The sequence below is a fragment of the Eretmochelys imbricata genome, chromosome 26, assembly GCF_965152235.1.
Source record: "Eretmochelys imbricata isolate rEreImb1 chromosome 26, rEreImb1.hap1, whole genome shotgun sequence".
NCBI lineage: Eukaryota > Metazoa > Chordata > Testudines > Cheloniidae > Eretmochelys > Eretmochelys imbricata.
Genome location: NC_135597.1, coordinates 16013804 through 16301263, shown reverse-complemented (window position 1 = coordinate 16301263; position 287460 = coordinate 16013804). Strand labels below are relative to the sequence as shown.

The window sequence follows — 287460 nt, the reverse complement described above, 5'->3', positions numbered from 1 at the left end:
TAACAGTGAAATCCTTGCTGATCTTAAACGCAAAAAAGAAGCTTACAAGAAGTGGAAGCTTGGACAAATGACTAGGGAGGACTATAAAAATATTGCTCAGACATGCAGGAGTGAAATCAGGAAGGCCAAATCACAATTGGAGTTGCAACTAGCAAGGGATGTTAAGAGTAACAAGAAGGGTTTCCTACAGGTATGTTAGCAACAAGAAGGTCAGGGAAAGTGTGGGCCCCTTACTGAATGGGGGAGGCAACCTAGTGACAGAGGATGTGGAAAAAGCTAATGTACTCAATGCTTTTTTTGCCTCTATCTTCACGAACAAGGTCAGCTCCCAGACTGCTGCACTGGGCAGCACAGCAAGAGGAGGAGGTGACCAGCCCTCTGTGGAGAAAGAAGTGGTTCAGGACTATTTAGAAAAGCCACCCCACTCCAGCAGAACAGGGGTTAAAAGCAGCCTGGGAGAGGGCTGCGGCTGGGATAAAAGGAGTGAGAGCAGATGAGGGAGTAGCTGATAACAGGTGTGGTCAGCTCAGTCAGGGCCCAGCTGGCCCTGATAAGAGGGCTGGGGGGCCAGGAGCTGAAGGAATCTCCTTCCCACCTTGGAGGGAGAAGGACCCAGCTAGAATAGGGTACCTGAAGCAGAGCAGAGCAGAGCAGTGCTGGGGAGCTCCAGCCTGACAACTCCCCAGACTGAGGCCTTGATAAAGGCCTAAACAAGTACTGGGGCTGGGAGCAGGACGGGCTCTAGGCACCAGCAAAGCAAGCATGTGCTTGAGGTGGCATTCTAGTCATCTTTTTTTTTTTATTTTATTTTTTTGCTTGGGGAGTTGCACTCTTGGGGTGGCAAAAAACTTAGAGCCGGCCCTGGCTGGGAGGTGCAGCCTGGGGATAGGCAGAAGCAGCTGGTTCAACCCCCTTGACAAGTGTAAGGGGACTGTTGCCCCCTTACTAACATTCAGTGGGGTGTTTTAGTTGCTAGCTCCCAGTACTAAAAAGGGGGAAGGGTCGATGGGGAATCAGGACCCTGAGACTGACAGCCCCCAGGAACAATGGGGAGAGGCCAATGCTCCAGGTCAGCCTGAATGATAGGGCGGGCAGGCTAATCAGGGAGTCAGGAGGCCAGGGAGGTCCCATCCTCTGTGTGAGCTGGATTTGGGTCAGACAGAGTGGGGCTGAGCTAAGGAGAAAGCAGGGGCCAAAGCTAAGCTGGGGAGCAGAGCTGAGCCGGGAGCAGAGCTGAGCCAGATGCAGAGGGACCAGAAAAGAAGCCCCGAGAGAGCAGACCCTGTCCTGGGAGCAGAGCTGCAGCCCCAAAGCCAGAGGCGCAGCCCAGAGAGAGCAGACTTGCCCTGGGAGCAGAGCTGCAGCGACCTGAGCTAGAGGGGCCAGAGAAGCAGCCCAGGAAGCAGGTCAGTGCCGGGAGCAGAGTCACAGAAGCAGCCTGCAGAGCAGACCTGTCCTGGGAGCAGAGCTGCAGCAACCAGAGCCAGAGGGGCCAGAGAGGCAGCCCAGGGAGCTGGGGGCAGAGCAGCAGCTGTGCAGAGGCCAAGTGGTGGAGCTGGGGCTGGAGCCGTCCGGAGCTGGGTGCAGGGAGCAGCTGGGGAGAGCGAGGGGGACCCTGGGCAGCAGGCCCAGCACAGGGAGACGCCTCAGCCAAGGGGCTCTGCAGGCCAGGCTTGGATCGTAACCCTGACAGGCCGGGGGCGACACTGGACAGAAGGGTCCTACCACTTGGAGCCTGAAAGCATGTGGCCACCACCAGAGCAAGTGTCCGACCCACAGCATCCCTGCAGCACAGCCAGGGCCTGAGGAGGGGCCTGGGACCTACAAGGAGCAGACTGTGAACTGCCCTGACGTTACAGAGCCACTGTTTGTGATGTTCCCTGCCACAGAGCCGGGGTGATGTGTTTCCTTTCACCTTTCCCATTTCCCCTTTATTCTTTTTACAATTAATGGTTGATTAAATAACTTGTATGTAATGGTCAGTGGGTCGGAGAAGTGCCCAGTGCAGAGAGAGTTCTCTGGAGTGGGGTCACCCTAGCCCCTGTCCTAGGTGACCACAGCAGGGTTGGGAGTCGAGCCCCCCAGGACTCCTGGGCCCAGCCTTGTTGGGGTTACGAGGACTCTGCCAGAAAGGAGAGTGGAAGGGGAGCCCTCAAGGACAGGGAGGCCACTGGGTAAAGTAAGTGGGAGCGAGGACTCGGATCCTTTCACTAGCCCACTTCACTGGGGTAGTGCAGAAGCCAGGAAAGTTCCCCACAAGAGCGGGACTGTTCCCCCGCTTACACAAGGATGAGTGGCTTTTACAGACTGCAGTTTGCCCCAGTGAGAGGGCTAGATGATGACTGGCAGTAGCTACTGAGGGGTTGGGGGTTCCCCAGGGAGGGGAGACCCAGAGTGTGGGGGTACTGCTGGGGCAGAATCCTGAAGTGAAGGGAGGGACACAGGAGCCTGGGGCAGGCGAGCCACTGGCCAGCAGAGGGTGCTCTAAGGCTGAAAAAGCTAATTCCCAGATGACCAGCAGGAGGTGTCGAACTAGTGACTCTGTGGTCTGCTATAAGGCCTGGTCCCAGAACACACCCCTGGGGGACACCGCTATTTACCTCTCTCCATTCTGAAAATGGACCATTTATACCTACCCTTTGTTTCCTATCTTTTAACCAGTTACTAATCCATGAGAGCACTTTCCCTCTTATCCTGTGGCAGCTTACTTTGCATAAGAGCCTTTGGTAAGGGACCTTGTCAAAGGTTTTCTGAAAATGTAAGTACACTATATCCACTTGGTCCACATGCTTGTTGACCACCTCAAAGAATTCTAGTAGATTGGTGAGGCATGACTTCCCTTTAGTAAAACCATGTTGACTCTTCCTCAACAAATTATGTTCGATATGTCTGACAATATTGTTCTTTATTATACTTTCAACCAGTTTGCCCAGTACTGAAATCAGGTTTACAGGCCTGTAATTGCCAGGATCCCCTCTGGAGTCCTTTTTAAGAAATTGGTGTCACATTAGCTAGCCTCCAGTTAATCTAGTACAGAAGCTGATTTAAATGATAAATTAGAGATTATGGCGGGGGGATTGGATAGCTCAGTGGTTTGAGCACTGGCCTGCTCAACCCAGGGTTGTGAGTTCAATTTTTTAGGGGGTCATTTAGGGATCAGGGGGAAAAATTGGGGATTGGTCCTGCTTTGAGGGCCTGCTTTGGTCCTGCTCCTGAGGTCCCTTCCAATCTGTATATTCTATGATACAGTTCTGCAATTTCACATTTGAGTTCCTTCAGAGCTCTTGAGTGAATGCTGTTTAATTTGTCAATTTTGTTCCAAAACGTCCTCTAATGATACCTCAATCTGGGACAGTTCCTCGGATCTGTCACCTAAAAGGAATGGCTCAGGTTTGGGGAAACTCCCTCACATCCTCAGCTGTGAGGACTGATGCAAAGAATTCATTTAGTTTCTCTGCAGTGGCCTTATTGTCCTTGAGTGCTCCTTTAGCTCCTTTAGCATCTTGATTGTCCACTGGTTGTTTAGAAGGCTTCCTGCATCTGATGCACTTAAAAATTTTTTTTGCTATTACTTTTTGGCTAACTGTTTCTCAAATTCTTTTTTGGCCTTCCTAATTAAATTTTTACACTTCATTTGCCAGTGTGTATGCTCCTTTCTATTTTCCTCATGAGGATTTAATTTCCACTTTTTAGAGGATGCCTTTTTGCCTCTGACTACTGCTTTACTTTGTTTAGCCACGGTGGCTCTCTTTTGGTTCTCTTAGTATGATTTTTAATTTGGGATATACATTAAGTTGAGCCTCTATTGTGGTGTCTTTAAAAAGTTTCCACGCAGCTTGCAGAGATTTCATTTTTGGCACTGTACCCTTTAATTTCTGTTTGACTAACCTCTTCATTTTTAAAAAAAAAAAAGGAGTACTTGTGGCGCCTTAGAGACTAACCAATTTATTTGAGCATAAGCTTTCGTGAGCTACAGCTCACTTCATTGAAAAGCTTATGCTCACGAAAGCTTATGCTCAAATAAATTGGTTAGTCTCTAAGGTGCCACAAGTACTCCTTTTCTTTTTGCGAATACAGACTAACACGGCTGCTACTCTGAAACTCTTCATTTTTGTGTAGTTCCCCTTTCTGAAATTAAATGCTACCGGGTTGGGCCACTGTGGTGTTTTTCCTGCCACAGGGATAATAAATTTAATTATATTATGGTCACTATTACTAAGCAGTCCAGCTATATTTCACCTCTTGGACCAGATCCTGTGCTCCACTTCAGACTAAATCAAGAATTGCCCCTCCTCTGTTGGGTTCCAGGGCCAGCTGCTTCAAGAAGCAGCCATTTAAAGTGTCAAGAAACTTTATCTCTGCATCCTGTCCTGAGGTGACATGGACCCAGTCAATATGGGGATAATTGAAATCCCTTATTTATTATTGAGGTTTTTTTAAATTTTAATAGCATCTCTAATTTCCCTGAGCATTTCACAGTTCCTATCACCATCCTGGTCAGGTGGTGGGTGATATATCCCTACCGCTATGCTCTAACAAGAAGACTGTGGCATTTCTATACAGACATTCTATGGTACAGTTTGATTCATTTACTATTTTTACTTCTCTTGATTCTATGATTTCTTTCACATATAATGCCACTCCCCCACCAGCACGACCTGTTCTGTCCTTCTGATATATTTTGTACCCTGGTATTACTGTATCCCATTGATTATCCTCATTCCACCAAGTTTCTGTGATACCTATCTCAATAGCCTCATTTAATATGAGGCATTCTAATTCACGCATTTTATTATTTAGACTTCTAGCATTGGTATATCAGCACTTTAAAAACTTGTCTCCTTTTAGCTGTCTGCCATTACACAATGTAATTGAATGGGACTCTTTTATTATTATTATTTGATTGTTTCTGATCAGACCCTGCCTGTATTTTTATCATTTTCCATCCTCTTGTCCTCACTAGGAGATCCTCCCCTAAGGGATGTCCGAACCACGTGCTCCTCCGCGCCTGTCAGCTTTCCCCCAGCCCTTAGTTTAAAATCTGCTCTACAACCTTTTTAATAAGAAAAGGAGGACTTGGAGCACCTTAGAGACTAACCAGCTTATTTGAGCATAAGCTTTCGTGAGCTAGAGCTTCTTCCCTGGGACTTTATCCTCTTCTGACAGCCAGCTTCTGTGCTGCTGACCAGGTGTGGGACCGTTCTACTGTGTCCCGGAAAGTCTCATCTATGTATCTCTCTGTCTTCCTCCGCTCGTCCAGGTCAGCCACTCTGGTCTCCAAAGCCTGTACACGGTCTCTGAGGGCCAGGAGCTCCTTGCACCGAAAGCACACCTATGCCACCTGCCTATAGGGCAGGTAATCATACGTGCTGCTATAAACTGGGTAGCTCCCATGCTGCTGTTGGACTTCTGCCTGCAGCTGGTTCCTTTGTTTTGTTTATATCAAGGAGAGTGTTTCTGGTTTTTAAGTTTAAAGAATGTTGAGTTCTAACCCTGCTCACACTCCTCCTGTAAACTCCCTCGCAAAGCTCCCCTGTTAGCTGCTCCTGTTTGCTAGCCTGTCTGGCACTAGCCTCCTGCAGCCAGCAGGGCCATGGGGAAACCTGTAGTTTCTCCTTGAGGCCGCCAGGGCTGTCATACCCTTCCCCCCTCCCACCCCCATTTCAGGCAGCTCCCTCTGCTGGTGCCAGGCCAGTGTAGATCCTGGGGCTGCCCCAGATGCTTCATGGCCCCTCTCAGACTGCCCCCATACAACCCTCGCCAGCCCCAACCCCCCATCACTGGGGGGCAGGAACAGGCTCCTGCCTCCCCCACCTGCTGCCCAGCACCTGATAGGCAGGCAGCAAAGGAGGCTCTGCACGATGAGGACAGTGGGTGTCTTGGCTGGGCAGGGGGGAGAGCAGTTCCACATGAGCCAATAAACCTTCAGCCCAGGGCCAGTCCATCCCACCCCACAGCAAGGACTGGGAAGTGTCACCCTGCTGCACTTTAAAGACTAACAGATTTATCTGAGCATAAGCTTTCATAGGTTTAAAAAAACCCCACTTCAGATGCATGGAGTGAAAATTACATATACAGGCATAGATATACTGGCATATGAAGAGAGGGGAGTTACAAGTGGAGAACCAGTGTTGACAAGGCCAGTTCAGTCAGGGTGGATGTGGTCCACTCCCAATAATTGAGGAGGTGGTGTCAATACCAAGAGGGAAAATTGCTCTTGTAGTGAGCCAGCCACTCCCAGTCCCTATTCAAGTCCAAGTTTGCAAATGAATTGTAGCTCTGCAGTTTCTCTTTGAAGTCTGTCTTTGAAGTTTTTTTTTGTTGAAGGATGGCTGTTTTTTAAATCTGTTGCTGCATATTCAGGGAGATTGAAGTGTTCTACTGGCTGATGTCCGATTTGTGTCTGTTTACTCTTTTACATAGAGGGTGTCCGGTTTGACCAATGTACATGGCAGAGGGGCGTGGCTGGCACATGATGGCAGATATCACATTGGTAGATGTGCAGGTGGATGAGCCCCTGATAGTGTGGCTAATGTGGTTGGGTCCTCTGATGGTGTCACTAGAGCAGATATGGGCACAGAGTAGGCAACAGGGTCTTTTACAGGGATTAGTTCCTGGGTTAATGTTTCTGTGGTGTGTAGTTGCTGGTGAGTATTTGTTTCAGGTTGGGGGGACTGTCTATAAGTGAGGACTGGCCTGCCTCCCAAGGTCTGTGAGAGTGAAGGATCGTTGATGATGCGCTGGAGAGGTTTTAGCTGGGGACTGTACGTTTTCAAGTGGTGGTCTGTTGTTTTCCTTGTTGGGCCTATCCTAGTAGGTGACTTTGGAGTACCTGTCTTGCTCTGTCAATCTGCTTCCTCACTTCCCCAGGTGGGTATTGTAGTTTTAAGAATGCTTGATAAAGATCTTGTAGGTGTTTGTCTCTGTCTGAGGGATTGGAGCAAATGTGGTTGTATCTGAGGGCTTGGCTGTAGAAAATGGATCCTGTGATGTGGTCTGGATGAAAGCTGGAGGCATGTAGGTAAGTATAGCGGTCAGTAGGTTTCTGGTATAGGGTGGTGGTTGTGATCATCACTTATTTGCCCTGTAGTGTCCAGGAAGTAGATCTCTTGTGTGGACTGGGCCAGGCTGAGGTTGATGGTGGGATGGAAATTGTTGAAATCCAGGTGGAATTCTTCGAGGGCCTCCTTCCTGTGGGTCCATATGTCCTCAATGTAGCACAAGTAGAACAACGCTTCCTCAGCTCTCGTTCCCTAGCACCCCTCCTCTAAGTCAGCCATAAAAATGTGGGCATACTGTGGCGCCATGCGGGTACCCATAACAGTGCCACTGACTTGAAGGTATAAGTTGTCCCCAAATCTGAAATGGTTGTGGGTGAGGACAAAGTCACAAAGATCATCCACCAGGTGTGATGTGGCCTCATCAGGGATACTGTTCCTGACAGCTTGTAGTCCATCCTTGTGTGGAATATTGGTGTAAGGAGCTTCTATCTACATCCATGGTGGCCAGGATGGTGTTTTCAGGAAGATCACCAATGCATTGTAGTTAACCTTGTCAACACTGGCTCTCCACTTGTAAGGTAACTCCCTTCTCTTCATGTGCCAGTATATTTATGCCTGTATCTATAATTTTCACTCCAAGCATCTGAAGTAGTGGGCTTTTTTTTTAACCCACGAAAGCTTATGCCCATATAAATGTTAGTCTTTAATGTGCCACCGGACTTCTCATTGTTTCTGTGGCTACAGACTAACACAGCTACCCCTCTGACAGCTACCCCTCTGACAGCTACCCCTCTGACAGCTGCCTTACCGGTGTGTGCACCCCATACAGAGTGGGGAGCCCTCAGCCAGCTGGTCTCCTGCCCACTCATCCAGGGGACAGACAGGCTCCCCCACACTCCAAGATGCCCTCAGTTCCTGTCAGTCTGTGCCAGCCTGGTACCTCCAGGTCACTCCTGTTCCCCTTCTGCCTGGACGTTCTCTGGGGGGCTGCTGCATTTCTGCCAGTCCCCCCTTCTTGCCCTGCCCACCCAGTTATGGGTAGGAGAAACCTGGGTGCCTTAAGCCCACCAAGAACATAGAGACCACTGTCCCTGTGGCCCAGATGGTTGGTCAATATACGAGGCCTGGCTGGGATGGTCTCATTAGGACAAGACTTTGGTGTTAATGAACTGTGGGTGCCCCCTGGGAAAGTGTCACAACTTACATCCTGCTGCCATTTACACTCCTTTACACTCACCACCTTTTCAGGCCCCCATACCATGCTCTGGCCCCAGCGTTGTGCCAGGGCGCAAGGGCACAGTTAGGGGAGGAGCTGTGGGCACAGCCTACTGTGCTCTGGCTATTTGCTACTGCCTGGGAGCAGCCTGAAGATCTGAGTCGCTTGCACCTGGGCCCTGCTCAGCGCAGAAGCAGGAACTGAGATGTAGGATCTTATCGTGCAGCTAATGTCCTTGCTGAGGGGCCATGGCTTAGCTCTGCCCATGTGACAGCCCCGGAGCTGCCTAACTGAGTCTGATTGAACCTGGGTGTGTTTTCAGGGAACCCTTAACTAGGCCTTTGGTTCATTGTCTAAGCTCCCTGGGTCTACCAGGCTGTGTGTAAGAGAGGCAGGGTTGCCTGGCAAGCTGGGGCCTCAGGACACCTGGGTTCTGTTCCCTGCTCTACCAAAGCTGCCCCTGGGTGAATCATTGAGTTGCTACATGCCTCTGTTTCCCATCTGTACAGTGTGCTGCCTGCCCTCCCCCAGAGGATCAAGGCATGACAGGTGGGAAGGTGCTCAGGCTATGTGGTGGTTGGGGGAGGGGCAAACTACATGCCAGAGAGAGCAAGTTAACACTTGGCCAAGGACATCTCAGGGGCACTTTGCAACACCCCAACACTACTCTTGCCCCCCACGGCCCATTTGCCTTGGCTGTGGCATCACCCTGGGGTTCTGACCCCAATGGCATTGCCAGTGCATGCCCTGTCTGCCTCTTCTGTGCACCCCCCTGATTATTCAAGCACAGCCCCGGGGCAAGGAAGAGGGGGTCATCTGGAAGTGACCCCTGACACCAGCAGGGGCGAGCTCTGGGGCCCTGCTTCAAGGACCCTGGGAAGCAGCAGAACAGAGGGGAATTCAGCACTGACCTCACTGGGCTCCAGCTGCTCTAACTCACTAAACCCAGCTCCCCAGATGGGGAATGAGCCACTGCCCTGCCTCTGCCACAGGCAAGCTCCTGGCTTACTGCTAGGACACCTTCCAGTCCATGCGCCCAGCCCACCTAGAGATGTCTTCCCTGAATGCAGTGTGGCTCAGGCAAAAACTCTCCAAGAGCTGAGAGACAGTTCACACCTCATCAGGGCATGTATGGGACAAACCCAGCCCAGGCTCACAGGAACAAAGGACGCTGGCCTAGGCAGCAACAAAAGGATTTGTTGGACTCTCAAGTGAGTCACACCCCACCCTTCCTTTGGTCCGTTTGTAACTGCAATGAGGTAATGCTCACCTGACTCGGGGGCAAAGCCAAGAGGGGAAAAAAGAACATGATAAAAGGGAGAGATGTTTGCCATGATTCCTCTCTCTTCTACCTACATCTACAGATGACACCACTCCCACAACCACCAAGCGACTGAAGCGCTGATCAAAGGGGAGAGCCTGGCCGAAGGGCAACCAGCCACCTTTTGGTGAGATGCATCTAAGTTTGTAAGGACGCTGAAAGTGTTAAGATCATCTTAGAATGCATTTTGCTTTTCATAGAATCATAGAATATCAGGGTTGGAAGGGACATCAGGAGCTCATCTAGTCCAACCCCCTGCTCAAAGCAGGACCAATCCCAGCCAGGGCTTTGTCAAGCCTGACCTTAAAAACTTCTAAGGAAGGAGATTCCACCACCTCCCTAGGTAACGCATTCCAGTGTTTCACCACCCTCCTAGTGAAAAAGTTTTTCCTAATATCCAACCTAAACCTTCCCCACTGCAACTTGAGACCATTACTCCTTGTCCTGTCCTCTTCTACCACTGAGAATAGTCTAGAACCATCCTCTCTGGAACCACCTCTCAGGTAGTTGAAAGCAGCTATCAAATGCCCTCTCATTCTTCTCTTCTGCAGACTAAACAAGCCCGTTCCCTCAGCCTCTCCTCATAAGTCATGTGTTCCAGACCCCTAATCATTTTTGTTGCCCTTTGCTGGACTCTCTCCAATTTATCCACATCCTTCTTGTAGTGTGGGGCCCAAAACTGGACACGATACTCCATATGAGGCCTCACCAATGTCGAATAGAGGGGGAAGATCACGTCCCTCGATCTGCTCGCTATGCCCCTACTTATACATCCCAAAATGCCATTGGCCTCCTTGGCAACAAGGGCACACTGCTGACTCATATCCAGCTTCTCGTCCACTGTCACCCCTAGGTCCTTTTCCGCAGAACTGCTGCCTAGCTATTTGGTCCCTAGTCTGTAGCGGTGCATTGGGTTCTTCCGTCCTAAGTGCAGGACCCTGCACTTATCCTTATTGAACCTCATCAGATTTCTTTTGGCTCAGTCCTCCAATTTGTCTAGTCCCTCTGTATCCTATCCCTACCTTCCAGCGTATCTACCACTCCTAGTTTAGTATCATCCGCAAATTTGCTGAGAGTGCAATCCACACCATCCTCCAGATCATTTATGAAGATATTGAACAAAACCGGCCCCAGAATGGACCCCTGGGGCACTCCACTTGATGCCGGCTGCCAACTAGACATGGGGCCATTCATCACTACCCGTTGAGCCCGACAATCTAGCCAACTTTCTACCCACCTTATAGTGCATTCATCCAGCCCATACTTCTTTAACTTGCTGACAAGAATACTGTGGGAGACCGTGTCAAAAGCTTTGCTAAAGTCAAGAAACAATGCATCCACTGCTTTCCCTTCATCCACAGAACCAGTAATCTCATCATAGAAGGCAATTAGATTAGTCAGGCATGACTTTCCCTTGGTGAATCCATGCTGACTGTTCCTGATCACTTTCCTCTCATGTAAGTGCTTCAGGATTGATTCTTTGAGGACCTGCTCCATGATTTTTCCGGGGACTGAGGTGAGGCTGACTGGCCTGTAGTTCCCAGGATCCTCCTTCTTCCCTTTTTTAAAGATTGGCACTACATTAGCCTTTTTCCAGTCATCTGGGACTTCCCCCGTTCGCCACGAGTTTTCAAAGATAATGGCCAATGACTCTGCAATCACATCCGCCAATTCCTTTAGCACTCTCGGATGCAACGCATCCGGCCCCATGGACTTGTGCACGTCCAGCTTTTCTAAATAGTCCCTAACCACCTCTTTCTCCACAGAGGGCTGGCCATCTACTCCCCATGCTGTGATGCCCAGCGCAGCAGTCTGGGAGCTGACCTTGTTCGTGAAGACAGAGGCAAGAAAAGTATTGAGTACATTAGCTTTTTCCATATCCTCTGTCACTAGGTTGCCTCCCTCATTCAGTAAGGGGCCCACACTTTCCTTGGCTTTCTTCTTGTTGCCAACATACCTGAAGAAAGCCTTCTTGTTACTCTTAACATCTCTTGCTAGCTGCAGCTCCAGGTGCAATTTGGCCCTCCTGATTTCATTCCTACATGCCCTAGCAATATTTTTATACTCTTCCCTGGTCATATGTCCAACCTTCCACTTCTCGTAAGCTTCTTTTTATGTTTAAGATCCGCTAGGATTTTACCGTTAAGCCAAGCTGGTCGCCTGCCATATTTACTATTCTTTCGACACATCGGGATGGTTTGTCCCTGTAACTTCAACAGGGATTCCTTGAAATACAGCCAGCTCTCCTGGACTCCTTTCCCCTTCATGTTAGTCTCCCAGGGGATCCTACCCATCCGTTCCCTGAGGGAGTCGAAGTCTGCTTTCCTGAAGTCCAGGGTCCGTATCCTGCTGCTTACCTTTCTTCCCTGTGTCAGGATCCTGAACTCAACCAACTCATGGTCACTGCCTCCCAGATTCCCATCCACTTTTGCTTTCCCTACTAATTCTTCCCGGTTTGTGAGCAGCAGGTCAAGAAAAGCTCCCCCTCTAGCTGGCTCCTCTAGCACTTGCACCAGGAAATTGTCCCCTACGCTTTCCAAAAACTTCCTGGATTGTCTATGCACCGCTGTACTGCTCTCCCAGCAGATATCAGGAAAATTAAAGTCACCCATGAGAACCAGGGCATGCGATCTAGTAGCTTCTGCGAGTTGCTGGAAGAAAGCCTCATCCCCCTGGTCCGGTGGTCTATAGCAGACTCCCACCACTACATCACTCTTGTTGCTCACACTTCTAAACTTAATAAACTTCTTAAACTTAACTTTTATTTCATTTGACCAAATCTGACTTATGCTTTGAGTTATAATCACTTAAAATGTATCTTTGTAGTTAATAAATCTGTTTGTTTGTTCTACCTGAAGCAGTGCATTTGGTTTGAAGCGTGTCAGAGACTCCCCTTGGGATAACATGCCTGGTACATATCAATTTCTTTGTTAAATTGACAAACTCATATAAGCTTGCAGTGTCCAGTGGGCATAACTGGACACTGCAAGACGGAGGGTCCTAGAGTTTTGTCTGGGACCGGAGCTAATGGCTAATGTCATTTGGTTGCACAATCCAAGGAGCAGCTTACATGCCAGAGGCTGTGCAAGAACAGCCTAGGAATGGGGGTTCTTCCAGCAGAGCAGGGTAAGGCTGGCTCCCAGAGTCAAGGATTGGGGGACCTAGCAGATCACTGGTCCAGATAATACCAGAGGGGAACGTCACAGTGGCGCTGCGAGCAGGGTGTATGTGCAGCTTGTTACTCCAAGTGAAGTTCACACTTAAGACTCACTTTAAGCACTGATATTTGTGATTTTAAGTGCAGTGGCTAAGAACAGTCTGGAGGAGGTCACAGTTTTATTATTTTCTGTTTGCTTATTTTGGGAAAGGGGAAATGAGTGAAAACAATGAAGCAATTGCAAAGTTGGAGCTTTTTAGGCTACAGTCTGCAAAAAAGGAGAGGGAGCACCAGAGATTATTGCAACTCAAACTGGAGATAAAAGAAAAAGTAAGAGAAGAAAGAGAGCAAAAACACCAACTGGACCTGCTAGAGAAGCAGAACCAGAACCCATCGACCCCAACGACTCCCATCACTCCAAAAATCCACGGGTGGGAACGCTTATGTCCTGCACACAGTGAGGACGATAATATTGCGGAATATCTGACTACCTTCGAAGGCTGTGTGTAATACATGAAATCCCTGATAAGAGTGTTCCTACCCTGATTGTGAAATTAACTGGTAAAGCTCGAAATGTATTCAGCGGAATGCCTATTGAAGATGCTTTAGACTATTGTACATTGAAAACTTCGCAAAACAGTATCTTTAAGATTACCCCTGAAACATAGAGTTAAATTTAGGAATCTTAAGGGGGATATTGGGATGAGTAATGAGTAATAATGTAAACAATATGAAAGATTTGTTGGGAAAAGGGGTGAAGGGTAAAGAGGTGGCAAGGTTTGAGGGAATGTTGGATCTTGTTGCTCAAGAGCATTTCCTAGGCGTGTGTGAGGCGGATGTGACCCAGTGTCTATGGGACAAAGATGGAAAGTCTGGGGAGGAGCTGGCTTTTTTTGCTGATGCCTTCAAACAGAATCAGGCGTCTATTGAGGGCAGGCCACAGAAAGAGGGTTTAAAACTGGTGGGAAGGGAGGATCCCATTTTGCCCCTGGAAAGAAAGAAGGGGGTTGGGAGCTTAAACATTCCCTTACCCCAAAACATTCCTCTAACCGTCCTCCCAAACCTCCTGTAAAAGCAGAAGAGCCCAGAAGGTGCTATCTGTGTAATTCCACCGATCCCCTGAGGAATAAACACCCTGTGCTGGGAGGAAGCAGGCAACCAATAGCTCCTGTTAGTTCTGCTGCCCTCAACACTGAAACCGATCATGTTGGTTTTGTGAGGTTAGCCTCTGCAGAACCAGATATGGAGCATGTAATGGCTGTCCAAATCGATGGCAGGGAATACTTGGGGCAGAGGGATACAGGGGCCCAGATCTCTCTGGTTAAGCAGAGTGTGGTCCCAAAGGCCAGTATGTTACTTGGCCAAATGGCAGAGATTGTGGGGGAGGGTGAAAGCAGTTTCCTTGTGCCACTAGCTAAAATCCATGTGGTTTGGGAAGGTTTGGAAAGTGTTCTGACTGTGGGGGTAATAGAACACCTCCTAGTTGACCTGCTCCTGGGGAATGATTTTTTCCGTGTAGCTCAGGTTAAAGTATTTGCCTGCAGCAGGAGCAAGTGTTATGCTGGGACCCTCGAGGGAAAGGGGAAGGTCTCGGGAACTGCTGAGAGAATGTGAGGGAGTCTCCTTGATTCTTCGGCAGCAGGGGGAAGCCACATGGTTCCAGGCAGGAGGGTGGTTGAGACCAATCTCTGCACTGCAGCTGGAGGCAACACCACCTCAGGAAGGGATGGGGGCGTGATGCCTGCCAGGGAGAGAACTGTCCAGGTTGTTAGCTACCAGCAGGCTGTAGCTGAACCAGAGACAGACCCAGCTCTAGGGAGCAGAGAGAAATGTGTCCCAGAGAGCCTGGAGAACGGGCAGGGAATCTCAGAAACCACTGAGGTGGGTGAGGATTCCTGTGACTCTGTAACACAGGGAAGCAGGATGCTTCTAATTATGGGAGGGGCTGAGACAAGCTCCTTTCCAGCAGAAGGCAACATGCCCTCAGGCGCAGGGGCAGGAGAGGAGTTGTCAGTGATTAAGGAAACTTTAACTGTCCCAGTTGTTAGCTGGCAGAGTTTTGCAGATGAACAAAAGATAGAACCCTTCCTAGGGAGCACGAAAAATTGTGTTTTGGGAGGGGGCCCAGAGGAGGAAACTGGGGAAGGAATAGTGGGAGTACAGGAATGTTTCCACCCTAGACACTTGGGGCAGGATGCCCAGGACACTAGCAGAATGGCTGGGTCAGGTTTTGAGAGGGATTTGTGTAACTGACCTCCTGGAGGGGAGCAGTCACACAGCTGACTTCCCAGGGACAGAGAAAGGGGTGGTGGAGGGCACCCCAATCCAGGTTCCAGTTTTTCAGGATGCTATTCCTGATAACTGTTTGGAAAGTAACTGTGTCTCTTTACATCAAGATGCAGCTGCAACGCCTGTGACAGCAGAGGAGTTGAGACCAGGAAATTGCCAGACAGTTCTGCAAGGCACCTCCCCATGGCTCTGTACCCAGCAGAGCGTGGCCGATTCATTAAAGCTTGGTGAAGATTAGACCATGAATGCACTATCTTTCACTTCCAGCCAAGCACATAAGCCACTCAGGTGCCTCCAGCCTCCCCTGTGGAAAGAATTAACCCTTTTGTTGCTGGGATAAACTGGAAGACAAGAACTGCCATACTGGGTCAGACCAATGGTCTATTAAGCCCAGTATTCTGTTTCTGACAGTGGCCAGTGCCAGGTGCTTCAGAGGGAGTGTCCCAAACAGGGAAGCTGAAGAGAGCCACCCCTGTCTTCTCCTCCCAGCTTTTGGGAGTCAGAGATTAGTGACACCCAGAGCATATGGTTGCATCCCTGACCATGTTGGCTAATAACTATTGACGGACCTATCCTCCTTGAACTTACCTAGCTCTGTTTTGGCCTTCACAACATCCCCTGGGAGTGAGTTCCACAGGTTAATTGTGTGCTATGTGGAACACTACACAAAGCCCCTTATCTAGCAGATACTGTGTCCAGTCTGGGAGTGTAAGGCTGGGTGTGTAGTTACCAGTATGAGCAAGACTTTGCTCATGTCTGGGTTAAACATCTGAGTGTGCCCAGTGCAAGCAGACTGTTTGCAGATGCTGGGTGAACTTGGACCAAGCTGAGGGTTGACCCAGCTGATGAAGGGCTGGGGCTTCCCCTGCCTGCCTGCCTCCAGAAAGCCCATGAAGGGCTTGGCTACACTTGAAATGCTTCAGCGGCAAAGGTGTGGTGTTTCAGTGTAGACACCAGGTACGCCGAGGGGGGAGGGGTTCTCCCATCATTGTAATCTACCTCTGAGAGGCGATAGCTAAACCAGTGGAAGAATTCTTCCCTCAACCTAGCATTGCCTGCACCGGGGCTTAGGTCAGCTTAAGTACTGCCTTTGGGGGGTGGGTATTTTTCACACCCCCTGAGCAATGTCGCTGGGTCAACCTCACTTTTTAGTGTAGACCAGGTCTAAGCATTACAGGTGCCAGGGTTGCTTCCCAGCGCTCTCAGAAAGGGCCATGGGGTCTTTGATGACCTCACATTTAGGGCCTCAGACCGGCTTCTATTCTGAAAGATCACAGCTCTAAAGGCAATGGGCTGGGGCACTGGGGTGAGCATCACCTTTGAAGGGGAGCCCCCCTGCTGAGCCCCCCATCCTGCTCCCTGCAGCGCAGTATCCCCTAGTGCTGCACTGTGACGCTGGGGGCAGCACTGATGCAGAAAGGAAGTGCTCTGCAGCACAGTGTCGTCCGCCCCCCCGCCCCCAGGCATGGGGCTTAACAATGCCTCTGAGAGGAAAAGGCCACCTGCAACCCTGGCAGCCCTCTGTTTTCCCTGAAGGTCCCCCCGGGCCCAGCTCACCTGTCCTGCCCTAGCCTGCAGCACCGTCAGAATCACAGCCAAAGGTGCAGACCAGTCAAGACGATCAGCTGAGCACTTGGTTCAGCCAGCGGTCGGATGCCATCCATCCAACCTTTCTGCTCCCAGAGCAGGGACATCCCCAGAACCCCACCCAGCACCTCCAGCTGTGGGGGTCAGGGTTGGGTCCCTCTAGACCTTGCTCTCTCCTGGAGCCCTCAGAGGGCATAGATCCCTGAAAACAACTGACTGGCTGAAAAAGGACAGGAGGGCTGGAGGGGAGGAAATGGGTAGCCAGACGATAACAAGTGAACACCTAATTCTCAAAATGCTCTACAAAGAGGAGCAGTGTCATTACCCCCATTTTATAGATGGGGAAACTGAGGCACAGAGCGGAGATGGTCACCTAGCAGGCCAGCGGCAGAGCTGGGAAGAGAACGCAGGTCTCCTGAGTGCTAGCCCCCAGGAGTGAGTCCTGTGCTCTATTTAGTGGGCAATGCTGCCCAGAGAGCTGCTAGTTTTCCCAGCTGCAACCTCCCACAGATGCGGCAGCCCCAGAAGGATTTGCTGTAAACATCGCCAGCCCCTCTAGCGCTGCAGAAGGTCACGCCAAGGTCCGGTCCCCCAGCTCCAGCAGGCAGGAAGATCCCATACATTGGCAGCCCAAGGACAGCCAGAAGTTCCTCTTCGTTTTCCTGACCCTGAGAAGATAACAAGCAGCTTTTCCCACGAGCCTCTTCAGTGCTACCCGCAGTGTCATGCGCAGGACCCCCACCCCCGACATTGGTCCAAGCCCAAACCGTCCCGGGCCAGCAGGCAGCCTCTGCTGGAGCATCTGGGCCGTGAAGCGAAGACCTGGAGCTGGGCAGGGTGACACACCCAGTGTGACCGAGTCTGGACAAATATTTGAGGCTCTCAAAGCATTTGACAAGCATTCATGAATGCCCCTAGCAGGTGGGTGAGAATCAGGATTTCCAGTTCACAGAGGGAAAGAACTGAGGCAAAGAGATGGGGGGACGTGACTTGTGTAAGGTAACACAGGGGGTCACTGGAAGAATCCCAGAAGTCTCAACTCCTAGTTTCCCCCAGCTCTAGCCACTAGACTGCATTGCTCTCAGAGGTGGGACTAGACTGACTTCCAAGCCCCCGCCTCCCCAGCTCCCCTGTGCTGTAAATATCCCACACCCCAACGGAGTGGTTTCTCCCTCCTTTGCAGTAAGAAAGGGGAGACTCTACAGATGACGCGGGGTGGTGTCACGTCTCTGTGGCCAGGAGAAAAGGAACCCATGCAGCAACAGGGGCTGAAACTCACATGCAGCTTGATGTGTCAGACCAAGATTTGTGGGGCGAGGAAGCTGGGCCTGGGGACAGGCCACTGGCATGGGCTTGCGGAGCCCTGGGTTCAATTCCTGCACGCCCTGAAGGCAGTCACTTGTTCTTTCTGTGCCTCAGTTTCTCATCTGTACAACGAAAAGGCTTCGGGCCACTTGGGATTGCAAGGGGCTTAGACATCAGGGTGATGCGGGCGGAGAAGTACTGAGACAGAAATGTAACCAGTTAACAACTCTGCCACTCCCTGCCAAGCCCGTGTGAAGATTGGCTTTGCCGCTCAGTTACTCTTGAGTTGCAATCAGTGGTCCCTTCTGTGACTGCTCAGGCCAGGCTTCCAGGAGGTCCCATGGAGTGACACTGAGCAGGGCTGGCTGGGAGTTAGAGAGGCCCCCCCCCAAGGTCTAGCTGTAAAGAATTTCCTTTCGATTCCCTTTGAGGTGAGGGCTGCTGCAGCCTCAAAATATTTCAGGTTCATAGCAAACAGGGGGCCCTGCAGAAAAGCCTTGCCGTGTAGACCAAACCAGGGGCCCAGAGACGCCTAGGTGCCAGGGGAAGACAGCAAGCCACATGGACAGCCTGGGTCCTGTGGGGGCCCAGAGCCCACAGTCAGCTGCAGTTCCATGTGCCTGTCCTGCTGCTCTGGCTCAGGCAATCTGCGAGGAAGAGCTGCATTAGCTGGGCTGGAAAAGGGAAATTTGTCTGCTGCCCTTCATAATGCTGGGACTGCAGTAGCGAAATGATGGACAGATAGATGTGTACGGAGATAGATACATAAAGGGGCATGTGAGGAGATGGAAGGATTGGATAGATGGGTGTGTATGTGAATAGCGAGGAGGGTGTGGACGGGGTAGATGGCTAGATAGATTAGATAGGGTGTGTGTGCAGGGAGATAGTGAGAAGGGTGTGTATTGAATTAGATAGAGGAGGTGTATGGGGACAGAGTATAGCTAGATGAGTGTGCCTGGGGACAGAGGGACAGAGGACCAGCCCACAGAGGGGTGCATATGGAGCTAGATAATGCTATGAGGTCTGAGTGGAGCTGCACAGAAAACGCCATTTGCACAGGACAATAGTTATTATCGGGTTAGCTGTGGGTTCATGAGCACCATGGGGAAGGTATAGCTCAGTGGTTTGAGCATTGGTCTGCTAAACCCAGGGTTGTGAGTTCAATCCTTGAGGGAGCCATTTAGGGATCTAGGCCCAAAATTGGGGCTTGGTCCTGCTTTGAGCAGGGGGGTTGGACTAGATGACCTCCTGAGGTCCCTTCCAACCCTGATATTCTATGATACTATAATCTACTGGTGCCCTGGCTCATAACATGTCCCCAGTCCTCTCCATTGCAGAGGTGCCTCCTGGAATGAGGGCAGGTGCCAATGCAGCGCACAGCTGAATGGTGCTGGGGAGCCGCTGCCCAGCAGGTCTTGTGCTGGGTGTGTAGCACAGATTGCACTGGGGGGCCTTGGGAGTAGGAGCCCAGGGAGGGAGACACTTGAGCTCCACTGACCAGCCTGGCAGCTGCAGCCAAGGGCTAAGGTGCAGGCTCCCTTCGAGGAGGAAGTGCTGCTGAAGAGTTGCAGGGACCTAGTAAAAGTACTGACCTAGGGCTGCCACCAGCGAAGGCGCGTGTTATAATTAAAGTACATGTCTAGAAAACAATGCTGCCCTCTACTGGAGAGAATCCAAACTCTTGGGCGTTTACCATATGCACTATAGTACCAACAACTAGTGGGGAGTCTCCTTTAGTTCCGGGAGCAGGAAGAACTGGGTTCTGGCCTGGCTGCTACAGCGACGTTCCTCCTGGCCACGCAGCAGTCTCGTGGGCCTGGACTCACGGCACGATGGCTCAGGTCATTTCCATAGCACGGGCCCTGGCTGTCACAGAGTGACCCACACACTGAGAGAACCTGCTCTGCACGGCTGCCTTTCTGGGTGAGTCACAGCCAGGCTGAGAGGGCCAGTGGCACCTGCATGTGCGAGGGAGGATGCGGGCGACTGCATGATCAGCAGGGAGATTGGCCCAGTGCTTTCTGTGCTGCTTCCTGGAAGTCCCTGGAGCATCACCGAAGAGTGGCATCCGTGCCTTCTATAGGGGTCTATTCCCTTAGGTACCAGGGTTGGAGGGACCCTAGGGGCAGGTGGGGAGGGGAACAGAGGCAGACCTGGGAGCTCCGGTACTACCCATTGGGTTGGGAGGTTTCCTGGGCCGGCAGAGTAGGGTCAGGCAAAAAACTTGGCTAATAACTCTAGGGCCTGTTCCCCTAAGCAGAGAGACTCAGCTGTAAACAGGGCCCGCCCAGAGCAGCAGCCATGGCCGGGGGGCACTTGTCCATCGCGCAGTCAGCCCTGACACAGCTGGCTCTGGCAGCGTAGAAGGCTCCAGGGTGCTGGCATCCTGGCCTCTGCTGGCCACCAGGATTATTTGCTGCACACGGCTGCAATCCCAGATTGTGCCACCTTAATTTTTTCTCTCTTTGTCACCTTAAGTCCCTCCCTCCTTCCCCCGCCAGAGCCGATGAGTGCGGCCTGACAGTGAAGAATGGGCATTTCACCCTGTCAAGGTTCCTCCCCCACTCTGAACTCTAGGGTACAGATGTGGGGACCTGCATGAAAAACCTCCTAAGCTTATCTTTACCAGCTTAGGTCAAAACTTCCCCAAGGTACAAAATATTCCACCCGTTGTCCTTGGACTGGCCGCTACCACCACCAAACTAATACTGGTTACTGGGGAAGAGCTGTTTGGACACGTCTTTCCCCCCAAAATACTTCCCAAAACCCTGCACCCCCCTTCCTGGACAAGATTTGGTAAAAAGCCTCACCAATTTGCCTAGGTGACTACAGACCCAGACCCTTGGATCTTAAGAACAATGAATAATCCTCCCAACACTTGCACCCCCCCTTTCCTGGGAAATGTTGGATAAAAAGCCTCACCAATTTGCATAGGTGACCACAGACCCAAACCCTTGGATCTGAGAACAATGAAAAAGCATTCAGTTTTTTACAAGAAGACTTTTAATAAAAAATAGAAGTAAATAGAAATAAAGAAATCCCCCCTGTAAAATCAGGATGGTAGATATCTTACAGGGTAATTAGATTCAAAAAACATAGAGAACCCCTCTAGGCAAACCTTAAGTTACAAAAGAGATACACAGACAGAAATAGTTATTCTATTCAGCACAATTCTTTTCTCAGCCATTTAAAGAAATCATAATCTAACACATACGTAGCTAGATTACTTACTAAAAGTTCTAAGACTCCATTCCTGGTCTATCCCCGGCCAAGACGACTACAGACAGACCCAGACCCTTTGTTTCTCTCCCTCCTCCCAGCTTTTGAAAGTATCTTGTCTCCTCATTGGTCATTTTGGTCAGGTGCCAGCGAGGTTACCTTTAGCTTCTTAACCCTTTACAGGTGAGAGGAGCTTTCCCCTGGCCAGGAGGGATTCAAAGGGGTTTACCCTTCCCTTTATATTTATGACACGCCCCCCAAATCTCAGCTAGGGTGAAACACTGGCTGGGATTTCTTCCTGGAGCTCTAGGAAAAACAGAGTTAATAAGACACATGCATCTCTAAATATACTACCAAGTACATAAAGTCTAACAATATTTTCCACATCTCAAGGACGATTTTAACCAGTTGATTCTGGGAAACTTTCACGGGAGAGTGCATCAGCCACTTTGTTAGAAGCTCCTGAGATGTGTTGGATGTCGAAATCAAAATCTTGGAGGGCTAAACTCCACCGAAGAAGTTTTTTGTTAGTTTCCTTGACGGTGTGAAGCCACTTCAGTGCAGCATGGTCGGTTTGCAGGTGGAAACGCCGCCCCCAAATATATGGGCGTAGCTTTTCCAGAGCGTAGACAATGGCGTAACATTCTTTTTCAGTGACTGACTAGTTGCTTTCCCTCTCAGACAGTTTTTTGCTGAGAAACACTACAGGATGGAATTCTTGATCAGGTTCTTTCTGCATTAAAACTGCTCCCACACCACGCTCGGACGCATCTGTGGTTACTAGGAACGGTTTGTCAAAGTCTGGGGCCCTTAGTACAGGGTCAGACATGAGTGTCGCTTTAAGCTTGTTAAAGGCCTTCTGACACTTTTCGGTCCACTGAACAGCATTTGGCTGTTTCTTTTTGGTTAGGTCTGTCAGTGGGGCAGCGATTTGGCTGTAGTGCGGTACAAATCGTCTGTAATAACCGGCCAAGCCTAAGAAGGATTGAACCTGTTTCTTTGACTTTGGGACAGGCCACTTTTGGATAGCATCCACTTTGGCCTGTAGGGGGCTGATAGTTCCTTGACCCACCTGGTGTCCAAGGTAAGTCACTCTGTTTAGGCCTATTTGACACTTCTTAGCCTTAACAGTTAGTCCTGCCTCCCTTATGCGCTCAAGGACTTTTTGTAGATGTTCCAGGTGTTCTGCCCAGGAATCCGAAAATATGGCCACGTCATCAAGGTAGGTGACTGCATATTCTCCTAATCCCGCTAGGAGACCATCTACAAGTCTTCGGAAAGTGGCGGGTGCATTTCGCAGCCCGAAAGGGAGTACATTAAATTCATACAGCCCGAGATGTGTGATGAAGGCTGACCTTTCCTTGGCAGATTCATCTAGCGGTACCTGCCAGTACCCCTTGGTTAAGTCCAAGGTAGAGATGAACTGGGCCCGTCCCAGTTTCTCTAATAGTTCATCTGTGCGTGGCATTGGATAGTTGTCTGGGCGAGTTACAGCATTTAGCTTACGGTAGTCCACGCAAAAACGTATCTCCCCATCTGGTTTGGGAACTAGAACCACTGGAGATGCCCATGCACTTTCAGAGGGGCGGATTACACCCATCTGTAACATATCCTGGATCTCCCGTTCTATAGCAGTTTTAGCTTGAGGAGACACCCGGTAAGGTTGGACCCTAATTGGGTGAGCATTACCTGTGTCAATGGAGTGGTATGCCCGTTCAGTCAGTCCTGGGGTGGCTGAGAACGTTGGCGCGTAGCTAGTGCACAGCTCCTGGATCTGCTGTCGCTGCATACGCCCAAGGGTCATGGAGAGGTTCACCTCTTCCACACCACCAGCACTTTTCCCTTCGTAGTAGACACCTTCAGGCCACTCAGCGTCGTCTCCTCCCTGGGCTGTAAACTGACAAACCTTTAATTCTCTGGAATAAAAGGGCTTTAGAGAATTAATATGGTACACCTTAGGCTTCCGGTTGGAGGTGGGGAATGCTATGAGATAATTAACAGCTCCCAGGCGCTCCTGGACCGTGAATGGCCCTTCCCACGATGCTTCCATTTTATGGGCCTGGAGCACCCTTAAGACCATGACCTGGTCTCCTACTTTGAAGGAACGCTCTCTGGCATGTTTATCATACCAGGCTTTTTGCTCTTTTTGAGCATCCTGTAAGTTTTCTCTATCAAGGGCTAAAGAGGTTCGGAGGGTGTTTTGTAGGTTGGTTACAAAGTCCAGAATGTTAGTTCCTGGAGAAGGTGTAAATCCCTCCCATTGCTGCTTCACCAACTGCAATGGCCCCTTAACCTCACGGCCATATACAAGTTCAAATGGGGAAAACCCTAAACTGGGATGTGGTACAGCTCTGTAGGCAAAGAGCAACTGCTGCAACACTAGGTCCCAATCATTGGAGTGCTCATTTACAAATTTACGTATCATGGCCCCCAAAGTTCCATTAAACTTCTCCACCATGCCATTTGTTTGATGGTGGTAAGGAGTGGCAACCAAGTGATTTACCCCATGAGCTTCCCAAAGGTTTTTCATAGTTCCTGCCAGGAAATTAGTCCCTGCATCTGTGAGGATGTCGGAGGGCCAACCTACCCTGGCAAAAATGTCTGCTAGTGCCTGGCACACACTTTTAGCCCTGGTGTGGCTTAGAGCTACTGCTTCCGGCCATCGGGTGGCAAAATCCATGAAAGTCAGTATGTACTGCTTTCCTCTGGGTGTCTTTTTCGGAAAAGGACCCAGAATATCCACAGCTACTCGCTGAAATGGAACTTCAATGATGGGGAGTGGCTGGAGAGGGGCTTTGACCTGGTCTTGGGGTTTTCCCACTCTTTGGCACACCTCACAAGACTGGACATAGGTAGAAACATCCTTGCCCATTCCCTCCCAGTGGAATGATCCCCCCAAACGGTCTTTGGTCCTGTTCACCCCAGCATGGCCACTAGGGTGATCATGGGCTAAGCTCAAGAGCTTGGCCCAGTATTTAGTTGGAACTACCAACTGTCTCTGAGGATGCCAGTTTTCCTGGTGTCCACCAGAAAGAGTTTCCTTGTATAAAAGTCCTCTTTCTACAACAAACCTGGATCGATTAGAAGAGCTGAGAGGCGGTGGGTTGCTCCGTGCCGCCGTCCAAGCTCTCTGGAGGCTTTCATCTGCTTCCTGTTCAGTCTGGAACTGTTCCCTTGATGCTGGGGACATCAGTTCCTCATTGGATTGTGGACCTAGGCTTGGTCCCTCTGGAAGCGATATAGGGGATGGAGCTGTTTCTGTTGACTGTGAACCGCTCTCCGCTGGTGCACTATGTTGGGATTCAGGCTCCGGCTGAGCCTCTTGTGTAGGGTTATCGGCTGCTGCCAGTTCAGGTTCAGTGGGGCCCTCTGGTGTTGAGGTTGCAAGTACTGGATTCAGTGCTGGCACGGGGTCTGGTGTTGGTTGTTTGGCTGGTTCCGGTTCTGGGACTGGTTCCGTCTGGGTCTCTGGGACTGGATCCACTACTGCTGTTGCAGACATTGGCCTGGGGTCCGGGTCCATCACCTCTGACTGGGTCCTGATAGAAGTTTCCGGAACAGAGCTAGGCCTCACGGCTTGTTTAGCCTGGCTGCGGGTGACCATTCCCACCCTCTTGGCCTGCTTCACATGATTGGCCAAGTCTTCCCCCAACAGCATGGGGATGGGATAATCATCATAGACTGCAAAAGTCCACATTCCTGACCAGCCCTTGTACTGGACAGGCAACTTGGCTGTAGGCAAATTGAAAGAGTTGGACTTGAAGGGTTGAATCGTCACTTGGATCTCTGGGTTGATTAAATTGGGGTCCACTAAGGAAGCATGGATAGCTGATACTTGTGCTCCGGTGTCCCTCCACGCGGTGACCTTCTTCCCACCCACACTCACAGTTTCCCTCTGCTCCAAGGGTATCTGGGAGGTATCTGGGCCTGTGGACCTCTGGTGTGATTCCGGTGCAATGAACTGTAATCTGTTGGGGTTCTTGGGGCAGTTGGCCTTTACATGCCCCAGCTCGTTACATTTAAAACATCGTCCAGCTGACGGGTCACTGGGGCGAGGAGGGTTGCTGAAGAACGGGGTGGCAGGACGATAAGGGGTCTGGAGGGTTCTTTGGGAGGTAGGTGGGGCCTTGGGCGGCCCCCGGTAATAGGGTGTGGTCTGGGGTGGTCCCTTCTGGTCTCCGCTCCAACTGCGACCAGTTTTCTTCTTCTCTGCCACCTCCACCCATCTGGCTCCAATCTCTCCTGCCTCGATTACAGTTTTGGGTTTCCCATCTAGGATGTATCTTTCTATTTCCTCAGGAACACCCTCTAAGAATTGTTCCATTTGCATTAGGAAGGGCAAATTTACTGGAGATTCAACACTTGCTCCTGATATCCAGGCATCCCAATGTTTCACAATGTGGTAGGCATGTCGGGTAAATGACATATCTGGTTTCCACCTTAGGGCTCTGAACCTCTGACGAGACTGCTTGGGTGTTATCCCCATTCTGACTCTCGCCTTGGATTTAAACAGTTCATACTTGTTCATGTGTTCTTGAGGCATTTCAGCTGCCACCTCAGCTAAGGGTCCACTGAGCTGCGGCCTCAGCTCTACCATGTATTGGTCAGTAGAGATGTTGTACCCAAGGCAGGCCCTTTCGAAGTTTTCTAGGAAGGCCTCAGTATCATCGCCTGCCTTGTAGGTGGGGAACTTTCTGGGGTGGGAAGTGGTACTTGGAGAAGGATTACTAGGGTTTGTTGGGATATTCTGCTGAGCCTTTATCTTCTCCATCTCCTCCACATACTTCCTCTCTTTTTCCTTCTCCTCCAGTTCTTTGTCCCTTGCTTCCATAGCTCTCCTGTGAGCAGCCGCTTGGTGTTGTTCTGCCTCCCTTTCTTGTTCCTTCTTCAGCTGCATGAGTTCTATCTGTCTTTCATGTTCCCTTTGTCTTTCCTCAGCCTGAAATTTGGCTAATTCGAGCTGTAGTCGAGCCGCGGATTTTGCCATTCTAACCTCTCTGTTTTTAACTACCTTTACACCCGAGGTTTAGAAATAAACAACAAAACTTGGCTGTAAAATTTTGCTGTGCTGGAATAGAATACCTATTCTCTGATAGTGATTGTCAGCCTACAGAAAAAGACAATTCCCTTGTCTCTGCTCTGGGCCCAAATTAAAGCAAAAAACCTCCAACTACTTGGAAACCTGCTTACCCAGCCCAAAGAAAAAAAAAATTCCTTTTCAAACCTGTGCTCCTTGTAAAACAAAAAAATCAAAATCCTAAAAAAAAAAACCCTGCCACTTTTGTCTCCAGGCAAATGGGTAGAGCACACCCCCCCTATTTACTTTTAGGAAGAAAAGAAAAAAAACCAAAACTCTGGGTTGGAAGACTGAATTTCCCTGCAGGAGTTAAGTACCCTGCCTCCAGGCAAAGAAAACCTGCAATTCACAAAGATAATCCCCTTTTGTCTCTGCTTGGCCACAAAGCAGAGAAAAACCAAGCTGCTTTCAGTTTCAAAGCTGCTTTCTGGACTTCCTTTCCACAGGAAAAAAAAAAATTCCTTTTTAAAATCTGTATTTCTAGTTCAAAAAATCTCAACTGGATCTCAAAATGATTTCAGGTTAATCCCACCACTATGCCACCATGTCAAGGTTCCTCCCCCACTCTGAACTCTAGGGTACAGATGTGGGGACCTGCATGAAAAACCTCCTAAGCTTATCTTTACCAGCTTAGGTCAAAACTTCCCCAAGGTACAAAATATTCCACCCGTTGTCCTTGGACTGGCCGCTACCACCACCAAACTAATACTGGTTACTGGGGAAGAGCTGTTTGGACACGTCTTTCCCCCCAAAATACTTCCCAAAACCCTACACCCCCCTTCCTGGACAAGATTTGGTAAAAAGCCTCACCAATTTGCCTAGGTGACTACAGACCCAGACCCTTGGATCTTAAGAACAATGAATAATCCTCCCAACACTTGCACCCCCCCTTTCCTGGGAAATGTTGGATAAAAAGCCTCACCAATTTGCATAGGTGACCACAGACCCAAACCCTTGGATCTGAGAACAATGAAAAAGCATTCAGTTTTTTACAAGAAGACTTTTAATAAAAAATAGAAGTAAATAGAAATAAAGAAATCCCCCCTGTAAAATCAGGATGGTAGATATCTTACAGGGTAATTAGATTCAAAAAACATAGAGAACCCCTCTAGGCAAACCTTAAGTTACAAAAGAGATACACAGACAGAAATAGTTATTCTATTCAGCACAATTCTTTTCTCAGCCATTTAAAGAAATCATAATCTAACACATACGTAGCTAGATTACTTACTAAAAGTTCTAAGACTCCATTCCTGGTCTATCCCCGGCCAAGACGACTACAGACAGACCCAGACCCTTTGTTTCTCTCCCTCCTCCCAGCTTTTGAAAGTATCTTGTCTCCTCATTGGTCATTTTGGTCAGGTGCCAGCGAGGTTACCTTTAGCTTCTTAACCCTTTACAGGTGAGAGGAGCTTTCCCCTGGCCAGGAGGGATTCAAAGGGGTTTACCCTTCCCTTTATATTTATGACACACCCTCTCCTTGGAGGAGGCATGTGCTAGGTGGCACAGATCCAATCTCTGCAGAGGAAAAAGGGGAAACACTCTGGGTTGGGCCTGGGGGGCTTTTATTGGCTGCATCCCAGGGGGGGTCTAACAGATCAGGGCACTGGGGGGAGCAGGGCGCCCTGGCACCGACACCCCTCCTCGCACAGTGCAGCCTGCAGGAGTCTCTGCCGTGCGGGCAACCACCCAGCCAGCCAAGGGCTCAGCACAGCCCGAAGAGCTGAGTCCAAAGTGTGCAATGGCTTAAAGGCACAGCAGTGCTATGCTGCCAGCTGGCTGGCTGGCCTCAATCCTGTAGGCGCTGGGCCAGGGAGCTTGGCTCCTTGGGCTGTCCGGGCTGGGCAGTGGCAAGCTTAGGTGCCAAGATGGCACAAAGAAAGAGGAGAGAGGGGCATTTTAATTGGATGAAGCCATGGCCACATGCTGTCTGTGGCCTTGGTGCTCCAGGGGGTTATAAATCAGACAGGTCCACCACAGCTGTGTCACTCCTGTCCTCTGGCACATCCAGGGGGCATCACACAGGGGCACCAGGGGAAGGGGGGATTGCAGACGTGTGCTCTGCGTACACACATGGGCATCCCTGCCACCGATGCCAGACAGTGAGCTGCCCTGTCGTTGCCTGCAGAGTGCTGGTTCCCCAGGAGAGGTTCCTTGTGCAGCACATCAGGGCACATCAGGTTGCGGCTATGCCCAATGGGGTGCCAGGGCCTGGAACTGATCTGCCCTTCCTGACCCCTGACACAGGGAGATGGGCATCTCTGTTACGATCAGCTCCCTCCAGCAGGCTGCCATGTGGGAATCATCATTGCGCTCAATCCTTAAGGGAATCTGTCTTGCAACCTGCTCCACTGGAAGGGGGAATCAGCCAGATACCCGCCCCCTCTGTGCTCTGTGGGCATCTCCCGGATGGTTAGTGTGTGCGCAGGCCAGTTTGTGCATGCACTGGGCAGATCAGGAGGGTGCGCTCCCATAACATGGGGGTCAGGGCACATGCCTGTGCGAGCTGTATGCAGTGGCAGGGCACATGGTGGATGGGGGTGGCACCATGATCCAGCACATGCAAGCAATCTCCAGGTGGGTGTGATGGGATCCCCGGGGTACAACCTGGAGCCTTGGGACTGCTGTGCCACCTTAATTCTCCAGCCTGGGATGTCTCACAAAGCTATGCCAGTGACAAGCCGTGAACCCCTCCAGGTGTTGTGATCACTCAACCAGCAGCAGGTGGAGCCCAGGGAAATTGCATGAAGGCTCTCCAAGCCACACATGAATCATACAGAGAGAGGCACCAGGCAATCACCCAGCCCCCAGCCTTGTACCCCAGAACTGCATCATCTTACACTGCTCAAGACTCCCTTGGACAGTGCAAGCTCGTTAATTAGTTCACCGCTTCATCAAAAAGTAGTAGACATGCAACAGCCCCTGTTAACCTGAGCTGAGATTCCCCAAGCCCTTCAACCAAACCCGACTGTGTTCGGTAAAATATAAAACAGGTTAACTACAGAAAGATCGATTGTAAGTGATTATAAGTAGCAGGCAGAGAGATCAGAGTTGGTTACATAAAAAATAAAAATAAATTTGTAGTCTAAATTCTACAGACTATGCTGGATTTGAATCAAGCAGTCTTGGACCCTAGTAGAGATTACAAGCAGCTCACAGTTCTCAATACATAGGCTGGATTCCCTTTCAGCCTGGGCCCAATCTTTCTGGTTCAAAGTCTTTGTCCTCCAGATGATCGTCTAGGCCGGGGTGGCCAACCTGAGCCTGAGAAGGAGCCAGAATTTACCAATGAACATTGCCAAAGAGCCACAGTAATACATTAGCAGCCCCCCATCAGGTCCACCCCTCACCAGCAGCCTCGCCGATCAGCATCTCCCGCGCCCTCCCCACACCTCCCAACCAGCTGTTTCATGGCATGCAGGAGGCTCTGGAGGAGTAGGGGGGTGGAGCGAGGGCACGGCAGGCTCAGGGGGGGTGGGGAAGGGGTGAAATGGGGGCAGGGCCTGTGGCAGAGCCGGGGGTTGAGCAATGAGCCCCCCCCGGCACATTGGGAAGTTGGCGCCTGTCGCTCCAGCCCTGGAGTCGATGCCTAGACAGGGAGCCGCAGATTAACTTCCGAAGAGCCGCATGTGGGTCCGGAGCCCCAGGTTGGCCACCCCTGCTCTAGGTGTTGAGATGGGGAAGGGGTCGGTAAGAGGCCAAATGATGATGTCACTACCCCTCTTTTATACTTTCCTCCAGCTGCTAGAAATATCCTCGAAAAGAACAGGAGGACTTGTGGCACCTTAGAGACTAACCAGTTTATTTGAGCATGAGCTTTTGTGAGCTACAGCTCACTTCATCGGATGCATGTAGTGGAAAAATCCTGGCTGTGAGGTGGGGTCAGGCAGCCCCCACTGTGTACCTGTTCTCTCGGAGGAGCCTCTGGGAGAGTGGATTCTTAGTGAAGGGCCATTAGCGCCTGTCTGACTACTGATGGCTGCTCCTTTGTTGCCACCGAAAGGCTGGTTGTGGGCGTCTCCCAATCTCACAACATATTTCAGGAACACATGTATAGGGCCCTTCTTTTTCAGTTTTTATTTTATTTAATTTTTCCCGGGAATTTATCAGTGTTTATTACCGCAACAACAAAACAGGTGAAAATCCGTGCAAAAAGCTATTAATAATTTTTCTGGGTAAATATCCGGGTTTATTCTGGTGGACGGAAGTCAGGAAAAAAGTATTCAGTATGCTTTGAATTCTGTTCATCAGTGTGGTTTGCTGCTGAACAAAAACAGAACTCAAAACACAGTGCCACCTCTGAGTTTAAGAAAACAATATAATCTCTAATCCCCCCAAAAAAACCTTTCATTTGAATAAACAGTTGAATGTTGTAGATTTAGAACTATTAGCCTATAAATATTTACATTTAATAATTGGGCCACATCATTTGCAGTGCATACACTCAACTTCATCCTTTTCTCCTGGTGTTGTTTTTTTGAAACTTTTGAATACTTCCTTGTTCTGAAACGTGTTCTGAGACAGATTTTCGTTTTCTTCTCATGTTAGTGTGTCAGATCTTTAAACCATTATTTGCTAGCAGCTTGAAATGTGTACGTGGTGGACATGAGATTCATCAGTATGTTCAGATGCACACGCACTGCAGAGTTGTTTGTTTATTGGGCGTATCTTCTAGACTGATACAGAGCCTTACTTCAACAGGCAGCTTTACACAGACTAATGGATTATCATCATGCATAGATCCTATGCAATGTACTGTATTTTCCTAATAAAACAAGTTATGGTTTATATATTTGAATGATACAAAAGTAAGGTGAAAATCAGAAAAAACTGAACAATGCTTTTTGTAAAACCCAGGAACATGTTCGTAAAAATCGGTTTAAACTGAAAACAAAGGGGCTTATACAATAGCAATACTCCATGACTTCCCATACTGGGAGAGCACACACAATTCAACAGGGTATTAGTATTCAACAGAACAACGTTTTTTAAATGGTACCTCAGTAGGCCTGCATTGTACAAAACACATCATCATCACATCACAGTGGTGAATGTGGGAATTACAGGGTGCTATTTTGACATATATAGTGTCACTCCTCCCCCGGCCCCCCTTTAGTTTACTGCAGGACTGTTGGTCACTGACTAATGCGGAGGCAGTGTGCCAAAGTTCCTCTTTAGGTTTTGACCATATAAGTCCCAAGTGTTGCTGAACATTGTTGTGTTACCCACATATGCTCTTGCAAAGCTCTGTGTACCTTCTCACACTTTGTGGATCAGTCTGATCTCAAAAGTTAGCCAGTGTGCCTTCCCTGGGTTGCTAGATAGCATCTCTTTGTAACAGGGCAGCATTGTTAACCTTTCTGCTTTTCCAGCTGGCATTAACTCAGTGCAGATATTAATGTTTTCCAGAGTGTAGGTATCTTGGCATTCAGCCATCAAAGCAATGAAGTATGCCTCAGTTTCCCCTTCCATTCAGCAGGCCAGATTTATTATGGTTTCTAAGGCTGTGACAAGCTTCAAGTCTGTTTGCAGGTAGCAGCTGAGAAGCAGCATTACCATAGGGCTTCATAACACAGGGTGTGTTCTTATTTACCACTCCCAGCATGGCTAAGGAAATCATGCAGATTGCACCTTTTTCCTAGGGTTTACCATCAGTACCAAATTTTCTGTTATCAGGTTTAATATTAGCATCAAATGTTTTATCCTGAGGTTTGACAGTCGAACCAAACCCTTTATCACAGTTGGGCATTCTCAAGTGTCTTTGCCATAGCATGCCCCATGTTTAGACCGTCTGGTTTTTTCCATACCCATTGTGTCTTTTAACTCCTTCCTGAACCTTTGCCTGTAATCAGTTCCTGTTTTTTCATTCAGTACGGGTTCTCAGTACGGGTTCTCAGTTCAGCCATTTCTTTGGGGCTTTGGTACTCCAGGGCCTGGTGAGCTGAGGATGTAAGGGGATTCTGCTTATTGGCTGGCCCCCTGTGGAGCTGTGTCCCAACCCCAGGACTGGACATATGTAAAAAATCCATCTCCCCCCTTGGGGTTACCCTGTGATCCCCACTCCCAGCACGGGGACCTTTCCTGCCCCCTTTTCCTAGAAGGTTGTGATCTGTGCTCTCTGGGCTAAGAGTGTCTGCTCTTTGGTCAGATGCACCTTTTCCCAGCAGCTTACTCAGCTGTTTTCTGTGTCTTACCCGCCTGGGGGAAACCCCCCTCCCCTCTGCCAGCTGGGTCCTTTGCATGTTCACAGACAACCTCTGCCTGGCAACTTCCTGGACTCCACTTCTTGGCTGTTACAGGTGTGGGAGCTGCATCTTGACTTAAAGAAAGACAGCTACTTACCACAAGCATGTCTGGACCGGTGTCCTGGAAAACGGACCTGGATTGGGGTACCCTCCATCATCCCTTTCTCTGTCCCTGAGAGGTCAGCTGTGTGACTGCTCCACTCTGGAAGGTCAGTTGCATAGTTCCCTCTCAAAACTTGAGTCACAGGCTGCGTGCCTAGGTGCACAGATTCCGAATCAGCCACTCTCTCCTGGGCAATCCTCTCCCAAAGTGAGGACCAGTGAGGAGACATTCATGTGCTCCCTCTATTCTTACCCCATTTTCCTTCTCTGGGACCCCTCTAGGACCTTCTCTGTGCTGTGTAAAGCAGGATGTATCCCTGGTTCAGCTGCAAAGGGCTCACAGCTGGAACAGGTCTCTCAGTGATAGGCACTCTATCCCCCTCCCTGAGGAGGAGCTGCTTTCAGCAGCAGTGTAGGAGCCGGTCTCAGATCTCTCAACACACATACCTGAAAGCAAGCTGCTTCTTTCTGCTGCAGAGGAATCACAGAGACTTTCTCCCTTTCCTTCAGCTGTTCCTGGGGCTTTACCCTTTCCCTCTGAGGTCTCAGCAGGATGCTCCTTCTTAGTGCAGGCAAACACCTTACCAGTGTGAGCTACATGGAAAAAAGCATTTCCAGTAAGCATGTCAATGGGGATATCTTCCACCACTCCCACTTGTAATACACTCTCTAACCCCTCAGTTTCTATGTGCATTTTGGCCAGAGGCACAAGAATCCTGACACCTCTTACTAAGAAAAGCTCTGCCATCTGCCCTGGCAATTTGTCACCTTTTTAAATTACACTCTGCTTAACCACAGAAATCTTTGCACCTGTATCTTCCCATCCTAAGTATTCCCTGCCATTCCTTTTGACAACCTTTATGTGCTCCAATCCCACACAACCAGAATGATGTGTCAGGTGCCTCAGAGGCTTCTGTGCTGAGGACAGCAGTATTAACAGGGGCTACGGGCTGCCTGCTTCCTCCCAGCACAGGGCACTTATTCCTCAGGGGATCAGTGGAATTACACCAATAGGTGCTCGTCTGTTTTTACAGGGGGGTTGGGACCGGGATGAGAGGAATGGTTCTGGGGAGGTGAGTGCCCAGGCTCCCAGCCATTCTCCTTATTCCCTTATTCCTCCCTTCCCACCAGGTTTAAACCCTCCTGTCTGCAATTTACTCTCAATAGATGCCTGGCTCTGCTCAAAGGCACTGACTAGAGACATCAGGTCATCCACAGCTTTTGCCTTTTCATCTCATAGACACCGTTTCACATTAAATGCTCCTGAGCAATGAGGTCAAACATTTGTTCAAAACTTTCAACACCTTTTCCCCTCATTCACTTTCTCTTTCGATCTTTCATCCTGTTTACATATTCTCCATTACTCATACCAGCATTTCTCTTAAGATTTCTGAATTTCACCCTATAAGTTTCAGGGGTAATCTGCAATTGTTTCAAAACAATTTCTTTGAAATTACAGTAGCCTAAAGCATCTTGAATTGGCTGTATTTAGAGCTTTACCAGTTAACTTTGCAACCAAAGTGGGGATCCTCTTGTTATCAGAAATTTCATGAACTGCACTCAGCCTCTCCAAAGTAGTAAAATATTCCATGATATCATCTGTCTCTTTGTATGCAGGGCACAATTGTTCCCATTTGTGGAATTTTGGAGCAATGGGGATTAGTGGGGTGGGTTCTGGTTCTGCTTTTCTAGCAAGTCCAACTGGTGTCTCTGCTCTTCTTCCTTTTTCTCAGCTTCTTTGGCTTGTAGCTCTGGAGCCTACTGATTTGCTGCTACCTCTACCTGCTTCAGTTCCAAGGCCCTCCAATGTGCTAATGCTGTAGCTTGTTTCTGGGCCCTTATTTCCAGTCCTTTCAGTTCCATGGCCCTTTTACGTGCAGCTTCCCCTTTGGCCTTTTCTGCCTCTTTTAGCTCCAAGATTCGTTAGTGCTCTTTCTGCTTTTCTGCTACATGCAGTTTCTACAGCGCTAACCTTGCAACTGCATCACCCTCGCTCCTTGTCCTTTTTATGCCTTTCTGTTTCTATTTCCCTTTCTCAAAGTAAGCAAACAGAAAATAACGAAAGTGTGATGTTCCCCTGGTGTTATCTGGATCAGTGATCTGCTAGATCACTCCAGTCCTTGACTCTGGGAGCCAGCCTTACCCTGCTCTGCTGTGAGAACCCCCACTCCTGGGCTGTTCACAGACAGCCTCTAGCATGTAAGCTGCTCCCAGTTCTGTGAGTGAGCACTTTTGGCCAGCCACTGTTTGGCTTGTGCAACCAAATGACACTAGCCAATATCTCTGGTCCCAGACACGATCCTAGGAACCTCCATCTTGCAGTGTCCAGTTATGCCCGCTGGATGCTGCAAGCTTATATGAGTTCATCAACTTAACAAAGAAATTGATATGTACCAGGCTTGTTATCCCAAGGGGAGTCTCTGACATGCTTCAAACCAAACACACCGCTTCAGGTAGAATAAACAAACAAATTTATTAACTACAAAAGGTAGATTTTAAGTGATTATAAATAAAAGCACAAGAAGTCAGATATGGTCAAATGAAATAAAAGCAAAACACATTCTAAGTTGATCTTAACACTTTCAATGCTCTTACAAACTTAGGGCATGGCTACACTTGCAGATGTAGAGCGCTTTGAGTTAAACCAGCCTTTGTAGAGTGCAGTAGGGAAAGCGCTGCAGTCTGTCCACACTGACAGCTTCAAGCTCACTGGCATGGCCACATTTGCAGCATTTGCAGCGGCACTGGGAGCATGCTTTTCAAATGGGGTGGGATGGGGTGGGGTGGAGTGTGACAGGGAGTGTGTTGTTTGTATGTGTGGGGAGTGAGAGTGAGTTTTTGGGGAACTTGTAAGTTCAGACAGCAGCAGACCCCCCTCGCCCCACCCCCCGGCCTCTCTTTCTCACACACAGAATTCCACACTAATGATTGCTTTGTCTCGGAGGAGATAAGCAGCCGGCTGTCAGAAACAGAGCTTTCAAAGGGCATTTCCGCATTCCTACAGCCGATTCCAAACAATGACAAGAATGGCCACTTGACTTAAGGGGATTATGGGATGTTTCCATAGGCTGATCAGAGCACAGTAAAGCAACACCTTGTCCACAGTGGTGCTGCGGCGCTCCAGTGAGGGCACAGCAAATGTTATTCCACTCGCTGAGGTGGAGTAACAGTACCGCTGTAGCTGCAGAGTCAGAGTGCTCTGTGTGCCTTGCCAGTGTGGATGAGTAGTGAGCTAGTCCGCCCATGGCTCCTTTATTGTGCTGTAACTTGCAAGTGTAGCCAAGCCCAGAGACGCTTCTCACCACAGGCTGGCTGGTTGCTCTTCAGCCAGGCTCTCCCCTTTGATCAGTGCTTCAGTCGCTTGGTGGTGGTGTCTGTAGATGTAGATGGAAGAGAGAGGAAGAGCATGGCAGACATCTCTCCCTTTTACCATGTTCTTTCTTCCCCCTTGGCTTTGCCCCCCCCACCTTCAGAGTTGGGTGAGCATTACCTCATCGTAGTCCCAAACTGACCAAGAGAAAGGGAATAACTCACTCAAGAGTCCAGCAGACCCTTTGTTACTGCCTAGACCAGTGTCCTTTGTTTCTGTGAGCCTGGGCTGGGTTTGTCCCATACTTGCCCTGATGAGGTGTGAGTTGCTTCTGGAGAGTTTTGCCTGGGCCTCTGCTCCTGGAGATTCATAGAATCATAGAATATCAGAGTTGGAAGGGACCTCTGGAGGTCATGTAGTCCAACTCCCTGCCCAGAGCAGGTCCAATCCCAACTAAATCATCCCAGCCAGGGCTTTGTCAAGCCTGACCTTAAAAACTTCTAAGGAAGGGGATTCCACCACCTCCCTAGGTAACACATTCCAGTATTTCACCACCCTCCTAGTGAAAAAGTTTTTCCTAATATCCAACCTAAATCTCCCCCACTGCAACTTGAGACCATTACTCCTTGTCCTGTCATCTGCTATCACTGAGAATAGTCTAGATCCATCCTCTTTGGATCCACCTTTCAGGTTGTTAAAAGCAGCTATCAAATCCTCCCTGATTCTTCTCTTCTGTAGACTAAACAATCCCAGTTCCCTCAGCCTCTCCTCACAAGTCATGTATTCCAGACCCCTAATCATTTTTGTTGCCCTTCGCTGGACTCTCTCCAATTTCTCCACATCCTTGTTGTAGTGTGGGGCCCAAAACTGGGCACAGTACTCCAGATGAGGCCTCACCAATGTCGAATAGAGGGGAACGATCACGTCCCTCGATCTGCTGGCAATGCCCCTACTTATACACCCCAAAATGCCATTGGCCTTCTTGGCAACAAGGGCACACTGTTGACTCATATCCAGCTTCTCGTCCACTAGGTCCTTCTCTGCAGAACTGCTGCCAAGCCATTCGGTCCCTAGTCTGTAGCGGTGCATTGGTTTCTTCCGTCCTAAGTGCAGGACTCTGCACTTGTCCTTGTTGAACCTCATCAGATTCCTTTTGGCCCAATCCTCCAATTTGTCTAGGTCCCTCTGTATTCTATCCCTACCCTCCAGTGTATCTACCACTCCTCCCAGTTTAGGGTCATCTGCAAACTTGCTGAGGGTGCAATCCACACCATCCTCCAGATCATTAATGAAGATATTGAACAAAACCAGCCCCAGGACCAATCCTTGATACCGGCTGCCAACTAGACATGGAGCCATTGATCACTACCTGTTGAGCCCGACAATCTAGCCAACTTTCTATCTACCTTGTAGTGCATCCATCCAGCCCATACTTCTTTAACTTGCTGACAAGAATACTGTGGGAGACCGTGTCAAAAGTTTTGCTAAAGTCGAGGAATAACACGTCCACTGCTTTCCCTTCATCCACAGAACCAGTTATCTCATCATAGAAGGCAATTAGATTAGTCAGGCATGACTTTCCCTTGGTGAATCCATGCTGACTGTTCCTGATCACTTTCCTCTCCTCTAAGTGCTTCAGAATTGATTCCTTGAGGACCTGCTCCATGATTTTTCCGGGGACTGAGGTGAGGCTGACTGGCCTGTAGTTCCCAGGATCCTCCTTCTTCCCTTTTTTAAAGATTGGCACTATATTAGCCTTTTTCCAGTCTTCCGGGACTTCCCCTGATTGCCATGAGTTTTCAAAGATAATGGCCAATGGCTCTGCAATCACATCCGCCAGCTCCTTTAGCGCTCTCGGATGCAGTGCATCCGGTCCCATGGACTTGTGCTCGTGCAGCTTTTCTAAATAGTCCCGAACCACTTCTTCCTTCACAGAGGGCTGGCCACCTCCTCCCCATGCTGTGCTGCCCAGTGCAGTAGTCTGGGAGCTGACCTTGTTCGTGAAGACGGAGGCAAAAAAAGCATTGAGTACATTAGCTTTTTCCACATCCTCTGTCACTAGGTTGCCTCCCTCATTCATTAAGGGGCCCACACTTTCCTTGGCTTTCTTCTTGTTGCCAACATACCTGAAGAAACCCTTCTTGTTACTCTTAACATCCCTCGCTAGCTGCAACTCCAGGTGTGATTTAGCCTGCCTGATTTCATTCCTACATGCCCGAGCAATATTTATATACTCATCCCTGGTCATTTGTCCAATCTTCCACTTCTTGTAAGCCTCTTTTTTGTGTTTAAGATCAGCAAGGATTTCACTGTTAAGCCAAGCTGGACGCCTGCCATATTTACTATTCTTTCTACACATCGGGATGGTTTGTCCCTGTAACCACAATAAGGATTCTTTAAAATACAGCCAGCTCTCCTGGACTCCTTTCCCCCTCATGTTATTCTCCCAGAGGATCCTGCCCATCAGTTCCCTGAGGGAGTCAAAGTCTGCTTTTCTGAAGTCCAGGGTCCGTATTCTGCTGCTTTCCTTTCTTCCTTGTGTCAGAATCCTGAACTCGACCATCTCATGGTCACTGCCTCCCAGAGAGTTTTTGCCTGGGGTTGTTTTAGCCATGAGGACACATTTTCAGCTTCGTAACTATATACATGAAAATACAACCTATAACATTACTATAACAACAATGCTCAGTGCATCATGAGCCTTCTGAAGACGCCTGACATGACAAACTTTGCATTGGATACCAGACAATCGTAGTACAAGGATGAACATGGGGATGCAGGGTGCTCTCCCCCAAGGTAGAGAGTGTCAGAAAAAGCGTAACCTTTCCTTGACTGTTTCCAGCCTCTACACTTAAAGTTTCACTTAGAATCTCTCTCAGAGCTACAAGCTGTGTATTTCATCCTGCTCACTGCACCACTGTGATGGGATCCTTGGGGTACAACCTGGAACTGTGGGATTGCTGGGCCCCCTTACCTCTCCACCCTGGGATGTCTGTCACAAAGCTATGCCAGTGACAAACAGCAAATCCCTCCAAGCAGTGTGATCACACAGCCATCAGCATGTGGAGATCCACACCCAGCTAAATTACATGAAGGCTCTCCAAGCCAGTCATGAATTATACAGAGAGAGGCACCGGCCAATCACCCAGCCCTGCACCCCAGAAATATACCATCTTACACTGCTCAAGAGTCCCTTGGACAGTGCAAGCTCATCAATTAGTTCACAACTCCTACAAAGGATAGCGATCCTAGAGGCTGAGAGGGAGGGACTGGTGTCCAATATGAGCTCTCCAGCAGAACCCCCAAATCATTCAAATAAGCAATTGGGGGTGCAAAGCAGCTCTGGATCCAGGGGTATGCCAACCCCTGGCCCCTGCCCTCCAGTGGTCCCTGCTGACCTATGTCAGAAGCACAAGGCTGAGAGGGAGATTTTCACTCGATGATAGTAGGAAGTCTCCAGTAAGGCCAAGACAGAGGAGCTGGAATCCCCTCCCCCAGGGGGGCAGGTGCAAGGCAGAGGGACTGTGGTGAAGAGGGAGGATTGGAGGGGAGTTTGACTCTCCCAATCAAGGCACCTGGCTGTTCGCACCTCCCCTGCTCCAGGCCCACACACATGGGGAGATAAATGCAGGTGCTTTGGCCAGGTGTGTGCAGGGTCGTAGCGCTGCACTAGGTGAGTGCCGGATGTCCCCACACTGTTGGAGGGCGAGGCCGGCACAGTGCACCCAGCTGTAAAAGCTGGTGCCAGACACCTCCTCTTGGCAAGCAGCAGCTGTCGAGCTCCTAGCATGACACAGACCAGCCACCATTGACGTGACCGTTGACGTAAGGTATTGCTCAAGTGTCCACCTTTGCATCAACCCAGAAAAATCAATGGGAACCCAGCAAAGGCAGATTATAACCGCTGTGTGTGTTTGTGAGACAGGACAGAGAGCGAGAGAGTGTGTGTGTCTGTGTATGTAAGCCAGAAGCCTGATGCAGTACAGCCCGGAGTGGTAGGACCCTCTGTACCCATTTCCTGAGGCTGTACCTCAATGAGTCAGGACTTGATGAAACGCTGGGCCTATCTGCTGGCTGGCAAGTGCTGCAGCCCTGCCTATGGGGGCGAGAGGCTCCTTGCTGAGCACGGGATGAGACTACTCGTGCTCCGAGGCCTAGCTTGCGTTCTGTCATATCTGTTGCACTGTAACCAGCTGTGACCATCACTCACACTTGCTTTTGTTTGAGTCTCTGTTTTTCCTCATAATACATTTCCTTTTGCTTCACTCTCCTTGGCCTGCAGGGCTGCGTGTGGCCCGGGAGCGGTGGGTGATGGGAAGGCTGCTATGCTGCGGGGACGCTATACCTTTGGGAATGGCGGTGCTGGGGTTTTTGTGGGGATCCCATGATCAGTGGCTGGACACTGCAGGGGGCACATTGAAGGGACTCTGGGGCTAGGGTGCAACCAGCAGGGCAAAGGCAGGGCTGGCATGGCCTGGAGGAGAGCGTGTGAGTGGCGGGGAGCTCACTCCCAGCTGGCACAAGCAGCAGAGCCCCTCATGCTGGGGGGAGGCTGCCCTGAGAAGCATCGGAGGGGGTCAGCTGCATCATTCCCAGCTGATTTGGGGCCCTGATCTGTGACATGCTGAGGCTGCCTGAGCTCCTGTTCTCTCCTGGTTGCGGGTCTGCTCCCCCTCTACCCATCTGGGGCTTCCCACACCTGCACCTCCCTCACTAGGAGTCTAGCGGCCCCTTTCCCAGCTTGCTGCATAGGGCCAATGCTGACCCCCCAGGGCTGGGTGGCAACCCCTCGGCCCCCCAGCATGGTGCCAAGCTGCTCAGCAGCCCTTGGTGGCATGAACTGGGTGGGGGCTGCTCAGGCTGGTGCCCTGGGCCTTTCACCACCATGGAGCCTGGCTCAGAGGGAGTGTGGGCAGGACACCGTGGGCCGCTCCCGGCAGCCTATGGGCCATGCTGCTGGCACCTCTGGCTCCGCTCTCAGCCCCGCAAGCCTGGCTGAAAGAGAGGGAACGGGAAGCAGGACAGAGGGGGGCTGTATTGCTCCCTCCCCCCACGTCTCTTGCTGCCAGGCAGGGTGAATGGCTGTTGCCGTGGCGACAGCAGCTATGCTCCCACTATGCTTCGCTCGCCCTGCAGCAGCGGTTAGCCAGGCAGCCCTGGTTAGCCAGGCAGCCTTAAGGGCGGCTGCTGAGCCTCTGCCTCCTGCCCCACCTCAGCGTAGCCATCAGCTGGGGAGGAGGCAGGAATGCTGTGAAGGACAGCCAGAGGAGAGATGGGCAGCAAGCTGGGGGCACAGGGCGGCTGGGCCCCCCTGCCCTCGGGGCCCATGTTCTTTGAGGGGCTGGGATTAAAACTTCCCCCCGTTCAGTCTCTCACACACCGACACATCATTTTCTTAGTCCACCCCACCCCAGTCTTAATTGGCCCCCCGCCCCGTACGACAGGCACCATCTCCTGCCTCAGGCAGGAGGCGGTCCTGCGCCATGGCCCTGGGGGAGGAAGGAAGTAGGCGGCGAGCAGGAGGCCAGGAAATGACTCATCTAGGGAGCAGCTCCTTTCCCCTTCCTGAGGGGCTGGAGCAAGGGTCCAGTTTGGCCAGTTGCTGCCTGGGCCCTGCCATTATGTTCCCCGCGGGCTCCAGCACTCACACCCAGCGCTCGAGAGAAGCCAGACTAGTGCAGGAAGCAGCGGGGCCAGGCTGTGCAAGGCTGGGTGTGAGATTATCCCCCCCTGCCTTTTGGCTCCAAGGTCACGGGTCAAAGCCAGCCCAGGCTCAAAGCTGCTGAAATCCCACAGGGGTTCCGTGGCTCCCACAGGATGGGACCCAGTGCACAGAGAGACCAAGGAGCGAGGAAGAGGTCAGGGACCTTGGACCAGCCCGGCCACGCGGGCAGGGAGGCATAGGGCTCCCAGAGCATTGTCGGTCCAGGGCTGAATCCTGCTTGGCCTCACGCCGCTGAGGCACACTAGAAGGAACCAAAAGTAACAGTTCATGTCTTGGTTAGTGACACCGCTGCCCAGGGTAACTACAGAACTGTCCCCAGCAGAGTGTGACGTCTGTCCCTCCCGAGCTGCCCCTGCACCTGAAGCCAGCTCAAGGCTTTTGGTCTTATCCTCCCAAGCCAGGTCCTGCCTCCAGCAGAACTGGCCGCTCCACCCACCACCCTCCCGCAGAATTCTTCCAGGGCAATGCAGCTTCAGGGCAGCCCCGGGGGGATGGGGGAATCATAGAATCATAGAATATCAGGGTTGGAAGGGACCCCTGAAGGTCATCTAGTCCAACCCCCTGCTCGAAGCAGGACCAATTCCCAGTTAAATCATCCCAGCCAGGGCTTTGTCAAGCCTGACCTTAAAAACTTCCAAGGAAGGAGATTCCACCACCTCCCTAGGCAACGCATTCCAGTGTTTCACCACCCTCTTAGTGAAAAAGTTTTTCCTAATATCCAATCTAAACCTCCCCCACTGCAACTTGAGGCCATTACTCCTCGTTCTGTCATCTGCTACCATTGAGAACAGTCTAGAGCCATCCTCTTTGGAACCCCCTTTCAGGTAGTTGAAAGCAGCTATCAAATCCCCCCTCATTCTTCTCTTCTGCAGGCTAAACAATCCCAGCTCCCTCAGCCTCTCCTCATAAGTCGTGTTCTAGACCCCTAATCATTTTTGTTGCCCTTCGCTGGACTCTCTCCAATTTATCCACATCCTTCTTGTAGTGTGGGGCCCAAAACTGGACACAGTACTCCAGATGAGGCCTCACCAATGTCGAATAGAGGGGGACGATCACGTCCCTCGATCTGCTCGCTATGCCCCTACTTATACATCCCAAAATGCCATTGGCCTTCTTGGCAACAAGGGCACACTGCTGACTCATATCCAGCTTCTCGTCCACTGTCACCCCTAGGTTCTTTTCCGCAGAACTGCTGCCTAGCCATTCGGTCCCTAGTCTGTAGCGGTGCATTGGATTCTTCCGTCCTAAGTGCAGGACCCTGCACTTATCCTTATTGAACCTCATCAGATTTCTTTTGGCCCAATCCTCCAATTTGTCTAGGTCCTTCTGTATCCTATCCCTCCCCTCCAGCGTATCTACCACTCCTCCCAGTTTAGTATCGTCCGCAAATTTGCTGAGAGTGCAATCCACACCATCCTCCAGATCATTTATGAAGATATTGAACAAAACCGGCCCCAGGACCGACCCCTGGGGCACTCCACTTGACACTGGCTGCCAACTAGACATGGAGCCATTGATCACTACCCGTTGAGCCTGACAATCTAGCCGGCTTTCTACCCACCCTATAGTGCATTCATCCAGCCCATACTTCCTTAACTTGCTGACAAGAATACTGTGGGAGACCGTGTCAAAAGCTTTGCTAAAGTCAAGAAACAATACATCCACTGCTTTCCCTTCATCCACAGAACCAGTAATCTCATGATAAAAGGCGATTAGATTAGTCAGGCATGACCTTCCCTTGGTGAATCCATGCTGGCTGTTCCTGATCACTTTCCTCTCATGCAAGTACTTCAAGATTGATTCTTTGAGGACCTGCTCCATGATTTTTCCAGGGACTGAGGTGAGGCTGACTGGCCTGTAGTTCCCAGGATCCTCCTTCTTCCCTTTTTTAAAGATTGGCACTACATTAGCCTTTTTCCAGTCATCCGGGACTTCCCCGGTTCGCCATGAGTTTTCAAAGATAATGGCCAATGGCTCTGCAATCACAGCCGCCAATTCCTTCAGCACTCTCGGATGCAACTCGTCCGGCCCCATGGACTTGTGCACGTCCAGCTTTTCTAAATAGTCCCTAACCACCTCTATCTCCACAGAGGGCTGGCCATCTCTTCCCCATTTTGTGATGCCCAGCGTAGCAGTCTGGGAGCTGACCTTGTTAGTGAAAACAGAGGCAAAAAAAGCAGGGAGGGCTGTGTCAGTGGAGGGCTACTGTCTGGGGGACCAGCTACCCGAGGAGCCAGAAGGTGCCTAACCCTCCCACTGAAGCTTCCAAGGGAATGACCTCTTCCGATGACTCCGGTTCATGTAAATGGCTGGACATGCCTCTGAGATCCTACAGGGTGCGAGAAATCCTAGAGGAGGGAAAGAAACTCCCCACCTAGGGGCAGAAGTGCGCAGCACTGCTTGGATTTTGATAGGCTTTCTCTCAGGGCTGCAATATCAGTCCTTCTGTTACTGTCTGCCTGGCTTTTTGGCCGCTTCTGCCTCTTCTCTCAGAGGCACATGCTCCCACCAAACACTGCCAAGCAAAACTTCCTTCACCCACATAGCTCTGAGTCCTCAGCAGACCCATGTGTGCCTTTGTTTTGGGCCACATTTGGGGTGAAGACTGCTATTATCTCATAATGGAGTCGCACTGTCTTGTACACCTATCATAACTGAAGGATGGCAGCTAGACCCCCCCCCCCAGCTTTTATCCTCACGACACCTCTGTGTGGCAGGGCAGAGCTATTGTTCCCATTGTACAGATGGGAAACTGAGGCACAGATACTCAGTGGTATGAACTCAGTGGGAGTGGGGCATCCAATACCTTTGAGGATCTGGGCCTAACTGACCTACCTGAAGTCACACAGTGCAGATTAGGAACCTGAACGCTAGCTCATTGGGCAATCCTTCCTCTCAACTAAGTGCCATGATCTTATGTTCTCCCCCAAGTTTTATGACCTTTATGTCTCCTTTGGTTATTTCTCCATCCTCACTGGTATTCGCAGCCCTGCCCCATCTAGCCAATGCAATTAATGAACGTTCTCTCCACTCTCTTCCAGCTCATTAAAGAAGAGAAGAAATAAAACCAGGTAGGATGCAGGTTCCCGCAGCACCTAACTAAACACCTCCACTCTAACTCAGCACTGTATGGGTCGATCTTTTCATCATGGGCCCCCAGCTGAATTTTCAATCCCCCTTTAACAGAATCCATGCGTAAGAATGCAGGCAACATAATGGTGTCAGTCCATTGTGAAATTCTTCCCAGTCAGGAGTTGTTTGACTGTTCTATTATTTTTAAGCACTTCCATGGCCTATTTCTCATCACTCCTCCGGAAGCTTCTATTATTTCACAAGGGTCAGAAGTTAATTAATAAACAACATTAATAATTAGCACTAAGTCATCGCCAGGATCCTTTTTCTTAGTGGTACCACGTTTGCTTTTATCCCAAGCTCCCGCTACCTTCCTTTTCTAAAATAATCCTCAGGCTGTTGTTTTGCTCTGGCAATTGCCCAGAGATTCATTGATTTATATGTTCCGAGTGTGTCTGCCTCTATTTGATAAGTTCTTCCTGTCCGTCTACTTTCATTTGATGCCATCGGATTTAAGAGTTCAGGGTCTCATTATTAAGTTCACCTCTGGACCTTGGTTATTAAAGGATTTGCTTTCTCTCTATGCCGATGGAATTTCAAAATTCCCTCTTGCTCTAGTTAGCCTTTTGGGTGCCATCTTTATTTTGCCCTGCCTGGCACCATGGTGGCATTTACACCCGTGCCCAAGTCAGACTCCGCCCCACCATGCAACAGTCTAGTTGCTGCTCAGTGCTGGGAGAAGCAGGCCCGGTATGTTTTCCTTACAACCCTTAGCCAAGAGAATACGTGCACTTAGCAGCCTCTGCACTTCAGGCTGGGTTCTTTTGTCAGCTCCAAGCAGCCCCTCCCTGATTCTTCTCTGTGTCCTTCTCTCTCTCCAGAATTATTGCGCCATACCATGTGTTCCCCCACTGGCAGATGTCAATATTCCTTCCTGCTACACCTCTCTCACTAGCTTCCTTGTCCGGCTGCTGTCAGGGATCTCGGGTAAGCCCAATTCAGATGCTTCGTGAGCTCCCAAAGGCCAGGGTGCTACTTTGGATTAAGAGTCAAGGATTGAAATATAAAGGGGAAGAGCAGTGGGGGGTCATCTCCCAGGCTGGGAAGGGAGGGGTAGCCAAGCACTGGCACCAGCACCATGAGTGTGCCCAGCCTCTGCAGAACCAAGCAAAATGCTATGAAAATTGATGCTCCTACCCCGACACAAAAAACCCACAAACCCACATTCCTAGCCCAGCCCTGGGCTTCCCTCCCTGCCCCAGCTCTTCTGGTCCTGACCTGCAGCCCTCCGCGATCCCAGCCCCGCGCTCCCTCTGCACACACAGCTCTGCTGGAGCCCCTGGATCCCAACCCACTGTGCTCTGCTATCCTAGCCCTGGGCTCTCCCACCCCAGGTCTGCCAGTGCCCCTTAAGCCTGACTTGCAGCCCCCTGCTAACCCAGCCCTGCATTTGTCTCCCCACAGTTCTGCCAATCCCGCTGCATCCCAGTGTGCAGCCATTCTTGCCCTAGGCCTTGGCTGAACAGAAACGGACAATTACACCAACTCCCTGGCGTTTGTGGGAAGTTCAAAAACGTCCCTGTGGGGATGACAGCCAGAAAACAGACATATTTTCTCTGAGCAAGGCCACTGCTCAGACCCCTGCACCATGCAGACCCTCAGCTCCCCAGGCACTGCCCACAGCCCTGCCTCTTGCCAGCCAGGTGTCCACTTCTCCTGTCTTTGGGTGTAAGATGGTTCCTGGGCTTTGCTACCCTGGGCCCCTGGCTGCTTTACCAATGCTCTGCCACCATGTAGTAGCCTTGAGGACGGAATAATTGACACTGGAGCGGTGCAGGTAGCTGCTGGGTCCATCCTTGTCCCACTCATCTAATACACTGCCTTTGTCAAAGGTGTCTGTCCCTGCTGCTGGGGACTGGGTGGCCAAACTCCATTCCTAGCCTGGAAACCTGGCTCCAGCCAGTTTGAGAGCAGAGGGGGCTGCCTAGCTGGCGAGGGCTGGGGGTGACACCCTAGTTCTGATGAGGCAAACATGGCCCTAAACCAGGGGGTGCCCAGGTATCCCCCGTCAGGGGTCTGGTCACATTTCCCTGGGGGAGGCTGAGGGGGCACATGAAGCTAATGGGAACCCTGCCATCTCTGCCGACACCAGGGCATGAGCCAGGGGCCGTTCCAGTCGAAGCAAGAGGCTGGGGCTGCAACACACTCAGAGCCGCTGTGAATGGGGCCCCAAGGGGACCCCTCACACACACTGGTGCTGGTACCCTTAGGGAAGTGCCGCCAGGCAGGAGCACAGGCCTGCTGGGGGCCAGGAGATCCCTCACTGCACAGCAGGGAGACAAGAGGCTGACACAAAATGGGGGGTAAGGGGAACAGTCAGCAGTTTGCAGGCTCAGGCCTCCCTGAGGCACACACCTAGGACAAAATCCTAGTGTGTTCAGCCAGCCGGGCCCCGAGGTGAGCTAAGGTGCTGGCTGGGAGCAGCACCCAGCAGCGGGGAGAGCCCTCTGTGCCCAGGGGCAAAGGCTGTATGTGCATTGCTTCCCCCCCTTGGGGATGTACAGGGGTGGAGGGTTGGGTTCACACAGGGATACCATCCACTCACAGCCCTGACAGGCGCCAAACTCATCACTGCTTGGGTGGGAGGCCAAGGGAGAGGAGGGGATTGCTGACCCCAGCACAGTAGTAGGGGCCCTGTGCTGCAGGGGGCGCTCTCCCCATAGCCCCTGCTGACCCCAATGCCCCAGTGCAGTGGTGGGGTGCTGTGCCTCTAAGCCCTAGGACTGACCACAGCAGCAGGCTGCGGCACTGGGGGATGCTGTGCTGGAATTGCAGAGGGGCAGCCCTGCTCCTGGTCAGGCGCTGGGAAAGGGAAAGGCCCGAGATTTCTGGGCCCAGGGGAAGGAGCCACACGCTGAACCCCCACCCCCCAAATTACCACCAAAGGCAGAGCAGGGCTTGCTGCCTGACATACCCCACTCCCAGGCCACCCCCAATACTGACATGGGGCAAGGCTGTGGTGCACCAGGGACACCTAGTGGATGCAGTTTGCATGACTGGTGCCCCCGGGTGTAACCCAGGCCCAGCGGGGGCAGTAGGGGGCTTTGCTAGAACTAGCCCTGGGGCTGCATCGCTGCTGCCTGACCCCTAGAGACAGGCCTCCCCAGGGAAAAGAGGCCAGAGGGCTATCACTGCCCCAAGCACAGGGCAATTCCTGGGCCTGGGGAGCACACGGCTGCTCTAACGGGCGCTAGGCTCGGCCCAAGGGACCCTCACGCTTGGACCCCCATCCTGGGCCAAGGGGGGTATTAGCCAAGGTAGGACCCTGGCCCTCTCCCAGGGAGGCTAGATCGTGGAATCTGGGAGCAAGGAGTGCAGGATCTGAGCTGCCCCCAGGAAGAAGGCAGCAGAGGCAGGACCTGGGCAAGCAGGGGCCACACCCCTTCTGGCTGAGTGGTGAGCCCAGGGGCACTGTACAGGCCTGGAGCCAGAGGATGAACCAGAAGTGCACAGGCCTGGCCCATGGGTACTGTCAGGGCCATTTGATGGGGCCCAGATGGGTGAAGGGCCCAGCAGCAGGCACCATGAGGAATGAGAGGAGGAGCCTCAGCTTTTATTGGGGAAACCAGAGACAAGCTCAGCGCTTAGCTCTTTTTTCTTTAAAACCAAAAGAAGTCAGTCTGAGAGCATGTGGGGGGAGGGAGGTGGCAAAGCAATGCCCAGGGGCAACATGGCTTTGCATCGCTGTACGCAGCCCGGCTCTGGCCCAGCGAGATCAGAGCAGCCTTCACCCTTAAGAGGCGTTGCATGTTTCAGTGCCATACGAGCAATAAGCCAGGACGGGGCCTGCAGCCTAGGCCCTGGGCACCTGGCGCAGAAGGCAAAGCAGTTGGGCTCCTGTGGAAGTGAGGGGAAGCTGCTGCGATCCACGAAGGCAAGGGGGATGTTCTCCAACACAGGGACAAGCGAGCAGCATGCACAGAGCAGTCTGAAGAGCTCAGGGGAGAGACCTGACTGACAAGGGGCAGCGATGGGTGCTGGACGGCCCAGGAAGGGATGGTTCCCCAGGGCTGGGCTTCAGGAGTCGTCCCAAGAGCACTATCCCGCTACCCAGGCTGGGCTCAGAGCTGAGTGAAAGCCTCGCAGGGTGTAAGCCCCACCCAAGCAGCACAGCTGGCCGTGCTGGGAGAGTGAATGGGCTCCCCAGAGAGGGGCTGGGCGAGGGCAGGTGCTGGGAGCTAGGGAAGGTACCAGGCTAGGAGCTCTGCTCACATGGAGGACAGAGGGGTGCTGGTGTCTCACCTAGAGCAGCTGGGAGCAGGGTGCATCTTGGGGAAATGACTCAAAGCCTCTTGGGCTGAGCAGCAGAGGAAGGGCCCTTGGTTCAGGGTGTTCCCCACCCCCAGCAGGTTTGAGGTTGGCTGTTCAAGGAGAAGCAGAGTGCTGCACTCAGCCGCAGTGGGGCTGGGCCATAGGCTTGCACTGCCCCAGCCACGGCTGAGGCTGTCAGGCTCAGGGGCTGCCTGTACTGGGGATGAGGGGCTCCAGCAGAGAAGGCAGGGCGGCCTGGAGGGCAGCAGGCCCAAGACTACAGCCCAGGGCCAGCTGCTGGGTGCGGGCATGTGGCTGGGACTTCCCATGGGGGGTGCGGAGAGAAGAGCTGGGGGGCAGAAAGACTTGAAGGACTTGCCTATGCTGTAAGCAGAGCTCTGGAGAGATCCATGCTAGCCCAACACTGGCTCTGCAGTCTTCCAGCACCCACAGTCCCCTTGCTGCAGTGTTTAGAAACAGACCCAGGCTCCATGCAACCCTGGAGATTAATGGTTGGTGGTAGGAAAGCTGTTTAAAGTCAAGTGGCCCCTTCCTCCTGGGGAGAGACAGGCCATAGTAGGGAGTGCCATGAGGACTCTGCCATCCCTTCTCAGCGGCGCTGTGCCCCTAGCCCCAGGCTCCCCCCTTCACTGGAGCACAGTAGAGTGCATGCCAGCATCCCTGTCCCTGCACCAGAGACGGCCCTGCCGGGCTCAGCCAAGCAGCAAGCGCCCGTGATTCAGCCAAGGCCCAGTTACCCAGCGCACGGGGCTCTGAAAACCCAACACCGGGTTCCTTTGACAGCAGTTGCGGGGTGGACATGAACTGGGGGCATGAGGGATGTGCCCTGCCCTGGGGTTTGTTAGCAAGGTGGCAGGGATCTGGGGTTACACAGCTGGGAGTGGACTCAGTGGCAGATTGACACACAGGCCCACAAGACCATGTCCAAGGGTCCCCACCCAAACCATGCCGCTCATCCCCCCGCCCCCTCCCCAGGCCCTTTTTGGCAAAACTGGACATTTGTCAGGATGTCTGGCTCACGGCTTAAAAAGGGGACTGTCCCAGCCAAAATGGGACACACACTCACTCTAGGCTGTAGTACGGCAGCTCTTAAGGAGCTGAGCTCTGGCCCTTCCAGCTTCCGGCCCATGTCCCTGCCCCCTAGGGCATACTGCCCAGGGCAGGTGGAGGGTCCAGGGCTCCCCACAGTGGCCAGGGCTCCCTGGGCAGCTCTAACCACGGCTCAGCTCTGGCTTTGGGATCCAAATGGTTTTTTGTGCCTAGAGCCTCACTAAATCTTAATCTGACTGAGCGGGCTGCAGTCCCAGGGGCCTGAGGCTATGACCCAAGCACAGCCGGCCAGGAGCGATTGAGGGAGTTAGCCACAGAGGCTCTGATCTTTGGGGAGGAACCGCCACAGGCAGAAGGAAAAAGGAACGTTCTCCTCTTTATGGAGAGCCTAACTGCATCCCCTGCTGTGAGCAGCTTACCTCTGCCGGGGAGAGGCGTGCCTGCAATGTACCTCCTTCTGGCTCTGCCAACCCCACCTGCTCCCCTGAGCCTGATACAGGGCAGCACAGCCCATCCCCTCTCTGTGGGGCTGCTAAGGACAGAAGCTAGCAAAGGCTGATCGCAGGGCCTCCTCAGCTGGCTGGCACTGGGAGCTTCTGGGGCAGTGTTGGGGTAGAGTTGGCCAGTTTATGGGAGCACAGAGACTGCATCCCCTCAGGGACAGAGCAAGGGGGGGAACGGGGGGGACACGGGAGTTAAAACCCAAGCGTCCTGCAGAGGGATTTTAGTGAAAGGCAACAATCCAGAGCGATGAACAAGGACTCCAGGCACGGGTGTTTAGTTTACAAGGTCTGTAGTTAAGGACGGACACAGGAGGTGAGCAAGAGACAGACAGAGCGTGCTGCAGCAGCCACGTGGGGTCTAGGAGAAGCCCTTGTAGGCATCCAGGTTGAAGGCGATGTCCAGGAAGCGCTGGAGCTCAGTCAGGTGGGTCTTCTTGTTGCCAGTGGCTGGTGCAGCAGCTGGGTCGCGGCCGGCGTACCTATGGCAAGGGAGGGAGAAGAAGCAGCTCAGATGAGGGCCAGTGCAGGGACGGGGCATTATGCTGGACTCAGGTCTGGGACGGCTACATACAGGCCTGGTCTAGCAACAGGAAAGCTGGATGGAAGAGAGAGAGGGCCAAGATCTAGTCACCTCGCCTAGAAAGAAATGCTGTATCATGTGCAGACCCCCACTGCCCAAAGCCCAGTGCCCACCAACCAGGGACTAGCCCCGGCTGCCTGCAGCACCCAACCCCTGGTTGTTGGCCACAGCACAGACCCTGTATCAAGCCCTTGTCCCTCACTCAGTTACCATCTTGCGGAGAGTGCCACGAGAGCAACATGCCCACTGAGACCAAGCGGATCTTTCCTCCTTATTAGGTTATACATGAGCCTATGTGAGTCTTACTGTTTTGCATGAATGCTGTGTGTGCCTCAGTTTCCCTGTATATTGCACCAATGCCTAGGTGGTGGGAATAAGGGTGTGTGACTTTTGCTGAGACCCTTGGGGGCAGGTGAGGAAGCTCCAGCTGCCTGCACATAAAGTGATGGCTGATGCCCTTTGTAACCTGAGACCCAGGAGGGGGAGGAGACCGGGGGACAAAGACCAAGAAGAGGGGCAACAGGTGTGTCAGAGGTCAGGTCACTGGAAGCTGGGCAGTCTCCTGTTTGGGACTTGGACGGGGGGAGTCCAGTGCATCCGACCTGGGGTCCCCGCAAGATGGATTTGGCTGAAACTCACTGAAAATGTGCGACTCTTACTGAATGGGGGAGGCAACATAGTGATAGATGATGTGGAAAAAGCTGAAGTACTCAATGCGTTTTTTTGCCTTGGTCTTGACAGACCAGGGTAGCTCCCAGACTGTTGCACTGGGCAACACAGCATGGGGAGTAGGTGAGCAGCCCTCAGTGGTGGAAGAACAGGTTAAGGACTATTTAGAAAAGCTGGACATGCAGAAGTTCATGGGTCCAGATCTAATGCATCCAAGGGTGCAGAGGGAGTTGGCTGATGTGATTGCAGAGCCACTGGTCATTATCTTTGAAAATTTGTGGCGACTGGGGGAGGTCCCAGATGATTGGAAAAAATGCAACTCTAGTGCCCATCTTTAAAAAAAGGGAAAAGAGAGAACCTGGGGTACTACAGACTGGTCAGCCTCACTTCAGTCCCTGGCAAAATCATGGAGCAGGTCCTCAAGGAATCCAATTTGAAGCACTTGGAGGAGAGGAAGGAACAGTCAACATGGATTCACCAAGGACACGTCATGCCTGACCAACCTCATTGCCTTCTATGATGAGATAACTGGGTCTGTGGATATGGGAAAGCGGTGGATGTGATACATCTTGACTTTAGCAAAGCTTTTGATATGGTCTCCCACAGTATTCTTGCCAGCAAGTTAAAGAAGTACGGGTTGGATGAATGGACTATAAGGTGGATAGACAGCTGGCTAGATTGTCGGGCTCAACAGGCTGTGATCAACGGCTCGATGTCTAGTTGGCAGCCAGTATCAAGCGGCGTGCCCCAGAGGTTAGTCCTGGGGCCGGTTTTGTTCAACATCTTTATTAATGATCTGGATGATGGGATTAATTGCATCCTCAGCAAGTTTGCAGATGACACTAAACTGGGGGGAAAAGGTAGATACGATGGAGGGTAGGGATAGTGACCTAGACAAATTGGAGGATAGGGCCAAAAGAAATCTGATGAGGTTCAACAAGGACAAGTGCAGAGTTCTGCACTTAGGACGGAAGAATCCCATGCACTGCTACAGGCTGGGGACCAACTGGCTAAGCCGCAGTTCTGCAGAAAAGGAGCTAGGGATTACAGTGGTCAAGAAGCTGGATATGAGTCAGCAGTGTGCCCTTGTTGCCAAGAAGGCCAATGGCATATTGGGCTGTATTAGTGGGAGCATTACCAGCAGATTGAGGGAACTGATTGTTCCCCTCTATTCGGCACTGGTGAGGCCACACCTGGAGTACTGTGTCCAGTTTTGGTCCCCCCACTACAGAAGGGATGTGGACAAATTGGAGAGAATCCAGCGGAGAGCAACAAAAATGATTAGGAGGCTGGGGCACATGACTTACGAGGAGAGGCTGAGGGAATTGGGGTTATTTAGTCTGCCAAAGAGAAGAGTGAGGGGGGATTTGATAGCAGCCTTCAATTACCTGAAAGGGGGTTCCAAAGAGGATGGAGCTAGGCTGTTCTCAGTGGTAGCAGATGACAAAACAAGAAGCGATGGTCTCAAGTTGCAGTGGGGGAGGTCTAAATTGGATTTTAGGGAACACTATTTCACTAGGAGGGTGGTGAAGCACTGGAATGGGTTCCCTGGGGAGGTGGTAGAAACTCCATCCTTAGAGGTTTTTAAGGCCCGGCTTGACAAAGCCTTGGCTGGGATGATTTACTTGGTGTTGGTCCTGCTTTGAGCAGGGGGTTGCACTAGATGACCTCTTGAGGTCTCTTCCAACCCTAATATTCTATGATTTCTGTGCTAACAAGCTCTGTTCTATGCTGCGTTCCTGTCAACTAATAAACTTGTGTTACACACTGGCGGAGAGTCACAGCTGACTGTGGAGCAGGGGTGCAGGGCCCTCTGGCTTCCCCAGGGGTCCTGTCTAGGTGGTCCCACCAAGGGGAAGAATACGGTGTGTGAACAGGAATGCTGAAAGCTCCGAGGTCAGTCCCAGAAAGGCCATAGCCAAAGAGGCTTTTTGCTCTGGACAGCCTGAAGGGAGTTGCGCCACCCCAGAGTCCTGCCTGGCTTCATAAAAAGCAGTTCCAGAGCATCGGGCCTGTGACTCTGTCACACCCACCCAAAAGACTCCACTCCCCAGCGCCACTGTGCGATCTCCATCCCTACTTCCACGCGACATTGAAATCCACTAGGGAGCCAGTGGCCTGAGATATACCCCCTGTAGCACCATGCCACACTGCCCACCCGTGGGGAGGTCCCGAGAACAGGACAAGTGCGGCTGCCTCCCACGGCACTTGCCCGTCACGGTGCAGAGGGATGGCCCTTACCACACGGGTTTGGCACGGTCGATAGTCGTGCGGAGCCGGGGTTTCACGTAGTCGTAGTAGCCCTGGTTCTTGTGCTCCTCCTGGCACCAGGCCAGCTCGGCGTTGGGGTACTTCAGCGCTTCCCTCTGGAGGAGGTCGAAGGGGAACGGGGACAGCTGCAGGGGAATGGGGAGGGCTCAGTTCCACTGGGGCACGCAAGCAGCGGAGGCAGGGTGCAGGCAGCTGCAGCCACTGTTGGGCTGTGCAGTGGGCCATGCAGCCTCCGTGCTCACAGTTCAGCCTGTGCTGTCTCAGCAGCATCTCCCAATCCCTCACGGACACACTTAGAGGCTGTGGGGTCGCCTGGGCTGAGCCTGAACAACCCTTCCAGGCCCAGGAGCTTGTACGGTGGGGAGCACGCTGGGCTGGCCAGCACCACTCCCACCAGCAACAGGCTCTCCCCTGCAAATCTGTACAGATACCTCAGCTCTGCCCTTGCTGTCCACCCAGGGGTGCTGCGCAGCGTCTCCTGGGCTCAGACTGAAGAGACAGGATCGAGCTGGCCCCTCTGTCCGTCCCTTCTCAGGTGTGGTGATGTTGTATTTCTGCCTGCTCTCTGCCCTGAGGCTGGGCTGGGCCATTAAGCAGTGGGAGTGGGGCAAGGGACAGAGCGCTCTATGTCTAATCCAAGACGTGTCTGCTGTGGCTCAAACTCATGGCTCCTGGGGATGTGGAGTAAGCCCAGTGATGAGCTGAAGCAGGGTAGCAGCGGGACTGGCCATTGGCCCCTGGCCTACGTGGAGCCCCCTGTGGTACAGACATGCTCACCTGCTCCACCCTGGTGATGGCCACGTCTGGCTCCATGTCCCGGGCCTTGCGCTCCCGGGTGAGCTCATAATACACTTTGCCAGTGCAGAAGAGCACCCTCTTGACGTTGTCGGGGTTCTGGGCTGCAGGGCCGCTCTCAGGGATTACGCGCAGGAAGTTAGTGCCTGTAGTGGAGCACAGACAGCAGTCGGGGACACGCCTCAACATCCCAGGGGCCACACGTGGTGGGAGGGGGAATGCTAATGGGGGCCAGCTACGGGCCTGGACCCTGCGGGATTGGCTACGCCTGCAGAAGGACCAGGCTAGCTCAGAGATGGTTAAGGCCTAGAGACCCCACTGAGATTGGGGCTCCATTGAGCTGGGGGCTGTGCAGGGAGAGAGACAGGGGGAAACAAACAGTTTGAAGCACACACCGTCCTGGTGCAGTTCTGGACTGTCACACATGTGGACAGGAGCCAGAATTCAGAGACCTGGGAGCAGGGCAGGGTGCTGTAAAGAGGAGAGAGAAACTGCCCTCTTGTGGTATGAACCCTGTTCTGCATCTCTCCGGTTCACTCGCACCCTTGGACATTGGAAACACCCTTCATACCTGGCAACATATCATCAAAGCTGGAGCGGGCTTCAGGGTGGCGCAGCAGTGACTTTGGAGTGAAGATGATCAGCTGGAAGATCAAGGCAAGGCAATCAGAAAGGACTGGAAATAGCCTTTCTGGCACACAAGCTGCACATTGGAGACTGGATCATCACTACAAGAGCCAGAGCACAGACCCTCCCTCCACACCCTAGTCTCCGGTCAGCTGGTTCCCGCCCAGCCTCTGCCCAGCCCCCTAATTCAAGTGCCATTGATGAACTGTATGTTTAATCCAGGCAGGAATCACAGAAATGTCTTAATTCTCCCATGCCAGCCAGAGAGAAAGACTGAAGCCAAAGGCTGCTCCGGGGCAGGGCAACGTGAAGCAGTGTGCAGAACTCTGGCCCTGCCAGCAGGTCTGGTTGCGTGTTGCTTCCTTTGCACAGCACTCAGGGCTACTTGCTCCTTCTAGCCCTTTCGTTATAGAATAACGTGAAGGTGGCTCAAATGCCACTGCCGAGATAGAAGGACAGGCGTTTCCAGTCTGGGCAGAGCTCAGCTGAACCTTGGCAGACATGGTTATTTAATAAGTGCCAGTCACAGAGCCCCAGTGTGCTTGGTAATGTACAGCTCACCTGTACATTACCAATGTACAGGCACAGACTGCCCAGCCTTTAACAGGACTTCCCCATTTATACCTGGCTTTGTACGGCTGTTCTTAATACCGGTGTCTCTTATTAGGCAATAGACCTTTACCAGAGCTTGTTAGTATCTATCCATTAACCAGGTAAAGGACAGAGCACAGAACTGGTCAGACAACTGGGTTTCCCTCCTTCCAAAAGGGGAGTTTTTGGCACAATATTTCAATCCTGAAATGCCACCGTAGTGCCCTATGGGAGTTGTAGTTCTCTATAGTCAGGGCTCCCTGTTGGACTACATCTCCCATGATGCATCACAGTCACCGCTCTTGGGAGAGGAGGCTATGCTCTATGGCAGTCATGTGACTGTAGTGCATCATGGGAAGTGCAGTCTGGCTGGTTTTAGAGTAGCAGCCATGTTAGTCTGTATCAGCAAAAAGAACAGGAGTACTTGTGTTACCTTAGAGACTAACAAATTTATTTGAGCATAAGCTTTCGTGGGCTAAAACCCACTTCACTGAATGCATGCAGTGGAAAATACAGTAGGAAGACGAAGACACATACACACACACACACACACACACACACACACACACACACACACACCATGAAACAATGGGTGTTATCATAACATTAAAAAACCAGTTGGAGAACACTTCAATCTCCCTGGTCACTCAATTACAGACCTAAAAGTTGCAATATTACAACAAAAAAACTTCAAAAACAGACTCCAACGAGAGACTACTGAATTGGAATTAATTTGTAAGCTGGACACCATTAACTTAGACTTGAATAAAGACTGGGAGTGGATGGGTCATTACACAAAGTAAAACTATTTCCCCATGTTTATTTTTCCCCCCTACTGTTCCACACACGTTCTTGTCAACTGCTGGAAATGGCCCATCTTGATCATCACTACAAAAGGTTTTTTTTCTCTCCTGCTGGTAATAGCTCACCTTACCTGATCACTCTTGTTACAGTGTGTAGGGTAACACCCATTGTTTCATGTTCTCTGCGTATATATCTCTTCCTATATTTTCCACGGCATGCATCCGATGACGTGGGTTTTAGCCCATGAAAGCTTGTGCCCAAATAAATGGGTTCGTCTCTCAGGTGCCACGAGCCCCCCTGCAGTCTGGCTGGGGGAACCCAGCTCACAGAAGAGAACATGAAGCACCTGAAGAACAAATCCCACGAGGCACCTTGGCAGCATTCCAGAATTGAAGTACTTTTGTTTTTGGGTGCTCAGTTTTTTTGTTTTATTTCTGGACAAAAAATTTTGTTTTTTTGCATGGAAAGCAAACACATTTTGCAAAAATTTTGGTCAAAATCTCAATTTTCTGCTGAAAAACAGTTTTGGTGGAAAATTTGACTAGCCCTACTGGAGCACTCTAGAAATTAGCTTTAAATCCAGGTCCTAAGCCCTCCCAGCACCAGCACCCATGCCCCGCCCCCCCCCCAAGCATTGGCTTTAACCTAGCACTTGAGCTACAAGACAATGGTGCGTGGCCGGGTCCATACCAGGGCAGTGTCTAGAGCTCACTGACCGGTTTCCGGAACGGGAGGTGTATCTGCCTCCGCAGGACGTGGAAGAAGTTTGCTGGAGTGGAGCAGTTCACAACGATCCAGTTACAGTCGTACAGCTGGCGTACGTCAAAGTCATCGAGTTTCTACAGCATATGAAAAGTAGAAACGGTTTAGACAAAATCGCGAACGTCCCACATTAACAACCTGCATTTACGCCTGCCAGCGGCTCCAATATGAACAGAGACATGCCATGTGAGTCAACTGCAGTACCCCAACATGGGGGCCAAGAGTCTCTCTTGCTCATCACTAGCCCAGGACCAGTGGTTAGCTGAATGCAGCGGCCCTAACCTGCAAGCTCAACCTTAGAGTATTTCAAGCCCAGGCAAATTGGGACAACTTGGCTCTTAAAAGTCAAGTTTAGTTAAGTGTACTTAAAAAGTGTGCTTATGAAAGCTTATGCTCAAATAAATTTGTTAGTCTCTAAGGTGCCGATGAAGTGAGCTGTAGCTCACGAAAGCTTATGCTCAAATAAATTGGTTAGTCTCTAAGGTGCCAATGAAGTGAGCTGTAGCTCACGAAAGCTCATGCTCAAATAAATTGGTTAGTCTCTAAGGTGCCACAAGTCCTCCTTTTCTTTTTGCGAATACAGACTAACACGGCTGCTACTCTGAAACCTTAGTTAAGTGTGTCACTTTAGTTTTTCCATTTCAACTGAGGTAGGATTTTAGCAGCAGGTATCTCAAAGCCACTGGAGACCCGATCTATACTCTCCATTGATTTTTCTGCGTAGCAGGGCTTTTAGGACACTGCTCAGGAATGAACACAGCAAATCCTGGGCCAGTGTAACTTTCTACTTTCCCTTTTACATGATCCCCTTAAGTGGTTTTCAGCCTATCCTGGCTTCTTAGTGCCTCCGTGTCCCTAACCCAAAAAGGGACAGCCCCCCTAAGTGCATGGGCCAGCTGTGGAGACAGCACAGGCTGAGAGCAGGGGAGCTGCAGGTTTGTACAGGGCTTTTGGAGCCACTCCGAAGTACTCCAATAAACCCCCCCAGCTATGGCACTGGGAAATCGCTCCCTAATATAAATGAGCAAATGGGCCTGAGAGCAATGGGTGTGACTCTGATGACAGCTTTTGGAGAAAGCCAAGGAGGAAAGAGGAGAAGCATGGAGTTCCATGCGCTGGCCTTGCTTGGGTTACAGCCAGCCTTTACTGCCCCCACGTTAGTGCACTAACTAGAGCTCTGCTCATTCTGTGCTAACACAGCAAGGGACATTTCTGAGTCCCCCTTGATAACCCAACCTAAGTCTTCCTGACTCTGGGGACAGGGGAAGCCCAGGAGTCATTAAATGTGAGTCACCAGCACAACACTGCTTCCTATATCCTGCTCCCCCGGCCTGCTGCCCAGAATCCAGGCGCTCTGTAAAATTGTTCCATGTGTTACCATCCTATCCACAAAATCCCCCAAAGCTGTTTCTGGAAGCCTTTGCTGTGTAGTGGTCAGAGTCAGGGACAGAGCAAGTGCTCCAAGATGCAGGAGGGGAGAGATGGGAAAGGCCCCAAAGGGAACGTGTGTGAATTCAGCACAGCCAGACACTTACAGGAAAGACATCTGGATCGTCGTTGCACATCTGCAGGAATCGCTCTGGCCTGGCTGACGAGTGCTCGGGACCCTGTGGGCAAAACCAACAAGAGGTGAAGCGAACCACACATGCAAGTTTCCATCTTTAAGAGAGCTCTCCATGCCTCGTAGAGAGGCTGGCTGATGCTAGTCACTGTTTGAGGAGGACCTTGGTATGTACTGCCCAACAGGATTTCACTCTGGTTTAAAAGTGCAGAAGTTTTGATTTTTACTAAGAAGTAGGTCGAACAGCTGCAGCCGTCCCTTAGTACTGAACTCTAGACTCCACTCCCACAGCCCCAACAAGCCCCTAGGCCGAGCCCTGTTGCTCCCAATCCTCTTCCATTCAGCCAGATACTCTCACCTGCAGAGCGGCTGGCACTGCTCCCAGCCACTTGGAGTCCAGGCCCCTCTGCAAGCTGTTAACACACAGCTGTACGGAATGCAGTGACATGGGCTGGTGCAGGCCAGGTAATACAGCTAAAGAGGTGGGCAATCTCCAGATTGCAGGACTACCCCAATGCTCCCAGGTGACTGGTCGCACAGAGACCTGGTCTATGCAGTGTCTGGCCTGAGGAAGCTTCCTGGGGTGCTATGAGAACTGTGGCATTGAGCTGTCAGTACTGCCCAGAAAGATAGGAAGTGAGTGCATCCTTACCATGCCCTCCATGCCATGGGGCAGCAGCAGCACGATGCCATTCTGTCTCACCCACTTGGCCTGGCCGGGGCAGATGAACTGGTCAATGATGCATTGAGCAGTGTTGTGGAAGTCACCGAACTGGGCCTCCCACAGCACTAAGGCATTGGGACTGGCCATAGCAAAGCCCAGCTCGAAACCTGCAGAGAAGAGAGAAGAAGAGTGAAGAGGCCATATCCACCAGCACCTGGCACAGACAGCCCAGCACTAACTAGCCCTGTGGCTGTCATGAGCCAGGCGAAGAACCCCCAGCGACACTGACCTAGGACTCCATACTCTGACAGGGAGCTGTTGCAGACAGTGTAAGGAGCCTGGTTTGGCCAGAGGTGGTTCATGGGGATGCAGGTCCTCTTGTCTACATTCTGGTCATGCAGGACATGGTGACGATGGCTGTGGGAGGAGACAACGTCCAGCAGTAATGTTACTTAAGTGTTATCCTACCCAATGGGTCAGAGTAAGCGCCTGCACGCAAGTGGCTGCCTGGTTCACGCTGCTCTGCTGAGAGGCTTGGCTTGCAACTGTCGAATGCAATGAAGCCAGGTTACGATCATATCTAGGAGCTGCCCATACTAACACCATTAGTGCTGTGAAAGGGACCCCTCCACCCACAATTTGGGCTCCTCCCTTGCCTTTCAGCAGAGCTCCAGCCTGGCAGGCAATTTAAGACTGGCCTCTTTTATTCCCCACTCAGCAGCCCCTTGAGGAGGGCTGGGATCATCTTTTACTGGGGGAAACCCCCGGCTTTACCTGAATGTCCCCCTCTCAACATCCTGGCCACTCAGTCGGATGTGGATTCCCTCTTTGAGGAGGGAGCCAAATGCCATGTACTCTGCTAATGCCCAGTCTACTGTCCTGTTCTTAACCAATTCCCAGCGGGTTTTCAGAATCCGGCTCAAACCTGCAGAGATAAAAAACAGTTTGCAGCCCGCTGGAGAGGAACTGCAGCAACATACTATGCAAGCAGCCTGAGGCTGGGGCAACACGGCTCACGCTATCAACCCATCCATCGGCAATCTGGATTCCCTGACATGCAGACGCTCTGGACATAACGGGACAAAAGGGAGGTGGACTATTCCAGCTTAGCACAGGGTAAAGCACATATAGGTGAAGAGCAGAGGAGACCAGCTCTGAAAAACAACTGGAGTTCCTGGTCATTCTCTGTTTTCTTTTACAAACATGGTTTTCACTGAGCCAACTTCACCAGCATTAGGAGCACTCACTGCCAGACATCACCCGCCGGGAGAGGAGACCTGAACTCTAATCTCAGAGGAGTCCAAGTGGTAGTGGAGAGAACAATTTCTGAGTGCTGGGTCAAAAGCATGGGCATTGCCAGGCCCACGGCCAGAAGGTACTACAAACAAACTGGGTAGGCTGGCACAGCAGAGGAAAGATTAGCCACTCCGAGGGCGACAGGTATGGTTAATGTGTTTATAATGAGGATGAGGGGCCTAGATTCATGTCCCCCGACTGTGGAACTCACAAGAAGCTCTAAAGGTCAAGAACTTAGCAAGATTCAAGGAGCCAGTCTGGCAATCTATTCGGCATTGGTGAGGCCTCATCTGGAGTACTGTGTCCAGTTTTGGGCCCCACACTACAAGAAGGATGTGGAAAAATTGGAAAACGTCCAGCGGAGGGCAACAAAAATGATTAGGTAGCTGGAGCACATGACTTATGAGGAGAGGCTGAGGGAACTGGGATTATTTAGTCTGCAGAAGAGAAGAATGAGGGGGGATTTGATAGTTGCTTTCAACTACCTGAAAGAGGGTTGCAGAGAGGATGAATCTAGACTGTTCTCAGTGGTACCAGATGACAGAACAAGGAGTACTGGTCTCAAGTTGCAGTGGGGGAGGTTTAGGTTGGATATTAGGAAAAACTTTTTCACTAGGAGGGTTGTGAAGTGCTGGAATGGGTTACCTAGGGAGGTGGTGGAATCTCCTTCCTTTGAGGTTTTAAGGTCAGGCTTGACACAGCCCTGGCTGGGATGATTTAGTTGGGGATTGGTCCTGCTTTGAGCAGGGGGTTGGACTAGATGACCTCCTGAGGTCCCTTCCAACCCTGATATTCTATGAATTTCTGTAAATACCAGCTGGGGCCTTTGGGCATTGCCATAAGGAGGCTTTTTTTCTTTTGAGAGGAAGGATGGTCCAGTGGTTAGGGCACTAACCTAGGACATGGGATATCTGGGTTCGAGTCCCTGCTCTGCCTCAGGCTGCCCATGTGACCTGAGCTAGTCCCTTAGCCTCTCTGGGTCTCAGTTTCCCCTCTGCACAATGGCGATACCAGCCCTGCTTGCCCCACAGAGGTATGAGGATAAACACATTGAAGATGGGAAACATCTCAGATACTAGTAATGGGGGCCAGATAAGCACCCTCAGAAGTCTCATTAGCACTCAGGTGGTCACCCACATCCCAATCATCATACTTTGGGTCTGAACCACCATATGGAAGTCCCTGTTTACTCAGAGTGGAAGATCAGAAGGGACATTAGATCATCTAGTCCTGTACAGCACACAGGCCAAGGAATTTCATCCAGTTACCCCTTTGCTGGCCCAACAACTTGTGTATGACTAAAGCATCTCCAGAAAAGCAGCCAGTCCATCTGAAGGCACCAAGAGAGGGAGAACCCACCATTCCCCTTAGTAGTTTGTTCCAATAGTTAACCATTCTAGCAGACCTTCTCTCTCCCACTCCCCAGGCTGGCCTACGGCTTCAGTCTACAGCACCAGAGACCACAACTCCCTGTAGATCGTGGTGGAACAACTCTCACTCACATATCACGGGGTAGCCGTGTTAGTCTGTATCCACAAAAAAATGAGGAGTCCAGTGGCACCTTAAAGATTAACAGATTTATTTGGGCATAAGCTTTTGTGGGTAAAAAACCCACAGTATTAACCATCTCCTCTACTCTGTAAAGCATCCAGCTCTACACAGAATAACCACCGCCGAGACTGGGGTGCCAGGGGCATCTACTCCAGCACGTCTGTACCTCCATGAATTGTGAAATCCTCAACAGGCACTGAGCTGGCCACCTTGCCTATATGGGCCAAGTCTTCTTCATTCAGACCAGTAGAGGGACAGGTCATGCTCCGGGGCTGGCCCTCAAGAGTGAAGAAACCTGGGGAAGGAGGAGAGATCATCCGTGACCTGGTGAACGCCAGGCTGGCTCTGTAGTTAGAGTATTTGATGACTATGTTACAGAACCTTCTGTACTCTCTGATGTGGAAGGGAATTTGGGATGCAGAGCAAACCCTGAGCTGTTCCACCTCTGTCAGTACAGACAGACAGAGCCCATACAGTGATACAGTCCCCCATGCTTTCCCAAGGGATGCATTTTGTTCACCAGGCTCGACTGGTATATTTCCCACTCTCTTCATTACACGTCCTTGGAGACATACAGCTCCTATCTGTGCCAGAAGTCAAAGGTCTAATCCATTGGAGGCAGAAGTAGTTCCTGAACTGTGGCCATTTGTCAGGGAAGCCACTAGTTACTTACCAGGCCAGGGGGAATCCAGCCAGTGCTTGATGTGCAGGATTTTTTCATCCTTGGATCTGGCATGGGCCTCTTCACAGATCCTATCATACTTGGAAATTTCCTCCTGAGAGCAATAGGGCAGAATATCATTACTGAGAAGTAGCCAAGTAAGAGTGCTGTGGTTAAAGGCCATGCCTCTCGTTGCTGCTCCCTCTCCATTTCAGCACAAAGTCTACGTGGATCCCAGAGGGGGCATTTTCACATCCACCTCCTCTTCAGACACTTTAAACCCTATCCCCCACTCATCAGTTAGGACCTGGACCACAAATGTGCCTCGCATCACATTCATGGCTGCTGCACGCTGCTGTGCTTGTGCCTGACCATACGACATTAGGGACGAGAGGTCAGCACTGCCAGGGCACTGCCTACTGCTGGCTGTGTGCCAGTTAAGAGCTTATGTCCTTCACTGATGCCAAAGCTACATGAAATACAAAATCCAGTTCCAGTGAGGCATCCCATATATCCCTGACATTAGGAAATGCCGCAGCCAGTCAATGGGTCTAAATGCTCAAGAGGCAGAATAAAGCACTTTTCAGTTAGGTCCCATTGACACAATGCAAGCAACTATGTCAGGAGCACAGGTACAATACTGTCTGATCTTATAGTGCAGGCAAGGCTTATAGTGCACGAGTCACCTGTGTTCCTGAACTATGTCTACAACCCTGCTAAAATCCAAGGGTGAAACCCTGGCCCCATTAAAATCCAAGGGAGTTTTGCCATGGATGTCAATGGGGCCAGGGTTTCACCCCAAGACTGCAGCATGGCTCAAAAACACAGATAATTACTGCTGTGCCCCAAATACACTGAAGGTGGAACGATGCTGGTACAATTACTGTATTGTAAGTGGGTAACCCAAATGGTAGCATATAAAGCGTAGATTGGACCACAGGCCTTATTCACACTGGGTCTATAACTGTACCAGCTACAACTGGGTTTAAATGGAGTCCGTGTGTTTCCAGGACCAGTGCAGAGAGGGATTTTCTGCCCAAGAGCAGGTTCTAATCAACAGCATGGATGGTCTTGTGCTGCTCTCAGAAACAGCGTTAGCTTCTTTAGTCAGGGGAACCTTGCTAGGAATGCTAGCAACAAGTATTGAGGACCCTTGGATGCCTAACTCTGAGCTCCTTCCTTACAAACACATCAGCAGATCTTTAGGCACCCCTTCAGTACTCCTCAACCCAGACCCCTCAGGGCAAGGCAATGCTACACTACACTACACTGCCAAGTCAGCAGGGAGGGGTGCAGTCATGTTATGCAACTATGCTTGGTACACTGGTAACCTTCACATATTTCTTGCATTATATTACATTTGCATTTCCCCCCATTCAGCATTCTTATTTGCCAGCTAGATTTAAGGGGTTGTGACTGATCACGGACTGCATCTTTCTTCTAAAGCACTGGGGGACAATACCTCATACTCCGGCTGATTTACCACCCCCTCTGAAATTAACATCTCGGCGTATTTTTGCAGCACAGGTTTCTGCTTCCGGATCTGCTTGTACATCAACGGCTGGGTGAACATGGGTTCGTCCATCTCGTTATGACCATTCCGCCTGTAACACACCTAGTGCACGAGGAAAGAAAGCCATAAAAATAGCCAGTCTTCAATTCCTATTTCAGAAGCCAAAAAAGCAGTCGCATTTACATTGATCTGTATGTGGGATGTACCCATGATGAAGGAAATCATGTACAGCCTGAAGGCAGAGGGCCTGATTTTGATCTCATTTAGACTAGTGTAAATCAGGAATAGGTTCCACAGAAGTCAATGGAGCGACACTGGTGTAAAACTAGAGTAACTAATGACTTAATGGAATGGTTTCACCCCAGTTTAAAAGAAAAACTACAGCTATTTGAGCTGTTACAGGAAAATTAGCATCTACTTTTCTTCAAGCACAACACAGCTACATTTTCAGTGCCTTGTTTTCGCTTAAATATTTCTTTAGATGCCTCTCCACCACAACTACCAGAACCAGAGAACAAAGGGTTAAGGTGCAAAGAAGCACAAGATGGTCATTCTTTATTACACCTCTACCCCGATAGAACGCAGTCTATGGGAGCCAAAAAATCTTAACGCGTTATATGTGAAACCGCGTTATATTGAACTTGCTTTGGCTCCCCTGCTCTTTGTCCCCTGACCACCCCCTCCAGAGACCCCCATCCCTAATCACCCCCAGGACTCCACCCCCTACCCAAACCCCCTGCTCCTTGTCTGCCCCGCCCCCTATCCACACCCCTGCCCCCTGACAGGCACTCACCGGCAGCGGAGCAACGTGGCCCCAGCCCACTCCACTCCGCCAGCTCCCAGCTGTGGCGTTCCGCTTCCCACCGCTAGTGAGTGCGGGGGCCGGGGCGAGGGAAGCGGAGCGGGCTGCTCCCAGCCCCCCACTAATCACCCAGGCCACTCTGGGCCTGCGGGACCCCCAAAAATGCCCCCCACAGCTCCTGCCCCCCAGACCATTGTGGGGGGCGTGGAGGCCTGCTTTACTGTGTTGTATGCGAACCTGTGTTATATCGGGTCATGTTATATCAGGGTAGAGATGTATTTGGATTACAGTAGCACCTCTGAGCCCCAGTCATGGCCCACGAACCCATTGTGCTAGGTGCTGTACAAACAGTCCAAGACGCCTCCAATGGTCCATCTGAAGAGCATTTTGTCATTTCCCCAGAAGTTCACTAAACAAAGCCAGGATTTTAGCAAAGCCCCAACTGGTTCTCAATCATTTACCAAGTCAACCACCACATCCTTGTGGAAAGTGCTTCTCCATTCTGCTGCTACATTGCACACATACACCACTGCCTCTGGGTCATCCGCATTGACATGGAAAATAGGTGCATTCACCACCCGGGCAACGTCGGTTGGGTACGGAGAGGAACGGGCCATACGAGGGTCTGTAGTGAATCCGATCTGGAAACAGAGCAATTTGGGGCCATCATGGAAAACAGCAGAAGGCAGATACAGAAAGGTCTAGAAAACAGTTTTGCTTGGCAATCAGAAAGTGCCCATCACTCAATATCTCAAAATGCTTCACACAGAGTGGGGGAAAGGAGAGTTCCCTCCACTTTGCAGAAAGAAAACAGACAGATTTTAAGCGAGTTGTTGGCAGAGCTGGGAGTAAATTTGCAAGCTTCCAACTACCTACTCATCCCCGCTCTAACCACAAGGCCACACTGCCTCCATGTCAGGATTTGACCAAGGAGCTGTCATGATTGATGACGAGATTTTTTACAACAGTTTACCCCACCTGCTGGATAACAGAGCTCCAACCAGAGGTAAGTATTACAGAACAAGGATAACACCTTTCCTAGGAGGAGGTTAAGATACTGGAGAAAGCTTCCAAGGCCACTAAAGGGAGGAGAGGGAGAAGAGGCAGGGCAGGGATTTGGGGAAGGGTTTGGAATAGGGACGGGGAGGGGGCTGAGTTGGGGTGTGGACTTTGGGGAAGGGGTGGAGTGGGGGCAGGGCCAGAGTGCGGGCTTTAACAGAAGTAATTCTAAAACTAAGTGTGTGTTTTGTCCTTTGAGTGAGGTGCATTACTGCGTGTATGTATTTTATTAAAACTGCTCGGAAATGACTTAGTTGAAAAAAAGAACACTCATGGAAGAAAAGAGAGTTTTCCAAGACAAATGGGAGAATTTATATTTATATTTTTATTTTTTTCACAGAGGTAAAAGATCAAATTCGATGCCTTTTTTGTCAGCAAACGATTGCTGTTCCCAAGGAGTAAAACGTGCATCGGCACTTCGACCCGATGCACTGTGAAAAATATGATGCATTCACTGGAAAAATCCGAGCGGAAAAAGTTCGGCAACTTAAAGCAGCATTTGTCAAGCAAAGACATTTCTTTTTGGAGATTAACAAGTCTAGTGAAGATTCAGTAAGATCAAGTTTTGTGATAAGCAAAATGATAGCTAAATCATTGCGACTCTTTACAGAAGGCCTATTCGTAAAAGAATGTCTCATGAAGGCCAGCGAAATTTTATGTCCTGATAGGAAGAAAGTTTTTGAAGGCATAAGCTGTCTGCCAATGCAGCTTCCTGCAGGATAACGGATTTAGCAGATAATGTGCAAAAACAATTGATTCAAATGGCAAAAGACTTTAAAGCATTTTCAATTGCTCTTGATGAGAGTACAGATGTATCAGATACCGCACAGAGTGCAGTGTTCATTAGAGGTGTGGACTGCAATTTGAATATAACTGAAGAATTGCTAGACTTAATGCCACTGAAGGGTCCCACAACGGGACGTGACATAGTTCAAGGACTGGAAGAGTGCATTGAAAAAGCTGCGCTGCCATGGAACAAACTCGTATCTTGGGCTACGGACGGTGCGCCATCAGCGTGCTCTGAAAACGTTGGTGTGGTTGGATGATTGAAGACCAACCTGAACAGCCTCAATATACCAGGAATTAGCTTCACCAATACACATTGCATTTTGCACCAAGAAGCCCTGTGTAATAAAAGTCTACAAATGAAGGAAGTTATGGACGTAGTTGTTAATACTGTTAATTTTATACATGCACGAGGGCTGAATCACAGACAGTTCACTTCTTTTCTAGCAAGTATGGACAGCAAATATGGGGAACTTCTGTATCACACTCAAGTTAGATGGCTGAGTCATGGAAATGTTTTGAAGTGTTTTTTTCCACTTAGAGGAGATTGATTCGTTCATGAAAATGAAAAACAAGGAGGCTCCACAGCTTGCTGATTCCACTTTTATCTGCAACCTTGCTTTTCTAACAGATGTAACTGATCACCTGAATGCACTGAACTTGAAGCTTCAGGGTAGAAAACAGGTGATATAACACACATGTATGACAGTGTTAAGTCAGTCAAAGTCAAGCTTACTTTGTGGGGGAAACAGCTGACTGCTGGCAATTTGGTCCATTTCTCGACTCTGAATTCCTAAGGAAAAGTTGAACCAAAATCCTTGAAAGAATATGCAGATATCATTTCTAAGTTACACAAGCAGTTTGATGTGCGGTTTAAAGATTTCAAGGCACTTGAACCACATTTTAAACTTTTTTCCACACCATTTGCTGTGGAAATTGACAATATTGCAGAGGAAATGCAGATGGAGTGAGTGGAGCTTCAGTGTGATACCATTTTGAAGCAGAATCCTACAGGTTTCTTTCACAAGAAAGATTTCATGTTATTCTCTGCTTCTGCAAGGATAATGGCAATGTTTGGAAGTACATATATATGTGAACAGTTTTTCTCTTCCATGAAGATTAACAAATCTGTGTTAAAGCTGAGGGAACTGGGATTGTTTAGTCTGCAGAAGAGAAGAAGGTGCACAGACAATCCAAGAAGTTTTTGGAAAGGGTAGGGGACAATTTCCTGGTGCAAGTGCTGGAGGAACCAACTAGGGGCAGAGCTCTTCTTGACCTGCTGCTCACAAACCAGGAAGAATTAGTACGGGAAGCTAAAGTGGATGGGAACTGGGAGGCAGTGATCATGAGATGGTTGAGTTCAGGATCCTGACACAGGGAAGAAAGGAGAGCAGCAGAATACGGACCCTGGACTTCAGAAAAGCAGACTTAGACTCCCTCAGGGAACTGATGGGCAGGATCCCCTGGAAGAATAACATGAGGGGGAAAGGAGTCCAGGAGAGCTGGCTGTATTTTAAAGAATCTTTATTGAGATTACAGGGACAAACCATCCCGATGTGTAGAAAGAATAGTAAATATGGCAGGCGACCAGCTTGGCTTAACAGTGAAATCCTTGCTGATCTTGAACACAAAAAAGCAGCTTACAAGAAGTGGAAGATAGAATCATAGAATATCAGAGTTGGAAGGGACCTCTGGAGGTCATCTAGTCCAACCCCCTGCCCAGAGCAGGACCAATCCCAACTAAATCATCCCAGCCAGGGCTTTGTCAAGCCTGACCTTGAAAACTTCTAAGGAAGGGGATTCCACCACCCCACTAGGTAACGCATTCCAGTGTTTCACCACCCTCCTAGTGAAAAAGTTTTTCCTAATATCCAACCTAAATCTCCCCCACTTCAACTTGAGACCATTACTCCTTGTCCTGTCATCTGCTATCACTGGGAATAGTCTAGATCCATCCTCTTTGGATCCACCTTTCAGGTAGTTAAAAGCAGCTATCAAATCCCTCATTCTTCTCTTCCGTAGACTAAACAATCCCAGTTCCCTCAGCCTCTCCTCATAAGTCATGTGTTCCAGACCCCTAATCATTTTTGTTGCCCTTCGTTGGACTCTCTCCAATTTCTCCACATCCTTGTTGTAGTGTGGGGCCCAAAACTGGACACAGTACTCCAGATGAGGCCTCACCAATGTCGAATAGAGGGGAACAATCACATCCCTCGATCTGCTGGCAATGCCCCTACTTATACACCCCAAAATGCCACTGGCCTTCTTGGCAACAAGGGCACACTGTTGACTCATATCCAGCTTCTCGTCCACTGTCACCCCTAGGTCCTTCTCTGCAGAACTGCTGCTGAGCCATTCGGTCCCTAGTCTGTAGCAGTGCATGGGGTTCTTCCGTCCTAAGTGCAGGACTCTGCACTTGCCATTGTTGAACCTCATCAGATTTCTTTTGGCCCAATCCTCCAATTTGTCTAGGTCCCTCTGTATCCTATCCCTACCCTCCAGCGTATCTACCTCTCCTCCCAGTTTAGTATCATCTGCAAACTTGCTGAGGGTGTAATCCACACCATCCTCCAGATCATTTATGAAGATATAGAACAAAACCTGCCCGAGGACCGACCCTTGGGGCACTCTGCTTGATACTGACTGCCAGCTAGACATGGAGCCATTGATCACTACCCTTTGAGCCCAACAATCTAGCCAGCTTTCTATCCACCTTATAGTCCATTCATCCAGCCCATACTTCAACTTGCTGTCAAGAATACTGTGGGAGACAGTGTCAAATGCTTTGCTAAAGTCGAGGAACAACAGGTCCACTGCTTTCCCCTCATCCACAGAGACAGTTATCTCATCATAGAAGGCAATTAGATTAGTCAGGCATGACTTGCCCTTGGTGAATCCATGCTGACTGTTCCTGATCACTTTCCTCTCCTCTAAGTGCTTCAGAATTGATTCCTTGAGGACTTGCTCCATGATTTTTCCGGGGACTGAGGTGAGGCTGACTGGCCTGTAGTTCCCAGGATCCTCCTTCTTCCCTTTTTTAAAGATTGGCACTACATTAGCCTTTTTCCAGTCTTCCGGGACTTTCCCTGATCGCCATGAGTTTTCAAAGATAATGGCCAATGGCTCTGCAATCACATCCGTCAATTCCTTTAGCACTCTCGGATGCAACGCATCCGGCCCCATGGACTTAGGGGTCTAGAACACATGACTTATGAGGAGAGGCTGAGGGAACTGGGATTGTTTAGCCTGCAGAAGAGAAGAATAAGGGGGGATTTGATAGCTGCTTTCAACTACCTGAAAGGGGGTTCCAAAGAGGATGGCTCTAGACTGTTCTCAATGGTAGCAGATGACAGAACGAGGAGTAATGGTCTCAAGTTGCAGTGGGGGAGGTTTAGGTTGGATATTAGGAAAAACTTTTTCACTAGGAGGGTGGTGAAACACTGGAATGCGTTACCTAGGGAGGTGGCTGAATCTCCTTCCTTAGAGGTTTTTAAGGTCAGGCTTGACCAAGCCCTGGCTGGGATGATTTAACTGGGAATTGGTCCTGCTTCGAGCAGGGGGTTGGACTAGATGACCTTCAGGGGTCCCTTCCAACCCTGATATTCTATGATTCTATGACTTGTGCACGTCCAGTTTTTCTAAATAGTCCCAAACCACTTCTTCTTTCACAGGGGGCTGGCCTCTCCTCCCCATGCTGTGCTGCCCAGTGCAGTAGTCTGGGAGCTGACCTTGTTCATGAAGACAGAGGCAAAAAAGCATTGAGTACATTAGCTTTTTCCACATCCTCTGTCACTAGGTTGCCTCCCTTATTCAGTAAGGGGCCCACACTCTCCTTGGCTTTCTTCTTGTTGCCAACATACCTGAAGAAACCCTTTTTGTTACTCTTAACATCCCTCGCTAGTTGCAACTCCAGATGTGATTTAGCCTTCCTGATTTCATTCCTACATGCCCGAGCAATATTTATATACTCATCCCTGGTCATTTGTCCAATCTTCCACTCCTTGTAAGCCTCTTTTTTGTGTTTGGACAAATGACCAGGGAAGAGTATAAAAATATTGCTTGGGGATGCAGGAGTGAAATCAGGAAGGCCAAATCACACCTGGAGTTTCAGTAACCTAGGGGTTACAGTGGACGAAAAGCTGGATATGAGTCAACAGTATGCCCTTGTTGCCAAGAAGGCCAATGGCATTTTGGGAAGTATAAGTAGGGGCATAGCAAGCAGATCAAGGGACGTGATCGTTCCCCTCTATTCGACATTGGTGAGGCCTCATCTGGAGTACTGTGTCCAGTTTTGGGCCCCACACTACAAGAAGGATGTGGAAAAATTGGAAAATGTCCAGCAGAGGGCAACAAAAATGATTAGAGGACTGGAACACATGACTTATGAGGAGAGGCTGAGGGAACTGGGATTGTTTAGTCTGCGGAAGAGAAGAATGAGGGGGGTTTTTATAGCTGCTTTCAACTACCTGAAAGGGGGTTCCAAAGAGGATGGATCTAGACTGTTCTCAGTGGTAGCTGATGACAGAACAAGGAGTAATGGTCTGAAGTTGCAGTGGGGGAGGTTTAGCTTAGATATTAGGAAAAACTTTTTCACTAGGAGAGTGGTGAAGCACTGGAATGGGTTACCTAGGGAGGTGGTGGAATCTCCTTCCTTAGAGGTTTTCAAGGTCAGGCTTGACAAAGCCCTGGCTGGGATGATTTAGTTGGGGATTGGTCCTGCTTTGAGCAGGGGGTTGGATTAGATGACCTCCTGAGGTCCCTTCCAACCCTGATATTCTATGATTCTAAAGTCACGGCTCACCGATGAACATTTGAAAGCAACACTGAGATTGGTTTCGTCTCAGCATATCAAACCTTATATTGATGCTCTGGTTGATGGAAAACGCTGCCAACTAAGCCCTGGTCTACACTATGAGTTTAGGTCGAATTTAGCAGCGTTAGGTCGATTTAACCCTACCCGTCCACATGACCAAGCCTGTTTTGTTGACTTAAAGGGCTCTTAAAATTGATTTCTGTACTCCTCCGCGGTGAGGGGTTTAGCGCTAAAATCAACCTCGCTGGTCAAATTTGGGGTAGTGTGGATGTAATTCGATGGTACTGGCCTCTGGGAGCTATCCCAGAGTGCTCCATTGTGACTGCTCTGGACTGCACTCTCAACTCAGATACACTGGCGAGGTAGACAGGAAAGGCCCCAGGAACTTTTGAATTTAATTTCCTGTTTGGCCAGCATGGTGAGCTGATCAGCACAGGTGACCATGGAGTCCCAGAATCGCAAAAGAGCTCCAGCATGGACCAAATGGGAGGTACTGGATCTGATCGCTGTATGGGGAGAAGAATCCGTGCAGGCAGAACTGCGTTCCAAAAGACGAAATGCCAATATATTTGCCAAAATCTCCAAGGGCATGATGGACAGAGGCTACAACAGAAATACACAGCAGTGCTGTGTGAAAGTTAAGGAGCTGAGGCAAACCTACCAAAAAACAAAGGATGCAAACGGTCGCTCCGGGCCAGAGCCCCAGACATGCGGCTTCCATGATGAGCTGCATGCAATTCTAGGGGGGGGGGGGGGCCCTACCGCTACCCCACCACTGTCCGTGGACACCTGCGAGGGGGGAATCTCAAGCAACAGGGATGAGGATTTTGTGGATGAGGAAGATGATGATGAGGAGGAGGTTGAGGATAGCACACAGCAGGGAAGCGGAGAATCCCCTCTCCCCAGCAGCCAGGAACTGTTCATCACCCTGGAGCCAATACCCTCCCAACACTGGCTCCCGGACCATGAAGCCGGAGAAGGCACCTCTGGTGAGTGTACCTTTGCAAATATAAAACAGGGGTTTAAAAGCAAGCGTGTTTAATGATTAATTTGCTCCGAAGACTTGGGATGCATTCGCGACCAGTATAGCTACTGGAAAAGTCTGTTAACGTCTCTGGGGATGGAGTGGAAATCCTCCAGGGACATCTCCAAGAAGCTCTCCTGGAGGTACTCTAGAAGCCTTTGCAGAAGGTTTCTGGGGAGGGCAGCCTTATTCCATCCTCCATAGTAGGACACTTTACCACGCCAAGACACGAGCAAGTAGTCTGGAATCATTGCAGAACAAAGCATTGCAGCGAATGGGCCCGGGCTTTGGTGGCATTCAAGCAACATCTGTTCTTTATCTCTCTGTGTTAGCCTCAGGAGAGTGATATCATTCATGGTCACCTAGTTGAAATACAGGAAATTTGTTTAAGGGGACATTCAGAAGTGCCCGTTCCTGCTGGGCTGTTTGCCTTTGGCTGAAAGTAAATCATCCCCGCTGTTAGCCACGCGGTGGGGGGAGGCCCGTTCATGCTGAGCTGTTCGCGTTTGGCTGACAGGGATCTTCCATGATACTAGCTACGCAGTGTGTGTGTGCGCGCACATGGGGTGGTGGTGAAGCGATCATCCCAGAGAATTGGGGTCGGGGGGTTTGGATTGTGCTGCACATTCAGCCTAAAACTGCAGCCCCTCCTTTTAAATGGCCAACCCAACAGGCTTTGCTTGGTATGGGAAAGCAGGGCACTGCTGTTTGAAACTGTTCCCACACGTTATGAAGGCTGAAGAAGCTGAAACCCTTTGCCTTACCAAGGCTGTCTGCAAGCCGAATTCTTTTGCCCAGCCGAGCGTGTGTGATGTCTCACACTAAGCATTTAGTTGGGTTTGGTCCTACTTTGAGCAGGGGGTTGGACTAGATGACCTCCTGAGGTCCCTTCCAACCCTGATATTCTATGATTCAAACCGGCAGGCACTCAATATAAGAGGCAAAATGCGACCTTTTACCAAAAGCACATGTGCTATGTAACGTGAATCACTTGATTTAGTGTGAAATAGTCTTCCCTTTGTTCTCTAAAATGTATCTTTTTAAATACTACTCTCCCTTTTTTTCCTCCTGTGCTGCAAATGTTTCTATGCTTCCCCTATCATCTCCGTCCCAGAGGCTAGTGCAGATTAGAAGGTGAAAAAAAAACGCATTTGTGATGACATTCTCAGAGCTCATGCAGTCCTCCCGCACTGAAAGAGCTCAGCAGAATGCGTGGAGGCAAACAATGGAGAGTCCAGGATAGCGTTAAATGAACGTGATGAGAGGAGGGAGGAGCACACTGAGAGGACGCAGGATGCAATGCTGAGGCTAATGGGGGAGCAAACTGACATGCTCAGGCGTCTGGTAGAGCTGCAGGAAAGGCAGCAGGAGCACAGGCTGCCGCTGCAGCCCCTGTATAACCTCCTGCCCTCCTCCCCAAGTTCCATATCCTCCTCACACTCCACCCCAGAAGATTGCCCAAGCAACAGAAGGCTGGCATTCAGTAAGTTTTGAACTGTAGTGTGGCCCTGTCCTTCCCTCTTCCCCTCATCCACCACCCTACCCGGTGCTTCCCTCCTCACCCACCGATCCTGGGCTACCTTGCGAGTTTTCCCCCTATTTGTATGATAAATTAATAAAGAATGCATGATTTTGAAACAATGATTTTATTGCTTCTGAAAGCACTGATCGAAGAAGGGAGGTCAGTTGGCTTACAGGGAAGTAGAGTCAATCAAGGGGGCGGGTTTTCATCAAGGAGAAAAACAGAACTGTCACACGGTAGCCTGGCCAGTCATGAAACTGGTTTTCAAAGCTTCTCTGATATGCAGCGCGCCCTCCTGTGCTCTTCTAACAGCCCTGGTGTCTGGCTGTGCGTAATCGGCCGCCAGGTGATTTGCCTCAACCTTCCACCCCACCATAAAATATTTGTCTCCCCCTTAGTCTCACAGATATTGTGGAGCACACAGCAAGCAGCAATAACAATGGAAATACTGGTTTCGCTAAGGTCTAACCTAGTCAGTAAACTGCGCCAGCAAGCTTTTAAACATCCAAATGCACATTCTACCACCATTCTGCACTTGCTCAGCCTATAGTTGAACAGCTCCTGACTACTGTCCAGGGTGCCTGTGTATGGCTTCATGAGCCACGGCATTAAGGGGTAGGCTGGGTCCCCAAAAATAACTATAAGATTTCAATATCCTCAATGGTAATTTCTGGTCTGGGAAGTAAGTTCCTTCCTGCAGCTGTTCAAACAGACCAGAGTTCCTGAAGATATGATTGTCATTCACCTTTCCCGGACATCCCACGTTGATGTTCTCAATGCTTTTTTCGCCTCTGTCTTCATGAACAAGGTCAGCTCCCAGACTACTGCACTGGGAAGCACAGCATGGGAAGGAGGTGACCAGCCCTCTGTGGAGAAAGAAGTGGTTAGGGACTATTTAGAAAAGCTGCAAGAGCACAAGTCCATGGGGCCGGATGCGTTGCATCCGAGAGTGCTAAAGGAATTGGCGGATGCGATTGCAGAGCCATTGGCCATGATCTTTGAAAACTCATGGCGATCGGGGAGGTCCCGGACGACAGGAAAAAGGCTAATGTAGTGCTCATCTTTAAAAAAAGGGAAGAAGGATAATCTGGGGAACTACGGGCCAGTCAGCCTCAATCCCTGGAAAAATCATGGAGCAGGTCCTCAAGGAATCAATTCTGAAGCACTTAAAAGAAAGTGATCAGGAACAGTCAGCATGGATTCACCAAAAAGTCATGCCTGACTAACCTAATTGTCTTGTATAACGAGATAACTGGCTCTGTGGATGAGGGGAAAGCAGTGGACATGTTATTCCTTGACTTTAGCAAAGCTTTTGGTATGGCCCACAGTATTCTTGCCAGCAAGTTAAAGAAGTATGGGCTGGATGAATAGACTATAAGGTGGATAGAAAGCTGGCTAGATTGTTGGGCTCAATGGGTAGTGATCAATGGCTCCATGTCTACTTGGCAGCCGGTATCAAGCGGAATGCCCCAAGGATCGGTCCTGGGGCCGGTTTTGTTCAGTATCTTCATTAATGATCTGGAGGATGGTGTGGATTGCACCCTCAGCAAGTTTGCAGATGACACTAAACTGGGAGAAGTAGTAGATATGCTGGAGGGTAGGGAAGGATACAGACGGACCTAGACAAATTAGAGGATTAGGCCAAAAGAAATCTGTTGAGGTTCAACAAAGACAAGTGCAGAGTCCTGCACTTAGTACGGAAGAATCCCATGCACCGCTACAGACTAGGGACTGATAGGCTATGCAGAAGTTCTGCAGAAAAGGACCTAAGGGTTACAGTGGACGAGAAGCTGGATATGAGTCAACAGCGTTCCCTTGTTGCCAAGAAGGCTAACGGGATTTTTGGCTGTATAAGTAGGGGCATTTCCAGCAGATCGAGGGATGTGATCGCTCCCCTCTATTGGACATTGGTAAGGCCTTATCTGGAGTACTGTGTCCAGTTTTGGGCCCCACACTACAAGAAGGATGTGGAAAAATTGGAAAGTGTCCAGCGGAGGGCAACAAAAATTATTAAGGGACTGGCGCAAATGAGGAGAGGCTGAGGGATAGGGATTGTTTAGTCTGCGGAAGAGAAGAATGAGGGGGGATTTGATAGCTGCTTTCAACTACCTGAAAGGGGGTTCCAAAGAGGATGGCTCTAGGCTGTTCTCAGTGGTAGCAGATGACAGAACAAGGAGTACTGGTCTCAGGTTGCAGTGGGGGAGGTTTAGGTTGGATATTAGGAAAAACTTTTTCACTAGGAGGGTGGTGAAGCACTGGAATGGGTTACCTAGGGAGGTGGTAGAATCTCCTTCCTTTGAGGTTTTTAAGGTCAGGCTTGACAAAGCTCTGGCTGGATGATTTAGTTGGGGATTGGTCCTGCTTTGAGCAGGGGGTTGGATTAGATGACCTCCTGAGGTCCCTTCCAACCCTGATATTCTATGATTCTATGATGTCAGTGAAACGTCCCTTGTGATCCACCAGTGCTTGCAGCACCATTGAAAAGTACCCCTTGCGGTTTACGTACTGGCTGCCAAGGTGGTCCGGGCCCAAGATAGGGATACGAGTTCCGTCTATCGCCCCACCACAGTTAGGAAATCCCATTGCAGCAAAGCCATCCACTATGACCTGCACATTTCCCAGAGTCACTACCCTGGATAGCAGCAGTTCAGTGATTGCGTTGGCTACTCGGATCACAGTAGCCCCCCACAGTAGATTTACCCACTCCAAATTGATTCCCAACTGACTGGTAGCTGTCTGGCGTTGCAAGTTTCCAGAGGGCTATCGCCACTCGCTTCTCAACTGTGAGGGCTGTTCTCATCTTGGTATTCTTGTGCTTCAGGGCAGAGGAAAGCAAGTCACAAAGTTCCATGAATGCGCCCTTATGCATGGAAAAATTTCGCAGCCACTGGGAATTGTCCCAGACCGGCAACACTATGTGGTCCCACCAGTCTGTGCTTGTTTCCCGGGCCCAGAATCGGCATTCCATGGCATGAACCTGCCCCATTACCACCACAATGTCCAAATTGCCAGGGCCTGTGCTTTGAGAGAAGTCTGTGTCCATGTCCTCATCACTATCGTGATCGCGCGGTCGTCGCCTCCTCGCCTGCTTTTGCAGGTTCTGCACATAGTGCAGGATAATGCGTGAGGTGTTTACAATCCTCACAACAGTAGTGGTGAGCTGAGCGGGCTCCATGCTTGCCGTGGTATGGTGTCTGCAGGAGAAAAGAGTTGCAGTGGAAGCGGTGGATGACGACGGTTGCCACGAGAATAGATATTTATACAGAACGAAGAGAGGACCTGCGAGATGGATTCATGGCACCAAGAGAGCAAAGTTGCAGTGGAAGCGGTGGATGACAAGGGTTAGCAGTCCTACTGTACCGTCTGCTGACAGCAGTATGACGTCTGCACGGAAAATAGGTGCGGAACGATTGTCTGCCGTTGCTTTCACGGAGGGAGGGGCGACTGACATGTACCCAAAACCACCCGCGACAATGTTTTTGTCCCAACAGGCATTGGGAGCTCAACCCAGAATTTCAATGGGCAGCGGAGACTGCGGAAACTGTGGGATAGCTACCTACAGTGCAACGCTCCGAAAGTCGATGCTAGCCACAGTACTGTGGACGCACTCCGCCGACTTAATGCGCTTAGTGGGGTCACATACAATCGACTGTATAAAATTGCTTCCTAAAAATCGACTTCTATAAATTCAACCTAATTTCGTAGTGTAGACATACTCTAAGTGGTCAAAAATGAAATGACTGTCAAAATTAGCACTGACTTTTTGCATTACAGTTTTTAAAAAGTTAATAAATTGACTTTTAATAGCATATTATATTACTCTTCATTTTTTTAAATTTTTGACTATACTTTTGTATTGTTGTATGAAAAGGTTTCAGTGATGCGGCCCTCAGGCCAATGTACTAGTTCTCATGTGGCCCTCGTGGTGATTTGAGTTTGAGATCCCTGGTCTAGCTAGAGAAGCTATCCAGGTCAGTTTTAAGTTAGCTCTGTTGTGATTTTGTTATGCTCTGTTCAGCAGAGGGAGGGCAGTCACCAGGGTAGAGCATTAATGGAGTCCACATAAAGGGTGGTGCTTGTGAGAGGTAAGACAGGGGTAAAGACTCTTTCAGAGAGACCATATTAAAGTTCAAACAGTCCCCCTCATTCTCCCACTGGACTCTGCTCAGAACCAGCCCGCCCAGCATCAGGGAACGGGATATCAATCAAGTCACTGTCACCTGAGCTCAAAACAGAACAGGGGATAAAAGACACAATAATTTAGGGCATGTCTACACTATAAACTTAAGTTGACCTATGGTAGGTCGACTTACAGCCACCACTGCAGTGGTTCATGTCCACACTGCCCTCCTCCTGTCGGTGATGCGTGTCATCACCAGGAGCGCTTCCAATGACTTAAGTGTGAGGGAGCTGAGAGAGTGGGCTGTCAGCTCTGCATGCAGCTCCCTGCTCAGGAACCCCTGGGTAGTGGGACGCAACTGGACTGGGAGCCAGGACCAGGGGGAGCAGCTGGGCTGGGAGAGGGGAGCCTGGGTAGCTGCCAGGCTGGGAGTGGGGAGCAGGGACCCAGGGGGCAGTCGGGCTTTAGCTGGAGCCCCCCCTAAATCCCGGGGTCGACAGCCCGGCTTTCTTGTCAATTTCAGGATGCCAGCATGGAGCCATGAAGTTGACAAGAATGACAGCCAGCAACCCATGTAAGTAACCTGCAGTGACACTGCTTCGCGCTAACTATGCCAACATAAGCCCTACGCCTCTTGTGGAGATGGAGTTACATCGGCACTTACATCAGTGGGAGCAAGGCTGTAGTGTGTACACTGACATAATTAGGCTGAAGTAACCTGCCTTATGTCAACCTAAGTTTGTAGTGTAGACCAGGGCCCTAGACACTAGGGACTTCACCGTTATAGCCCAGAGCAAGTTATCATCAGTTCTTCTTGTTCCTTAGCCTTGTCTCATAGGAGCTCTCCTGCTTATAGATCTGCCTATATACATCCCCAGAAGCCCCAATTCCGGCACTGAACCATAACTGGAGTTTCACAGGTACAACACAGCACCATTTTAGTGGGAGAAGACCCTGATGCAGGGCCCCATCCCTAGCATAAAACACATCCTTGACACATGCTTACCATTGCTAGCACACCAGTATGATACGTCAGAGACGGACAAACCACTCTCCCTTCCCATGGCATTTAAAGTGCATGTTCTCAAAGATTCTGGTATCAGTGGAGCTGAAGGACCCAGTCCTGCAGCCATGGGGCCCAGTTTTTACCTGGTTGTTCACAACCACGTGAACTGTCCCATGCGTAGTGTAGGATGGCAAGTCGCTCAAATGGAACGTCTCATACACTATACCCTGCCCGGCAAAAGCTGCATCTCCGTGCAAGAGAATGGACATCACCTGTGGGGACAAGAGGATCAAACTGAAGGCTGGTGGCTTGTTGGCTTCTTTTCAGCATTAAAGGTGCCCAGAAGTGCACACAGAGGGGGCCCAGCATTGTTGGGGAAGGAGGGGCTATTGGCTAGGATGGGGCAGCAGCTACAAGCAGGCTCTGACTGGCATGGAAAACTGTTCTTCATCTCCCCACTGTACATACATCTCCACATCTCTCTGGTGGCAGCTTCTTTGCCTCATCCTTTCCATTGTCTGTCCGTAACCTTCATTGCAAGGAAGATCTGATGCTTTAGCCCCCAGGTGACTGCACTAGGAAGTGAGGTTTCAGTTTGATGTTTCAACAAAGCTCCTCCATGTGAGGCTGGATCTGAACAGACTATGGCTAGTGTCTCTGGTGCAATGACTCAGGAAGATACTGGGTGGATTCACAGCCCTCCCCTCCTGAAATTCTAGAAGACTAGGTTAAAACTAGGGCTGTTAAGCGATTAAAAAATTAATTCATAGAATAATTGCGCTGTTAAACAATAATAGAATACCATTTATTTAAATATTTTGGATGTTTTCTACATTTTCAAATATATTGATTTCAGTTACAACACAGAATACAAAGCGTACAGTGCTCACTTTATATTTAATTTTGATTACAAATATTTGTACTGTAAAAAACCAAAAGAAATAGTATTTTTCAATTCACCTAATACAAGTACTATAGTGCAATCTCTTTATCATGAAAGTTGAACTTACAAATGTAGAATTATGTACAAAAACCCCTGCATTCAAAAATAAAACAATGTAAAATTTTAGAGCCTGCACATTCACTCAGTCCTACTTGATTGAGCCAATCCCCCAGACAAACAAGTTTGGTTACATTTGCAGGAGATAATGCGCCAGGTTCTTGTTTACAATGTCACCTGAAAGTGAGAACATGGCACTGTTGTAGCCGGCGCCACAAGATATTTACGTGCCAGATGCGCTAAAGATTCATATGTCCCTTCATGCTTCAACCACCATTCCAGAGGATATGCGTCCATGCTGATGATGGGTTCTGCTCAATAACAATCCAAAGCGGTGCGTATGCATATTAATTTTCATCATCTGAGTCAGATGCCACCAGCAGAAGGCTGATTTTCTTTTTTGGTGGTTTGGGTTTTGGAGTTTTTGCATTGGAGTGTTGCTCTTTTAAGTTTTCTCAAAGCATGCCACAGACCTCATCCCTCTCAGATTTTAGAAGGCACTTCAGATTCTTAAACCTTGGGTTGAGTGCTGTAGCTATTTTTATAAATCTCACATTGGTACCTTCTTTGCCTTTTGTCAAATCTGCTGTGAAAGTAAGTGTTCTTAAAATGAACATGTGCTGGGTCATCATCCGAGACTGCTATGACATGAAACATGGCAGAATACAGGTAAATCAGAACAGGAGACATACAATTCTCCCCCCAAGGAGTTCAGCCACAAATCTAATTAATGCACTATTTTTTTAACGAGCATCATCAGCATGGAAGCATGTCCTCTGGAATGGTGGCTGAGGAATGAAGGCGCATACGAACGTTTAACATATCTGACACGTAAATACCTTGCAACACCGCTATAAAAGTGCCATGCGAATGCCTGTTCTCATCTTCAGGTGACATTGTGAACAAGAAGCGGGCAGCATTATCTCCTGCAAATTTTAACCCAACTTGTTTGTCTGAGCGAGTGGACTGGTAGGCTCCTAAGTTTTACATTGTTTTGTTTTTGAATGCAGTTATTTTTTGGTACATAATTCTACATTTGTAAGTTCAACTTTCATGATAAAGAGATTGCACTACAGTACTTGTATTAGGTGAATTGAAAAATATTATTTCTTTTGTTTTTACAGTACAAATATTTGTAATAAAAAATAAATATAAAGTGAACACTGTATACTTTGTATTCTGTGTTGTAATTGAAATCAATATATTTGAAAACATAGAAAACATCCAAAAATATTTAATAAATTTCAATTGGTATTCTATTGTTTAACAGTGCGATTAATCGTGATTAATTTTTTTAATCGTGATTTTTTTGAGTTAATTGCGTGAGTTAACCGCGATTAATTTACAGCCCTAGTTAAAACGTGATTCTTGGAATTAAAGGCAATCAGTGGATTATGCCGATTAACTTATCAACTGAGTGTTACACTGGAACCAGTTCCAGTGGTGGATGAAGTTTACTGAGCACCAACCAGTGCCCATCTCACTTCTCCAGCTTTTGGAAAAAGGGAATATCCTAAATGAAAATTAAGTGGTTGCTTTTGATTTTACTGATAACAGACTTCCCTCCCAAGTGTGGGCTGAAAAAATTCATGCGCATAGAGAAAGGATGTGCATTTCACAAGCCACTTCAAACGTTAGTGAGGACACTTCAGGTGCAGCCATTAAAATGGGAATTCCACCAGTATCTGTGTGAGGTTTCTGCCTAATCACACTAGACGTGGATTGATGTCTACAGATGTTGCTGTACCAGAGGATAGTGTTCGTCTTGGTATATTCTCCGTCCTCCCACAAAGGACCAGGGTTATTTTTGATCTCGTTGGAGCTACCCGTATACCTCTTCCACGGTATTGGATATGTTTGTTATAAGCCAGACACTGAAGCTGCGTACAACAGCCCATTTTTTGTGGCTTTTTCTTTCATATTAGGGTACATGTTGAAGGACACAGCTGTTCTCTCTCAAGGAATGGATCCTCTGGTCCCCACTACCTATTCCAAGCCAACGACATATCTCAGGATCACAGTGATCCTCGATTTACATTCAGTTCCTTCAGTTTGGTCAGATTTATCTGGGGAGGGAGAGTTTGTTTATAGTAGTTTTCTATAAGAGAAAGTGATCCCCTGCTGCACAACATGCCTCTAGACATTCAACTCCTGGCTATGCTGAAGTCAGTGGCAAAACTCCCACCAACTGCTATGGAGCCAGGACGTGACCCATACAGTCTCACACCTGGTTACTTGTCGCAGCGATCTCCTACTGCAAGAGGGACCTCCCTCCCCATCCCCTGATGCCTTAGTCCGCATCATTGCGGCCTGACTCTCACATTACTCCCTCTTGAGGTTTCTTAATGTTATTTCTTTGCTGGTGGGGTTTGCAGTTCCAGGGTGGGTCTGGTTGTTAACCACTCTTTCAGAATGGATCTAACCCTGATCTCACTGACGACACTCATGGGTCCATTCGCTGGGGCTTTCCATTACCCCACTTTACAATATGCCTTAAGACATTGTCCAGACCCTAAAAGAGCGTCCCTATACAAGGGCATCTGAACTAAATGAGGCACTTGATCAAATTCACCGAAACAAACAGATTCTCCATCCTCTTCCTCCACTACTTTTTTTTAAAAGAAAAGGAGTACTTGTGGCACCTTAGAGACTAACAAATAAATAAATTTGTTAGTCTCTAAGGTGCCACAAGTACTCCTTTTCTTTTTGCGAATACAGACTAACATGGCTGCTACTCTGAAACCTGTACATTTTGTTAGTAGACCAAAGTGAAGAAGAGTCTGCGATGATTCCACATAAGCCCCATCTCTTATTACTCATGGGCCAGTCACTCATCTGGTGTCTTTTTACAGGGGAACCTGGCTGGTAAATTGCCAGGATCATTCTATTTTTCTTTTTGAGGATCCGCACCACAGATATTTTTCTCCAACCCTTTCTGCTGTTCTGTTTCTCTCCAGTCTCTGCTGTTCTCAGTGACTTCCAGAGTAACTGCCAGTGGTTCTGAGTCTGAGTGAATCCCCTTTGCATCACTTAGACATGGCCATGCCTAGATCTGTAACCCACCACCACAGCCACCAAATACTGGCTTATCCCTTTCCAGCAAGTTATACAAAGCTTAATTGTTGCATGCTCTCAACCTTCTGCCATCTCAACAACGTCAATACCCCTCCCATTCCCAGCCCCGGCCCCTCCAAGAATACCGCCCCGGCCTCCAGCTGCTGCTGAGTAGCAGCACAGCACGAGGACCAAGCTGATTTTTTTTTTTTTAAATGGCCACCGATTTGGGGTGCCTTGGTTCTCAGATGCCCCAGTTGCAATACCCTGAGCCCCATTCTCAGAGGTGCTGAACACCCATCCCTTCCCCTGACTTGAACTGGAGATTCGTGCGTCCACCGTTTCTAACAATCTGGCCTCCCACTCCAAGCCACCCAAATCAGAGAATACGTTTTGGCTGAGCTGCTACTTCTGCTGCTCGCTATGGCTTGGTTAAGTTGGAGCAGGACAGAAGCAGCACGGTTCTGACTGTTGATGGAGGAATAAAACAGGAGAGGGTGCTTTACATGGGACCAGAACTCTTCCTGTGGCAGACAGCATTCCAGATCTCTGGGGAAATTCAGACTGACAAACAAACCACATGGATTTCCTTGGCTAATCTGGCTCCCTCATGGAGCAGTTTGCCTCCCTTCAGTCAACTACAAGTCAAGTCTGAATAAACTTATAACAGACACTGGATCAGAGGTATTCGGTGCCCTTTACCTTCTTTCCTTTAGTGTCCCCACAATAAAACTGCTCTGCCTTCGTCTTGCCCATAACCACTGGATCTGCAGCCTCCAAGTGAGATGGGTTTGCCACCAAGGAGAGGGTGATGTTCCTCTCAGTGACGCGGTTAATCCTCCGGTGGTACATTCCCAAGTGGTACTTCACGTCTCCCGAGCCCTGGAGAGAAAGAGCAGGGCCAAGAAAGGAGCGTGGGCGGCAGAGCTTGGGGAGATTGAGAACAGGAGTCCCTGATGCCTCCCGTCATTCACAGGCTCACAGCATGGGTACGTGGCATCTGCTAGTGCTGCGTGGAGTATATAAGGGCCATGAATTTGGAGCTCTTCAGCTAGAGCTGCAATTACCAGAAACATGGAGCCCACAGAGCATGTGCATTTGCTGATATCGGAGAGTAACAGCAGCACAGAGATGGCCCAAATATTGGCCACAAAGGTGAAAATCATTTATATGGTTTAAGAACCCAATCCTGCTCCCACTGAAGCCAAGGCAGGGCTCTTGTTTGGGTTCCTAAGTACTACTAGCTTTAAGCATCCAAGTTCAATAACATGGGTCCTGGTTACCAGCTGTATTCTGTGCACCTCTGATAAGCATCTGACCTCATTTATACCCTAGAGATGGGAGAACAGCCAGGAGGTAGAAGCACTGAGGAAAGGAAAGGAGGCAAGGACTGGTTGGGAGGCAGGTGCATGGGGTCTGGAGAGGGCAAGGGAGGTGGATGGGGCAGGGGAGAGGAGAGAAGAGAAGGAAGCAGGGTCTGGAAGAGGGAGATCAAGAAGAAGTGGGAATAAAGTTGGGGATTGGTCCTGCTTTGAGCAGGGGGTTGGACTAGATGACCTCCTGAGGTCCCTTCCAACCCTGACAGACTATGAAACTCACTAGGTGGGAGAAATATTGGGACCGGTGAAGTAAAATTGTGTAAGTGTAAGAAGGGGCACAAATATACACAAGCTTCCCCTTCCCCCCAAAAAGACAGTTACCTTTCCGTAACTGGTGTTCTTCGAGATGTGTTGCTCATGTCCATTCCACAATAGGTGTGTGTGCTTGCCATGTGCACTGGTGCCGTAAGTTTTTCCATTAGCAGTAGCCATAAGGGACCATCCCTAGCGAGCGTGGTGCTGCCATGGTGCAGTATAAGGGGCTCTGCGTGCTCCCCCCACCCTCAGTTCCTTCTTGCCAGACAACTCTGACAGAGGGGAAGGAGGGCGGGATGTGGAATGGACATGAGCAACACATCTCGAAGAACAACAGTTACGGAAAGGTAACTGTCTTTTCTTTGAGTGATTGCTCACGTGCATTCCACAATAGGCGATTCCAAGCTATATCTGTTGGAGGTGGGTAGCAGTTCACAGACACTCAGGACGAAGCACTGCCCTGCCGAACCCAGTGTCCTCTCCGGTTTGGGAGATGATTGCATAATGCGAGGTGAAATTGTGAACCAATGATCATGTGGCCATCCTACAGATGTCCTGAATAGGGTCGTGGGCCAGTAAGGCAGCCAACGAGGCTCACACCCTAGTCGAGTGTGCCCTCACAATCGGTGGCGGGGGAACTCCCGCCAGGTCGTAACAAGTACAGATACACGAGCAGCCGAATGGAGATCGGCTGGCCTCTTATGTGTTCGGCCGAGGCAATGAACTGTTGTGAGCACTTCCTGAACGGTTTCGTACATGCCAGGTATAAGGCCAGAGCCTGTCCCACATCCAGCATGTGGAGGCAGCACACCTCGCTGGACACATGGGGTTTGGGACAGAGCACCAGCAGGAAAATGTCTTGGCCCATATGGTAGGCAGAGACCACCTTAGGGAGCAATGAAGGATGTGGTCGGAGCTGGACCTTATCCTTATGGAACACCGTGTATGGGGGTTCGGAGGTCAGTGCCTGGAGCTCCAAGACCCTCCCAGTGGACCTGACCGCCACCAGGAAGGCTACCTTCTAAGAGAGGTGTAACCAGGAGCATGTAGCTAGCGGTTCAAATGGAGGTCCAGTTAACCTGGCCAGCACCAAGTTTGGGTCCCACTGTGGGACTGGGGGCCTACCATACGGGAAGAGGTGATCCAAACCCTTAAAGCAGGGGTGGCCAACCTGAGCCTGAGAAGGAACCAGAATTTACCAATGTATGTTGCCAAAGAGCCACAGTAACATGTCAGCAGCCCCCCATCAGCTCCCCCTCCTTCACCACACCTCCTGATCAGCTGTTTCGTGGCGTGCAGGAGGCTCCACGAGGGGGGGGAGGAGCGAGGGCATGGCAGGCTCAAGGGGGGGCGCGGGAAGCGGTGGAGTGGGGGCACATTGGGAAGTTGGCGCCTGTAGCTCCAGCCCCAGAGTCGGTGCCTGTGCAAGGAGCTGCACATCAACTTCTGAAGAGCCGCATGTGGCTCTGGAGCCACAGGTTGGCCACCCCTGCCTTAAGGAATTGGCCAGTAATGGCATTAGAGAATATCGTGTGACCCTGTACTGGCGGGTGGAAGGCCGATATGGCCGCCAAGTGCACCTTGAAGAACAAGAGCGCTAGGCCCAGGGCTCTAAGATGAAGGAGGTAGTCTAGTATAAGCTGGATCGGAGCAGCCACAGGCGAGAAGCCCCGATTAGCAACCCACCGGGAAAACCGAGACCATTTTGCCAGGTAGGCCTGATGAATGGAGGGCCGCCTGCTCTCCAGGAGGATGCGCTGAACCCCTTCCGAGCAAGTCCTCTCCCCCCAGCCTAACCACTGAGCAGCCATGCCGTGAGGTGGAGTGCTGCTAGTGTGGGGTGGAGGAGACTACCTTGGTCCTGGAAGAGCAGGTCCCAGGAGAGCAGGTCCGAGAGCAGGTGCCAACAGCTACGGCGGGGCGACTGCCAGGTTTGTGAGAGTCCCGTACCAATGTTGCCTGTGCCATGCCGGGGTGAACAGGAGGACCTGGGCCCTGTCTGTTTTTATCTTTTCCAAGACCTTGCCGATCACTGGAAATGGGGGAAAGGCATAGAACAGCTGGCCTGACTAGGACAGAAGGAAGGCATCGGAGATTGCGCCCATGCCCAACCCTCCCCTGGAGCAGAAGCGGGGACACTGGTGGTTCTGCCAGGTTGCGAACAGGTTCACTTGGGGAGTGCCCCATGTTTGGAAAATCCTGTGCACCACCTCTGGGTGAAGTGACCATTTGTGCTGAGAGGAGAAGTCCTGGCTCAGCCGATCCGCCCGAGAGTTCCGGATGCCCGGTAAGTGGTGGGCTTCCAGGTAAACATAAAAAAGGAGTACTTGTGGCACCTTAGAGACTAACCAATTTATTTGAGCATGAGCATCCGATGAAGTGAGCTGTAGCTCACGAAAGCTCATGCTCAAATAAATTGGTTAGTCTCTAAGGTGCCACAAGTCCTCCTTTTCTTTTTGCGAATACAGACTAACACGGCTGTTACGCTGAAACAGGTAAACATAGTGGGCTATGCAGAAGTCCCAATGCCTGAGGGCTTCCTGGCAGAGGGCTGAGGAACGGGCCCTGCCTTGCCTGTTGACGTAGAACATCGAGGCCGTGTTGTCCGTGAGAACCTTGACCACTCTGCCCTCCAGGTGCGAGCGGAAGGCCACACACGTCGGACAAACTGCCCTGAGCTCTTTGACATTTGTGTGCAGGGCAAGGTCCTGCGTGGAACACAGATCTTGGGTCTAGAGGTTTCCCACATGGGCGCCCCACCCCAGGTCCGACGCATCGGACACTAATTCCACAGTCGGGAATCAGCCCCTGAACGGGGCCTCTTGGAGCATGTTCCCCGGGGAGGACCACCAGCCTAGGGAGGCTATCACTGGTTTGGGCACAGGGAGGACTTTGTCCACCCTGTCTCTGGACTGGGAGAACACCGAGGCCAGCTAGAGCTGGAGGGGTTACATCCTGAGTCTGGCGTGATGAACCATATGCGTACACACCGACATACGACCCAGGAGTTGGAGGCATGCTCTGGCTGTCGTCACGGGGAACCTTGTGATTGCACTGATGAGCTCCCTTAGGGTTTCAAATCTGTCTTGTGGGAGGGAGGCTCTGGCTGACATTGCGTCCAGAATTGCCCCAATGAACTCTATGCACTGCACCGGAACCAACGTGAACTTGGTGTCGTTTACCAACAGCCCCAGCGTGGTGCATGTGGACAGGAGGAGTGCTACGTGATCCTGTACCTGTGACCTGGAGCTGCCCCTGACCAGTCAGTCATCGAGGTAGGGGAAGATCTGGACACCCCGACGTCTGAGGTAGGCCACTACCACAGACATACACTTTGTGAAGACCCTGATCCGATAGGCCGAACGGGAGGACAGTGAACTGATAGTGTTCCTGCCCAACTTGGAAGCGGAGGAAATACCTGTGTCCCTCGAATATATGAATGTGGAAGTATGCGTCCTGTAGATCGAGGGCGGTGATGATGGAGGCCAGAGAGACCATCTGAAACTTGAGCTTTACCATGTACTAGTTCAGGCCACACAGGTTCAGGATGGGCCTGAGGCCCCCTTTGGCCTTCGGCATAAGGAAATAACAGGAGTAGAACCCCTTGCGTCTGAACTCCGCTGGCACCACCTCCACCGCTCCTAAGCCAAGGAGCCGCCTCACCTCCTGTTCAAGTAGACTCTTGTGAGAGGGGTCCCTGAAGAGGGATGGGGAGGGAAGGTGCATGGGGTAGAAATAAACTGGAGGGTATAGTCCCGGGAGACGGTGTTGAGGACCCATCGGTCTGAGGTCAGCTGAGACCACTCTGAGAGAAAAAGCACACAACTGGTTGGAGAAGGGAAGTTTTATTCCGGGTGGATCCCTGGTATGAACTGGTAAGTCGCCCCCGGGCGTCCTGTCAAAACTGGCGCTTCCCCACTTGTTTGCCCTTAGAGGGCCCAGGCCGGGATTGCCTTTGTGGGTGCTCTTTATAGTCCCTTGATTTTTTATAAGGGGGCTCATATCTGGAGTGGGTGGCCTGACTGGGAGCCTGCTTCGGTTTGAACTTGGTCCTGGCCGGGGCCGGGACATAGAGGCTGAGGGTCTTTAATGTTGTTCTGGAGTCCTTCAGACCGTGTAACTTCAAGTCTGTCTGTTCCGCAAACAGGGCCTTGCCATCGAATGGAAGGTCCTATAAGGAGTTCTGTGCCTCGCTGGACAACCCAGACAGCAGGAGCCACGATGCTCTCCTCATGGAAACTGCGGCGGCCATAGACCGTGCAGCCATATCTGTGGCGTCCGAGGCTGCCTGAAGGACTGCCCTGGAGGCAGCCGTGCCCTCCTCGACCAGGGCCTTGAACTCCTTACCACGCTCCTGGAGGGAGTCCGCAAATTTGGGCATAAAGCTCCACAAATTGAAATCGTATCTACCCAGCAGGGCTTGGTGGTCCGCCACCCTCAGTTGGAAGCTCGAGGACGAATAAACCTTTCTACCGAATAGATCTAGTCTCCCTGAGTCCTTATTTTTAGGAGTAATAGCAGGTTGACCTTGCTGCTCCCTATGGCTGACTGACTCAAGTTGGGGGCAGGTGGGTGTATAGGTATTCATGCCCCTTGGCGGGCACAAAATACTTTTGTTCTGCCCTCTTAGAGATGGGGGGCAAGGAAGCCGGGGTTCGCCACAAGGTGTTCAAGATCTTTGCCACTCCTTCATGAAGTGGGAGAGCCACCCTGGCCGGAGCCGAAACCAAGAGGATGTTGAACAGGGAGTCCGAGGGATTCCTCCACCTCCTCGGTTTGTAGGCTGAGGCTTGACGCTTTTCAACAGCTCTTGGTGGGCTTTTGTGTCCTCCTGCGGGATGGGAGCAGGAGGGGCTGTGATCACCTCATCTGGAGAGGAGGCGGCTGTGGATGCCGTACTCTGTGTCCCCACCGGTACCGCAGGTCCCACCACTTGGTCCCCTTCTGAGCACAGGACCGAGGATGAGCAACTGAGAGAGGGAGGCCGACGGTCTTTCCAAGGCTCCGGCCACCAAGCGAGCCACTACTGCGGGCTGCGTTGGGGCCCACGGGGCCCACTGGTATCATGGTGCCAGCCAGGGAGCCCGGTGCCAGTGCATCTGCTGTGGCACCAGTGAAGCAGACTGTCCAGCCTGACTAGCCTGACCCATCGACTGACGACTCCGAAGGGAGGCCGGGCTGGCGCACGATCGACCACTGTCCCGGGACTGGGATGAGTGGCGGTGTCGGGAGTGATGCCAAACGCGAGGCAGTGATGCTGGCGTGGAGAAGCGGGAGTACCATCTGTAGCAGCTGCTCCGCGAACGGCTCTGATGGGTGGATCTGCAACGGCAGGGTGCAGGCGATTGGCCCCTGGGGCTGCGGGAGCAGTGCCGCGGCAGGGACCCCGAGCGAGATGAAGAGCGGGAACAGCATCGACATGTGTATCGCAAGGGGCTATGGTAGCTTCTTGGAGGTAATGACCTCTGGTGCCATCTGTCCCGGTCTTGGCAGGGTACGCTCTCTTCGTGAAGTCTACGTTCCCCCTCAAGGTGGAATGGTGCCTGGAACCCGTGCCGGTTGGTACCCAGCCAGACAACCTGGTGGAGGTCGACTGGGATCAGCGCAGACTGCGCACAGGGCAATCACGGAGCAGGGAACGGAGTCGGGAACCTTCCCTCGACTGTGAGCGGTACTGTCCAGGCGGTGACTGTGGGGGTCCGAGAGGTGGCTTGCCTCTGGACTGGGGAGCCGACGACAGCGGTGCTACTGGTACCGGTAGAGACAAAGTCTCGAGCCGCCTGCAGGTCCTCTGGCATGGAGGGCACCTGAACGTGGCCACTGGCATCCGGGGAAGTCGGCTTGGAGCAGGCTGGGCTACTCCGCTCAACTTGAGTCGGAGACCGCAAGGCTGGTGGGGACTGAGAGCTGCCTAATGTGGGTCTAGTCTCTCCCCCAGTCCTGCTCCGGTGCCTTGGCAGATAAAACCTCTTCTTCGCCTTTTTAGAGTGTCCCATGGACAGGGAGCAGTGCCGACTGGTGGAAGGCACCGTTGGGTTGCCATGCACTGATGCCGCGGTGCTCGGTGCTGACTCGGAGCAGTGCAGCGGTGTCGGGGTTAGGGCAGACTCCATCAAAATGGTTTGGAGCCAAATGTCCTGCTCCTTCTTGGTCCGAGGTTTGAAAGATCTGCAAATCTTGCTGCGGATGGGTTTCCCCCAGACTGTAAATAGTTCGCGTGCGGATCACTCATGGGCATAGGCCGTTTGCAAGTGTCACACGACTTAAAGCCCGGGGCATGCGGCATGCCCCGACCCGGGCACACTTAACGAATTCTAACTAAAGCTACTTTTTGTTTTTGTTTTTAAACTACAGGCACTACTAACTATGAACTAACAGAGTCCAAGAGAGAAAGCTACAGCAGAGCTGAAGCAGAGCAGTTCTGAAGCACCTACACTGGCAGCAAGAAGAAACTGATGGTGGGGGAGTGTGCAGCGCCCCTTATACTGCGCCATGGTGGCACCACGCCAGGAGTCGCTAGGGGCACTCCCCTACGGGTACTGCTAAGGGAAAATCTTCCAGCATTGGTGCATGTGTCAAGCACACACAACTATTGTGGAATGCACATCAGCAATCACTTGAAGAACAAGGAATTATTATAGCTGCTAGTGGCATGGCATGTGGCCAAAAATCAGAACATGCTATAGAGGGGAAGTGCTCCATAAAATGATCTCTCTACCAACATGTGGGCCACACTATGGAACAAAGGGGGAAGCCTGACCTAGAAGCTCATGATAGGATAGGGACATATCAGCCCATATTGTGCCAAGGAACAGTCACGTCTCTCTAATCCGCTAGCGTATCTGACAGCAAGGTAGAGGCTACAGGAAAACCAAGATTCATAATTTGCTGGACTCTTAAGACTACTTTGAAGAGGCTACCAAGTCTCACAAGAAGCTATTAAGGTAGACAGAACAGTCATGGGGTAAAGTACTATCTTGGCTTGGAAACTGGATCAAGTGAGACAACACATTTAAAACAACATCTACCCTGCAGAATTCACTGCCACAAGGTATTGAGGCCACGAACTGAGCAGGACCAATAAATAACTAGTTATCCGTCTGGATAATGAGAACACCCAGCGATAATTCACAGGATAAGGAAAACAGAAGGGTTATGAACCTTCCTGGTTCAGGGCAAGCAAGTCAATAACTGACGAGGGTCAGGAACAGGCAGAGGTTTCCCACATGGACAGGTTATTCCAGAATTGCCCACTAAGGGGATTCTTGCACCTCCCTCTGATACAGCTGGTGCTGGCCACTGTCAGAGATGGGATACCAGGCTAGATGGGACCCTCGGTGACAGGGATTGCCAAGTGTAGTCTGCTGTCTGGAGAAAGAGCCCTGCCGCATATTGTACTTACACTCTCACGTGGCTGCTTGCTTAGACTCTACTCAAACCTCACTCACCTCATCAGCAGCCTCCAGCTTGGAATCGAACTGACAGAAGATCTGCTCCAACTCCTTCCTGATCACGTTGGCGAGAACATTCAGACGCCCTCTGTGAAATGAATGCCACAGTCAGCTACAGGTGAACAGCTCACCTTGCACTCTATGCTGCCTGTCTGGAGAGAGTGCTTCTCACCCCATGCTTCAAGCCAAGGCAAAGGACCCATTCCTCTTCCTATGTTACACCAAGAACAAGCAGTTTTACTCTTCCCCACGCCCTGACAAACTGGTACTGGTACCCTGCGCTCCTTCTGAAGAGGAAAGCAAGGTGGGTCACCTGGCAGCACCCTGTCCCATGAGGGGTTCTTTTCACAAATACTGTGATTTACTCATGCTGGACTCAGGAAGAAACAGCCACATGAGATTCCCCTATGCTGGAAGCCACCTCAGGAAGACTGTTCTTTACACTTCCCAATTAATTTGGATCCAGACACCAGTTAAATCCGTGGTGCAAGGCCAGACCTTCTTCAAACGCAGGTCCAAATTGCCTAGTATTGTGCACCTGTGCAATGGGGCCTCAATATCCACAGGGAATCCCAGTCTCCTCTGCAGGAGATACAACACATATCCTAGATTAAGGACTCACTGGGGAAGCTGCTATTCTGCAGATCCCCGCATGCAGTTATGCAGATAATAAACAAGGGCTTGCTGGGCATTTTGTTTAGAAAGCACAGTGTGTTCCCTGTAAATTAAGATACATTTCCTGCAGCCTTGTATAATGGGTGATGTTAGCTATGAATGGGTGATGCTAATGCCCAAGATGCATTTGAATCTCAGTTTGTTTATATCATTTTCAATCAAATTAAACTTAATCTTTGGAAAAACAGTCAGCTTATGCCAGGAGCAAGAGTTCTAGGGGAAGCCAGCTTCCCTTTAAACCTCAGCCCCGCCAACTGCCACCCGCCCGCATCTTTCTGACTTGCCAGCTGCCCCTGCCGCCAAAATATGGGGTGGGGAGATAAGGATCCTGTTACCTGTGTGGCATCCCCATGATAACATAATCGACTCCATTCTCACTTGACTTGTCAATGATAGTCTTTAAGGCTGGGATAAGCACCTCGCAACCTTCCAAGCCAAAACGCTTCTCCGAAGACCATTTCCGATGGAGGAACTCCTCAAACCTGAAAGACAGAGTCAGACAGAAGTCAACGGTCAGGCTACAGCCTATTGCATGGGCCAGAGAACCCACAGAGACATTAGTGGGGGAGTCACAGATGAATGATATAGGCTGACAGGTTTCAGAGTAACAGCCGTGTTAGTCTGTATTCGCAAAAAGAAAAGGAGTACTTGTGGCACCTTAGAGACTAAGTTAGACTTAGTTAGCCTCTAAGGTGCCACAAGTACTCATAGACTGACAGGTCACTTGTGCAAGTGATTCTTCTATGCACCATTGGCTGCATTATGCCTTTATAATTACTACTAGGATAGAACCCACTATGTACAAAGTGCTAGCCACACCCAGTACAGTCCCTGCCCAACATTGGTCCTAATCTAAGAATGAAAGGAACATATGAAGGGCAAGAGAGAAGGATAAAATATACAATCGAAATATAGCCTTAAGTAAATGCAAGAATTCCCATGAGCAGCTGTGACGGTGCTGCCTGTGGGAGCCAGCTGAGGTCACTCAATTAGGGTGAACTGCAAACAGAATGGGGCAAACAAACCACAAACTCTGGTGGATATTTCAATACTTAGATTTACCCAGCCAGCACAAAACAGCTTCTATAGCACCTCCCTGGGTACTCAGACGTTCAAATAATGCAGTTCCCTTAAAGTACCCAGCCTCAGGTCTCCATCCAGACACACATGTCAAACATAGGATGATAAATTCTGAAAATCTTATTTCATCATATAAAAGAAAAGGTTCTCCGGATCTCAAAGGACCAAGCCCCAGACTCAGGTCAAATAATAACTCAGATCTTACCCAAAATACACGCTTATAGTCAATTCTTGTTAACTAAACTAAAATGTATTTAAAAAGAAAAGAGAGAGTGTTGGTTAAAAGATCAATATACATACAATTCAATTCTTGAGGTTCAGATACAGAGCGGAGATGAGTTTGTAGTGGCCAAAAGTCCTTTTAGAAATAGTCCATAAGTTATAGTCCAATGGCCATGTTCAGGGCGACTCCAGTCAGTGACTGGGGATCTCAATCCTTGTGGCTTAAGGTTTCCCCCTCTTGAAACCCAAAGCAGATCTGAGATGAAGAAGGATCGTGTCCTAAGGTTTTTATACATTTCCATCTTCCAAACATCATGGCAATTAGCACAGGATAATTTATCCATTAAACAGTTCAGATACAGGTTATCATAACCTTCAAACAGGCATAGACAATAATTCTATTTCACTCGAGTGTCTTCCTAAATGTTAATATTCCTCTTTTGATCTTTGAATCAAAGCTATAGCAATAGACAAGACATGTTTGCTTATATCACAAGACCTGAGCAAACATCTACCCTTCTATCTCTAACAATGCAGGCTTGCATTTCAAAGCTCTATTAATTTACATATCTTCCTAACCAATCTTTAAAGTTCGGCCAAGGGTCAGGTCAGTCTGTGAGTTAATTAACTCTTTCTGGCCCCGTCACCTTTCAATGAGATATTATATTACACTCATACAGTCACAGCAGCCAACAGCCAGCAGGCTGACAGGCAGAGGTAGGCTGGAGTGGTGGAAACCAAAAGGGGGTCAACATTTCAAAATGGAAGGTTATAATCAAGAGCATCAAAAGCTGCAGAGGGGTGGCAGAAGAGGGCCCTGAGAAGTGGCTGCAAAGCGGGAACTTGGGAAGAGTGGATGCAGTGAATGGAATGGAGGCAAAGTCCAAGTGGGGGGGTTCCAGGAGTTAGAAGAAAGGCGCAGGGGGTAGTGATAGTGAATGGAGATGGGGGGGAAAGGGGGAGGAGGCAAAGGTAGGGAGCAATCAAAAACCTCTGTCCGTGACAGGAGAGAAGAAGGAAAGTGGGGGCTGGTGGAAGACTCAATCTTGTTGATCTCCTTGAAGGAGCCGAGAAGACCTTGAGCGGGGAGGGAAAAAGATGCAAGATGGGAGGCATTTCAGAAGGGAGGCAAAGGCTGAGTTTCTGTGAGCTGGAACTAGTGGGCAGTGATGAATAGCACTGTATGGCAAAGAGGAGGGTAGGATTGAAGGAAGAGTAACACACCCATAATGCAAAAAGAAAAGGAGTACTTGTGGCACCTTAGAGACTAACCAATTTATTTGAGCATGAGCTTTCGTGAGCTACAGCTCACTTCATCAAAACTCCCCCTGGAAACATTTAGGAGCAGAGGAATCAGGCACTAGGGGAGACGGGGGACAGCAGAGCGAGGTTCCACAACAAAAACCAACAGAGGAAACATCTGAGAACAGCAAGGCCATCAAAGGCGTTGACGGTCTGGAGACCACAGAAAGCTTCGGGGTGTGGGGCAGGAGGTGATGTTGAAAGAGACGAGATGGTGGCCTGAGAGAAGGAACTTGGTGATGGGAGATTGGTGAGAGCAGTGCTCAGACAAGGTCGAGAGAGGAGCCATTGTGAGGAGTGTGGGAATTAATCCACGGTTAAGGTCAACAAGGAGGCAGTGGAAAAGAGATGGAAGGCCGAGGGGTCAAACAGGATGTCAGTGAGATAACAGAGGTCTCAGCGAATGAGGTTGCTAGAGATCAGACTCAATACAGAAAAAAAAACAAACCAACAACGGTTACTCACCTTTTGTAACTGTTGTTCTTTGAGATGCGGTGCTCATATCTATTCCAGTTAGGTGTGTGTGCGCCTAACTTTTCCCTAGCAGCTACCCGTCGGGCCGGCTGTGGAGCCCCCTGGAGTGGCACTGGGTATGGAGCTCTATATACAACCCTGCCGGCCCGACCCCCCCTTCAGTTCCTTCTTGCAGGCTACTCCAACAGAGGGTAGGTGGGGGGAATGGAATAGATATAAGCAACACGTCTCGAAGAACAACAGTTACAAAAGGTGAGTAACCGTTTTTTCTTCGAGTGCTTGCTCATATCAATTCCAGTTAGGTGACTTCCAAGCCTTACCGAGGAGGTGGGGTCAGAGTCAAGGTATTGCCGATCAAAGTACCGCTCTGCTGAAGGCCACATCATTCCTAGATTGGTGGACGATGGCATAGTGCGACGTGAAAGTATGCACAGAAGACCATGTCACAGCCCTGCAGATTTCCTGGAGAGGTATTTGGGCTAGAAAGACTGCCGACGAGGCCTGAGCCCTCGTGGAGTGATGGCAGGCGGAGGAACCTTCGCCAAGTCATAACAGGCGCAGATACAAGCTGTGATCCAGGAGGAGATCCACTGGGAAGAGACTGGCAATCCCTTCATCCGCTCTGCTATAGCAATGAACAACCGGGTTGTGTTTCGGAACAGCTTTGCCCGCTCAATATAAAAAGTGAGCATTCTCCTAACATCCAGTGAGTGCAGATGTAGTTCTTGAGGACTGTTGTGCGACTTTGGATAAAAGACTGGCTGGAAGATGTCCTGGCTAATATGGAAGTGGGACATCACCTTGGGAAGGAAAGCTGGGTGAGGTCTAAGTTGTACCTTATCTTTATGAAAAATCATGTACGGGGGCTCAGAGGTGAGGACCTGCAGCCCAGACACACGTCGTACCGAGGTGATAGCCACCAGAAAAGCTACTTTCCAAGAGAGGTAGAGGAGTGAGCAAGAAGCTAAAGGCTCAAAGGGAGGGCCCATGAAGCGGGAGAAGACTACGTTAAGATCCCAGGCCAGGATGGGGGGCTTCATCGGGGGGGGATGTATCTTCTCCAGCCCTTTCAGAAAACGTCTCATGATGGGGTGAGCGAACATCGAACGCCCAGAATCGCCTGGGTGAAAGGCTGAGATGGTTGCGAGGTGGACCTTGAGGGAACCAAACGCCAGACGCTGGTCCTTTAGGTACAGAAGATAGTCCAGGATACAAAGAATGGGAGCCTGGAGTGGGAACACTGCCTTTGGGCACACCAGCTGGACAACCTCTTCCATTTCGCCCTGTATGTGGCACTAGTAGACAGCTTGCGGCTTTCCAGAACTACCTGCCTCATCGGATCCGAACAGGCGACCTCTGCCTGATTCAGCCACGGATTCTCCAGGCTGTGAGGTGGAGAGACTGAAGGTCTGGGTGAAGGAGGCGACTGCGGTCCTGTATAATAAGGTCGGGAATGAGAGGTATCCGTATCGGTGACTGGACCGACAAGTCCATGAGGGTGGGTTACCAGCACTGGCAAGGCTAGGCTGAGGCCACCAAAATGGACGTCCGCCTTGTCCCTGCGGATTTTGAGAAACACTTTGTGGATGAACGGGAATGGCAGGAAGGCATATAGCAGCTGCCTGGACCATGGAATCATGAACGCATCTATGACTGAGCCTGGGCTACGGCTCCTGAAGGAGCAAAAGGTTGGGGAATTCCTGTTGGCTCGTGTGGTGAACAGGTTGATTTGGGGAAACCCCCAACTGTGGAATACGGAGTGGATGATGTCTGGGCGAATCGACCACTCGTGTGAGGAAATGTCTGCTCAGGCCGTCTGCTAGCATGTTCTGAACACCCTGCAGGTATGAAGCCTGCAGAAGGATGGAGTGGGCTAGGCAAAATTCCCACAGTAGGAGGGTTTCCTGACACAGAAGAGACAAGCAAGCTTTGCCTTGCTTCTTAATATAAAACATAGCTGCGGGGTTTCCCGTCAATACCGCAACGCAGTGGCCCTGCAAGCGAATCAGAGATGCTGGTCAGGTGAGGCGGATCGCCCCGAGTTCTTTGACGTTGATATTCAGATCCACTTCCTCTACTTGCCATAGGCCCCAAGTTGTCAGGCTTCCCAGATGTGCTCCACAGCTCAACGCAGACGTGTCCGTGACTAAGGTCAAGGTGGGCTGGGGTGGGTGAAAAGGAACCCTGGCGACTACCGCGCGGGGATTCAGCCACCACCGTAGGGAATCGAGGGTGTGCCAAGGGATGGTCAGCACTGTCTCCAGACTGTCGTGGCTCAGGCAATACACAGACGCGAGTCACGCTTGCAAGGGTCTGAGTTGCAGCCGGGCATGTTGAACCACATATGTGCAGGATGCCATATGGCCTAACAGCCTGAGACACTGCCTCGCCATTGTGGTAGGAAAGCTGCAAAGGTTGCCGATTATCTGCGAGAGGGCCAGGTGACACGTCCCTGGCAGGTATGTTCTTGAGTCGCATCCAGAACGGCTCCAATGAACTCTATCCTTTGAGTTGAGGTAAGCACTGATTTGCTGACATTGAGTATGATACCTAATTGATCGAATGTGTCTCCGACTAACTGCACCTGTGATTCCACCTGCTGACGGGAGCGGCCCCGGAGGAGCCACTCGTCCAGGTAAGGGTAGACATGCACGTGGTGGCGGCGGAGAAACGCTTAACATAGGAACATAAGAATGGCCATACTGGATCAGACCAAAGGTCCATCCAGCCCAGTATCCTGTCTGCCGACAGTGGCCAATGCCAAGTGCCCCAGAGGGAGTGAACTTAACAGGTAATGATCAAGTGATCTATCTCCTGCTATCCAACTCCACCCTCTGACAAACCGAGGCTAGGGACACCATTCCTTACCCATCCTGACTAGTAGCCATTAATGGATTTAACCTCCATGAATTTATCCAGTTTCTCTTTTAAACCCTGTTATAGTCCTAGCCTTCTCAACCTCCTCAGGCAAGGAATTCCACAGGTTGACTGTGCGCTGAGTGAAGAAGAACTTCCTTTTATTTGTTTTAAACCTGCTGTCCATTAATTTCATTTGGTGGCCCCTAGTTCTTATATTATGGGAACAAGTAAATAATTTTTCCTTATTCACTTTCTCTACACCACTCATGATTTTATAGACCTCTATCATGTCTCCTCTTTTCCAAGCTGAAAAGTCCTAGCCTCTTCAATCTCTCCTCATATGGGACCTGTTCCAAACCCCTAATCATTTTAGTTGCCCTTCTCTGAACCTTTTCTAATGCCAGTATATCTTTTTCGAAATGAGGAGACCACATCTGTAGGCAGTATTCAAGATGTGGGCGTATCACGGATTTATATAAGGGCAATAAGATATTCTCTGTCTTATTCTCTATCCCTTTTTTAATGATTCCTAACATCCCGTTTGCTTTTTTGACTGCTGCTGCACACTGCATGGACATCTTCAGAGAACTATTCACTATGACTCAAAGATCTCTTTCTTGATTAGTTGTAGCTATATTAGTCCCCATCATATTATATGTATAAATTGGAGTTATTTTTTCCAACGTGCATTATTTTACATTTATCCACATGAAATTTCATTTGCCATTTTGTAGCCCAATCACTTAGTTTTGTGAGATCTTTTTGAAGTTCTTCACAATCTGCTTTGGCCTTAACTATCTTGAGCAGTTTAGTATCGTCTGCAAACTTTGCCACTTCACTGTTTACCCCTTTCTCCAGATCATTTATGAATAAGTTGAATAGGATTGGTCCTAGGACTGACCCTTGGGGAACACCAGTAGTTACCCCTCTCCATTCTGAAAATTTATCATTTATTCCTATCCTTTGTTCCCTGTCTTTTAACCAATTCTCAGTCCATAAAAGGATTTTATCCCATGACAAAAAATGGTTACTCACCTTTGTAACTGTTGTTCTTTGAGATGTGTTGCTCATATCCATTCCAATTAGGTGTGTGCACGCTGCGTGCACGGCTGTCAGAGAATTTTTACCCTAGCAACACCCAGTGGGTTGGCTCTGGAGCCCCCTGGAGTGGCGCCTTCATGGCTCTCGGTACATACCCTAGCCGACCCAGCGCCCTGCCCCCTCAGTTCCTTCTTGCTGGCTACTGCAACAGAGGTGGAAGGGGGCGGGTTTGGAATGGACGTGAGCAACACATCTCCAAGAACAACAGTTACAATGGTGAATAACCCATTTTTCTTCTTCGAGTGTTTGCTCATATCGATTCCAATTAGGTGACTCCCAAGCACTACCTAGGCAGTGGGGTCGGAGTGAAGCAACGTGGATTGTAGGACTGCTGTACCAAACGCCACATCGCCTCTGGCGTGCCAGACGATGGCATAGTGCGAAGCAAAAGTGTGTACCAAGGACCAAGTTGCGGCTCTGCAGATCTCCTGGATTGGCACCTGGGCCAGAAAAGCCGCCACCGAGGCCTGGGCCCTTGTGGAGTGAGCAGTGATAGGTGGGGTCAGAACACCGGCCACATCATAGCAAGCACGGATGAAGAACGTGATCCATGAAGAGATCTGCTGAGAGGAGACCAGGAGGCTTTTCATCCGGTCTGCTACCACAACGAAGAGCTGGGTTGTCTTCCTGAACGGCTTTGTACACTCAGCATAGAAGGCAAGGGCCCTACAGACATCGAGGGAGTGCAGCTGCTGTTCCTGGTGACTGGCGTGCGGTTTTGGATATAAAAAAAATGGAAGAAAAATGTCCTGGCTGATATGAAAGGCCGATACCACCGTGGGAAGAAAGGCCGGGTGAGGCCAAAGCTGCAGTTTATCTTTATGGAAGATCGTGTAGGGTGGTTCTGAGGTAAGGGCTCTGAGCTCGGAGACACGCCTCACCAACGTGACAGTGACAGGGAAAGCCGTTTTCCAGGAGAGGTATAAAAGAGAGCAGGTGGCCAGCGGCTCGAAAGCTGGAGGCATGTAGGTAGGAACAGCGGTCAGTAGGTTTCTGGTATAGGGTGGTGTTTACGTGACCATCGTTTATTAGCACTGTAGTGTCCAGGAAGTGGATCTCTTGTGTGGACTGGACCAGGCTGAGGTTGATGGTGGGATGGAAATTTTGAAATCATGGTGGAATTCCTCAAGGGCTTCTGCTGACTTAGAACAACGCTTCCTCAGCTTTCGTCCCCTAATGCCCCTACTCTACTTGCACTATATTGATGACATCTTCATCATCTGGACCCATGGAAAAGAAGAACCTTGAGGAAGGCTCCAGGACGGTGACCACCAAGTCCAGGCTGTCTCGATCTGGGCGATAGACTGATGCCAGCCAGGCTTGTAATGGACGTAGTCGAAGTCTGGCGTGCGTGGTCACGTATGTGCAGGAAGACACGTGGCTGAAAAGACTCAAGCAACTTCTTGCCGACAAGGTTGGGAAGCTCTGAAGGCTCCAGACGAGGACCACTATAGCCTGGAAACGAGCATCCAGCAGCAGGGCTCATGCCTGCATGGAGTCCAGAACTGCTCTGATGAATTCTATTCTCTAGGTCGCTTCTAATGTTGACTTTGCCATGTTGAGAAGGAGCCCTAACTGACTAAACGTATTCATGACCAAGCGGAAGTGGGACCGCACCTGTTCTCTGGTGCGCCCCCAGATAAGCTAGTCATTGAGGTGAGCGTCTACCTGTACCCGCTGTCAACAAAGGAAGGCCGCCATGACTGCCATACATTTGGTGAACATTTGGGGGGCCGCGGAGACACCGAAGGGAAGGGCCGTGAACTGATAGTGTTCGTGGTTGACCACAAAGCGGGGGAAATGTCTGTGCGCCGGATGAATTGCTATGTGGAAATGCACGTCCTTCATGTTGAGGGTGGCGTAACAGTCTCCAGGATCCAGGGAAGGTATAATAGCGCCCAAGGAGACCATGTGGGACTTCAACTTTACCATGAACTTGTCGAGTCCGCTCAGGTCCATAATGGGCCAAAGCCCACCCTTTGCCTCGGGGATTAGGAAATATCGGGCCTGCAGTTCCCAGGATCCTCCTTCTTCCCTTTTTTAAAGATTGGCACTACATTAGCCTTTTTCCAGTCATCCGGGACTTCCCCCGTTCGCCACGAGTTTTCAAAGATAATGGCCAATGGCTCTGCAATCACAGCCGCCAGTTCCTTTAGCACTCTTGGATGCAACTGTGCACGTCCAGCTTTTCTAAATAGTCCCTAACCACCTCTTTCTCCACAGAGGGCTGGCCATCTATTCCCCATGTTGTGATGCCCAGCGCAGCAGTCTGGGAGCTGACCTTGTTCGTGAAGACAGAGGCAAAAAAAGCATTGAGTACATTAGCTTTTTCCACATTCTCTGCCACTAGGTTGCCTCCCTCATTCATTAAGGGGCCCACACTTTCCTTGGCTTTCTTCTTGTTGGCAACATACCTGAAGAAACCCTTCTTGTTACTCTTAACATCTCTCGCTAGCTGCAGCTCCAGGTGCGATTTGGCCCTCCTAATTTCATTCCTACATGCCCGAGCAATATTTTTATACTCCTCCCTGGTCATATGTCCAACCTTCCACTTCTTGTAAGCTTCTTTTTTATGCTTAAGATCCGCTAGGATTTCACCGTTAAGCCAAGCTGGTCGCCTGCCATATTTACTATTCTTTCGACACATCGGGATGGTTTGTCCCTGTAACCTCAACAGGGATTCCTTGAAATACAGCCAGCTCTCCTGGACTCCTTTCCCCTTCAAGTTAGTCCCCCAGGGGATCCTGGACATCCGTTCCCTGAGGGAGTCGAAGTCTGCTTTCCTGAAGTCCAGGGTCCGTATCCTGCTGCTTACCTTTCTTCCCTGTGTCAGGATCCTGAACTCAACCAACTCATGGTCACTGCCTCCCAGATTCCTATCCACTTTTGCTTCCTCTACTAATTCTTCCTGGTTTGTGAGCAGCAGGTCAAGAAAAGCTCCCCCCCTAGTTGGCTCCTCTAGCACTTGCGCCAGGAAATTGTCCCCTATGCTTTCCAAAAACTTCCTGGATTGTCTATGCACCGCTGTATTGCTCTCCCAGCAGATATCAGGAAAATTAAAGTCATCCATGAGAACCAGGGCATGCGATCTAGTAGCTTCCATGAGCTACCAGAAGAAAGCCTCATCCACCTCATCCCCCTGGTCCGGTGGTCTATAGCAGACTCCCACCACTACATCACTCCTGTTGCTCACACTTCTAAACTTAATCCAGAGACACTCAGGTTTTTCTGCAGTATCGTAGCGGAGCTCTGAGCAGTCATACTGCTCCCTTACATACAGTGCTACTCCCCCACCTTTTCTGCCCTGCCTGTCCTTCCTGAACAGTTTATAACCATCCATGACAGTACTCCAGTCATGTGAGTTATCCCACCAAGTCTCTGTTATTCCAATCACGTCATAATTCCTTGACATAATTTATTCCAACTGTGGTGCCACTCCTACTGCTGCCGCCGGGGTGCTGTGCACCGAGGCGCTTGGTGCCAGATCTTGGTGCGCCGCAGGGGGTTGAGGGCTAAGAGCGGCCTCCACTAGGAGCTGTTTTAAATGAAAGTCCCACTCCTTCTTAATCCGGGGACGAAACCCTTTGCAGATCCTGTACTTCTCTGCTTGATGAGACTCCCCCAGACACTTCAGGCAAGAGTCATGGGGGTTGCCCGTTGGCATGGGCTTAGAGCAGGAACCCCAGGGCTTGAATCCCGGAGCCTTGGGCATGAGCCCGAGAGAAGAACCGGGGAGGAGGGGAAACCACCGCCCCCTAACCGCACTAACAATAAGTAAACCAACTATAACTATTAACTATACACTAGGAAGAGTGGAGAGCAACGAAGCAGGACTCCACAGTTCCAGTGACCATCATGGGCGGTAAGAAGGAACTAAGGGGGCGCTGGGTCGGCTGGGGTATCTATTGAGCGCCATGAAGGCGCCACTCCAGGCGGCTCCACAGCCGAGTGTTACTAGGGTAAAAATTCTCCGACGGCCATGCATGCAGTGCACACACACACCTAATTGGAATAGATATGAGCAAGCACTCGAAGAAGAACTTAATTTATGTAAGAGCCTTTGGTGAGGGACCTTGTCAAAGGCTTTCTGGAAATCTAAGTACACTACATCCACTGGATCCCCCTTGTCCACACGGTTGTTGACCCCCCTCAAAGAACTCTAATAGATTAGTAAGACAATTTCCCTTTACAGAAACCATGTTGACTTTTGCGCAACAATTTATGTTCTTCTGTGTCTGACTATTTTATTCTTAACTATTGTTTCAACTAATGTGCCTGGTACTGACATTAGACTTACCGATCTGTAATTGCCGGGATCACCTCTAGAGCCCTTTTTAAATACTGGTGTTACATTAGCTATCTTCCAGTCACTGGGTACAGAAGCTGATTTAAAAGGACAGGTTACAAACCACAGTTAATTGTTCCGCAATTTCATATTTGAGTTCTTTCAGAATTCTTGGGTGAATGCCATCTGGTCCCGGTGACTTGTTACTGTTAAGTTTATCAATTAATTCCAAAACCTCCTCTAGTGACACTTCAATCTGTGACAATTCCTCAGATTTGTCACCTACAAAGGACGGCTCAGATTTGGTAATCTCCCTAACATCCTCAGACGTGAAGACTGAAGCAAAGAATTCATTTAGTTTCTCTGCGATGACTTAATAGTCTGTAAGTGCTCCTTTTGTATCTTGATCGTCCAGGGGCCCCACTGGTTGTTTAGCAGGCTTCCTGCTTCTGATGTACTTAAAAAACATTTTATTACCTTTTGAGTTTTTGGCTAGCTGTTCTTCAAACTCCTTTTTGGCTTTTCTTATTACATTTTTACATTTAATTTGGCAGTGTTTATGCTCCTTTCCATTTACCTCACTAGGAGCTGACTTCCACTTTTTAAAAAGATGCCTTTTTATCTCTCACTGCTTCTTTTACATGGTTGTTAAGCCACGGTGGCTCTTTTTTAGTTCTTTTACTGTGTTTTTTAATTTGGGGGTATACATTTAACTTGGGCCTCTATTATGGTGTCTTTGAAAAGTGTCCATGCAGCTTGCAGGGATTTCATTCTAGTCACTCTACCTTTTAATTTCTGTTTAACTAACCTCCTCATTTTTGCATAGTTCCCCTTTCTGAAACCAAATGCCACAGTGTTGGGCTGTTGAGGTGTTCTTCCCACCACAGGAACATTACATTATGGTCACTATTTCCAAGTGGTCCTGTTATAGTTACCTCTTGGACCAGATCCTGCGCTCCACTCAGGACTAAATTGAGGATTGCCCTCTCCCCTTGTGGGTTCCTGTACCAGCTGCTCCAAGAAGCAGTCATTTAAAGTATTGAGAAATTTGTCTCTGCATTTCATCCTAAGGTGACATGTACCCAGTCAATACGGGGATAATTGAAATTCCCCACTATTATTGAGTTCTTTACAACTGCCATGCACTTGGTGAAGACGCGAGGCGCTGTGCAAAGCCCGAACGGGAGGGCTGTGAACTGGTAATGCACCTTGTTCACCATGAAGTGGAGGAACCATCTGTGAGCTGGGGTGATAGATAGATGGAAATAAACATCCTTCATGTCGAGGGCGAAGTACCAGTCTCCCGGGTCTAGGGAAGGGATGATTGTGCTTAGGGAGAACATGCAGAACTTCAAGCTGACTATGAACTTGTTGAGTTCCCGCAGTCCAGAATGGGCTGGAGACTTCCCTTCACTTTCGGGACGAGGAATTATTGGGAGTAGAAACCCTTGCCTTTGAGTTTCTGAGGGACCTTCTCCACCGCTCCTAGGGCGAGGAGAGCCTGGACCTCCTGGACAAGAAGTTGCTCGTGAGAGGGGTCCCTGAAGAGGGGCGGGCAAGGGGGATGGAAGGGTGGGGAAGAGCAGAATTGGATAGAATATCCCACTTCTACAGTGCGGAGCACCCAACCGGTCTGACGTAATAAGGGACCATGCAAGGTAGAAGCGGGATAGATGGTTCAGGAAAGGAGGGGAGGCAACCGGGTTGTGGACTGGTATTATGTCCTCGTGCACATGTTCAAAAGGGGCACTCAGGGTCCAAAGGGGGTTTGGATTGTCCTTGGCCCTGCCCAGATGGAGGACGCGACGGTATGCGTCAATTGTATCTACTTCTCTTACGAGAGAAGTCCTGTCTGGGCCTAGGGGAAAAAGACCACTGCTGGGTGGCCTGCAGTTTAAAGGGCTTCCTTCGGGTCACCGGAGTGTGCATGCCGAGGGAGGAGGGATAGCTCAGTGGTTTGAGCATTGGCCTGCTAAACTGAGGGTTGTGAGCTTAATCCTTGAGGAGGCCATTTAGGGATCTGGGGCAAAAATTGGGGATTGGTCCTGCTTTGAGCAGGGGGTTGGACTAGATGACGTCCTGAGGTCCCTTCCAACCCTGATATTCTATGACTCTATGACTTTATTGTGCTCTGGGAGTCCTTTAGGCTATGCAGTCTGGAATTTGTTTGCTCAGCAAATAGGCCCTGGCCATCAAAGGGAAGGTCCTATAGGGTCTGCTGGACCTCCAGGGGAAGACCAGAGGACTGGAGCCAAGCATTGCTCCTCATTGCAAGCCCGGACACCAGAGTACTTGCCGCAGAGTCCGCGGCATCGAGGGAGCCTTGGAGGGAAGTCCGGGCGACAGCTTTACCCTCTTCAGCAACGGCCCCCAACTCCGCTCGTGACTCAGAGGGGAGGAGCTCCTTAAATTTCAGGATTGAGGACCATGAGTTGTATCTACTCAGGGATGCGAGTTGGTTTGTAATCCTGAGAGAGAGACCCCCCGTGGAATAAATTTTCCTTCCAAACAAATCAAGCCATTTAGCTTCCCTTGCGGGGGCCTGCTGACCTTGCCTCTCTTTTTCATTCACCGCCTCCACCACAAGAGAGCATGGGGGAGGATGGGTGAAGAGATACTCATATTCCTTAGTGGGAACAAAGTATTTATGTTCAGCCCCCTTGGCCGTAGTGGGGATGGAGGCAGATGTTTGCCAAATGGTTTTGGCATTGGACTGAATAGTTTTTATAATGGGTAAGGCTACCCTAGAGAGGCCCTCTGGTGCCAGGATGTCCACCATTGGGTCCTCCTGTTCGACTACTTCCTCCACCTGAAGATTCATATTCAGGGCTATCCGTCAGAGGAGTTTCTGCAGGGCCCTGTGATCCGTGGGTGGCGGCCCAAAGGTGGAGGTGCCTGCCACCACCTTATCAGGGGACTATGAGGAGGAAGCCAGCAGTAGGACCGGTTCCGTGGTAGCCTCTTGATCTTTAGGGACCAGGTCCTCACAGGCACTGGATGTAGCCTCTACAGGCAAAGGTGGTGCTGGGTCTGGGTTTTATGGAGGGTCCTGGGGTGGGCGGCGGAGAGTTGCCTCAGGGAGGCGAGATCCCGAACGGGGAGGCGGTGGAATACCAAGAGGGGCGCCCTGGATCTGATGGGGTCCAGAACGGCCACTGAGGCTGCCATTGGGGCGCTGAAGCATCCTGCCTTAGGCTGCCCAGCCCTGATCTGGGCGCCTCAGATGCCCCCGATGCCTTGCCTCAGTGGAGGAAGGGCGACTTTGAGCGGGACAGCCAAGGGGCAGCGGTGCAGGACTGCACCGGAGAAACATCCTCCTACGATGGGCAGGATGCGTGCTGTGAAGTGTAGCGGGGCTGCAATGTCAATCAGTGCCACGATGCAGGATGGTGCCGCTGTGGGGAATGATGGCAGGGTGTGGAATGGTGCAGCGAAGTAGAGCATGCCATCACATATAGCTGCGCTGAGGTGGGGAACGATGCTGTGATGAAGAACGGTGCAGCGATCAAGGATGGTGCCGAAGTGGGGAGAGGTGCCGTGACATGGCTCTCGAGTGGGAGTCGTGCCGCGTCGGGGAGCGACACCTGGAAGGTGAACAGCATGCAGGCTGAGGCCAGTGCGGAGCACAGTGCTGCAAGCTCACAGAACGGGATCTGGACCTCAAGCGGGACCACGACTTATCTGCCGATGACCACCTCGAATGGGAGTGGCTCCGAGGATCAAGGCTGCCAGACCAGTGCCACTAGTCAGAGGAGTGCCGGGACTCAGAGTGGCGGGGAGATCCAGGTCAGGGGGCAGACAGACACAACATGGCAGGCTTGCCTCTAGATGGTGCCATGCTCCAAGGGAGTGGAGGCTTAATCCTTATAGTGGGAGACTTAGGTGCCATCATCTCGATGAGCCCCCTAGCGGCTCTGAAGGTGTTCGGGGTGGAAGGCATCATAACTTCCCCCACATGCAACCGCGGTGAGTACAGGAGAGTAGGACTTCCTGGAGAGACAGGGGTCTGTGATGGCTGCGCATGGCCCGAGGGTCTGTCGGCCATAGGCCCGTCCCTGGCACCATCCCCTTCTGGGGGTGCAGTAGCCGTAGCAACCCGCTGGGGAGATTTCCCTTTGGCCTGTTTCTTGCAGGCAGCTGGGGAATGAGAGCGGTGCTGGAGAGAGGGCTTCTGGGGCCTGGGGGACCGGCGGCTCCTGGGTTGGCGTGCCGAGTCCTTTCTCAGCACCGCAGAATGAGAAGCACTCCGCACCAAGGCGCTCGGGGCCGGGTCCTGCTGCGGACGGAGGGCTAACTCCATGAGGAGTTGCTTTAGGCATATGTTCCTCTCCTTCCTGGTGCGAGGCCTGAAAGTCTTTCAGATCTTGCACTTGTCCAACTGATGGGCTTCTCCCCAGACATCGGAGGCAGGAGCCGTGGGGGTCACCCGTGGGTATAGGCTTAGTGCAGGAACTACAGGATTTGAAGCCCTGAGACAGCATGCCCGGAGGCCCTCCGGGGCACGTGTTGGAGGGGGAGCCGCCACAACCCGCTAAGTAGCGTGACTACAATTAACTAACTAAGAACGATTAACTAACAAGGGGTAACTATATACAGAGATTAGCAGAAGAGCTAGGGATTAGTGGGACACTTGCAAGCAAGAGACCACTGTTCCAACAACTGTCACTTGCGGTAAGAAGGAACTGAAGGGGGGTCGGGCCAGCAGGGTCGTATATAGAGTGCCATACTTGCGCCACTTCAGGGGGTCCACAGCTGGCCCGATGGGTAGTTGCAAGGGAAAAGTTTCCAGCAGCCGTGCCCTCGGCATGTGCACACACCTAACAGTAACTGATATGAGCAAGCACTCGAAGAAGAACTGCATTTCTGGGGACATTAAGATAAAGTCCCAGCTACCCTCTCCCACTCCAAGGCATTCACCATGCTTATATGTGTAACACACAGAAAAGACGTGTTAACATTTGGATTACACCTGCTAATATGATATTTAAATAACTGTCCAGAGGCAAATCTATGTGATTTCTGTGTGAGCGTGAGAGAGAGAGATCGATCCTATAAATAGTTTAAAGCCACAATTTTTGGGTGATCACAAGTGGAGTCACTTGACTGACAAGCCTCACAAAGGACCTCCAGAGGCAGGATAGCCAGTGGTTAGGGCTCTAGGCTGGGACTCAGGAACCCTGAATTCAAGTCCTTACTCTGCTACAGACTTGGGCAAGTCCTGTAGCCTGTCTGTGCCTTAACTGCCCCATCTGTATAACAGGGTATTGTGAGATAAATACATTAAAAAGGGTGAGAGTTTCAGTTACATAGGTGACAGGACCAGACAAGTACCACAGGCAAATCAGTGGCATTAAGAGCTCCGTGAGACATCACTGAACCACCCCATCCAGACGGCACCAGGAGGACACCAAAGATAGGCAGAATACCTTGTTGAGCGCACCAGCCTTGCCAGTAGGGTGCGTTTCTCATCAGTGGTGAACTGCATGATACCTGGAGTCTCAAATTTCCGCCGTATCCACTGACATTGCTCCAGGTCATTGATAAACATGAACTCCACGCCAACGTGCTGGCAGTAAGCCATCTATTTAACACAGGAAAGAGGAACATAAGGTAAAGCAGGAGATTTAAGGCACTTTTGCCCTGCAGGGTATAAAATGTAATAAATGCCTGTCACCGCAGAATTCAGAATTCAAGGAGCCCTGCAAATGGCACAGAAGGCCCAAGCAGTACTAGAATGGCCTTCTGAATCCCCCTAACACCAGGGCATGTTGGCACATCAGAAAGCGAAGAGACCTGCCAGTGTTTTGTGAAATCCAGCCCTGATACAGACTGCTGACTCCTCTCCCAAGCTATTCCCCAGCATTGCACTAAGATGCTGAGGTTGTATCAGCCATAGAGTGGCTCCAGGGAGCTGGTTAGTCCATACTTACAGAATAGAGGAATTCTGCAGAAGGTACAGGCATAGCCCCAATGGGGTTGTGTGGGCGATGCATTGTCAATAGCACAGTGCATATTAGGGAGTTACCTGGAACAAGAACTTGCCTGACAACCAGAGAAGAGCATGCTGAGGCACAAGATATATGGAGCCAGATTGTCACGATTGCTCAGGACCCAATGCATTCAGCTTTCTTGGAAATCTGGTCCTTAATGTTAGCACATAGAACCTATCACTCAGAATTTGATGTTGATGGTATGAAGAGATTATGGCTTGGCCTATTTTTTTTTAAGCTGTGCTGATGGTTTCAGACAAGATCAGAGGTGGGCAAACTACGGCCCATGGGACTGTCCTGCCCGGCCCTTGAGCTCCCAGCTGGGGAGGCTCACCCCTGGCCCCTCCCCTGTTGTCCCCCCTCTCCCGTAGCCACACCACAGCGCGAGAAGCGCAGCTTGCGCCCGCTCACCTCCCAGGCTTTCCAACAAGCCTGTCCTGCCGCTCTGAGCAGCATGGTAAGGGGGCGGGGGGAGGAGGTCCCGGGGGGCAGTCAGGGGACAGTCAGATGGGGCGGAGGTTCGGGGAGGGAGGGTGGTCAGGGGACAAGGGTGTGGATAGGGGTCGGGGCAGTCAGGGGACAAGGGTGTGGATAGGGGTCGGGGCAGTCAGGGGACAAGGAGCGGGGGGCTTAGATAGGGGGTGGGGTCCTGAGGGGTGGTTAGGGGACAAGGAGAAGGGGGGTTGCATGGGTGGGAGGTTCTGAGGGGGGCAGTCAGGGGGTGGGAAGTGGGAGGGGGCCAGGCTGTTTGTGGAGGCGCAGCCTTCCCTACCCGGCCCTCCATACCGTTTCGCAACCCCGATGTGGCCCTCGGGCCAAAAAGTTTGCCCACCCCTGGACTAGATGCATCTTACTGAGAAAATGTACTGTATTTGAGATTGTGAGCCACAGATTACACACCGCTTTCTGAACACTGACTGGTTCTGAGAGCAACAGCTCCAGAACACAGCCCTCGGGACAGAACGGTTACCATGCACAGCTCCTCCTTTCATAATCAAGGTAACGTAGCATGTGCAATATTTATCATCTGGGGTTTGCACAACCCCTTGAAGTATATAAGGTGTTACAGTGCGGCTGCCACCATCAAGGCATAGAAGGTGATCACGGTCCTTCTACGGACCGGGGTGAAGCATGAAACCCAGTGGCTCCCAGGGGGAAGGGAGCTTCATAGCGTGAATGAACAAAGCTGGGCTGGGAAGTTGGATCGTCGCGCCTGTTGTGACTAGGTGCACAAAGAAGTGACAGTACCCGAGTAACTGGCTCCTTGCCCTACTTCCTTCATTGGAAGCAGGATCTGCAGCACCTGCTCCCTCCCTACTCCTGCAAGAGGGGCAGGCCAAGGGTACATGCTCCAACCACTGACAGAGGAAGGCATCTGCTTGTGCCAGGGCTTCTCTTCCCCCCATCTCAACTCCTTAGTGAATCTGTTCGAGGGACGGTGCCCAGCTCTCCCTCCTTGTGCCTGCCCACCCCATAACAGCAGGCTGACTTTGGCAATCACTTCACTCCTCCATCCGCAGACATCCAGTGGGTTTAGCACCCACCATCCTAACAAGCATCTGGCTCTCATTCTCCCTATAGTGGCTCCTTGGATGAGGCAGAAGGGTGCACAAGTTACTTATGACAGCACCCCACTGCCATGTAGCACCAGTTCCCGAACTCCTGGCATGAGAGCACAACTATGGGTTGGAAAGATTTGCTGCAATCCCAGACTGAGGCACGGAGCCTTCCAGATACATAACATGGCTGCTGGAAGAGAGGAGTACTACAAATGTCCATCATGGGACAGTAAGCTTTCTCCCTGCCAAGCCTTGAGTTACAGGTCCCAGGCGCTTCCTCCATCCACTGTTATCTTGGAGAGCAGAGCTGGGAGTGACATTCTCCTGCTTTCAGTAACGTTTTGGGGATGTCTGCAGTGGGTCAGGCTCTCAGTGTTACTAACTCTCATAATATTTATGAGCCGTATGAGATCTAGGTTTTTTCTTGAATTCCCAGCTCCTGGAGTCTTGTGATGATGGGAGAATCTCACCTTTCATAAGTGAAAAACAAGTTTCTATTCCCTCATGATCGCAGTGTGTGACTAGAAAATGTGATCCTAAAGGCTCAAAATCCAAAAGGCAAATGATAAATTTGGGAGTATTTTTATTAAGATCTCATGATTCTTGGGGAGGGATCCCACTTATGAAATCTGAACACTTGGGGTTGGCAATACTGGTCTCTGGATTGGTAGTAAGAACTGTGTGATCTCGGGCATATCGCAATCTCTCATGGCCTCTTTCTCCAGCTGTAAAATGGGAACAACAGAGCTTCCTATTGCTTTGAAGACCTCGGAGATCCATGGATGAAGAGTGCCATGTTAAGTGCTGAATATGAGTAATAAAGGAAAGGAGAACAAAGAATCCTGATCTCTGGTGAGGCAGGGGGAAGTGGCATTCAGAGTTTTATTATTAAGTCTCCCGATAAAGATCCTGAATTCGGAACCAAATGGAACAGCGTAGTTTTCTGAAAGCTGTGCAATTCCCCTGCACTTGTCTTACCTCCAGGCGGCGGATGATCTCGCGGAGTGGAAGAGCCGACTCATTGCCTCCAATGAAAGTGGTCGTGGGCAAATGGAAGACCTTGTCGAGATCCGATTCATCCAGTCCATAAAACCCTGCAGGATTTTCATGGGTAGGACAAGCCAAAGCAGGAGAGAGAGAGGGGTGGGGGGGGGCGGCATGTTTTGGACATGGACAGTCACACAGGAACCAGGGTTGTGGGGAGGATGACAAAAAAGCAGCACAAAAACAAAAAATAAGCATGAAGGAGGTTTGTGTAAATAAATAACCAAGCAGTAATTAGACACGCGAGCACAGAACAAAAAGGTTATTACAAAAGGCACGCAGGCAACACCAGGATACAAACAAAACAAAGCAATATATATGCATATAAATTGGTAATTAAATTGAGCGTTGAATTGAGAAGGATTGGAGTCCCACATACACAAAATACATTTCAGGAATATAATATAGGTGAGAGAAGAAAAAACAAAGAGGATTGGCCAGAGTCATTGAGCAAACAGATTTCACCACGTTTGGAATTAACAAAACAAAGTTGAAGCAGAAAACGAAAAGGTTAAATGGACCGACCCAAAACAATAAAAAATAAGGAAGGAAAGCAAGATAAAGAAAGCTGCATCAGTTTCAAGATTCTGCAGTGGACTCTTCTGAATAGCTCATGCAGGGGAGAGAAGTGTTTTACAATAAATGGGACCCACGTGCTTTGAGCAAAGCCCTCTTTGCAGGCAGGCAGGCGGATTTTGCTACTCTTTCCAAGAGATGGCCCAGTTAGCCTGTTCAGGCCTATGGGTTTAAACTTGGCCACCCTTGGAGCTCTGTTTTCCCCTGTGGTGGGCAGGTTCTTACCAAAATGCGGTGGGTGTGGTGTATCTGAGGGGGCGATGCTGAAGCCTTCAGCATAGTAAATGGGAGGTTTCAGCTTAAAATAAATTAATGGTCTGTAAGGAAATCTACACGGGACTCAAATACAAGGCTCAAAGCAAAGAACTGGGAAGGGAGAGGTGAGGGGCTCAGAACAGGGCAGCAATGCCTATGCAACATCCCATTACCAGAGGCAATCCCTTAATGATTAACCTGTACGCCAGTGATAACCAGAGATGTTACCGATATGGCCCTATATGTGCCATTCCTCCTCTACCAACAGGCCAATTGTGCCACACAGTTTCTTCCCCACCAACCTCCCCCAGACATTACCAAAGCTGTACGCTGGCCCACATGATTAAAATTTAAACACTATTACAATGGTCTCTCTGAGCAGAAGATCATCTCCTTTTAGAAGCAGGCAGATAGGTGGGACTGTTTGGCTAGTACACACACCCTTATTTACATGCAACTCAACCCTGCTCCTTGTACCTGGTTTCAAAGCAGAGAGAGATCTGCTAAGAAATTCTATTTTCATTCCATATTTTTGGACTAGCAATAACTCCTCTGGGCAGAGACAGAGTCCCTGACCTGCCTGCGGTAACTGGAGTCCACTGATAGGAGCCATCCTGTGTCCATGCAGTGGTTTGTCTCCATTCTCAGCTGCCAAGTCAAATCTAGACAAGGTCACTCTATGTTAATGGCCTTTTAGGGCTCCCTCTATCAGAGCACCTTTCAGTGCCCACTTTTGAAAGTGGAAGGACTTCTGTGTACATGGATTTAAAAGTGAGCACTGATGGAACAATTTAATCATGGATGATGTATTGGCATGAATGTATTTGAAGGTTGTTTAACATCATTTGAGGGCACTAGTAAAACAGGCAGATAATTAGCATAGCTAATTACAGACATGTGCCCATTAGCTTTTATACTGTCACGCCCTTTTTTAAAGGGCATAAATGGGCCACAGAACTAAGCTGGAACTCTGGACAGGAAGTTTCAAGTTGTGAAGGGGGTATTTTTAAATCCACAAAAATAGCCTTCCTGTTGATGTTCAATAGTTACTATCCTGCCCTATAGCACCTCAGTGGAACTCAAAATGAGTGAAACATGAAACCTCAACCTCTGTGAGGTAGGTCAAAATGCTTGAGACAGAGAAACTGAGGCACTGAAAAGGACTTTCCTTTCATAACCTAGCAAGTCAGTGGCAGAGCTGGGAACAGGACCCTGGAATCCTGACCCCCCCAGTCCCCTCTTCTAACCATTAGGCCACACTGTTAGGATACAGATATTCAGGCCTGTCTGTAAAGGCCTATACTCTAAGAATTTAGGTGTATTCTTATCACTTGGCTAGTGATAGAGGTATAAAAGAAAGAATCAAAACCACTGTCTGCCAGTGTAAGGGCCTTCTCTTACTGTGACAGTTTGTGGCCCTGTGCTTAGGCTCAGGCCTTTGGCTAAGCAGCAGAGGCAGCCATAAGCTGGGAAGCGACCGGTCACATCCTCACATTCCAAACTAGTCACATTGAAATAAGGTGCTATTGGGCTGTTAGGCACTATCAGGACAGGATTGTATTCCTATCACCTCCAGAGAAAGGGAAGTGCCTAGAAAATGTAAAAGGAAACTTAGTTTGATAGCATCCTGTCTGGCAAGAACTCACTTATCAATAGCTGGGATGTGAAATCCTCACTTCTGTATTGTTTTGTCATTATAGTTCCCACTTTGCTGTTGTCTGTCTGTATAATCTCTGTCTGGTTCTGTGATTGTTCCTGTCTGCTGTATAATTAATTTTGCTGGGTGTAAACTAATTGAGGTGGTGGGATATAATTGGTTACATAATCATGTTACAATATGTTAGGATTGGTTAGTTAAATTTCAGGAAAATGATTGGTTAAGGTATAGCTAAGCAGAACACAAGTTTTACTATATAATCTGTAGTCAATGAGGAAGTGACTGGGTGTGGGTGGGGGTGGGCATGTGGGTGTGTGAGATGGGAACAGGGAATGGGGGTAAGAAAATTGGAATCATGTTTTGCTAAAGGGGGAGATGGGAACAGGGAATGGGGGTAAGGAAATTGGAATCATGTTTTGCTAAAGGGGGAAATGGGAACAGGGAATGGGAGTAAGGAAGTTGGAATCATGTTTGGCTAAGGGTAGGAATGGGAACAGGGACACAAGTGTAAGGCTCTGTGGTGTCAGAGCTGGGAAGGAGGATACTAAGGAAGGAAACTGGAATCATGCTTGCTGGAAGTTCACCCCAATAAACATTGAATTGTTTGCACCTTTGGACTTCGGGTATTGTTGCTCTCTGTTCATGCGAGAAGGACCAGGGAAGTAAGTGGGTGAAGGAATAAGCCCCCTAACACACACTTACCTATTAACTAGAAGTGTGGTGAACTAGTAAAAGCAAACAAACAGGATTTGTTCTCTTTTGCTGCTGAAAAATCTGCTTAGCTTTGTTTAACCCAGCCCAGGGCTCAGGCCGTCCCACTTGCATCTGTGCAGTCACTGCAGCTCCTCTGCACTTGTATGGGGATGAGTAGCCATGTGTCATAACAGTGACAACTCTGGAAACCTGCCACACACAGGTTGGCAGGATGACACCAAAGGGATGGGTAAGATCACGGAGTAAGATTGTTACTGGGTGGCTAAATACACATTTACAGAGTGACTAGTGCCTTCCACAGGAAGGGTTAGGGACCACATGGCAGTATACACTTTCCATGAAGTGGCCGAAGCCTGAATGACACAGAAAAGTCATTGCAGCTCATATCAACACTCCTGTCTTTGAATGTGTGTGACCTCCTCTGGGTCTACAGTCTAGGCCCTCTAAAGTTTCAACTCAGTATTACGCAGTCCCTACGTTCCCCACACTGTACGTGCCGTGCTACATGAGGCCACAATGCACGATGTTACAATATGGGTGCTGTTCAGAATTTTCTGCCTTGGGGGGAGGGTGCAACTTTAGTAACACAAATTTAAGACTGCAGTTAAAGCCTCAATTAGATGACTATACATCCTATCGGCTAGAGTGGAGTCTCCATGGGGCAGGGACCTGTCCATGGCAACTTCCTGGTCTGTCTTCTTGGCTTTTCTAATGCTCAAATCACAGCGGTGCTGAGTTACTTCAGTGGGCGTATCCCTGCGCTACTGCACCACAGGTGAGTCACCCTGGGCGTGGGCAAGTGATGAGCAAAGGGGCAGCCACTCTCTGTGGGGGTGAAGGAGCAGCTGGAGGAGTTCCAGAGTCCTGCTGCTGGCATGTGTGCTGCATTCAGTGTTTCTCCAAGATGCTCTTGCCCTGTCCAGGCCAAGCCAGCTAGATCTGGGGCCTCCAGCTGAACTGCAGTGGCAGGTGGTTTGTGCTGCCTCCTCTCCACAATAGGATTTTATACCTCTGGGGCAGAGGAGGGCAAACTACAGCCCACAGGCCAGATCTGGCCCATCCAGGCTTTCAATCAGGCCCATGGGATTACCGCTCCTGGAAGCGGCCAGCACAACGTCCCTGTGGCCCCCCCGGCCCCTCCCCCCCGCAAGGGGGAAGGAGAGGGGCAGAGAGCTCCATGTGCTACCCTCACTTGCAGGCACCACCCCCCGCAGCTCCCATTGGTCAGGAATGGGGAACCGCAGCCAATGGGAGCTCTGGGGGTGGTACCCGCAGGTGAGGGCAGCGTGCAGCAAAGCCACCTGCCACCCCCGCCCACTCCCAGGAGCCACTGCCAGACATACTGGCCACTTCCGGGAGTGGCGCAGAGCCAGGGCAGGCAGGGAGACTGCCTTAGTCCCGCTGCACATCACTGCCACCCCAGAGCCACTCGAGGTAAGCGGTGCCAGGCTGGAGCCCGCACCCAACCCCCTGCCCTGACTCCCCTAACCCCCTGCCTTGAGCCCCCGCTACACCCCTCCTGCACCCAACCCCCTGCCCCGAGCCCCCTGCCGCACTCCAACCCCTTGCCCTGAGCCCCTTCCTGCACACCGCACCCCCCTCCCACACCCCAACTCCCTGCCCCAGCCCTACATTCATGGCCCTGCATACAATTTCCCCACCCAGATGTGGCCCTCGGGCCAAAGAGTTTGCCCACCCTTGCTCTGGGATATAATTGAGCCCACTGCCTTCAAAGGGAGTAAAGGGCAGAATCTGGCTCTATAAGCATAAAAAGAGTTGATCTCTTTACCTCCTCTATCACTTATTGCTTGCCCAGCAATTGCTCAACTCAGCCTTTGCTTTTGGCTGTGCTGAGCAATTAAACACAATTTAAGTGAAGCTTATTTATATATTTGTTGTTTATATATAAATTACACACACCGGGGAGAAGCCAAAACAGCCTCTGTGTGAGATGCAGCAAAGTCACTGGATAGGAGATGGGACTACATTGCACAGAGTGCCTTACTCCTTCTCCATGACTAGCAGGCAGCCACCTGAACAGTCCTAGGCTGGGGGTTTTCTGATGCCAAAGAAAATGCTGAGAGCCTCAGGGATGCTGAGTCAGTGACTAGATTAAGGGCAGTTCCCCCAACAGGAGTAAGGATGTGTAATGGGAAATCCACATGAGGAAATTGATCAGAATAGCTCCCACAGTGGACACTTATTCCGCAATACCTATAGTGCTTTAAATTCACACCTTACCTTATTTGGGAACAGTTTCCCCATGTAGTCAAGCCCTAAAAGGCAGTGAGGATTAAGATGGACATAGGATTTCAGTTCTACTCCAGCAGCAGTGCTAAAAAAGCACAGGCAGCAGGGAAGTGATACACTGCCCTGAGCGGATAACTCAGTCATGCCCATGCTGCCTTTCGGCAGAAATTTGGCCTCAAGAAGGAAGCGGGTGCTTAATGCCAATGAGTTTTCTGAAAAGCCACCTTCCATTTCGAAACTGTTTGGTACTAGGCTGGGGTCCTCCAAGCCTGCCTGCCACACTGGCAAGGGAGGTTCCCCATAGGCTGGGAGAGAGGCCTTTAGCTGTGGGCAGGCTTGCCCCCGCCCACATCCCGGAACCCAACAGGACACTAGGAAGAGAGGAGGATGAACTACAGACCCAGGAGATAGAGGAGCATTCCTTTAGGTTTCCCCAACAGCTGCTAGGTGCGTGCAGGCTAGTTGCCTCCTCCTGCTCTTTGCAAGGTGGTGGCTCACCCACTCCTTCATCCTCCTCTCTAGAAGGGATATGCTAAGCTTGAGGGCACCTGGGAACAATGGGACTGCAGTTACAGATTCAGGTTTCTGAGCTTCCCTTGACTTTTTGCTTTGAATTTTAATTTTATGGTGGCTACGTGAACACTAGGATCAACGTTCAGTGTTGTTTTCAGACCTTTGTTTCTCTGCTCACTTGCTACACTCCAGCTTTTTGATTAATGTTTGTATTTATAGAAACCCAGAGATCTATTCATACAACTGGGTGTGAGAGGGTGTGGATTAGGGGCAGAGTTCGCACACAGGCAATTTAGATCTAGGTCAGACGCAAGTCAGGAGGGTGAGATTCAACGATCTAGTGACAGCAGGAAAAAGGAATATAATCAGTCTGTAAGAGGGCACATCTGATTGTGGGCTGCTCCCAGTCCACACAGCTGGGACAAATTCCCTTGCTACCCACCCCCATACTTCTCCATGTCACCGCATGTAACCTGTAGAACAGGACTATGAAGAAGCACACAGACGTGGTCCAATGGCAGTACAGTGTGGTAGGGCTCTCCCTAACCTTTCTATTTATTCGCCATACAGGGGTCATTTTATTCTAACACAGAGATCACCTCTTTAAAACACTGGCCCAAAATTCCACAGCTTGGATGCCTGGAAGTTAGGCCGTTTCTTTAGGTGCTCCATTTTTCAAACGTGCTGAGCATATGGAAGTCAATGGCAACACAGATGCTCAGCACCTCTGACAGACTAACTGTTTAGAGGCTGAAACAGAGAAGGGCCTGACTTTAGGTGCCCAACAGGGCAAATTGGCCTCCATGCACAATAACGATTCAGATGAAAGCAAAGTGGACCTAGTAATATGAATGTCATCTGGTCAAAGAAATGTAGGTGCATTGAAAGCTACCCAACTATTATGCCAGTTCAAAACAGGTTGTAGGCTCTAGAAGACATCAGGATACCAGAGAATGACTGAGCACAACGAAATGGGATTTCTGGCAAGCCGGGCAGGCAAGTGGACAATATGGAAAGCACCTGAAAAACTCAGGATTAAAATAAGTCTATGCGTGTTGGCAGCATCACTAACCAAGCATTTAGCTCAGGCACTGTTATTCAGAGAGAGACATTAAAAAATGATACAAAACACTTGACACTGTTGATGAAACATGGGAGGGTTTTGTAACTTTACCCGCTCTGCACATGCCCAGAATAACCTATTCAAAGAGAGTCCTGAACTCCAGAAGGGTTAAAGGCTCATTATTTGCATACCTCCTACTGTTAGCAATCTCAGCCGCTCCTTGAACACTGCAAGATCTGGGAGGGGAGGGAAAGGTGGGATGCAGAAGGGAGAAGACAGAGAGATGCAGTCAAAGTTAGTAAAACCAGAACTGTGAAGAGAAGTCATGGAAAGCACAAGTTAAAAAAAAAAATTATTCAAATATGGTCAAAACCACCGTAGGAGAGAAGGCTTAGTATGGGGGATGACTATGCATTATACTGGGGAAGAGATCCATGATGAAATCCTTCAGAAAGCCAGCCGCAAAGAGGGTGCAGGTGAGAGTGAGGGATGTCACTGACACCGGGGAGCAATTGAGCTGCATGGTTTGAGATCTCCTCTTATTGTTCCCCTAAACGAAACATGCACATGAGAAGATTACAGCACACTGGCATGTAACAGCAGCCAGGAGTCTGACAAAGCTCTGGAAACCAACTATTTGTCAAAAGCCGTTGTAGCAGCATAAAGCCTTATGGGGAGGTATCATACACAGAGTTCCAGACGCTGAACAAGGGACCCTGTCCTTTCTTCACAGCTAGTTTATCAAGCTGGGAATTGTTCTGCAAATGCCAGTGTTTTGAATGCCTCAACTCCTCTGATCAATTGCTGCTGGTGGGAGATATGATTTTCAAGGTCACCCCTAAAGAGCAACGATGGATTTGCTGACAGCATTCAGCTACAAGGAAACTGGATGTAGAGCTGCAGTGCAGCTGCCTCTGCAACATCAGTGCAAGGCACAGAGAGGAGAACAGGTTCTCTGCACACTGACAGACGCAGGGATGCACACCTGTCCTTATCGGGATATCGTTCTGATCACAGTCTTTGCACTGACTCAAGTCTGCCCGGTGTCTAAATGTTATTAATGGCTTGCTCATTTAATGGAGAGCCAGGCATGCAAAATGCTTTGTCATTTCTGACACTGGCTGTGAGCATGCTGGATGGAGTCGGACATGCTGGGGACACAGGCAGTCAACACGCTGGACTCCTGCGCAGGATGGGCTACAGCTGGTTAGTAGTGCCAAAGCTCCATTTGTGGGTTAGAAAGATGGGGGGCTCAACCATTTTCATAGCATGGACCACATCTGAGACCCTCTCCTCCCTTTGGCTGCTCCACAACGGCCCTAGGCAATTGTTTACATGGAGAACAGTGAAGTATGCAGTGTGTTTTCAGCTGTCTTAATGACATTTTAGCAGCCAGAAAGGAGGAGAGCCAGCAACAGATGAGCAGCCAGCTCTTAGCAGATTACACTCTGGGCACCTCTGCAGCAGAGAATGTGGAGCATAAACCCCCAGTGTGAACTGTGAAGGCCAAGTTCACAGCTGTCTTGGTGAGAAAGGAAGCAGTGCACTTCCATATACAAGATCTAGGCAGGACTGGATCTGACCAACGTGCTACTGAAACTCACTGGCTTGCGAATGAGATTTTCATGTTTGGGAGCCTCTGGTTACAAATAATCTTGTATGCTGCCCAGTGATCACATAAGCAACACAGAAGATCAGTCTGGGTTTGGGAAATCACCTGCTTGTTGAGCTTCTTGGGGATAGATTTTGAACAGGAAAGCACCACTTGCTGTACCTTGATTTCAATATGTTCCCTCCACTCCCCCAGCATCTAGCATAGGGTGGAATCTGCTGCGAAGACTCAAGGCATACCTTGGGTTTTAACAGCTAACATGGCTCTCTTTGTATCACTGTCCATCAGATCCATTACTGGCAGCAGGGAGTTAGGCTGGAATTTTCAAAGGAAAATAAGGAAGTTCAGCACCCACCCCCCACTAACATTCCAGAGAAACTGGGTGCTTAAGTCTTTCTGGAGATCCCAACCTCAACCTTCTTCTCACACAAGCTTCAATACTCTTACACATTTCTCGGCATGAAAGGGGTCACATTGTTTAAGTCAAAAGGAGTTTCCGAAGGAGCAGAGATAATAGCAAATTGCTAAATAAAAGCCATTTGAAAAGCAAGAGATCAAGTTTCGGAAACTGGCTCTGTGCTACTCCCCTCTTAAGTACAGCATACACCCAACAGTATCTTGTACCTAAACTATTAGCTACAGAACTTGTACTAAAGCTGATCTCCATGTATTTCACTCCATGGACGTTGAAAGCAGGTTGTGTCACTAGGACAAATAAAATCATTGAGCAACTAACCATTCTGCTTGTTAACTGCAGCCCAAGTGTCAGGAAACCATTTTAATACAAAACGGAGCATGATTTGCTTAGAAATTAGCTTCATATGTGATAAACAGGCTACTGCAGATCCCAGGCCAGTGGCCAGAATATTTGTATTTGTCTTGCTGCTGACTCTAAGTATGCAAAGATCAAGTTGTAAGAGAAGGCCTAGGTGTTCCTCCTCCCTCTAATGGTCCCTGAGCTACCAGCCAGTGAACAGCACTGGTAGAGAGGTCTGCTAACTGACCCCCCAGTGGCAAGAGTAACAGTACATGATCGCCTGACACTAGTATAGCATTTCCCCACAGTCAAAGTACTTTACCAAAAGTATATACGTCCCAGCAGTCCTGAATGCTAGGCAAGTATATACCTCCAGACTAGGAAACAGAGGCATAGGTGTCTTTGCCTAAGGCCATGGGGGTACCAGTGCTGAAATTGGGATTTAGATGAATAAGGCATACATAGGGAAAGGCATTCATAGAATCATAGAATATCAGGGTTGGAAGGGATCTCAGGAGGTCATCTAGTCTAACCCCCTGTTCAAAGTAGGACCAATCCCCAATTTTTGCCCCAGATTCCTAAATGGCCCCCTCAAGGATTGAAATGACAACCCTTGGTTTAGCAGGCCAATGCTCAAACCACTGAGCTATTCCTCCACCCATCCCAAAAATGAGTGCAGAATCATAGCATATCAGGATTGGAAGGGACTGCAGGAGATCATCTAGTCCAACCCCCTGCTCAAAGCAGGACCAATCCCCAATTTTTGCCTAAATGTCCCCCTCAAGGATTGAACTCACAACCCTGGATTTAGCAGGCCAATGCTCAAACCACTGTGCTATCCCTCCCCACAAGAGGCATTAAACCAAGACACACACAGACCCCTATTCTCCTCTCCCCGACCCACTTCAGTGATTCACACCGCTGTAAACGAGCTCAGAATGAGGCTCACAGATTCTCACTCCTGGAAGAGAGGAGGAGCAGCGAGGGTTACCTCAGTAAAAACAGAGGTGGCCAGTACGCAGCCAACAGTTACATAGCCAGACATGGCCCACGGTGCTCTGGTGTTGCCCTCAATTTTATTCTAGAGATTAAAGGTCCAGCTGTGTAATGAGACTGGACTGCTCCAATCAAAGTGGTATAATGCACTCTGGGTCCTGTAATCCCCACAGTTCTACATCTCTACACTCCTGGGGCTCGTGGCAAGATGCCAGCCTGGCTCTTGACTACGCAGCTGTGGATGTCCTGGAACAACAGAGCAAGGCAACCTCTTTACTTGTCGCTAGATTATATCATGCGCCAACATCCATCCAATCGGAGTCTCAGTTTTCAAAACAATAACTTTGTGAATTATTCTGTTTTTAGTACCTCTCCTCTGTTTATAGCAGAGAAGTCTGAAGAAGGGGAAATTACTGCTTTCTGACTGTGCTCTTTGGCATCTGGAAAACATCTGGTTTTGTCCTGTTTCTTATGAAGTCCAACCACTACAACTTTGTTTACTTGCTAGGGCAGTGGCAGCCCCAAGGGGTGGGGCTAATTTAGGGAACAGAGAGTAAGCAAAGCTGCATAGCTGGCAGATCAGTTGTATGTTTTTGTCAGTCACCACTTTTTTTTTTAAAGCTTTAAAAACATTGACTGCACAACAGCTTTTTAGCTTGCCTTTTCACAATCTGATCCAATAGGCCAGAGCTATGTGTTAAATTTGCACCTCTTGCAAACCCACTGGTTTCAGACTGAACTCAGCAGCCACATATGGCTTTTAGGATGGCAAAGATCTGAACTAGACTGGCTATGGTGCCATATCAGAACAAAATTCTCATCAATCTAGACCCACTTTCTGGCTCTGGAGATGGTTAAAATTTAAAAAAAGGAAATCCCAGCAACACATGCCTACCAATGATGTGGGATTTTGCAGCTGGGTTTGACTCAGTCTTGCTGTGAAAGGCAGGACTGCTATTCGCAGTACTGCATATAAGTCATATCTGTCTCCTCTTGAACTCTAATCTCTCTAATGGGATTCCAGCTGCTCCAGAGAAGGTCAGGTCAGCACTTGCAGTACAAATAGATGTCCTGGGTGTGTCCTCGGCTGTACCTCCCTATGGCATTGTCACCAATATTTTCCTATGGGCACTCTCATTGACAAGCTAGTATTGCAGAGTTTTGTTTTCCTATTAACACATCTGCTGCAGAAGGCCCTCCACTGGGAATCAGGCCTGCTTCTCTGAAGTCTGCAATGATTTACCTATTTTGGTAAAACAAATCACACCCCTAGCCAAAGATTAAATCAGTCCAAGAACCTTGCATAGCCCAGCTCTTTGAGACGTTCATTCCAGGGTGAGCTTTCAGATAATCAGAATTAAACAAAATTCATGGTGTAGATGGGATGGTCTAATCCTGCCTCAGTGCTGGCGATGGACTAGATGACTTCTTGAGGTCCCTTCTGGCTCTACATTTCTATGATTCATCTCAATAAATGAGATGGAACTGCCCCACCAAAGCTGTTGCAATGTTCATTCCGACTCTTCTCTTGCTCCTATTTGTAACTTCACACTGATGCTGGTGTGATAAGTACCATGTATTCAGCATTATGACTTCCTGGCAGGGTCAGACAATCCACACTGCCCTTCCAAAGGAAAAGGCACTACAGAGAAACGCTATGCCAGAGTCTCCCCGACGCCATCAGCACCAGAGGATGGAGGGAGCAGCAGGTAACCAGTTACAGCTCCCAGACCCTCCAGCACCACCGCCACCTGGAACTGCCAATAAGCAGCTCGAAGTTGCACCACTGGTGTAGGGTCCTAAATGGAACCCACAGTCTGCCCCAGTGAGGGCACCAACGTGGTGAGCTCTGGCATGCTCCTTCCCTCCTCACTGCACTGGTGGTGGGCCAGGTGCCAGGTGCAGACAGGGCTCAGATCAAGCACATCTGAGCCAGCAGGGAGCCCCCCTACACCAGAGGAAATTTCTGCAGGTCAGCTGCAGCCCATTCCCAGCTGCCTTGCACTGCCTGAACAGCCACAAGGGGCTTTGATTTCAATACAGTATTTGGCCCACACACCAAGTAATGCACAGTATATTTCCCCAACCACCCCATAGCCTTCTGCTTAGAGCTAGTGTCAAAGTCTCTCTGTAGAAAGGAATCCTAGACATCTGCTTTGTAGATTTAGTTTCCTCCCCTGCGGCGTTAAGTCCTTCACAAGTCTCCCTGGGCTGCTCTTCACCACTTAATCTCTTCTAAAGAGAGCTGAACTCAAATTCTTGCCAGGTTAAGCACCTGGGGCCAGATGCTCATTTAGGTCTGGCCTACTCACAGATTTTGTACTGGTATAAACTAGGTTGGGCTGGGATGCATTTTTTTTAAACTGATCTAGTTATACAAGCAAAATCCCTAGCATGGTTGTATATTTGTGCGTATTGTGTTTTAACTACTTAACTATATTGGCATAGTTAAAGCAGTACATCTTGTGTGTTTAGATAAGGCCTTTGGCTCCTAAATGAAGCAACCAGCTTTTCAAACACACTCCAGTTTAGCTGCTGGGGGCAAAGCGGTCTTCTGAAAGTCTGTTCCCTCAGCATAACTAGACTATACTTGCTACTAAGACTATTTCTTCCTTTGGAGTCTTAGCCGATGCACATCTGCTCACAGCTAAGCCAGCTAATTTCATTTAGAACTTCCTGACAGATTAGATTCCTCCACAATGAGTTTTAACTGCAGCAGGGAAAGCTGAGACACTCAAAGACAAAAGTTCTACAACATTCTTACTGGCTTCCTATCTTGTTCTTTAACAATGTTAGGATTTTACTTGACACAGACTTTGACAGAATGCAGGAACTCTTCAGCAGACATCTGTGCTAGTGTTTACTTTTCTCTTATGTTTGTTGACCCACCAGATGTTCCTACAGCCTTTCCACTGTCCACTGCTCCTGCTTTTAGATCTTGCAATGTCCATTTGGGGGAAGACATCCAGTTTTAAATTCTTTTTATTTAATGAAGCAAACACTTCGATCCTGGTGAGGACTGTGCCAGAGCAGAACAACCTGTGTTTAACCGGATGCTCAGATGTACTGCTGAAATTGTTTCCTCAACAGGATGGGGAAAATGCTGTAAATAGTAACCCTGCTAATCTTGAAAATCCTATGTAGCTTTTTACACTGATCTTAGTAAAGATTGGGGGAAAAGATGTTAAGATCAAGATTTCAAAAGTAACTGGTGATTTTGAGCGGTATGTTTAGAAAACATGTTAATACATTCCCAAGTCTAGTCAGGGTCTAGAATCAGCGGATAGCCTACACACCACTTAAAGTCTCAGGATAGGTCTTAAACTGGTGCATACGTTTTGCGCTGGCCCTCAATTTCTCCCTTAAAGGATTTCAGCCTGCTCGGCTCCAGCTCTATTCTAGCTCATACATCAATACAATGTTACTAAACAAGTTAAAATGTGTTTTCTGTCAGTGCCGCAAAGCCGACGAGCTGAGAATAAGAGCAGAATCCCAACAAAAAACAGTTTTGCATCTAAAAATGAATATTGAATCTGTGAGGCACAGACCTACTATACCTTTAAACAAGGCATTTTCCAGATTAGAACAGTACTCCGCTCAGCGTTAAATTTAATTTAGTTCTCAAGAAGTTTCTTCCTTTTAGTGCTGTGATATGGGGCCCGATTCTCACCTACGCTAATGCCCCTTTAGGCCACTTTGGCAACATAAAAGTGGCCTCAGAGGGCAGAAAGAGCCTCATGAGAATACCGAGCACAGAGGCCCCCACAGCTAGTGTTCAGACTGGTGTCAGGGTCTACACTGCCCCTTCACTGCCCCTCAGCTGGCGAACCAGCTGAGCAGCGGGGGACAGCAGAGCAGCTCACAGCAGGAGTTTGCCTGGGACTGGTAAGTATCCAGTGTGTGTTTGTTTGCTTGCTGAGGAAGTATCCGAGCGTGTGTTTGCTGGGAGGGCAGTGTGAGAGCCTGAGTGAGTGTCTGATTGGCTGCTAGCCTGCAGGGGGCGGGCATTAGGGTGTCTGTTTGTGTGCGTCAGGGAAGCCTGGCTGTTTAAAAATAGCCAGAGCTTCGCGAACCAGCTGAGCAGCGGGGACAGCAGAGCAGCTCACAGCAGGAGTTTGCCTGGGATTCACCTGGAGTGAGCCCAGTGAGGCTTATGTCTTGCAAACTGCTCTGAGAAAGCTCGTAGTAGGAAGGCGATATGGAAGGGGGGGGGTTCAGCTGTTGTGACCTGCACTGGATGTGCCATGTTTGTCTTTCTTCCACAGGACAGAAGCGACTTTGTCTGTACAAAGTGCAAGCTGGTCTCCATATTGGAAGAGAAGATTGAAGGTCTGGAGCAACAGATAACGACCCTGCGTTGCATACGAGAAACTGAGGATTTTCTGGACAAAACTCAGGATAGGCTTCTAGGGGCACAAAGCTCTAAAGATATAGAGCAGGTTGCACACAGGAGCCAAGAGGCCAGTGAAGAAGCTTGGCAACATGTGACCTCCAGAAGAGGTAAGCGGAATGTCCGGGTTCCAGTAACACTGACACAGGTAACTAACCGCTTTCATGTTCTCTCCGCAGGTACCGTTGCGGAGAGTGGACCAGATGATATGTCTGGGGCGAGAAAGCAGAAGGAGACTCCGCTGGTTGGAAGGCACGAGATGCGATGTCCTGAGGTTGGGGGTTCCACAACCACCACTCCCAAGAGGAGAAGGCGGGTGGTGGTGGTCGGGGACTCTCTCCTCCGGGGGACTGAGTCATCTATCTGCCGCCCTGACCGGGAAAACCGAGAAGTCTGCTGCTTGCCGGGGGCTAAGATTCGCAATGTGACGGAGAGACTGCCGAGACTCATCAAGCCCTCGGATCGCTACCCCTTCCTGCTTCTCCACGTGGGCACCAATGATACTGCCAAGAATGACCTTGAGCGGATCACTGCGGACTACGTGGCTCTGGGAAGAAGGATAAAGGAGTTGGAGGCGCAAGTGGTGTTCTCGTCCATCCTCCCCGTGGAAGGAAAAGGTCTGGGTAGGGACCGTCGAATCGTGGAAGTCAACGAATGGCTACGCAGGTGGTGTCGGAGAGAAGGCTTTGGATTCTTTGACCATGGGATGGTGTTCCATGAAGGAGGAGTGCTGGGCAGAGACGGGCTCCATCTTACGAAGAGAGGGAAGAGCATCTTTGCCAGCAGGCTGGCTAACCTAGTGAGGAGGGCTTTAAACTAGGTTCACCGGGGGAAGGAGACCAAAGCCCTCAGGTAAGTGGGAAAGCGGGATACCGGGAGGAAGCACAGGCAGAAATGTCTGTGAGGGGAGGGCTCCTGCCTCATACTGGGAATGAGGGGCGATCAACAGGTTATCTCAAGTGCTTATATACGAATGCACAAAGCCTTGGAAACAAGCAGGGAGAACTGGAGGTCCTGGTGATGTCAAGGAACTATGATGTGATTGGAATCACAGAGACTTGGTGGGATAACTCACATGACTGGAGTACTGTCACGGATGGTTATAAACTATTCAGGAAGGACAGGCAGGGCAGAAAAGGTGGGGGAGTAAGGGAGCAGTATGACTGCTCAGAGCTCCGCTACGAAACTGTAGAAAAACCTGAGTGTCTCTGGATTAAGTTTAGAAGTGTGTTCAACAAGAGTGATGTAGTGGTGGGAGTCTGCTATAGACCACCTGATCAGGGGGATGAGGTAGATGAGGCTTTCTTCCGGCAGCTCACGGAAGCTACTAGATCGCATGCCCTGATTCTCATGGGTGACTTTAATTTTCCTGATATCTGCTGGGAGAGCAATACTGCGGTGCATAGACAATCCAGGAAGTTTTTGGAAAGCGTAGGGGACAATTTCCTGGAGCAAGTGCTAGAGGAGCCAACTAGGGGGGGCGCTTTTCTTGACCTGCTGCTCACAAACCGGGTAGAATTAGTGGGGGAAGCAAAAGTGGATGGGAATCTGGGAGGCAGTGACCATGAGTTGGTTGAGTTCAGGATCCTGACGCAGGGAAGAAAGGTAAGCAGCAGGATACGGACCCTGCACTTCAGGAAAGCAGACTTCGACTCCCTCAGGGAACGGATGTCCAGGATCCCCTGGGGGACTAACTTGAAGGGGAAAGGAATCCAGGAGAGCTGGCTGTATTTCAAGGAATCCCTGTTGAGGTTACAGGGACAAACCATGCCAATGAGTCGAAAGAATAGTAAATATGGCAGGCGACCAGCTTGGCTTAATGGTGAAATCCTAGCGGATCTTAAACATAAAAAAGAAGCTTACAAGAAGTGGAAGGTTGGACATATGACCAGGGAAGAGTATAAAAATATTGCTCGGGCATGTAGGAATGAAATCAGGAGGGCCAAATCGCACCTGGAGCTGCAGCTAGCGAGAGATGTCAAGAGTAACAAGAAGGGTTTTTTCAGGTATGTTGGCAACAAAAAGAAAGCCAAGGAAAGTGTGGGCCCCTTACTGAATGTGGGAGGCAACCTAGTGACAGAGGATGTGGAAAAAGCTAATGTACTCAATGCTTTTTTTGCCTCTGTTTTCTCTAACAAGGTCAGCTCCCAGACTGCTGCGCTGGGCATCACAAAATGGGGAAGAGATGGCCAGCCCTCTGTGGAGATAGAGGTGGTTAGGGACTATTTAGAAAAGCTGGACGTGCACAAGTCCATGGGGCCGGACGAGTTGCATCTGAGAGTGCTGAAGGAATTGGCGGCTGTGATTGCAGAGCCATTGGCCATTATCTTTGAAAACTCGTGGCGAACCGGGGAAGTCCCGGATGACTGGAAAAAGGCTAATGTAGTGCCAATCTTTAAAAAAGGGAAGAAGGAGGATCCTGGGAACTACAGGCCAGTCAGCCTCACCTCAGTCCCTGGAAAAATCATGGAGCAGGTCCTCAAAGAATCAATCCTGATGCACTTGCATGAGAGGAAAGTGATCAGGAACAGTCAGCATGGATTCACCAAGGGAAGGTCATGCCTGACTAATCTAATCGCCTTTTATGATGAGATTACTGGTTCTGTGGATGAAGGGAAAGCAGTGGATGTATTGTTTCTTGACTTTAGCAAAGCTTTTGACACGGTCTCCCACAGTATTCTTGTCAGCAAGTTAAGGACGTATGGGCTGGATGAATGCACTATAAGGTGGGTAGAAAGCTGGCTAGATTGTCGGGCTCAACGGGTAGTGATCAATGGCTCCACGTCTAGTTGGCAGCCGGTATCAAGTGGAGTGCCCCAAGGGTCGGTCCTGGGGCCGGTTTTGTTCAATATCTTCATAAATGATCTGGAGGATGGTGTGGATTGCACTCTCAGCAAATTTGCGGATGATACTAAACTGGGAGGAGTGGTAGATATGCTGGAGGGGAGGGATAGGATACACAAGGACCTAGACAAATTGGAGGATTGGGCCAAAAGAAATCTGATGAGGTTCAATAAGGATACGTGCAGGGTCCTGCACTTAGGATGGAAGAATCCAATGCACCGCAACAGACTAGAGACCGAATGGCTAGGCAGCAGTTCTGCGGAAAAGGACCTAGGGGTGACAGTGGACGAGAAGCTGGATATGAGTCAGCAGTGTGCCCTTGTTGCCAAGAAGGCCAATGGCATTTTGGGATGTATAAGTAGGGGCATAGCGAGCAGATCGAGGGACGTGATCGTTCCCCTCTATTCGACATTGGTGAGGCCTCATCTGGAGTACTGTGTCCAGTTTTGGGCCCCACACTACAAGAAGGATGTGGATAAATTGGAGAGTCCAGCGAAGGGCAACAAAAATGATTAGGGGTCTAGAACACATGACTTATGAGGAGAGGCTGAGGGAGCTGGGATTGTTTAGTCTGCAGAAGAGAAGAATGAGGGGGGATTTGATAGCTGCTTTCAACTACCTGAAAGGGGGTTCCAAAGAGGATGGCTCTAGACTGTTCTCAATGGTAGCAGATGACAGAACAAGGAGTAATGGTCTCAAGTTGCAGTGGGGGAGGTTTAGATTGGATATTAGGAAAAACTTTTTCACTAAGAGGGTGGTGAAACACTGGAATGCGTTACCTAGGGAGGTGGTAGAATCTCCTTCCTTAGAGGTTTTTAAGGTCAGGCTTGACAAAGCCCTGGCTGGGATGATTTAACTGGGAATTGGTCCTGCTTCGAGCAGGGGGTTGGACTAGATGACCTTCAGGGGTCCCTTCCAACCCTGATATTCTATGATTCTCTCAGCCATCCCCCAGCTGTAGGGGGTGCATTGGAGTCATGGCCATAACACACTCACTATGACTTTTCTTTGTTTTCCAGGAGTTACAGGAAGTAGAGCTTAAAATTAAAGAAGCACGAGGCTGCTTTAATTTACATGAGGGGCTGTGCAGGGTGCCACACAATCTCAAAATCCAGGGAACACAAGATGTGGCTCAAAACCACCTTTACCCCTCCTGCTTCCACAAACATGGGCAAAGAACTAGAATGAGAGCCATCAAATGATTTTAAATGCTCATCAGGTGTTTCCAGTGATGCAGTTAGCAGACATCAGATTAAACGTTCCTTTTCTTTCCTTGATCTGGACTCTTAGGAACTGACAGGCTAAGCCATCAACGTGAAGGATTCCAGCCACAGAACTAGCTTCACCCAGAGTTCACTGGTCTTTGTGGCACAGACCCAGACAACTCAATTTAGATATGCATTTTCTGGACATTGTGCTGAGATTGCGGAAGGTTTCCCCTTATTTGGTGAATCTGGGTGTCTGAAAGCAAGTCCCTCATTATTGCTCCCTGACAGAATCAGCACCAGCTAAGACTTTGTTTTAAAGTTGCACTGCACCACAAGGGAAAGAATGGTGAACGATAAATCTTAATACAAAATCGGACCCAACTGTCAAGAGCTCTAGGAACAATGAATGATCGTAGACAGGATTACCTGCCCTTCATAGCCACAATGCAACTACTGCTTCAATAACCCTATATGCTTCAGCCAAACTAAACAAGTTGATTTTTGTAATTATTTCCCCTCGCACACTTCGGAATAGATTCCAGCAGGATGTTCCTTTTCCTGTACTGGTAGCTGGACAAGACATCATCAAATACATTTACATGCACAATATATTCTGATCAGGTGTTTCACCCATGTCAGGGTTAGTGGTCATTACACTTGCTCTAGTCTACGTTAGAAGCATGCCGCTTGGGAGAGCTTACAGAATCAGGTTTATAAACCCTTGGAAAGTACCAGCAAGTTGACAGAGATCAGCCACGATAATCTAGACTAGAAGAACAGCAGCATACTACAGAGATCAAAATTAGAAACTGTTGCGAGGTACTGGAATTTCAGCACCTTTGGGATAGAATTTCAAGTACTGAACAATACACACAGTCATCTGTGCAACATACATGCATCTTCCAACCAAAAGCACTGTATTTTCAACCTCTCTAATATGGGAAGGCATTCCAAAGCTTCCTTGTCATGATCACTAGCAGATAATTATTGGTCAAAATTGAAACTGTGCATTCAACTTGTTTTAAAGTCCCACAGCAAGCCAAGGAACTAAGGAATGCAACAACATTGTCACAGAATTAGCACCATGATATATGACTGTGGGTATTTCAAGAGAGAATTCTTTTTGACTGCACTATTCTTGCATGGAGAATACCAACAAAGCGCCTGTCTTCTCCAACCTGCTGAGGGCTACCATCATGGCCCCTAGAAGCAGCAGCAGCCTGCTGATGAGAAAACAGCAATGCTCTTTGAGGATTCCAGTAGCAAGGGATGCTAAGGAAAGGAAGCATGAACACCCATCTCCATGAAACCTGTCTCCTCCTATCACTTTACATTTCCACAGAAATGCAATTGTTTGCACCATTGGACTAGTCAGTCCCCTTACAACTGCAATGTGAAATTAACAAATGTTGATAGGAGACGAGAGAGAACATGGCTCCTAGATCTACCACATGGCACAATACACGTCCACTAGGATAACTAGAAGGAGTAGATGAACTGGTGCGTTGCAGCTAGTCTGGTGAAGCTAATGTTTCACCAGATACAAATTTAGAGAGAGTGATCATTACTAAGGAAACTTAAGACCCCTCTTCCTGGTGACAGGTTTCAGAGTAACAGCCGTGTTAGTCTGTATTCGCAAAAAGAAAAGGAGTACTTGTGGCACCTTAGAGACTAACCAATTTATTTGAGCATAAGCTTTCGTGAGCTACAGCTCACTTCATCGGATGCATACTGTGGAAACTGCAGCAGACTTTATATACACACAGAGATCATGAAACAATACCTCCTCCCACCCCACTGTCCTGCTGGTAATAGCTTATCTAAACTGATCATCAAGTTGGGCCATTTCCAGCACAAATCCAGGTTTTCTCACCCTCCACCCCCCCCCCCACACAAACTCACTCTCCTGCTGGTAATAGCCCATCCAAAGTGACAACTCTCTACACAATGTGCATGATAATCAAGGTGGCCATTTCCTGCACAAATCCAGGTTCTCTCACCCCCTCACCCCCCTCCAAAAACCACACACACAAACTCACTATCCTGCTGGTAATAGCTCATCCAAAGTGACCACTCTCCCTACAATGTGCATGATCATCAAGGTGGGCCATTTCCAGTACAAATCCAGCACAAATCCAACACAAACTCTGTGTATGGGGGTGGGGGGGGGGTGAGAAAACCTGGATTTGTGCTGGAAATGGCCCACCTTGATGATCATGCACATTGTAGGGAGAGTTGTCACTTTGGATGGGCTATTACCAGCAGGAGAGTGAGTTTGTGTGTGTGGGGGGGTGGAGGGTGAGAAAACCTGGATTTGTGCTGGAAATGGCCCAACTTGATGATCACTTTAGATAAGCTATTACCAGCAGGACAGTGGGGTGGGAGGAGGTATTGTTTCATGATCTCTGTGTGTATATAAAGTCTGCTGCAGTTTCCACGGTATGCATCCGATGAAGGGAGCTGTAGCTCACGAAAGCTCATGCTCAAATAAATTGGTTAGTCTCTAAGGTGCCACAAGTACTCCTTTTCTTCCTGGTGAAGCGTTCTATCTACAACAAAGCTGTGAAAGTGAGAGAGGAGCTCAAGCAATGCGGCACTAACTGTTCTCAAAGCCCTCACCCAGTTTGTCTGAGGATGTGATAATATCAGCTGGAACGCACGAGTCCAGATCTGCATCCAAGATTCCCAGTGGGTCGAGCTGTGCTACATGATGCCCTCGAATCTATGAAATGGGCCAGGAATGGAAAGGAAAGTGGATACCAAAAAGGGAGAGGGTAAAAGAAAAAGAAAAAAAAGGAGGGAAGGGATAAAAAAAGTTAAATTACATTCAAATTAATTTGCAGAGTAATTCTCACCGACGTTTGGAGAAACAGTTACTGGTGCATCATCAAAATTTACACAACTAATGCCGAGAGGATCAAGCTTTGCAATGTGGTGACCCCTGACCTGGAAGCAACAACATAGATCAGTTATTAAACAAGCTCATTAAAAGAGACACACACATTTTCACATTCCACCCTTCCTGCAAAGCCACTGTACAAAAGGGATCCATTGCATGAATGTATAAAAAAGTTGCCCATAAACATCACAACTTGTGTTTAAGAGCAACATGGAGTATACACTATATACAAAGTTTATCAATATGGCCCCAGAACTTCCTGCCACCGCCCCTCCCCCCGAGTTAGCCATTATTAACTCCATTTTACAGATCAAAGTAAACTGTGGAGGGGATATTAAGGAATGCAACAGCACTGTCACAAAATTAGCACCATGACATATGACTGTGGGTATTTCAAGAGAGAGATTTCTTTTTGACTGCACTATTCTTGCATGGCGAATACCAACAAAGCTCCTATCTTCTCCAATCTGCTGAGGGCTACCATCATGGCCCCTAGAAGCAGCAGCAGCCTGTTGACGAGAAAGCAGCAATGCTCTTTGAGGATTCCAGTAGCAAGGGACGTTAAGGAAAGGAAGCATGAAACACCCATCTCCATGAAATAGATAGAAAATGGATAGAAAGCTGGCTAGTTCATTGGGCTCAATGGGTAGTGATCAATGGCTCCCTGTCTAGTTGGCAGCTGGTATCAAGTGGAGTGGCCCAAAGGTCGGTTCTGGGGCTGGTTTTGTTCAATATCTTCATTAATGATCTGGAGGATGGCGTAGATTGCACCCTCAGCAAGTCTGCAGATGACACTAAACTGGGAGGAATGGTAGGTATGCTGGAGGGTAGGGATAGAATACAGAGGGACCTAAACAAATTAAACGATTGGGCCAAAAGAAATCTGATGAGGTTCAACAAGGACAAGTGCAGAGTCCCAGGAAGGAAGGAAGAATCCCATGCACTGCTACAGACTAGGGACTGAGTGGCGAGGCAGCAGATCTGCAGAAAAGGACCTAAAAAGGGTTACGGTGGATGAGAAGCTGGATATGAGTCAACAGTGGGCCCTTGTTGCCAAAAAGGCTAACGGCATTTTGGGCTGTATAAGTAGGAGCACTGCCAGCAGATCAAGGGATGTGATCATTCCCCTCTATTCGGCATTGGTAAGGCCTCATCTGCAGTACCGTGTCCAGTTTTGGGTCCCACACTACAAGAAGGATGTGGAAAAATTGGAAAACATCCAGCAGAGGGCAACAAAAATGATTAGGGTGCTGGAGCACATGACTTATGAGGAGAGGCTGAGGGAACTGGGATTGTTTAGCCTGCAGAAGAGAAGAATGAAGGGGGTTTGATAGCTGCTTTCAACTACCTGAAAGGGAGTTCCAAAGCGGATGAATCTAGACTGTTCTCAGTGGTAGCAGATGACAGAACAAGGAGTACAGGTCTCAAGTTGCAGTGGGGGAGTTTTAGGTTGGATATTAGGAAAAACTTTTTCACTAGGAGGGTGGTGAAGCACTGGAATGGGTTACCTAGGGAAGTGGTGGAATCTCCTTCCATAGAGGCTTTTAAGATCAGGCTTGCCAAAGCCCTGGCTGGGATGATTTAGTTGGGGATGGGTCCTGCTTTTGAGCAGGGGGTTGGACTAGATGACCTCCTGAGGTCCCTTCCAACCCTAATATTCTATGATTACTTAGGCTGTAAGCGCTTTGGGGAAGGGATTATGTCTTCACGTTCTGCAAAGGGACTTTTGAGCTCTGTCAGATAATTTCTGAAAGCATTTCCTAAACAGGTCAAGGGATTGACAAGCATGACCTGAACACATGCCTAAGTGAAACATTAATAGCCTCTTGGTCCCAATCAGATTCTAAGGTTCCCGTCCAACCCACAGTAGCTAGGACACAAGAAAGTAGACCTATTGCATGCTCTGTGGTTTGGTAAGTTGTTCGTATTTTGTTTCTGCTTGGACCAATAGGATGTCCTGGTTTTATATTTAAAACAACATTTACAGCGTGAAGTTTCTCAGCTCAACAACAGATAGCAGCCCAGAAGGCTCACATGGTTATGAATGCAGCAGAAACCTTCTCCACAGTGAAGAAATTTATAATACTGGGGGTCAAATTCAATACAGGCAAAGCAAAGATTTTCTTCTTTGCTGAAAGAAAAGGAGTACTTGTGGCACCTTAGAGACTAACCAATTTATTTGAGCATAAGCTTTCATGAGCTACAGCTCACTTCATCAGATGCATACTGTGGAAAATACAGAAGATGTTTTTATACACACAAACCATGAAAAAATGGGTGTTTATCACTACAAAGGTTTTCTCTCCCCCTACCCCACTCTCCTGCTGGTAATAGCTTATCTAAAGTGATCATTCTCCTTACAATGTGTATGATAATCAAGGTGGGCCATTTCCAGCACAAATCCAGGGTTTAACAAGAACATCTGAGGAATGGAGTGGGGGGGAGGAGGGGGGGGGGAACAAGGGGAAAATACCTTGCATAATAACTTAGCCACTCCCAGTCTCTATTCAAGCCTAACTTAATTGCATCCAATTTGCAAATGAATTCCAATTCAGCAGTCTCTCGCTGGAGTCTGGTTTTGAAGTTTTTCTGTTGTAAAATCACAACTTTCATGTCTGTAATCGCGTGACCAGAGAGATTGAAGTGTTCTCCGACTGGTTTATGAATGTTATAATTCTTGACACCTGATTTGGGTCCATTTATTCTTTTACGTAGAGACTGTCCAGTTTGACCAATGTACATGGCAGAGGGGCATTGCTGGCACATGATGGCATATATCACATTGGTGGATGTGCAGGTGAACGAGCCTCTGATAGTGTGGCTGATGTTATTAGGCCCTGTGATGGTGTCCCCTGAATAGATATGTGCGCACAGTTGGCAACGGGCTTTGTTGCAAGGATAGGTTCCTGGGTTAGTGGTTCTATTGTGTGGTATGTGGTTGCTGGTGAGTATTCGCTTCAGGTTGGGGGGCTGTCTGTAGGCAAGGACTGACCTGTCTCCCAAGATTTGTGAGAGAGTGTTGGGTCATCCTTCAGGATAGGTTGTAGATCCTTGATAATGCGTTGGAGGGGTTTTAGTTGGGGGCTGAAGGTGACTGCTAGTGGCGTTCTGTTATTTTCTTTGTTTGGCCTGTCCTGCAGTAGGTGACTTCTGGGAACTCTTCTGGCTCTATCAATCTGTTTCTTCACTTCCGCAGGTGGGTACTGTAGTTGTAAGAATGCTTGATAAAGATCTTGTAGGTGTTTGTCTCTGTCTGAGGGGTTGGAGCAAATGCGGTTGTATCGCAGAGCTTGGCTGTAGACAATAGATCATGTGGTGTGGTCAGGGTGAAAGCTGGAGGCATGTAGGTAGGAATAGCGGTCAGTAGGTTTCCAGTATAGGGTGGTGTTTATGTGACCATCATATATTAGCACTGTAGTGTCCAGGAAGTGGATCTCTTGTGTGGACTGGACCAGGCTGAGGTTGATGGTGGGATGGAAATTGTTGAAATCATGGTGGAATTCCTCAAGGGCTTCTTTTCCATGGGTCCAGATGATGAAGATGTCATCAATATAGCGCAAGTAGAGGAGGGGCATTAGGGGACGAGAGCTGAGGAAGCGTTGTTCTAAGTCAGCCATAAAAATGTTGGCATACTGTGGGGCCATGCAGGTACCCATAGCAGTGCCGCTGATTTGAAGGTATACATTGTCCCCAAATGTAAAATAGTTATGGGTAAGGACAAAGTCACAAAGTTCAGCCACCAGGTTAGCCGTGACATTATCGGGGATAGTGTTCCTGACGGCTTGTAGTCCATCTTTGTGTGGAATGTTGGAGTAGAGGGCTTCTACATCCATAGTGGCCAGGATGGTGTTATCAGGAAGATCACCGATGGATTGTAGTTTCCTCAGGAAGTAAGTGGTGTCTCGAAGGTAGCTGGGAGTGCTGGTAGCCTAGGGCCTGAGGAGGGAGTCTACATAGCCAGACAATCCTGCTGTCAGGGTGCCAATGCCTGAGATGATGGGGCGCCCAGGATTTCCAGGTTTATGGATCTTGGGTAGTAAATAGACTATCCCAGGTCGGGGTTCCAGGGGTATGTCTGTGCAGATTTGATCTTGTGCTTTTTCAGGGAGTTTCTTGAGCAAATGCTGTAGTTTCTTTTGGTAACTCTCAGTGGGATCAGAGGGTAATGGCTTGTAGAAAGTGGTGTTGGAGAGCTGCCAAGCAGCCTCTTGTTGTCATCATGAATACGTCGGAATATGAACAACAAAACCTCCTTTGTCAGCCTTTTTGATTATGATGTCAGAGTTGTTTCTGAGGCTGTGGATGGCATTGTGTTCTGCACGGCTGAGGTTGTGGGGCAAGTGATGCTGCTTTCACACAATTTCAGCCCATGCACGTCGGTGGAAGCACTCTATGTAGAAGTCCAGTCTGCTGTCTCGACCTTCAGGAGGAGTCCACCTAGAATCCTTCTTTTTGTAGTGTTAGTAGGGAGGTCTCTGTGGATTAGTTAAGAGTAGACCTACCACCACCTTGGATCTATATAGGAGAGGCACTTGTTATCATACAAGTTTCCAGAATTTAAGAACTCAGCCATGATTAACCTGTAAGCACCATAGCACGTTAAGAGTCAACTCCCAAATCAATAATGGCAGGTAGCGATCAGACCAATGTCAAGTTGGCTGGCAGGCTTAAATGTGAATGACTAGTTAGTGCAGAGATATAGTCCTGTTGCATTGCAACAATAATTCCAAAGAGAAGGAGTTGCGGGCTGGATTGGGAGCAGAAGAGCAGCTGGTAGTACTCCAAGACTGAAGTTGGGCAGATACATCAGTTCCATTTCATAGGTGATTGACTGAACCAAGGAACAAGACTTAAACTACTCAACAAGTTTCAGCACAGAAATAGCAAAGTGCTTCCAACACAGAGGATGGTCCTAAGGTGAGTCTCAAAATGGTTCAGTCTTTTTCATTCTAGCGGAGCCCCCACCTTACCACTGACACCAAGTTCCAGACTAAGCAGGATGTTACCCATCAAAGGCCAATATTACAAGTCAGATTCGGAGATTATCTTTCTAAAGAGCTTTAGGCTGTTAAGGAATAAGTATAGGCACTCAGATACCACAGCAAGGAGCACAGTATAGACACCCAGACAGAGAAAATTCTAAAGGCTGTGCAGACATTGGTTTGATAAAGGATGTTTCTCAGTCTCTCTCTGGTCTATTACAGACTTTGGGTTGTTTTCTACTTATGTGAATTGTTGCTAGGTATTCTTCAGAAACAGCTTCAGGAGTTCAGCTTCTGATATCAGAAAAGGTTGGGAAGATAACACTCAAACTCAGGAAAGTGTTACTGAGGGCTCTGATCTGGATATTGCTCACACTTGCAGAGAGACTTGGCTTCCTAACCCCACAATGAGAGATGCTATGCCAGATCAGAACTTAGTCGTTTTAATAAGTCTCATGCCAAACAGTTTCCTGCTAATGAGTTATGAATTCTTCCCTCAGAAACCACTGGGGTCATTCCCACCAACTGCTTGCTCAGCTGATGAAACTTTGAGTTAATAGCTTCTATTTTCAATATCTATAGTTTTATCCTCCAGCTAGGAGACAGATATACCCATCTGCAGCTTCTGGACAACTATCTGTTTGGGCCTTAAAACACTGCTGTTCTTTATTCCACTGGTGTCAGCTGATTTTGAAACAGACCTGCTGTTTCAGTTAGGGGGCCTAGAGACAAAGTTTGATTTCTGAAAGCTTACTACAAGTTGAAGGCAGTATCTTGCCTGATCTTGGTGACCAGGCCTCTGGATTTTGCAGACATTTTGACTACCTTCCTGATCAGCTCCCACTCTGAGTTGTAAGTTAGGATATCATATTCGCAGCTCCCACTCGAGTGTGGACCCAGTTATACAGATAAAGCTATACCGCTGTATGGTATTGTTAATTTCCTTTCCTGAATATAACTGGGATGTAGCTATATTGGCATAGTTAGTGGCACAACTTGGATGTATAGACAAGGCCTTAGTACTGTAAAGGATCCCAGTGAGGTTTAGGAAGTGATTTCTGTGGTTTAATCGGTTGAGGAGCCATAATTTAGTGTTTGAAATTAGGGGAACTTACTGAGAAAGCGTTGAGCACCTACATCATGTGACATCTCCAGAGCTACTGCTGATGAATCCCCACACAGTCTTGGATTAGAATAAGAAAAAAGTTCCCCTGCACCCGTCTGGGACCCACTCCCCACCCTTTGAACAGGCCTGTGATAATCGATGAGGATTGTCCTGTAACTGAAAGATGGAGAGACCCATTAGATCAACCAGTTCAGCTTCTCAAATCATGCATGTCAAGTGGTCTGGGGTTCCAATACTAGAAATCCTGTTCTTCGGAAACGGTGAACAGAGGAGGGTCAGATTGGCTGGTTATGGCTGTCAAACAGCTCAGAACTCAGAGCACCAGGATATGGATTTGATAGTTGTCTGGTTTCTAACCCAAGTCCCAAATCCCTGAATGAGTGTGGGAACTGGGAGAAGTTAGTTTCCTTTTATCTTCTACATTTAACACAAAGCAGCTCTGCAGTGCAGACATGCTGAACCGTGTAGGCAGCCATGAGAGCAGCAAGGTATAGAAGTCCGCCTGAGTTGGTGGCATATGACTATTTCCTTCATTACAATCATACAAAGGCAGATTTGTTTTGAGGCAGGAAAACAAGTCTCTACCAGCCATTACAAAAATTAATCAGACACATAACTACTGGTATGATTAGAAAGTAAACCACCATTGCTGCCATTACGAAACTCAGCAGAGTAGGGTCACTGTTCCCCTATGATTAATCTGGAGATATTCGCGTTCAATCCAGTTTTTAAGATGGTAATTGCCTGGTACTTTTAAAGAGGCCATATGTCACAAACATCTGCTTTATCTGCCAGGCTCTGTAGCCCTTTCTTTATGGGCTTCTCTGCATGGGAGAGATATCCTGGCACTACTTTACTAGAATAGTTATACCAGTATAACTCACTGTGTGGACACTCTTATTCTGCCATTTCAAAGGCAGGGAGAAAAAAAGGAGGAAATGGGAATTTGATATTTACCAGTAACCGGATTTAAAAAACAAAACCCACAATAACCTCAGGCTGGACTATGTATACACAACTAAAATCCAAGTATCTTTCTCTTTGGTTTGCCTGCTTATTCTACAAACCAAGAATGGGCAGACATTGGGTTTAGCTGCTAACATAAATTAGCATTGGGACTGAGGGAAGTAGAGGTGGATGATTCTGCCACACAATCAGGGACGAGATCCAAGACCATCTACAGCAGATTTCAACTTTACCTTGAGCAATGGCCCGACTTTTGGCCTAGAACCAGTGCCTATGCATTATCAAGCAGGGTATGAGCTAAGTACTGCAAACTTGACCACTTGTTGCATGAGCATGCAAAGCCTAGAGTCCTGCAGAGAAGAGACTCAGCTCTGCAGCAGGAGGGATAGAGGTGCCACAATGTCTCTCAACAGCGATCCTGCTGGAACAGCTGTATTAACTGAGCTCATTTCAGCTCTCCCAGTGGCGACACAGTTCAGGTAACAAGGTTTGCATTCAGGGGCTGGGAAAACAAACCTAGCCTTTATGAAAGTATAGGCTTGACCCAGTTTCCTAGGCAACAGTTCCAAATGCGATCAGGCCCCTACAATGCCTGGAGTGATCCCAATTTCTCATGGGAGCTCTTCCTTAGCGGCAGTGCCAGACAGCAGCTGGGAGATGGTGAGACAAGAGTTAAGAATAAAGAGTCCTGAATGGTAATTAGCAGTTTTGCAAACCTGCTATGGGGCTGCTAATAAAGGGGATGGTACAATGTGTGTGGAGTTGAAGGGATGATCAGATGAGATTACTTTCTTTTTGAAGCGTATAAATCGCGAGAGACTTGTGCACAATAAAGATCACAGGCCTGACAAAGTGGAGAGCAATTAAAAAAATATATGAACCACCCTCAGCAGCAGCATGGGAAACCACTACAAACCAAAAACCAAGTAAATTTAAGAGCATCTTGAGAAAAAACAGCCTCTGCAAGGAAATCAGAAGCAGTACAGATTCCATAGTTTATAGATGTTCTCTCCGAGACAGGATGCCTGCTCCCCTTGACAGGTTGATTTTTGGCATCAAGCTTTGTATTGATCCGAATGTTTCAGCCAGCATATTTAAACGTATTTAAGTAGTCAGCGACAGCATGGCCTCTTCCTAACTGCAGATGAGAAATGTATCCTGCATTTTTATTTTAGGGTATCAGGGATTTATCCTGGAAGTATGTTGGGAACACTGGAGACAGAGTTGTTGTACAGCAGCACGTTTTAAGCTAGGAATGAAGTGGGAGATGCATTATTGTTAAGAAGTTAATTCTAGAAACTAATCATCAACCAAACAGGCAGGGGTGGGCAAAGGAATGTCTCTTGTTTTGCAGTTGCCGGGATGGGGTTAATAACTAGCTTAGCTGCGATAATCAATTTGTTTGGGTAAAAACAATGGTTTTGGCTCTCCTATTATCTAGGAAGCGTCAGCTAATGTGTCCTCGCCAACAGATCAGTGGCTTGCAGTTAAAATTAGGTAGATTTTACACACAGAACAGCAAGAAAACATTCTTAAGATATATTTACCATGTAAATGCAACATAAAACAGCCAGAACATGGAAGCCTTTTCCAGCACCCAAGAGTAACAGGTTGAGCTCCACCAGTAGTTCACAGCACGCAGTTTGCTGAGCCAGTCACCAAAATTCTGCATGTGATTTCAGGCAACAACTTGAATAGTAACAGGGCTGATTCTCCATTACCTGCACTTTGTCTAGGAGGCACTGACACCAGTGCAAGGCAGGTGGCAATGACTATACAAGCTGCAGGCAGTCAAGAATCAGGCCCCATGTCTTTAAAAAGGAGCAAATCCTGAACTGAAGACTGGTATCCATTCACTACCACCACACAAAAAAGTGTTCTTACCTGATATGCCCTGATAAGAGATTGCACTGCAAGATGGTCGTCCACTAGTTTATCTACATTTGGCTGTGCTTGAACCAGGGACTGTGCTTGCGTCAGTGCAGACAGGCTGGTGCTCAGTGGAGGGGGGCTTTGGTAAGCAGTACCTGGAGCAGCTCCAGCATTGGCATTGCGAAAGAATATGTCCCATGACTAAGGAGACAAAAGGAAAAAGAGTGATAAATCCATTGCACAAAAATTCAAAAGCATTAAACTCTACCCCAGACCTTGTCTACACTAGCATTAGGACTGATCTACACTCAAAAGTTAGGTCGACCCAGCTACACCACTCAGGGGTGTGAAAAATCCACACACCTCTTAACGATTACTTAAGCCAACCTAACCTCTGGTGTAGACAGGACTAGGTTTCTGGAAAAATTGTTCTATCAATTTAGCTACTCCCTCTTGCGGGGGGGGGGGGGGGGAAGGTGTCAGGGGAGAGGGCAGGGGTTCCTTAACTACACCAACAGGAGAACCCCCTCCTGTCGGCATGGGTAGTGTCTACACTGAAGAACTATAGCAGTGCAGCTGCGCCACTGTAGCATTTCAAGTGTAGACAGGCTCCCAGTAGCCTAAGATCTCCCACTTATTCACAGTTGCCGTTTCACACAGCTAAACACGCTGACAGCAGCTGGAGAGTCAGATTTGATGGCCAGAAGGCACCACTGTGGTAGTGTAGTCTGATCCCCTGCATAAAACAAGCCATATGACTGCCCTGAATTAAATCCATCTGCAAGTCCAATTGCTGCGCATGAACTAGAGAATCTCTTTTAGAAAGACATCCAATCTTGATTTACAAATTTTCTGTTAAAGCAGAATCCACTACAAGTGTTGGTAAGTTGTTCCAACAATCAATTACCCTTATTGTTAAAAATTTGTGCCTTATTTCCAGTTAGAATTTGTCTAGCTTCAACTTTCAGCCATTGGATCCTGTTATACTTTTTCCCTGCCACACTGAAGAGCCCTCGTGACATTATGCTCCATATTCTTTATGAAAATATGCTTGTGATAAGAGTATGACATAACCAAGATGTACTTTAAGCAAGAAGGGCCTTGTAAGGTATCGCTGGACAGGTTATGATTTACTGAATATGATTATCCTATTTGTACGCATGTATCATGTCTGTATCTGAAATTAGGAATACTGACTACGTATCTATATTTCAACTGTGTTACTTTGGGTGACACCCCCTGCTAACACTTCAAGTACAACAATGAAAAAGCCTGTGATGGCCTATCAGCAAGAGACAATGGACTGTAAAAGACCTTAGTCTTCCTGCGAACATGTGGGTCAGCCTGTGGAGAATAGCTACAGGACCCTACAGAGGCATGTGACCACGTCACCTGATACTGAAACCCATCTCGAATTCTGTACTTTTCCACCAGAAGCTGGGGGGGGGGGGGGGGGGAGGGGAGAGAAGAAGAATGTCACACTAGGAAATAAAGGACGTGGGGAGTGAGGTAATCCAAGTTGTGAGTTCTCCCCTGCTACCCCACCCAAGATGACTGCAAGAAACAACAAAGACTAACTGGGGGTGAAAGAACGGAACCCAGCCTGGAAGGGCGTCTGGTCTGTGAAGATGACGACTAGAATCACATAAGGGTGAGAACTTACATGTAACCATTATAGTTAATAAATTTATTTCTGGTTTACAATATAACCCAATTTATGTGATTTTTTAACGGGGGGGGGGGGGGGCGGCAGGGGAAGTTGTGCATATCCTTCTCCACATTGAGAGGAGAGACAAATTTCATATAATTTTGGGTTTGTACTCCAAGTGGGGGTGGACATCTGGGTGCTGTGGCAAACCCCTTAAGCTTAGCCTTCTCAGAGTGGACCTCTGTCTCTCTGTGCAGCGGGGCGCGGCCCTGCCTGTGTGCTTGGCTGGAAGACGTTGGGGAGCCTAGCCCAGCACGACAAGGTAAAAGGGGGCCCAGGCTGGCGGAATAGTCAGCTCAGCACACCAGGTGACTTCCGAGGGCGTCCAACCCATCACACCTCTTATCAAATTTCTGTTCCCCACGTAAGTACTTCCAGACCGCTTAAGTCACCTCTTAACCTTAGAATCATAGAATATCAGGGTTGGAAGAGACCTCAGGAGGTCATCTAGTCCAACCCCCTGCTCAAAGCAGGACCAATCCCCAATTTTTGCCCCAGATCCCTAAATGGCCCCTTCAAGGATTGAACTCACAACCCTGGGTTTAGCAGGCCAATACTCAAAACACTGAGCTATCCCTCCCTTCTCTTTGTTAAATTAAGGAGATTGAGTTCTTTGACCCTTTCAGTCTAAAGCGGGATTTCCAATCCTTTAATCATTCTCATGGCTCTTCTTCAAACCCTCTCCAATTGATCAACATCCTTCTTGAATCTTGACAGCAGAACTGGACACCAGCGGCAGTCACACCAGAGCCAGACACAGAGATAACAGAACCTCTTTACTCTAGAGACTAGTCTACACTAGTGCTACCTTCTTGGCAGCCAACAGTGATGAATTTTAAGGGGTTGGGGGAAGAAGACACACAGCTGCCTCATGACCATGCACCACCCTACAGGCCAAGCACACAATTTAAGATTTTAAATATTAACAATGTAGACTTGCTAACACTGAGCAATTAATGAATTAACAGATTTTTTCAACACAGCTCCACATGAATGGCACACATTGCATGACTGGGACAAATCCCCCCTCCACAACATATTTAAGATAATGTTGTGTACAATTCACAGAAAGTGGAGAGGGCAAGAGATGGCATTGACAGGGTCCCTGCCCCAAGAGTACTTAAGATCTGTGACAAACTGAGAGACCATACAACACACCAGACAGAATTAGCATGAGAAAAGAGAAGGGTTACAGTAATAAGGTTATATGGTTACTACCCTCTGGTATAAACTTATAAACTATATGCACATATATATATTTTCAATGGGACAATTCACTTGTGAGTAACATGGAAGTAGCAGATGTATAGGAGGAATGAATGGTAGAGCCAAAGCACTCAGGATAATATTTCCATGCACAGGGAGCAGCATGGAAAGAGGCGGAGATTGGAATGAAATTTACTACATTTAACCCATTCTTTACGGATTTAAGGTTCAAAACCTGGTGGGAGGGAGGAATTTTAAGTCCCCCCCACACTTCAGCTTCCCTGCCCCCCTAAAGGCTGTGGATGCGGGAGTGTGGTGGAGTGACCGTACTAACCATAAAGTTAGTGAGGTAAAAAATCTTTTATTGGAGCAACTTCTGTTCGTGGAAGAGAAACATTTGAGTTACACAAAGCTCTTCTGCAAAAGAGCTCTGTAGCTAAAAAGCTTGTCTCTTTCACCAACAGAAGTTGCTCCAATAAAAGATTTTACTTCTCCCACTTTGTCTCTCTAGTATCCTGGAATTGACACAGCTACACCACCACTGCAGACAGCTCTGAGCACACACATTAGCTCATTGATCCTCAATCCTGCTCCAGTGAAGAAGGCAGATAAGCACTGCCTCCATTTTACAAATGAGGAAACGGAGTCCTGAGGGTAAGAGTCTGATTTTTTGGGGCGCAGAGCACCTCAAGAAAGCAGATCCTCAGACCACCTGACCAAGGCCACAAACAGCATTTCAGAGGCAGGAATGGGAGAACAACTCTGGAGTTCACAGCTCCCAGCCGTATGCAGATGCCCTGCAAGCAGCAGTCATTCAAACTGCCTCACACAAGCTGCTCTGCGAAGGTATCTCGATCTTGACATGGTGGGGTACCTCTAAGCCCTGGTCTACACTATGAGTTTAGGTAGGATTTAGCAGCATTAGATCAGTTTAACCCTGCACCCGTCCACACTACGAAGCCATTTTTTCCTACTTTAAGGGCTCTTAAAATCGGTTTCTGTACTCCTCCCCGATGAGTGGATTAGTGCTGAAATTGACCTTGCTGGGGCCAATTTGGGGTAGTGTGGACACAATTCAACGGTATTGGACTCTGGGAGCTAACCCAGAGTGCTCCATTGTGACTGCTCTGGACAGCACTCTCAACTCAGATGCAATGGCCAGGTAGACAAGGAAAAGTCCCGCCAACTTTTGAATTTCATTTCCTGTTTGGCGAGCGTGTTGAGCTGATCAACACAGGTGACCATGCAGTCCCAGAATCGCAAAAGAGCTCCAGCATGGACCGAACAGGAGGTACTGGATCTGATCGCTGTATGGGGAGATGAATCCGTGCTATCAGAACTCCATTCGAAAAGACAAAATGCAAAAATATTTGAAAAAATCTCCAAGGGCATGAAGGACAGAGGCTATAATAGGGACCCACAGCAGTGCCGCGTGAAACTTAAGGAGCTCAGGCAATCTACCAAGAACCAGAGAGACAAACAGCCACTCCGGGTCAGAGCCCCAGACATGCCGCTTCTATGATGAGTTGCATGCCATTCTAGGGAGTGCCCCTACAACTACCCCAGCCCTGTGCGTGGACTCCATCAATGGACTCTCACGCAAAAGGGATGTGGATTTTGGGGAAGAGGAAGATGAGGAGGAGGTTGAAGCACAGCAAGCAAGCGAGCGGAGAAACTGTTTTCCCCCCAACAGCCAGGAACTGTTTCTCACCCTGGATCAAGTACCACCCCACCCCACCCAGGCTACCTTGGCAGTTATCCCCGCATTTGTGTGATGAATTAATAAAAAATGCATGAATTTGAAACAATGACTTTATTGCCTCTGCAAGCTGTAATCAAAGTGGGGAGGGGAGGGCGGTTGGCTTACAGGGAAGCAGAGGGAACCAAGGGGATCGGTTTTCATCAAGGAGAAACGAACACAATTGTCACACCATAGCCTGGCAAGTCATAAAACTGGTTTTCAAAGCTTATCTGATGCGCAGCACGCCCTCCTGTGCTCTTCTAACAGCCCTGGTGTCTGGCTGTGCGTAATCAGCGACCAGGTGATTTGCCTCAACCTCCCACCCCGCCATAAATGTCTCCCCCTTACTCTCACAGATATTGTGGAGCACACAGCAAGCAGTAATAAAGATGGGAATACCGGTTTCGCTGAGGTCTAGCCGAGTCAGTAAACTGCACCAGCGCACTTTTAAATGTCCAAATGCACATTCTACCACCATTCTGCATTTGCTCAGCCTATAGCTGACACTAAACTGAGAGGAGTGGTAGATACGCTGCTGGGTAGGGATAGAATACAGAGGGACCTAGACAAATCGGAGGATTGGGCCAAAAGAAATCTGATGAGGTTCAACAAGGACAAGTGCAGAGTCCTGCACTTAGGATGGAAGAATCCAATGCACCGCCACAGACTAGGGACCGAATGGCTCGGCAGCAGTTCTGCAGAAAAGGACCTAGGGGTTATAGTGGACAAGAAGCTGGATATGAGTCAACAGTGTGCCCTTGTTGCCAAGAAGGCCAATGGCATTTTGGGATCTATAAGTAGGGGCACTGCCAGCAGATGAAGGGACGTGATCGTTCCCCTCTATTCAACATTGGTGAGGCCTCATCTGGAGTAATGTGTCCAGTTTTGGGCCCCACACTACAAGAAGGATGTGGAAAAATTGGAAAGAGTCCAGCAGAGGGCAACAAAAATGATTAGGGGACTGGAACACATTACTTATGAGGAGAGGCTGAGGGAACTGGGGATGTTTAGTCTACGGAAGAGAAGAATGACGGGGGATTTAATAGCTGCTTTCAACTACCTGAAAGGGGGTTCCAAAGAGGATGGATCTAGACTGTTCTCAGTGGTAGTAGATGACAGAACAAGGAGTAATGGTCTCAAGTTGCAGTGGGGGAGATTTAGGTTGGATATTAGGAAAAACTTTTTCACTAGGACGGTGGTGAAACACTGGAATGCGTTACCTAGGGAGGTGGTGGAATCCCCTTCCTTAGAAGTTAAGGTCAGGCTTGACAAAGCCCTGGCTGGGATGATTTAATTGGGGATCGGTCCTGCTTTGAGCAGGGGGTTGGACTAGATGACCTCCTGAGGTCCCTTCCAACCCTGATATTCTATGATTCTATGATAGTTGAACAGCTCCTGACTACTGTCCAGGGTGCCTGTGTATGGCTTCACGAGCCATCGCATTAAGGCGTAGGCTGGGTCCCCAAGGATAACTATAGGCATTTCAACATCCCCAACAGTTATTTTCTGTTCTGGAAAGTAAGTCCCTTGCTGCAGCCGTTCCCAAAGACCAGAGTTCCTGAAGTGCGAGTGTCATGTACCTTTCCCGGCCTTCCCACGTTGATGTTGGTGAAACATCCCTTGTGCTCCACCAGCGCTTGCAGCACCATTGAAAAAGTACCCCTTTCGGTTTATGTATTGGCTGCCTTGGTGGTCCGGTCCCAAGATAGGGATATGCGTTCTGTCCATCGCCCCACCACAGTTAGGGAATCCCATTGCAGCAAAGCCATCCACTATGCCCTGCACATTTCCCAGAGTCACTACCCTTGTTAGCAGCAGCTCAGGGATCGCGTTGGCTACTTGCGTCACACCAGCTCCCACAGTAGATCTGCCCACTCCAAATTGATTCCCGACTGACCGGTAGCTGTCTGGCATTGCATGCTTCCAGAGGGCTATCGCCACTTGCTTGTGAACTGTGAAGGCTGCTCTCATCTTGGTATTCTTGCGCTTCAGGGCAGGGGAAAGCAAGTCACAAAGTTCCATGGAAGTGCCCTTACGCATGAGAAAGTTTTGCAGTCATTGGGAATCATCCCAGACCTGCAATACTATGCGGTCCCACCAGTCTGTGCTTGTTTCCTAGGCTCAGAATCGGCGTTCCACAGCATGAGCCTGCCCCACTGCCACCAGGATGGCCAAATTGCCGGGGCCCATACTTTGAGAGAAGTCTGTGTCCATTTCCTCACCACACTCCTCACCACGCTGCTGTCACATGCTCGCCTGCTTTTGCAGGTTCTGGTTCTGGATATACTGCTGGATAATGCGCATGGTGTTTAGAACGGTCACAACTGCCGCGGTGATCTGAGTGGGCTCCATGTTTGCCGTGGTATGGCGTCTGCAGGAGAGCAGAGTGGCAGCGGAAGCGGTGGGTGGATGACGATGCTGACAGCAATATGGCGCCTGCACGGAAAAAGGCACGAAACGATTGTTGGCCATTGCTTTCAGGGAGGGAGGGAGGGGGGAGCAAGGGGTAGGCTGGCAGCAGACAGTGCAGTACGACTGCTAGCTGTCATCGTCTCCTGGGTGCTCGTGGTGCTGCTGGCTGGGAGAGCAGCCAGAGGCAGAATGGCCCCCTCAAGGATTGAACCCTGGGTTTAGCAGGCCAATGCTATCCCTCTGCCACTATTCCAGGCAGGACTGAATCTTCATTAGACAAAACTTAAAGAAGGGAATGACCTGACTGTATAAAACCGCTAGTAACTCGACTTTTATAAATGCGACCTAATTTCGTAGTGTCGACATACCCTAAGAGTGAAGGGATAGGTGGGCCTGCATGACAAATCCAATCCTAGTTCTCTCTTTGCAGGTTGCTAATGATGCACTCAGATACTGCAGGGAAGTAGGCCTCACAGGTACCTAGATATAAGGCCAAATGCAATTTGGGACAGTTGCATGGTAGGAAGGGCAACTTGTTTTACAACAGCCAACAAAGAGCCATCCATTCATGAGGGCTTTGGTCACTAGTGTGCTTTGAACCAGTCACCTAGAAGCCAGAGGAGGTCCCATTTTCTAGTGTCGCTCTTTGCCCCACTCGGACTGTTAAGTTTCTGTTCAAATGGTTTTGTTACTTTTAAAGGCAGCCAGCATTCATGCATTAATTTAAATACTCGCCCTCACACCCTATGCTAGAAAGAAAACCAAACTAATGGCTGAGGGTGACTGTATCACAAAGTTATTGCAAGCATATCTGTATTTTACAGAGGAGTGACCAAAAGCTGGTCTTAATGGATGGCCCTTTGTTCGTTTACACGACAAACTCAAATTCCTACCTTCCAACTGTCCCAAGTTGTATATGGCTTATTCAGAACCAACACAGCCCACTTTTCTGCAGTGTAGACAGGCTTCTCCCAGCATTTTGAGCCTCATATTGATTAGCCATGACACACTGTTAACAAACCATGTGCAGCAACTGGTGGCCTGTCCATGTTAACTGGTGTTAGCAACACTGGGAGCGCTAAACTGAACAGACTACATGTGCATAATGGTCTCTTCTGGCCTTGAAGTCTATGAACCAGTATTAACAACGGCGGGAAGTTTATAAACTGTCTACCTGCAGACTTAGTGGTGAATGGGACCAGCTATCTGAGGAAGAAACTCCTCTAAGATAAAATGGAAGAACTAAGAAATAGTTCCGTAATGTTAGCTCTTGCTATTCTTAGAAAATACAGTCTCATGGCTACAGTGTGGGGGTCATGAGTTCTGGGCCCCTTTGCTGACACTACACTGACATGCTGTGTTACCACGGGCTAGTCACTTCCCTTCTCTGTGATTTACTCTCTTCACCTCTGAAACATATATAGTATCTACCCGTAGATGGGGTCTTTGTGAGAAGTTTTTGAAGAGCTTTGAAATTAATCCTCAAATGAAAGGGGGGGGGGGAAGAGAGAGAGAGAGAGAGAGAGCGCGCGCACGCAACGCTAAAGGTCAGGTTCCAAAAGGAGATGTGAATGCTACCACGCAGACCTTGCTACAACATGCAGTAACTTTTATAGGACTACATCGTATCCACAGCAGCACTTAAAGCACTGAACATAATTTTGGCTAATACTAGGATGGCTTTCAGATCCATTTCAGTGCCTTTTCTGTTCAAGCGTCAGAAAAAACTGAGTTTACAGGTGTCAGGAAATAGCAAGTACTACTGAAAGCCAGAACACACATACATCCAAGCTCTGCAGAAAGCAGAATAGTCTTTTCTCTGCTAGCAGGTGTTTTCCAGGGACTGGTGTTCTGCCAGCACTGCAAGAGCTCTGCTCTGATCACATGGTAATGGGAAGCTATTTCCAGCCGTTCTGATTTACAGACTACCATTCACATGGCTCCACAAGGTGACACATTTAGAAAGAGGTCATAATGCAGGAAAATAAGCTGTGGTTTTTAAAAATTCACTTATTGGTCCTGGCGCCAAAGAGCTCTCTGTATTTTAATCATGTTAATCAGGCATCAGACTAACCATGACATAAAAAAGGGACCCACGGTCAAAAGAAGGTAGGGCTATGAGACAGAGGAAGATTCTTAAATCAAATCAATCTTTCCTGAGGGACCCTTTGTGCCACAGTGCCCATTCTGACACTTCCAGTAACTAATGTGGAACAATACCAAATTAGCCACACACTAGTCTGGGTCTGAAATGCTGACTGGAATGCGTTACGTAGGGAGGTGGTAGAATCTCCTTCCTTAGAAGTTTAAGGTCAGGCTTGACAAAGCCCTGGCTGGGATGCTTTAGTTGGGGATTGATCTTGCTTTGAGCAGGGGGTTGGACTAGATGACCTCCTGAGGTCCCTTCCAACCCTGATATTCTATGATTCTATGACTGAGCAGAAACATATACCCTACCCATTTCTTTTCTTTGGATTTAAAAGTCATGGTGCTATAAAAATCTGATGAACTCTAGCAGTCTAATACCCATGTCTGTTCTCCATACCTGTCCTGATAAGCCTCACTCTGGCCTGACAGCTACTTGTCAAAGCAGTGCTAGGTACAGGGATTCTGAAACAAAGCAACACATTTAGTCAATACTTGTCTTCATCACAGCAGTGCTGTGGAAAGCTGCAGGATTCTTTTAGACATCACAATGGCTCAGACATTATAATGATGGAATTTGAAGAGATAATTAATGCTGCTTTTGATGGGAGGGAGTTTGTCTCTGTGCTTTGCTTTCCTACAGATTAGAAAAGCCTGAATTTCGAGACCAAAGAAAGGTCTGGGAAGGGAACTGAGAAATGGGGAGACTGCACCAGAGAGATTTCCTCCTCAGCTGACAGTATCCTGTGCAGCTGCCAGATTTCTCAAGACAGATTTAAATGTGGGACTCAGAGCAGGATGAAGACTCGGGAGGCTTTGGCTTTTATCAGGTTTAAGGCGGAGTTCCCAATTGCTGGGTCTCAGACATGGGATGTCAAACTGATCTTCCCATTCAGGGGCTCAGAGATTAGGAGAACCACCACATAGGCAGATATGAGCAACTTAAACACCCTCCACCACCCCAATCTGGCACTCTAACATTATTAGCTCTTAGATATTGCTTTTTCATCATAGATCTTAAAGCACCTCAGGGAAGGTCAGCAACATTATCCCTATTTTACAGGGGGGGAACTGAGGGACAGAGTTCACGACTTGCCCAAGGTCACCCAGCAGGGAATAGAACCCCAAGTCTCAGTCCATTGCTTCATCCACTACGCAAAACAAGGGTTACAACACACAAAAGCAGTAGTTTCTTCCTCAAACAAAATGCAGAAAGTAATTTTTGCTCTCCATGTATCATATGCAGGACCAAGAGCCCAGCAGTGCTCCACCTGTTCTTTTCCTCACCTAACTAAGCAACAGCTGTTCAGTGACAGACCACCACAAATTACTGTGTTCAAACAAATGCTAGCAGTATGAGAAATAAAATGAAACAAGTAGGAGAGGTCAACAAATAGCTCAGTGGTTTGAGCATTGGCCTGCTAAACCCAGGGTTGTGAGTTCAATCCTTGAGGAGGCCACTTAGGGATCTGGGGCAAAAATTGGGGATTGAATCACAGAATCCTAGAATATCAGGGTTGGAAGGGACCTCAGGAGGTCATCTAGTCCAACCCCCTGCTCAAAGCAGGACCAATCCCCAATTTTTGCCCCAGATCCCTAAATAGCCCTCTCAAGGAGGGAACGCACAACCCTGGGTTTAGCAGGCCAATGCTCAAAACACTGAGCTGTCCCTCCCTCCCGAAGGTCCTGCTTTGAGCAGGGGGTCGGACTAGATGACCTCCTGAGGTCCCTTCCAACCCTGATATTCTAGGATTCTATGAAAAGCCCTCAGAGATCACACTGAATCTCGGTTCTTCCGCATGAGGAATCTTTTTGTTCAACTATAAGGATCTCTCTCCATCTCATACAGGTCTTTCAGCACCAAAACAGTCTTTTAGAAAGGGTATTAAATCCTGCAACAAGGAGTTATATTCACCATCAAAACTTATAAGGCACAAATATCTCTTTGATGGGCTACAGCTGAATACAACCAGAAGTACTAACAATGCACCCATTTCAGCAATAGTGCCATCCTGTTTCTTCCAAACCAACAGCCCATCTCATCCAGTTTCTAGCACCTGATGATTCAAAAGTAGGGGAAACCAATGCAACTCAACTAAACACACAGTGTTACATTCTTTTGGGGTCGGGGAGGAGAGAAGAGCTAGGCTATCCTGTGTGGGGTCTTTATGCATCCTGAAACATGCTGGTTGATTCTCTTCCAACACACTCTTCACTTGACAAGTTCACCAATGGTCACTTATAACTATGGCTAAGATTTTTGTCAAGGATATTTTTTTAGTAAAAGTCACGGACAGGTCAGGGACAATAAAGAAAAATTCACAGAAGCCTGTGACCTGTCCCTGACTTTTACTAAAAATTCATGACAAAATGGGGAGCTGTTAAGCAGCAGCGAGGGCCAGCTCAGATCTCCAGGGCCCCCCACCACCTGTGGGGGCTGAGGTCCAGGGTCCCCCACAGCAGCTTGTAGCTTCGGGGCTCCACTGTGGGCAGCCAGGGTACCCCACAGCTCCCAGTCGCTGTGGGTGGCGGTGGGACCCTGCAGCTCCCAGCCACCGCTGGCTGAAGTCACAGAGGTCTTTGGAAGTCACGGATTCTGTGACTTCTGTGATCTCTGTGACAAAAATCGTAGCTTTACTTATAGCTAAGCCCCTTCATTCTCAGTTTAAACGGGTTTTTATTGAAAAATTCCCAGGTTTTACAAAATTATTCATTTTTTTCTGATTTTCACCCTACTTTTGCATCATTCAAATATATAAAAAATAACTTGCTTTATTATGAAAATACTTTAGTCTGTGGGTATATGCAAAGCTGTCTGTTGAAGTAAGGCTATTTGTTAGTCTAGAAGATACACAAACAGGCACGCAGGCAAATTCTGAAGTGCGTGTGCATCTAAACGTACTGATGAATCTCATGCCCACCACATACACATTTCCAGCTGTTAGCAGATAACGATTTAAAGATCTGACACACTAAAATAGGAAGAAAATGAAAATCTGTATCACAATGTTTCAGAACAAGGAAATAGTCAAAAGTTTTAAAACACAAAAACAGGAGAAAAGGATGAAGTTGAGTGTATGTACATACTTGTAGACACAGAACTATTAGTCCGTAACAGTCAACTGTTTATTCAAATGAAAAGTTTTATTTGGTGATTAGAGATATACTGTCTTCTTAAACTCAGAGGTGGCACCGTGTTTTGAGTTCTGTTTTTGTTCTCCAGCAAACCACACTGACGAACGGAATTCAAAGCAATCTACTGAATACTTTTTTCCCCGTCTTTCCATCTACCAAAATAAACCCGGATATTTACCCAGAAAAATTATTACTAGCTTTTTGCACGGATTTTCACCTGTTTTTGTTGTTACGATAACAAACACTGATGAATTTCTGGGAAAAATTAAATAGAAACTGAAAACAAAGAGCCCTACCTACAGCCTAGTCCACATGACACCACCACAGTTACGGTCATCACTAGCCCCTGGTGCCTGAGCCTTCAAGTTACCCATTAGGCTGAAAGTAAAGTAAATTAGACAAAATTTCATTCAGCCATTTTCAAACTGTGGTACACACTCACGCTCAGATATGTTTTTCCAGGTACTTTATCACACTGGATAACTCCCAAACATTTCAAACTTACCACACTTTGCCCTCACTGAAGGCTGCTAATTTAACGTATTTGAAGTTGGGGTTATAAAAGAAGTTATAGAAGTTGATGATTGTTGTGTTGCTTCCAACTTTGGCACAGCCAATAAAACCAGGAGATTTGAGAACATGGAGCCTTACCTCCACTGTGAGGATTAATGGAGTCTGGGGGCTGCATTTGGTCTGCCCTTTGGAAACCTTTATACTGCACAGATGTTTTTGAAAATGACTAAATATCCTCCTCCCAAATGCTATCTTGGCTTATCATAGGACGATGTACTTTGACTTTTACTTCAGCAAATGCTGAAGGTCAATTGCAGCATGCAATTACGCTAATCAGGTTTCCCTCCCTCTGACCTTCCTTTGTACTCATGACCGTGTTCCAAGCATTGCTCAAATGAATGAAGATAAATGCAATTCTAAACCTTGCTACTACAAGAGACTGGTGGGAAGAACTGGTTTGCATGAATGCGCTAGCTTTTTGAGCAGCACCCACCTTGGCAAACAGAAGATCTGTGCACCTGAGGAAGATGGTACACAAGACAATTATTGCCAAAACTCCTTGTTCTTTCCTTCCTGCTCTTATTTGTTTTGGCTAACTCAGCCCAGAGCAATTCTGATACACACTTGCTTTACTGGAATTACAGACAAAGCTCCTAGGAGATACTGTACTCCCTCCAAATACCTCTTCCTTTGCCCACTCCCAGGTTTGAGAGCTTGTTTATTCATAACGACACCAGAACCCTTAATATTGAGCATTAAGGGTAAGTTAGATGTAGCTACCACAAGTCAAGAGAACATTATACATCTAAACATCTGGAAGTCTGGACATTTTTATTTTACCTGAATTAGTTATTTCAGTTTTTGCTTTTCATGCTTTAGAAGCATGGCAGAGTTAGTTACTCTCAAAAATGTCACAGACCTCCCCAAAAGCCTTCCTAATAACCAGCACCCTCCAGAGAGTGTGGAGCCCTTTGAGAACACCTTATTAAGAATATAAAAACATAGCTCCTCTCCCTTTCACTTCTTTCCTTCCAGCTGAAGCCCCACCTTCTGGCAGTGCTCCCCCTACACAGCCCTGCTCCTCCATACCTCTTCTGCACATCCTTGATCATCCCCTCCCCACACCACTGACTCCATACAGCCGAATGCACTCCCTTCGCCTGGGTTTCCCCTTACAAAAACCTTACTCCACCTACGCAGCTGCTCGCCCCGTCTTGGCTCTCGAGAGAGCTGCTGCATAGTGTGCCAGTGGAAACACGACAGGGTGGTGGTAGTGAGCAGGAGTGTTAGGGGGAAGCGGTGTGGTGGCAAGTGGCGGAGAAGAGATTTTGGGTATGGACAGGGGCTCAGTTTCTCTGCATCATGCAGAAAGGACTCTCCTGACACTGCTGCCAGTGGAGCCCTTAAGGCGCCAATGCTGAGACGCTCCACTAGCACTGCTGTTGCTGGACGTGTCAGAGTCAAGGCTGCAGCGTCGGGGGACTAAGATGCCTGCACCCAGGCACTGCCGAGTCTGTGCTCAGAGGACAAGAACAGCAGTGTTAGGAAGCCCTTTATATGATAATATCTTGGCAAAGCATTATAGAAAGTTTCAGTTGTCCTTCACAGGGTTATGGTGTCAAGCTTGGAAACTAACTTCAACTATTGGTATGAGAGAGGGATGTTAGTTCTGCTTGGAAAGCAAGTCACAACACAACATTAACTAGGGAGTCATTACAGACACTTCCACAGTGCGCACACAGAATGTCGTCTTTCCCTTTCAGTAACTACTGGATCAGATTTTGGCTGGTTTTAGTGAGAGAGGCTTAGGGTATGTCTACACTTACATTTTAGTGTTCTAACTTGCTGGCTCAGGGGGGTGAAAAAAATCACCCCCTTGAGCGCAGCAAGTCTGAACACTTTAAAGCGCTAGTGTAGACAGGCTCCGAGCGCTGGGAGCCATGTTGTACCTTCCCCCACTGGGCCACCAAGCCACAAGTACCATTTTATAGCCTTGGGAGAGTCAACAGCTAAATACAATTAAATTTACAAGACAGATATAAACATGAATATTCTCATAACGAAAATAATGTGCCATTTTGTGGTTGTGGATCGTTTGAACTAAACTCACGTCACAAATACAAATTTATAAGCGGGTCCCTTACTAGCCCAGTTGCTCAGCAACATCTCACCAAGCAGCATCCAGACAACTCCACACACTCTCCCAATGAGTGACAGCTCTGATTGGAAAGAGCTCACACTCCACTGTGGGTTTCGGTGCCCATGGAATGTGGCAGACTGGCAGCACACAGGCGCTATACAGAGGCTCACTAAAGGACAGGACAAAGTCAGTGCCAGTCACTGGGGCACAATCAGTACTAGGCCAGGTATCATTCCCCAGGCCCAGATACCACAAAACAGGCAAAGTATTAAAATCTAGATTGGTGATTAGGAACCACTGAACCACACAGAGTTGGATCCATCTCAAACAGCCCATGTGTAACATGTAAGGGGAAGTGCATCTTTCTCTGCTACAGTCAGTGAAGGCCACTGTTACTGACCTCTGTTTTCTTTCAAATGGTCTCCTCAACAATCTGATTCCCAGCTGTCCATGGCTGACCGCTCTCATACCTGATCTACAGAGAAACACAGACCTTGTATCATCACAGCTGTCGGGAATTAAGTGTTTGCTAGTCAGTCACATCTTGTTCAAGAGAAGCCAGATGACCAACGGGCAGGATATGAAAGTTACTCTGATCGGAGCAAAACATGCACTGGTAGACTTATGAACCAATGACCACCTAGAGACCTCGATGGCCATCGACTGTCTTGGTCTGATCGTTTAGGAGATCAAGGGTTAAAAGGTCCAGCACATTGAAAAGCTGGGATCCTTAGCTTTCATCATCACAACTTCATTTGATTGTAAAGGGCAGTGTCAGCCAAACAAGTCTGTTTGAGTCATGCCAGAAAGACTTTTGAGATGAGACCTTGTACACTGACAGATCTTGTGAATTCTGCAAAACATATTGCAACAAAGCCTGTCTTCAGTATGACCATGAAGGGAATCATTTATCACCTCAGTTTACCCAAACGTGTGTACTGTACTTTGCACTATAAACAACTAGACACGTTTCAAGCATGGATGCTAGCCCAGAAACTTTACATAATTTACTACTGGCAATCTCAGCTCCCTTTTGCCTTGACACCCAAGTTCCCATTCCCATCAGATAAACCAGGCACACAAATCCAGAGATTTACACATCACTCTCCCATAGCTGGAACACTCAGCTGGGGTCTATACTGAACTTATGCCTAGTCTTCCAGCTTCAGCTAAAAATCTTTGCGGTCATTTATAACTGCTTGACAGCGTTGCTGAACAAAAGGATGGATGCACATGGACCCAGATAGGACTTGCAAATACCTTTACTTCAGACTTGCTGCCCAAGAGAAGATTACTGAAGGAAACAGTCTAGCCTCTAGAGACAGTTTAGCTAATTGTTCCTGCTTTTTTTGTGGGGGAGCAAAGGGTGGCATGTAATTTTCTGTTTCTCTTGGTCCCAGAATTAACTGTTATAATGCTGGAAAATGGTTTGAAGAAAAATGAGTCACTAGATTGTGACTGGATCACATACTTGTGTTTTCAAATCATCCTCAGAGAACAAAGAACTGAGGCTTTAACATTGAAGCAAGTTGTGTTTAAGAAGCTGGATCCTGTGATGACTTTTAGTGGCCTGGCTTTAGAGACAGTCAAACAGCACACAGCATTCATTTCTAGCTCCTCTAGCCCTCCTCCCAAGGTCCCAGAGGGAGGGCTGTACTCCTGGGTCCCTTTCCTCTCTAGAGGAAAGGCAGAGATGCTGTCTGGGAGCCAGTACTGCTGCGAACAGTTCCCAGGAAGAGGGAGCAATTTCCTGTCTGGGGAGGAGAAAGGCCATCAAGCAGGAATTCATGCTATTTCAAAATAAAAACTGTTTTTCTGGAAGGAATTCCTCCCCCCACCCCACATTTCCTCCCTCCCCCAAAGAATGCAGAAATTCCTGCACTACTGTTATAGTAGCTATTTCCATAGCTCTCACCCTGAGGGTATCACAGCAGCCTAATTGCTTTTTCCAACTTTCATGCATGTGGGTAAGGCAATCCCAGTGCTCACACACACAGGGCGGCTAACATATCTGAGTAAAAAGGTCACTCGCTGGTCTATATGCATCCCTAGTGGAACTGCAGTGAAGTCTGTGGCGTACGCTGGGGGCATAAATATGACCCATTATGTTCAGCAGGCAAACAAGAGGCCAGACATCAGGCCGTGTTGAGCAGCTGCCAGATATGTACAATACAAGGTTTACAAAATAGCCAGAGAGGTTGGGCACATCTTTTAAAAGACAGAGAACACAGAGAAGCATTATTCAACCTTCTCCCCTCTTTGCTAAGATTTAAACTGCGACTTTAAAAGCTTCATGAGGGAATAAGCTATACTGGGATAACCATCTTTATACTTGTATAGCTGTCTACACTAGGTCTTGTATGGTATAGCTATATCGGGAGGAAAAAGAAAGTCACACCCCAAACATAGTTGAGGGTGAAACTTGAAAGTTTCGACCAGGCCTTAGGGATCCCAAAGGTATATGCTGTCTGTCATTTGCTGAGCACACTCACTGCATGGGACAGGAGGAGCAAACATGATACAGCATCTTGCTCTTAATACTAAGCCAAAATTCAAGGCTAGCTTCATGTTCTAAAAGTCATACATATTACAACACCAGATTTTTTATTTATTTTTTATTTAAAGTTTTCCTTCAAGAACATCTCCCCCACACCAATCCCTGCTGAGTCCTAACAGATTATACAGAGCACTCACATAGAACTCTCTAGTCCTCGCCTCAAAGTCAGGAAGCCAGCTGGCCTTCTCGGCCCAATGGCTCCAAACTAAGCAGTCAGAGACTTACTTCTTTGCATGCCATTGTACATTAACCTGAAAAGAATCACCTGGCTTTTGTTTTCCTTTCATCTTTCTGCAGACTCAGAGATCCTATTGCAAGGAAATATTTATTAAATGCCATATGGTTTTGCAAGATTCAGTTACAATCATCTTGCTGTGCCATAGTCAATAGTTCCAAGTGGCGTTAGGGACACACTGCGTGATACCTGGCCAGGCAACTTCAGTTATACGCAAGGATGCGTCCACAGATATGGTCATCTCACAGCAGTGCAGTTCTCTCACATGGAGCTTGCCCTACTCATGAACAGTACTGGATTAATGGAAACGTAGGATCAAGCTGATATTTCATTTCAATGTAACAGTGTGAAAAGTTAAACTTATTAATCAAGGCTCAGAACAGGTGTATCCCAGCTATAACTAACAATAATATATACAGGAAGAGTTGTAGTTTTCCCCGGCTAGCACTAGCCAATCCCTCCACCTCCTGGCCAGAAAGCATTAGTGTAACCTTGCTAACAGTTCAAGCAAGGCACCACCAGGCCTCCTACATCACACTACACATTAGGGGACCAATCCTGCAACCTTTACAGCAATAAAGATTACAGAACTAGGCCCTAGATGCAGAACCAAGTGTTTGTTACTAACAGTGTCAAGACTGAAGCTACAGCCAGCTAAAAAGACTGAAGACCTTCTAAGTACCCTAGCTCTCTACATACCGATGCACGGGAGTAAGGTGCATAAACACACCTCCTCCCTGCCCTATGCAGTTTGCTTACATGGCTTGGCTGTGGGTAGAGAGCAGGTGGGGAGCACTGCTTTGCTCACTGCAACACACCAGCCAGCACAACTAAGTCAGCTCGAAAGGGGGATGGGAGTAAACAGAACTAGGTATAGGATGGCACAGGTTACCTCTCCCTTGAGCAAGGATTTCAAGTTACAATACAATTCTTGGTCCAGTCTATGTACCATCCCCCACTGGGAGCTCATGGTAACTCCACAAACTAGCCCTACATTAGGTGTAACAGGGAAATATGACAAGGGATACGGGACATGAATAAGAGCAGAGAGGGGAGATAAGGATTACACAGAGTGGTCTCAAGGTTAGATTTGCACTTAAATTGTGCTAGTTTGACCTTTTTTAGGCTTAAGAAGTTAAATAGTACAGTGCAAGGCCCTTGGCTGTTGCAGATTCTATTCAATGTGTTAGATATAGATACACACATTTTTTGCCAGGTCACTGAAAGCAAGTTTAAGTGAAATAAGTCTGCTCTGGGAGCATCAGGGAGGCACTGGAGCGTTACCAGATCACTGCACTCGAGATGCACCTTTTGCTCACACACATGCAACAGGATTTATACAAGACTTTTTACAGTGGCATTTGTGACCATGTCACAGATTTGCTTTAGTTTACATGTGAAGCTATTCAGGGTCAACCCAGCTCAGGACTTTGACGGGAGATCACTAAGGAAACCCACAATGTTGCAGAAGATCATGCCTCTGGGGAATAAGCAAGTATTAAACCAATACTCCAGGGCTATGTTAGCAGGCTCCACACAGCTGGATAAATCATCTTTTCAAAGAAACATAGAAGGAGAGGAGATTCAGATCACTCACTGGCACAAAAGCCTTCACTATACTAGAAAATTGTACTGCTTTAACTAACCAGTATATAACCTGCACAGCACAGATGCACTTTGACTGGTATCAGGATGCTTATACTGGTATAGTTATCATCATATAGGAAGGGGAATAAGCTATATGAGTATTACCAGCAGGAGAGTGAATTTGTGTGTGGGGGGGTGGAGGGTGAGAAAACCTGGATTTGTGCTGGAAATGGTCCAACTTGATGATCACTTTAGATAAGCTATTACCAGCAGGACAGTGGGGTGGGAGGAGGTATTGTTTCATGTTCTCTGTGTGTATATAAAGTCTGCTGCAGTTTCCACAGTATGCATCCGATGAAGTGAGCTGTAGCTCACGAAAGCTCATGCTCAAATAAATGCTTAGTCTCTAAGGTGCCACAAGTCCTCCTTTTCTTTTTGCGAATGCAGACTAACACGGCTGTTACTCTGAAACCTATGAGTATAACTGGTTCCACATTTGGGGATGAACTGCTTTAACTATATTGGGGCGATAGTGTGCATGTGCATATGAGAGATGCACAATCCTGACACCCCAGTGCAAAAGCCATTTGGAAAAGGCCTCAGAAGATCCCAATACTTACCCTGGCTTAAACCTTCCCCACAAAGTTTAGCTTCAAGTTTGTGGGTTAAATGAATTATAAGATGACTCAGGGGTTAGAGTTTGAGCGATTGTATGTATGGGGGAATAAAAAAAACCCAATCAGCATTAACTTTATTCAACAAAATGACAAGAGTACATTTTGTGGACCCGTTCTCACAAGTTATAACTCCTGGGGGAAATTCTGTGAAAGTTTGTTCTTTGTATGAAAACTGAGATAGTGTGATTAGCATTGGACCATCATGTTACATGCTGTGTGTACAAGAGATGTAGGACTAAGAAAAGGTCTGTTATAAACTAGTACAATATATTAGAGCCAGCTGAGTTCACATATCCAGCTGGTAAGGAGGTGTAAGTGCTCAGATATTACAACCACCACAGGAAAGACTAAATAAAGTATTCCAAAGATAAACCCATAATCCCTAAGTCACTTTGGAAGCCTTCAAACTGAATGGCACTATACAAGTACACAAACAGCAACAATCATAATGGGAAAATAAAGCGCTATAGTCAGAGACCACCAGAGCCCATTTAGTGTTTCAAAAACATCAACTGACAGAGCAAGTTTATATTTGTTGCCAAGACCATGCAAACGTATGCACAAAGGCTGGGATTACCCTGGACCTTTGGCAATGCTCACCGCACAGCATGTGCTTAACCACTGTCAAGTTTTTTGTAGGCACCATGGCTGAGAAGAGCTATAAAGGAGGACAATGAGCTGGCTCCGCCAATGTTTGTGGGGAGCTCCTCCCAGGCATGGGGAAAAAGCACAAAGGAGCTGGTCTGAAAGAATAGCAAGTGGACAATGAAGGCTACCATGATTGGCAGAGCACAGGCAGCTGTCAACACCTCACTAGCACGTGAGATGATAGGTAGGATAGGGATAGACTGCAAAGGGCCTTGGAAGTGAAGATAAGTAGCTTATGTTTGATGGGATGGAGAAAGGGGAACCAGTGGAGGGCTGACGTGGTCAAAGAGACAGGCCAGAAAGTGATTTTTACAGCAGGTCTTCCAAAGCAGCATTGTGAATGGATATGAGCAGGGCAAGAAGGGATTTCTCAAGGCCAGAGAAAAGGACACAAGAGAATGACACTAACTTGGAAATGATGGGTAAAAACTGTGCCCAATGTCTGCTGATTTTAGTGAAGAAAGCTATCCAAGCGCAGAGTGCAATAAAGCCTCAGACATTAGTTCCACTATCACAGCCAATTGAGAAGCAGAAAGATAATATGGAGAGCAGGAGGTACATTCATGGTACATGATGGTACATGTACAATGGTACATTCACTAGTCTGAAACCTCTGTTTCCGGTCTGGTGCCGCTTACTTGACATGGCAGCCTCTACTTCAATAGTGATCTAGCTTACCTGTTTTCATCAGAAGATCTCAGAGTGTTTTCACTATCCCTATTTTACAGGTGGAGGAACTGAGGCAGAGGGGACATAACTTGTCCAAGGTTATATAGGCAGCTGGGGCAGAGCAAGGAGTTGAATCCAGTCCTGTGCCCTGCTCTATCCATTAGGTTGCTTAAAGCAACATACAACAAAAGTACTATGAAAAGAGAGCAGGCTTGTTTTCAGTAAGGTAAAACACCCACTCTGAGCAATGCTAATTCCGGAGAGGCTTTATGGGCTTCACTGCTGTCCATTGTTCTTGTGGGGACAGGTTTGGAGCTCCCTCAACCATAGTTACCCCCTCCCCACCAATATTCTATGACATCAAGTTGTGACCCTACTGAAAGATTTCGCCATGGACAGGGTATACTAACACTAATGCACTCAAGTGCACACAGGGATTCAGTGCCCTGTTTGCTCCTGGAGAAGCTAGTAGAAAAATTTGTACTTGTGTGGAACAATAAATGCACTACACTAATTACTGCAATAACTGGGTGTGTCAGCACACAGTGAAAACCAGATAAGGAAGCTAACTCCTTGTTGCCAGAGTCAAAAGGAAGCTTGCTGTCAGACTTGTGAGAACGAGATCAGAGGAAGAGAGCAGAAAAACAAGATGTTTGGAAGGGGCATGTAAGAAAGCTACTGAAAAATCCATCCTGTCAAGTGTTTACTTAAGCTAATGTTGCCAGGAAAGGTACAGAAACAGAAAGCGATATTATGGTCACACAAAGGGCAGGCAAGAGTTTGATGGTTAACAGACCCATAAGAGACAAAATTTCCCATCCTGTTCTTTCTGGTCCAATTAAGATACTGCTGACAGTATACATTACCCCACCAGTCCAGCAGCACTTGGGACTGGACTAAGGGTACTCTGTGCATGTTAGTATATTTTTATTTTAAGAGGCTATTTAGGGATGTTGGTGGAGGAGGGATTTCTAAACCACTGATAAATGGCCGCTTAGATTTATGGCCATCTGGCCCTCATCTAAATAACCACCAGCATGACATTGATGATGCTGCATTATGATTGTTAGTGCCAGAACTGGAAGTCATTGTCCTGAAGACAAATGCAAGGAAAGCCATGATATTCTCATTTAACACCGCAGCTTCAAGAAACGGCAGGTATCTTGGATAGAAGAAATACTAACACATGGACCCTGTATCCTCAGTTACAAGGCTTCCAACTGAAATGGATTTTTCACGAGCCAAAATGATCCAAAAACAGGAAAGAACAGATGAAAGTCTATGCCGAAAGTCTGCAAGACTAGGAAAAAAATTTTAGTTCCCAGAAAAGTTTTAAAAGCAGGAAATATAGAAACTGTGATCCCCCAATCCCTAGAGCAAGAACCCATTTTAAATATCATACATGCAAAGTTTGGGGTTTTTTAAAAAAGCAATTTAACATACATTTGCTTTTTTAAACACCAAGTTTGCTTCCCTGTGAGAAGCAGACACGTTTCCGTTTTATGCAATATCTGTTCATGCCTGGAGGCACTTGCCACAAACAGTGGCACACTATTAGCACACCATGCGGACAGAGTTGGATCATTCATAACTAAGAATTAAACCTCCAATTCTCAGTTGCAACTCAGCAGAGTCTGAGAGGCAATCAGTTTAGCTTGGGTATCCAAGGTTTAATCCTTAACCTAGGGACACTGTTAAATTAGAAGAACTAAATTATAACCCATCCACTGTTCTAAACACCACGTGCATGTTGAGTCTTTACTCCGCACTGTACCTGCATGGTCTTGCTTATTCGTCTGCTTTCTAAAATTACGCTTATAACACTTGAACACCTACGTTAATATTCAAAGTGCCTTACAAACATTAATCCTCACATCTCTGAAGAAGTCACATTTAACACAGAGGGAAAAGTGATTTGTCCAACACCACACTGCAAATCAGTTGCAGTGCTGGGATTAGAACAGAGGTCGGCAACCTATGGCCCGCGTGCCAAACACGGCACATGAGCCAATTTTTAATGGCACGCTGCTGTCTGCTGGACCCGGGCAGACAGTAGTGTGCCACTAAAAATCCTGCCCGGCCCGCTCTTTTCCACCCCCTGCCCACCGCTCTCTCCTTGCAGGGCAGGCAAGCTTCCCCCTCCCTCCGCCTCTTCCCCCAGCGTGCTGGGTTCCTGTCCCTCCTCCCCTCTCTCCCTGCTGCGGATGAGCTGACAGCCCTTGCCAGGGGTGGGAGAGGTAAAAGCGGGAGCCGCAGCATGCTCTCTGCTCCGGGACCTTGGGGAAGGGGGTGGAATCAGGGCACATCCCCTCCAGCCCCCTGCTGTGAGATGCTCAGGGTAGGGGGCTGGGAACACACCCACGACTCCAGCCCACACCCCCAGTCGTCTGCCCTGACCCCTGCACCCCCCCCACATACCCCAGCCCTCTGCCCTGACCCCTGCACCCCCCTCACACACCCCCAGCCCTCTGCCCTCACCCCTGCACCCCCCCACCCCAGCCCGTGCCCTCACCCCTGCACCCCCCCACCCCAGCCCTGACTCCGGCACCCCCCACACATACCCAGCCCCCCAACCCCCTGCCCTGACTCCTGCACCCTCCTCACACACCCTCAGCCCCCTGCCCTGACTCCTGCACCCCCCCACACATACCCAGCCCCCCCATGCCCTGACTCTTGCACCCTCCACATCCCCACTCCCACCCTGAGCACTAATCGGGAGCTCCTGCACCCCGCCCCCCACCACACACATTCCCACCTGCACCCCTTGCACCAAATGGGAGCTGCCCAGGTAAGCGCTCCACACCCAAACCTCCTGCCCCAACCCTGAGCCCCCTCCCTCATTCTAGCTCCTGGCCAGACCCTGCACCCCAACCCCCAGCCTGCTCCTTCACCCCCAGCCCTGTTCTCAGCACACTCCCACCCTCATCTCAGTGCAGAGAGGGTAAGAGAATGGCTAGAACCAGGGAGAAGGTAGGTACTTACTCAGTGTGGACAGGGCCGGGATTCTGGGCCAGCAGCCGGTACCCTGGCTGGCAGAAGCTGGCAGGAGCCGGCAGATGGAACCCCAGACCGGCAGTGGGTTGAGTGGCTCAGCCCGCTGCCAGTCTGGGGTTCTGGCTGCCTGTCCCTTGCCAGCCAGGGTCCTGGCCACAGGCCCCGCTCAGCCCGCTGCCGGCCTAGGTGAACGGAACCCCAGGCCAGCAACGGGCTGAGCGGGCCGGTGGCATAAGATCAGCATTTTAATTTAATTTTAAATGAAGCTTCTTAAACATTTTGAAAATTTTGTTTACATACTACAATAGTTTAGTTATACATTATATAGAGAGAGACCTCCTAAAAAACGTTAAAATGTATTACTGGCACGCAAAACCTTGAATTAAAGTGAATAAATGAAGACTCGGCACACCACTTCTAAAAGGCTGCCGACCCCGGGATTAGAACCTAGGACTGCAGACTCCCAACTCTTGTACTCATCCCTCCACTCCATTAGAAGGCAATTACTATAAAAACAGTGGCCTGGCTGGCTAGCAAATCACACGGTTAACCAAGCTGTGCAGCTATGTAACCAGTTTGCCCATCCAAATAACATCTTGATCAATTTCTCTGATTTGAGGACCACAGTTTTATGTTACCAAAAGGCTCCAGAAACCAACTATGGATTTTAGAAGTGTCAATATGGAGATTACATTAAAGAGTTAGCAGTTGACATCTACAAGCAAGTTCGCTCTCAGGTATGGCTGCTTGCCAGTTACCAGCAGCCTAGCCATGGAAACAGGGGCCAGAGGGAACTACATAAATATGAAGTTGTTTAGAAAAGCAGGATATGAAGGTTATTTCAGCTGACCTGACCTCTGTTTCCATGGCTAACAGCAGGCACAATTCAGCTGCTGACTTCCAGTTTTCTACCACTTGTGGCTCAACTATTGTATCTGTAGAAAAGAGGCACCAGGTTTTTAATTACCACCCATAAGCCCTAACCTTGCACACAAGGTTGCTCCTGGAGCAAGATCACAAGACAGCAAGAACTTGTGTATATTTTAGCTGCTGGTGGCTTACACAGTTCTAGGAGGGCGGCTTTAAAATCAGCTGATTATTTTAGAAGTCTTCTTCTCCTGCAGTACGTGAAACATCAAACAAAGCACAACAGCGTTAGAAGTTCAGAGAGTATTAAGTATTCTTACACTTTACAAATACTTCTTGGAAAATGTTTCTGGAATGTATCTAGTGCCAGTTACCTGCATTTCTCAGGGTTAAGGGTTTTTGCTTATGTTAACAAGAACTATACACCTTGGATAGCGTTCTGGCTTACACAGAGGCCTAGTCACAAGAAATTGTGATGATATTCCATGGCATGTAGTGTGCAGGAGGTGAGACCAGAGGACCTAACGGTTTCATCTGACCTTAAGCTGTATCGATGTGTCTATATAAAGAAAAAACGTAACTCTCTTATTTTAGGGTCACAGCCAGCACACAGCCTGCTTTAGTGTGTATATATATTTAAAAAAAAAAAAGGGGGGCGGGGGGGAGGGCAGATGAGATTTTTGAAAAGCCCAACATGCCCTGAAGTTACTCACAGGACACTTGCAACAGATTGCTCTCAGTTTATTACCAGGTCAGTGTTTTGCCTTGAACATCCCTTGAAGGATGTGTTAAGTAGGGTCTGTGGACTGGCAAATCCACCACGTTTTAAAGAAGTCTGTTGTGGGGCTCTTTAAGGGGTGTAGTCATATGTACCAAAGGATGAGTGTTAGGACGCCTACTCACTTTACTATAAATTAGATTATAAGACTAAGACGCATGTGTAGCAGTTTAGAAGTTCTATATGCCACCTTTTAAAATAATTTATTCCACATAACAGAAGAACTGCATGAAAAATACACAACTTTCTTCTTAAATTACTGCTGTGCCAAATGGCACATAATCCAAAATTATGTAGTTTTGTTCTTTCAGAGTTAAGTGCTCTCTGCGTCAATAATTAAACACAGAAGGCCTTGACTGGGAGCAGTTGTGTATTTAGGTGCCCCACCCCCACAATCCTAGGAAAAACGCCCATTGTTTAACAAACAAAACAAAAACAACCCTTGTTTATTTAAAAGGGAGACCAAAATTTGGCTTTCCTCCCATCCGAAAGCCTTTTGGCCAAATACCATCCCAGAGATGGATAGAGCTATGTATTCTGGCTGTATGAGACCACTACTGAAATTTCACAGGTATTTAATATTGACATGCATACCTGTTGAGGGCAGATTTGCTATCAAAAGCGCAACATTTATGAAAAGGGGAATAAATGAGTGAGTTTTGGTTTGTGGGATGTTTGTTCTGGTGTTCATTATAGTTCACTGAACAGGAACTGAAATCCTGTTCTGTTGCTTTGTATCTCAAGGGACATGTAGATCTCTCAGTGCAATCTTTATAAATTCCCATGACACTAGCAGATCTGAATTACTCAGAAGAGAAATCTCGCTACATATGCCAGATTAAGAGGGACATGCAGTAGGCTTTCAGAACTTCAGTTCTCCACACACACTTCTAGGTCTCAGTTAACTGCCTCTCCAGAGCTTGGCCAGAGATGAGAAGGCAAAGCAGACTTTCCTTACACATGAGGCAGAAGATTACCTCCTAGCCCCACCAACCATTCCTTCCTAGTGGCAGTGTTTTTAATTTCACATTTTATAAAACTGTAAGACTACACAGTGTACAGCAACAGCTGCCTTACTTCAATGTCTATTATTAGCTTCTCACAATTACTCCACAGACTTCCCAGTGATACTTCCCTTGATAATGGCTCCTAGCAATTACCATCCAACTGACAGCATTCTGCAGTCCAAATTCAGGCCTGCTAAAGAGGGATTTAAGTGACACTTATGCCAAACAGAGTTGCACACATTTATATATGGTTGAATATGGCCTTCTAATAGGGTTACAAGTTTCAGTGTATAATAATTTAACACAGGGAGCATGGCCAAAATCTGATTGTATTCTGATGGCCATTAGCCCAAAGCTACGTGTATGTTAGTGACAGATTTTGAGGTGGCATGCTCCTCGATATAAACTCTGCATAGACTAATGTCCACTACAGTTCTGCACCTTTAAACCTTATAACAGTTAGCTTCTTAAGTTAGTTGCTTGAGGGAAAGTTAAGAAATGGCTGGTAGAAAGATCACTGCTCACCACAATGGGGGATTTGAACCAGTCCCATCACCAGGTTGTAGTGGCAGGCTGAATTTTTTAGCCACATTTCTGCCATCCAAACGGTGTTATAAGAACAACTCTAAAGCAGAGTCAGTGTACTTACACATAAAACAAATACAGCAGCATCGAGCACAATTACATATTAATAGTGGAATGGACAAAGATCAGAATTTGAACTCAATTCCCTCCTCCCTGCTCTCCCTACATTTCATCACAAAGGAAAAGCAGCAGCTCAGCAAAAGGGGGGATTCCCAAGAAAGGCAACTCCTCCTCTTCATATCCATGTTTGATTCCCGAAGTGGAATATCCAATATTGACGGAATGCTCTGGGCTTGTCAGATTCAATCCAGAACAAAGACAAATCATATTGTTTCGCTACTGTTCAGCTAAATGCTGTTGATTCTTTTCACAAAAGCAGACGTAGAACTGATGATTCATGATTCACAGGCTCTTCGTGCCACATTCCTTCTGGACATTTGCACTTACCTGAACATGCCATTTGGCTCTCACACACATGCACACACAGAGGCGATGAAGCAACAATATCCTGGGGCAGGTGCTCCTCCTTACCTTATGTACACTTTTGGGATTTTCCAGCCAAGCATAGTACATTTCCTCCACATAGTTCGAACTAGTCCCACTCAAAAATGGCTCAGCAGCAACAGGTGCACTGTAGCACCTGATTTGTTGAAACGTCCGTGGTGCTGCCGGCTTGTGTTGAGAAATTGTCTTAACAGTCTGTGAGGCCGTCAACGGCCTCAATTTAGCAGCACAAGTCCTTAAGTGAAACATTTTTGTCCTGTAGCCGCTCACAAGCTCCTGTTGGTATAGGAATAAGAAGCATTTTAGACATTACAGAAGAACAATGCACAGTATACAAAGAGAAATCAACCTAATAACCACCTAGCTGTTATTTAGTATTTTTCATCCGTAGATCTCAAAGCCCTTCTCAAAGATCAGTCTCAATCTCCATTTTACAGATGGGGAAATGGAGGCACAGAGAGGTCACCCAGCAGACCAGCAGCAGAGCCACTAACATGTCCTAGTGCAATGCTCCATCCATGAGGCCACACTGCATCCCCTACATAATCTGATTTCTAATTAGGCTACTTGAAACCAATAGTTTAATACAGGTATTGGCATTGCATAACTACTAATTTAAGATATGGACTAGTATCCTTTTGGGTTATCACCCCAGCAAGTCGCAGGCAGTCATTAGGGGAAGGGAATTTAAAGCAGAAAATGGAATAGCTTTTTTTTTGGGGGTGGGGGGGGGTAGGGGGTAGTTATCACTTAGGCTTTGAGCCAAACATGTAAATTTGTCAATCAAACCTAACATCAACTTTTTTCTCCCCTATTTTGTTTTCAATTTATATCAGGTGCAACTGAATTTAATATCTTAACTTGTAAGTTCCACAGTTATCAAGTACAACTACACTGTGAATAGATGTTCTATTTTTTTCTAATGACAGCTGACAAAAGGAGAAAGATCTGATCATTTATACTTGTCGGGGCACAGGAATGGAGGAGGGAAATCTTGGCTGTAAATTTGATCAGAGAAAGCTGGTCACTAGGTTCCTGACAAAGACCACCAGAAGCAAGGTTAGAGAAGAGATAAGGATGATTATAAACAAAGGGGATGGTGGGGAAAAGGGATTTATTGACAGGAGCAGGCACCCCACCAGAGAATGTAATTATAACTAATGGGAAGCAGTGGCTGCAAAGTGGTTATTTCATGCGATTAAGACTGCCACTCAGACAGCAACACTTCTGATGAACTTTATTCCCATTCCCACCTCTCTGCAGTTCTCTTCACCTTTTTGCCCTTACTAGTGTTCACTTCTGAAATAGGGAAAAAACAGTCCTTCCTTGCAGCACAGTGCATGCACGGCATTTCACAGCATGTGCTCCACTGGTCCCTACTTGCACTAGGAAGAGGTCCTTAAAGTTTCAGGGCAAAAATTATCAGCTATCATCAGGCAAAATTAAAGGAGTTACATGTGAGAAGTATAAAAGGACAAAGTCTTAATGGATTTGCTGACCAACTAAGAATGCTGAGAGATAGCTAGAAACCCATATTTCCACTTTTTGAGAGCAGAGGACTGGAATTCAGAGGTTCTCTCTTCACTGAAAAAAATAAAAGGTTCCATTTTAACATCTCAAAGCAAAATCTTAGTGGAGACAAGACAAAAATATTTCTTGCCTTTGTGTAGCTACATGGAGGTAAACTCCAGGTGGAGAGGAGAGATCATAGGGTTGACCACAACCTTGATGTAAAAACTACCTGTGCCTTTTCTCCATTACGATTTTACATCAAGACAGCGATCTCAACATTTAAAAAAAAAAAATGCAGTTTTTTTTTGCAGTGAAGACTTAGCCTTAGTTAGCCAGACTCCTAAAGTTATTTTATGCCTAAAGCATATTGGATGATTGAGTTGGGGATTGGTCCTGCTTTGAGTAAGGGGTTGGACTAGATGACCTCCTGAGGTCCCTTCCAACCCTGATATTCTATGATTCTATGACATTAAGTCAGCTGAGAAGGTACTATAAATTATCAAGTCGACTTCAAAAAAGCTTCAGATAATTTCTGGTTCTTCTGCCAAATTCCTTTTACAGTTGCCTTTTCCCATTTAAAAAAAAGGAAATTTTGTCAATGGGAGTGGATGGAACACATTTGAAAATCTGGCCCTTACACCTTTGCTCACCTCACCAGCTATTCCTGTTAACATTTCAAATCAAGTGCTTGAGATAAACACTCACTCCCCTTTAAAAAAGAATGACTGTGAAAAAGTTATGACGGCATCTAGTTGCACAGATAAAACAACTGAATGTGTTAGCAGAGCTATGATTAGGCCGCAGAATACCAAGCAGTTTTTTTTTTTTTTTAAACCCATCTTAAGGAGAAGAAAGGCAGTGACCACTCAGACTATGTCTACACTACCATGGTAAATCAACCTATGCTACGCAACTCCAGCTACGTGAATAACATAGCTGGAGTCGACATACCTTAGGTCGAGTTACCACGGGGTCTACACTCCGGGGGGTCAACGAGAGAAAATCTCCCATCAACTTACCTTACTCTTCTTGTCCGGGGTAGAGTACAGAGATTGACTGGAGAGCGATCTGCAGTTGACCTGGCAGGTCTTTACTAGACCCGCTAAATCGACCGCCAGCGTAACGATCTCAGAGCATTGATCCCTACGGTAGTGTAGAACTGCCTTTAGTGACCTTCCTAAGACAGTGACACACGAGCTGGGAATTACTTCCTGGAAATTACTTCCACAGTATACTGGCTTGCAAATTTGAGAAAATGTTTGGAGGAAGATGGAGAGGAGATTGTGGTTAAGCCTTTGGTTTACAAAACATTCACAAAAAAACCCCCTAAGTTTGTTCACTGAGTGCCCATTAAATGGACATCAAAACAGATCTATCCCTAGCTGAGCATTGGCAACGTTTGTCTGGCAGCTGGATTTTAGTGCTCAATGTCACACTTTGTCAGTTCCAATCTAATGTGAAGACGATGTACTCAAAACAGGTTTCAAAGTAACAGCCGTGTTAGTCTGTATTCGCAAAAAGAAAAGGAGTCCTTGTGGCACCTTAGAGACTAACCAATTTATTTGAGCATGAGCTTTCGTGAGCTACAGCTCACTTCATCAGATGCATACCGTGGAAACTGCAGCAGACTTTATATATACACACAGAGAATATGAAACAATACCTCCTCCCACCCCACTGTCCTGCTGGTAATAGCTTATCTAAAGTGAGCATCAGGTTAGGCCATTTCCAGCACAAATCCAGGTTTTCTCACCCTCCACCCCCCCACACAAATTCACTCTCCTGCTGGTGATAGCCCATCCAAAGTGACAACTCTTTACACAATGTGCATGATAATGAAGTTAGGCCATTTCCTGCACAAATCCAGGTTCTCTCACTCCCTCACCCCCCTCTGGTTTTTGGAGGGGGGTGAGGGAGTGAGAGAACCTGGATTTGTGCAGGAAATGGCCTAACTTCATTATCATGCACATTGTGTAAAGAGTTGTCACTTTGGATGGGCTATCACCAGCAGGAGAGTGAATTTGTGTGGGGGGGTGGAGGGTGAGAAAACCTGGATTTGTGCTGGAAATGGCCTAACCTGATGCTCACTTTAGATAAGCTATTACCAGCAGGACAGTGGGGTGGGAGGAGGTATTGTTTCATATTCTCTGTGTATATATAAAGTCTGCTGCAGTTTCCACGGTATGCATCTGATGAAGTGAGCTGTAGCTCACGAAAGCTCATGCTCAAATAAATTGGTTAGTCTCTAAGGTGCCACAAGGACTCCTTTTCTCTTTGTACTCAAACAGTGCACAACTCTCCATCACAGCCAAAGCCACAAGAAAACAACTTCAGTTACATGAACCCAGCTTAGAAACATTTTCCATTATCCTCTTTCCTATTTAGCAGGCACTGGCTGAGAGTTTAAACTGGTTAACTGGAACAGCACTTTTTCTTCCAAATACAATTTTGCTGCATTGCTCATTCAGCAATCATTGTGCTTTTGGCCCAAATTCAGTCGAGTGCTAGTTGAAAAGTATAGTACCTTTCTTGCTATGCACCCATCACAGCACTATTAAAAAGGGAGCTCATGAAGACAAAGAACACAGGTCATGGAACTGAATGCCTCAGGAAACTTGTGACAGGATACAGAGCGGTCGGTCACATTAGCAAATGACACCTGTGAAATGAGTTAGGGCCTCAGTTCTGCTCCTAGGAGGCAGGTGTTCACATCAAAGGCTCCTAGTAACAGGTTCCTTTGTTAGAGGTCTCAGAACAGGGACTAAGAACTGAAAGGCCACAACCCTATGCTGTATCTTCACTAGGAAAAAAGGTATGTTCTTAATTTGAGTTAGTTAAGGGGTGGTGAAGATAAGGTAGGCTGCAGTTTCTCACATGACTTAGCACCTAAGCTCCCTCCCGGTCTATGGCTATGTCTTCTCTGACAGAAAGGAGTGGCATCTTACAGCAAAATAACTCTCTAACCCGCTTCCCCACACTTTTTTTGGCAGTGAAAACACAGCCTTTAAGTTGACCTGCTAACTTGTTTGAAAAACTACAAACTGCCTTGTCTTCACTAGGATTTTACCTCATGGAAGTTACCTCATGCTGAGAGGCTTATGGACCAACTTTTCATAGAGTAGCCTCTAATTTAGGTGCCCAACCTAAGGGCTTGGCTACACTAGTGAGTTACAGCGCATTAAAGGATCCCAGGGCACACTAGCTCACTACCTGTCCACACTGCGGCGCCAGCGTGGACGCCCTGGTCTGTTAGTGCACTCTGATCGGCCTTCAGAAGTGTCCCACAATGCCTGTGCTAGCCACTCTGGTCATCACTTTGAACTCTACTGCCCTGCCCTCAGGTGACCAACCGTCAGACACGCCCTTTAAATTCTCTGGGAATTTTGAAAATCCCCTTCCTGTTTGCTCAGCCAGGCGTGGAGTGCTCTTCGTGAATCTTTCCAGGTGACCATGCCTCCACGCGCCAGGCGATCCCCCAGTATGGAGCAATGGTGAGGTGCTGGACCTCATCAGTGTTTGAGGGGAGGAAGCTGTCCAGTCCCAGCTGAGCTCCAGCCGTAGGAATTACAATACCTTTGGGCAGATATCAAGGGACATGATGGAAAGGGGCCATGAGCGGGACACACTGCAGTGCAGGATTAAAGTGAAGGAGCTGTGGAATGCCTACAGCAAAGCCCGCGAGGAAAACAGCTGCTCCGGTGCTGCCTCTGCGACTTGCCATTTCTACAAAGAGCTGGACGTGATACTTGGGGCCGACCCCACCTCCACTCCGAGTACCACTATGGACACTTCAGAGCCCAGTTCAACAAGGCGGGAGGAGGAGGAGGAGGAGCAGAAAAGTGGGAGCGAGGGTGCTGAGGTGGAGGAAGACACCCCGGAATCCCTAGATGAACGCAGTCAGGAGCCAGGAAGAAGGTAGCCAGTCGTGGCAGCCAGTGCTGGGGGAAGGACAAACACCAGAGGAGGTTCCCGGTAAGCGGCTTTTCATTTGGGAAGCAAGTTATTTGGTGCAGGCTCTTGGGGCGAGGAGGGTTAGGGCTGAATGCACGCCTAGATGCGGAATAGGGCATTGACGTGCCCTCTCACATCGCGGTAACTGGCCTCAGTGATCTCTTCAAAGGTCTCATCCAGAACTTGGGCAATGCGCTTGCGCAGATTTCTCGGGAGAGCCACCGTGTTCCTTGTCCCAGTAAGGCTAACTTATCCAAGCCACTGTGCCGTGAGGGGCAGGGGGGACCATTGTTGCACACAGGCAAGCTGCATATGGGACAGGGAGGAATCCACATAGTGGCAGAAGACCCTCCCTTGCTTCCCAGGTCACCCTCAGCAGCGAGATATCTTCCAAGATGAACTCCTGTGGAAAATGTGGGGACAGTGTTCAGTATAGAGCCCCCTGCCACTGTTGGCTGTCCCCAAGGCACAGAAACCCAGAGGACAGTACAGCCATGAAACAATCAGTCATGCCTGACCTTGTGCTTACTCACCATTTTGGGGCTCCTGTGGATTATGTGCACTCGCTTTGGGACGGGCAAATTATGCTATTGTTTAGACTGTGCTTGCCCTTAAGTACGGGGGAATCATTGCTCTATCTGGTGTGAACAAAGCTGCCTCTGTTAAGTGTTGCATTTTGCCTTTACAGATGCAACCTTGAGATCTCAGGGGTCCGTGTTATCACTGGCTGAAAGACTCCAAAGAATCAGAAAGATGCCACGTAGAAGCAAGGAAGACATGTTGCATGAAATAATGCAGCATTCAAGTAATGAAAATCAAAAAGTGCAGGAGTGGCGGGACAGTGAAAGAAGGATCAGCCAGCAGAATGAGGGGCGCCGGCACAAAAGTGCGGTGCTCCAGCGGCAAAGCACGGATCGGCTGATAAGCATAACGGAGCGCCAAGCGGACTCGATCCAGAAACTTGTAGCCATGCATGTGGAACGCTACCATGCCCGCCCCCCCTGCAGCCCTTGTCACAAAACTCTTTTCCTTGTGCCCCCATATCACCTCTGTGGCAAATGATGGGTCTTGATGGGTCTTGCACTCTCTCTTCTGGTGGGGGGGGGGGGGGGAGATGATGTTCAGGGCACCGTTTCTTGCCCCTGAACTGGGGTATTAACTGCCCCACTAGTGTCCTAGAGGAGGGAGTGGAGAGAGAGGGACCCAGGCGCACCCTCTACTCCGGGTCCCAGTGCAGGGGCCCTAGGGATAGCAGTAAACCACTAGAACTAGCGGTTCCTTCCCCTGGGCTACTTCCCTCTCCTGCCCTTCAGCTTGTGGGGCTTCCTGCCCTCCCTCTGCACAAACCAGCTGTCCCTTTACCTAGGGTCTTGGTCTTCTTAGCTCACTGCAGCACTTCTCCAAACTCTCCTCTGCTTCAACTCCTCCAAACTGCTCTCTGCTCCAACACCAATCCTGCTTCAATTCCTCCTCTTGTCTGATTGAAGCAGGATGGTTTTATCATGTGACTGGCTTCAGGTGCTTTAATTAATTTATAGCAAACTTTCTTCCCTCTACAGGGAATAAGGCTCCCTTCTAACACTCTTCTGCTGCCCTCTGGCCATGCTGTATCACACCTCCAACCCACTTTCCCCAACATCTGGGTTCTTACTGCCATCAGCTGCCTCCAACACCTGTAGCTTCACCACCCAGCCCTAAAAACTATGACCCTTACCCTCTGCACTCAACCCCCATCACCATGCATCACCTCTGCACTCAACCCCCATCACTCATTGCACAGCACACCAGACAGGAAGGCTGAGTATGATAACAGGACATAAGCAAATCTGTGATTGTACCGTTCCCCACCCCACCCCCTTGCCCTGTTTCCCAAGTAGTTGTGTTTCTTTTCAATAAATGGATTTTTTGGCTTTGAAAACATTATTTATTATTGCATAAAGAAAGATTCTTTCCTGAGCTAAGGTAACAGGTACTGCAAGTCAGCGTAGCAAACACAGATTCCTACTAACATTGGAACCACTGCACTTCATTCCTGTGCAGGGCACCAGATATTACTGGTGGCTTTCAGCCTCAAATTGGTCCCTCAAGACATCCCTAATCCTTGCAGCCCCACGCTGGGCCCCTCTAATAGCCCTGCTCTCTGGCTGTTCAAATTCAGCCTCCAGGTGTTGAACCTCCGAGTTCCATGCCCGAGTGAATCTTTCACCCTTCCCTTCACAAATGTTATGGAGGGTACAGCATGCGGATATAACCACAGGGACGCTGTCATTGGCCAGGTCCAGCTTCCCATACAGAGCGCGCCAACGGCCCTTTAAACGGCCAAAAGCACACTCCACAGCCATTCTGCACTGGCTCAGCCTGTTGTTGAACCGCTCCTTGCTGCTGTCAAAGCTCCCTGTGTAGGGTTTCATGAGCCATGGCATTAAAGGGTAAGTGGGGTCTCCAAGGATCACAATAGGCATTTTGACTTCCCCTACGGTGATCTTCCGGTCTGGAAAGAAAGTCCTGGCTTGCAGCTTCCTGAACAGGCCTGTGTTCCAAAAGATGCATGCGTCATGCACTTTTCCAGGCCAGCCTGCGTTAATGTCAATGAAACGCCCATAGTGATCCACAAGCTCCTGGAGAACCATAGAGAAATACCCCTTCCGATTTATGTACTCAGCGGCTAGGTGGGCTGGTGCCAGAACTGGAATGTGTGTGCCATGTATTGCCCTTCCACAGTTAGGGAAACCCATTTGTGCAAAGCCATCCACAATGTCATGCACATTATTGGGAGCCACGGTTCTTCTGAGCAGGATGCGATTAATGGCCCTGCAAACTTGCATCAACATGATTCCAACGGTCGACTTCCCCACTCCAAACTGCTTAGCGACCGATTGGTAGCTGTCTGGAGTTGCCAGCTTCCAGACTGCAATAGCCACCCGCTTCTCCATCGTCAAGGCAGCTCTCAATCTCGTGTCCTTGTGCTGCAGGGTGGGAGCAAGCTCCTCACACAGTCCCATGAAAGTGGCTTTTCTCATCCGAAAGTTCTGCAGCAACTGCTCGTCATCCCAGACTTGCATGACAATGTGATCCTACCACTCAGTGCTTGTTTCCTGAGCCCAAATGTGGTGTTCCACGGTGGTGAGCATGCCCATGAATGCCACACGCAAACTTGCGTCATATGCGTTACTTGAGTCGATATCATCGTCTGAGCCCTCACTGTCACTTTGGATCATAATAACTCGACTGCCAAACGTGACGTGCTGGCAAGACTCATCAGCATACTCCTCAGCAGTTTGGGCTCCATTCCCGCAGACCGAAAGGTAAGACAGAGCACGCAGTACAAAAAACGTTGAAAGATGGCACCAAATGTGGACGGAAGCACAGGGATTGCTGGGATGCGAACCGATGCATGACGGGGTGTTAGGACAGGACCCAGAATGCCCTGCAACCCCCACCCCCTTCCCACAAGCCACAGCGCCAGAATGGGAAGAGGTGTTCTGTGGGATAGCTGCCCATAATGCACCACTCCCAATGCTGCTTCAAGTGCAGCAAATGTGGCCACACCAGTGCACTTGTTCCTGTCAGTGTGGACAGACTGCAGCGCTTTCCCTACTGCACTCTCTGAAGACGGGTTTAACTCAAAGCGCTCTACATCTGCAAGTGTAGCCATGTCCTAAGACATTTTGGATCTGACCTGCAAAGATGCTGAGCACTTACAGTGCTCAATGACTGCTGTGAGAGCTCAACATCTCTGAAAGTCAGGTCCAAGCATTCCAATTAGAACCTGTCTAATGTGACAAGCTTGTCTTGTGTGAGACACCTTTGTACAATTGCATAACAAAAACTTTGGCTAAAATCATAGTGTCACGATTGATCAAAGAAACTGGCCTGTAATTACTACATAGTCCAAGTTCTTTCCCAGGTTTACGAATAACTGAAATAACAGCTTCTGCTAGAGTAGGTGAGAGAGTTTGCTCATTCTTGGCCGCACTGAACATATTCAATAATCTAGGTGTTAAAGTTTCAGAGAACTTTTTGTAAAATTCAATTGGGAATCCATCTGCTCCAGGCGTCTTTCCAACCTTCATTTCTTTCATAGCCTGAGTAATTTCTGCAATTTCTAGAGAAGCATCAGGAAGTTCTTTCTGAGAGTCAAAACTGTGACAGAGACAATCCACTAAAAAAAGTCAACTAGGGTATCTTTACTGATTCCCCTTTTGGGCATAGTTTTGAATAAAATTGTTTATTAATATCTGACTGTTGTATATAATTTATTGTTACTATCACAAATAGCAGCGATCTTATTTCTATTAGCCTTTTGCTTATTCGTATGCCAACAGCTCACCAACTCTCTTGCCAGATTCCCAATGGTTTTGCTTCAAACACAATAAAACAAAAAAGGCAGCCTTTTGGGACACAAGTTTATTGATTTCATATCTGCAATTGATGGGGGTTCTGCGTCTCTCAGTGAAGGAGGTAGAAACAAGCAATAGCTATTCTTAATAACACCAAGTGTAGACACTCTTATTTTGAAACAAAACTGGCTTGCTCCTGTTTAGCTTAACCCACTTTAAAATAGGGACAGGGCACCCTTGTTCCAAAATAACAATGCCTACACATGGAGTTATTCAGCAACAACTCTGTGTATACAAGTCCTTATTAGGCTCCTAAGAATTGAGGTATCCATTGGCTTAGAAGGGATCTGTCCAGCTCCAAACAGTGTGCTTGAGCTTGTCTATATACAGAAGCGTCACAGGTTTAACTTGAATCAGCTTAGTTACATCATTACAACTTCTGTCTGTGGGGACTCATATTGGTTTAAAATGAAATACTTCAGTTTAGCTTGTGTCTGTAAGTTTACTGATACAAGATAAACTGATAAGAGTTTAGACACAAAGCTGCACCAGTTTAACTAAAACAGTATTAAAACATACAACGTATCACACATACAACTTTCTGTGTGGGCAAGGCTGCAGCGTTAAAGCTGGATTTGAACTCACAATTTCCCTAATTCCCTGTTTTTAGTGGTTTTCACTGAAAGATCAATGAATGAGAATATTCATAATAAACCTAGTGTTCAAACTATGCAAGAATATACTATTAAACAATGTAGATTAAGCTACTAATTTGGCCCCAAAGCATCCAGAAGAGTCAATGAAACCTGCCATTGAAAATAGATACTTCGGAATTGTTTTTAGTTAAATCAGAACCAAGCCAAACAAACAGAGGATTTAAATAGAATTAATGTTTGATTAGAGGAAAATCAGGCTGCTAAGTAAGTGCAATGAACCCAATGTATCTAAGAATCAGAGTAACAGGAAAGAAAAAATCTTGAAGTGTCTGAGTTTTGCTAACATTTGTTAAATATTTTGAGACTGCTAAGTGCAGTTATTAGTTTTAAAAACACAGGTTCCTTACTAGGTGACCAAATGATGGTTGTATTTTTTTTATATTGGTAAAAACTATTAATTTGCACTTTTTTGTTGAAAGGGGCCGAGGCTGTCTGAGTATGTTTACCATTAACTACTGCGGTAGAGTGTCATTTTATTGTTAAAGATGGTCTGTACTTATTCAAGGTCACCTCGAACGGTTCGGTCAGGAGCTACGACAACTAAGTATAGTGCTACCAGGAAATGGAGTGAGTTTTTCCTCCACTCAGCTAGGGCTGAAAATTCATTTGGAGTTAAAAAAAAAAAAAAAATGCACAAGAAAGTCAATCCAGTCATGTTCCCAATAACTAAACCCCTGACACACATATTCAGTGCAACCCCACTAAACAAACTGATCCAGACGTGATGGGACAGTAGTTTCTAAACAACTACAGAACACATGCTATCAGTTTGTTTAACCTTAAGCTATTCAGTAGTGCCTACTGAAAAAAAGACAGACTCCTGACAATTAGCTCTTACAACCAGGACTAATAACAAAGTAAATGACAAGGTAAAAATGACCCCCAAAAAATCTTGACCACTTCTCTTAAAAATATTGAAGAGTTTTCCGCAGGACATTCTGTCTAAATGAGGTTCCTGATCACATTTATCCTATAGGAATCTATGCAGGTCATAGCTTTCTGCCCTCAAGATACAATCGCTGAGCTGTTTAGTATTATTATAAAGTGAATGGTGCACATTCATCCGAGGTATAACTCCCCTGAAGTCAACAGGGTTTAAACCAAGAATGATCTATCTGTATGAAAACAAAACTTTTCAACTTTATTAAAAGGCAAAGCAAGCATATTCTATTCTGTGTATAAAAATGGCACTTGCATTCCCCCCACTGTCAGCATATGTCCACCTCTTTGTGCAAGCCATTTCTGATATCCAAAGACAAACTATGTCTTCGCTACAAGTTAACACAGGCTCTTACGTGGGTTTTAGTCCAAGGCCTCCTACTACCCACACACAAAAACCTTTGACCCAGATTTGGAGGTTTTTTGGGCCTGCACTACCTTATCTGGTTGAGGGTACAGGTCAGAACCCTGGTTCTGCTTTAATTCAGACTGTAACCTGCTCATTTGGTAGTATGGATCAAGCTGTAACTCAAGTTATTTAACTTAAGTGCTGACAGTCCTCCAATACCATCCCACAATTCCCTCAGGGGTGTATTTTCCTATCTTTCTACCCACTCCCTTCTTCTGCACCAGCACTCAGTGCTTATATACACTAGTTTGGCATTTAAATCCATTCCACACAGCCCACAAACACCTGAATAGTGATGTCATCCTCATCCCAGCATGCCACTACCTGGCCAGAGGTTCACATCACAGAGCGCTGCAGCTTAGTGCAGTGCTAAGAACCATGGGATTCACCCCCACAAATCCTACCACTTAACCCAGGTTACTGAAACATCAGAGTAGATGCAGCTCACCAGTCTGACTTGAGTGTGGTTTCTCAGGGTGGATGCTCACATGCAACCTTGGCCAATCTAGGTTCCCAGATCTCTGTTAACTGCAGTGAGAACATACCTTCTGTGTATAATGAGTGTCTTACATTCAACTCCCTATCAGATTTTTAAATCAAAACATGACATCAAGCAGTGAAGAGCAGTAATTCAAGCAGTAAGAATACTTTTCATACCAACCCTACACTTCCCTGACTTGAGCCAATTTAACCTGCTGAATTTCACTATTAGAATTCTCTTTTTCAAATAGGCCAAGTGGGCATGAAGGGACATTTAACAGCATTCACTGAAGACTAGGACTATGGCCAAGTCTATACTACAGACATATATATTGGTACAACTACATTGCTTAGGGGTGTAAAAAAACCACACCACTGAGCAACACAGGTTTCAGCCCCAGTGTACACAGCGCTATGTCAACAGAAGAGCTTCTCCCACCAACACAGCTACCTCTCGCAAAGGTGGATTAATTACGCTGCTTCTCCCCCCCCCCGGTGCAGTAGCATCTTCATGTGCAGTGCGACAGCAGAGCAGCTGCACAGGAAGACAAGCACTGACTCACACAATAGTTAATGCCCAGAAGGGTCAGGCCTGGACCAGCAGCTTCCTTTTTGCCCTAACAGTTTCCAATTCTTGCTAGGAGGTGCCAGGCAGAGAAGCAGGGCACATTCCCCAGAGGTTGGAATTTGTTTACATGAAAGAGTTTAAGTCATGCAAAAGAGGAAATGGAGGTCACAGCCTTGGTAACTGTGTTAGATAACTTCTAGCAAGGCAAAATCCACCAACCATAGGTCAACATGAAGGTGAGTAGGGTACCCACATGCATGCTCCTTGGGAAAGGCTCGAGGGAGCAGGCTGGCACCCACCCCCAAGGGGTGAGAAGCAAAAGGACTCTGGGCTTCTCACCACGATACTGACCGCAGACGAACGTTTAGATTGACCTCTGGCTAGGAGCTACCTGATGTCATGGAAGCTGTTCCTGCCACCACCTGACCGCGAAGGGAAAGGGCCTCTCCCACCTCCAGGCACAAAGACCCCCCGGGAGGGGAGAGATACGGGCTCTCCACTACTAGGCCGCAGCATTACGGCGGCGGAGGGGAACCGCTTCCCCATGAACCGGTCCCGTGCCTGCCCCTGAGGTACCCAACCACAGCGCCATGCGGGGAAAGGGCAGCGTGGCTCAGTGCCGAGCCCCGATGGGACCGGGCAGAGTTGGCCGGGCCCTCGGGCTCCAGCCCCGGCCCGGCCCCTGACTCGCTCTGTGCCTCAGTTTCCCCGCCTGCGCGAGCGGGGTGACGATGCCGGCTCCCTCTCCAGGGAGCAAGGGCCAGACCCCGCAGGGGCGAGAGGACCCCCGCCCCAGCTCCCTCCACGTGGGGCTGCGCGCTCCTGGCCTCCACGGGGCTGGGGTCTCGGCCACTCGCGACTGCGGCCCCGCCCCCCGCCATCCAATCAGCGAGCGGCCCCGCCTCAGCTCCCGTCGACGGCCCGACCTAGCCACAGCGGGGATGGCGGCGCGCCGCCTCCTTATTGGCCATTGCTGCCGTCACTCCCCGTGACCCCACCCTCCCCTCGCCTGAGGCGCCTGAGCGGCGGCGCCAAGGGCACTCCGGGGGCGGGGGGCACGAGGCGGCGCCCTCTCCCCGCAGACGGGCTCCCCGAGCCCGCTCGGCGCCCTCCCCCCCACGCCACTCGGTACCTGCTGGCGCGTCCGGCCCGCCCGCCCGCCGTTGTGCTCTGACAGCGGCCGCCGCTCTGCGCGCCAACTACCGCCACCCCGCCCCCTGCGTCACCGCGCCGCCGCGCCCACTCCCAGGTCACGTGTCGGGGATTCGCCCTTGACCCGTCCGGTGGCGATGCGCTGGGTTCCCCGCCTATGCGTGAGGGCCCGCCTCGCCACCACGTGACCAAAGCGAGGGGGGGGGCCAAGGGGTGTGTGCAGAACATGGCGGGCGGTAGGTGGAGATGGGGAGGGTGCAGGGCCCTGGAGGTGGTGGGTGATGGGGGGCAGATGCAGGATTAGGTGGGGATGGGTGGTGATGGGGAGGGTGCAGGGCCCTGGAGGTGGTTGGTGATGAGGGGCAGATGCAGGATTAGGTGGGGCTAGGTGGAGATGGGGAGGGTGCAGGGCCCTGGAGGTGGTTGGTGATGGGGGGCAGATGCAGGATTAGGTGGGGCTAGGTGGAGATGGGGAGGGTGCAGGGCCCTGGAGGTGGTTCGTGATGGGGGGCAGATGCAGGATTAGGTGGGGCTGGGTGGTGATGGGGTGGGTGCAGGGCCCTGGAGGTGGTTGGTGATGAGGGGCAGATGCAGGATTAGGGAGGACTGGGTGGTGATGGGGTGGGTGCAGGGCCCTGGAGGTGGTGGGTGATGGGGGGCAGATGCAGGATTAGGGAGGGCTGGGTGGTGATGGGGTGGGTGCAGGGCCCTGGAGGTGGTGGGTGATGGGGGGCAGATGCAGGATTAGGGAGGGCTGGGTGGTGATGGGGAGGGTGCAGGGCCCTGGAGGTGGTTGGTGATGAGGGGCAGATGCAGGATTAGGGAGAACTGGGTGGTGATGCGGTGGGTGCAGGGCCCTGGAGGTGGTGGGTGATGGGGGGCAGATGCAGGATTAGGTGGGGCTAGGTGGTGATGGGGAGGGTGCAGGGCCCTGGAGGTGGTTGGTAATGAGGGGCAGATGCAGGATTAGGGAGGGCTGGGTGGTGATGGGGAGGGTGCAGGGCCCTGGAGGTGGTTGGTGATGAGGGGCAGATGCAGGATTAGGTGGGGCTAGGTGGTGATGGGGAGGGTGCAGGGCCCTGGAGGTGGTTCGTGATGGGGGGCAGATGCAGGATTAGGTGGGGCTGGGTGGTGATGGGGTGGGTGCAGGGCCCTGGAGGTGGTTGGTGATGAGGGGCAGATGCAGGATTAGGGAGGACTGGGTGGTGATGGGGTGGGTGCAGGGCCCTGGAGGTGGTGGGTGATGGGGGGCAGATGCAGGATTAGGGAGGGCTGGGTGGTGATGGGGTGGGTGCAGGGCCCTGGAGGTGGTGGGTGATGGGGGGCAGATGCAGGATTAGGGAGGGCTGGGTGGTGATGGGGAGGGTACAGGGCCCTGGAGGTGGTTGGTGATGAGGGGCAGATGCAGGATTAGGGAGAACTGGGTGGTGATGCGGTGGGTGCAGGGCCCTGGAGGTGGTGGGTGATGGGGGGCAGATGCAGGATTAGGTGGGGCTAGGTGGTGATGGGGAGGGTGCAGGGCTCTGGAGGTGGTTGGTAATGAGGGGCAGATGCAGGATTAGGTGGGGCTGGGTGGTGATGGGGTGGGTGCAGGGCCCTGGAGGTGGTTGGTGATGAGGGGCAGATGCAGGATTAGGGAGAACTGGGTGGTGATGGGGTGGGTGCAGGGCCCTGGAGGTGGTGGGTGATGAGGGGCAGATGCAGGATTAGGGAGGGCTGGGTGGTGATGGGGAGGGTGCAGGGCCCTGGAGGTGGTTGGTGATGAGGGGCAGATGCAGGATTAGGTGGGGATGGGTGGTGATGGGGAGGGTGCAGGGCCCTGGAGGTGGTTGGTGATGAGGGGCAGATGCAGGATTAGGGAGGACTGGGTGGTGATGGGGTGGGTGCAGGGCCCTGGAGGTGGTGGGTGATGAGGGGCAGATGCAGGATTAGGGAGGGCTGGGTGGTGATGGGGAGGGTGCAGGGCCCTGGAGGTGGTTGGTGATGAGGGGCAGATGCAGGATTAGGTGGGGATGGGTGGTGATGGGGAGGGTGCAGGGCCCTGGAGGTGGTTGGTGATGAGGGGCAGATGCAGGATTAGGGAGGACTGGGTGGTGATGGGGTGGGTGCAGGGCCCTGGAGGTGGTGGGTGATGGGGGGCAGATGCAGGATTAGGGAGGGCTGGGTGGTGATGGGGTGGGTGCAGGGCCCTGGAGGTGGTGGGTGATGGGGGGCAGATGCAGGATTAGGGAGGGCTGGGTGGTGATGGGGAGGGTGCAGGGCCCTGGAGGTGGTTGGTGATGAGGGGCAGATGCAGGATTAGGGAGAACTGGGTGGTGATGCGGTGGGTGCAGGGCCCTGGAGGTGGTGGGTGATGGGGGGCAGATGCAGGATTAGGTGGGGCTAGGTGGTGATGGGGAGGGTGCAGGGCCCTGGAGGTGGTTGGTAATGAGGGGCAGATGCAGGATTAGGGAGGGCTGGGTGGTGATGGGGAGGGTGCAGGGCCCTGGAGGTGGTTGGTGATGAGGGGCAGATGCAGGATTAGGTGGGGCTAGGTGGTGATGGGGAGGGTGCAGGGCCCTGGAGGTGGTTCGTGATGGGGGGCAGATGCAGGATTAGGTGGGGCTGGGTGGTGATGGGGTGGGTGCAGGGCCCTGGAGGTGGTTGGTGATGAGGGGCAGATGCAGGATTAGGGAGGACTGGGTGGTGATGGGGTGGGTGCAGGGCCCTGGAGGTGGTGGGTGATGGGGGGCAGATGCAGGATTAGGGAGGGCTGGGTGGTGATGGGGTGGGTGCAGGGCCCTGGAGGTGGTGGGTGATGGGGGGCAGATGCAGGATTAGGGAGGGCTGGGTGGTGATGGGGAGGGTGCAGGGCCCTGGAGGTGGTTGGTGATGAGGGGCAGATGCAGGATTAGGGAGAACTGGGTGGTGATGCGGTGGGTGCAGGGCCCTGGAGGTGGTGGGTGATGGGGGGCAGATGCAGGATTAGGTGGGGCTAGGTGGTGATGGGGAGGGTGCAGGGCTCTGGAGGTGGTTGGTAATGAGGGGCAGATGCAGGATTAGGTGGGGCTGGGTGGTGATGGGGTGGGTGCAGGGCCCTGGAGGTGGTTGGTGATGAGGGGCAGATGCAGGATTAGGGAGAACTGGGTGGTGATGGGGTGGGTGCAGGGCCCTGGAGGTGGTGGGTGATGAGGGGCAGATGCAGGATTAGGGAGGGCTGGGTGGTGATGGGGAGGGTGCAGGGCCCTGGAGGTGGTTGGTGATGAGGGGCAGATGCAGGATTAGGTGGGGATGGGTGGTGATGGGGAGGGTGCAGGGCCCTGGAGGTGGTTGGTGATGAGGGGCAGATGCAGGATTAGGGAGGACTGGGTGGTGATGGGGTGGGTGCAGGGCCCTGGAGGTGGTGGGTGATGAGGGGCAGATGCAGGATTAGGGAGGGCTGGGTGGTGATGGGGAGGGTGCAGGGCCCTGGAGGTGGTTGGTGATGAGGGGCAGATGCAGGATTAGGTGGGGATGGGTGGTGATGGGGAGGGTGCAGGGCCCTGGAGGTGGTTGGTGATGAGGGGCAGATGCAGGATTAGGGAGGACTGGGTGGTGATGGGGTGGGTGCAGGGCCCTGGAGGTGGTGGGTGATGGGGGGCAGATGCAGGATTAGGGAGGGCTGGGTGGTGATGGGGTGGGTGCAGGGCCCTGGAGGTGGTGGGTGATGGGGGGCAGATGCAGGATTAGGGAGGGCTGGGTGGTGATGGGGAGGGTGCAGGGCCCTGGAGGTGGTTGGTGATGAGGGGCAGATGCAGGATTAGGGAGAACTGGGTGGTGATGCGGTGGGTGCAGGGCCCTGGAGGTGGTGGGTGATGGGGGGCAGATGCAGGATTAGGTGGGGCTAGGTGGTGATGGGGAGGGTGCAGGGCCCTGGAGGTGGTTGGTAATGAGGGGCAGATGCAGGATTAGGGAGGGCTGGGTGGTGATGGGGAGGGTGCAGGGCCCTGGAGGTGGTTGGTGATGAGGGGCAGATGCAGGATTAGGTGGGGCTAGGTGGTGATGGGGAGGGTGCAGGGCCCTGGAGGTGGTTCGTGATGGGGGGCAGATGCAGGATTAGGTGGGGCTGGGTGGTGATGGGGTGGGTGCAGGGCCCTGGAGGTGGTTGGTGATGAGGGGCAGATGCAGGATTAGGGAGGACTGGGTGGTGATGGGGTGGGTGCAGGGCCCTGGAGGTGGTGGGTGATGGGGGGCAGATGCAGGATTAGGGAGGGCTGGGTGGTGATGGGGTGGGTGCAGGGCCCTGGAGGTGGTGGGTGATGGGGGGCAGATGCAGGATTAGGGAGGGCTGGGTGGTGATGGGGAGGGTGCAGGGCCCTGGAGGTGGTTGGTGATGAGGGGCAGATGCAGGATTAGGGAGAACTGGGTGGTGATGCGGTGGGTGCAGGGCCCTGGAGGTGGTGGGTGATGGGGGGCAGATGCAGGATTAGGTGGGGCTAGGTGGTGATGGGGAGGGTGCAGGGCTCTGGAGGTGGTTGGTAATGAGGGGCAGATGCAGGATTAGGTGGGGCTGGGTGGTGATGGGGTGGGTGCAGGGCCCTGGAGGTGGTTGGTGATGAGGGGCAGATGCAGGATTAGGGAGAACTGGGTGGTGATGGGGTGGGTGCAGGGCCCTGGAGGTGGTGGGTGATGAGGGGCAGATGCAGGATTAGGGAGGGCTGGGTGGTGATGGGGAGGGTGCAGGGCCCTGGAGGTGGTTGGTGATGAGGGGCAGATGCAGGATTAGGTGGGGATGGGTGGTGATGGGGAGGGTGCAGGGCCCTGGAGGTGGTTGGTGATGAGGGGCAGATGCAGGATTAGGGAGGACTGGGTGGTGATGGGGTGGGTGCAGGGCCCTGGAGGTGGTGGGTGATGAGGGGCAGATGCAGGATTAGGGAGGGCTGGGTGGTGATGGGGAGGGTGCAGGGCCCTGGAGGTGGTTGGTGATGAGGGGCAGATGCAGGATTAGGTGGGGATGGGTGGTGATGGGGAGGGTGCAGGGCCCTGGAGGTGGTTGGTGATGAGGGGCAGATGCAGGATTAGGGAGGACTGGGTGGTGATGGGGTGGGTGCAGGGCCCTGGAGGTGGTTGGTAATGAGGGGCAGATGCAGGATTAGGCGGGGCTGGGTGGTGATGGGGAGGGTGCAGGGCCCTGGAGGTGGTGGGTGATGGGGGGCAGATGCAGGATTAGGTGGGGCTAGGTGGTGAGGGGGAGGGTGCAGGGCCCTGGAGGTGGTTGGTAATGAGGGGCAGATGCAGGATTAGGGAGAACTGGGTGGTGATGGGGTGGGTGCAGGGCCCTGGAGGTGGTTGGTGATGAGGGGCAGATGCAGGATTAGGTGGGTCTGGGTGGTGATGGGGAGGGTGCAGGGCCCTGGAGGGGGTTGGTGATGGGGGGCAGATGCAGGATTAGGTGGGGCTGGGTGGTGATGGGGAGGGTTCAGGGCCCTGGAGGTGATTGGTAATGAGGGGCAGATGCAGGATTAGGGAGAACTGGGTGGTGATGGGGTGGGTGCAGGGCCCTGGAGGTGGTTGGTGATAAGGGGCAGATGCAGGATGAGGTGGGGCTGGGTGGTGATGGGGAGGGTGCAGGGCCCTGGAGGTGGTGGGTGATGGGGGGCAGATGCAGGATTAGGTGGGGCTGGGTGGTGATGGGGAGGGTGCAGGGCCCTGGAGGTGGTTGGTGATGGGGGGCAGATGCAGGATTAGGTGGGGCTGGGTGGTGATGGGGAGGGTTCAGGGCCCTGGAGGTGATTGGTAATGAGGGGCAGATGCAGGATTAGGGAGAACTGGGTGGTGATGGGGTGGGTGCAGGGCCCTGGAGGTGGTTGGTGATAAGGGGCAGATGCAGGATGAGGTGGGGCTGGGTGGTGATGGGGAGGGTGCAGGGCCCTGGAGGTGGTGGGTGATGGGGGGCAGATGCAGAATTAGGTGGGGCTAGGTGGTGATGGGGAGGGTGCAGGGCCCTGGAGGTGGTTGGTGATGGGGGGCAGATGCAGGATTAGGTGGGGCTGGGTGGTGATGGGGAGGGTGCAGGGCCCTGGAGGTGGTTGGTGATGGGGGGCAGATGCAGGATTAGGGAGGGCTGGGTGGTGATGGGGTGGGTGCAGGGCCCTGGAGGTGGTTGGTGATGAGGGGCAGATGCAGGATTAGGGAGGGCTGGGTGGTGATGGGGAGGGTGCAGGGCCCTGGAGGTGGTTGGTGATGGGGGGCAGATGCAGGATTAGGGAGGGCTGGGTGGTGATGGGGTGGGTGCAGGGCCCTGGAGGTGGTTGGTAATGAGGGGCAGATGCTGGATTAGGTGGGGCTGGGTGGTGGTGGGGTGGGTGCAGGGCCCTGGAGGTGGTTGGTGAAGGGGGGCAGATGCAGGATTAGGGAGGGCTGGGTGGTGATGGGGTGGGTGCAGGGCCCTGGAGGTGGTTGGTAATGAGGGGCAGATGCAGGATTAGGTGGGGCTGGGTGGTGATGGGGTGGGTGCAGGGCCCTGGAGGTGGTTGGTGATGAGGGGCAGATGCAGGATTAGGTGGGGCTAGGTGGTGATGGGGAGGGTTCAGGGCCCTGGAGGTGGTTGGTGATGGGGGACAGATGCAGGATTAGGGAGGGCTGGGTGGTGATGGGGAGGGTGCAGGGCCCTGGAGGTGGTTGGTGATGGGGAGCAGATGCAGGATTAGGGAGGGCTGGGTGGTGATGGGGTGGGTGCAGGGCCCTGGAGGTGGTTGGTGATGAGGGGCAGATGCAGGATTAGGGAGGACTGGGTGGTGATGGGTTGGGTGCAGGGCCCTGGAGGTGGTTGGTGATGGGGGGCAGATGCAGGATTAGGCGGGGCTGGGTGGTGATGGGGAGGGTGCAGGGCCCTGGAGGTGGTTGGTGATGGGGGGCAGATGCAGGATTAGGGAGGGCTGGGTGGTGATGGGGTGGGTGCAGGGCCCTGGAGGTGGTTGGTGATGGGGGGCAGATGCAGGATTAGGTGGGGCTGGGTGGTGATGGGGAGGGTGCAGGGCCCTGGAAGTGGTTGGTAATGAGGGGCAGATGCAGGATTAGGGAGGGCTGGGTGGTGATGGGGTGGGTGCAGGGCCCTGGAGGTGGTTGGTAATGAGGGGCAGATGCAGGATTAGGGAGGGCTGGGTGGTGATGGGGAGGGTGCAGGGCCCTGGAGGTGGTTGGTGATGGGGGGCAGATGCAGGATTAGGGAGGGCTGGGTGGTGATGGGGTGGGTGCAGGGCCCTGGAGGTGGTTGGTAATGAGGGGCAGATGCAGGATTAGGGAGGGCTGGGTGGTGATGGGGTGGGTGCAGGGCCCTGGAGGTGGTTGGTGATGAGGGGCAGATGCAGGATTAGGGAGGGCTGGGTGGTGATGGGGAGGGTGCAGGGCCCTGGAGGTGGTTGGTAATGAGGGGCAGATGCAGGATTAGGTGGGGCTGGGTGGTGGTGGGGTGGGTGCAGGGCCCTGGAGGTGGTTGGTGATGGGGGGCAGATGCAGGATTAGGGAGGACTGGGTGGTGATGGGGTGGGTGCAGGGCCCTGGAGGTGGTTGGTGATGGGGGGCAGATGCAGGAATAGGCGGGGCTGGGTGGTGATGGGGAGGGTGCAGGGCCCTGGAGGTGGTTGGTGATGGGGGGCAGATGCAGGATTAGGGAGGGCTGGGTGGTGATGCGGTGGGTGCAGGGCCCTGGAGGTGGTTGGTAATGAGGGGCAGATGCAGGATTAGGGAGAACTGGGTGGTGATGGGGTGGGTGCAGGGCCCTGGAGGTGGTTGGTGATGAGGGGCAGATGCAGGATTAGGCGGGGCTGGGTGGTGATGGGGAGGGTGCAGGGCCCTGGAGGTGGTGGGTGATGGGGGGCAGATGCAGGATTAGGTGGGGCTAGGTGGTGAGGGGGAGGGTGCAGGGCCCTGGAGGTGGTTGGTAATGAGGGGCAGATGCAGGATTAGGGAGAACTGGGTGGTGATGGGGTGGGTGCAGGGCCCTGGAGGTGGTTGGTGATGAGGGGCAGATGCAGGATTAGGTGGGGCTGGGTGGTGATGGGGAGGGTGCAGGGCCCTGGAGGTGGTTGGTGATGGGGGGCAGATGCAGGATTAGGTGGGGCTGGGTGGTGATGGGGAGGGTTCAGGGCCCTGGAGGTGATTGGTAATGAGGGGCAGATGCAGGATTAGGGAGAACTGGGTGGTGATGGGGTGGGTGCAGGGCCCTGGAGGTGGTTGGTGATAAGGGGCAGATGCAGGATGAGGTGGGGCTGGGTGGTGATGGGGAGGGTGCAGGGCCCTGGAGGTGGTGGGTGATGGGGGGCAGATGCAGAATTAGGTGGGGCTAGGTGGTGATGGGGAGGGTGCAGGGCCCTGGAGGTGGTTGGTGATGGGGGGCAGATGCAGGATTAGGTGGGGCTGGGTGGTGATGGGGAGGGTGCAGGGCCCTGGAGGTGGTTGGTGATGGGGGGCAGATGCAGGATTAGGGAGGGCTGGGTGGTGATGGGGTGGGTGCAGGGCCCTGGAGGTGGTTGGTGATGGGGGGCAGATGCAGGATTAGGCGGGGCTGGGTGGTGATGGGGAGGGTGCAGGGCCCTGGAGGTGGTTGGTGATGGGGGGCAGATGCAGGATTAGGGAGGGCTGGGTGGTGATGGGGTGGGTGCAGGGCCCTGGAGGTGGTTGGTGATGAGGGGCAGATGCAGGATTAGGGAGGGCTGGGTGGTGATGGGGAGGGTGCAGGGCCCTGGAGGTGGTTGGTGATGGGGGGCAGATGCAGGATTAGGGAGGGCTGGGTGGTGATGGGGTGGGTGCAGGGCCCTGGTGGTGGTTGGTAAAGAGGGGCAGATGCAGGATTAGGGAGGGCTGGGGGGTGATGGGGAGGGTGCAGGGCCCTGGAGGTGGTTGGTGATGGGGGGCAGATGCAGGACTAGGTAGGGCTGGGTGGTGATGGGGTGGGTGCAGGGCCCTGGAGGTGGTTGGTAATGAGGGGCAGATGCAGGATTAGGGAGGGCTGGGTGGTGATGGGGTGGGTGCAGGGCCCTGGAGGTGGTTGGTAATGAGGGGCAGATGCAGGATTAGGGAGGGCTGGGTGGTGATGCGGTGGGTGCAGGGCCCTGGAGGTGGTTGGTGATGAGGGGCAGATGCAGGATTAGGTGGGGCTAGGTGGAGATGGGGAGGGTGCAGGGCCCTGGAGGTGGTGGGTGATGAGGGGCAGATGCAGGATTAGGGAGGGCTGGGTGGTGATGGGGAGGGTGCAGGGCCCTGGAGGTGGTTGGTGATGGGGGGCAGATGCAGGATTAGGTGGGGCTGGGTGGTGATGGGGAGGGTGCAGGGCCCTGGAGGTGGTTGGTGATGGGGGGCAGATGCAGGATTAGGGAGGGCTGGGTGGTGATGGGGTGGGTGCAGGGCCCTGGAGGTGGTTGGTGATGGGGGGCAGATGCAGTATTAGGCGGGGCTGGGTGGTGATGGGGAGGGTGCAGGGCCCTGGAGGTGGTGGGTGATCGGGGGCAGATGCAGGATTAGGTGGGGCTGGGTGGTGATGGGGAGGGTGCAGGGCCCTGGAGGTGGTTGGTGATGGGGGGCAGATGCAGGATTAGGGAGGGCTGGGTGGTGATGGGGTGGGTGCAGGGCCCTGGAGGTGGTTGGTGATGGGGGGCAGATGCAGTATTAGGCGGGGCTGGGTGGTGATGGGGAGGGTGCAGGGCCCTGGAGGTGGTGGGTGATCGGGGGCAGATGCAGGATTAGGTGGGGCTGGGTGGTGATGGGGTGGGTGCAGGGCCCTGGAGGTGGTTGGTGATGAGGGGCAGATGCAGGATTAGGTGGGGCTGGGTGGTGATGGGGAGGGTGCAGGGCCCTGGAGGTGGTTGGTGATGGGGGGCAGATGCAGCATTAGGCGGGGCTGGGTGGTGATGCGGTGGGTGCAGGGCCTTGGAGGTGGTTGGTGATGGGGGGCAGATGCAGGATTAGGCGGGGCTGGGTGGTGGTGGGGTGGGTGCAGGGCCCTGGAGGTGGTTGGTGATGGGGGGCAGATGCAGGATTAGGCGGGGCTGGGTGGTGATGCGGTGGGTGCAGGGCCTTGGAGGTGGTTGGTAATGAGGGGCAGATGCAGGATTAGGTGGGGCTAGGTGGTGATGGGGTGGGTGCAGGGCCCTGGAGGTGGTTAGTGATGGGGGGCAGATGCAGGATTAGGCGGGGCTGGGTGGTGATGGGGAGGGTGCAGGGCCCTGGAGGTGGTGGGTGATGGGGGGCAGATGCAGGATTAGGTGGGGCTGGGTGGTGATGGGGTGGGTGCAGGGCCCTGGAGGTGGTTGGTGATGGGGGGCAGATGCAGGATTAGGGAGGGCTGGGTGGTGATGGGGTGGGTGCAGGGCCCTGGAGGTGGTTGGTGATGGGGGGCAGATGCAGGATTAGGTGGGGATGGGTGGTGATGGGGAGGGTACAGGGCCCTGGAGGTGGTTGGTAATGAGGGGCAGATGCAGGATTAGGCGGGGCTGGGTGGTGGTGGGGTGGGTGCAGCGCCCTGGAGGTGGTGGGTGATCGGGGGCAGATGCAGGATTAGGGAGGACTGGGTGGTGATGGGGTGGGTGCAGGGCCCTGGAGGTGGTTGGAGATGAGGGGCAGATGCAGGATTAGGGAGGGCTGGGTGGTGATGGGGAGGGTGCAGGGCCCTGGAGGTGGTTGGTGATGGGGGGCAGATGCAGGATTAGGGAGGGCTGGGTGGTGATGGGGTGGGTGCAGGGCCCTGGAGGTGGTTGGTAATGAGGGGCAGATGCAGGATTAGGGAGGGCTGGGTGGTGATGGGGTGGGTGCAGGGCCCTAGAGGTGGTTGGTGATGGGGGGCAGATGCAGCATTAGGCGGGGCTGGGTGGTGATGCGGTGGGTGCAGGGCCTTGGAGTTGGTTGGTGATGGGGGGCAGATGCAGGATTAGGCGGGGCTGGGTGGTGGTGGGGTGGGTGCAGGGCCCTGGAGGTGGTTGGTGATGGGGGGCAGATGCAGGATTAGGCGGGGCTGGGTGGTGATGCGGTGGGTGCAGGGCCTTGGAGGTGGTTGGTGATGGGGGGCAGATGCAGGATTAGGAGGGGCTGGGTGGTGATGCGGTGGGTGCAGGGCCTTGGAGGTGGTTGGTGATGGGGGGCAGATGCAGGATTAGGCGGGGCTGGGTGGTGGTGGGGTGGGTGCAGGGCCCTGGAGGTGGTTGGTAATGAGGGGCAGATGCAGGATTAGGTGGGGCTGGGTGGTGATGGGGAGGGTGCAGGGCCCTGGAGGTGGTTGGTAATGAGGGGCAGATGCAGGACTAGGTAGGGCTGGGTGGTGATGGGGAGGGTGCAGGGCCCTGGAGGTGGTTGGTAATGGGGGGCAGGTGCAGGTTTAGGAGGTGCTGGGTGGTGATGGGGTGGGTGGAGGGCCCTGGAGGTGGTTGGTGATGGGGGGCAGATGCAGGATTAGGGAGGGCTGGGTGGTGATGCGGTGGGTGCAGGGCCCTGGAGGTGGTTGGTGATGGGGGGCAGATGCAGGATTAGGCGGGCCTGGGTGGTGATGGGGTGGGTGCAGGGCACTGGAATCATAGAATCATAGAATATCAAGGTTGGAAGGGACCTCAGGAGGTCATCTAGTCCAACCCCCTGCTCAAAGCAGGACGAATCCCCAATTAAATCATCCCAGCCAGGGCTTTGTCAAGCCTGACCTTAAAAACTTCTAAGGAAGGAGATTCTACCACCTCCCTAGGTAACGCATTCCAGTGTTTCACCACCCTCCTAGTGAAAAAGTTTTTCCTAATATCCAACTTAATCCTCCCCCACTACAACTTGAGACCATTACTCCTTGTCCTGTCCTCTTCTACCACTGAGAATAGTCTAGAACCATCCTCTCTGGAACCACCTCTCAGGTAGTTGAAAGCAGCTATCAAATCCCCTCTCATTCTTCTCTTCTGCAGACTAAACAATCCCAGTTCCCTCAGCCTGTCCTCATAAATTATGTGTTCTAGACCCCTAATCATTTTTGTTGCTCTTCGCTGGACTCTCTCCAGTTTTTCCACATCCTTCTTGTAGTGTGGGGCCCAAAACTGGACACAGTACTCCGGTTGAGGCCTCACCAATGTCAAATAGAGGGGGACGATCACGTCCCTCGATCTGCTCGCTATGCCCCTACTTATACATCCCAAAATGCCATTGGCCTTCTTGGCAACAAGTGCACACTGCTGACTCATATCCAGCTTCTCGTCCACTGTCACCCTTAGGTCCTTTTCCGCAGAACTGCTGCCTAGCCATTCGGTCCCTAGTCTGTAGCTGTGCATTGGGTTCTTCCGTCCTAAGTGCAGGACCCTGCACTTATCCTTATTGAACCTCATCAGATTTCTTTTGGCCCAATCCTCCAATTTGTCTAGGTCCCTCTGTATCCTATCCCTGCCCTCCAGCGTATCTACCACTCCTCCCAGTTTAGTATCATCCGCAAATTTGCTGAGAGTGCAATCCACACCATCCTCCAGATCATTTATGAAGATATTGAACAAAACCGGCCCCAGGACCGACCCCTGGGGCACTCCACTTGACACTGGCTGCCAACTAGACATGGAGCCATTGATCACTACCCGTTGAGCCCGACAATCTAGCCAACTTTCTACCCACCTTATAGTGCATTCATCCAGCCCATACTTCTTTAACTTTCTGACAAGAATACTGTGGGAGACCGTGTCAAAAGCTTTGCTAAAGTCAAGAAACAATACATTCACTGCTTTCCCTTCATCCACAGAATGAGTAATCTCATCATAGAAGGCGGTTAGATTAGTCAGGCATGACCTTCCCTTGGTGAATCCATGCTGACTGTTCCTGATCACTTTCCTCTCATGTAAGTGCTTCAGGATTGATTCTTTGAGGACCTGCTCCATGATTTTTCCGGGGACTGAGGTGAGGCTGACTGGCCTGTAGTTCCCAGGATCCTCCTTCTTCCCTTTTTTAAAGATTGGCACTACATTAGCCTTTTTCCAGTCATCCGGGACTTCCCCGGTTCGCCACGAGTTTTCAAGATAATGGCCAATGGCTCTGCAATCACAGCCGCCAATTCCTTTAGCACTCTTGGATGCAACCCGTCCGGCCCCATGGACTTGTGCACGTCCAGCTTTTCTAAATAGTCCCTAACCACCTCTTTCTCCACAGAGGGCTGGACATCTATTCCCCATGTTGGAGGTGGTTGGTGATGGGGGGCAGGTGCAGGATTAGATGGGGCTAGGTGGTGATGGGGTGGGTGCAGGGCCCTGGAGGTGGTTGGTGATGGGGGTCAGATGCAGGATTAGGTGGGGCTGGGTGGTGATGGGGTGGGTGCAGGGCACTGGAGGTGGTTGGTGATGGGGGGGTATAGGTGGGAGGGGGTGCTAGGCACTGGTGGGGATGGGGTGGAGGCATCAGTCAAGCCTGAGTGATGGTTCTGGGCACAGAGGATTGGGACAGTTTAGCCCTTGCCCATTCACCCACTTCAGGAAAGCTCTTTAGCTGGCTATGCCAGCTCCATGCACTGCTTCCTGTATGTCTGAACCAGGTTCTGCAGAATGGCTGCGGGGTACCCTCACAGCCTAGCCAGGGAGATCCAAAGCACCTACCAACCCTCAGTGCTGCCCTGAACACATGTGGGGATCACCTTAGAGTTTGCTTACATCCACCGCTGTGTCATCTAATTCTTCGCAGAGCCGGGCTTTACAACGTGTGATAAAAGCACCAGCAGTTGCCAGCACCTTGTCAGCATGAGCTGGGGACTGGGAACCAGAGCGCCTGAGTTTTGTTCCTGGCTGTGAGGGGCATGTGGCTTAGTGGTTAGAGCACTGAACCAGGGATCATAGCTCCTGGGCTCTATGTCTGGCTCTGCTACTGACTGGCTGCGTGGTTCAGGCTGTAAAATGGAGAGGGTAATAATTACCCATGCCACCAGGGTGCCCAGGCTTCATTACTGTTTGGCATGTGCTTGGCTTTAATTGTTTCAGTGTAGAACTAGGGGCTAATTAACAAGTTTATGAGCTGAGAAGGAGGCTTCAAGCCAGGCCCTATTTAAAATTGTGCCAGGGACGCTGTCTGCAGACTAGTACAGAACCATAAGATCTCTTCAGGGGAAGATTGAGCTCACTTTAGTTTAACCTGCACTGACCCGTGAAGATAAACTGGGGTTAGAGCAGCTCCTGGGCCTGCAAACAGTTCTATTTTGAAGGCAGGCCAGAGACAAGGGAAGGGCCTGTTGCTTATGCAACTCCTTGTGTGCAGGGCATTATGGGGAAAAGGTCTCCTTGCTTCCAACACAATGAACCTTTTCTGCACGGGCTGTCCTGCCCGTGCCTGCACCACCCAGTGCTGTGGGGCGCTGGCCACTGGAGTAGCTACCCCAATGTGCTAGAGCAAGTCACATATGCACCAGTCCAGCATGTCTATGCTAAGGCATTGCCCCAGTGCAGCAATATCAGCCCCTAAAATCACAAGAAGGCCTCCAGGAGGTGCAGGGTCCTTGCTGGCTCGAGACCAGCTATTGCTGTTGGTCTTTCTGTTCAGAGTCTGTTGAGTAGATGGACTAATCCGTCCTTCTGATAGTAAACCCTCTGACAAGTGTCTTCTCTGGCCAGGAGAAATCAGGGGGCAGGAGTGCTCAAAGCGAGCCCGAATGAGCTCCCCTTCACATTAGTTGTCACTTCATGTATGTAACTAGGTGCAGAAATTACCACCTCCCGAGGTAGAGTAAGTCCCAGGGGAGTGGATCTGATGGGCAGAGCACACCTTGCAGCTGCAGTTTGCCATCTAGCTGTCACCTGGCAAAGAGCAGGGCTAAGAGCTGGCTGGGATGCATGTAGACCCCTAAGCCATTGTGAGAACATAAAGCTCAGCAGTGTCCGAAGACAGATAATGCCACTGAAGAATGTGATTCCCCAAGGGGCTTGCTGCTGCCTCCTCCTATGCATGTCAACCAGATTGCTGTTGATCAACTGAAAGGGTGAGGAGAGGAGAAACAAGGAAGAGGACCCAGTCATCCAGCTGCCAAACCCACCCCTGAGACAAACCTTGCCCTCACGCACACACCCTCCTGCGCACTCCACATTCAAGTCAGTTTCAATGACTCTGTGGCCATGGAAAGGTACCAGGGAAGTGCTCTCCAAAGTATCTGCCTGGGGCAGGCAGGATTGCACTAATGGGGGAGATAGATACAAGGGGCCTGGTTTGCAGGATATCTTAAACGACTGCCTGAAACTCCAGGTGTTCAGTGTGCCGTTCCTAAGAGAGAGAGAGACATTTACTACCACTGCTGGCTTTTTATTAACCAATTGATTCCAGATGTACCTGCCACCCAGTGTACTTGGAATGACTGTGCTAGTGTAAATCCTGTATAAACCAGATCAAAGTCTCACATCAGAAATTCATGGACCAGTTGCTCCCCTAGTGGAGCTGAATGTATCCTGCACCTAGGATGCCTGCAGTCATTCCAGTAGCAGATACCTGATCTTGGCTGGGGCACTATCTGTCTTAAGGTTTTATCTGGCTGTCCATTACTGTAGTATCTGGGTGCCTTCCATGTAAATACAGGCAGGAATGTCTGTACTGAATCTTGTTGCCAAAGCTAAAGGTGTCGCAATCCAGATGGTTGGCCCCTTTCCACAACCGCCTCTTGCACAACAGAACCTGTGCCTGACTCTGCTCCAGTCTGCCAATTGGCTTATCCTGCCCCATGTTATCTAGACCGGGGGTGGAGGGGAGGAATTATATGCACACCTCCGGCAAAATGAGACACTGTGTTAACACGCATGCATGCCCACACACCCTGCAAAATGAAGTCTTGAGTCTGCATTAATTCACTGAGAAACAACGTTCATCAATGTCTGACAGCCCCCTCCAGTCTTCGTGGGGCAGCGCTGCTTCTAGGCCCCTTCCTCAAATACGGCATCCCTATGTCATGCTGCCAACCAGGCTGGGGCATCTGATGCCAGTTTGGGACATGGTGTGGGTGGTGGAGCCAGGTCAGAGGTGTTGGTGATGGAACGAGGGGTGGTGCCTCACCCCCTGACTTGAAGTGTTTTCCATCATATACAGGGTTTACAGTTTGGTTCAATGGCTTTCAGCACCCTCATTGCACAAGTTGTTCCAACCCGCCTGGTCAGAGGATTGTCTTACACTGAACGAAAGGGTTAGAACATGGATGTCTAGCCACACTAGACAAATAAACCCATGGGCCCTAAGGAGGGTTGTGGATTGGTCCTATTGGGGCTGTGTGTGTGGATGGGCCCATGGAAGGCGGGGGAGCTGTGGATAGGCCCCGGGGGGTGGGGGTGGGGTTGTATATGAGCCCTACAGTGGATAGTGGGTTCTGTGGATAGGCCATACAGGGTATGTGTTAATGGCCTCACAGAAAGAAAGGGGCTATGGATGGGGCCTATGGGTAACAGGGGTGTGTGGAAGGGTTCCAGACAGGTCTCATCACAGGAGACCAGCTTCTGCCTAGTTACTGCCCTGAAGGAAAGGAGAAGCAACAAGGGACAGGGAGGGGTGAGTGGATGTGAGGATGATAGATGTCACATAAGACAAAGGAACCTGTGGAACTGACTGCCACAAGAACTCTGTGAGGCTAAGGAATCAGAGGTTGTTATGGAGAATGGGAACACTCACAGTTATAATAACTATTACTCTTTCTTTAGGGCACAAGCCAGCCTTGAATTCATGAGTGGCCTTTCCTAAGGGGCAGGTCACACTGTCAGGGCAGGGGGCTCCTTGCGCCAACCTCTGATGTGGCTGGGACCAAGCCCTGTCAGAGATGGCATACTGGGTGACACAGGCCCCTGGTCTGATCTATTCTGCCAGCCCCCAGGGTTGCTATGAGGGTCGAGAAGGACCAAGGAGATGAATGATGGAATAGGAAAAGGAGTGATGCCAGGGAAGGGAGAGGCAGCTCAGGGGGTCACTGCCTGTCTGTCAGAAGTTTGTTAAATTCAGATTGAAAGCCTTAAAAGACAGGTGTGTTCCTCCTAGAAGGGAGATAGAGAAGGGAGTTGTGCTGCTCTAGGACACGGCAAGGCATGGTATGAGATATGATACACTATGATACAATCCCGTCTCTGCATGATTTATACTTCTTGAGCTGGTGGCATTCAAGCAGCAGGGAAAGCACATTTAGTCAGAGCCCTTTGCTCAGCTGCAGGATTCCTGCCCATGGAGGGTGAGTTCGTGCACAGATCTGAGCTGCTGAGCTTTCCTCTTCCCCTGGCTTGGTCCTGCTACAGGTAGGGCTTGAGTGGGTGTTAGAAATACCTGGGACTGTATCACAACTCTCCTCACAGCCTTCTCAGTGGCACCACATTCAAAACGGCTGTTGATGGAGCAGAGACCAGTATGCCTGCCAGGCAGTTGCTGTACCAGGCTGGCCAGCAGGCACCACTGAGCCGGGCCAAGCTGCTGGAAAAGGAGTTGTCACAACCAAGCCCCTGTGCTGTGGCAGGAGGGGTTGTGGATGGGGCAGACCTGCACCCCTGCAATGGTCCATAGGGGCTATTGTAACAGGGACACAAGTGAGGACTGCCCTATCCTGCACTGGGGGCCAGGCCCTGAATATCCCTGCCCACAGGGGCCTGCTTTCAGAAAAATTCAGAGGACCGGGATGTGGCAGCATACAGAGCATTACATGCAATTCTATTGTATCCTGCAAAGCCTGGGGAAGGGGTGGTGTGGGAGACATAATGGAAAAAGTGTGTGTGTGTGTGTGGAGGAATCAAGCTGTGGGAGGGGCCAACTGCCCACTTGCCCCATAGCAGATGATTCCTTTGTCTGCACTGGGGTGGAGCTGGCCCAGCGCAAGTCATGCCACACATAGCTCGGGTTTCAAGGTCAGCATGTGCCGAATCAGGATCTCATTGCTTAAGTCCCTGCAGAAAGGGTTGATCCATAGAGCTCTACAAATCTGCAGGTATCCGCAGGCTGTGTTTGTGGATCGCGGGTTGGATGCAGATACAAATTTTATATCTGTGCAGGGCTCATGGATCCATAAAGGCATCCACTAGGGGGAGCTAGAAGCTAGCTAGGGGGAGCTAGAAGCTAGCTAGGGGGAGCTAGAAGCTAACATTCCTCAGTTCCGCCGACATCCTCATCCCAGCCTCGCTGTACCTGGTTGCAGCTCCTTTGATCTGTCCATAGGTGCTGGAGCTTGGGGTGCTGGAGGTGCAGCTTCACTTCTTGGCTTGAAATGGTATCCATCATATCCAGGGTTTACAGTTTGGTTCAATGGCTCTCAGCACCCCCGCTATACACATTGTTCCAGCATCCCTGCATCCACCCTGCAGATGGGGAAAGTGAGGCACAGAAAGAGGCAGTAGCTTCACACCATGACAGAGCAGGAAGCAGAATCCAGGCCCTGGCTCTAACCACTAGACTCTGCTGTCTTCAGCTCCTAAGTGGTAGCTAAGCTGTAACACAGGCTCCCTCTCCCCCCAGCTCTGGGCTGTGTGAGCTTCCAGGGGCAATAAAGCCATTCCCCCATTTCCCCCCTAAAGGCTGCATGTCACTCGGCAGCATGTGTATGAGTGTGCTGAAGGTGGGATGCAGCGCTCAGCACTAGGCCTGGGCTCCCCTCTGCTGGGGAGAGGCAGGGACGGGGAAAGGGGTGAGTAGGGGGCTGGTGTCAGTGGCTCCATGGCCTGCTTTCCCTCTCCTCCACCAGAGAGGCTGGGTGAGGGGTGGCATCTCTCCAGGACACCATCCCCCCTCCCACTGGAAACAAGGCAGTGTAACCAGGGCAGCTAGTTAACCAGGGAGCAGCTGGCCTAGGGAGGTGATGGATTCTCCATTGCTTGGAGCGTCTACATCAAGACTGGATGTCTCTATAAGATCCCTTCTAGCTCAACCACCTGATATGTCTGGATGCAGGAATCGCTGGCTAAGGTTCTCTGGGTTTTCTGGGTTCTCTGTGTGTTGCATGATGTCTACTCAATGGTCACAATGGGCCCTTCCGGCTTTGAAGCCTACAGCTCAATCCCTACTTTGAGCCTACAGCTCAATGCTGATCTGACAGCAATTTGGCATCTCACTTTATACCTGCCCTGTCAGTGCCACCTGAAGTTCTTTCTTCCTCTGCACACCAGCATCCCAGAGAGGAGGGGCAGCAGCAGGCAGGGTGCCAGCAGGAGCTTGGCTACTAAAGGCGCTGGGGGAAGAGGGAGGACTGGGCCCAACCCTACACCAATGCCCCAAGAGTCACTAGATTTCCTTGTGGGGCTGGGGGTATTTGGGTTGTAAGAGCAATACAGGCCAGCTGCTCTGGCCCAGTGGGAAGTCCCAGCAGGTTCCTCCTGGTGCAAGGGGTGCTGGGACCCTTTCAACTCCATTGCAACAGTTGATGTCTTGGGAAGACTTTCCAGAGGAATCAAACAGCAGGGGTCTTCCCAGTAACAACCCTCCACCCCCATAAGAATGGCTATATTGGGTCAGACCAATGGTCTGGCTAACCCAGTATCCTGTTTTCTGACAGGTGCTTCAGAGGGAATGAACAGCACAGGGCAATTATTGTGTGAGACATCTCCTGTCGTCCACTCCCAGCTTCTGAGGTTTATGGACACCCAGAGCATGGGACTGCGTCCCTGCCCATCTTGACTAATAGCCATTGATGGACCCATCCTCCTGCACCCTGGGCCTAAAATGTCTGGGTTTTCAGCACAGAGGCAGGGGGAGGCCAAGAAATTGCCCTGGCAGGGAACCCCCAAATTAGTGACTCCGCTGGTCACCCAAGGAGCCAGGAGATTTCTCCGGGAGCCAGCTGCAAAGCATTTAGAGGTTAATCTCCTGAAATTTCCCTGGCAGTGGGTGCTGATCTCAGGATGCAGGGTGACCAGCCAGTCACTCCCAGCTCTAGTCCACCCTAGTGCAGCACCTGCTACCAGTGACCCTGGATTGGATTTTTTCCCCATTGTCCTGTGTCCATTTCCTGCCAGGCGGGGGCACACTCTGCCTCTGACTGCAGGGACCTGGCAGGGCTCACGCACAGAGCTGGCTGGGTGAACAGGTTTGATCATTTCCTCAGTGTGGAGTTGGGGGACAGGATGTTAGAGTCCAGGTGAAGGTGGCTGTAGGATCACAGTGTTCTCAGCACAGAGCATTTCCATGGCAAATCCACATGTGCTGCATGGGACCATCCTGGCCCAGATGGTGGGAAGCCCAGGAATGCACCCCCAGGAGACTCCTCTGAATGCTCCACCTCCAGGGGCCCAGGTGTAATCCCCCATGGCAGGCACACCCAAACCCCGCAGCACAGCCTTGTGTCCCCAGCAGCTCCCCTAAAACCCTGTCACTGCAGGTCAAGGACCGTCCCCCGGGCTGTAGATAGAAAACAATGCACACGTAACACCAAGCCCCTTGCTGGATCGTCCACAGTCGAGATCGAAGCGTGGGTCTCTGGAGCTAAATCCAGGAGCCTTGCTGCCTGAATGAGAAGCCCCAGCTGCGTTGGGCAAGGCTGTAGCAGGCTCAGCCACCTGTGTATGTGGCCTGGCTACCACTAGAGGAGGCCAGAGCACCACCTAGGGGGGTTACACCCATCCCTCCATCCCAGCCTTCCTGGCATGCAGATCCTGGGCCAGGCAAGGGGTCCACTGTGGCCCCAGGGACAAACCGAGGCAAGAATGGACACAAAGCCGTGGACGAAGGGTCTGGCTCCGGGAAAGAATGAATCCTGACATCTCACCATTAGCCTCAGTGGGGCTGCTCCTCCGCACTCTGCTGGCAGGACCTGGGCTCAAGTCCAGTCTAGCTCCCATGCAGTGCTGCAGCCGTATACGTGCATATCATGGATGGCCCCCGCCCTGCACCCTCTCGTTAGCGGCTGATGTTGGGTGTGTGATGCACTCCACACTCACCCTCTTCTCCTCTGCCCTGCCTCCCGGCCTTTCCATGTAGATGCTCCCAGTGATGAGCTGCCAAAATCTTAACAACCGGCTCCCTTCTCACCCCACGAGGGGTTGTGGCCCACCCCCGCGCCCCGGGGACTCCTAACTCATCCAACCCCCCCACGTTCCTTGACACCCCCCCCCCAGGACCCCTGCCCCATCCACCACCCTCCCCTGTCCCCTGACTGCCCCCAGAACCAGGCAGGAGGGTCTCGTGGGCCACCGTAGTGGGTGCCCACCCTGCCCCTAAGAGTCAGAGGGACCTGCCGGGGGGTGAGGTGGGGAGTCCCGGCAGTGCTTACCTGGGGCAGCTCCCAGGAAGCATCCAGCAGGTCCCTCTGGCTCCTAGGGGTGGGGGAGCGTAGCTGGGGGGAGCAGGGGGAGCGGCCGCTCCCCCCACTGATCACATCAAAAGTGGCACCTTAGGCGCCGACTCCATGGGTGCGCCAGGGCTGGAGCCCCCACGGTGAAAATTTGATGGGTGCAGAGCCCCCACCGGCAGCTCCCCGTGCCCGGCCCCAGCTCACCTCAACTCCGCCTCCTCCCCTGAATGTGCTGCCCCGCTCGGCTTCTCCGCGCCCCCCCACCGCCCCCGCTTCCCATAAATCAGCTGTTCACACGGGAAGCCTGGGAGGGCTGAGAAGCAGGTGGCAGCTTCCTGCTCAGGCCCAGGGAGACGGAGGTGAGCTTTGGCGGGGGGAGTGGTTCCCCTGCGCCCCCTGCCCCCCCCGGGGTTACCTGCTGCGGCGCGGGCAGCCCTCCTTGCGCCCCCCCCACCCCAGCTCACCTCCGTCTCCCTGGGCCTGAGCGTGAAGCCACCGCCTGCTTCTCAGCCTGCCTCAGCTTCCCGCGCGAACAGCTGATTCACGGGAAGCCGGGGCGGGGGGGCGGAGAAGCAGAGCGGGGCGGCGCGTTCAGGGGCGGAGGCGGAGCGGAGGTGAGCTGGGGCCGGGCACGGGGCGGGGCGGGGAGCTGCCGGTGGGTGCTCTGCACCCATCAAATTTTCCCCATGGGTGCTCCAGCCCCGGAGCACACACGGAGTCGGCGCCTAAGGCGCTACGTTTGGCCCGTTAAATTTAGAACCCTTTTAGAACCGGTTTTCTAAATTTAACAACCGGTTCTAGCAAACTGGTGGGAACTGTCTCCAGCTCACCACTGGCTGCTCCCCTTCTGCATAAACCCACCCAACAAAAACAAAGGCCCTAAAGTGCTATTTGCTGCCATCGCGCTTGTGTGTCATTGCCCTTCTCCCACCCCCTATTGCTCTTGTCTATTGAGACTGAAAGCTCTTTGGGGCAGGGACCATCTGGAAACAAAGAATGTCAGCCACACTCACAGGCTGGGGGACTCTATCCTGGGAAGCAGGGAGTCTGAAAAAGATTTGCAGGTCATGGTGGATAATCAGCAGAACACAAGTTCCCAGTGTGATGCTGTGGCCAAAAGGGCTAATGTGATCCTGGGATGCATAAACAGAGGAATTTCAAGTAGGAGCAGAGTGGTTACTTCACCTCTGTTTTTGGCACTGGTGCGACTGCTACTAGGATCTGGTGCCCAGTTCTAATGCCCACAATTCAGGAGGGGTGTTGATAAATTGGAGAGGGGGCAGAGAAGAGCCACGAGAATGATTAAAAGCGGCAAAGAGTCTTGTGGCACCTTATAGACTAACAGACGTATTGGAGCATAAGCTTTCGTGGGTGAATACCCACTTCATCAGATGCGTGAAGTGGAAATTTCCAGAGGCAGGTATAAATATGCAAGCAAGAATCAGACTAGGGATAACGAGGTTAGTTCAATCAGGGGGGATGGGGCCCTCTTCTAGCAGTTGAGGTGTGAACACCAAGGGAGGAGAAACTGCTTTTGTCGTTGGCGAGCCAGTCACAGTCTGTTTAATCCTGAGCTGATGGTGTCAAATTTGCAAATGAACTGAAGCTCAGCAGTTTCTCTTTGAAGTCTGGGCCTCAAGTTTTTTTGCTGCAGGATGGCTACCTTGAAATCTGCTATTGTGTGTCCAGGGAGGTTGAAGTGTTCTCCTACAGGTTTTTGTATATTGCCATTCCTAATATCTGATTTGTGTCCATTTATCCTTTTACATAGGGACTGTCCAGTTTGGCCAATGTACATAGCAGAGGGGCATTGCTGGCACATAATGGCGTATATTAAAGATATGATTATATATAGATGATTATATATATATTATGATTTATATATGATTAAAGAATTAGAAAACCTGCCTTAGCCCTGGTCTACACTACGAGTTTAGGTCGGATTTAGCAGCAGTAGATCAGTTTAGTCCTGCACCTGTCCACACTATGAAGCCATTTTTTCCTACTTTAAGGGCTCTTAAAATCGGTTTCTGTACTCCTCCCCGACGAGTGGATTAGCACTGAAATCAACCTTGCTGGGTCCAATTTGGGGTAGTGTGGACGCAATTCAACGGTATTGGACTCCGGGAGCTATCCGAGAGTGCTCCATTGTGACTGCTCTGGACAGCACTCTCAACTCAGATGCACTGGCCAGGTAGACAGGAAAAGCCCCGCCAACTTTTGAATTTCATTTCCTGTTTGGCGAGCGGATCAGCACAGGTGACCATGCAGAGCTCTTCAGCACAGGTGACCATGCGGTCCCAGAATCGCAAAAGAGCTCCAGCATGGACCGAACAGGAGGTACTGGATCTGATCGCTGTATGGGGAGACGAATCCGTGCTATCAAAACTCCATTCAAAAAGACGAAATGCCAAAATATTTGAAAAAGTCTCCAAGGGCATGAAGGACAGAGGCTATACTAGGGACCCGCAGCAGTGCAGAGTGAAACTTAAGGAGCTCAGGCAAGCCTACCAAAGAACCAGAGAGGCAAACGGCCACTCCAGGTCAGAGCCCCAGACATGCCGCTTCTATGATGAGCTGCATACCATTCTAGGGGGTACCCCTACAACTACCCCAACCCTGTGCGTGGACTCTGTCAATGGACTCTCACGCAACAGGGATGCGAATTTTGGGGAAGAGGAAGATGAGGAGGAGGAGGTTGAAGCACAGCAAGCAAGCGAGCGGAGAAACTGTTTTCCCCCAACAGCCAGGAACTGTTTCTCACCCTGGATCTAGTACCCTCCCAACCCACCGAAGTCAGGCTCCCTGACCTAGAAGGCGGAGAAGGGACCTCTGGTGAGTGTACCTTTGTAAATATAATACAGGGTTTAAAAGCAAGCGTGTTTAATGATTAATTTGCTCTGAAGACTAGGGGTGCATTTGCGGCCAGTACAGCTACTGGAAAAGTCTGTTAATGTGTATGGGGATGGAGCGGAAATCCTCCAGGGACATGTCCATGAAGCTCTCCTGGATGTACTCCCAAAGCCTTTGCAAAAGGTTTCTGGGGAGGGCCGCCTTATTCCTTCTTCCATGGTAGGACACTTTACCATGGCAGGCCAGCAGCACATAGTCGTGAATCATTGCATAACAAAGCATGGCAGCGTATGGTCCCGGTGTTTGCTGGCATTCAAGCACCATCTGTTGTTTCTCTCTCTGTGTTATCCTCGGAAGAGTGATATCATTCATGGTCACCTGGTTGAAATAGGGGAATTTTATTAAGGGGAGATTCAGAAGTGGCTGTTCCTGCTGGGCTGTTTGCCTGTGGCTGAACAGAAATCATCCTCGCTGTTAGCCACGCGGTGGGGGGAGGGCTGAAGCGATCATCCCAGTGAATTGTGTGTGTGTGTGTGTGTGTGTGTGAGGGGGGTGTTAGTTGGGTTTGTGCTGCACATTAACCCGAAAACCGCAGCCCCTCCTTTTAAATGGCCAACCCATTTTAAAGGGCCAACCCTACGGGTGCTTGGTATGTGAAATGAGGGTGCTGTTTGAAACCATTCCCACATGTTAGGAAGGTTAAAGATGCCAAAAGACTGTGGCTTACCATGTCTGCCTGCAAGCCGAATTCTGTTGCCCGCCAGCCCTGCGTGTGTGATCTCTCACACCATACCTGCAGGCCCTCGCTATAAGAGGCAAAATGCAACCTTGTAAAGAAAGCACACGTGCTATGTAATGTTAACAGCTTGGTTCACGGTGAAAGAGTCTACCCATTGTTCTCTAAAATGTCTCATTTTAAAGACTAATCTCCCTTTTTTCCCTCCCACAGCTTCAAATGTTTCATCGCTCCACATATCATTTCCGTCCCAGAGGCTATCAAAGATTAGAAGCCGAAAAAAACACACTCGCGATGAAATGTTCTCTGAGCTCATACAGGCCTCCCATGCTGAAAGAGCCGAGCACAATGCATGGAGGGAGACAATGTCAGAGTCCAGGAAAGCACAAAATGAACGCGAGGAGAGGAGGGACGAGCGAGAGGAGAGGTGGCGTCAGTGTGATGAGAGGAGGCAGGATGCAATGCTGAGGCTACTGGAGGATCAAACTGATATGCAAGATAGGGATATGCGTTCGGGAATCCCATTGCAGCAAAGCCATCCACTATGACCTGCACATTTCCCAGAGTCACTACCCTTGATAGCAGCAGCTCAGTAATGGCGTTGGCTACTTGTATCACAGCAGCCCCCACAGTAGATTTGCCACTCCAAATTGATTCCCGACTGACCGGAAGCTGTCTGGCGTTGCAAGCTTCCACAGGGCTATTGCCACTCGCTTGTGAACTGTGAAGGCTGCTCTCATCTTGATATTCTTGTGCTTCAGGGCAGGGGAAAGCAAGTCACAAAGTTCCATGAAAGTGCCCTTACGCATGCGAAAGTTTCGCAGCCACAGGAAATCATCCGCAACACTATGTCTGTGCTTGTTTCCCTGGCCCAGAATCGGCGTTCCATGGCATGAGCCTGCCCCATTGCAATCAGGATGGCCAAATTGCCGGGGCCCATCAGACTTCTTTAAGAGAAGTCTGTGTCCATGTCCTCATCACTCTCCTCACCGCGCTGCCGTCGTCTACTCACCTGCTTTTGCAGGTTCTGGTTCTGCATATACTGCATGATAATGCGCGTGGTGTTTAGAGTGGTCACAACTGCCACAGTGATCTGAGCAGGCTCCATGCTTGCTGTGAGCAGGAGAGCAGAGTAGCAGCGGAAGCGGCGGGTGGATGACGATGCTGACAGCAATATGGCGCCTGCACGGAAAAAGGCATGAAATGATTGTTGGTAGTTGCTTTCACGGTGGGAGGTGCAAGGGGTAGGCTGGCAGCAGATGGTGCTGCTGGGTGGGAGAGCAGCCTGAGGCAGAATGACCCCCTCAAGGATTGAACTCACAGCCCTGGGTTTAGCAGGCCAATGCTCAAAGCACTGCCAATATCCCTCTGCCAATATTCCAGGCAGGACTGAATCTCCATTAGACAAAACTTAAAGAAGAGCATGACCTGAATCACTCCCATTTATGTGCAAGTACCCCTGACAGACCTCACCGAGATCTGCCAGGAGCACCCATGTCTGCCCAGGCACCCCTGCCGACCTGACCAAGGCCGGCCAAGAGCACCCAGGAGACGACAAGGGTGGCTACTGGTCGTACTGCACTATCTGCTGCCACAAGGCAATGAGCTGCTGCTGTGTAGCAATGCAGTCCCACGTCTGCCAGCACCCAAGAGACGCACGGTGACAGTGAGCTGAGCGGGCTCCATGCTTGCCATGGTATGGCGTCTGCACGGGTAACCCAGGAAAAAAGGAGTGAAATGATTGTCTGTTGTTGCTTTCACAGTGGGAGGGAGGGAATGGGGGCCTGACATGTACCCAGAACCATCCACGACAATGTTTTTTTGCCCCATCAGGCATTGGGATCTCAAACCAGAATTCCAATGGGTGGCAGAGACTGCGGGAACTGTGGGATAGCTACCCATAGTGCAACGCTCCAGAAGTCGACTCTAGCCTCGGTACTGTGGACGTACTCCGTATGGTCTTAATGGTCTTAAGTGGGGACACACACAATCGACTGTATAAAATCGCTTTCTAAAAATTTGACTTCTATAAATTCTACCTAATTTCGTAGTGTAGATATACCCTAAGAGTGAGAGACTCAAGGAGCTCAATCTATTTTGCTCAACAAAGAGACAGTTAAGGGGGGACTGGATCCCAGTCTGTCAGTATCTACATGGGGAACAAATATTTAATAAAGGGCTCTTCAATCTAGCAGAGGAAGGTCTAACATGATCCACTAGCTGGATGTTGAAGCTAGACAAATTCAGACTGGAAATGAGATGTATATTTTTAACAGTGAGAGTAATTAACCATGGGAACAATTTACCAAGGGTTGTAGTGGATTCTCCATCTGTGGCAATTTTTTAAACCAAGATTGGATGTTTTTTCTAAAACATCTGTCCTAGGAATTATTTTGGGGCAGGTCTCTGGCCTGTGTTATACAGGAGCTCAGACCTGCTGACCACAATGGTCCCTTCTGGTCTGGGAATCTAAGAATCACTGTGTTTGTCCAGCACCTAGCACAATGGGGCCCCATGCTTGGCTGGCCCTGAGGCATGACCATAATACATATGTCGCTGACCTGCACCTCTCGCCAGCCCCTACTTGCCATCCACTAATCCAGGAAAGTGACGTTTGCATTTTAAAGGCAGGTTTCAGTCTAACGTTCTTCTCACTCGTGATCTCAGGATTTGTTGCTTGTAACTCCCTCCCTGCTGCCAAAAAGCCCCTCCCATGAGTATTGCAGCCCCCCCGCCCCCCGGTATTACAGATACTAGGGAAAATAAAGCCTCAGCAGTGCCTGAATGGATCACATTATATGATTTGCCCTAGTTTCCTTTCCCCCAAGACACCAGGTTTCCCTGCCCCACTAAGACTGAGTTTTTCACTGCCCAGGAGTTAGGGAGTAACAGGGCTGGCCTTAGGGGTGGGTTGCTCGGGCAACTGTCCAGGGCGCCGTGGTCAAGGGACGCTGTGCAGAAGTGCACAAGTGCCATATTTCTGGGTCCTGCAGTGGCTGTAACTCAGCCTTGTGTGCAGAGCCAAGGGGAGCACAGAGGGAGGATGGTCCAGTGGTTAGGGTACTACCCTGGGACTCAGGGTTCAGTTCACTGCTCCGCCACAGACCGCTTGCATGACTCTCAGGGCCTCACCTCTGCCCTGGCCCTCAGACCTGGCTGCTTGGAGGATTCCTCTGAAGACGGCTGCAATCTGCTTTAGTGGATTAATATTAAACCTGCAGTTCAGGACACTGTCTTATTGCCAACGGAGTGGTAGCTGGGTGAAAGTTAGGTGCTTGAATATGTCCCATAGCTTGAGTCACGTGTACTGTGTGACTGGATGCAGGGGGAGCCTTGTTTTTCTGTTTGGAAAAGAAGCCATTTCCCGGTGGGGCATGTACGGAGGGGCTATGATATAACTGCAATATAGCATTGGGGCCAGCTGGGAGCAGGACCCGGCGCTGCACGGAGCGTGGCTGGAGTGGGTGGTGCTCACGGGTGCCTGGGTGCAACAGTCTGAGTGGGGGTAGGTGCCTGGCCTTGCTCTGGGGGGCAGGAGGCCCCTGCTGATGGCTGGAGTTGGGGTTCCGGGGCTGGGTGGGTGCTGTGACTCTGGGCAGCGGACGGGTGAGACAGTCTGGAGCCAGCACCTGGCACCTCATCAGGTTGCTTCCTTAGTCACCTTCTCCTCCAGCCGCCACTGCCTCCAAGATGCTCTTTCCTGTCCTGCTCCAGCAGGGAGGGGAGGTGCCAGGCAGGCTCCCCGCTCCACAGGCACAAGAGCATCCCCTAGCAGCCTGCCTGCCACCTTCCCTGACAGGTGCATGAGAATTTAGCCGAGTGGCAGGAATGCAGACGGGGCTGCCGGTCATGTGATTGTCCCCCGATCCCTCCCCGAAGGAGGCCAGAGAAAGATGGCAAAGACAAGATGCAGTGCTGGAAGGAACTCCTTCTCGCCTAATGTTTTTTCCTACTACTAAGTCTGGTGGTGAGGAAGTCCAGGCAAATACCTGCCCAAGTGAATCTGTTGCACCTGTGCCTGATGAAAAGGAGCAGCCTCCTGTGACTTCTCTAGCTGCAGTCTGACCCCACTCCTCTGAAGAGTTTCCCAGTGATAGTAACACAAACACCTCCTTCTCCAATGATCCAGGCAAGTGGGACATGACTTCTCAAGATTTCATTGCATATTGGACTGAGAAGGGCCCACAGAAATGCCAGAATCTAGGTGCTGATTTTTCATTGACAAAGCAAGAGTACACCAATTAGAATCATTATCTGACCAAATATTTGAATATGTGAAGCCTAACAAACAGAATGGCACACGAGAATTGCTCATCTATTTGCCTTCTAAGAAGAAAGTATTGTTTTTATTGCCACCTGTTTTATGATTCCAAAAAGTGGGGCATGTTCTGCGAAGGCTTCAGTGATTGGAAGAATACTGCATACATTACCAATCATGCAATGAGTGAACAGCATACATTGTCAGTTAGCTGAAGCTGTGAATGCAGTTGTTCTGGGAAACCCCAACAACCTTGAAGCACTAGAGAGCATCAAGAATGATGAATCTAAAAAATCAGCAACAAGAAAAGGTGCAACGATCCTGAGTGATGCAATGCATACTTTGGAAACTGGTATTTTGTGTGAGGTCTGGAATGATATACTTCAGTCATCCAGCAGGTGGAGTCCTAGCTTGCAAAGTGCTAACATTTCAAGTTCCGAAATCAGTGAAGGTATCAAATGTCTGTGTCAGAAGTACCCAGACAATCTCCCAGTAGATTTTACTAAAGAATTTCTTCAATTTTTTGAATTCACATCACCCTCAGATAAAGAGAGAAAAGATGACGAAAGCAAATCTATTTGGATGTACCGAGTTATCATTGAACCCAATGTGATCGAATGTTTCCCAAATGTTGAAACTGCCTTATGGCTGTATTTGTCAATAATGATCACTTGCTGTAGTGGAGAACGTTCCTTCTCTTTTATAACAAGGGTGAAATATGTCCTTGATCCACCATAGCTCAAGAGCATCTTGGTGCTTTGTCCCTCTTGAGCATTGAGAATGAAATTGTCAAGTCTTTGAATTACAATGACATCATTCATGACTTTGCCACAGCTAAAGCTGGGGGGGAAAATGGTTTGTTTGAGGATTTGAGTGTCATGAGAGTAGAATACATTTTTTTAATTTGACATAAATAAATAACATGTAAATATGTATGTAGATACAAGTTTGATGACTTCATAATTTTTTTTGCACTATGTAATTCATACTTAGGCCCTTCCCTCCCATTAACCTTAGGCCCCTCATAACCTTAATCTGGCCCTGTTCATCAGGCAGGCTGAAGGCTTTTCCTCAGCTTCTGGCCCCCTCCGCCTCGTGCAGCCAGGCACAGACTGGCCCTTTGGGGTCACAGCTGCCAGAAATCCTTGCTGATCTCTACTAGAGGCTGGGAGGTTGGCTGCGGGCTATTGCTGACAGCTGTGGCTGAGAATAGCAAGGGAACAACAGGCAATGAACTCCTCAGGGAGCCCTGCTCCCACAGCTTCTGTGTCGCAGACTTGTTCCCAGGAGTGGGTCAGTTTAGATTCTTCCTGCTCTACAGCCTGGTTATAAATCGCCTGCCATGTCCTTTGTGAAGGGAATGTAAGCTACTAATGACAAGTGTAATTAAACCGATGTGCGTGTGAGCATAGATCACGCCAACGTTCTCTTTGCTGTGAAAATCTCTGCTGAGAAACGGGAACCCTGATCCAAGCCACCCCCCCTGCCCCTGAATGCTGTGAGCATTCAAAATCCCAAATCCAAAAGACCCTCATTTATAACAGGCCAAAGGAAATACCCAGGTGCAAATGAGAGGGTGCTGGAAACCCAGTACTGCCCGTAGCAGTGTGGCCACCTCTCTGGCTGCTGAGAAGGCTAAGGGTGGGTGGATGGGCGAAGCAGGATCCGCTGAGGATGAACGGTGGGGATGAACGCTTCCCATTGCAGGATCTCTGGAGGCAGCCAAACAGCAGCCTGCCGTGAAAATAGCATTTCAGCCCTGCCACGTCCTTGCATGGAGCCTGCTCCCACGTCACAGGGTGAATCACTCCTGGCCGCAAATGCTGTAACTGGAGGAAGTGCTGATGCAAGGCACACAGAGAACTAACGTAGCTAACTTGGCTAAGGATGAGGCAATCAGTGTGGGGGTGGGCGACCTACGCTGGGGGCTGTCCATGCACCTGGACAGCAGCAAGGACAGATTTAACCCACACCTGTGCTGATGCAGGGCAGCCGTGGAGGGGCCCGTGGCCGATCACAGGACAGGTGGAGGTGTCTCATGACAGGCCTGGATCTCAGGGAGGAAACCTTGCTGAGGCTCTTGTGGCACGCTGTGTATTGCATAACATCTGTGAGGCCGAGCGGGAGGCGCAGCTGCCAAAGGGGAGTGGGGAGGTGGCCGGGCTGGTCACTGATTTCCAGCAGCCTGAGACAAGGCCAGTCACTAGCACCACTGAGGGAATGTCTACACTTCCATGTGAGCTCAGGGTTAGTGGGACTTGAGGCAGCCGACCCGTGTCAGGGAACCCTGGACTGGAGCATCTACCCTGTATTTTAACCATAGGTTAAAGATTTTCTGATGTGTGCTTGAACCTGGGGCTCTGGTGTCCACACTGGTGTGCAGACCCGAGTCAAAGCAATCGTATCCCAGAGTTCCTAGGGCCCCGCCCCCAAAATGTGGCTGCTCTAGCCCTAGAACCAAGGTGTACTGTGGGAAAACTTTACTGCCTGCCCTGCACGGTACCGGGAAGCGGCTCTGTGATGGGGTGCCCACCCCACCCAGGACTGGAAGGAGCTAAGGTGGCCAGGTAGACCAGTTAACTCCACAGGCTGCACCTGGAGGAAGAGCCAGGGAGCAGGGAATTGATTACAGGAACGCTCAGGCAGGAACAGGCAAGGCCGCTAAGCCAGGAAGCTGGCACCAGACAGGGGCTGCTGGGAAGGGGCAGTCACTCCCAGGGAAAAGGGAGCTGGAGCTCCCAGGGAAAGTGGGGGAACCAGGAGTGCAGGAAGCAGTCCAGGGAAGGAGCAGTGAGGGCTGGGAGAGGAAAGCCCAGAATGGCTGGCTGGAGGGTCCCTGGACTGGAATCTGGAGTAGAGGATGGGGTTGGGTTCCCCTCCCAGCCACTGAGAGAGTGGCACCTGAGGCAGTGAATGGGAAGACTGCCCAGGACTGCTAAAGGAAAGACTTTGATATAAGGGCTGTCATGAAGAGGATGCTGCGGTTCCTGGAGTGAGGGAGGGGCTGCAGACCAGTGGGAGAGACGGCATGCAGCCATGGGAAGGGGTGTTGGCCTGATGAACTAATCCCCAGAGTGGCCAGGAGGTGGTGCCAGATGAGAAGTGTGCCCCATCACAAGCTTGCTTTGTAAAAGGCTCCACTGGTTGGCTCTCCATCACAGAGCCAGGAGGCTCTCTGCAAGGGCGCTTGCAGATCAGTGCTCAGAAGACAATGGTTAACACTGACCTGAGCCACTGCTGTTTGCAAAGTGGGGCAGGAGTCCATTTTCAGTAGAGTGGATGACAGATTGTTGGGATAGGGAGGACTGAGGAAGTTGGCCCATGGAATTGTGGGATACTTCTGGCTGACTCCCAGGGGCCGAGTCAAGTGGGGCTGCGTCTACATTGCAAAACAATAGGGCTCGGACCCTGGGTCCTGGCTTAACTCGAGCTCGGACCTTCCAGCCCTGCAGGGTCCGAGCACTAGGTTAGGGCAATTGCAGTGTGGACACAAGGGGGTTAGCATTGAGCCCGGGCGTACGTTGCAGTGTAGGCATACTCTGAGAGTGCTGTGCAGATGAGGGCGTCTCTAGGAGCACAGGGACAGGCTGCAGGAGCCAGCCAATGTTATCAGTTGAGGATATGGGGTGGTGGTGGTGGGGGTGTTCTTGGGAGGGGATGCTATTGCCTCAGGGGACGTTTGCCTCCATCAGACAAAGACCGTCAATCTGGGTTGCCACAAGAGAGAACTTTATGAAACATCAGTTACAAAAAATCAAGTGCAAGGGGCTGGCTACACACACCCGAGTGGGCAGGTATATTTCTAACTGTCCTCCTATGGGGTGGACAGCGATACTGCTGCTGGGAGGACTGCAGTGCCGAGGGGGCGGTGGATAGCCCTGGCTAGAAGGAATTGTTCTCCTGGCCGCGGAGTGGCCGCTGGCCTCTGATCAATAATGCGCTCTGGGGATGTCTTGAGGCATCTCTCAAGCCTTCTGTCTCTCCTCGAGAACACGCTCCCACCCTCCATCCCTTTGCCTCACTGGCCCCGGATGGGGCAGCCTAGGTTGGTCGGAAAAACAGGTTTTCCCTTGTCCTTTTACCCTTTCCTCGTACTGAGTCACTCTGCAGGTACAGAAAGGACGCTTGGTCTGGCCTCCAGGTGGCGTGTCACAGACTTATAACCCCTGCCCCTCTTTCCTGAATGTACTGCAAGTAATTGCAGTGTAAACAATCTGCGTGAGCGGGTTCTTTTCCTTGCCCTGTTGTTGCATTACATTGGTCCGACTGGTTCCAATGAGGTTGCATTTTATTCCCTCTTATAAGATCTGACCTAGCACATGCAGCAGAGGGAGGAGGCCACGGAATTGGTTAGTTTCTGGGGAAGGGCCTGCATTTACATTTCTCTGGGCTCCTGGTCTGATCAGCATCACTCGCTCTCCTTTGATTTAGACCTCATAGCAGGGCCTTACCTGGCCTGACTTCCAGCCCCATTGCTGCCTCAGTTTACCTTCCATTGTGCATCTAACAACCCCCCACCCCAGCCCCGGGAGCATTCTTTATTTGCCATCTTTCCTGCTGTGGAAAGCCTGGAACTGCCCTAAAGTGACACACACCCAGCAAGGAAGAGACTGAAAATCCCCGCTGGGAGGGAAGTGAGACTGCGACAGAAGCACCTTTGCTTGAGCAATCTTGCCAAGGAGCAATGTGGGCATTTCTCTGCTACTGGGGAATTCTTGCTGTGGCAGGAGAATGGGCAGGGAACCACCGGTCCACACTCCACATCCTTCTGCTCAGCATCTCTTCAGAACTGTCAGCCATAGCATCCACAGGGGAACTCGGTGCAGTGCCGTTGAAGTCACTGTGACTACGGAGGCAGGATGGCCTAATGGTTAGGGTGTGTACCTAGGACTTTGGAGACCTGGGTTCCAATCCCAACTCCACCCTGTGTGACCTTGGGCAGAACTTTCAGCCAGCAAAATCCCAGAGCCCAGGTGGGTTTACTTCCAACCCCTTGAGCGGGCAAGTGATGAAACCTCTGCATTCGGAGGTTCCCCCACCTAGCCCAATTCTTAGTGATTTCAGTGGGTGGGGGGAACCTCACTGCTGTATTTCACTGCCTCACCAGGTCCTAGCCTATTGGTGACTTCAGCTCTTGTGATCACCAAACAGCTAAGAGAATCCTCACTGAGTCTGATCAGTTCTGTCTTTAAGCATTGGAGGTTAAGAACATAAGACCATAAGAATGGCTATACTGGGTCAGACCAAAGGTCCATCCAGCCCAGTATCCTGTCTACCGACAGTGGCTAATGCCAGGTGCCCCAGAGGGAGTGAACCTAACAGGTAATGATGAAGTGATCTCTCTCCTGTCATCCATCTCCACCCTCTGACAAACAGAGGCTAGGGACACCATTCCTTACCCATCCTGGCTAATAGCCATTAATGGACTGAGCCTCCATGAATTTATCCAGTTTTCTCTTTTAAACCCTGTTATAGTCCTAGCCTTCACAACCTCCTCAGGCAAGGAGTTCCACAGGTTGACGGCGCTGTGTGAAGAACTTCCTTTTATTTGTTTTAAACCTGCTGCCCATTAATTTCATTTGGTGGCCCCTAGTTCTTATATTATGGGAACAAGTAAATAATTTTTCCTTATTCACTTTCTCCACACCACTCATGATTTTGTAGACCTCTATCACATCCCCCCTTAGTCTACTCGTTTCCAAGCTGAAAAGTCCTAGCCTCTTTAATCTCTCCTCATATGGGACCCGTTCCAAACCCCTAATCGTTTTAGGTTTCAGAGGAGCAGCCGTGTTAGTCTGTATCCGCAAAAAGAACAGGAGGACTTGTGGCACCTTAGAGACTAACCAATTTATTTGAGCATAAGCTTTCGTGGGCTACAGCTCACTTCACCGGATGCATTCAGTGGAAAATACAGTGGGGAGATTTATATACATAGAGAACATGAAACAATGGGTGTTACCATACACACTGTAAGGAGAGTGATCAGGTAAGGTGAGCTATTACCAGCAGGAGAGCGGGGCGGGGGAGGGGGGGAACCTTTTGTAGTGATAATCAAGGTGGGCGATTTCCAGCAGTTGACAAGAACATCTGAGGAATGCGGGGGGGGGAGGGGGGAACTTTGTGTAATGACCCATTCACTCCCAGTCTTTATTCAAGCCTAAATTAATTGTATCCAGTTTGCAAATTAATTCCAATTCAGCAGTCTCTCGTTGAAGTCTGTTTTTGAAGTTTTTTTGTTGAAGAATGTCCACTTTTAGGTCTGTAATCGAGAGACCAAAGAGATTGATGTTCTCAATGTTCTCCGACTGGTTTTTGAATGTTATAATTCAAAATAATTCTTTACATCTGATTTGTGTCTATTTATTCTTTTACGTAGAGACTGTCCAGTTTGATGCCATCATGTGCCAGCAATGCCCCTCTGCCATGTACATTGGCCAAACTGGACAGTCTCTATGTAAAAGAATCAATGGACACAAATCAGATTTCAGGAAAGGGGTTGGAATGGGCACAGGGAAGGGGTGGGAAGAGGTGGGGCAGGAGCAGGGCCTCACAGAAGGGGTGGAGTGGGGGCGGGGCCAGGGCAGTGGGCGGGGTCAGTAGTGCAACCCTCGGGCCAATGTACTAGTGCTCATGTGGCTTTCATGGTCATTTCAGTTTGAGACCCCTGTGTTAGATCTTTCTTTGCTAGATTGAAGAGCCCATTATTGATGGTATAATTGTGTCTCCATCAGGGCTTTTGCCAGCATGTCAGTGGAAAATCCCCCCCCCCTCACCCCTATCCAACATAGATCTAGTAGCAAAACTTTTCAGCACAGAGACCAGGCTTCATTGTGAAATTACACAAGATCTGTGTCATAGACTCTTAGACAATGTGGCAGGGAGAAGGGTTTGCTGGTCAGGGAGTGCAGCATTGGATGCAGGGTCTATGTGGAGAACAGGGATCCAGCAGAGTGTGACAGGGGGCAGATCCCCAACTGGAAAAGGGTCCATGTCCAGGGGTTAGGTAGCTGATATAACTGGGTCACTTGGAACCGTCCAACACAGCTTGACCTGCAGTGAGGACATGGCTCTGCTGGGCTCCTTTGCTATTGCTAACTAGGACAGGGCACTTGCACCATCGGTTTCCTCTTGTGAGTCATGGAGGATGTCTAGCTAGCAGGTGTGGAACTTGTGGCTTGTAAGTCCAGAGAGTCGATGCTAAACTCACCCTGGGATACTTCTACTGAACTCAGAGTGACTGTGGCCGCTGGGTTCCAGTGCGTCACGGCTTCAGGGCCAGCTTGGGGTTCCAGAACAGACACTTTCTGCAAATAAAAAAATACCCCAGCCTCCTACTTCCTGACCTTGCATGCGAGCTGCAAACCACCAACCCATTATAACCTGCAGGTGCTTTCCTGTTCTTCTGCAACTGGAATCACAGAGTGTAACCACAGCTACAGCTTCCCCCCTTCTCACCTGCAAAACTCCCCATCAGAACCCTGGGAAGGATCCTATGCCCAGATACTGCCATCATGGACACTTTGTATAGGCAGAGAGAGAAGCACGTAGCCCCTTTTCCTCTGCTGAGATAAAGGTGCTCTCACCTCTTTGTTGTGGAGGAGGAGGGGGGTCTCGACCCAGTGAGGTTCCCATTTGCTTCTACCCTCCCCTCTAAGGCCCCATCTAAACTGGGTTTTTTTGACCCCAATATAGCACCACTGATGTAATTCACCAGTGCAGATGTGCTGGCCCAGTCAGATGCACCAGCACAAGCCCCATTCTACACTGGTTCAGTGTGTCTATATGTGACACCCCTAGGGCCCCAGAATTGTACCATTCTGCCCTGGTCAAAAGGCTGGCCAGTGTAAGTTTATAACCCATTCTGCCCCTCCCTCAAAGTGGAGAGGACATGCACAGGGTTTTGTTAACTGAGCTAAGATTTTTTTCATGCACTTCACTCAAACCACACTGCTTTTAGATAAAATATAAAGCAGATTTATTTACTACAGAAAGATTTTAAGTGATTATAAGTAATAAGTATAAAACAGATCAAAGTTGATTACCTAAGAAATAAAACAAATTCACAATCTGGGTTCTATTAACCAGACAGGATTTGAATTAAGCAGTGTCTCACCCTGATGGTGCAAACAGTTCACAAATCTTCCACACACAGGCTGGGGTTCCTCCTTTCCATCCTGGGACCCCCTCCCCAGTCAAAGTCTTTGTCATCTAGCCATGTTTCCAGGTATTCAGTTCTGCGCGGGAGTGAGCTGAAGGGACAATGTCACTTCCCCCTTTTAGAGCTTCTTTCATGTGGACGGAATATCATTGTTCCAAGCAAAGTTCCCAGCACAGTTGGATAGAGATAGGGAGTCAATGGACACTCTGGCCTTTAGAACCCCCACAGCTTCAGTGTACGAAAACTGAAGCCAGGGGAAGTTGTCACTGTTCATGATAATGTTTGTTGGGAGAGTATGGGACAAGGAACTACCCTGACAGGACACCTGCTCTTCCAAGCTAATGACAGTTGTGTGTATGTTAAGGTCACCACTTTGCAAGACATACATTTTAATCTCACCACTGCTGCAGGAAATTATATCATTTATTGGCCTGTGGATAGAATCCTGCAATCAGCCCTTAGGTTTCAGTTACCCTTTAATTGAACTGCCTTAGTACCTGCCTTAGTACCTGCCCGGTTCCAAAATTTGCTTTCACTCCTACCAGAGGTCCGAGAAATCTCTGAATTACAAGGTCAAATTCATATGCTTCAAAATATGTAGCAAATTGAAAAATATGCCTTTCATACAGCCTATAGAGTGTCTACGTTATGTACTAATTATGATGCATTGTGCTAGGTAACTAAGGCTATAAGACAACCCCATCATGTTATCGCCATGGGAATGTTAATGCTTTCATTGTTGCTGTTCAGTTTAGGGTCATGTTATTGTTGTAGAAAAGGATGTAACAGTAACGCCTTCTACGTTCATACTAACCGCGTGTTGTCGTTGTACCCAGCCAAACCCATGAGGCTGAACCATTTGACCTAGAGTCAGAAATACAAGGTTTGATGAAAATGGAGGTTTAAGACTGATAGTTGGGCTGGAAGCACAAAAGGGGGAGTGGGGAAGTAGAAAAAGGGATAAAGGGAATTTGAATGATATTACTTGGAACCAATTTGCCTAGGTGACTACAGACCCAGACCCTTGGATCTTAAGAACAATGAATAATCCTCCCAACACTTGCACCCCCCCCTTTCCTGGGAAATGTTGGATAAAAAGCCTCACCAATTTGCATAGGTGATCACAGACCCAAACCCTTGGATCTGAGAACAATGAAAAAGCATTCAGTTTTTTACAAGAAGACTTTTAATAAAAAATAGAAGTAAATAGAAATAAAGAAATCCCCCCTGTAAAATCAGGATGGTAGATATCTTACAGGGTAATTAGATTAAAAAACATAGAGAACCCCTCTAGGCAAAACCTTAAGTTACAAAAAAGATACACAGACAGAAATAGTTATTCTATTCAGCACAATTCTTTTCTCAGCCATTTAAAGAAATCATAATCTAACACATACGTAGCTAGATTACTTACTAAAAGTTCTAAGACTCCATTCCTGGTCTATCCCCGGCCAAGACGACTACAGACAGACACAGACCCTTTGTTTCTCTCCCTCCTCCCAGCTTTTGAAAGTATCTTGTCTCCTCATTGGTCATTTTGGTCAGGTGCCAGCGAGGTTACCTTTAGCTTCTTAACCCTTTACAGGTGAGAGGAGCTTTCCCCTGGCCAGGAGGGATTTCAAAGGGGTTTACCCTTCCCTTTATATTTATGACACAGTTTCTTTCAGGTATCCTTGGGGGTGGAGAGGTGATCTCTTCAGCCAGCTGAAGATAAAATGGAGGGGTCTCCCACAGGCTTAAATAGACTTTCTCTTGTGGGTGTAGACCCCCTCCTCTCTCCTATGCAAAGTCCAGCTCCAAGATGGAGTTTTGGTGTGAAATGGGCAAGTCACATGTCCATGCATGACTCAGTTTTTACAGGCAGCAGCCATTGCTCACATGCTACCTTGAATGTCCTCATGCAGATTTCTTATGTGGATTGGAGCCTTCCAAGATCCATTGTGCGTTAAGTGTTTCCTGATTGGGCACTTAACTTGCAAATTCATTTCTAAAGAAGCTGACCAAATGCCTTACTAAGGTTATTTAAAATCAGACAAGTACACAGCTAATATTCATAACTTTGAATATGATAATGACACATGCATACAAATAGGATGAATAGATTCAGTAGATCATAACATTCACAGAGATATGTTACATGGCATATGTAGCTGTAACAATGCTGGTTCTGGCGGGACCCAACTGAGAGTGCCAATTCAGGACAAATTGCTCTAAGCAGGGCAGTTACAACCCAAGGCTGGGGTTTCTATGCACACCAAGGCAAACCAAACCAGCCAGACAGAGAAGACTTTGGTTTTACCCCACTGGCTAACCACAAGTCACACAAGCAATTCCCTTAGACACTCCAGTTTCCCAGTATCACCACCACTGCCCCTCATTATGGAGACAAATGGTTATGAAAACCAATACCCCAGTAAAAGAAAAAAGGTTCTCTCGATCCCAAAGGACCAAGCCCCAGACCCAGGTCAATATACAAATCAGATCTTACCCACAAATCACGCTGTTGCCAATCCTTTCGAATCTAAAATCTAAAGGTTTATTCATAAAAGGAAAAAGATATAGATGAGAGCTAGAATTGGTTAAATGGAATCAATGACATACAGTAATGGCAAAGTTCTTGGTTCAGGCTTGTAGCACTGATGGAATAAACTGCAGGTTCAAATCAAGTCTCTGGAGAACATCCAAGGCTGGGATGGGTCATCAGTCCTTGGTTCAAAGCTTCAGGGTAGCAAAGTTCCTCCAGAAGTAGGAAGCAGGATTGAACACAAGATGGAGGAGCTGCAGCAGCTTTTTATAGTCTCTTGCCATGTGGTCTTTCTTTCTTTGTCCCAAAAGTTTGAACTACAGACAGTATAGAGCCAATACTTATATCTTTAAATACAAAAATGATACATGCAAACAGATAGCATAGTCATTACCAGCAAACCATAACCTCGTCTTAGACTCCTTATTTGACCCCCTTTATACAAGATTTGGTGCCACTACAGGACCTTGGTAGCAACAATGTTCTATACGGTCCCAGTTCAAGTCAATGATGTCACAGTAGCATAAAACATATTCCAGTTATGTCATATATACATTCATGAGCATATTTCCATAGAGCCTTATTGGGGCACCGTCACAGACGCTTTTTACATAAGTCTGTGTTTGGAGATACAATGTCACTGAACCCCCCAGCAAACCTCCTGTAATAGTTTGCCAAGCCTATGGGGGATTGGACTTGCCTTTTCGTTTGGAGTACGGGCGATTTTACGATGGCTTCCACCTTAAGAGGGTCTGGAATATTTTGCCCCCCTTCCCCCCCCAGTGTCCCAGATAAGGGACTTTGGCTGCCCCTATCTTGCACTTTAAAGGGTTTCACAGTTAGCCCTGCTTCTTTGAGCTTCGATAGCACATAGGGTTACCTAGGGAGATGGTGGAATCTCCTTCCTTTGAGGTTTTTAAGTCAGGCTTAACAAAGACCTGGCTGGGATGATTTAATTGGGGATTGGTCCTGCTTTGAGCAGGGGGTTGGACTAGATGACCTCCTGAGGTCCATTCCAACCCTGATATTCTGTGATTCTATGATTCTAACTTCCAGGTCCTTCCTGTGGTCACCCCAGGTGTTGCTGAATACAGTAATGTCATCTATGTATGCCCTAGCATAATTCTGCAAACCATTTAACACTCTGTTGACCAGTCTCTGGAAGTTGCATCAGCATTTACCAGATCAAAAGGTAACACTGTAAATTCATAGAGCCCTATGTCAGTGAGAAAAGTGTTTTTTGTTGTGCCTCCCCCTCCAAAGGGATCTGCCAGTAACCTTTGGTTAGATCAGCACATCCAGCATGTCACTAGTTCTTGGCATGGGGTATGCATCTGTTACAGTGACAGCATTGAGTTTCCTACAGTCTGCACAAAATCTAACAGTGCCCTTTTGGGGACCAAGACCACAGGGGAAGCCCACGCATTGTCAGATTCCTTAATCACCCCCAAGTCCAACATGCTTTGTACCTCAGCCTAAATTTGCTCCTTCACCTTGCCGGTGGCCCTGTAAGGCCTGGAAGGGGGAGGCTGATCCCCTTTCATGAGGATTCTATGGGACAGCAAGTGTGTCTTCCCTGGTTTGTTGGAAAATACCTCACTGCACCTTTGCAGCGTTGACAATGCTTCCTCCTTTTTGACTGGTGTCAGCTCACTACAGATTTCCATACTTTCCAGGGTTGACCCATCTTGGCATTCAGCCATCAGATCAAGAGTGGGTGTGTCTCAGTTTCCCCTTTGAAACAACAGCTCATGTTTACCCTGGTCATTCTACTGTGATAGGCCTTGAGTCTGTTTACATGTACCAATTGGGGCACAGTATCATCAAGGGGCTTTTTAACTTTGTAAGTGTCCCCACTTGCCACTTCCACCACTTCAAAGGGCCCCTCCCAGGAGTTTTGCATCATGAACTTTTTTGCAGGGTGGAGTACCATGACCAAATCTCCTACGTCAAAAGTGCATTACAAGTATTTTTATCATACCACGCCTTTTGCTTGGCCTGACTGCTCTAGAGGTTGTTTTGGACAATTTCCATCATGTCTTTCAACTCCCTCCTGAACCTCTGGACATAGTCACCTGTTCCTCCCTCACCATGTTGCATCCTTCCCAGGTACCCCTGATGAGATCGAGAGGTCCCCTCACTTTCCTCCCATACAGAAGGAAAATCCTATGGACTCTTGGGGTGCCTCTCTATAGGCATACAGCAGGAATGACAATAACTCGTCCCAACTTTGGTTACTGTCCTTGGTTCCAGTTTCTTTCAGGTATCCTTTGGGGGTGGAGAAGCTATCTCTTGAGCCAGCTGAAGACAAAATGGAGGGGTCTCCCAGGATTTTATATAGTTCCTCTCTTGTGGGTGGACACCCCTCCCTCTCCCTGTGTAGAATCCCAGCTACAAGATAGAGTTTTGGAGTCACATGGGCAAGTCACATGTCCATGCATGACTCAGAACTTTAGAGGTGGCAGACATTGCTCACATGCTACTTTGAGCACCCTCAAGTAGACTTCTTACGTGGCTTGGAGTCTTCCAAGGTCCATTGTCCATTCAGTGTTTCTTGACTGGGCGCTTAACTTGCAAATTACTTTCTTCAGAAGCTGATTAAATGCCTTACTAAGGCTACTTAAAATCAAACAAGTACACAGCCAATATTCATAACTTTGAATACAAAAATGATACATGCATACAAATAGGATGAATACATGCAGAAGCACATAACCTTTGCAAAGATATTTTACATGGCATATCTAGCATAAAACATATTCCAGTTATGTCATATTCACACTCATAAGCATATTTCCATCAAGCATTATGGGGTAATACGTCACATGAGGCTCCTTTTATAGGCACTGACTCTGGGGCTGGAGCTGGGTTACTGGCCTAGTGGATGGGGCGGGTGAGCTATAGATGTGATGTAGCTTGATTTTTGTAATGCTTTTGACACAGTTCCATATGATTCTCATAAGCAAACTGAGGAAATGTGGTCTAGGTGAAATTACTATGAGGTGGATGCAAAGTTGGTTGAAAGATCCTACTTAAAGAGTAGTTATCAATGGTTTGCTGTCAAATTAGGGTAATGTATCTAGTGGGGTCCCACAGGGGTCAATCCTGGTCTGATCCTACTCAACATTTTCATTAATGACTTGGATAATGGACTGGAGAATAGGCTTATAAAATTTGCAGATGGCACCAAGCTGGGAAGGGTTGCAAGCACTTTGGAAGGCAGGATTAGAATTCAAAACAACCTTGACAAATTGGAGAATTGGTCTGAAATCAATTTAATGAAATTCAATAAAGAACTACATTTAGGAAGGAAAAAAATCAAATGCACACCTACAAAATGGGGAATAACAGTGTAGGTGGGGCCTGCTGCAGAGGACCTGGGGGTTGTAGTGGATCATAAATTGAATATGAGCGAACACTGTGATGCAGTTGTGAAAAAGGCTAATACCATTCTGAGGTGAATAAGCAGGACTGTTGTAGGTAAGACACTGGAGGTAACTGTCCCACTCTACTTGGCACTGGTGAGGTCTCAGCTGGAGTCCTGTGTCCAGTTCTGGGCGCCACACTTTAGCAAGTGTGGGGGGACAAACTGAAGCACGTTGAGGTGAGAGCAACAAAAATGGTCAAAGGTTTAGCAAACCTGAGCTGCAAGGAAAGGTTAAAAAACTGGGCACATTTAGTCTTGGGAAAAGAAGACTGAGAGGGGACCTGATAACATGTTAAGGGCTGTTAGAAAGAGGACTGTGATCAAATGTTCTCCATGTCCACTGAAGGTAGGACAAGACGCAATGTGCTTAATCTGCAGCAAGGGAGATTTAGGTTAGATAGCAGGAAAAACTGTCTATCTCTAAGGCTCTGGACCAGGCTCCCAAGGGAGGTTGTGGAATCCCCGTCATTGGAGGTTTTTAAGAACAGGCTGGACAAACCCCTGGCAGGGCTGGTCTTAGTTTACTTGCTCCTGCCTGAGTGCAGGGGATTGGACTAGATTATAGAATCATAGAAGTCCTGTCGAGAGCCTTTCCTGCCCAGCATTTCTATGATTTATACCGGCAGTCACTGAAACTGATGAGTGAGGGGATTCAGTAAATAAGAGGGGAAACCCAATGAGGCAACACTTTGAAGGGGAAGTGGATTGAGCATGCACCTCCAGCACAGAGCTATTGGTCTGCACACTCAGCAGCTCTCGCTGGCCAGCTGTGAGATGGCTTAGTGAGGAGCAGAGGTGCTGGAATTAGGGGTGCAGCACCCCCTGGCTTGAAGTGGTTTCCATCATATCCAGGGTTTACAGTTTGGTTTAATGGCTCTCAGCACCCCCACTGTACACATTGTTCCAGCCCCCCGGTAAGGGACGATGCTGAGTTGGTGTCAGTAACACTAAATCCTTCTTAATTTGCACAGGCATAACCGTACCTCTTATTGATTACCTGGATTGCTGGACTGACCAGCAGCCCCCGTTCTGGACCAGGACCCCCATTGCGCCAGCACTGTACAAACCCAGGACAAAACCATAGCCCCTGCCCTGAAGAATGACAATCTCATCTAAGATCAGCCTCCACGAGGCTTCTGTCACTCACTTGCAGCTGGCGATGAATCTGATCTGGTGACCCCCCTCTAGCAGCCAAAGGCCTAATAAGCGGAGTGAAGCTAGACAAATTCAGACTGGGAACACGGTGCAGATCTTTAAAAGTCAGAGCAATTCCGCACAAGAATAATTTACCGAGGGCTGGGGTGGAGGCTCCATCATGGATCATTTCTAACTCAAGCTGGGATGTTTTTCCAACAGATCGGCTCAAGGTCATGCAAGAAGTAATGCAGGGCAGTTCTCTGGCCTGTGTTGTGCAGGAGATCGGACTAGTTTCAGAGTGGTAGCCGTGTTAGTCTGTATCAGCAAAAACAACGAGGAGTCCTTGTGGAAACTTTAGAGACTAACAAATGTATTTGGGCATAAGCTTTCATGGGCTAAAACCCACTTCATCAGATGGATGGAATGGAACATTCAGTAGGGAGGTATAAATACACAGCACATGAAAAGATGGGAGTTGTCTTACCAAGTGGGGGGTCTGTGCTAACGAGCTAATTCAATTTAAGTTGGAAGTAGGCAATTCTCAACAGTTGACAAGAAGGAGTGCAAATCACTTTTTTAGTGTTAATGAGGCCAATGTAAACAAGGTATCCCATTTCAAACAGTTGACAGATGACTAGATGACCACTATGGTCCCTTCTGGCCTTAGACTCTATCGCCTAGCTCTGCAGAGGATACGAGGATCTGGGCTCACAAATCTGTTGTCATTCCTCTCTAGCAGGTGGGCCTAGTGTCAGGGATCCTGAACTCCACCCCATTTGGTGTGCGCACTGCTGAGTGTGCTGGGCTGGGTGCGGGCAGCCACCTGCCCTGACGAGGTTACAGTCTGCGTTTGGGCGCAAGAAAGCCAGAGGTGAGGATAACAAATCAGCAAAGCACTGGAACAGGTGAGGCTGGGCAGGTGGGTGCAGTACTGATATTACGCAAGGCAGGGGCACCAGAACGGGGGGCGGGTTAGGGAGCCATGGCCCCATCACTTTTTTCCTTCCTTCCTTGTCTTTCAGACACTGGTGGGGGTTGAGGGTCAGGTGACGGAGATTGTGTTGGATAGAAATAATGCTAGACTTGTCCTGCCCTCAAGGAGAAGAGACCCGGCAGTGGGGAAGGATATATAGGGTCATGTTAGCACACGAGGGGAAGCCATTCTGACTCGCTCACACTTCTCTAAGCAGGTTTCAGAGTAGCAGCCGTGTTAGTCTGTATTCGCAAAAAGAAAAGGAGGACTTGTGGCACCTTAGAGACTAACCAATTTATTTGAGCATAAGCTTTCGTGAGCTACAGCTCACTTCATCGGATGCATGTAGCTCACGAAAGCTCATGCTCAAATAAATGTGTTAGTCTCTAAAGTGTCACTAGTCCTCCTTTTCTTTTTTCTCTAAGCAGATGTCACTCAAGTAGCAATGGAGGAAATTCAGAGCAATTATTGTTAGTCAGGGAGCAGGGCCTGGGGCAGCGCCTCGTCCCCTTGCTTCCTGTAACCTCTTTTGCAACCTCTGGGTTGAGCCTTGTTTGACTCACCTTGTGTCATCTCGTTTCCTCCCTTTCACACTCATTAGCCCAGCCCTGCATGCTGGATGAGGTGCCTGGGACATGGCTCTCACACATGGACTGCATGCGGCTGCGACGTGTGTTGGATTCCCTATACCGTATGCCTCAGTCAGGAGCAGCTGGTAACCAAAGTGTTTGAGCTACTGCCTTCTGATCCGGATTCCAAACGTTCTCAGAGCCTGGAGTGTTTGGATCCGGGCTTCTGTGTTGATCCCGGCTCTGGTAGACTCATAGACTTTACGGTCAGAATGGACCATCCTGATCGTCTAGTCTGCCCTCCTGCACATTGCAGGCCACAGAACTGCACCCACTCCCTCCTGTAACAGACCCTGAACCTCTGGCTGAGTGACTGACGTCCTAAACTCATAGTTTAAAGGCCCCAAGTTACAGAGAATCCTCCATTTCCACTAGTTTAAACCTGCAAGTGACCTGGGCCCCGTGCTGCAGAGGAAGGCGAAACCTCCCTAGGGTCTCTGCCAATCTGACCCAGGGGAAATTCCTTCCTGACCCAAATCTGGCAATCGGTTCGACCCTGAGCATGTGGGTAAGACCCACCAGCCAGACACCTGGGAAAGAATTCTCTCTAGTAACTCAGAGCCCTCCCCATCTAGTGTCCCATCTATGGCCAGTGGAGATATTTGCTGCACAACATGGATCCACTAGTGCTAAAAAAAAAAGGGGGGGGGGGAATAACCAGACAACACCACTTGCCTTTGTGCCAGACCTGAGCAACTTCCAGCAGAGCATTTACGATGAACTGCTACAACTAGCTGTAGGTCTGCAAGAGGAACTGCCACAAGCTGAGTCAGTGCAGGCAAACTGCCAAGACCCAGCTGGTGTTAGGCAACTGAGCGAGAGATTCAGTGCACTGGCAGTTAAAGAGCGGCTCTGTGCTGAAAAGTGACAGTCAGAAGAGGCTCATGGGCTCCATGTTTATTGTGCCTCCAGGTCAAAGCTCCCTGCCAACCTACCCTGGGATCTGAGAGCTAAGTGGGGCTCTTCCTGGCCCATGCATCAACCCCCAGAAAGATTCCCACACCTGGAACGACTGTTGTTGATGCGCAAACCAGGCTGCATGTCAGCCCCCTCATCCGGGTCAGGGTTGGTTTCTGCAGAGCTAATGGGAGTAGAATGAAAATCTTTTAGCTCTGTAAATGCCGCAGGTGAGCATGGGACAGCTGGGGAACAGATTCGCAGCACAGGAAAGGGCCAGTTAACAGAGCAAACATCTGTCATTTACCCAGCACCAAAGATCACCTGGCACAGGTCAGAGCAGAACCAGACAGGCCTATATGAATCCTTGGCCCGCCCAGAACTCAAGACCCACCCCCTCAACTGACCCCTCTGTAAGACCCAGAAAACAACAGGTTCTGGGGGACAAAAACTGACGGTGGTGGAGATCCAAAGGAAGGCGCCGAAGGAGGATGCTGAGCAGAGAGCCTGGACAGTTCTCAGCCGTCCGCAAAGGATCCCCGTGAGTCACAGAACCAGGCAGGAAACAATAAGCAGAAGTGTGAGTCATGGGCCAACTCTATCCGCTCCCCAGCTGCATCCGAGGAGCAAAACCGAGGGGACTGAGGGGACTGAGGGGCGCTGGTCGGGAGCCCACCTTGTGTGTGGCATCCTTTGGCAGAGGTGAGTGATGCTTCCAGGCTGGAGGGCAGGCAGGAGGGGACTATTTACACCTGTCAATAAACCAAACAAAAAGGACAAAGAAACAAACTGGAGAGACAGGTGTGTGAGAGGTGCTGGTGCCACCTGGGAATCTCCATGCACTGCCAGAGCCAATTGGGCCCGGTCCCCGCTGCCTAGGGTTGCAGGGGGTCTCTCAGCATGGCTGAATCACAAAGATGAGGAAACGTATCCAGGCTCATGGCAATGGACTAAAGCAGGAGGGAGCAAATGCAGCACAGGGAGGCAAACACTAGAGGGAGCTTCTGGGTGACCTGCGATGTTAAAAAATGTGGCTTTGGCTCCTTTGCGGTAGGTGAAGACCTGAGAGGTGTTTGTTTTGCAGGTGTTTTGTGTTTGATTCTCCACTGCGAAGTTCAGAGGCAGATGACAAAATTCAGGCCTCGCCCTGTCCAGGATGACTCTAAGGATGAGTAGGAAACTCATTGAATCCTGACTGCTAAGGAAGTGAAGCACACTCAGGCAGGCCAAGTGTTTACAACTCTTTGTATGATTATCATTGCACCAGTTTAACTTGAGCAAGGAGATTGAGTTAGTGGGCTGGTCTCCCCTTCACGCCCTGCATTGTTCATGTTGCGTAGACTCTGCTCCATCCTGCCTTCCACAGCGACGAGGAAGATGACAAACACATGGGAGGGGCCAGCTGCTCAGAGTTGCTGTTGGGAATAGGGTTGCCAGATGTCTGGTTTTTGACCTGAACGCCCAGTCGAAAATGTTAAGAAAAAGTTAGCACATATGACTCCATTTTGGTTTGGGGCCCACCGTTGTTTAAATGCCAGCACATCATACACCAGGAGGAGTGATCCTTAGATACTGAATCCCTGTGAAAATCCTCCTCCATGTCTCCAGCCTGCCTTGACTCCCAGTATCTGGTTTTTGTCAGTCTCTAACTCCCTGTCTCTTGGCCTTGATGTGAGGCCTCCCATCCTAATAATAAAGGTTACTGATGCATGGCTTTAGGACCATGCTGTGTAATTAACATACTGGTTTAGCACGAGGAATGAACCAAGCAGGGATAGGTGGTAGATAAGACAAGGGTTTGTTTATTGGCTAAGGTTTCCAATGCACGAGGGCAACATGCTTTGCTAAAAAGTATATAACCTTTGTATAATCTGTACTCAGGGTCCCCTCCTGGCTAGCAGGGAGGCACCACGCTCGAGTGTAATAAACTTAGTATCTTTGGGAACTCTGCAGTTGTGGACTTTGTTTATGTGCCTCAGCCTAGATTCGAACTGTGCATGACCTGTCAGGTGTAATTCGCAGCATTGGTTTGCGTGTCCTACCAGGTGTAATTTGCAGCACTGGTGTGCGTGTCCTACCAGGTGTACTTCGCAGCACTGGTGTGCGTGTCCTACCAGGTGTAATTCGCAGCATTGGTGTGCGTGTCCTACCAGGTGTAATTCGCAGCATTGGTGTGCGTGTCCTACCAGGTGTAATTCGCAGCACTGGTGTGCGTGTCCTACAAGGTGTAATTTGCAGCATTGGTGTGCGTGTCCTACCAGGTGTAATTCGCAGCATTGGTGTGCGTGTCCTACCAGGTGTAATTCGCAGCAATTGTGTGCGTGTCCTACCAGGTGTAATTCGCAGCATTGGTGTGCGTGTCCTACCAGGTGTAATTCGCAGCATTGGTGTGCGTGTCCTACCAGGTGTAATTCGCAGCACTGGTGAGCGTGTCCTACCAGGTGTAATTCGCAGCAATTGTGTGCGTGTCCTACCAGGTGTAATTCGCAGCACTGGTGTGCGTGTCCTACCAGGTGTAATTCGCAGCACTGGTGTGCGTGTCCTACCAGGTGTAATTCGCAGCACTGGTGTGCGTGTCCTCCCAGGTGTAATTCGCAGCACTGCTGTGCGTGTCCTCCCAGGTGTAATTCGCAGCACTGGTGTGTGTGTCCTACCAGGTGTAATTCGCAGCATTGGTGTGCGTGTCCTACCAGGTGTAATTCGCAGCACTGGTGTGCGTGTCCTACCAGGTGTAATTCGCAGCACTGGTGTGCGTGTCCTCCCAGGTGTAATTCGCAGCACTGCTGTGCGTGTCCTCCCAGGTGTAATTCGCAGCACTGGTGTGCGTGTCCTACCAGGTGTAATTCGCAGCACTGGTGTGCGTGTCCTACCAGGTGTAATTCGCAGCATTGGTGTGCGTGTCCTACCAGGTGTAATTCGCAGCACTGGTGTGCGTGTCCTCCCAGGTGTAATTCGCAGCATTGGTGTGCGTGTCCTCCCAGGTGTAATTCGCAGCATTGGTGTGCGTGTCCTACCAGGTGTAATTCGCAGCACTGGTGTGCGTGTCCTACAAGGTGTAATTCGCAGCATTGGTGTGCGTGTCCTACCAGGTGTAATTCGCAGCACTGCTGTGCGTGTCCTACCAGGTGTAATTCGCAGCATTGGTGTGCATGTCCTACCAGGTGTAATTTGCAGCATTGGTGTGCGTGTCCTACCAGGTGTAATTCGCAGCACTGGTGTGCGTGTCCTCCCAGGTGTAATTCGCAGCACTGGTGTGCGTGTCCTCCCAGGTGTAATTCGCAGCATTGGTGTGCGTGTCCTACCAGGTGTAATTCGCAGCATTGGTGTGCGTGTCCTACTAGGTGTAATTCGCAGCACTGGTGTGCGTGTCCTACCAGGTGTAATTTGCAGCATTGGTGTGCGTGTCCTACCAGGTGTAATTCGCAGCATTGGTGTGCGTGTCCTACAAGGTGTAATTCGCAGCACTGGCGTGCGTGTCCTCCCAGGTGTAATTCGCAGCATTGGTGTGCGTGTCCTACCAGGTGTAATTCGCAGCACTGGTGTGCGTGTCCTACCAGGTGTAATTTGCAGCACTGGTGTGCGTGTCCTACCAGGTGTAATTCGCAGCATTGGTGTGCGTGTCCTACCAGGTGTAATTCGCAGCAGTTGTGTGCGTGTCCTACCAGGTGTAATTCGCAGCATTGGTGTGCGTGTCCTACTAGGTGTAATTCGCAGCATTGGTGTGCGTGTCCTACCAGGTGTAATTCGCAGCATTGGTGTGCGTGTCCTACCAGGTGTAATTCGCAGCACTGGTGTGCGTGTCCTACCAGGTGTAATTTGCAGCATTGGTGTGCGTGTCCTACCAGGTGTAATTCGCAGCATTGGTGTGCATGTCCTACTAGGTGTAATTCGCAGCATTGGTGTGCGTGTCCTACCAGGTGTAATTCACAGCACTGGTGTGCGTGTCCTACCAGGTGTAATTCGCAGCATTGGTGTGCGTGTCCTACCAGGTGTAATTCGCAGCACTGGTGTGCGTGTCCTACCAGGTGTAATTCGCAGCATTGGTGTGCGTGTCCTACCAGGTGTAATTCGCAGCATTGGTGTGCGTGTCCTACCAGGTGTAATTCGCAGCACTGGTGTGCGTGTCCTACCAGGTGTAATTCGCAGCATTGGTGTGCGTGTCCTACTAGGTGTAATTCGCAGCAGTTGTGTGCGTGTCCTACCAGGTGTAATTCGCAGCACTGGTGTGCGTGTCCTACTAGGTGTAATTCGCAGCATTGGTGTGCGTGTCCTACCAGGTGTAATTCGCAGCACTGGTGTGCGTGTCCTACCAGGTGTAATTCGCAGCACTGGTGTGCGTGTCCTACCAGGTGTAATTCGCAGCAATTGTGTGCGTGTCCTACCAGGTGTAATTCATAAGAAAAAGGGACCCTGGTGGCTCCGGTCGGCACCGTCAACTGGGCCATTAAAAGTCCGGTCAGCGCCACAGCAGGGGCTTGCGTCTAAGGCAGGCTCCCCGCCTGTCCTAGCTCTGCACAGCTCCCAGAAGTGGCCGCCAGGTCCTTGCAGCCCCTAGGTGCATGGGGGGCCAGGGAGGATTCGCATGCTGACCCCACCCCTAGTGCTGGCTCTACAGCTCCCATTGGCTGGGAACTGTAACCAAAGGGAGCTGCGAGGGCGACGCCTGTGGGCACAAGCACGCAGAGCCTCCCTGGTCGCCCATATGCCTAGGGACTGCACTGCGGGGCCTGGTGGCTGCCTCCTGGGTAAGCGCCACCGGGATCCCACATCCCAAACCCCCTCCTGCACCCTAACCCCCTGCTCTAGCCCGGAGTCCCCTCCTGCACCCAAACTCCCGGAGCCCGCACCCCCCCAACACTCCAAGCCCCTGCCCCAAGCCTGAGCCCCCTCCTTCACCCCAAACCTCTAATCCCTGGCCCCACCCCAGAGCCCACACACACACCACACCCCAACCCGCTGCCCCAGCCCTGAGCCCCCTTCTGTACCCCAAACCCCTTATCCCCAGCCCCACCACAGAGCCCGCACCCCCAGCTGGAGCCTTCACCAGGCTTGGGCCTGGTGAAAGTAAGTGAGGGTGGGGGAGAGCAAATGACGGAGGGAGGGGGGGGACTGGAACGAGTGGGGGTTGGGCCTGGAGCCCAATGCAGCCCGGGTGTTCCACTGTGTAAAGGGAAGGGGCGGGGGGGGGTCTGCACACTTGCGTGCTGCAGCTCTTTGCTCCAGGAGGCTTCATCCACTTTGCCATAGAGAGGCTTGGGGGGAGCCGGGGAAGGGTCCCAGTGGTGGCTGTGACTGCACAGATCCATTGGCCATGCCCCCGCTCAGAGAGCAAGCATGACAGGTGGGGTGGGGGTGGGGCTTCTACAGCCACGAAGGGGGGTTTCTTCCCTTCCCCGCATGAAGGGCCTCATAAAGCTTATGATGGGCCAATATTTATTTAGGGTGACTTGGGTCACTAGAGGCTGATTAGCCTGATGTCCATCCCAGACTGATCCAGAATTGAACGAACAAAGAGTTACAAGATGGCAGGGTAATGCACACCTGTCAGCATGAAAAGCAGGTCCCAATGAGATTACACATTGGGCTGACAAATGTAGCTGTGTTAACAAAACAAGCTTCTGGCAGGCATTTGATTTAGTATCACAAGATGTTCTGATTACAAAATTAGCCTTGTACCAAATCAGTGAGTCCCTATTAAATACCAGCTCGCTGACCAATCTCAAGTGTAACCCTCTATGGGGAATTGTCATCACCTCGGGACCTTCCGACCTGGCATAGCCTCGTGTCTTTGCTGGGGCCATACCAGGCTCCTCTCCTCTATGGATCAGGCATGGAGGCGCCTTGGAACACGCACTCACCAGTGGGTTACACACCTGCACCAGAGACTCCCCATGGCATCTCCTAGTCCAAGCTCCAAGTCCGGTGGTTACATGATTGCAGCTTTGCTGCTGCTGGGACAACTACAGGAGTTCTGGGCCTGCCAAGCTCAGCAAGCAATAGGGAACCGAGTCGGGAGGAACAATTACTAAACAACCAAAGGAGACAAGCGCCCTCCGGACTTGATGCTGCGATTGTCGTGTTCTTCACTGGGCCAGTGGACATAATGCCATTGAATACTGGTCAGTGGATTGGGCCCTCAATGCAGTTACTCTGGATCTACACTGGAGTAAATGAGAGCAGAGTAGGGCCCCCTCCCTGAGCGTGTGAACAGCACATTGTCCATGTGCTTGTGGGCACTTGGTGCATCTCAGCATGCTCAGACCTAGTGCTCCCACCAGTGGGCTACATTGAGTTATCTGTGGCTGATTAGCTACAATAGGACATCTGCTGTTGGAAGCCAGCCTGGTTGAGGGTCTGCAGAAGGAGTCTCCTGGATGAGTTGGTACCTGGCTCTTTTCAACTACTCCGCCGGTTTGTCCAGAAGGATCTTTTATCCATGCTGGAAATCCTAATGCGTGGGTTATTTGCATGTTGAAGTCATTCTCATGAGAACCACCCCTCCCCGTTCCTCCCAGTATAAATAGCTGGGTGATTGCTACAGAGAACTCAGCCTGAGCCTGCATGTGACAGAAGGACACTAGACACCCAACAGGTTTTGCTGTTGACAGGTCTGCTGCTGGGAATACTCCCTCCACTGCTAGCCCCTGGGCCTTCAGCAACACCCAAGATGGCTTTGGCCCTTCCTCTAGCTTTGCTTGTTACTGTGCTTGTCCTCTGGATGCTTTTCTATTATTTTATTTATATTGTGGTAGCACCTAGGAGCACTAGTCACGGCCAAGTCTCCTGCTGTGCTAGGCACTGTACAGACACAGCACCCAGGGAGTTGATAATCGAAGGATAAGCCAAGTAAGAGCAGGTGGGTACAGACAGATGGGGAAGCATAAAGAAACAATTCTCTCTTTCTCTCTTTCCTTTTCAGAATCAGCCCTGCCAAGAGATCTTACAAAACCAACGGATCTGAGGACAGTCTCCAGGTAAGTCTGTTCCCATCGTATGGACAATGCTTTTAGGAGACAGCAGCACTTTAGACTCTGTGGCTCTGGCAAGAAATGCTGCATCCATCGAGGCGTTTTGCAATATTAACACAGCAGATGTGGATATAAACTCTGGTGCGGCTGTACCTCTGGGCGGGGGGGGGGGCGTATGTTACTACACCACCACCATCGTATACATCACACCTTGAGAAAGAGACAATGCAAGGTAGAGACGCTATTTATGGGAGACAGAGGGTTGAAGAAACGAAGGAACTTCTGGGTACTAAATTCCAGAACTGATCAGATCTTCCCCTGTCCCCATCCTAGAAGAGCAGCCGAACGAGCAGAGCAGGGGCAGTGGGCCTGGAGGGGGGCTGGGAGGGCAGCAGAGTGTCTGTGCTCATAACCTCTGACAGTAATTTCATACCAAGGTGTAAATGGGGAGTGAGGCAGACGCTGCTCCCATGTCTGAGACCCTCGGCTCCCCCCAGAAAGAGAAATTTCACAGCTCCTTGTTCTTTCCCCAGTGACCCTGAGGACCCAGTCTCAGCGGCAGGATCGGCCTCCACACACACAGTACTGATCTGTGCTCATGTCACCCCGCCCAGGGTCAGGGGCAGCCGGATACGCAGAGCGCTGGCCATAGTGGGTCCCAAAGGGGCACAGCCTCCTGGTGGGGACCCAGCCTGGCCTCCTGGACCCACTCTGGGGCCTGCTTTGCAGAGGCTGTTCCCTGGCTCTACCCCCAGGGACCTGTCCTGGGCAGAGCAGTGAGGGGCGGGATTGCCAGTGGCCTATTAGGTTAAGGGGGGGTCAGTTACTAACTGACCCTGGTGTCTGTCTCATTCCCTGGCTCTGGCCTGGCTGGAGAAACACCCCTTGCCCAGCACATCCCGCCAGCAGCTAACAGGCACTGTGAGGCCTGGATCCTGCTACATAGGGCAGCCTGGGCTGGCTGAGCCCTGTCGGTGCAGAGAGGGGTCACCGCCCATAGTCCCCACAGCTGCGTCCTGGGGCCAGGCCCTAGTGGGGAAGCATCCCACCCCCGGCAGCATCGCCAGTGGCTGGTCCATGCCCTTCCTCCTGCTGCGGCCAGGGGGCTGGCGGCCCCTTTGGCGATTCCATGGGGAGCTGCCCCGGAGCTGGGCCAAGGGGGGTGAGACGGGGAATGAGCCTTGATTGGCTGCCCACCAAGATCCAAGCCAATCAGATTGCTCGGCAGATGGCGCTTACTCTCACACCCCATGCTATGTGCTGCTGGCTACCAAGATCTGAAGGGGGCTGTGGGCCAAAGATGAGCCCTGACCTCCCCCCCCCGCCCCGTGCGCATCTTGGCTCAGCAGGGCCAATGGGACTCCCCCTATGGGACCAGCCTGCCTGAGAGCTCGTGTCCATCTGTCCTTCCCAGCCACCCCGCTCCCGCCAGGACACGACAGACACCAGGCACACGTCCACCACAATGGCATCCCAGCCAGGAGCAGGGACAGGGAGACGGCCGAGTGGACCCTGTGGGAATCAGGACAAAGACATGAGGGATTTGTTCGACACATTCATTAAGAAAGGTGGGTCTCTGGGCATGGGGTCCAGATAAAGGAGAACCTCAGGGCCTGAGAGGGCTCCCTGGCAAAACCCCCTCTTGTGCCTTCTCATCGGCCGAATTCCTGCTCACTCTTGTCCTCAGCCCAGTGCTGAAGAGGGGTGTGGCAGGGTCAGATGACAAACCTTGCACCGATAGGTGCTGGAACTAGGAGTGTGGGGGTGTTGCTGCACCCCCTGGTTTACAGTATAGTTCAATGGATCTCAGCACCCCCACTATACAAATTGTTCCAGTATCTCTGCTTGCACCCCCAGTTTACAGCAGCATCCCTGAGAACAGAATCTGGCCCCAGGGCCATGCCCTGAATTATGTGCCATCTAAACCATCTCCCCTGGGATCTAGCAGCTCGCTTTATGGTCATATGTCAGGGGAAAACTCCAGTTTCCAGATCCTTCCCGGGGAGCGGACTCTCATGAAAAGGGAGATGCAATTTCTTAGAGTCCAGTCTGTATCATTGGAGCACAGCCCAGGGGACCCGATGCAGGGGCAGCAGCAAGCCCCGCACAGTTACCTGCTTCCTTGAAGGAGCTCGCCCTGAGATAGTTTATAGGGGACAAGTTAAGAGGGAAGGAGCTGAATTCACCATTCACACTGAGGGGTCATGGGGTGCCGGGAGCTATGACATTGCAGGGCAATGAAGGGGAGGAGGGGATGACCCTGAGGTCCCTTCCAACCCTGATATTCTATGAGTGCAAGGAGCTATGGGGCTGTCGGGGTGGGGGGTGGGGGGCAGATCCCTTTAGGACGGATGTCCTTGTCACCATAGGAGAATTTCTACTGTTAAAGATCCTGCATTAACATTTTGCCTTTCCCGATCATCCAGAAGATGGTGTTCCCAATCCTCCAGACCTCCCCATGCCGTTCATCTTCACCCTGCGTGACGCCAAGCAGAAGGTCATTCGCTTGCAGAGCAACAATCTTGTGGCCGAGGCCTCCAACTCAGACCCTGGTGAGCTCCATGCTCCCTCTCATTTCCCACTCTTGCTGGCTGTCCTGCTGCTTTTCCCCAGCCGAGGCAGAGAGAAGTTGAGGGCCGTGTTGCCCTCTCCGGGGTGGTGCCCGGCGAGGAGGAAATCTGTGTACTGAGTCTCTCGCTCTCCCCAGCCCAGCGGATTCTGAAAGGGAGCTCAATGCAGAGCAGGAGCCAGGCTGGGGCACAAGGGGGCCAGGTCTGTGGTTCAAGGGCTGCCTGCATGGTTGCTCCCTGGGGGGGTGAATTAATGCTGCCTCTCGCTGGCATCTGAGTGCCCCTGTGGAAAAGTGACTCTTGGCGGTCTAGAGACCTGAGCCCTCTCATGTTCCACCTGCAGAGAAACTCAGTGTGGTGCCTAACCGGTTCCTACAGGGCAAACAGTACCCCATCATCCTGGGCGTCCAGGGAGGAAGTAGCTGCCTGTCATGCGGAACGTTGTCCCAACCCAAGCTGCAGCTGGAGGTGAATGTCCTCAGCTGGGTAGTTGCCAGCCTTGGGGAGCAGAATTTGCACCTTCCTCTGAGGTGGCAGCTTGTGGCCCCCCACCAGGGACGGGATCCTGAAGTAGCTGGGGCAGTGGGCTGCTCCGGTCTGGCCATTGCGGGGCTCCTCGTGGATCAGACAAGTGCTGGGGGCTAAGTGGGGTGGACTTGGTTCCCGGATAAGGCTGCCCACGTGGGAGCTTGGTGAGTAGGACCCATGTGCCCATCAGGGGGCAGCAAGAAGCTGAGGGACAGCAGGCCCTGCCCAGGACCCTGCCCCATCATGGAGACACAATGGGGGCAGGGGAAATCAGGGTCCGACCCCTGCCCCTCAGCTTTTGAGCCCACCTGCCCAGGCCTTGAAAGCACAGTCTGGCACTGGTTGGTTTCACTTTCAGCGGGATTTGTCCTTGCCACCGGCAGGAGCGGAGCTGATGAAGGTATCTTCTCTCCCCACCACGGAGCTGGTCCAATATGGACTGAATGGTGCTTAATAAAATGCATTGGCGCTCTGAACTGCTGCCCCATTTGCCATGTTTGTGGCCCCATGCGATGCACGGTTCATGGGTATCCGTATGGACAGAGTCATAGGGCAATCTGACCCTTTCATCTTGATCTGACCCTGCCAATCTTAGCCCACCTGCCTGGGTGGAGGGAATGAAGACAAGGGTCATGTGATGGGGTGTACGAGGCCTGCTGCAGGATATGGGGGCAATCAGAGGAGACTTCAGGGAGAGCAGACCTGGGGGTGGATGCTCGCTTCACTTCTAGGAAAGAGCTGGCAAGGAGATCTAGGTAGAGGATCTCTGCAGAGCTGGAAGAGCTGGGAGAGAGACCTGCTAGGAAGGATGGCTCAGCAGGGAGTGGACTCAGAGCCTGGACCCGAGGCGGTGAGCCCCCTAGGAAGGCTCAGGGAAGATCTGTGTGTTTAGAACTTTGTGCTAATAAACCAGGCTCCCGGAAGGGGAGAGTTATTGAGAAAACACTGGCAGCGTGAAGTTCAGTCAAATAAATTGGTTAGTCTCTAAGGTGCCACAAGTACTCCTTTTCTTTTTGGGGAGGAAAGGGAAACCGAGGCAGCAGACAGGCCCAAAGCCAGAGGCGGGTAAGCCCCTGCTACGAGTGGGCTTATGTTCCCATAAATGTTTGGGGAAGGGATAGATAACCATCCATTGTCACCTGCAAACAGGGATATTCACGATTTCTTAGTCCCCTGTTTATAAAACTACATTCAGCCAATCAGCGAGCAGGATCAGTAGCGTGTGACTTTGGTGACCAATTGCTGACAGTGACCATGCACAAATAACCAATAGGCTGATAACTGTTATCCTAGCTGGTCCTGAGGCTGGTTAGGAATAACAGACGCTTGCAGAACTCCTGATCAGTCAGCTCACCGATGTGCGAGCAGAACTAAGGGCTAAACGCCCAGGGAATGTTGTTCCCAGGAAATAATCCAGCTTCCTGCAACGGCATCTTCCTTTCTGTTCCCCGCTCAGGATAAGAAAATAATGGAATTGTTTGAAGACAAGGAGCAAGCTGCTCGCTTCACTTTCCACAACATTCCCGAAGGCAGCACCCACCGCTTCGAGTCAGCCACCTACCCGGGCTGGTTTCTCTGCACCTCCCAGAAGAGCAGTGAGCCCATCCGCATCACCAACCACCCGGGCGAGACAGAGATCACTGAGTTCTATTTCAAAAGGATTCTGACCCAATAGCCCCCTGCGATGGGAAGAAGGCTGCAGAGGTTCCCCTGCACACCCCAGACAATATTGCCTTTTTCTTTTTAGTGCTGGAAATTAAAGTATTGTCTACTCTCCTTTTTCTGGGAGACTCTCTGGTGACTCTGGAACTCATGGCATTATGACATCACCCACACCAAGGAAGCAAATCCTGAGCAGCTGAGAGGGGATGGGATATTTAGCCAGGCTGGCTTTTATTATCTTGTTTTTTATTAACTTCCAGTTAACAAAAATACTCAACACACAGTTGGGAGCAAAGCTTTTGCTGTTAAAGATCCTGCAAAAGATCACAGCCAGCAAACTCAGAGCAGAGCGGAGCAGGGCAGGATGAGCCCCCACTCTCGGAATCTCTGTTCCAGCATCACTAGGTACCCACTAGCCATCCCAAAAGGAGCTCCAGCCCCTGCATTGGGGCCAACCGTCAAGGGTCCCATGACCCAGTCACATGGTTTCACATAGGATTGGGCATTGCACTAACAAATATGGTCCCACGTAGCATGTGGCCCCATGGAAATGCTGCAGAAGCATTAACGGAGCACGCAACATGTTCAGACACTGACCCTCTTAGATCTGTGGGTAGAAAGTTGGCTAGATTGTCGGGCTCAACGGGTAGTGATCAATGGCTCCATGTCTAGTTGGCAGCCGGTGTCAAGTGGAATGCCCCAGGGGTCGGTCCTGGGGCCGGTTTTGTTCAATATCTTCATAAATGATCTGGAGGATGGTGTGGATTGCACTCTCAGCAAATCTGCGGATGATACTAAACTGGGAGGAGTGGTAGATACACTGGAGGGCAGGGATAGGATACAGAGGGACCTAGACAAATTGGAGGATTGGGCCAAAAGAAATCTGATGAGGTTCAATAAGGATAAGTGCAGGGTCCTGCACTTAGGACGGAAGAACCCAATGCACAGCTACAGACTAGGGACCGAATGGCTAGGCAGCAGTTCTGCGGAAAAGGACCTAGAGGTGACAGTGGACGAGAAGCTGGATATGAGTCAGCAGTGTGCCCTTGTTGCCAAGAAGGCCAATGGCATTTTGGGATGTATAAGTAGGGGCATAGCGAGCAGATCGAGGGACGTGATCGTCCCCCTCTATTCGACATTGGTGAGGCCTCATCTGGAGTACTGTGTCCAGTTTTGGGCCCCACACTACAAGAAGGATGTGGATAAATTGGAGAGAGTCCAGCGAAGGGCAACAAAAATGATTAGGGGTCTGGAACACATGACTTATGAGGAGAGGCTGAGGGAACTGGGATTGTTTAGTCTGTGGAAGAGAAGAGTGAGGGGGGATTTGATAGCTGCTTTCAACTACCTGAGAGGTAGTTCCAGAGAGGATGGTTCTAGACTATTCTCAGTGGTGGAAGAGGACAGGACAAGGAGTAATGGTCTCAAGTTGCAGTGGGGGAGGTTTAGCTTGGATATTAGGAAAAACTTTTTCACTAGGAGGGTGGTGAAACACTGGAATGCGTTGCCTAGGGAGGTGGTGGAATCTCCTTCCTTAGAAGTTTTTAAGGTCAGGCTTGACAAAGCCCTAGCTGGGATGATTTAATTGGGGATGGGTCCTGCTTTTGAGGTCCTGATGTCCCTTCCAACCCTGATATTCTATGATTCTATGATTCTACGATCTGCCATCAGCACAGGGACTCACAAGGGCACCCCGCTGGAGAATACCCACCGTCTGGCATTCTGCAGCCCTGCATACTCTGGTGGTCCCCTAGCACCCCTTGCATGGGATCCAGGGCAGGAAAGCAGCTGTGAGCAATACAGCACTTAAACACATGCTTCAAATTAGTGCGGCTCATGTGCTTTCCTGACTCAGGGCCATGGTGCAGGTTCTGATCTCCTTAGAAAGCTCCCAGATCCCATGAAACACCTTATAGTGCTTGGATGCTATGGGTACAGGCCAGTTTCTGCAGGCACTTTACTCCGGGGTGTGCTGCTGGCTACTCATTGCATGCTCATTGCAGTCATGCTCATTGCAGTCAGCAGAACTCCTCGCAGTAGGAAGCAGCAGAGGCAAGATTAAGGTGTTAGCTGGACTGGGTCCTTAGACATCTCTCACCGGATTTACACTCCCTCACATAGATTCCCAGATTCCAAGGCCAGAAGGGACCATTGTGAGACACACAAGCCAGACAACTGTCCACAATAATCCCTGGAGCACAGCTGTTAGAAAAAAACATCCCATATGGATTTAAAAATTGCCGGTGATGGAGAATCCATCATGATCTTGGGTAAATTGTTCCCATGGTTAATTACTCTCACTATTAAAAAGGTACATCTGATTTCCAGTCTGAATTTATTTAGCTTCAACTTCCAGCCATTGGCTCTTGTTAGACCTTCCTCTGCTAGACTGAAGAGCCCATTATTAAATACTTGTTCCCCCTGTAGATACTTATAGACTTTGATCAACCACCCCTTCTCTTTGTTAAGCTAAATAGATGGAGCTCTTTGAGTGTCTCACTGTAATGCAGGTTTTCTAATCCTTTAATCATTCTTGTGGCTCTTCTTTGATCTCTCTCCCATTTACCAACATCCTTGAACTGTGGGCACCAGAACTGGACACAGGATTCCAGCTGTGGTCGCAGCAGTGCCAGATATAGAAGGAAAATCACCTCCCTGCTCCTGCTTGAGATTCCCCTGTTTGTGCATCTCAGGATCACAGGAGCTCTTTCGGCTACAGCGTTGCACTGGGAGCTCATGTTCAGCTGATGACCCACCGTGCCCCCCAAATCTGTTTCAGCGGCCCTGCTTCCTGGGGTAGAGTCCCCCGTCATGTCAATATGGCCTGCCTTCTTTGTTCCCAGATGTATCCATTTAGTCATATTAAAACACATATTGTTTAGTTGTGCCCAGTTTACCAAGCAATCCAGATCGCTCTGTATCAGTGACCTGTCCTCTTCGTTATATACCACTCTCCCAATTTTTGTGTCATCTGTAAATTTTCAGTGATGCTTTTATGTTTTCTTCTAAGTAATTGCTAAAAATGTTAAACTGTTTCTTAACCTACCTGTCATAAATATAAAGGGAAGGGTAACCACCTTTCTGCATACAGCGCTATAAAATCCCTCCTGGCCAGAGGCAACATCCTGTTACCTATAAAGGGTTAAGAAGCTCAGCTAACCTGGCTGGCACCTTACCCAAAGGACCAATAAGGGGACAAGATACTTTCAAATCTTGGCTGGGGGGAAGGCTTTTGTTTGTGCTCCTTGTTTACGTGGTTGTTCTCTCTTGGGACTGAGAGAGGCCAGACAGAAATCCATCTTCTCCAACCCATCCTAATCCAAGTCTCCAATATTGCAACCAGTAGAGGTAAGCCAGGCAAGGCCGATTAGTTTATCTTTTGGTTTATGTGAATTTTCCCTGTGTTCAGAGGGAGGTTTATTTCTGTTTTCTGTAACTTTAAGGTTTTGCCCAGAGGGGGATCCTCTGTGTTTTGAATCTGAATACCCTGTAAAGTATTTTCCATCCTGATTTTACAGAGATGATTTTTACCTTTCTTTTTTTTTAACAAAACCCTTCTTTTAAGAACCTGACTGATTTTTCCATTGTTCCAAGATCCAGGGGTTTGGGTCTTTGATGATTTTGTAACAAATTGGTTAGGATATTATTCTCAAGCCTCCCCAGGAAAGGGGGTATGTAGGGCTTGGGGGGATATTTTGGGGGGAAGACAGCTCCAAGTGGGCTCTTTCCCTGTTCTTTGTTTAAAACGCTTGGTGGTGGCAGCATACTGCTCAAGGACAAGGCAAAGTTTGTACCCTGGGGAAGTTTTTAACCAAAGCTGGTAAGAATAAGCTTAGGGGGTCTTTCATGCGAGTCCCCACATCTATACCCTAGAGTTCAGAGTGGGGAAGGAACCCTAACACTACCCTTTGGTGTTTTATTAAGTGTGAACCCACCATACTTTGGATTTTTAGACTACCCTCTGCTATATGAACTCAATGGGAAGTGCAGATTAGCCGGGTCACCATGTGCTGTGTATGAGTGAAATATGATAATAAATACCCCTGTAGATATTCAGATGAAGATGTTTTGTTACATTCATCAGAAACATGGCTGGACATGCCAAACATTATCCCCTGAATTATTAAATTACCACCTGGATAATTTAGTGCCACTTTCATTAAGGTCAATGGGGATCTCGCTTTGAGACCTCTATAAAATGCTTTGAAATATAGTTCAAGCTCTGGGCCGCTGGCTAGATAGGGAGCTGTGTGATTGGATTGTACATGTTGGTGGCTTTGCTTACGGCTCCTTCAGAAATACTGTGATCACATTCCAGTATCTGTTTGGCCTTTTTCTAACCAAACTTCCACTTAGCGGATATTCACTCACTGCAGCTCAGATAGATTGTGATGAGAAAAAGAAAAGGAGTGCTTGTGGCACCTTAGTGACTAACAAATTGGTTAGTCTCTAAGGTGCCACAAGTCCTCCTTTTCTTTTTGCAGATACAGACTAACACGGCTGCTCCTCTGAAACATTGTGATGAGTGACTTCCTTTTCTGGTTTTCCCCCATGGTTAAATGCAGCTTGGAAATTCTGTATGGGAGCAAGCAAGAGGAAATAAATATTTTCTGACTCAGAATCTCCACTGTGGTCACTTTTTGCACTTTGCTGACCCACTTTAGGGAAGCTGTAGCGAGAGCTTGCACATTTCTTTCACTGAAATGAAACTGGCGGCATTGGTATAAACTGCGGTGAGCACTGTTCCCAAGTCCGTCATGGCTGACAGTGGTTTAGCTTGTCTATTCTAAAGGTTTCCACAGCTGGAGCTTCTCCTGGGGCAGGCCACTGATGGCTGAAATTGGGGCCCAGCTCACACATCCGATGAAGTGAGCTGTAGCTCACGAAAGCTCATGCTCAAATAAACTGGTTAGTCTCTAAGGTGCCACAAGTCCTCCTGTTCTTTTTGTGGATACAGACTAACACGGCTGCTCCTCTGAAACCTGTCATTATGCAAGGCACTGAATTTAGCCGTATGGAGTGGAAATCTATCCCCACTGTATTTTCCACTGAATGCATCCGATGAAGTGAGCTGTAGCTCACGAAAGCTCATGCTCAAATAAATTTGTTAGTCTCTAAGGTGCCACAAGTCCTCCTGTTCTTTTTGAGTCTAAACTGGCATAGTTCACACCTTGGTCCAGCCACCTTGTCTGGGAGATTTGATGGTTCAGGGGAAGGGTGATGAGACAGAACCTTTAATTTTAGGTCCATGGCCAGTGCACCCAGGGCTGGCCTTATGGGCGGGTGACTGGAGAGACCACCCAGGGCGCTGTGGTCAGAGGGGCACCATGCGCAAAAGGCAAAGAGCAGGGCGGGCCTCGGGTGAGAGGTCACAGAAGGGAGCTTGGGGCAATGGAGGGAGGAAGAGGCAGCGGGGCTGGGGGATGATTGGGGGGGGGCGGGCGCCCAGGGAGGCAGTGTGGTCCAGGGTTGATGGGGGGATGGGTGGGAGCCTGGAGAGGCAGTGGAGGACACGGGTGATGGTGGGGAGGCAAGAGGGAGGCAGTGTGGTCCAGGGTTGATGGGGGGATGGGTGGGAGCCTGGAGAGGCAGTGGAGGACAGGGGTGATGGTGGGGAGGCAAGAGGGAGGCAGTGTGGTCCAGGGTTGATGGGAGGATGGGTGGGAGCCTGGAGAGGCAGTGGAGGACAGGGGTGATGGTGGGGAGGCAAGAGGGAGGCAGTGGAGTCCAGGGGTACCAAAATACAAGTGGACCCAGGGCGCCATTTTCCTTAGGGTCAGCCCTGAGTGTACCAGTGACCCGGGGTCATTGGTATTCTCTGCTAGCTATAGTATGTGGTAGCACTTTGGGAAGTGACCTGGTGAACTCTGAGCAGAACGTAATGGAGCTGCATGAAATATCCGCCACTGACTGGCCCCTCTTCAGAGAGGCAAGGGAATGAGTGGGCCAGGGAGGCTGAGCTCCGAAGTTGCCCCTGAAAGCGCGCCCTCCAAGCAGGGTTGAGACGCAGGGGTGGGTCTGTGTGGAAGGCTGACCCACACTGCGCCTGTTCTGTGTAAAAATAAAGGCTCTGGGTGTCCGGTGCTGTACACGCAGCAGTATTTGCTAGCCATAAAACCTGGGGACCCCAGTACCTGCTCCAGTCAGGATCACAGGCAGGGGGAGAAGTAAGCCTCTGTACTAGACAATAGCTGGCGTGCTTATGGCACAAGTCCCATTTAGAACTGGGTCTTAGGACTCATACCCCGGGGCTGGGCAGCAGGGGGTGGACCGGTACCATGCCTACAGCCCTGTAACTGCAAAGGCCAATCCTGGGCAGCAGACAGCCCGGTTAATCCGAGCGGTCGGTATCCAGAGATAGGATCGGGTGTTTGCAGAGTGAGGCGTGTTCAGGTTCCTTCACAGATAAGATCTCTCTGAGCAGGGAGGAGATGTCTGGCAGAACTGATTGTTGGGGGAGCAAACACAGAGTCTCTTCAGTGTCTGCAACATGCACCCGCAGCTCTGGCGATGCTGCCTGGAGTAGAGGGTGCAATGTGTCCGTTATAGCCATGTCCGTCCTAGCTGGCAACAGGCAAGTATTGAGTCCAGAGGCAGTGTCGCCTAGTGGATAGAGTGCTGGGCTGGGACTCAGGAAACCTGTTCTGGGCTCTGCCACTAGACTGCTGGGTGGCGTTGGGGAACTCACTTGGTCTCTATGTGCTCTGCCAGCTGCCTTGGCTACATGGGTAGATGGAGATCCTCTGGGCAGCTCTGTGCTTTGCCTGTTTAGGAAGCCCCAGAGGGTCATGTGGGGAGTTGGTCTCATACCCCGAGAAGCCCCCGTGTTCACTTAGGCAGGGTGATGTCTGGTCAGTGCTATCGCTCGACATGTCTGTGGGGCTGGGAGGGGCTAGCAAGGAGGCATGGGTCCCAGGGCCACGTCTACACTGCAGAATAAAATAAAAGATCCACAGCCGTGAGTCTGAGTCTGGTTCTACAGACTCAGGTTTGCACGACAGGGCTAAAAATAGGAATGTATCCGTTTCTGCTCAGGCTAGAGCTCAGGCTCTGAGACTGGGCTTCCCCCCCCACCCCCTCCCAGCTCCAGGTTTTGGAGCCAAACTCCAGCCCGAGCGGGAAAGTTTACCCTGCTATGTTTAGCTCCATCACATGAGTCTGTAGGCCTGGCCTCTGAGACTTGCTGCCGCGGGGCCGTACCCCAGGACACTGGTGACACCCAGGTTTCCATTCCTACTTTTGAGTCTTCCGGCCCGACCTATATTTTGCCCCTCCTTCTTTCCTGGAATTCCTCTAATGTGAGGTGAATATTTTGCACTCCCAAGGTTACCCCAGGGGAAACCGCCTCGCCTATATTACAGTACAAATCGCTGGGGGATGGCTGAAGAGATGGCTGCCTGGGTCCTCCACAGAGAGCTCTCTGGGCTTTGTGGGAGAGCCAAGGAATGGATCAGAGAGCTGGGAGTTGTGTGCAAACTACAGTCTGGCAGCTAGAAGCGTGTCTCTGGGGTGATTTCGCCTTTCTGGGGTTCAGCAATGTATGGCACAGCCTCTTTTCCGCCTTTGGCTTCGCTCATTTCTTGCTTTTCTTACCCTAAATATGCTGAGAGACAGGTGTTAGAAATATCCCCGTGGGGTCATTACTCCACAGAAGGGGCCAAAGAGAGACAGAGAGGAGTAGCTTGTAAAGATATAGGAATGTTTGAGACAGGGACTGTATTTTTATGTATGTGTGTGTGTGTCCAAAGAGAGGACAATCTAAATATAACACAAGAGACAACAGGTGGAGACAGACAGACCAACAGGGGAGCCCAAGGAAACAATGAGACAATGTTGGGCAGGATGACGGGTGTTGGTCTCAGCACCTAGCACAATAGGGCCCAGGTCCTGACTGGGGCTTACCAACTACTGCAATCCCAACAAATAATAATAATCCTTGGTCCTGCTCCACCCTGGCAGCCATGTGATCGAGTACGCTCAGTGTGGATAGAATCTTCGAAAAATTTAGCCACCAAACACTAACAAGTCTCTACCGAGCATGTGCGAACTGAGATTTTTATTCAGAGGCTCATCACCTGGCCAGATTTGGGTGGCCTTTCTGCCCTTCTGTCCCAGTTTGTCTCCAGCTTTTGCTGATTGTCATGAACAATTTTATGTAACAGACTGATCTGGGCTCTTGATCCCTTGGATGACTCAGGGGAGAGGCCTCTGCACAACAGCACTCTTGGGAGGGCGGTGTGAATGCAAGGAGAAGCTTTGAATGGCTGCCTCTGTCCAGTCCCAAGCTGCAAGGTGGGCTGGAGCTCCCCTTAGCACGGAGGGTTCCTTAGATCCCCATGTGGCAAACAGCATGCAAACAGCAACACCCCCGCCCCCCAACAAAGGGGAGAGCTCAAAGGACCCAGGGATCAACTGAATGGCTCAAGATGATGAAAATGGGAACAGAAGTGAGGTCCCAGGCTCAGAAGGAGGAATCCAGTAAGGGACAATAGGCAGAGAATATAAGAACATAAGGACGGCCATACTGGGTCAGACCAAAGGTCCATCTAGCCCAGTATCCTGTCTTCCGACAGTGGTTGGTGCCAGATGCTTCAGAGAGAATGAACAGAACAGGGCAACTATCGAGTGATCCATCCCCTGTTGTCCAGTCCCAGCATCTGACACTCAGAGGCTGAGGGACTCCCAGAGCATAGAGGCCCTGACCATCTTGGCTCATAGCCACTGGTGGACCTCTCATCCATGAACTTATCTAATTCTTTTTTGAACCCAGTTATACTTTTGGCCTTCACAACATCCCCTGGCAATGAGTTCCACAGGTTGACTTGTGCCTTGTGTGAGGAAGTAATTTATTTTTTTTTAAGCCTGCTGCCTATCAATTTCATTGGGTGACCCCTGGTTCTGATGTTATGGGAAGGTGTAAATAACACTTCCCTATTCACTTTCTCCATACCAGTCATGATTTCATAAACCTCTGTCATATCCCCCTTAGTTATCTCTTTTCCAAGCTGAAAAGTCCTAATCTTTTTAATCTCTCCTCAGATGGGAAATGTTCCGTAGCCCTAATCATTATAGTTGCCCTTCTCTGTACCTTTTCCATTTCTAACATATCTTTTCTGAGATGGGGCGACCAGAACTGCACACCATACTCAAGATATGGGCATACCAAGGATTTATATAGTTACATTATTATATTTACTGTCTTATTATCTATCCCGTCTCTATGGGAAACATTAGGGAGTCAGAAGAAGCCACCCAGAAGCATGATATAAACAAGTCAAAAGAAATAGGCTCCATGGTCAGCAAGAATCCCCCCATCCCCCAGCCAACTTTCTCAGCTTTGAGGGGCTGCTGGGATTTGTAGTTCCCAAGGCTGCTGTAGTCCTCGGCTGAATCAAGGCATGCTGGGAGAAGAGCCTATGTAAATCCTTCCTTCACTGGGATGGAAGGAAGAGAGATTTGCAGATAGCCAGCAGAGCTAAGGACTTTCCTGGGTCAAAGGGCAAGTTCCCCGCTGTCTGAGTATGCTACCCTTGGAGTACAGTGGGCATTGATTTAAAGGGGACAGTATAGCAGACCCCGTGTGGCATGGGACTGGGCTGACTCCAGGAGGCTGGAGAACAGGAAAGCCCAGGTTTGAGGCATGACTGAGCAGCACAACCGTGGGGATGCTGAGAAAGAAAAATCCCTGGCAGGGGAACTTGGTGCAGGTGTTGGAAGAGGACTCCATGGGTGGTTGTGGTCCCTACTGGTTTGTTTTGGCCTGGAGGTAGCAGCCAGGACTTCACAAGCGGGACTGGCAATTTGCCGAGACCTGTTCAGGCCCTGAGGAAGGAATCTGGAGTGTCTAGAGATGGCAAAGTTTTATAAGAAAACTTCTATCAGCATTTACACAACAGAACAAAACAAAAAGGCGGGAGCACTCCCATGCCTCCAAGCCACTGGGATCTAAAGCATTGGCGGCAAGTGAAGCTTCCCCGGGGGAGGCTAGCTCCCTGTCCTGCCTCTTCTGCCCACAGCCCCACCTCTTCTGCCCCAGGCCCCGTCCCTGCTCCGCCCCAGGCCCCATCCCTGCTCCCACTCAGCCCCCTCCCCACTCAGCCCCCCTGCTGCCACTTGCCATGTCCCTCCTCTCCTCCACCCCCTTCCCCATGAGGCCCCCTCTGCCCACAGGGATATGGTGGGCAGAGGAGCCTCATGAGGTAGGAGGAGGGTGGAGGAGAGGAGGGATGCAGTAAGTGGTGGGGACCTGCAGAGAGGTCGGGTGGAGTGGAGGAGAGGAGGGAATCAGCCAGGCAGCGGCGGGCGGTGGGGGCCTCGGGGAAGGGAGCAGCGCAGGGAAGGGAAACTCAGGCGTCTGGTGGCAGGTCAGCAGTGGCTGCACCAAGGGAGACTTAGCCTCCTCTGGCCTATTATACCTGCCACCTATGCTAAGAAGGGAGAGATCTCATCTTCCTTTGTTTTCTTCCCCAGTAACCCAGTAACCCGTCTCTGTAGGATTGGCTTCCATGGTCATGGTATGGACCTGTGTTAGTTGCTGTAGTTGTATTGGAAACCCGGGAGGTGGGTGGGCACAAGCCCGCCCACTTCTAAAGGCCCCTCCCCCAGACTAGCGGGAGGGACCACTGGACCCAGGGACCAAATAAATGCGGAGGACAACTAATGAAAAACAGGGATCGGAGTGAAGGTCATAGGTTCAAAACGAGGGTACTGGATGAGGATACTGAGCAGAGAGCCCCGGACAGCGCCCACTGCTCCGCGAAGGTAAAAAGGGAGCCAGCGGACGCTGCCCAGTGGAACTCTGCCCGGATGCATGAGACGAGGGAGGAACGGAAATAGGCCCCACAGTCGCAGAGCACCCCCTGGTCCAACATCCTCCTCCTGGTTTTATAGATGGAGACTGTAGCCAGGGCCAGGAGGAGATTGACCAGGAGGTCTCGCGACTTCATGGGGCCATGGATGGGATGTGCAAAAAGGAACAAGTGCAGGGAAAAGTGCAGCCAGAACCTCAACAAGAGGTTCTGGAGGAGCCGGAATAGGGGCTGCAACCTGGCGCATTCAAGATAGGCGTGCGCCAGGTTCTCCCTCACGCTGCAAAAGGGGCAGGCCTCGGGTATAGGGGTGAACCACGCCAGGTGCATGCCCGTGCTCACGGCTCCATGAAGGAGCCGCCAACCGATGTCCCCGGCAGGCCGTGGGACCAAGGTGGAATAAAGGCTGGCTCCTCACCCTCTTTAAGTGGAAGATAGTCCTACCATTTGGTGTCAGGGCAGGACACGAGGGTGAGGAAATGCGGTGTGTGGCGCATGAGTGTGTACAGTTGGTCCCTGGGCGTGGTTCGGAAGTGAACCGGCTGCAGGGAGCGCAGTCGGCTCGGTGTGTGGGAGTGGGGAGGCCGGGGGGGCTTGCAGAACAGGGGCCAAAGAAAAATGTCCAGAGGGCTGGGGGTGTGGGGGCTCTCGCAGGGCCCGCCACAGGAAGATGACAGAAATGGGTGACAAGGCGGCCTCCACCTCCTGGAGTACGCGCCTGGGGGTTGGAAAGGTGGAGAGCCCCATGCGTCGACTGAGCACGCGGGGCGCCACCCAGTCCCCCCGTTGTAGTCCAGGAGCTCTCTGACTCTGGTGGTCTCTGCCAGGACCAACCTCCAGCGCACCAAGGGAGACTCTGCCACCTGCACATGTAGATTGGGGCTGTGTAACTGGGGCTCTGCGAGGAGGTCCGCCCCCTTGGTGGCCACAAAGGACCTGGACGTTGAAAAAAGCTTCCAGGTCTGGAGGAGGTCCTGGTAGAAGACTGGCAGCTCGGAGAGGTCTCGCAGAAGGCCCCTCGGGTGGAGAAAAAAGAGCTGCCGTTTGTATTGGAGCCCTCGGAGGAGGCGGAGGAAGGTGTGTGCCAACGTGCTCCATGCCGGACTACCTGCACCGTAAAGGAGTCTCTGCAGGGCCTGGAGGCGGAAGATATGGACCTGGCTACAAAGGCAGACCAGGCCCTGTCCTCCTTCCTCCAGGGGAAGACTCAGGACCCCTGCAGAGACCCAGTGCAGCCCCGGCCAGAAAAACTCCAGAGCCATCCTCTGGAGCCTGGCCAGGATCCCTTGGATCGGGCTCAGGGTGTTGAGCCGGTGCCAGAGCGTGGACAGAACTAGCTGGTTCAGCACCAGCGCCCTCCCTCACAGTTTGAGACATTGGAGCAGTCCTGTCCATCTCCGCAGCCGCTCACCCACCCTGGCCTCCAAACCCTGCCAGTTCTCCAGTGGAGAAGGGATGCGTGGCAGATAGATAAACGCCAAGATAGAGCAGCGGACCCGTGCTCCACCGGATGGCTTGAAGTGCGGGTGGGAGGGAGCTCGCCTGCCACCCGTCCCCGACCACCAGACCAGAGCTCTTGACCCAGCTGACCGGGGCGGAGGAGGCTGTCAAGTAAACGGCCTGGCAGGCCTCCACCTGCACCAGGTCATCCGGGTCCTGGACTACGAGGAGCACGTTGTCGGCGTACGCTGACAGGACCAGCTGCAGCTCTGGCTCCTGAAGTGCCATCCCTGTCAACCTCCAGCGGAGGAGACAGAGGAAGGGCTATATCACCAGAGCATACAGCTGGCTCGAGAGGGGGCATCCCAGCCATACTCTCTGCCCGAAGCTGACTGGCTCGGGCAGGGTGCAGTTGAACCTGACCAGACACTCCGCGTCAGCATACAGCACCTGGAGAAAGCCCAAGAGCTGGGGCCCAAAGCCGAATGCCCGCAGAGTGCCCAGGAGATACCCGTGGTCCATCCTGTCGAATGCTTTCTCCTGGTCCAGAGACAGGAGGGCGAACGACAGACCATCCCTACGCCCTAGCTCCAAGAAGTCCCGGACCAAATACAAGGTATCAAATATGGTCCGGCCCAGGACGGTGTAGGTCTGGTCGGGATGGACCATGTCCGCCAGCATGGACCATACCCGCAGCGAGATGGCCTTCACTACAACCTTATAGTCCATGCTGAGGAGCGAGATGGGATGCCAATTCTGTAGGTCGCGGAGGTCCCCCTTCTTCAGCCATAAGGCGAGCATGGCTCACCTGCACAAGAGAGGGAGGACCCCGCTTTGCCAGGACTCGGCCCAGACAGTGACAAAGTCCGGGCCTAGGACGTCCCAGAACTCCACGGTCAGCCCATTCATGCCCGGGGATTTGTTGGTGGGTATGAGAAGGAGGGCTTCTGAGAGCTCAGCTAGAGAGAGAGGCAGCTCCAGCCAGTCTCGGTCGCCCGCGCTGACCGTCGGGAGTTCGGTCCAGGGCACCCTGCAGGCTTAGGCATCGGTCGGATCCGGGGAGAAGAGGCTGGCATAGAAGGCCCTGGCCCTTCCACATATCTCCTCTGGATCCGTGAGGGGGGTGCCATCCTCCACCAGGAGGCAGGTGACATGCTTTTTGGCCACCCTCCTTTTCTCCAGGGCATAGAAGGAGCAGGAGCTGCGATCCATCTCCCGAAGGAGACAGATGCGGGATCAAATGAAGGCGCCCTGGGCCCGATGGTCCTCCAGGGCCTGGAGCTCCTCCCACTTCTCCCGGTACGCTGCACGGAGGGGTGGATCCTCGGGTCCGGAGGCCAGACGCCTCTCTATCTCTAAGACCTCCCGCTCCAACTGCCCTATCACTGCATCCCTCCGCTGGCTGGAGCCCCGGGTGTAGTCACGGCAGAAGAGCCATGCGCACACCTTCCCCACATCCCACCACTGCCTTGCCGAGGGGAAGGCGTGTCGCTGCCCCCACCAAGCCAGCCAGAACTCCCAGAAGGACGCCACAAAGCCCACGTCCACCAGCAAACTGTTATTAAAATGCCAATAGGCCAGCCCCGGCCTCTCCGAGCTGAGAGAAGCCGTCACGGTCACCAAGTGTTGATCCGAGAATGGGGCTGGCCGGACACCGGAGGCGTGGGCTCTTGCCAGATGGAAACACGAGAAATAAATGTGGTCCAACCGGGAGTGGCATGACTGGTCCTCCTCCACCCGGACATAGGTGAAGGTGACATCGTTGTCCAGGTGATGGTCGCGCCAGACGTCCACCTGGGAGTGATGGTTCACGATCTCCCTGAGGACACCCGCGGCTGCCTGGGATGTCTCGACTCCTGAGCAGTCCCGGTCCTCGAGGGTGGTGTTGAAGTCCCCGCTCAGGACCAGGCACTCGCCGAGGTCGTGCTGGGTTGCCTGCTGCACATCCAGCCTGTGTGGAGGGGCTGACATTACACCTGGTCAATGTTTACGCCCTGAACACGGGCCCAGAACAAGTGCGTTTCTACCAGCAGGCATCGGCCTTCCTCGGCACCCTGGATCCTCTCGAGTGCCTGGTCCTGGGCGGGGACTTCAACACCACCTGGTTTGCCGACCGGGAAAACTGAGAAGTCCGCTGCTTGCCAGGAGCTAGGATTCACGATGTGATGGAGAGACTGCCAAGACTCATCAAGCCCTCGGATCGCTACCCCTTCCTGCTTCTCCATGTGGGCACCAATGATACTGCCAAGAATGACCTTGAGCGGATCACTGCGGACTACATGGCTCTGGGAAGAAGGATAAAGGAGTTTGAGGCGCAAGTGGTCTTCTCGACCATCCTCCCCATGTAAGGAAAAGGCCTGGATAGAGACCGTCGAATCGTGGAAGTCAACGAATGGCTACGCAGGTGGTGTCGGAGAGAAGGCTTTGGATTCTTTGACCATGGGATGGCGTTCCAAGAAGGAGGAGTGCTAGGCAGAGACGGGCTCCACCTAACGAAGACAGGGAAGAGCATCTTCGCAAGCAGGCTGGCTAACTTAGTGAGGAGGGCTTTAAACTAGGTTCAATGGGGGGAAGGAGACCAAAGCCCTGAGGTAAGTGGGGAAGTGGGATACCGGGAGGAAGCACGAGTAGGAGCGCGCGAGAGGGCAGGGCTCCTGCCTCATATTGAGAAAGAGGGACGATCAGCGAGTTAACTCAAGTGCCTATACACAAATGCAAGAAGCCAGGGAAACAAGCAGGGAGAACTGGAAGTCCTGGCACAGTCAAGGAATTATGATGTGATTGGAATAACAGAGACTTGGTGGGATAACTCACATGACTGGAATACTGTCATGGATGGATATAAACTGTTCAGGAAGGACAGGCAGGGCAGAAAAGGTGGGGGAGTTGCACTGTATGTAAGGGAGCAGTATGACTACTCAGAGCTCAAGTATGAAACTGCAGAAAAACCTGAGTGTCTCTGGATTAAGTTTAGAAGTGTGAGCAACAAGGGTGATGTCATGGTGGGAGTCTGCTGTAGACCACCGGACCAGGGGGATGAGGTGGACGAGGCTTTCTTCTGGCAACTCACGGAAGTTACTAGATCGCAGGCCTTGGTTCTCATGGGAGACTTCAATCACCCTGATATCTGCTGGGAGAGCAATACAGCGGTGCACAGGCAATCCAGGAAGTTTTTGGAAAGTGTAGAGGACAATTTCCTGGTGCAAGTGCTGGAGGAACCAACTAGGGGCAGAGCTCTTCTTAACCTGCTCACAAACCGGGAAGAATTAGTAGGGGAAGCTAAAGTGGATGGGAACCTGGGAGGCAGTGACCATGAGATGGTCGAGTTCAGGATCCTGACACAGGGAAGAAAGGAGAGCAGCAGAATATGGACCCTGGACTTCAGAAAAGCAGACTTTGACTCCCTCAGGGAACTGATGGGCAGGATCCCCTGGGAGAATAACATGAGGGGGAAAGGAGGCCAGGAAAGCTGGCTGTAGTTTAAAGAATCCTTATTGAGGTTACAGGGACAAACCATCCCGATGTGTAGAAAGAATAGTAAATATGGCAGGTGACCAGCTTGGCTTAACAGTGAAATCCTTGCTGATCTTAAACACAAAAAAGAAGCTTACAAGAAGTGGAAGATTGGACAAATGACCAGGGAAGAGTATAAAAATATTGCTCGGGCATGCAGGAGTGAAATCAGGAAGGCCAAATCACACCTGGAGTTGCAGCTAGCAAGAGATGTTAAGAGTAACAAGAAGGGTTTCTTCAGGTATGTTAGCAACAAGAAGAAAGTCAAGAAAAGTGTGGGCCCTTTACTGAATGAGGGAGGCCACCTAGTGACAGAGGATGTGGAAAAAGCTAATGTACTCAATGGTTTTTTGCCTCTGTCTTCAAAAACAAGGTCAGCTCCCAGACTACTGCACTGGGCAGCACAGCATGGGGAGGAGGGGACCAGCCCCCTGTGGAGAAAGAAGTGGTTCGGGACTATTTAGAAAAGCTGGACGGGCACAAGTCCATGGGGCCGGATGCATTGCACCCGAGAGTGCTAAAGGAGTTGGCAGATGTGATTGCAGAGCCATTGGCCATTATCTTTGAAAACTAATGTCAATCAGGGGAAGTCCCGGACGACTGGAAAAAGGCTAATGTAGTGCCCATCTTTAAAAAAGGGAAGGAGGAGGATCTGGGGAACTACAGGCCAGTCAGCCTCACCTCAGTCCGTGGAAAAATCATGGAGCAGGTCCTCAAGGAATCAATTCTGAAGCACTTAGAGGAGAGGAAAGTGATCAGGAACAGTCAGCATGGATTCACCAAGGGCAAGTCATGCCTGACTAACCTAATTGCCTTCTATGACGAGATAACTGGCTCTGTAGATGAGGGGAAAGCAGTGGACGTGTTATTCCTTGACTTTAGCAAAGCTTTTGACACAGTCTCCCACAGTATTCTTGCCAGCAAGTTAAAGAAGTATGGGCTGGATGAATGGACTGTAATGTGGATAGAAAGTTGGCTAGATTGTCGGGGTCAACAGGTGGTGATCTATGGCTCCATGTCTAGTTGGCAGCCGGTATCAAGTGGAGTGCTTCAAGGGTCGGTCCTCGGGCCAGTTTTGTTCAATATCTTCATAAATGATCTGGAGGATGGTGTGGATTGCACCCTCAGCAAGTTTGCAGATGCCACTAAACTGGGAGGAGAGGTAGATACACTGGAGGATACAGAGGGACCTAGACAAATTAGAGGATTGGGCTAAAAGAAATCTGATGAGGTTCAACAAAGACAAGTGCAGAGTCCTGCACTTAGGATGGAAGAATCCCATGCACTGCTCCAGACTAGGGACCGAATGGCTCGGCAGCAGTTCTGCAGAAAAGGACCTAGGGGTTACGGTGGATGAGAAGCTGGATATGAGTCAGCAGTGTGCCCTTGTTGCCAAGAAGGCCAATGGCATTTTGGGATGTATATGTAGGGGCATTGCCAGCAGATCGAGAGACGTGATCGTTCCCCTCTATTCGACATTGGTGAGGCCTCATCTGGAGTACTGTGTCCAGTTTTGGGCCCCACACTACAAGAAGGATGTGGAAAAATTGGAAAACATCCAGCAGAGGGCAACAAAAATGATTAGGGGTCTGGAACACATGACTTATGAGGAGAGGCTGAGGGAACTGGGATTGTTTAGTCTGCAGAAGAGAAGAATGAGGGGGGTTTTTATAGCTGCTTTCAACTACCTGAAAGGGGGTTCCAGAGAGGATGGATCTAGACTGTTCTCAGTGGTAGCTGATGACAGAACAAGGAGTAATGGTCTCAAGTTGCAGTGGGGGAGGTTTAGGTTGGATATTAGGAAAAACTTTTTCACTAGGGAGGGTGGTGAAACACTGGAATGCGTTGCCTAGGGAGGTGGTGGAATCTCCTTCCTTAGAAGTTTAAGGTCAGGCTTGACAAAGCCCTGGCTGGGATGATTTAGTTGGGGATTGGTCCTGCTTTGAGCAGGGGGTTAGACTAGATGACCTCTTGAGGACCCTTCCAACCCCGATATTCTATGATTCTATAGGGGAGGAGCATGCCAATGGTAGAGGGACACAGGGGCGGAACGGGAGGAGGACAATCATGGGCGCAGTGTGGGGTACCAGCTCCTCCAGCTGCACTTAGATGGGGAAGAGCTACAATGGCATCAGGGGAGTGGGGTGATCAGGGTATACAACTTAAAGGCGGGGGGCACAAGTGCTCAGGGAGGGGACATGCGTGCACCAAACTGCGGGGTGGGTGGAGCAGGGGCCAGTGGGAGGTAGGGGGAACAGGAAATAGCTGAGGGCGGGGGAGGGAGAGCACAAGGGGGGACCAAACTCCCAGGGGAAGGGCGGGGCAGACAAAGCAACAAACTTGCAGGGGTTGGGGCAGGGCAGGCACACTAACTAACTCAGGAACCTAGGGCACGGCAGGCAAACAAACAGGGAAAAATCTTCTGGGGAGCTATGGTAGGGAGGGAGGGAATAAACTGGGCTGGAGGAGTACTGGGAAGGCTCCCTGTGATGTTATTGACATAATCTGGGACTGTATAGATCATTGTTGCAACAAAGGTCATGTAGTGGCACCAAATCTTGTATAAAGCGGGTCAAATAAAGTGTCTAAGACAAGTTTAGGGTTTGCTGGTTATGATTATGCTGTCTATATGTGGGTATCATTTTTGTAGTTAAAGTTATGAATATTGGCTCTATACTGTCTGTAGTTCAAACTTGTGCTATGCTTCTGGGTGACACCCCAGATAAATTGGTGTCAGCTGTGCCTAGCCTGCTTGATGGCCTATTAAGGACCAACAGCTACACAACTGACCCATTGAGAGAAGGCAGATAAGCCTCGTGACTCAGCAATGTATGCAGGGACCTGCCCATGTGACTCCAAACTCCATTTTGCTGTAATTTTCCACAGTAAGAACAAAGAACGGTTCTTACACCTGGAAAAGACTATAAAAGGCTGATGCCTCATCTCCATCTGGTCTTCAATCCTGCTTCATATCTCTGGAGGAACTTTGCTACAAAAGGAAGCTCTAAACAAAGGACTGATGACCCATCCCAGGTGTGGATGTTCTCCAGAGACTTGATTTGAACCTGCAGTTTATTCCATCGTTGCTACAAGCCTGAATTAAGAATTTTGCCGTTACTGTATGTAATTGATTCCATTAAACCAATTCTAGCTCTCATCTATATCTTTTTCCCTGTATGATTACACCTTTAGATTTTAGATTCTAAAGGATTGGCAACAGTGTGATTTGTGGGTAAGATCTGATTAGTGTATTGACCTGGGTCTGGCGCTTGGTCCTTTGGCATCAAGAGACCCTTTTTTCTTTTACTGGGGTATTGGTTTTCATAACCATCTGTCCCCATAACGAATGGCATTGGTGGTGATACTGAGAAACTGGAGTGTCTAAGGGAATTGCTTGTGTGACTTGTGGTTAGCCAGTGGGGTAAAACCAAAGTCTTCTCTGTCTGACTGGTTTGGTTTGCCTTGGTGTGCATAGAAACCCCAGCCTTGGGTTTTAACTGCCCTGCTTAGAGCAATTTGTCCTGAATTGGCACTCTCAGTTGGGTCCTGCCAGAATCAGCGTTGTTACACCCCTGCCCAATGCAACCGGGGAATGGGGACCAAGTCCAAAAAAAGGGGAGGGGGGAGTGCACCCAGGAGCACTTGTGGGGCTCACTCCAGTCCTTGCTTGCTGCTTCAGGCAGTCCCAGGTGGTGGTGGTGGGGACGGGAGCAGGTGGCCCCGTCAAGGAGCGAGCAGCAGATGTTGGTAGTTAGCTGGGTCAGTGGAGGGGGTGGCAGTGGTGGAGGTGGAAAGTGGGGGGCGGGGGGGCAGCTGGACTAGGGGGAGGGCTTCATGCCACTCCCCTGGTCCCCCACAACAGCAGAGGCTACCACCACCCCAGAAGCACAGGTGTTAGTCACTCAGTCCAGTTATAGTACTCAGTCCCCTCCACAGTTCTCACAACAGTCTTTCTCCTCCTTGACGGGGCATCAGGCTCAGGAACAGCAGCAGCAAGCAGGCGGTGGCCAGCCAGGGGAGGACCCAGGCAGAAGAGGTGGTAGTGGGGTCCTTGCTTCTCCTTCCTCCAAAGGAGTGGGGATGGGGGGGGCAGGCCAGCAAGTCCCCCCCTTCCCCACAACAGCAGCTGCCAGAAGGGGTCCCAGCCAGCAGCAACCTAGGGAAGGAGAGCTCCAGTCAGCAGCAGCGGCTCAAGGGAGGAAGGGCTCCAGCCAGCAGCGGCCCAGGGAAGGAGAGCTTCAGCCAGCAGTGACCCAGGGAGGAAGGCAGGGAGCTCCAGCCAGCAGCAGCGGCCCAAGGGAGGGAGAGCTCCAGCTAGGAGGGCAGCCCACGTAGACTGACCTCTCCCTGCAATTGGGCAACTGCCCCATTCCCGCAGAACAGGGGTTAAAAGCAGCTCTGGAGAGGGCTGCGGCTGGGAAAAGGAGTGAAAGTAGCTGAGGGAGTAGCTGACCACAGGCGTGGCTAGCTCAGTCAGGGCCCAGTTGGCCCTGATAACAGGACTGGGGGCCAGGACCTGGAGGAGTCTCACTCTAGCCCTGGAGTGGGAAGGGCTAGCTTCCTGAGAGCAAGGTACCTGAAGTAGAGCAGTGCTGGGGAAGGGCAAGAGAAGCTGGGGAGCTCCAGCCTGTTAAACCCCCAGGCTGCAGGCCTTGGTGAAGGCCTACAGAGGTACTGGGGCTGCAGAGATACAGCCTGGGGATACGCAAAGGCAGAAGGTCCTAAACCCCTTGCCAATGATGAGTGGCCATCATGGACTGCAGTGAGTGGGGGCTAGATGATGACTGGCAGTAGCCACTGAGGCAAGGTGGGTTTAGAGGGTTACCGGGGTCTGGGAGGGACACGAGGCCACTGGCAGGTGAGACACCGGCCTGCAGCATAGAATCATAGAATATCAAGGTTGGAAGGGACCTCAGGAGGTCATCTAGTCCAACCCCCTACTCAAAAGCAGGACCCATACCCAATTAAATCATCCCAGCCAGGGCTTTGTCAAGCCTGACCTTAAAAACTTCTAAGGAAGGAGATTCCATATGCTCCATATGCTGGAAAAGAGCTAATTCCCAGATGACCAGCAGGAAGTACCACACTAGTGAGTTGTCCCTCTGCTACAGTTGCAATCACGCCATGGTTATAAAGGACAAGTGGGCTGATTATCCAAGAATCACAGTCAAGCCCAGAGCACAAGGCAGCCATATACAGAGCAATGGGCAATAGAAAACTGTTATGGGCATAACCTCTCCTGGCAGGGGGACCCAGCCCTTCCTTGTCCATCTTGGCAAGGACCTCGTCTGGTGCCTGCTTTGAAAGGGGCTGCTCTCCCATCTCTAGCAGCGAGGGGTCCTGGGCCTTGAGGGTGGCGATGGGATAGAATTGCAAATGCAACCTTGGTTTTAAAGGAGGTGGGTGAGGGGGGAGAAAAGCTCCAGCCTTTGATAGCTGAGCTCTGAAGAAGTGGTATAGCTAATAACCGATGCCCATCTGTATTTCACAGCCGCAGAACGCTGCTCAACACTCAAGCCATGAGGACACCCCAGGCACCCAGCTGGCTTCCACCGAGCACCCATCAGCAGCTAGGCACGGTGAGGGGCTGTGGTGTTTAGATGTTGCTTGTAATTATTAGAATTGGGAGCACTGGCTGTTGGGAGTCTGAAAGGACAGGAAACAGGAAGGAGGGGGGAGGAGTTGAGAGGCTGGGAGAAAGCTACAGAGGGTGCAGCAGCAGCTTGGTAAAGAGGTTTCCACTTTTTAAAATAAAGTCCTGTTGAAGCTTGTTAGTACCTTGCCTGGTTAATAAAACATTTTGGAGATGAGGATGGATCTTCTGCCTCTGAATCCACCTGCACCCTTTCTGCAAAGCCCACGTGAGCCTCCAATTGCTTTTACTACCTGGATCCATATGTTTGAGACTTCTCTGCTTGCAATCACTGCTACAGAGATTTCTGAAGTAAGAAAGGGTGCTCTGCTAATCCACTGCCTTGGAGCAGAAGGGCAGCATATATTTTACACTTTTCCCCTTGCAGATGATAAATATGAGACTGCACTCACTGCATTAAAGAATTTTTTGTGCCAAAAGTGAATGTAGTAGCTAATCGCTATAGATTTTGCCAGTGTGAGCAGAAACCAGGGGAAACTATAATGCAGTATATTGCTTCCCTGAGGAGTCTGATTGTAACTTGTGACTTTGGGAATATGGCAGATGAGATGATTAGAGACCAGCTCATTGAGAAAACAACCATGCTTCATGTAAGAGAACGCTTACTTCTAGAACCACAACTTACATTAGAAAAAGCAATAACCATTGCTACTCAGATTGAGTCAGCTACAGCTGAAGCCAAAATAATGAGCATGGATACAGGAGGCACAGTCCAGGCTGTGACTCCTTTGCAGAAAAGTTCACTATCGCTGCAGACACACAATTGCAAGAGGAAAACTAATGAAAAACCACCGAATCAGCAAATTCAAAATACAGTAAAAGCATGTTTTCGCTGTGGATTCCCACGAGACCTTGCAAGCTACACAGGATGTCCGGCAAAAATAGCTCAGTGCAATCATTGCAAAAAGATTGGACTTTTTGCTAAAGTATATCGCAGTAGCCAGTTCAATCAACAGGTGCATGCAGTTACAACAACAGATGTTACTGTGCTGAGCGTGGACAAAATCACTACTGCACATATTCCAGAACAAATAAAGTGCACGGTAAACGTTTCCGCCATACCCTCAGACAAATCACACTCTATTCAGCTAATGTTGGGCACTGGGTCAGCAGTGTCTATACTACCTGATTCCATCTATCTGCATTACTTTAGAGATGTGCCTCTTACTGAACCCAAACTTCACTTGGTGTGCTATTTGAAAAACCATGTTCCAGTACATGGCTGCCTGCCAGCAATAGTTACTTTTGGTGATTGCTGTGTAACTGCAGAGTTCTACATTGTCCACAAAGGCACTCCTATCCTTGGCAGAGATTTATTGGCTGCTTTAAATCTCAGGGTAGTTAATGGATGAATTGATCTTCCTCAGCAAAGCACTCTTGCGGTACACACACCAGTTTCAACTGGGACCCAACACCAGGTTGAGGAGAAACTCGGCCGTGCTTATGGGTTTCTGCATAAAGTTAAAATGTGGAATAATGTGATGCCTGTATGACAGAAGTTACGGCACTTACCATTTTCAGTCAGGGAAGCTGTTTCAGAGGAACTTAGAAAACTTGCTCAAAAGGACATTATTGAAGAGATTGACTCCTTGGAATGGGTTTCACCTATAGTAGTTATGCAGAAGAAGGGTGGAGGCATTCGCCTTTGTGTGGACTTAAGGGAGCCAAATAAAGCTATTGTGATTGACAACCATCCTCTTCCTCGCCTAGAAGAAGTATTTGCAGAACTCTGTGGAGCAAAGATGTTTTCTACTCTTGGTATGCAGAGCGCATACCACCAGGTTATTTTGCATGGGACAGCAGAGGCCTCACAGCATTTATTACACATGAGGGACTATTTCGTTTTAAACATGTTCCATACGGTCTTGCATCTGCCCCAAGTGCCTTCCAAAAAATGATGTAATTGATTCTGAAGGATCAACATGGAGTTCAGTGCTATCTGGATGATATTATTGTGTTTGGAAATACTTCTGAGGAGCATGACAATAACCTGCAGTCTGTACTAAACTGCCTCAGCAAAGCAGGCCTCAAGCTCAATAGGTCCAAATGCAAATTTAGACAAACTGAACTCTCCTTTCTGGGGCATTCAATTTCACAGGCTGGACTAAAACCTGATCCAGATCATATCCTGGCAATTTCAAATGCTCCTCCTCCAACAGATTTGCAAACCTTACGTTCCTTCTTGGATCTTACCTCCTGGTATGCAAAATTCATTCCCAATTATGCTTCTGTCATTGAACCGTTACGGGAATTACTACGGAGAAATTCAACCTTAGCGTGGACAAGAAGATGCAAAAGCTAGTTTCGAAACGGTGAAAGACTTGATTGTACATAGTCCAGTACTTGCACTATTCAGTCCTGCATTGCCCACAATTGTAACTACTGATGCTTCTGATTATGGACTTGGGGCTTTTCTCACACAACTGCATGAGGACAACACAGAGAGGACTGTTGCATTTGCTTCAAGGACACTAAGTAATGCTGAGAGAAAATATTCTACAGTCGAAAAAGAAGCACTTGCTTGTGTCTGGGGTACTGAAAAATGGAGAACTTACCTGTGGGGCCGCACGTTCAAGTTGCGCACAGACCACAGCCCTTTGACAATGTTGCTCACCACGAAAGAACTGGGAAGAGCAGGATATCGTATTGCTAGATGGTCTGCAAGATTACTCTATTTCAATTATGAACTGGAATATAAGCCTGGAAACCAAAATGTGGTCGCTGATTGCCTTTCTCGCCTGCCTTTGCCTTCACCAGATGGTCCACCGGAGGATGAGGATGTAGTGGTTGCGTGCGCTTATTACAAGCACTCTCACTGCAGTTACAAGAGAACAATTTCAAGCTGCTTGTGCAGCATGTCCAATTCAACAAAAACACTATGGGAATTTCTGACAGAGATGCCCCAGTAACCCTAAAAACCTTGACCCAGTTTTGCTGCCTTATTTTAGAGTTTGGGGTGAACTTTCTTTGTTTGATGGCTGTCTGCTACAAGGTATACACCAGCTCCTTGTGCCAGAAGAATTATAGTCAAAACTCATACACCTGGCACACGATACTCATCAAGGAATTGTCCGAACCAAACAACGACTACGAGATCTGTATTGGTGGCCAGGGATGGACTCTCAAACTGAAGCACTCATAAAATCCTGTGTCATTTGCCAAATGCATGATAAGACAGCAATGATATGTACCCGTGCATTACAGCCTGTTCCTCTTCCTGAATCTGCATGGGAAAAAGTGGCAATTGACATTTGTAGGACCCTTTGATACTGCTTCAATTGACTGCCGTTATGCCATCACCTTAATAGACTATTTCAGTAAATGGCTTGAGGTAGTGTTTACATTGCAAATTTCTTTTGCTACAGTAATTAAGTTCCTCTCTTCAGTTTTTAGCAGGGAAGGTAACCCCAAAGAACTGGTTTCAGATAATGGTAGTCAATTTACTTCCCTGAAGTTTGAAACTTTTCTAGCACAGAAGGTCATCTTACACATTTTACACAGAAGGTCATCCCTATATTACCCTCAAGCCAATGGGGAAATCGAACGGTTTAACAGAAGTTTGAAAGAGAGTTTGCAAACGGCTAAACTGGAAGGGTGACTGTGGATAACCTTCACTTCTGATTTATTGCAAGTACACCATGCTACACGACATGCCACAATGCAAAGATCACCCACAGAGTTACTGCATGGGAAACAGATGAATACCAAACTGAACATTGCTGGATTGTTAAAGGCACGACCTGTTGCTCCAAATGAGGATGATGTGAGAAAAACAGTTGAACAGAACCAAACGAAGTCTAAGACTTTCACAGACAAGCGGCAGGGTGCTAAGGAACCAAAGTTTGAGTGTGGTTCCTTCGTTAGAATACAAACACCTGGAATTTTACACAAAGGGGACCATAAATTCACAGCTCCTCTTAAAATCCTAGAGAAGAAGGGACCTTACACCTATTGACTTTCTGATGGGCAGGTATGGAATGCTTCTTATCTTGCACCTGCCTATACACCAAGAGGAGATTATGCCAACACCCAGTCTGCATTGGATGACTTCACCGTAGTATCAACACAACAAGACATTGCACTGGAACCGGGGCTTGAGAGACGGCCTGTCAAACCCAGACGACCACCTGTCTGGACTAGACTATGTTATGAAGTATCTACAGTGTTTTCAGTGTAATATTTCTGCCAACAGTATAGTGTCTTGTTTCCTATTTGTTCCTGTGGTTAGAACAACGTTTATTGTAATTGGGAGAGTTTCTTAAGAGAGGAGGGACTGTGGTGTTTAGATGCTGCTTGTAATGATTCGAACTGGGAGCCCGGGCTGCGGGAGTCTGACAGGACAGGAAACGGGAAGGAGGGGGAGGAGTTGAGAGGCTGGGAGAAAGCTACCGAGGGTGCAGCAGCAGCTTGGTAAAGACGTTTCCGCTTTTTAAAAACAAAGTCCTGCTGAAGCTTGTTAGTACCTTGCCTGGTTGCTACAACAGGGGCCTGGCACAGAGAGAGGATAACGCCCCAGGGTGCCCCATGTTGATAAAGACATGGAAGATTTGTTCAGCAAGTTCAGTGCACTTGGCAAGAACCCTTTGAGAGGTCTGATTTCTAACTATAGACTTACAGAACAGGGATAATCTATGGGTCCAACGTGGTTCATTATTCTTGCTATTGAGTCAGTGACATGCAGGCAAACCATAAGGCCAGGGGCTAAATTCACCCCTTATTCCTGATTCACCCTGGCACAAATGTGTTTGGTGTGATCTAAATCCGCTTGCCCAGGATCGGCTCTGAGGGAAGATTCTAATTCCTGTGAAGGTCCAGAAAGGATCCTGCCTGGGGACTGGGCCATTGCAAAAGGAAACTGGAATCTCCCAATTTTAAACTGACTCATGACCCAGGAACCTGGGCTGAGCAGCAACAGCAGGTCCTGGGCTGTTACTCCCCTCCAGGCACCCTGGCAGGGACTGCTTACAGGGTAGGAGACCAGAGAGAAGGTGCTGAAGCATCACAGCACCACCTGAATTCACCATCCTGGAGGGGGCACTTTTACCATCCTGGAAGTTTAACCCTTAATTTTTTCACATCCTTCTTGTAGTGTGGGGCCCAAAACTGGACACAGTACTCCAGATGAGGCCTCACCAATGTTGAACAGAGGGGAACGATCACATCCCTCGATCTGCTTGCTATGCCCCTACTTATACACCCCAAAATGCCATTGGCCTTCTTGACAAGGGCACACTGTTGACTCATATCCAGCTTCTCATCCAATGTAACCCCTAGGTCCTTTTCTGCAGAACTGCTGCCTAGCCATTCGGTCCCTAGTCTGTAGTGGTGCATGGGATTCTTCCGTCCTAAGTGCAGGACTCTGCACTTGTCCTTGTTGAACCTCGTCAGATTTCTTTTGGTCCAATACTCTGATTTGTCTAGGGCCCGCTGTACCCTATCCCTACCCTCCAGCGTATCTACCTCTCTTCCCAGTTTAGTGTCATCTGCAAACTTGCTGAGGGTGCAATCCACGCCGTCCTCCAGATCATTAATGAAGATATTGAACAAAACTGGCCCCAGGACCGACCCTTTCGGCATTCCACTTGATATCGGCTGCCAATTAGACATGGAGCCATTGGTCACTACCCGTTATGCCTGACAATCTAGCCAGCTTTCCATCCACCTTATAGTCCATTCATCCAGCCCATACTTCTTTAACTTGCTGGAAAGAATACTGTGGGAATCCATGTCAAAAGCTTTGCTATCATTATGGGTGTCTGTGACAGGAAGTGCTGTCTATCCTCCGGCTCAGTGGCCCAGCCTGTGCTGTACCTGGAGATGAGTGCTCCTGAGACCAGGGTTTTAGCAACTCCCTCTTATCTAGGTGGTGTTTTGCAATGTTAATTCAAAACCAGTTTGTAAAATTCCAGAGTGAAAGTAATCGGAGACTCTGCTCTGAACACACCTCTCTCTGGGTTCTAGCTGGAGGTAGGCTGGGTCCTGTGCAAGGCTTGTGATGCCTTCCGTTTCAGAGAAGAGTCAGGACTTGGCTGTGATGAATCTAAAGGGGACTTGCTATTGAGGCTGCGGATCCAGACAGACTCTGGGGTTCTCTCAGGCTCTCTACCTCCCAGCCTGTGCTGCCCCGTGGTGCCACACAAGGGGCCCCCCTAAGCTGCTCCCCACAGGATCAAAGCAGAGGGAAGAATGTTCATATCTCCCCTATGGCAGTGTCTCCTTCTCTGCTTCTCGCAGGACAGGCTCATCATGGACCTGTATAAACACCCTAAGGAAACGAAGAGCTTCACGTTCAACAACACTCTCACAGGCAGCACCCACCGCTTCGAATCAGCCACCTACCTGAGATGGTTCCGTTGCACCTCCCAGAAGAGCGACGAGCCCCTCGGCATCACCAGCCACACAGGGGAGCCAGAGATCACTGAGTTTTACTTTAAAAAGATTTTGGGCTAGATTGTGCCTTTAAGGCACCTGTAGGGGGCGGAGCCAAGCACTCCCATCCCAGTGGGAGCTCCAGCAGCAATCGGACCCTGAAAGTTAGGTTTATTAGCCATTTGTTGAAGACACACTTTTTCCATCCCTTCAAATGGGCACCTGTTTCTGTGTAAAAACACACTGGCTGAGTGAGTTGTGCCCCCTTCTAATAGCTAATCTACACAGAAGATAAAAGCTTACTACTAGTGCCAGCTGATGGAGTTGCTCCTTTGGTTCCAGTGGCAGAAGCTTATGCCTTTGATGCTGGTTCAATCCCTGGCTCGTGGTGGGGTCATTATTTACATATATGGAAAACATTGTTATATATTAATACAGACTGACACTAGAGGATGTGGGGAAATAGTGAATGAAATTTACTGGAGCTTTTGCAATGATCAAATTGACCAGCCCTCATTGAAGTATAAATAATTCTAGCAATAAACTGATGCCCAACTCCATATCCACATCTGGATCCTCTAGCCTCTTATGACTCTGGCTGTGTTGTTTTGCTTATCCTCTGTTCTGTGGTATGAGATGAAATACGCTGGCTCAGATCCTCCCCCGGCACAGGCCAAACAGGCTCTGAGCTAGAGCTGAGTGAAAGTTTTCCAGCTGAAACTTTTTTCAAGTGAAAAATGCACATTTGATGACACCAAAATTTTTAGTGAACGCACGTCAGTGTCACTCAATTCTTTCAGCCCTAACCAGCTTTTGCAAAGAATTTCCCCAAAATGTTTTGATTTTTCCCTTGTTCAACATAAGGTTTTGGTTTGAAATTTCCTTCAATTTTATTAAAGAACTAATCAAAAAAAGATGGAAAAGGCTCAACAGCTAAACAAAATACTTTGTTTATGTTTGAATAAGACATTCTGTTTGACCTGAAACAATTTTTTAAAACTTTCAATTTGCTAAAACTTTTGACCCCCAATTTTTTCCCCAGGAATTGCCAGTGAATGGAAAAATCCATCTACTCTGGTCCAGCTTCTCTGAGGGCTGTGCCTCGAACAATAGGAGGGAACTTCTGACCCAGCAGTCTACAGAAGAAGTGCGACATTTTCTGGCTTGACCTCTATGGCTGTGTAAGAAGCATTACTAAGTGGCTTGGTGGTAACTTATTAATGACCATGTGGTCCAGTGCTTTGGGGCCTGACAAAACATAAATTACAGCATAACCTCTTCCATTCCAAAGTCAAGGGCTTCCCAGAAAGGACTGGCTGAGAGCGTGTTCCCCTCTGTTAAATGTATTTGCTTGTTTATACTTTGCATCTGGGCCTGTCCTGCCTCTGCATTATAACAGGAAAAGCTACGTACCAGAAGCTGGTTAATGAGATCCATTTCCCCTTGTCTTTTTCTGAGAACTCACAGATTTTCAGGCCAGAAGACAACTTTATGATCATCTAGTTTGACCTCCTGCATGGAATCCCACCTACCCAGTAGTTGAGAAAATAAGAACAGCCAGACTGGGTCAGACCAATGGTCCATCTAGCTCAGGATCCTGTCTTCCTATAGTGGCCAATGCCAGGTGCTTGAGAGGGAATGAACAGAACAGATAATCATTCAGTGATCCATCCCTTGTCACGCATTCCCAGCTTCTGGCAGTCAGAGGCCTAGGAACACCCAGAGATGGGGTAGCATCCCTGACCATCTTGGCTAATAGCCATTGATGGACCTATCCTCCATGAATATGTCTAATTCTTTTTTTAACCCAGTTATACTTTTGGCCTTAACAACATCCTCTGGCAACAAGTTTCACATGTTGACTGTGCATAGTGTGACTAAGTACTTCCTTTTGTTTGTTTTAAACCTGCTGCCTATTAAGTTCATTGGTGACCCTGGTTCTGGAGGTATGTGAAGGAGTAAATAACACTCCGCTATTCACATTCTCCACACCAGTCATGAGTTTATAGACCTCTATCATATGCCCACTTAGCCATCTCTTTTCCAAGCTGAATAGTCTCTCCTCACGTGGAAGCTGTTCCAAACCCTTAATCCTACACCAAGCCCTAAGTAACCTCCTGTGGAAATATGCATAGTACATTACTTTTTCCCTTGTTGCAACAGAATTGCCAAAGGTGTCACAACCCTGCTGCCTGTTGAAATTTTTTGACTGAAACTTTTTTGGGGCAAAAAAAATGCAGATTTGGTGACAAACACATTTCATGAATTCACATCAGTTTTGCTGAATCGGGTTTGGGGGGGGGTGACATTCTGTACTTTGGGGGAGCATATTGTAACCCCCATGTTCTTCATTTTCATATAATTGTGATCTCACATACAAAGCATGCCTTGCAAGGTATCAGGGGAAAGGTTATGATCTGCTGAAAGTCATTTCTCTATCCATATGTATATCATTAATAGATATGAAGTTATGAGAATTGTGTAGTACGGTGGTCACTAAAACATGCTGTAAATTGGGGAATCAGCCAGATATTCGCTCCCCAGAGGCAACAGCAAGGAAGGTAACCAATGCCCGGGTGGGGTGTGAAACAGCCGTCAACAGCCATTGTCCAGACAGGGAGCTACAATGCAATGACTCACCTGCATGAGGCCACACCAGGGGAATTGCTCAACCTTGCTGGGAGAGACTCAGTTATGCCCTCCAGACATGCCTGGACTTGTGCTCCCTATGGATATGGACTGAGAGTATAAAACAGACCAAGTGGATACATACTGGGCCCTTCTCCTGCCCCCACCTATGCTGCAAACAACCAAGACACTGAGAAGAAGACAAGACTCCAACACAGGAGATTGTCCCAGGTTTAAGGAACAACCCTGTAAAATAAAGGACTGCAATATCCAGTGGGGTGAGAAGAACTGCTTAATCTAGTTGCTGCCCAGTCTAATAGGGTTGAGAGTTTAGACTGCGTGCTTATATTTTATTTTATTTTATTTTTGTAATCCGTCTGAATTGTTATTCTTTGACTTATAATCACTTAAAATCTATCTTAATTAATACATTATTTAATTATCTATCTTAGTTAATAAATTTGTTGATTTATTCTACCTGAAGCAGTGCATATGGTTTGCAGCATGTCAGAGACTCCCCTTGGGATAGCAAGCCTGGTACATATCAATTTCTTTGTTAAATTGACAAACTCATATAAGCTTGCAGTGTCCAATAGCATAATTGGACACTGCAAGATGGAGGTTCCTAGGGTTGTGTCTGGGACCAGAGATATTGGCTAGTGTCATTCGGTTGCAAGTAGCTGGGAGCAGCTTACATGGCAGCGGCTGTGTGTGACCAGCCCAGGAGTGGGGGTTCTCACAGCAGAGCAGGGTCAGGCTGGCTCACAGAGTCAAGGATTGAAGTGATCTAGCAGATCACTGGTCCAGACAACACCAGAGGGGAAAGTCAAAGGTGGTGGAGGGGTTCAGGGGAAAAAAACATGGAAAAAATCCCCCCCAAATTGAAATGTTTTGGGGTTTTTTTCAGTTTGAAATGAATTTGTTTCAAAATTCCCTTTAGTTTTAGTTTTAAGAAAATCTAAATAATTTGAAAATGGTCAAAATCGAAATAAAACATTCAGTGAGACCTGAAACAATTTTTTTTGTTGTTGACTTTTTGAAATTGCCAATGCATCCAAAAAATCCATTGCCTCCCAGTTCTATTTCCACCCTCCTCTACCATGCTCCAGTATGAAAACTAGGAGAAGGCTTCAGGGAAATCAGCCATTGATTCCGAGAGGCAAGAACCACAGGCTGACCCAGGTATTTTGATTCTATGTGGGTTCGTATCCCACCCCCATCACCGTGGCATCTGGGTGCTTTCCAGTTGTGTATTAAGCAGCAGGACTCACATCTGCCATATGTGGTTTGTTGTGTGTGTGGTGTGGTTGGGTCGGGTTCTGTTTGTTTTGCAAGGCCAATGCTGCTCTGTGTTGCTCTCAGCGGAGGTTGGTCAGAAAAGGGCAGCCAGCTATTGGGATGGGGAGGTTTGCTTTGGTCCTTAGCTCTTGCGGGAGTTTGTCCCACAGTCTAGGGGATTTTTCCCTACAGTTTGTCCCACAGTCTAGCCTGAGGATGCTTCGTCTCCTGCACAGACAAGCTTTGTCCTGGGGGTAGTAAGTTCCATGGGGCCCTAGGGGCACAGCTGGTGACCACAGTTCAATCCTGGCGCTTTGGAAATGGGGCGCCTCAGAGATATGGTCTGACCCCTTGAACTTGAATTGTCCCAGCTACAGCTACTTCTCAGAGCAGCCCATTGGCCTAGGCTGTCTGAAGCAGCCTTCACCCTTTGCGGGATGGAATGTCACAGGGTGGCTGGCCCTTAAAGGGAGAAAAACTTGTGACCGGTGGCCTAACTCCCCTCCCCAGATGGAGAAAACGAAGGGCACATAACAGAGGATGGGTGTCCCTAGAAGAGCTGCAGGAGAGAGGGGGAAGCTCTGGAACCGGCAGAGAAAGACAGAGAGGCTCCTGCAGGGAAGACCCTGACACCAGGGGAGGTTTGGAAGAAGAGCTCAAGCCAGGGAAAGCCCAGGAGTGATGGCTGCATTATAGGAGGAACAATGAATTGGAGACCCAGCTCTTGGAAGAAGAGTTTGTGAGTCCCTAAGGGGGAGAGAGAGACACTGAACTGGGGTGGGGGCCTGTAAGCCAGTGTGTACCCAGCAGATTGAATAAATGGGACCCGCAAAAGGTGAGTGTTGTAACTAACTTTGAATTGTGATCTGGAGTTTTTGAGGAGTTCAAGGGGGTAAACTGGGGTGCAGTGTCTGTAGCATGACCTCAGGCCATCAGGAAGTGCTTACCTAACTCCGCTGTCTGGAGACATACAGGAAATAGATGCTTGCTCTGGGGAAGTTACATCAGAAAGCTTCACAAAGTGAGGGTATTTCCAGAAAAGCAATTACAGTAGAACCTCAGAGTTACGAACACCAGAGTTACAAACTGACCGGTCAACCACACACTTCATTTGCAACTAGAAGTATGAGATCAGGCAGCAGCAGAGACCAGAGGGGAAAAAAGAAAGAAAAAGAAAAAAGCAAATTCAGTACAGTGTTGTGTTAAATTAAAACCACTAAAAAAAATAAAGGGAAAGCTAAAAAAAAAAATTGACAAGGTAAGGAAACTGTTTCTGTGCTTGTTTCATTTAAATTAAGATGGTTGAAAGCAGCATTTTTCTTCTGCGTGGTAAAGTTTTAAAGCTGTGTCAAACCAATGTTCAGTAGTAAACTTTTGAAAGAACCACCATAATATTTTGTTGAGAGTTATGAACATGTCAGAGTTACGAACAACCTCTATTGCCAAGGTGTCCGTAACTCTGAGGTTCTATGGTATGTACAACGCAGCACATTTCACGCAATCCGTATCCCAGAAGGCTATGGTGAACTCAAGTGAAACATGCGAATCTCAGTCCCTGCTGAGAGAGAGGGAATTTCAAAGATACAGCAAATGATGTTTTGTTTGATGGGTTTTCAGCTGGGCTTTTATTTAAAAATTCTGAGAAGACACAGCCTCATCTCAGGTGGCATCGTTTGCATCTTCTTCCAGCCCGTTGTTTGCAGTATGTTTAATTGCCATGGCGAGGGAAATACAGCCACCAGTATGCTGCCCCATGTCATGGGATGTCTCCACAGTCTGGATGGGCAAGTAGAATTCATAGATTTCGAGGCCAGAATGGACCCTTATGGTCAACTAGTCTAACCTCCTGCAAAGCACAGACCTCAGACCCTCCCCTAGGCATTCCTACATCCAGCCCATATCTTGTGGTTGAGCTAGAGCATAATTTAGAAAGTCACACCCAGACTTGATGTAAAGAATCCAAGTGATGGAGAATTCCCCATGTCCCTATTTGAATTATTCCAGTGGCTAACTGCCCTCACTGTTAAAAATGTGACCCTTTATTTCTAGTCTCAATTTGTCTGGCTTCAGCTTCCACCTATGCAATCTTGTTCTGCTTTTGTCTAGTAGCTGAACTTCTAAACCACATCAGAAATCTCTTCCCTTTTGTAGGCACTTGTAGACGGTGATCTGGTCACCTCTTAAATGTCTCTTTGGTATGCTAAGGCCTTATCTACATGGGAACGTTATACGAGGTATAAGCTAAGGTCTGAGTTTAAACTCCTATAGTTATACTGGTATAACTCCCTTGGGGATAGTCTTCTTTCAGTATAAGAATATCTTTTTCCAGTTTAGCTTCACTGCAGAGTTAATGCAGACTTGTACCCTTAGAAACTAACAAATTTATTTGAGCTGTAGCTCACGAAAGCTTATGCTCAAATAAATTTGTTAGTCTCTAAGGTGCCACAAGTCCTCCTGTTCTTTTTGTAGTTCTTCAGTTTCTTTTTGAAGACTATACAATACCATAGGAAAACCTTCTCCTGTGTAACACTGGGGTCACGGGGTGATTCTGAAAGCAACCCTGCCCTTAGCCAAGTGCCCTGGGGCTCTGCATGGATGCAGGTAAGAGCTGGATCTAGCCAGGGTCATCCGATCGCCACCTGCTCAGGAATCGCAGGTGTATTTCAGGTGCACTAGTATCAATGGAAAAACTCCCCCATGCTACACTGGGGAGGGGGCAGCCTGGGGACAGGACCCCGGCCTCTGCAACTTTAAACTTTCTTGAAGTAGAAGTTGGTGATTTCGGCCTCCCCGAGGCAGTTGGTCACCCAGAGGGGCTGGTCATTTCTGGGGGATGTGCTCAGGTACCAGCCCGGGAAGGCGACCAACTCAAAGCAAAGGGTGCTGCTGCTGGCAGAGCAGGTAAGGTGAAACGCTCGGCTTCCCAGCTATTCTGGTACAAGTCCATGATTTTCTTGTCCTGGTGGGCGGGACGAGAGAGGCCAGTTAGAAATAAGAAAAGGAGTACTTGTGGCACCTTAGAGACTAACAAATTTGTTAGTTTCTAAGTTAGTCTCTAAGATGCCACAAGTACTCCTTTTCTTTTTGTGAATACAGACTAACATGGCTGTTACTCTGAAACCAGTTAGAAATGGAGATGCAGCTTGGGGGTGGGGGAGGAGGGGATCTGCCATCTGCCCTATTGACTTCAGTAGGAAAATGAATGGCTAACGCACGGCTTGGCTCTGACCTGTGACTCTGAGTCAGGCATGCTAAATCCCAAAGCAACAGGCTCTTTTCCTGACCTCCTCCTTCCCCGCCCCCATCAGTGCCAGAAATCGAACCCAGGAGCTCAGCCTCTGTTAGTGATGTGGGTCCAGCAACCCTGGGTCCCAGTTCACCTGACTGAAAGGATGGGGCAGCATCTGTTCCTAATAAGTGAGAGGAAGATGGCTGTGACGGGGCGGGCAGTCCCTGAGAAAGGCGTAGGGCAGTGGATGGGCTAGCCGGCTGACCTGCCAAGCCATGGCCACGAAGCTGAGAAGGCCAGAGGGCCGGGACACCGGCCAGAGGGTCTTCTCTGCTACGTTTCCCAGGCAGAGGCTTGGAAGCCAGGCAGAACCTGGGAAGGACTCCAGCCAGAAGGGCAGGGCTGGCTGGATCAAAGACTGGGAGAAAACCGAAGGACTCCTGGGTGTGGCAGTTGATGCGGGAGCTGGGGTACGAGGTGTGTTGCTGGACCGGGTCTGAGGAGCGTGTGCACCACATGTGGGATAAAGGGACAGTGTTTGGGGCTCTCAAGGGCTAGTTGCACTATGTGAGATCATAAACTGGCCCTGGGGACAGTGTGTTACCAGACCCACGAGAACTTGTGCTGGACTCTTGGGGAGCCCTGAGGCAGTAACCCTGGCATTATTGTGCCCAGCAGAAAGGGGGCACTTAGAAGGCAAGGGGGAATTGGAACATGGGGTTGTTTCTGGCTTGAGCATTAGCACCATGAATAGAGTCTGGGGCCCTGTAAGGGAGTGGACTCACCTTTGCGGCACCTCCTGCTGGTCTTCGTTGGGAATTAGCTCACCAGGCTCCAGGGCATCCTCTGCAGGCCGGTGATCCGCCTTACCGCTGGCCCCACATGCCTCCTGGTCTCTTGGATGGCTGCCCCCTGGCAGTACACCCACTGTCTCTCAGCATTTCCCCCCAGGGGAACCCCAACCCACTATTCCCACCTTGCCTTAGTGTAAGGCTACTGCCAGTCTCCAACTAGCCCCTTGTATCGGGGGCAGTCTGCAGTGTAAAAGCCACTCATCACTGGCAAGGAGGGGTTTGGACCTGCTGCCTCGGCCTACCCATGAGCTGCCCCTTTGCAACTCCAGTACCTGCCTGGCCTTCCACTAGGCCGCAGCCTGGGATTTTCCTGGCCAGAGCTCCCCAGCTCCCTTGGCCTTTCCCCAGCCCTGCTCCAATCTAGGTACTCTCTGCTCCCTGCAGCCAGGTCCCTCCCTCTCCAAAGGCTAGAGACAGAGCGTGTCAGCTCCTGGCTCACTGCCTACTTATGAGGCCAGCTGAGCCCTAACTGGGGCATGGCCCCAGATGAGCCGACTGCCCGACTCAGCCTAGGCTGCTTGCCAGGGCCGGCTCCAGGCACCAGGGCCCCAAGCAGGCGCGTGGGGCAGCAGATAGAAAGGGGCGGCAGTCCCTGCGGCCACGGCGGCAATTCGGCGGCAGCTTCTCTGTTCTGCCCGCAGCGGCGGCAAATCGGCGGCAGCTTGTCCCTTTTGCCGTCCGCGGTGGCAGTTTTTTTCATAGCTTGGGGTGGCAAAACCTGTAGAGCCGGCCCTGCTGCTTGCCCCAGCCCCAGCCCTCTCCTGGGCTGTTCTAAGCCCCTCAGGGCAGGAGCAGGTGTGTGTGTTCGGGCCTTGCCTATTGTCCTGGCACCTAGGCCCCATGTCGCCCCCTGCCCTCGCTTGTGTCCATAAGACCCCACTGCCCTCACTGAAAGGCCCCTGGGCATCAGGTGATGACTCTTCTGACGCCCCAGGGCTACTCTTTGCAGTCACGGAAGTTGGCAGATCGGAAGACAGGACGCAAGGGGAGTGGATCTGCTGAGTCCAAAGGCTCTGCTGGGAGATGCGGGGAGAGGGACAGGTGACGGGGAGGTGGGGCTGGGATACTGGGGAGGGGATGGGGCGTGGGACAGGAGAGATGCGGGAGAGATTGTGGAGTGGGGGGTTGGCAGTGTGCCTAGGGGCAGGGCTAGGAGATTGGGAAGTGGGAGGGGTGGGGGAAGAAGGGGTGACAGGGAGCAGGACGGGGGATGGGGGTCAGGTGATAGGGAATGGGAGGGGTTGGGAGCTGGCCAATGGGGGAAGGGGGACAGGAGCAGGACAGGAGGGTTGGAGGAGTGGGGGGAAGGGGGACAGGAAGCGGGCTGGGAGTAGCCGATGGGGAACGGGATGGGAGGCAGCAGCGTGGTCACGCTAGGAAGATGTTAGAATGCCCCAGGCCTGACTCCCCAGTGATGGGTGCTCACCTCCAGCATGAAGGTGGGCTGGGCTGAAGTGCTGCAGGACAGACAGCAAGGCCCCCCATCGACGCCCATAATGATGGGGAAATGGCTGGGGTCCATGAACTGGTTGGGCACCACGCTGGTCTTCTCTGGGAACACAGAGCACTGAGGAGGGGAGTGGGATGGGAGGTGAGCTACAGACGAGTTGGGGGTGTCAGAACCTGTGCAGCATCGGTCCCCTCCCCTGCAGCGCAGCCCATCTCCTGGCCTGGGCCTGGCCCTCGGCCACTGGGACTGCCAGCTGCCTGGGGCAAGGACCCGCGTCCCTGTGTGGCAGCCAGGGGAGAATCCCTTGCACAGGCGGGGTAACTGTGGCTGGTCTGTGATGCCCCCCACAAGGCAGGGGCGGGAGGCAGCCAGCCACAAGCTGCATGGGGTGGGCTCTTTGTCTCTGAATATGGCAAAGTGACCCTGGGAGCTGTTTTGGCCCCACAATGTCCCTGTCCCCCTGCCTTCCCACACCTGTGTCTGCTGGGGTGTCAGGGCCTGTTTTCGCCAGGAAGGCCATGCAGCACAGCGCGGGAGCAGCTGGTGCAGCACGGAGGAGCTGGTACGGCATGGAGGAGCTGGCCTGCAGCCCACCTGGGGAGGCACTGGCAGTCTGCGGGGAGCCAAGAGGTGGTTGTGGTGGCAGCAGATGACTTTCTGGCTAGTGTCATGCAGGGTGAATCGGCTGGGCCCTGGCACAGCCATGATGGCAGGTCCTGAAACAGAGCATGGCGAAGGAAGAGCAGGGCGGGAGAGGAGGGTGCTCGGGGTAAAGAGATCTGCACTCTGCCCCCACTCCCCGCCTGCTCTGTCTGTGCACCCTGTCCCTCCCAGCGCCCCCCCACCGCTGCCGTCCCCCCGGAACCTCTCGCCCCCCGTCCCCTCTCTCCTCCCCTGGCTGGGTATTCCTGGAGTCAGGCATGTTGAGATCTAACGCTAGACTTGGGCTCAGCAGGCTGCTGGGCTGCGGCGGGGCACTGGCCAGGGCAAGGTGGGCCGTGCCCCGGGGTGGAGGAGAGTCAGCCCCCAGAAAGCGGGATCCCATGGGTTCTTACTCTGTTTAAAGAACTTATCGAATAGATTCACCGGGTCGCTGTTGCCAGGCTGGGAACAGGGTCCTGGCGTCCGCCCAGCTCCCGGCCATGCTGTGGATGCGTCCGTGGTGCCTGTCGTGTCCTGGCAGGAGCGGGGTGACTGGGAAGGACAGATGAACACCAGCTCTCAGGCAGGCTGGTCCCATAGGGGGAGCCCCATTGGCCCTGCTGAGCCAGGATGGGGTGGGGGGGCAGAGCAGGGCCCATCTTTGGCCCACTGCCCCATTTAGATTTTGGCAGCCAGGAGCACATTGGGTGTGTGGCGATGGGGGGTTGAGACCCACCTGTCAAGCAACCTGATTGGCTTGGATCTCGATGGGCAGCAAATCAGGGCTTGTTCCCCGTCTCACCCCCCTTGGCCCGGCTCCGGGACAGCTCCCCATGGAATCGCCAAAGGGGCCGCCCACTCTGTGGCTGCGGCAGGAGGAACGGCATGGACCGGTCCCTGGCGATGCTGCTGGAGGTGGGATGCTTCCCTACTAGGGCCTGGCCCCAGGATGCAGCCGTGGGGGCTCTGGGCAGTGACCCCTCTTTGCCGCTCTGAGAAGACTCCGGGCTGGCTAGCCAAGGCCAGGTCGTCACCCCAGCTGCACCGACAGGGCTCAGCCAGCCCAGGCTGCCCTACGCAGCGGGATCCAGGCCTCACAGTGCCTGTTAGCTGCTGGCAGGATGTGCTGGGCAAGGGGGGTTTCTCCAGCCAGGACGGAGCCAGGGAATGAGACAGACACCAGGGTCAGTTAGTAACTGACCGCCCCTTAACCCAGTGGGCCACTGGCAAACGCGCCCCTCGCTGCTCTGCCCAGGACAGGTCCCTGAGGGTAGAGCCAGGGAATAGCCACTGCAGAGTGGGCCCTAGAGTGGGTCCAGGAGGCCAGGCTGTGTCCCCACCAGGAGGCTGTGCCCCTTTGGGACCCACTATGGCCAGCGCTCTGCGTATCCGGCTGCCCCTGACCCTGGGCTCGGCTGGGACTCTCGGCCATTTATACATGGGGTGGGGTGACATGAGCGCAGATCAGTACTGTGTGTGTGGAGGCCGATCCTGCCATGGAGACGGGGTCACTGGGGAAAGAACAAGGAGTCGTGAGATTTCTCTTTCTTGGGGGAGCCGAGGGTCTCAGACATGGGAGCAGCGTCTGTTTATGTCTTAGTAGGAAGTTATTGTCGGAGATCGGAGACACTCTGCTGCCCTCCCGGCCCCCTCCAGGCCCACTGCCCCTGCTCTGCTCGTTCGGCTGCTCTCCCATGACAGTCCTCCATTTTCCCATAATGCACCAGCAGGGCCAATGCCTGGTGGGCTTTACCCAGTCCCTACTCAGGCGAAGCTCCTCTTGATCTCTGGGGACATTTGCCTGAGCAAGGACTCCAGCATCTGCTGCATTTGCTGGGATGTCACTAATAGACATGGAGGAAACCCAGTGCCATTATGAGGGTTCAGATCAGTGGGACTCAGCTGGATTGGAACCACCTCTGGGTTAGAAACTCCTAAATCCAGCCATGAGCTTCGGCAAACCCCAAACTAGCCCTGGCTACCTCGTCTCTTGTTCTCCATGATTGGCTTGTAAGACCCTATCCTCCTCCAGTCTGTGGCTCCCTGCGGCTCCCTGGCCCAGTGCCTGGTGATTGTCTCCTGCTGCCAGCGGCGATGCAGAGCCGGGAGCCCAGACACAGCGATTAACATCCCCACTGGCCATTGGCATTGACAGCACTTTACACTACTGTCCCTTTGCCCACTGGTGCCAGCTGAGCCCAACCTGCACCATCGCATTTCATACCCACACTGCACTGGTACCACGTTCATGATGCCAATGAACTGAGCCCAGAATTGTGCACGTGGCTGTAGAATTCAGCAGCCAGGCTCTCCTGTATTCCCCGAACTCATCAACTCCACCTCCTCCCATTTCTCAGCTTATAATAAATCACTTCTTCCTCTGTCTCTACCACCTCCCCTCAGCCTCTCTCTCTTGTATTAACAACTCCCTGGAGTGCTGAGGATAAAGATTGTGAGCTGCTCAAGTATTAAGTGCCATAGATAGATTCTAATCTCACACTGACAGTCTCTCTTCCAGGCCTGCTCCAGATCTCAAGCTTGTTTACAACTCCACAGATGTCAGCGCAAGTGTACCTGATTTACACCTGGTGCAGGTGAGAGAGGAATCAGGCCCCTTCATAGAATCATAGAATATCAGGGTTGGAAGGGACTTCAGGAGGTCATCTAGTCAACCCCTGCTCAAAGCAGGACCAATCCCCAATTAAATCATCCCAGCCAGGGCTTTGTCAAGCCTGACCTTAAAAATATCTAAGGAAGGAGATTCCACCACCCTCCTAGGCAACGCATTGCAGTGCTTCACCACCCTCCTAGTGAAAAAGTTTTTCCTAATATCCAACCTAAACCTCCCCCACGGCAACTTGAGACCATTACTCCTTGTTCTGTCATCTGGCACCACTGAGAACAGTCTAGATCCATCCTCTATGGAACCCCCTTTCAGATGGTTGAAAGCAGCTATCAAATCCCCCCTCTTCTGCAGACTTAACAATCCCAGTTCCCTCAGCCTCTCCTCATAAGTCATGTGTTCCAGTCCCCTAATCATTTTTGTTGCCCTTTGCTGGACGTTTTCCAATTTTTTCACATCCTTCTTGTAGTGTGGGGCCCAAAACTGGACACAGTACTTCAGATGAGGCTTCACCAATGTTGGATAGAGGGGAACGATCACGTCCCTCAATCTGCTAGCAATGCCCCTAATTATACATCCCAAAATGCCATTGGCCTTCTTGGCAACAAGGGCACACTGCTGACTCATATCCAGCTTCTTGTCCACTGTAACCCCTAGGTCCTTTTCTGCAGAACTGCTGCCTAGCCATTCGGTCCCTAGTCTGTAGTGGTGCATGGGATTCTTCCATCCTAAGCGCAGGACTCTGCACTTGTCCTTCTTGAACCTCATCAGATTTCTTTTGGCCCAATCCTCTAATTTGTCTAGGTCCCTCTGTATCTTATCCCTCCCTTCCAGTGTATCTACCTCCCCTCCCAGTTTAGTGTCCTCTGCAAACTTACTGAGGGTGCAATCCATGCCATCCTCCAGATCATAAATGAAGTTATTGAACAAAACCAGCCCCAGGACCGCTCCTTGGGGCACTCCACTTGATACCGGCTGCCAACTAGACATGGAGCCATTGATCACTACCTGTTGAGCCTGACAATCTAACCAGCTTTCTATCCACCTTATAGTCCATTCATCCAGAATATTGCTTCTAAAGATCTTAAAGTTTGGTGTTTTCACTGACCAGACTGGCCCTTCAGCAGGGGTGCCGGAACGGGGGGGGCCACACGACCTGGCCCGTCCACTTTTCATCATGGGCCCAGCTCCCTGCCTCTCCTTTTCACTCCCCGAGGCCCTGCGTCCAGCCAGACTGGAAGCTGGAGCCCAGCCTGGATAAGAGTGGCCCGGGAAGCCTGGGCAGCTGTGGACACTCCACTTGCCTGGGATGTGGGAGCCCAAGAGCAGCTTCCAGCCCATGACCCCGGTAGAGGGTACTTCCCCACCTGGCTCCAACTTCCAGATTGACTGGGAGGGTGGGGCCTCAGGGATAAGGGGTGGGGCAGGGCCACAGAGGGGGCGGGGCCTCACCCCCCAAAAAAACTTTTAGGAAGGATCCATCACGCCTGCCTTCCAGCCTGCCTTGAGGTTTTGAAACACAGTCTTTGCTTTTCCGATGCTGGGCTTTCCCTCAGATGTGCAACCACCCTTATCGCGAATGATGCTCCCCAGATAAGTCCATCTCATAACGGCTTTCGAGGCTTCCCCTTCCCAGTAGGAAAAGTCATTGCTCGGTACGTTGATTTTCATAACGTCCATCTCTGGTTTATTAAGCCCTCTTTACCAGTGATGATAAGACCTGTTTGACCCTGTTCACAAAGACTGAATTTGCCAACAAGCCCTGGAGGGTACAGTTGCGCCCGTTTCTGACCCTGCTACTCACACCCCCTGCCAGACCACTGCTGGCCCTTCCCCTGACATGCCACCTGGCCCCCAGACAAGGCCCCCCGTTGGCAATTCAGGTGCTGTGTTATCTGAGAACTTGCCCCACCT

At 50.1% G+C, this 287460-nt stretch overlaps 2 protein-coding genes across 6 annotated transcripts; one reads left to right on the top strand and one right to left on the bottom strand.

Annotated features, from left to right (window-relative positions):
- Window positions 1-48215: 48215 nt before the first annotated feature.
- Window positions 48216-186640, bottom strand: OGDH (oxoglutarate dehydrogenase). 5 transcript variants are annotated; one of them, XM_077805594.1, is made up of 24 exons: window positions 186554-186640; window positions 172534-172782; window positions 144411-144599; window positions 135409-135499; window positions 120938-120982; window positions 113653-113768; window positions 110552-110706; window positions 94138-94284; window positions 93125-93215; window positions 84745-84924; window positions 80132-80260; window positions 66120-66299; window positions 64806-64958; window positions 63356-63458; window positions 62849-62977; window positions 60610-60760; window positions 60125-60252; window positions 59824-60002; window positions 59146-59217; window positions 57565-57687; window positions 55398-55470; window positions 54809-54972; window positions 54002-54156; window positions 48216-50990 (listed from the first exon to the last, which is right to left on the bottom strand). In XM_077805594.1, exons 2-24 carry the CDS (start codon window positions 172753-172755, stop codon window positions 50870-50872), a joined length of 3096 nt encoding a protein of 1031 aa, XP_077661720.1. In that variant the 5' UTR covers window positions 172756-172782; window positions 186554-186640; the 3' UTR covers window positions 48216-50869. The 5 variants fall into 5 exon arrangements, with proteins under 5 accessions (XP_077661720.1, XP_077661719.1, XP_077661723.1 ...); XM_077805593.1 differs by lacking the exon at window positions 135409-135499 and adding an exon at window positions 135173-135275; XM_077805597.1 differs by lacking the exon at window positions 120938-120982.
- A 47305-nt stretch (window positions 186641-233945) lies between these two features.
- Window positions 233946-245259, top strand: LOC144257734 (interleukin-36 receptor antagonist protein-like). Its single transcript, XM_077805840.1, has 6 exons — window positions 233946-234033; window positions 240251-240305; window positions 241714-241867; window positions 242726-242851; window positions 243213-243337; window positions 244854-245259. The coding sequence occupies exons 3-6, from the start codon at window positions 241765-241767 to the stop codon at window positions 245070-245072; spliced, it is 573 nt and encodes a 190-aa protein (XP_077661966.1). The 5' UTR covers window positions 233946-234033; window positions 240251-240305; window positions 241714-241764; the 3' UTR covers window positions 245073-245259.
- The last annotated feature ends 42201 nt before the right edge of the window (window positions 245260-287460 follow it).

Bases quoted from the DNA above. Each gene is read 5' to 3' on its own strand.
- LOC144257734 (XM_077805840.1), top strand. From the start codon at position 241,765: ATGGCATCCCAGCCAGGAGCAGGGACAGGGAGACGGCCGAGTGGACCC. The intron at 242,852-243,212 runs GTGAGCTCCATG...TTCCACCTGCAG, and splicing joins GGCCTCCAACTCAGACCCTG to AGAAACTCAGTGTGGTGCCT. The intron at 243,338-244,853 runs GTGAATGTCCTC...TTCCCCGCTCAG, and splicing joins AACCCAAGCTGCAGCTGGAG to GATAAGAAAATAATGGAATT.
- OGDH (XM_077805593.1), bottom strand. From the start codon at position 172,755: ATGTTTCACTTAAGGACTTGTGCTGCTAAATTGAGGCCGTTGACGGCC. The intron at 110,707-113,652 runs GTAAGACAAGTG...TGTGTTAAATAG, and splicing joins AGATCATCCGCCGCCTGGAG to ATGGCTTACTGCCAGCACGT. The intron at 84,925-93,124 runs GTGAGTGAGGTT...CTTTCTCTCCAG, and splicing joins AGCTGGAGGCTGCTGATGAG to GGCTCGGGAGACGTGAAGTA.